The sequence below is a fragment of the Sarcophilus harrisii genome, chromosome 1 (genome assembly GCF_902635505.1).
Source record: "Sarcophilus harrisii chromosome 1, mSarHar1.11, whole genome shotgun sequence".
Lineage (NCBI taxonomy): Eukaryota > Metazoa > Chordata > Mammalia > Dasyuromorphia > Dasyuridae > Sarcophilus > Sarcophilus harrisii.
The window spans coordinates 192,127,958-192,410,438 of NC_045426.1; the positions used below are offsets into that span (position 1 = coordinate 192,127,958).

At 35.1% G+C, this 282,481-nt stretch overlaps 2 protein-coding genes across 18 annotated transcripts; one reads left to right on the plus strand and one right to left on the minus strand.

Annotated features, from left to right (window-relative positions):
- The first annotated feature begins 27,787 nt into the window (after positions 1-27,787).
- On the plus strand, positions 27,788-163,251 carry CAST (calpastatin). 17 transcript variants are annotated; one of them, XM_031967942.1, is made up of 30 exons: positions 27,790-28,149; positions 41,663-41,731; positions 66,194-66,262; positions 104,891-104,950; positions 110,371-110,433; positions 111,111-111,155; positions 113,560-113,616; positions 113,736-113,864; positions 118,806-118,874; positions 120,737-120,835; positions 122,745-122,825; positions 123,041-123,079; positions 123,820-123,909; positions 124,046-124,138; positions 126,964-127,062; positions 130,968-131,051; positions 132,045-132,092; positions 135,109-135,204; positions 135,621-135,719; positions 138,008-138,106; positions 140,447-140,494; positions 140,651-140,743; positions 149,942-150,046; positions 152,502-152,606; positions 156,494-156,586; positions 157,675-157,710; positions 157,993-158,106; positions 159,282-159,338; positions 159,918-159,994; positions 161,510-163,251. In XM_031967942.1, exons 1-29 carry the CDS (start codon positions 28,069-28,071, stop codon positions 159,966-159,968), a joined length of 2,271 nt encoding a protein of 756 aa, XP_031823802.1. In that variant the 5' UTR covers positions 27,790-28,068; the 3' UTR covers positions 159,969-159,994; positions 161,510-163,251. The 17 variants fall into 17 exon arrangements, with proteins under 17 accessions (XP_031823864.1, XP_031823857.1, XP_031823802.1 ...); XM_031967949.1 differs by having other exon boundaries at positions 111,114-111,155; XM_031967958.1 differs by having other exon boundaries at positions 27,791-28,149; positions 158,008-158,106.
- A 1,408-nt stretch (positions 163,252-164,659) lies between these two features.
- Positions 164,660-205,953, minus strand: ERAP1 (endoplasmic reticulum aminopeptidase 1). Its single transcript, XM_031967935.1, has 19 exons — positions 205,709-205,953; positions 191,275-191,829; positions 190,892-191,030; positions 188,396-188,530; positions 185,189-185,309; positions 183,507-183,661; positions 182,002-182,115; positions 179,358-179,489; positions 178,016-178,147; positions 177,784-177,855; positions 176,127-176,281; positions 175,147-175,226; positions 174,409-174,592; positions 170,214-170,370; positions 169,032-169,216; positions 167,771-167,932; positions 166,558-166,698; positions 166,041-166,122; positions 164,660-165,221 (listed from the first exon to the last, which is right to left on the minus strand). Exons 1-19 carry the CDS (start codon positions 205,936-205,938, stop codon positions 165,069-165,071), a joined length of 3,084 nt encoding a protein of 1,027 aa, XP_031823795.1. The 5' UTR covers positions 205,939-205,953; the 3' UTR covers positions 164,660-165,068.
- Positions 205,954-282,481: the final 76,528 nt, after the last annotated feature.

The window sequence follows — 282,481 nt, forward strand, 5'->3', positions numbered from 1 at the left end:
GAACAGAATCTTGAACCAAAGTCCTCTGATTACACTCTCATGTCTCTTCATCAATATTTGGATTAATGAATCAAGGAGTACAGTAGACAGAGCATGAGGATTGGGATCCGTAAGACCTGAGTTCAAATGTGACCTTAGACACTTACTAATTTTGGCAATGGGCAACCAGCTATCCTGTGACTGCCTCGGTTTCCCCAACTGTAAAATAGAATAATAATACAATCTATTTCCCAGAGTTATTATAACTATCAAACCAGATATTTGGAAAGAGCTTAGCATGGTGCCCGGCAAATAGTAGATACTTAATAAAGGCTTGTTTTTCTCCTTCCTTCAAGGAGAAGTATTGTATCTTGAAAATGTCCCAGAATGAATTCCCAGGGTCAGATGTATGTACAAGTAAATTCTACAGACATTTAAATTGATTCCAATACTACATAAACTATTTGGAAAAATAGGTGAAGAAGGGGTCCTGCCAAATTCCTTTTATGACATAAATGTGGTGCTGATACCTAAACCAGAAAGAACCAAAAAACGGAAAAAGAAAATTATAGGTCAATTTCCCTAATGGATATTGATGCAAAGATTTTTTTAAAGTATTAGCAAAGAGATTACAGCAATCTGTCATCAGGATGATACCTTATGAAAAATGGTATTTATACTAAAAATGCAGAGCTGGTTCAAAACCAGGAAAACTATCAGCATAATTGACCACATCTATAACAAAACTGAACAGAAATCATATGATTATGTCAAAAGCTTTTGACAAAATGCAGCACTCATTCCTATTAAAAACACTATAGAGAATAGGTATAAATAGAGTTTTCCTTAAAATGATAAGCACCATCTAAAATCATCAACAAGAATTATGTATATTGAGGATAGGCTAGAAGCATTCCCAGTAAAATCAGGGATGAAACAAGGATGCCTATTATCACCACTATTATTCAATATTGCATTAGAAATGTTAGCTTTAGCAATAAGAAAAGAAAAAGAAATTGAAGGAATTAGAATAGGTAATGAAGAAACAAAACTCTTTGCAGATGATATAATGATATACTTGGAAAATCCTAGGAAAATCCTAAAAACTACTTGAAACAATTAACAACTTTTGCAAAGTTGCAGAGTATAAAATAAACCCACATAAATCATCAGCATTTCTATATATTACCAATAAAATCCAGCAGCAAGTGATAAAAAGAGAAATTCCATTTAAAATAACTGTAGACAATATAAAATATTTGGGAGTCCATCTGTCAAGACAAATCCAGGAACTATATGAACACAATATTTTCACACAAATAAAATTAGATCAAAACAACTGGAAAAATATCAGTATCTCAGGGGTAGGCCCAAGTAATATAATAAAATTGACAATTCTACCTAAATTAGTCTACTTATTCAGTGTCATACCTATCAAACTGCCAAAAAATTGTTTTGTAGAGCTAGAAAAAAATAATAACAAAATTCATCTAGAAGAATAAAAGGTCAAGAACATCAAGGGGATAATGAAAAAAATGCAAAGGAAAGCAGCCTAACCATAACATACCTAAAATTGTGTGTGTGTGTGTGTGTGTGTGTGTGTATATATATATATATATATATATATATATATATATATATATATATATATATATTTTATTAAAGTGGCAGTTATCAAAACCACTGATGTTAGCTAAGAAATAAATATACTGGTGTATCAATGTAATGGATTAAATACACAAAATCCAATTATGTCAATGGCTATAATAGTTTACTGTTTGTTAAACCCAAAGACTACAGCTTCTGGGATAAAAGCTCAATATTTGACAAAATTTCCTCGAAAAACTAGAGAAGAGTCTGGCAAAAACTAGCCCATAGACCAACATCTCACACTCTTTTCCAAGATAAGGTCAAAATGGATTCATGATATTATGGAATATTATTGTTCAGTAAGAAATGACCAGCAGGATGATTTCAGAAAGGCCTGGGACAACTTAAATGAACTGATGCTGAGTGAAATGAACAGGACCAGGTGATCATTATATACTTCAACAACAATACTATATGATGATCAATTCTGATGGACATGATCATCTCTAGCAATGAGATGAACCAAATCAGTTCCAATAGAGCAGTAATGAATTGAACCAGCTATACCCAGTGAAAGAACTCTGGGTGATGACTATGAACCATTACATAGAATTCCCAATACCTATATTTTTGTCCAACTGCATTTTTGATTTCTTTCACAGGCTAATTGTACACTATTTCAAAGTCCAATTCTTTTTGTACAGCAAAATAACTGTTAGGACATGTATACTTAAATTGTATTTAATTTATACTGTGCTCATTTAACATGTATTGATCAACTTGCCATCGAGGGAGGGGATGGGGGAAGGAGAGGAAATTTGGAACAAAAGATTTGGCAATTGTCGATGCTGTAAAATTACCCATGATATAACTTGTAAATAAAAAGCTATAATAAAAAAATGGATTCATGATTTAGACATGAAAGGTTGATAATTAAGAGAGCAAGAGATAGTTTACCTGTCAGATATTTAGAAAAGGCAGGAATTTATGACTAAACGAGAAATAGAAAAATCGTGAAATGCAAAGTGATTAATTTTAATTACATTAAATTAAAAAGATTTTCCACAAAAAAACCCAATGTTTTCAAGATTAAAAAGGAAGCAGAAAGATGGGAAATGATTTTTTCAGTGTTTTTGATAAAGGCCTTATTTCTAAAATATAGAGACAACTGAATCAAATTTATAATAGAAATTCCCTAACTGATAATAGTCAAATAAAATGAACTATTTTCACATAAAGAAATTAAAGCCATCTATAGACATATGAAAAATGTTCTGAATAACTATTAAAGAAATATGAATTATAACAAATATGAGGTACAAACTTAGATCTATCCAAATGGCTAAGGTGACAAGAAAAAATAATGATAAATATTGGAGGGGATGTGGGAAAATTGGGACACTGATGCATTGTGTAAAGTTGTGAACTGATCAAACCATTCTGGAGAGCAATTTGGAACAATGCTCAAAGAGCTATAAAACTGTGCATACCCTTTGATACAGTAGTGCCACTACCAGGTCTATATCTCAAAGAGATCATAAAAAGGGGGGAAAGATCCACGTGTACAAAAATGTTTTGTAGTAGTCCTTTCTGGGGTAACAAGGAGTTGGAAATTAAGTGGATATCTCTCAATTGGGGAATAGCTTAATAAGTTATAGTATATGAATGTAATAGAATATTATTGTTCTGTAAGAAATGTATATACAATAGTCTTTTGTTATTCTAATTTCCTTTCCTTTATATTGAATATGTGTTATATATCCTGACTGCTTGAAGAATTTCTTGTTTATCTTTGAAATTTCTGTTTAACTGCTATGTGTCTTGGGGTTGGAAGTATGGGATTCTTTTCTTGAGGTGATATATATATTCTTTCAATTATTGCTTTGTTTTCTATATTAAGAAGTTTTGCATATTTTACTTCATTCTTTCCTGAATTCTAGTAGTTTAGGTTTTTAGATTTGTCATATTCATCTGGAATGATGAATCATCTTAATGAATCTTAAGTTGCCCTTGTGGTTCTGTCTTTGAGGTCAATAACTGCTATTTGTATAGGACAAAATGTTTTGTCATTGTTGCCTTTTGTTTCTCTACTTTATTTTGTACTGTTTCCTTTGATAAACTTGCCACATTGGATACTTTTTTTTTCCTACTATGTCAATTGAGTTAAAATTTCTACTTTGTTAGCTGTACATTCTGATACTTTCTCAATCCCAATGATTTTTCTTATGGATTTCATTTCTCTTTTGAACTATTCTGGAATATTTTTGTTGCTGTTTCATGCTCTGAAGATTCAATAGTATTTTGTTTTTTATCAGATCTTGACTCATTTTCCTTTGTCTTGTAATATTTGTCAAGAAAGTTATGTACTTTTTTTGATGATTTAACATTATTCCTCTCTTCTGGTTTTAGGATCTTCCTTGCTAAATTATCTGCTTATGCTCTAGGTTTTTCTTTTCCTCTTCAAATCTTTGATTTTTCAGCTTTTCATCCTTATACTCTTCTGTCACTCATCTTTTGATTTCTTCCCCTTCTTCACAGGTACAACCAATGAACCAATTGTAAAGTTCAGCTTTATCCCAGTGGGGAATTTCCATTTCACCAGACTTACTTTCTGCCCTAAATAGCCTGACAGTGGGGAGGAAGGTGTATAGGGAGGGAGAAATGATTACTGGCTCTATCTGGGTTTCAGTATATTCTTATCAGAAAAGGTGCAACCATTTATGTTGCTCTCTTGCCCGAGTATATCCCTTGGCTCTCTATCCTTTCCTGCTATACCTAAGCTGAATCAATACCTGCCATCTTTTGCAGAAGGACCGGAAGAGTGTTTCAGACCAGGTCTCTGAAGTTTTGCCTGCTCTCAACGTAGGTGCTAGGTAGAAGACCATATGCTTACTCAATGCCACATCATTGGATAGAATCAATTATTGTGTTGTGAGTTTGGAAACAAGAAGGGTCTGAGGTACACTGACAGCTTTTGCTTCAAGAATGAAATTCCAGTGAAGATCTCAAGCAAAAATCTGTGAATTTATTTGTATATTCTTGCCTACTTGGGAAGGGATACTTGTAATGGGCTGAGGCTTGAGTTGATGCACTGAGGTCCCAAGCACATGAGGCTAAATAGTAATTGGACTGTACTCTATTAATATACATGCTTGGATAAAGAATGGCCCCCACCCACTCTCTGTGCATCCTGATGTGTTGTATAGGAAATGACGATTCTGGTGGGTGGAGGCAGAGAGACAGGAAGAGAGGTTGGGAGAGATTGGGCCTGGGTTCTATGCTGGTAGCTGCTGGTCGTGTGGCTGCTAGTCTAGCTAGCTTCTTGACTCAGCTGCACACATTACTATCACCCATTCTCTTCCACCTCCGATCTTTCTTCATTGAGAATAAAGATTGACGATTTTCCCCTAACCTGAATTCCTGACTCCAGCTGATTTTAAAATATGCGGTCTTCACAGATACTGAGTGCATTTTAAGGATTAGTATTCTTCACTGTGACTTCACAATGCTTTTATTTTGTTGTAACTATATTTCTTGCCCTGTGAACTCAGCTACATATGTTCTATATCTGGCATATAATTCCTCTTTACTTTTTTTCTTTTTTTTTTTTTTCTTTTCTTTTGCTTTGTTTTGTTGAAGTTGGGGAAGGAATTAGTGAGGACTAAGGGAAATATCTATCATACTGTTAGTCATATGACTGAAATAAAACTAATAAAATTTTAAAGTTTTTTTTTCAACCTGTACAATCTCACTTAGTGATTCCCTCCTTTTTACATCCTGTTTTTTACCTTTTAACTGTTGCAATATTCGCTGTAAATTGTTTCTCTGTCCTAATCTCTCTTTACTCTTTCCAATCCATCTTTCATATAGCTTTCAAAATAACTTCCGATGTTACTCCTCTGATAAAAAGTCTTCTGTGTTTTCCTGTTACTTGACACATAAAACAGAAACTTTGTATTCAAGGCTGTTTGATATCAAGCTCCAAACTGTCTTACCATATTTTATCATATTCCTATCAAATTGAACTGCTAGCTATTCCCCAATTCAGTATAGTCTTTCTTGTTTTATGTATTAGCAATTGCTAATCTTTCTTTGAAATGGACTCTTTCCACATATCTCTCTGCAGGAGTCCTCTCCCTTCAAAAGCCCAGCTCAGGTGTCACTTCCTCTATGAATTCTTTCCAGAGGAGTTACCTCTCTCCTAATCTTTTAGTTCTCTATTTTTATCTCTCCTATATGTATTTCTGATTCTAACTTGCTTTGTATTTAGCTATAGATGTCTTGCCCTACCCTCCATCTGAATCCCTACATAAATTATAAGCTCTTTGTGAACAGGTTTTAAGTCATTTTTTATCTTTGTATCCCCTACATCTATCAAAGTATCCTGAACATGATATAAATTTATTGAATAGATAAGGCACTTTGGTTTAATAACAATAGCACCAGACTTGGAGTTATGAATTCTGTTTCTGACTCCAACATTTGCTAGTTATATGACATTGGGTTAGAATTTTTTTTAATGTTCTGTGATTCAATTTCCTCATCTGACTGAAAAATAGAAGTTAGAATAATTTAATTGACTGTTCTCATGATGCCTTCTCCTTTTTTTAACCTAGAGGATCTTTTCTATTGCTGGATCATCATTTGTTTCCTATCCAATGAACATGGATATCCCAAAGCTCCATTCAGAGCATCTTACTTTTTCTATAATCTCTCCCATGGTTTAAATTGATGCATGCCATAATCATTATGAAAGATATTTCATATATCCAGCCTAATTTCTCTTCTTAATTCCATATCACCAATTGCTTGCTGTACATCTTATTCTAAATAGTTAATCTGAATTTTAAATTCATTCTGTTCAAAAGAGAATTGGTTTTCATTCTTTTTATTCTGCCTTTTCCAAACTTTCCTAATTTTTGTTGGAGCCATCTTTGTTTCACACACACACACACACACACACACACACACAAATTATAGCTATAAAATTGTTAACACATGAAAGAATGATATACCAATATCATAATAAATAAAAGAAATTCAGATAGAAACAATTCTGAGGTTTCAGCTCTTACCCAGTAAATTATCAAAGATAACACAATTGTGATATATTAGTTGTAAGAAAAGATGTAGAGTAATGTAAATTGGTATGGCCATTCTGAAAAGCAATTTGGGATTACACAAAGAACATGATTGGAAAATCCATAAATTTTGGCCTGAGATTCTACTGTTATGCATAAACCCCTAAGAAATTAATGATAAAAAGAAAGGCCTTAACATACCAAAAATACATATGATCACTTTTGTGATAAGAAAGGTGTTATGGGCCAGAACTCTGAACTCGAAACAAAGAATGCTTACAAGGTACTAAGTGGAATTGATAGAGACAATGGTTAGTTAACTGGTTTAGCATGGTTCAGTATGATTGATTTAATCCTACAACAAATAATGGTTTCCTAGTGATAAAATGATTGGTGTATACTCAGTGTGGGGCATATAAGCAGGGACTGAGAACCAAAGAGGGGAGAGCTAGAGGCAGAAGCAGAGAAGACAAAGGACTGGTGGCAGGAGCTCAAGTTCTCAGAACCAAGGAGAGAGATAGGGCTCTAAGAAAGCTAACTGGGCCCCAGGAAAGGAGACAAGATTTTGAAAGAAATAATAAAAGATTTGGACTTTAACACCTGGCTACTCTTGTGGTGATTACTGAACTAAAACTAAGGCTGCTCCCAGAGACCCCCAGGAAACAGAAACAGAGAACATTACATTTTGGCATCTGAACGTGGGACCAAGAACCTACATCTATGAAATTAGGGTGAGTACAAGAAGGAAACTTTGTAAAGGGCTAAAGTAGAATTCCAGTTAAAATGTGACAAATATTTAGAAAGGAGATTTCTCCACCGCAAGGAAAATTTGTTGAAAGCTTGATTAAACTCATTAAAAGCCAAGGTTTGATTATAACTTGGGAACAGATCATTGAACTTTTAGAAACATTACAATACACATCTCCTTGGTTCTCTAAGGAAAAAGAATTAGATCTAGAGGAGTGGAAATTAGTAGAAGAATAACTATGTAAATACTACAATGATAATGGACCTGACTCAATTTCCAAGGAAACACTTTATACATATAACTTAATACAATTGGCTTTAGGAAATTATATAAGCACTAGAATAAGGAGAAAGAAGAAAGTGCAGAAGGGGGAGGAAATTGGTAAACTAGGTGAAAAGGATGAAGAATTAGACAAGAAAGGAGTTAAGTACAATTCTGAGTGTGGTGCTTCACAGCAGAAGCCATTAGGGCATTCCCCATCTCATGACCCTCCCCCCTCAATTAACCCTTCATGGAGGGAGGGAGAAGGAGGAGGGGGAGAGGCAGTGACACAATCAGCACCATCTATGAAGCAGCCTATGATAAGATTACAAAAGGCACTGGTTAAGGCTAAGAAAGAAGGACAGGATATATCTGATTTTAAAATAAATGCATACCCTGTGATTGAAGAGCTTGACTCTTCAGGTCAACAAAGGAGAAGATACACTCCATTTGATCTGGAAAAAATTAAGGATTTGAAAAAGGGTTGTACTCTTTACGGGGCTACATCATCTTATGTTAAGATGTTACTAGAGAATTTGGCTTATGAAATCCTAACCTCTAGTGACTGGAAATCCATAGCAAGGACATGTTTAGAACCTGGACAAAACTTGTTGTGGCTTTTGGAGTACAGTGAATTATGCAAGATACAAGCCCAATGCAATAAGCAAACTGGAGTTATTATACAAATCACCTTTGACCAACTAAAAGGTGAAAGTCAGCAGACAATTCAGCACAAATCAATTACCCCAGAGCAGCATATGAGCAAATTGCTACTGCTACAATAAAAACATGGGGTTCCCTCCTAGGAAAAGATTGAGGGGAAACCTTTGCAAAAATAGAGGAAGGTCCCAATGAACCTTTTGCTGATTTTGTGGGCCATCTCCAAACAGTTGTCATAAGAACCATTAGAGAAAACGCAGTTACAAGAATTATGAGCAGACAACTGGCTAAGAAAAATGTAATGAGGTCTGAAGAAAAATTATAGGAGGACTACACAAAGATATTCCTTTAGAGGAGATCCTAAGATGCTGTGCCACATTTGGGCACAAGTGCTTATTATATCCAGACTATGATGATGAACATGGGAAGACAGGGTGCCTCATGGCAAGGGTCTTCTAGAGAGACTCACCAATACTTTCAATGTGGAAAAATAGGACATCTCAGAGCTCAATGTAGGTACAGAGATAGAGTGAGAGTACAGGGCTAGAGAATAAGATCCAAAACCCTATGTCCAAAATGCAACCAAGGTTTCCACTGGACCTCAGAATATAGATTGATCCAAGGAAATGAGAGGCAGGGCCCAGCTTCTGGGCCCCAAGTGGGGCATGATGGCAGCTGAGGTTACACCCAGAGAGTCTTTAGAAATTCAATATTAAGACATGATCAATCAGCCAAAAAGCAATCAGATGGGAGAAAAGGATTACATGATCAATCAACAGAAAAGCAATCAGATAGCAGAAAGGGATTACAATTAGGAAGAATACGGGCTTTTTTAATCCATCAGAAGGGCAATGTCCAGTGAGAGCAGCTCCAATACAATGAGCAGCTCCAATGTAATTGCCAGGTTATAAGGAGATATTTAGAAAGTGGTAAATAGAAGGGATTAAATAGGTTAACTGCTTGGGGAAGAAGGTTTGCTTGTATTTCTACAGATGGAGAAGGAATCAGATGGGTGCCAACAAGCTGTATTCACCTTGTCCATCAGAGAGAGACAGAAAAAAGAGAAAAACCTTAAAACAAAGGAGAAGACCTAAGAAACATCTGACACTGAAAGAGCATGGCTGACAATGAGACCATTACAGAACTTCAAAACCCACAGGAATCATTGGATTCCATGAGATGAAAAAATTGTTGATGAGACTATTGCAGGACTTCAAAACTTGCAGCATTGGCTTCCTGGCACATGAAGTAATGGACAATAGATTCCTTTTGGACTATTTCTAGGACTTATGGACATGTATAATTCCTCATGTTGATTCATGTTATTTGTTACATCACTGCTAGTCTGTGTTACTATGTGCTTATGTAATTTATGTAATTATGTGTAATATGTCCCATGTTGACAATATGTATACCTGTTTCAAATGAGACCCTTCAGAAACCCACTAATCTGATTTGATTTCCCATTTCCCTTTGGTGTTTTCATCTCCCTTTCTGAGATGTCAGGGAGGGCATGATCACCTCCTTTTATAGTGTTTTCACCCTTTTTTGAGGCATCAGGGAAGGCGTGATCACCTCCTTTTTTGGGGTTCTCACCTCCTTGAGAAGTCAAGAAGCTGACCTCCTATGTTCTAAAAACAAAAGAAAGCAGGAGATGTTATGGGCCAGAACTCTGAACTTGAAACAAAGAATGCTTACAAGGTACTAAGTGGAATTGATAGAGACAATGGTTATTTTGGTTTAGCATGGTTCAGTATGATTGATTTAATCCTACAACAAATAATGGTTTTCTAGTGAGATAATGACTGGTGTATACTCAGTGTGGAGCATATAAGCTGGGACTGAGAGCCACAGAGGAGAGAGCCAGAGAAAGAAGCAGAGAAGACAAAGGACTGGCAGCAGGAGCTCATGGTCTCAGAACCAAGAAGAGAGATAGGCCTCCAAGAAAGCCAACTGGACCCCAGGAAAGGAGACAAGACTTAGAAAGAGATAGTACAGGATTTGGACTTTAACACCTAGCTATTCTTGGGGTGATTACTGAACTGAAACGAAGGCTGCTCCCAGAGACCTCCAGGAAACAGAAACAGAGAATATTACAGTAAGGTGACAGAGGACTAAAGAGCAGTACTGTGATTTCCTGTGGTTTCATTGGTACAGGCGGTTCATAGGTGAGAACACTCTACCAATTCAGATTTGCACCTTCTCGGTAATTAAAAGATAATGAAGAGAGGATATTGAGTTCAATTTTGTATATGATGAATTTGAGGTGAGTGGGAAATCCAAATAGACATGTCCAGAAAAAGTCAATTGGAAATTTGAAATCAGAATTCAAGGAAATAAGCAGGGATAGTGATTTTGATTTGGAAGTCAGAAAGATAAGTGACCTTAGGAAACAATTATATTTCAAAGATGAGAGTTTGTAGAGATAAGAGAATGGGAAAACAAAATCTTGGGATTCAGCCAGTCTTAAGGATTGTGAAGAAGAAAGAGAAACAACAAAGGAAGTTTAAAAGATTTTTCAAAGAGAGAGGAAGAGAATAAGAAAGAGCAATGGCATGGAAGCCAAGGAAGGAGAGTGTCCCACCTCTGTCCTTTATGAGTTGTGTGATATTGGATAAGTCATGAAAATGCTCAGGTTTGGGGGGGGGAGGAGGTTTCTATCTGCAAAATAAAGAAAATAACACTGTTAGCACTTATCCCACAAGATAATTTCAAAGGTCAAAAAATGCAATGTAAAATATCAAAAAGTTTTATATTATAACCCTGAAATCCCTCCTCTCTCCACCCCAGTCACTTTCCACTATTCACTACTTGTGAATCCTCATATCTGGATTGAGGATTTTCCACTATCTGAGTTCTCTAGTTCTATATCAGCATAGTAAATTACCACTGAAAAGATCACAAAAATTGAATTGATTTAACTTATTGAAAATTCATAGCATAAGAGTACTTCTCATACTTCTATATCATCTACTTCTTATACTTCTTCTCATACTTCTATATCATCTACTTCTTATACTTCTTCTCATACTTCTATATCATCTACTAGCTATCTCATTTTCTACAGTGATTGTTGCAAATATTTTCTTTTCTCCCTTGTTGCTTCTCTTCCTTTTTTAGTCGCAACTGTCCAAGTCTCCTATTTCAATGAAAAGACTGAGGTTACTCAATATGAACTGCCTCAGCTCTCTATCTCTAGGTATCAAAATTATATATCAATTCCTTTTTTTTAGTAGAAAAAATATTCCTAATCTTTATTAAGGATAATATCCCTACAAACCTTTGGGTTTACTGCTTCTAATATCTTCTAGGAACTTGCTCTAATAGTCAGCCTCTCTCCTTAAAGCATCCTCAATTTCTTTCTTTTCACTGGTCCCTTCCCACTTGTCTATCAAAATGCTCAGGTTTCTTATACACACACACACACTCTCTCTTTCTCTCTCTCTCTCTCTCTCTCTCTTTCTCTCTCTCTCTCTCTCTCTCTCTCTCCTTGACATTTTTACTTCATCCAATTTAGCTTCATCCAATCCATATTTCTCTCCTCCCTATCTCCTCCTCTTCTTTTTCCTCCTAGATAAAGCACTGTTGAGTTCTAGGACTAGAATAAGGTAGACAAGTTCAAATACAACCTTAAACACTATCTATGTGACTTTAAGCAAGTCGCCAAATCAGTCTGCTCCAGTTTTCTTATATTTAAAATGAGATCATAACAGTCATTCTTTCCAGAATGACTGTGAGCATCTAATGAGATATTTGTAAAGTGCTATATAAATGTTATCTGGCTACTCTGTGGTTATCTATACAAAATCTCCATTTTCTCACTATCTGCTCTCTCTTTAATCCCAAAGTCAGTGAAGAGAATGACACAGAAACAGATAGAGAAAAAAGATGAAATGGATATGGAAGAGGGGGAGATAAAGATCATGGAACACATTTTCAAGTACTTAAAGGGTTGACATTTAGAAATGAAATTTTATTCTTCTGCATGGACACAAACTTGGAGCAATGGGCAGAAATTGCAAAGAGACAGATTTATAAATTAAATCATTTATTCTTCATGCAAATTTAAATTCATTTTCCCCCAGTACCCCTTGTTAATTATAATTTTTGGATTATGGTCAGTTAAGAATATTTTCAATATTTCTGTCTTTCTGAGGTTTCTATGTCTTGGCAGAGGGTTAGTTTCTATAAAGGTTTCACAGACAACCAAGAAATGTATATAATCTTTTCTATTTCCATTCACTAATTACTAGATATTTATCATATATATCTTCTCTAAAAAAAATCAAAACAAACAAAATAAAAATCTATTCAGGATCAGACTTGGCGGATTTCTTTTTTGTGGGATTTAACTAGTTGCAAAAGGTAACACCTAGAAGGCTATTACTATTTTATCTTCTTTCAATTATTATAGTTGTCTCCCTAAAATGTGATTAATCTTCAATTGAAATATTTGGATTCTGTGTCATTCCATGAATATATGTTAAACAGTGCTATTTTTTCATGACATATAATACCTTTAAATACAATTTATCTCATTTTTATCTTTTTATCTCATTTAAATATATCTATTTTTACTGATGCCTTAAAGACCAACTCATCTCTGAAAAGATTCCCCTTCTGTTTCTAACAAAGGATTACCCAGTATGAAAATCTCTCAGGAAGGGTAGACTCCACCTCTCAAGGTGAAGCATTCCACTAAAGAACTGCTGTCACTTTTACATTTCACTATTAATTCCTTAGGTCTGGCTATGCAACCAGTTCTGTATTCACCTCATTGTATCATCATCTAATTCTCTCTATCTTTTGCATGAGAATGGCATGGGATATTGCATCAATAATTTTGTTAAAATTGAATCATCATTTCCCTTATCTACTAGGTTAATAAACTTGTCCAAAAAGGGAAATTATGTTAGTCTGGCAAGACTTATATCTGAAGAAACCACATTGACTCTTTGGATTAACCACTTCCCACTCTAGAGGTTCAAATAACCACATATTTAAGGACTTGTTCCAGAATTGTCCCAGGAATCTGAGTCGATATCTATCATTTGAAAACTTTCTTCCATTTTTTTTTATTTAATAGCCTTTTATTTACAGGATATATGCATGGGTAACTTTACAGCATTAACAATTGCCAAACCTCTTGTTCCAATTTTTCACCTCTTTAATACATTAAAATATAATTAAATACATTAAATATGTTAAATTTATTACATTTAATACATTATTATGTATTACATTACATTAAATGTTAAATACATTAAAATATAAATTAGATACACAATAAGTATACATGACCAAAACATTATTTTGCTGTACAAAAAGAATCAGACTCTGAAATATTGTACAATTAGCTTGTGAAGGAAATCAAAAATGCATGTGTGCATAAATATAGGGATTGGGAATTCAATGTAATGGTTTTTAGTCATCTCCCAGAGTTCTTTTTCTGGGCATAGCTGGTTCAGTTCATCACTGCTCCATTGGAAATGATTTGGTTGATCTCATTGCTGAGGATGGCCTGGTCCATCAGAACTGGTTATCATATAGTATTGTTGTTGAAGTATATAATGATCTCCTGGTCCTGCTCATTTCACTCAGCATCAGTTCGTGTAAGTCTCTCCAGGCCTTTCTGAAATCATCCTGTTGGTCATTTCTTACAGAACAGTAATATTCCATAATATTCATATACCACAATTTATTCAGCCATTCTCCAACTGATGGACATCCATTCAGTTTCCAGTTTTTAGCCACTACAAAAAGGGCTGCCACAAACATTTGTGCACATACAGGTCCCTTTCCCTTCTTTATAATCTCTTTGGGATATAATCCCAGTAGTAACACTGCTGGATCAAAGGGTATGCACAGTTTGATAACTTTTTTTTTTTCCAGTCTTTTTTTTTTATTTTTATTTTTTATTTTTTTTTATTTAATAGCCTTTTATTTACAGGATATATATATGGGTAACTTTACAGGATTAACAATTGCCAAACCTCTTGTTCCAATTTTTCACCTCTTACCCCCCCCCCCCTCCCCTAGATGGCAGGATGACCAGTAGATGTTAAATACATTAAAATATAAATTAGATACACAATAAGTATACATGACCAAAACATTATTTTGCTGTACAAAAAGAATCAGACTCTGAAATATTGTACAATTAGCTTGTGAAGGAAATCAAAAATGCATGTGTGCATAAATATAGGAATTGGGAATTCAATGTAATGGTTTTTAGTCATCTCCCAGAGTTCTTTTTCTGGGCATAGCTGGTTCAGTTCATCACTGCTCCACTGGAAATGATTTGGTTGATCTCGTTGCTGAGGATGGCCTGGTCCATCAGAACTGGTCATCATATAGTATTGTTGTTGAAGTATATAATGATCTCCTGGTCCTGCTCATTTCACTCAGCATCAGTTCGTGTAAGTCTCTCCAGGCCTTTCTGAAATCATCCTGTTGGTTTTCTTACAGAACAGTAATATTCCATAATATTCATATACCACAATTTATTCAGCCATTCTCCAACTGATGGACATCCATTCAGTTTCCAGTTTCTAGCCACTACAAAAAGGGCTGCCACAAACATTCGTGCACATACAGGTCCCTTTCCCTTCTTTATAATCTCTTTGGGATATAATCCCAGTAGTAACACTGCTGGATCAAAGGGTATGCACAGTTTGATAACTTTTTGAGCATAGTTCCAAACTACTCTCCAAAATGGTTGGATTCGTTCACAACTCCACCAACAATGAATCAATGTCCCAGTTTTCCCACATCCCCTCCAACAATCATCATTATTTTTTCCTGTCATCTTAGCCAATCTGACAGGTGTGTAGTGGTATCTTAGAGTTGTCTTAATTTGCATTTCTCTGATTAATAATGACTTGGAGCATCTTTTCATATGACTAGAAATAGTTTCAATTTCTTCATCTGAGAATTGTCTGTTCATATCCTTTGACCATTTTTCAATTGGAGAATGGCTTGATTTTTTATAAATTAGAGTTAATTCTCTATATATTTTGGAAATGAGGCCTTTATCAGAACCTTTGACTGTAAAAATATTTTCCCAGTTTATTGCTTCCCTTCTAATCTTGTCTGCATTAGTTTTGTTTGTACAAAAACTTTTCAGTTTGGTATAATCGAAATTTTCTATTTTGTGATCAGTAATGATCTCTAGTTCTGCTTTGGTCATAAAGACCCTCCCCTTCCACAGGTCTGAGAGGTAAACTATCCTATGTTCCTCTAATTTATTAATAATTTCATTCTTTATGCCTAGGTCATGAACCCATTTTGACCTTATCTTGGTGTACGGCGTTAAGTATGGATCAATGCCTAGTTTCTGCCATATTAGTTTCCAATTTTCCCAGCAATTTTTATCAAACAGTAAGTTCTTATCCCAAAAGCTGGGATCTTTGGGTTTGTCAAAGACTAGGTTGCTATATTTGTTGACTGTTTTATCCCTTGAACCTAATCTATTCCACTGATCAACTAATCTATTCCTTAGCCAATACCAAATAGTTTTGGTAACTGCTGCTCTATAATATAATTTTAGATCTGGTACAGCTAAGCCACCTTCATTTGATTTTTTTTTCATTAATTCCCTTGAAATTCTTGACCTTTTGTTTTTCCATATGAACTTTGTTGTTATTTTTTCTAGGTCATTAAAATAGTTTTTTGGGAGTCTGATTGGTATAGCGCTAAATAAATAGATTAGTTTAGGTAATCTTGTGATCTTTATTATATTTGTTCGCCCTATCCAAAAGTATTTAATATTTTTCCAATTGGTTAGATCAGACTTAATTTGTGTGAAAAGTGGTCTGTAATTTTGCTCATAAAGTTTCTGATTTTCCCTTGGCAGATAGATTCCTAAATATTTTATATTATCAGTAGTTACTTTAAATGGAATTTCTCTTTGTAACTCTGACTGTTGGATTTTGTTAGTGATATATAAGAATGCTGATGACTTATGTGGGTTTATTTTATAACCAGCAACTTTGCTAAAGTTGTGGATTATTTCTAATAACTTTTTAGCAGAATCTCTGGGGTTCTCTAAGTATACCATCATGTCATCGGCAAAGAGTGATAATTTGGCTTCCTCATTGCCTATTCTTATTCCTTTAATCTCTTTCTCAGCTCTTATTGCTATAGCTAGCGTTTCTAATACAATATTAAATAGTAACGGTGATAGTGGGCAACCTTGTTTCACTCCAGATCTTATTGGGAATGGTTGCAGTTTGTCTCCATTACATATGATGCTTACTGATGGTTTTAAATAGATGCTGCTGATTATTTTAAGGAAAAGTCCATTTATTCCTATACTCTCAAGTGTTTTTAATAGGAATGGATGTTGGATTTTATCAAATGCTTTTTCTGCATCTATTGAGATGATCATATGGTTTTTGTTAATTTGGTTATTAACATGGCCAATTATATTGATAGTTTTCCTAATATTGAACCAGCCCTGCATTCCTGGTATAAATCCTACTTGATCATAGTGTATTATCTTGGAGATGATTTTCTGTAGTCTTTTTGCTAATATCTTATTTAAGATTTTAGCATCAATATTCATTAGGGAGATTGGTCTATAATTTTCTTTCTCTGTTTTCAGCCTACCTGGTTTAGGTATCAGTACCATGTCTGTGTCATAGAAGGAATTTGGTAGGACTCCTTCATTCCCTATTTTATCAAATAATTTATATAGCATTGGGGCCAATTGTTCTTTAAATGTTTGGTAAAATTCACATGTAAATCCATCTGGTCCTGGGGATTTTTTCTTAGGGAGTTGTTTAATTGCCTGTTCTATTTCTTTTTCTGAAATGGGACTATTCAAGCAATTTACTTCCTCCTCTGTTAGTCTGGGAAGTCTATATTTTTGGAGGTAGTCATCCATTTCACTTAGGTTATCAAATTTATTGGCATAAAGTTGAGCAAAATAACTCCTTATTATTTCTCTAATTTCCTCTTCATTGGTGGAAAGTTCTCCCTTTTCATTTTTAAGACTACTAATTTCATTTTCCTCCCTCCTTTTTCTAATCAGATTTACCAAAGGCTTATCTATTTTATTGGCTTTTTCATAGAACCAACTCTTAGTTTTATTAATTAGTTCAATAGTTTTTTTACTTTCAATATTTTTAATTTCTCCTTTTAATTTTAGAATTTCCAATTTAGTATTTGATTGGGGGTTTTTAATTTGGTCTTTTTTTAGTTTTTTTAGTTGCAAGCCCAATTCATTAATCTTTTCTTTCTCTGTTTTATTCAAGTAAGCCTCTAAGGATATAAAATTCCCTCTTATTACCGCTTTGGCTGCATCCCACAAATTTTGGTATGATGTCTCATCATTGTCATTATCTTGAGTGAAATTATTAATTGTATCTATAATTTGCTGCTTCACCCAATCATTCTTTAAGATGAGATTGTTTAGTTTCCAATTACTTTTTGGTCTATTTCCCCCTAACTTTTTGTTGAATGTAGTTTTTATTGCATCATGATCTGAAAAGAAAGCATTTACTATTTCTGCTTTCTTGCATTTAATTTTGAGGTCTTTATGTCCTAATATATGGTCAATTTTTGAATAGGTTCCATGAACTGCTGAGAAGAAAGTATATTCCTTTCTATCTCCATTCAATTTTCTCCAAAGATCCAACATACCTAATTTTTCTAATATTCTATTTACTTCTTTAATTTCTTTCTTATTTGTTTTGTGGTTTGATTTGTCTAATTCTGAGAGTGCAAGGTTGAGATCTCCCACTATTACAGTTTTGTTGTCTATTTCTTCTTGCAACTCTCTTAACTTCTCCTTTAGGAAGTTGGATGCCATACCACTTGGTGCATATATGTTTAATATTGATATTACTTCGTTGTTTATGCTACCCTTTAGCAGGATGTAGTTTCCTTCCTTATCTCTTTTAATTAGATCAATTTTTGCTTTTGCTTGATCTGAGATAAGGATGGCTACCCCTACTTTTTTGACTTCACCTGAAGCATAATAGATTTTGCTCCAGCCTTTTACCTTTACTCTATATGTATCTCCCTGCTTTAAATGTGTTTCTTGTAAACAACATATTGTAGGGTTATGACTTTTGATCCAGTCTGCTATCTGCCTCCTCTTTCTTCCATTTTTAAAAAAATATTTGCAACAGTTCTCTCTAATAAAGATCTGATATGTCAGATATGTAGGGAATGGATTCAAATACATAAGAACAAGATTGATTCCCAAATTGATAAATAATCATAGAAAATAAATAAATAATACACAAAAGAAGAAAGTTATATGAAAGAAGAAAGAACTCCCATATATATAAAAAGAATGTTTCATGTCATTAATAATAATAGAAATGAAAATTAAAACAAACTTGAGATTTCACCTCACATCAATCAAATTAGCAAAAAAGAAAAAAAAGAATCCCAGTTGTTCAAGAAGGGATAGAGAAGGCTTATGTGTGTGTTTTTTGTTATGGCAAAAAAGGTACACAACTATTGGGGAAAAGTAGAACAAAATATAGTGTATGTATGTGTATAAAAGTTGTATATATATATATATGGGGGGATATTATTATGTTATAAAGAATAAAAAAGTTACAGAAATGTGGGAGAACTTTTGTGAACTGATACAGAATGAAGTGAGCAGAACCAAGAGAATATATTATATTTTGGCTGCAACATTGTAAAGAAAAGAATTATGAGTCATAACTCCAGGAGACTCATGTTGAATCATGCTTTCCACTTCTTGGCAGGAAGATAATAGCCTAAAGACACAGATTGAGGCCTGTATTTTAGAAAACAGCCAATGTTTAGATTTGTTTTGTTTGACTATTCTTATTTGTTATAAAGGAGAGCTTTTGGAGGGTGGCAAGTGTTATTGGAGAGAGTTGGGGAAGAGGGGTAGTGATGATGATACTCCCAAAAAGAAGACAAGAAAGAAAATAAGAACAATGTATCACTTTTAAAATATACTGAAGAAAGGAAAAGGAAATTCAGAAGGAACACAAACAGGGCAGTACAGCCGTATATATATATATACATATATATATTTAAAAAACAAAGCATAACATGAAAATCTGAAAATCAGTGTTTCACACTGTGAAAATGTCATAAATAATCCTCTTTATTCAGTCTTCTTATAAAGAAATTTTTGTGTCTGTTGATGTTTGCTAAATTCATAATAACAAAGTTTTTTAAAATAAAAAGTAGAGCTTTAAAAAAAATGTTACAGCAAAGTAAATGAGAATCCACAATTAAAACTTAATCCAATCTTGAAACAACTTTTGAAAATTCCTCCTGGTATTTTACATAAATTTCTCGTTACAGCCTAAACCCATTTGGTCTTGTTCTAACCTAAGTGGAAACTTAAGAGTAGATAGTTGCTCACTATCTCAAAGTACTATCCTTCATGTACTTAATTTTGATTGCAATTAAATACACACACACACACACACACACACACACATGAATATATGTATTTCCCTTATTACTACATTATTTGAATAATTGAAGCCCCTTAATCAAGTATCATTTTTAACATTTTTTGTTCTAATGTGTCAATTAGAAAATAATCTGCTTTTAAATCATCACTCCCCAAAAAGGTTTTTTTGACAGTAAATAAAGAAATTTATTTTCACTTATCCTATTCTTACCCCTATCTTTTAGAACCCTGATTAATCAATGTTATTGAAGTCACTAAAGTTTAATCTTAGAAATGGAAATGTATATTTGAACCATACTAAATGAGCAGCTAGGTGACTCAGTGGAGAGAGTACCAGAAAGTTAAGAAGATTATCTTTCTGAATTCAATTCTAACTTCAGCCACTTCCTAGCTGTATGAGCTTGGGCAAGTCATTAATTCTGTGTGCCTCAATTCCCTCATCTATAAAATGATCTGAAGAAGAAAAAGGCAAATCACTCTAGTATCTTTGCCAAGAAAAACACAAAATAGAAGAGTTGAAGATGACAGAACAATTTCCCCAACTCAATAGGCAGATCTCCACCTGTTCTTCACTTATTTTTCCAACTTGGTCTATTAGTTTAACCCAATATTAACTTAGTTGTTTTGTAGACTGCTCAAAAATATTTGTTTAGAATTCTGTACCATTTAACACTCTATTTAAGCATAACATATTTCTTAGTATAGAAAAATGTCATGATTGGTCATCAGTATGACTCATTTGGGGCTGTTACAACCACACCCAACCCACACTACACTGTATGTACTTTGTTCAGATTTAACCCCAGAAATATGGCCCTGAGAAGTTGATTTAACATCTTTGGGCCTCAAGCTTCTCATCTGTAAAATGTAGACAACAATAGTACCTCATAATATTTTTGTGCATTTCAAATGACATCATGACAAGTGCTTTGCAAACAATGCTAAATAAATGTGAATTATTTTCACATATGGCCAAATTGTCAGTTGCCTCCTTACATAAGGGAATTTTGAGGACCTGAAATCCTCTTTCAAGGGTTGCTGGGGTCTTTTCTTTATAAGAATATTTCTCTATGGTCCAACTTTATTTTCAACTACTTCTAGAAAGAGTAGAAATAAATAGCTTTAAGTAAGTAATATGAACTGGTGGAGGTAAAGACTTGATAACAAGATGCTGTAGCCATTGAAAGAAGATAGCTTCTACTTGGTATTCTTTCAATTTCAGATGGGACCACTTAACTCCAAGACTTCCAGTCCAGACAAGGTCGGACTTATGATCCCAGTTTCATTTATTTAATTATTTATTTTGTAATTGTTCTTTTTTTGATCTTTGGCAAAAATAAATAAATAAATAAATCCTGAAATGGACATGTCTAGGCTTGGGGGTAACTATGGGTTTGAGAGATCTAGAGTCCTTAAGCCCCAAATGATCAGACCTGAATATCAGTAAGGGGAGGAAACCCTGATGGCTACTCCTATGCTCTTGAAGAGAATATACATTAACAAAATGACTGGTTCAAAGCTGGCTGTTTTGACAATATATATGGGCCAATAGTTGTTTGGATAATGCGAAGCCATAGTAAAATGCAAAATGCCTAAAAACCAGTCTTTCCAAATTTTGTTTTCATGAGACTTAAATATTAGCATGAATAAGTATCAGTCTCCCAGTAAGAGTAGTTATGTTACCAAATCCTGTTTTTAGGTTATTCCGCAAATGCACCTTTCGTTTATCATTATTTTGTGTAGGAATAAGTTGTCCATTCCATACCTTTCATATTATACACTGAGTAACTTTTTACTTCCATTTTTGGTGGGATACATTAAATGAGCTTTAGTCTACATCAGAAATATCAAATACACATCCTGGAAGGCATATGCAGTCCACAACTCTCTCCCAAGTAACCTGAATCAGATTAAAATGTACTTCTTATCTTATTTGAACATTTCACTGTATTTTTTTTAAATGAACATATAAACATGTGTCATTTTCCAAGTTAATTAGCAACCTAAAGAGAGCCTTATGTATGTTTTAGAGGATCCTAATTCTATTTGAATATGACACCAGTGGTCTAAGTTATAAGCCAATTTGTTCCTTGGGCTCCAGGGTCCAGACAAATGAAGAATGATCTCTCTCTCTCTGTCTCTTTCTGTCTCTCTCTGTCTCTCTCTCTCTCTCTGTCTCTCACTCTGGCTCTCTGGCTCTGTCTGTCTCTCTCTCTGTCTCTGTCTCTCTGTCTCTGTCTCTCTATCTCTCTCTGCCTTTCTCTCTCTCTCTCTCTCTTTCTCTCTCTCTCTCTCTCTCTCTCTCTCTCTCTCTGTCTCTGTCTCTCCCTCTCTCTCTCTTTCTCTTTCTTTCTCTCCCTCCCTCCCTCCTTTTCTCTCTGTCTCTGTCTCTCTTTCTGTCTCTGTCTTTATCTTTATCTCTCTCTCCCTCTTGTCTTTGTCTTTATCTCTGTGTTTTTCTGTTTGTGTCTATCTCTCTCCTTTTTCCCTCCTCTTGTTTCAAAAGGTCTCCAAGGAGATTCCACTGCTGCCCTGTATGACACATTCCCGTGTCTAACAATTTCTGCTTTTTTTTAATATATGTATTTTCTAAATTTCTGCTGTCAGGGACTTCTTCCTCATTTCACCTCATGTTTCTATATAAAGATAGTGCACTTCATTTTTTTTCTAAGTGAAAAAAAAATAAAACAATCTAAAACTCTTTATCCTGGCTTTCAAAGTCTTTTGGAATTTAGTCTTATCTGACTTACTTGACATTATTCTTACAAATCACAATGCAAAATCACAGAAACTAGGTAGACAGTAGTAAATAAGAATCAAAAGCCCACAGAAATTTAGTCGGAAGGAGCCTCAGCACAGACATTCAGTCAAGTCCATACTTTAAAAAACAAACAAACAAAAACACTACAATGTATTTGATAAGTAGTCTCAAAGCCTTTGCCTACATAGTTCTGATGAAGGAAGGGGAATGCCTTATTTTTTTCCAAAAGTTCATTAATTCAAATTTATGAAGAACTTAAAGATTTACAAGTACTTTTTACATAACATCCCTGTGAAATGGATATTATTGCTACCATCTTCCACTAAGGAAACTGAGTGGTTTAGTTCAGTTCACAGAGCTATTAAGAATTGGACCTGGGATTTAGAAAGACAGGTTTAAATCCAAATGCCAAATCTTATATTCTTATATTATGCTAGTTATTATTACTCTTACAGTTATAAATCACTTAGCTGATAGTGTATCACCTATAATTGTTTTTAAATAAAGTATAAAATATTAGTGGTATGGAGAAATGGGGAGAGGAAGGAAAGGAGAAAAATTAGAATGAAATGAGAAAATGGTAAAGGAGGGGAAAAGAATAAGAATAGAGGGTGTCCCTCTATATAAAGTTGCTATCACTTCATACCCCCAATCTTGAATAGCCTTCTGGTTGGTCTGGGTGAGCTGCAAGTTTCAAATAAAATCCTACCTTCTGTGAGAAGCAAATTTTAATAGTAACACTTACATTTAATCTTGTACTCCCCTGGACTAGGTTTCTTATAAACTGCCAGGGCCAGAATATATTTTAGAAATCACTTAACCCCACTTTCTCCTTACATAAATAAGGAAATTGAGGCCTATATAGTAAAGTGATTTGTTCAAAGATAATATGTGGTAGATCTGAAACTTTGAACTAGGTTTCCTGAAATCCAATCCCACAAAATTTCAGAGATAGAAAGGACCTCAGGGTTCATCTAGTCCACCCCATACCAGGAAAAAATCCTTTCTACAACATATCTAACAAGTCCTCTTGTTTTCTTCAACACCTACAGTGGAAGAAAATGTCCTCTCTCAGGAAAACTTATTATTAAATTTGTGGACATCAAACCTAAATTCACTTCTTGGCAACTTCCCCCATTACTTTTGAAGCCAATGCCTCCCCCCAAATCTCCTCTTCTCAAGTCACAAGTCTCCTCTTCTCAAAACTTACAATACTGGCTGTCCCACTCTGAATTATTTCCAATCTAGAATTGAACTCAAAATTCTAGATGTTATCTGACATTGGCAGAGTACAGCAGGACCATGGCCTCCTTATTCCTGGAATGTCATTGTTTTCCTAGCTAGCATAGTTCATGATTGCATTAGCATTTGAGGCTCATATATGATTCATATTACTTTTTTAGATTCACTAAAACTTTCCAAATCTTTTTCAAACAAAACTGTATTTAAATATGTCCTTTATGGACACTGATGCATTGTTGGTGGAGTTGTGAACAGATCCAGTCATTCTGGAGAGCAATTTGGAAATATACTCAAAAAGTTATCAAACTGTGTGTATGCAGGGTATCCTTTGATCCAGCAGTGTTACTACTGGGCTTATATCCCAAAGAGATATTAAAGAAGGGAAAGGGACCTGTATGTGCAAGAATGTTTGTGGCAGCCCCTTTTCATAGTGGCTAGAAACTGGAAATTGAATGGATGGTCATCAATTGGAGAATGGATGAATAAATTGTGGTATATTAATATTATGGAATATTATTGTTCTATAAGAAATGACAGGCAGGATGATTTCAGAGAGACCTGGAGAGACTTATATGAACTGATGCTAAGTGAAATGAGCAGAACCAAGAAATCATTATACACTTCAACAACAATGCTACATGATGATCAGTTCTGATGGACGTGGCTCTCTTCAACAACGAGAGAATCCAAATCAGTTCCAATTGATCTGTAATGAACAGAACCAGCTATACCCAGAGAAAGAACACTGGAAAATGAGTATGGACCACAACATAACATTTCTATTCTTTCTGTTATTGTTTGCTTGCATTTTTGTTTTTTCTTCTCAGGTTATTTTTACCCTTTTTCTAAATCTGATCTTTTTTGTGCAACAAGATAACTGTATAAATATGTATATACATATTGTATTTAACATATACTTTGACATATTTAACATGTATGGGACTATCTGCCATCTAGGGGAGGAAGGGGAGGGAAGGAGGGGAAAAGCTGAAACAGAGATTTTTGCAAGGGTCAGTGTTGAAAAATTACCCATGCATATGTTTTTGTATATAAAAAGCTATAAAAAAAATATGTCCCTTGCCTTGAAATTTTGAAGCCAAATGTTAGCCCTCTGTCCCAATTGAATTTCATCTGCTTAGATTCAATCCAATGATTACCAAGATCTTTTAGGATACTGATCACCTAACGTGCTAATTCTCTTTTCCAAATTTTCATCCTCTAAAATCTGATAGTCCTCCACTCTACAAATTTCTACCTATCCACAACTTTGCATAATCAATAAAAAAATTAAAAATTATAAGGCCAGATTTCTGGGAAATTACACTGGAAACTCCCTGCCAATTAAGCATCGTCATTAATTTATACTATTTAGATCTAGTCATTCAACCAGCTCTGGATTAATCTAGTATATCTCAATCATTCACACAAGAATTTCATGAGACACTTTGTCAAATACTTGGCTATAATTTAAGTAAAACATATCTACCACATTCCCCTTTAACTACCAGGTGAGTAGGCCTGTCACTAAAGGAAATAATGTTAGTCTTACATAACTTGTTCTTAATAAAGACTTGTAAACTTTTTGTGATTATCAGTGGGAATAATCATAGCACCTATCCCAAAGTTGTGAAGATCAAATAAGATAATATTTATAAAAATAACTTAGCACAATGCCTGGCACATAATAGACTCTATATAATGCTTTTTCTCTTCTCTTGACTTCCTTTTCTAGATGTTCACTGAGAATATCTTTAATTATATGTTCTATAATTTCACCAGAAATTGAAATCAAGCTCACTGGATACACTTTGAAGACTTTTAGTCTTCAATTAAAAACTAAAATAAAATTGGGACATTTGCCCTTCTTTAATCCTATGGTACTTCTCCTGTGGTCCATGATGCTTTAAATATCCATGGCAGTGGCTCCACAGTCATATCCACCACTATTAGAAATACCTAACTATATATAGTAGGTTATCTTTTCCAAGTGACTTGAATACATCAAGAGAAGTCTTACCATTTGCTTATTTATCTCTCTATTATTATTAGATATTATTATTAGTATCTATTATTAGAGAATACTATCTATTACTCACTTATGTTCTACCCTTTACAATTCAAAAATGATTTCTCTTAAGCAGAAAAACAAAACAAAAATTGTAGAACTCTGCATGAAACTATGCTGACTGGGTCCATTATACATTTATATTACTTAGTCTCAACAGAGTCTATACTTCAGCAAGGAAAATATTTTATTCCCTCCTAATTGATTTGCTCTCTCATTTTCTACCACAACTCAAGTCTCTGAACATGACTCTTTCCATAATGTTTTCAGAGAAGGGTTTCATACCTCAAACTTTGAGATCCCCCAAGTTGGAATCATTTCGGGAAAGATGTTCCTTCTCCTATCTTTTTCATTCATTACTCAGATATCTCTTCCTGCTGTCTTTCTACTATCTACTATCCTTCACTCTGGTTTTACATCAAGAGATGATTACTTCAAATTACAGAGACAAATCCTTCTTTGAATATCCTTGATCTCCTTCCCTCCCAAGTTTTCCAACAAAGTGCCCCCACTATCATCCCCTTTCTCTCTAATCTTCAATCTCTCCCAATTTATTGACTCTTTCTCTGATAATTATTATATATAGCTATGTTTCTCTTATCCTTAAACCACCACACACATACCACACATACATACACACTTGATCTGACTAGTTCTTCTATTATCTATGTGTCTTCTCCACTTCATCTCTAAAATACCTGAAAGAACTGTCTATAACTGGCACCTCCACTTCCTCCTCTCTGTAATCTGGCTTCCAATCTCATTCAACAGAAACCATTTTTTCCAAAATTACCATTGATTTCTTAATTGCCAGATCTGATAATCTCATCTCAATCTCCATTCTCCTTAATCTCTCTGCACCATTTGATAAAACTCACTTCTCAAATATTATCTTTTTGGTCAGCTATTGATTTCCTAAATCAATTTTCACTCTTCAACATCTCCAGACTTTTCAACCCTCATCCCAGCAACTCTGTTCTTCCATTTCAAAGATGAGGTGCATACACTACTGCTGTAGCTTTTAGTAGCTTCTAGTGTCAAGAGTATTAAGTGAGATGCTTTAGGATGAAATATCCCGTTTTAATTTCTCACAGAGAATACTAATCCATATCTTCACAGTAGAATGAAAGACCTAAGGAGTTTTCATTATCACTAAAATAAAAGAAATCAGAACTTAGTTCGGTCCAATTTTACCATGAAAACAGCCTTCAATTTAATGCTGGGTGGGGACGGAGAGGGAAGGGGAGAAGTAAGAGGGGAACATAGAGACTTTTCTGTCCCACAAACTACAATGTTGAAGATGAAGGAGAGACCCTGATTCTGAAAATGAACATACCACAAAAATAATTAAGTAGTTTAGCAGGTCTGAACTTGAAACAGTGGCCACCTCAGGCTGATAATATCTCCAAGAGATTTTTCTTGCTGTTCCTGTTATTTTCACTTTCAACCCTCAAACCAGGAAGTAAGTGCTTTAAACCACCCAAATAAACCGAGGAATTATTTAAAACAAAAACCTCCGAAACAATAACAACAAAAAATCAAAACTAAGATTAGGTTTGAGGCTATGGTTTAATATACTTTCTTAAGTGACTGGAAGCAGCTCCCTTTCTCCCCAGCAAAAGTCAATACAATTTGGTTAGTTGTTGATCCATCAATTCGGTCAAACTCGAGGAAGGAAAGGAATTATCCACGCAGTCCAACTTTGCTTTTGTGATCCGTTTACTCTTCAATAAGAGTCCCAATCCATCATCAGTGGACAAATGACAACTCTTTCCCGAAAGCCAAGCTGAGGTGAAATTCTAGAAAAGGTGTTAATTCTAGGAATACCTAAAAAAGCCAGGAGAAAAAAAAGGGCAACGCCCGGGTCTCGCTCTCTCTGCACAATTACGAGATAGGTTTTGGCAAGCTAAAGAAGGAAGCTCTTAAGCGGCCTCCAGCCCTCCTGCCCCACCTCTCTAAAAGTACACAGAGCACTGGATAGAAGAGTTTGGGGGGAGGAAGATAGTTGGGTGCAGACTGAAGAAGGGAGAGGATCAGCAGCATCGGACCCCTAGGAAGGACATTGGCGGGGATAGCTGCAGAAACTAGCGGGTGCAGGAAGGGGAGGGACTTGTTGGGGGTGAGGCCCCAGCTTTGGCTCTGGGGCTTGATCGGAAAAGCTGTTTCACCGTTGCATGTACTGCCCCTTTCCTCCCTTCTCTCTCTCTCCCTTCCTCCCCTCCAGTCACTGCTGCACCCTCTCAGAGATCTGCAGCTGTCACCATGTCTCAACCCGGCAAAGGCAAGAAACCCGCAGCCTCCCCCCGGCCCAAGCGGGCTGCTGCTGCCAGGGCAGAGGAAGCGGTAAGTGGCTGCTTAGGCATCCCACCCAGGAGGGGTGGACAAGGTGGCAGAGAGCGGGGAGGGGGACAACCACAACTCTGGAACTGCCGAACCTCTCCCGTGGCCATGCCCCACCCGGCTGAGGCTAGCACACCCTCTTAGGCAAAGGGTCGGAGTGCAGGAGAATGGGGACCGGGCGTGGTTGGAGTTGGCAGGAGATTCCCGGGACCCGACGGGATTGAGGAATCCCTCTGGGGCGTGGCGCGATCCAGGCCGGGAAACTTAGGGGGAGGCTGGCAGAGGAAGCAGTGGGAGCCGCCGAAATAGGAACAGAGAAAAGGGCAGTGAAGATAATCGGGGTAAAGACGAAATCGGCTTCCCTCCACATGCCGAGAACACTGTAGACAAACAATTCCACACTGTTCTTTTTCTATCACCCCCTAAAAACTCCGCAGCTTCAGGGCGTGGCTGTCCCGGGAACAACACATACTCCACTCTCAAGTGCGGCCAAATCTGGCTGACGGGGCAGGGCTTGCTTGACCAAGGGGTGGGACCCATAATGGGCTCCGCCCAGTGCCTTGCCCTCCTACCGGGCATCTGCTGGATTAGACAGGAGTTTAGTGCCAGCTAAAGACTGGCACAGGTGGAGACTAATCCGGCGCACCTTCGCGCACACGCAGCTCCTCACTAGCCCGTCCTTTGCCTGGTTCAGGGAACTTACTAGGATTCGTTATGGCGTTTGCAAACTGGTGGTACAAGACGGTAAATATGACATGGGCTTTTGTCTTGGAGAGACTGGAAAGATGAGTGTGTTTACTTTGCTCTTCTAAACCTGTAGTGGGGACATTGTCCATTTGATGACCAGGAAGGGGTGGGGAGAGGGTGCGACTGCTTCTCAGGACTTAAGGTTAAGCTTCCCCAAAGACTCACCCACTTGTGGTATGCTTGTATTTGTGTCTGTATATGTACACTTATATGCTTGAGTGACTGCTGCCTGCTCTCCAGGCAGTATGAATGAATCAGGATGCAGATTTGGAAGAATTCTCCCGACAAGCCTGGGAATTCTGGGTTTGAGATGGAGGTGGAGATTCACCCGAAATTAGATACAGAACACTTAAAACAAAACAAAAAACTCTGGATACCTTTGATTCAATCGAAGGAAGGTATCCAGGAATCCAGGACCACCTCTTTTTATTTTATTTAGCTTATTTTAGCTAATCAGGTGGCTTCGAAGCAATTATACACAGGTAAAGTGGTTTGTGTGCAGAAAGTGAAGGTGCTCCATTTCTTTAATCCGTCGCGAATATCTTTCCTGCTAATGAGCAGAGTAATCAAGTTGATGCTTGCAAAGTTGTGGAACTTGGAACTGTGATTTAATACTATATTGTAGGGTTTTTTTTTTTTTAAGTGTTGGCACGAATGGGTTAGCTTGATTCAAGTTGTGTTGACAGCTCTAAAAGATCTGTATCACCTTGTTTCATGGTAAACTACAAGAAACTGGTTATGTGCATACCTTATTTTTCAAGGTAAATACTTCATATTCAATATTTGCCAAGATAATATCCTCTTAAATATACTTAGTAGGGATTTGCTTTGGGTAAAATTTATCAGTTCTTTTTCTAAGGCTCTGTTTAAAATATTGAATAAATGACCTATAGATAAATATACCATAGTTTAGCCTAGCAGAGCCAGAGTTAATATCAAACTTTGCTTTTTTCTGAGTTATGATTTCCCAGGTAAATTATATAGGCTTAAATTTCTCTCTAAAATTCTTGTTAATTTTAGGACTCCATCTAATGTCTTTGTAAAGCCTATTTTTTAAATTCAATTTGGGACTGTTCTGTATCCTTGTACTACTTGGAATCTCTCTGAATTAGCACTAGTAGAATATTCTTCTGAAAAGCTGAAAACTTTTATTTTTTCATCTTGACACTGATTAGAGATTATTTAAAACAAACCCTTTTAATTGAGTCCTTTTGCAAGAGAGAACATTGTTTAATAAAGTTATGGAAAAGAACTATGAGTAAGCCAATTTTATAAATCAGAATAAATAAGATAAAAATCATAAAAGATGTATACAAGGTATGTTTGCATATAGGGAGTGCTAGCTAGAAAAAAAATTAAGATAGCATTAGATCTCAAATTTCTACCACCTAAAATGGCAAATATCAACAAATTAGAATTTGTATCAACTTTGTATTTTGAAAAAACTCTCTAATTTGGAGGATGAGGGCTGTTGGAAATGTGAACATTAAATTACATTTGCTTTACAGTGATTAAGCTGAGAGTACTTTAAGTGTAGTTTATACCTATAATCATTTTCCAAAATCAAGAATTGCATTGATTATAGTAAGTTAATTAGATGTGTTTAATGGACCTAATTAGATACATGGGCTCCAGTGACAACATTATCAGCACACAGTCATTTGGGACTGGACAGCCAGGCTGGTAGAAGTGTTGCAAGCCCTCTGTGCCAGAAGTTTGACTTCACTAAACCTAGAAGATTAAGAAATTCAAAATTACAGGGTCTGCAGATATTTAGGATAAACAAATGGAGCATATGGGCTTTGGGGTGAATGCCAAAGAGAATGAAGTATCAGAACACAGGTTTCCTATTTTAGTTGCTAAGAAATAATATAGAGACAACCCTGCTCACAGATGAGGTTTTTTTTTTTTTTTTAAATTGACTAGAAGTTGCATCCTTATTATAGTATTAACCTAATTAGATTGCATATATCCTCAAACATCAATTATCATATTCAAATTCTTTTTAAAGAGACAATGTAGTTCTTCAAGGTAGAGGAAGTGAGTATCCATGAGCTGAGCATTGCATACATCTTTACTTTTGTCCAAAGACAAGTTGATTCTCAATAGAAATTGCTCAAAGGAAGACAACTCTTGTACCAAATATGACTAGAGATTTTATTTCTGTTCTACATTTTGTGTTGTTTTAAGGTATTCAAAGACTATGAAAATTCATACTTGATCTTATGGACTCCATAATGAAAACTTACTCTGAATGCTTTATATCTATTAAAATAAACAAAAAAGTGCCTTCTAGTTTAAAATCTGATCAACCTTGTTTAATGCTTCCTTGCTTCGTCAAGCATGTCTTAATCATTAACATTGAGGAAAAAGTGTGAAAAGTTTTCTGAAATTCTGTGGAAACTTTTTAACCATTAAAGCTTCATTTAATTAATTAGTAAATAAAAATAATTAAGAAAAATGAAACTTTCACCATCATTATTAAGAAACATTGGATATCTTTGTGCCTCATGCTATCTTAGATGTTAAAGACACAAAAAATTAAAAACTATAGCCCCAACTCCTTCATAAAACTAGCTGATAGATCCTTCTGCTATATCAATCTCCCTTTAAATGTTTTTGATTTGCGTTCTTATGAAATTCCACACAATTTAGAAATTTTAATCCAAGTCTGGGTGTGAGCATAGTCTCTATTCATGTGCTATTTAGTACTTTCTGAAGAAGGAGGAGAAGGAAGAAGAGGAAGAAGAGGAGGAGTAGGAGGAGGAGGAGTTGGTGGCAGAAAAGGCAGAGGAGAAAGGAAAATTGTGATACAGGTTTCATTCAGTATAACATTGAACTCAAAAACAGGACTTTTACTGATTTTAGCAAGAATTTCCCTTTAGGTTTAATGACCCTAAGTTCAGTAACTTCAAAACAAGGAATCACGTAATCAGAGAGTTTAAATGGCCTAGATCATTCAACTACCAGGGGCCAGATTTAGGTCTTAAATTCAGGTCCTTTTATCAAATCCAATATGCTTTCTTGTACTCTGTATCTTGACCAGTAAATAAGGATCATTATTATGGCTTATCTGAAAGATGGTCTTGCAAGTCCTTAAGAGGGATAGGGAAATAGACAGTTATCTTGTATTATATAATTTGAGGGTCATCAGGAAGTTTCTCTCCATCTAAAAATTGCTCCCTACTATATCACAATGTTATGCAACAAGTTAAAGAACAAGTTAGTGGCACCAAGAGAACTAAAAGCTACAAAAATCTATAATATTTCAAATAATTGTACAGATTAACATAGAGGTATTGATCCATAAATTAATTGATTAATATTTGCCTTATTTCATTTAAGTATTTCCAGAAAATCTTGTTATTCATGTTATTTGGTTCCTAAGTGTTTTATCCTACTTTATAAATGAAGAAGCCTAAATAGATTATATGTTTATTGTGATGATATAAAGTCTTCATTGTCATAAGACTCCTATTGTTGTTTTGATCATACTGGCTTGTGCTTTTAAGTTTCTCCATGGAGTTTCTCAACAATTTTCTGCACCAAAGTTTATTTGAATACCTAGAAACTTGAGCTTATGGAAAACATTGGGGCTCAGCTTAGAAATCTAGGTATTATGAATTCTAATATATTAATATTTTTCTCAAAGAAAAATTCTAATATATTCATACTTTTCTTTGGGAAATTGTCTTTCACATGATTCCTTTACCTGTAAAATGGAAGTAACCCTACGTGAAATGGACTAATAATTATAAAGTGCTAATTCATAATATACAACTTATCTGGCTTCTTGGAGTATGGGAGAGAGGGCAGAACTCATCATTAATTATGTTTCAACATGGAATTTTATTACCAGCAGGTTGGTCACTTTGATGAATTCTAACCATGGAAATCCATTAACTGTCTGTCTACTTACAAAATGAATTTCTTGGCTTTTGATGAATTGTCACAATTGCTCCAAGTCCTGAAATTATCAAACAGCTAAATGATCAGGGAATAAAGGATATTATTTCATGGTGAGAATCATAGATATCCCTTCAGCCCTTTCCACTAATTTGGGATTGTGTGAGCATCAGATTTCTATTTTAAGTAGAATACAGATGATAATAGATTTTCAAGGGAGTTGACGATGGGGCAATTCAGCAAAATTATACTCTAATTGAATTAGGTCTTTTTTTTTTTTTAGCTCATATTCGAAACTTTTACCCAAAACTCTTACTCAGTGTGTTGGCCTGAGAAAATAGTGCCAAGCACAACCTTCTTTACAAACCTCTTTAGTTTATGGAAACATTAATCATTCAGTGCACCAAGGTGTGGTTTTTTTGAGCTCCTGGTATTATTCTAGAGACTTTGGAGAACAATTGGTGCTTAAGGCATAGAAGAATTATAATTTTATGTCTAGTTGGGGAGCCAAGATATAAGTGAAACAATCAGTAGCAAGATAAGATAAGTGCTACTTTATAGTACAGACAAAAAGAAAAGATCAAGACAGACTAATAATAGCTTGCAAATATATTGTGATGTCACAAAGCACATTATACAAATGTAAGCTGGATCTGTGATGTCATCATGGGCAGAGCCCTTTGGTATTGACTAATTAGGAATGACACATTTGGTAAGTGGCAGGATTTGAACATGGGTCTTTCTGATCTGACTCAGAAATCTATTTGTTACTGCTCCTACAACAAAGATACTATCAACAACCTCATAAAAGTAGTTCAATTATTATCATTCCCATTTTATAAGAAAGAAATCTGATTTGTTGTTTTTTTTTTTAAAGGACCTGTGATTTAATTGGCATAGAACACTCCCTCTTCTGATGTACATGGCATTTATACTGAAACTTGTTATGTTAGAGACTTACTTGGGGCACCAGAAGGTTACATGGCAAAGTTTTCCTCACCAAGAATATAGAAAAATTGACTCACTCATGGAAGTTCATAAAGAGGCAAGACTCAAACTCATATCTTTGGGCTCTGAATCCACGGTGCTTTCCAAAATGTCAAAATGTTGATTAATACCAAGTTATATGGAATAGATTTGCAATTTCATGTGCTATCATTTGTTTTTCTATGTTACTATGTTGTAGAAGTTCTTGTTTTACTTAAATTCACAATAAAATAAATAAAACTGAAAAAATTCTAACAGGCAATTAACTAATCAAAGAAAAAATTATTAAGGGTCTACATATTTTAGACATTGTGATAGACCCTGAGAAGGAGGGGGGACAACTGCTCCTGTCTCTGAAGAGCTTCCATTCTATTAAAGGGATACAAGTTCACAGTAAAACAAAGAATATATACACAAGAAACCATGATCTGGAGGAGGTGGCTCTTAACAAGGGAGCAAGGTAGGAAATAGGAAGGACTTGTAAAATTTGGCATTTGAGCTGAGGTTTGATGATGGTAAAGAAACAGAAGTGAGAGGTAGAATATTGCATACAGGACCTCAAATGGGCCATCCTGTTAATAGGAACAACATACCTTAGAAAGATAGACTGTAACCAAATAGTAAAAGGTTTTAAAGGCCAAACAGAAAAGTTGATATTTTAACCTAAAGATGTGAGAAAGAATGCCATTGGGTTGTCTTGTGATGAGAAGTGAATCAGTTCTGTAGTTCTTTAGGAATGTCAAATGGAAACTGTATGAAGAGTTAATTAAAGACTGCAGAGACTCTTAACTATGGAGACCAATGAGGATGCTATTATAATAATCCAGATAATCGATGATAAAGACCTGAATCATTTGAATTGAGGGATTAACCCAACTGATGGCATATAGTAAGTATTTATAATAAATTCTTATTGACTATTGACTGACTGAATTATAGTGGTTGTGGTATAAGAAAGGAAAAAGATGGCTGTGAGAGATGTTGAGACAATGGCATCAAACTCGATAACTGGTTAGATGTAGGGTTGAATGAAAGTGAAGAGTTAAAAATGATACCTACTTTGTGAATTTGAGTGAACAGAAAAATAGTTGTATTCTTAACAGAATTAGGAAAATTACTTATATTTAGGAAAACTAGGGTATCTTCAGTGAGAAAGATATTGAGTTCTGTTTTAACAAATTGAGATTAAGATCATTGTAGAACATTCAGATGGAGATGTTCAATAAGCAAGGAACTATAGCTGAGAAAGAGATGAAGAATGGATATATCGATTTGAGAGTTGTCTACATTTAAATCCATATAAGGTGATAGGATTGCTAAAACAGATTATAAAGAGAGAAGAGGAAGGGGCCCAAGGATAGTAGGTACTATTCCTAAATAGTATGTAGCTGATGAACCTGTAAAAGAGACCATTTGATTTTGAGTCCAGGGAAACCTAGGTTTGTCTAGCCTCAGTTTCCTTAACAATAGAATGGGAAGAGCACTGATTTACACTGCCCATCCCATGGGGTATTTGTGCTTATGTTTTATGCTGTTATGTAGATGTTGTTGTGTATGAGCTATTTTCAAAAAAAGTGTTATCAGTAAGGTTGGTCTAACAAACAACTATAGCAGACAATTAATTATCTTTGTGGTGTGATTTGAGAGACACCCAAATCTCTCCCATATTAAATGTCAAGAGTATTAAAATGCTACCATGAGAAGCTAAACATTTCAGATTAAAAAAGTAATTTTGCTTAACCCTAACCTCTCATTTTGCCAATCAAAAAATTGAGACCCAATGAAAAGAGAAAAGACCAAGGCTTTCTCTGGAGCTTCATTCTTTTGGATCTTTAAAACCTTTTATTCTTCAGGAATCTCCCATTAAAATAAAATAATTGTGGAAATGGTAACATTTTAAACCTTGGAAGATTAGTTTTGATTCAGAGCTGAGATAGTATATGTGTGGGGGAAGGGAATAACATTGTTATTAATTATTTTTATTAATTTCTTATAATATGATTAAAGAGAAATATTCAAGACTAGGAATCTGTCTCTAGGGAAACTGAGGGTATTAAGTCAAAGGAGAGACGTTTCCATAAAAAGATGGAGTTTGATCTGTCATCAGGTTGTATAATAATACACACCAAACCTGAGACTAATGGATTAGGGAATTGTTTGGGGAAAAAGGAAAGGAATAAGTATTTATATACTAACTACTATATACCAGGCCCTGTGCTTAAGCATTTTACAAATATTAGGTTTTTTTTTTTCAAGTGCAGCTTTGTTACATTGGATTCCCTAGAACTAAAATAAAATTAGGCTAATTATATGATATTATTCTTGTGCTATTCTAGTGCAGCAGGTTTGGAGACAGTAATAACATGTATAGTTTCCATGGGGTTACCACACACTATGTACTAGTCAGTGATTGCACCAAACTCTATTCAGTCTACTACTAAATTCATTACCTTATTTATCTTCATCCTGGGCTCTCAGAAAATTGATGGATATGTTATGTCACTTTCTTATAAATTAATAGGAATATTCAATTTTTTTCACTAAACAATTAGTTCAAATCTCCCATTTCAATTGTAAAATAAAATAAGGACTTCTTTTTCCCTAAGCTTTTTTTTAAAATTCCTAATCCCACAGGCTTAAATAAACATCAGTATTTTTAAACAATCCACTGAATAATAATGTAGCAAACAATATAAAGACATATTTAAATATTTCAACAGTATGTCACAGTAAGAAAATCATAGGCAGAGTTCACTTTAATCATTAAATTGTGGCTTCTCAACCTTGAAAATACAGATCTACCATTCATCTTTCTCAGAATGACAGAGTTTCTGAAAAATTCTCCATAATGTAAGAGTTAATTCTCTCAGGAATGTCTTTTCAGTTTTTCTCAAAAAGAAGGGTTAAGTCAGGGGAAAAATATCCTCAAGATTCTCTTCTCTATGAAAGAAATGATGATGTTCCTAGTTTTTGTGCAAACAACTAGTGAAGCTGGGAGTTAGAGCAATTAGGACAATGTTCCTATGAATTCAGATAATGTTTATAGGGATCGTTTTTTAAAGACTCAATTAATTTTCATCATTAGCATTTTACACAAACATGTGTGTCTATTTAATTCAGAGTAGATATGAAGAAGGCAATTGGTGTCCTTACCATTTAAAAAGATGTCCTAGGAATATATATACATTTTTGGAATTCCCTCCATCTTTTGTACACATGAGGTATTTGTCTTACAAATTGTTCAGAAAATTTACAGACTTAGGCGCAACTAGGTGGCGAAGTGGTTAGAGTACCAGCCCTTTTTTAGATTTAAGAAAATATATGTGTTCTAGTGTGATTTTAATGATCATTTTGATTAACAAACCAGGCTATTGGGAATACTTCTAATAAAAAGAAAATTTTGGATAGTAGATGTGGTGCAAATTTACTCCCACTAAAGAACAAATTAATTTAATTTCTGTTTATCTAATTCTGCCCATTTCTCTCAAAAATTCTCTTCAGATGCTATATCAATCAACAGATATTTATTAAATGATTGGAATGTGCCAGGCACTGTGCTAGATTCTAGAGATAGGAATACAGAAGTGAGAGATTCCCTGCCCTCAAAGAATTTATTATTAGAATAGGAAACAAAAAAGTACAAAGATATGTAAATGTAAGATATGTACAAAATAAATGCCCAGTGATGGGAGCGGGGCAAAGGACAAACTAGAGAAATGAGAAAACACCTCTTGAAGGAGGTGACTACCTGAGCCAACCTTTGAAAGGAACAAGGGTTTCAAAAAAGGAAGACATTGCAAGTGTAGGGGACAGCGGGTGCAAAATCATGGAAGAAAATTGTAGAATGTTGTATATGGGAGAGAGCACGGAGGCTGGTTTCACGAGAACATAGAATGTATAAAAAGTAGTTAATATATAATCATTCTAGAAAGATAGGCTGAAACCAGCTTGTAAATGGATCTAAATGCCAAACAAAAGCTTATATTTTATCCTAGAGATAAAAGGAAACAAATGAAGCTTCTTGTGAAAGTAAATGACATAGTCAAATTTGTGTTTTAGGAATATCATTTTGACAGCTATGGAAACTTAGAGAAGGGGTATTGAATACAGGTAGATTAAATGGGGAACTATTGGTGGTCCAATATAGTGGTCCAGAGGAATGGTGCTGAGATTCTAGTCTAGGGAAGTTGTATGAGTTCTTGTTGTTTTGTCCTTTATTCTCAAAGAAGACCATGACATTGTTGAGGTGATGCTATGACATACAGTAAATTGGATTTAAATGAAGGAGAGCTGTGCAAGGTCACCTGGTTCACTCTCTCTTCTAGAGTCATCTGGGTCCAGTGAAAAGATACAGATCAGAAAGACTGGTGATACCTTGTGGGACACCTTGGTCTTTTTAAGCTAAGGTCTTTAACAGGTCCCAATTTGACTGAAGCAATGTTCAATCAGTAATTGAGGTTAGATAAGAAATGAGACCGAGAATGGCTTCTTTTACCTGGTCAATAAAAGCAAGAGTGATTTTGATTTAAGGAATGATCATAGATTATAAATCCAAAGATATTTTGGAATGAGTAATAATGAGTAGAGAGAAAGGGACATATAGGAGAGCTATTGAGGAGCTAGAATCAATAGAGGAAATGAATGAAGGTGAGGAGTAAAGAGTCAAGAGTCAAGGATGACTCCCAAGTTTGAAAACCTTGGTGGATTTAGTGGTACCTTCAATAGGAATAGGGGAGTTATGAGAAAGCTTGTGATTAATTGGAAAGATAAGTTCTGTTTTGAACATGTTAAATTTAAGCTGCCTATTAGACATTCAAGTAGAGTTGTAGAGCAAGCAGTTAAATATACAGGGCTGGATATGTAAATTTATCTGCCTAAAGATGATAGTTGAATCCATGGGAACTGATAATATCAACAAGAGAGAGGAGAGTTAAATGAGAACCCAGAAAAGAGCCATAGGGTACACCCTCAGATAGGGAGCGGGACATGATCCCTCAAAGGAGATAGAAAAGCATCAGTCAGACATGTAAGGTAAGAAACACTACAGAGAAGCTCAGGGAGGTGAAACAGTCCTGAAAGAGGAGGGTCTTAATAATACTAGATGCTTCAGAGGTTTCAAGAAGAATGAGAACTGAGTAAAGGCCATGAGATTTAGTAACAAAAAGATACTAGGTGGTCTTAATTTATTAAGTAATAGAGACATGAACCCTACTATAGGGGGATAAAGAAGTGAATGAGAAATAAGAAAGTGGAGGTAGCTAGATGGCAAAATGAATACAGCATGGGTTACCCTAAAGTCAGGAGGACCTGAAGCCAAACCTGACTTCAGATATCTAACACTTACTAGTTACCAATTGCTTCACAAGAGGCAGAGAGAGAAAGAAAGACACAGACAGAGTTAGAAAGAGGGAGAGAGAAAAGGAGAGGAAGAAGGAGAGGAAGAGTAAGAAGGAGATTGAGACGGAGAGGGAGATTGAAATGGAGGGGGAGAGGGAGAGAAAGAGAGGGAGAAGGAAGGGAAGCTGAAATAAGAAAAGGAAAACAATTTTTTGCTAGGAATTTGTAATGGAAATTTCATTACAAATGGAATTTGTAATGAAATGGAGGAGAGATGTAGGATAATATCTTGAGGGGATAGTAAGAGTTTTTTGTTTTTAAGAATGAAGAAATTTGGAACATGTTTGTGTGTAGTAAGGAAGGAGCCAGTGAGTAAGAAGATGAAAATTAGAGATTAAAGGGGCAAAGTACTAAGAAGATAGGAAGAGATGGGATCAGACACAAGTAAAAGGGTTGAAGGGCTATCTCATTTAGAGATAAAACAATTCCTTGGAGTCTAGTGAGCTATTTATAGCCATTTCTGCTTGTCAATTCTGAAAAATAATCTTTTTTGAAAAATTTTATAAATTATCCCATATTGGTTGCTCTGAAATATGAACCACATACACACTCATTTACATAAATAATTTTATAACACATTACAAAAACAACTCGAAAATAAACCCAGTAGTAGTTAGTTTGGTTCAGCAAGCCTTTGTTGCCTTTGCAACAAAGTCAAATTTCTATGGATTCTAGCCATTAATTCATGACTATCTTTGTGGGAAAATTTTCTTTTATGAAAGGAATTTCTTGATGACTTTTCTTGAGAGAGTAACTGAGGATGTGTACTGGGTCAGAATCTGGAATCTGCCATATTTTAAGTACTGGATCTCTTGATTTGATAGAGTATTCTCATGTCATATTTCCATCTGTTCATTCCAGTTCTTGAATAAAATTATCTTTAGAGAAAATCCTCCCCAAACTGTCACTGGGTAGTGCAGAGAAAGATATTTCAGTGCTCAGAGCTTGATGGTCTTATCAGTGCATATTCCCTTCACCAATACAGATTATAACCCCTCTGGTCTTCAAGAGTTCGTTTCTACAGCTGAACTTTTTCCCCACCCTAAAACTTACTTACACTCTCAGAATTTGGTGAGACCAATCCTCAGAAAACAGATATAGGCAGGGACACATTATTGGATCCAGATGGAAAGCTTTTCTGGATTCTTTAGATATTCCCAGAGTGTGTAATGTGTTGCCATGGTATATGCCATCTCCAAACCCTGACAAAGTATAAGAATTGAACTTAAGCAGAGGCTAAAGGACATATAATGATACTTCTATGTTTCTGTTTCAAATAGAAGGAAGAATTCAGTACCATGTTTAGTCTTAGGAAAATATAAGCTCTTTGAAGGAAATGACTAATTATTTCTTTGTTTTTATAGCATCAGTGCAGACATATAATAGATGCTTAACTTTGACACTTAATAAAAGTGTTTGTCATTGAATTGAGCTGAATTTTCTCAGACCCAGTATTCTTATTTCCAACCAGCATTGGAAGATTTTAAATATGAACATAAAGCAAGAAGTGATTTTTCTCTGTGGGAGCACTTTAAAATTTCTTTTTATTAAAATGTAATAAATTTTAAGAATGTGCCACTTATAGCTTGCTAATCAGCATATAAAAAGTAATATTTAGAGCTAGTAGTATCACATCAATGGCCAAATGCATTGAATAATTATTTCTTTGCCATGTAAAACTTTACATTTGTTCCCAGTATCCTGGTTCAGGCGAGCTATAGATTTGATTAATACAGTCTTTTAAAATAATGGAATTATCTTAATAGCATAACAAAACATGTACAGCCTCGCCACCTTAGGGTGTAGCCTTCACTCTGTGATCCAGCCCTGAGACAGAAGAGCTCCAGGGGTATTCGAGGTGCTACTGGAAGTGGGAACTATGAATCAGGTGGTAACAAATTCTACCCTCTGAGTCAGCACTGATTGTTGCCTCAGTGTAGCTGCAGGGCAAATTCAGCCCTTAGAGATTCCATCTCTTGAGTGCATCATATGTCTCAGGTAGTGGCAATTTGGGTTTTAAAATTCCATGACACACTTGGCTGGAGACAAAATACCTAAGTGGCCATCCAGTCAGATCTGTATTTAATTATAGCATGAGTCTTTAGATCTCAAATTTATGGCTGTAGCTCATCATCATCATCATCACCATTACTATTATTATTGTTATTATTATAAAGAATGACTACTATGTGGGGTCCATAAAACCTTCTTGGGATGAAAAAAAGACATTTTTGTTTGTCTCCATATCTCCATAGAATTTGGCACATAGTATCCATAAATGATTAATAAATGAATGAATGAACATGTATTATATTATTTTTTCTTAATATTTAATTACATAGTAAGTAAGGAAATTAATAAAATCATATTTTATTCTTATTTATTTAATATTATTAATATAATGAATAATAATAAATATTAATATATTATTTAAAATAATATTTTTATTGGAAATTAAATTGTGTTTTTCTCTTTACAGCATGTTTATGAAAAAAACAGTGGAACCCCTTCCAAAGCAGGGGAGAAGAAAAAATCTGAAACAACTGAGGTGAGTGCAAAGTACTGGAGACTGGTGTATTCTTTTTAGTCATATGAGAATGGTATATTGAGACATCAAAAAAAATGAGACAGCAAAGCAGTTATTCTCTGTTTAGGTAACTTAGCTTAATGTGAATATCTCCTGGGGATAAATGGTGTTCATTAAAAAAGAAATTGGAAGGAAAGATTCTTAGGAAAGACCCAAGAAGTATATCAAAAAGTCACTTCCCCACCTCCATTCCACATGGGAGTCAGTGAAAGAGAATTAGTAATACTTGTCAGTAAGGACGATAGACTTAAAGAAAAACTAAGTGCTTTAAGAGGGAGCAAAAACATGTTTGTTGGATTGTCTCCAAAGGAATTCATTCAGTCACAGAAGAGGATGCACAGAGGAGAATGAGGAATAAGATTAATAACAGAAAAGAGGCTATTCTTTCAGAGAAATATAATTTAAAGAAATGCTAGTTTAAAATTTTTTTGAACCCAAAAAGTCTTTATTTGGCTAAATGAACCAGGGGTTGTTAACCTTTTTTTTTAAATCATGGACTCCAGCAGCCTGGTATACCTATGGATCTTTTATTATAATAATGTTTTTAAATAATTGAAGTGAATCCTAAATTTTAGTTAGAGGCTAGTGAAATAAAGATTTAATTTTTTCCTTTCTAAGTTTCATAAACTCCCTGAAATCTATTCAAGCATGTCAGACTAAGAACTTCTGGTCTATAATGTTCTGTTCCCCTAACGGAATTAAATGAAAATGATATTTTTCACAAAGATGTTCAATTCACCTTCATTTCTACCTCAAATCTCAACTTATATATTTATTAAATGAATAAAAAATAAATGATTATCTTCCCATCTAAAAGATCAGAAAGCCTGGTCCTCAAGGGTATGTAAAAATTCGTCCTAAATAAAGTATAATCTAAGCATTTATTGGATTTGGATACCAAGAACATGGGGTGAATTCAAAATCCTGGTTTCAACTTTTCTCCAGGATAATAAATTTCTCTATCTAATTTTTTTAACATGGATGAAAATTAAAAGCTAGGTGAAAAAAAATATCCACAAAGAGAATTAATATGATCTATTGCAAAATCATGACCACTTGACTCAGATCTGACAAGACTGTCTAACATTTGATGATTCAGTAAACCTGGGCAGCTAAGTGGCTGGGCCTGGAATTAGGAATATTCATCTTCCTGAGTTCAAACTTAGCTTCAGACATCCTAGTTATGTGACCTTACATACATCATTTAATCTTGTTTGCCTCAATTCCTCATCTGTAAAATGAGCTAGAAAAGGATACAGCAAACCACTCCAGTATTTTGGTCAAGAAAATCCCCACTAGGATCATGAAGAAGCAGATACAACTAAACATCAAACTTGTAGCAAATTTAGTTTTGAGTATATTTGCATATGTTTTTGTTTTAACATGGTAGCATGATCCTTGATCTCCTTATGGTGTTTATTGATGTTAAATACCTAAATTGTATTTGTAAAAGGTTTGGCATCATTTAAAAAAAAAAAACTTTGATAAGAAGACTTTACTATAAACAGATTCAAGAGGAATTGAAGTTTGTTGTTTTTTTTGGGGGGGGGGGTTTCCTAAACATATTTCCACATTTGTTATTCTGCACAAGAAAAAAAAAAGATCAAAAGGGGAGAAAATGAGAAAGAAAAAAAAATAACAAGCAAACAAACAGCAACAAGAGAAGTAAAAATACCATGTTGTGGTCCACACCCAGTCCCCACAATCCTTTCTCTGGGTGTATGTGGCTCTCTCCATCACAAGTCTATTGAAATTGTCCTGAATCACCTCATTGTTGAATAGAGCCACACCCATCACAGTTGATCATCACATAATCTTATTGCTGTGTACAATGTTCTCAATTTCATGTAAGACTCTCCAGGTCTTTCTGAAATCAGCCTCCTGATCATTTCTTATAAAACAATAGTATTCAGTCACCTTCAAATACCATAACTCATTCAGCAATTTCCCAACTGATGGGCATGCACTCAATTTCCTGTTCATTGCCACTACAAAAAGGACAGCAATAAACATTTTTACATGTGTGTACTTTTCCTTTTTTATAATCTCTTTGACATACAGAAGACATACTGTTGTATCAAAGGGTATTCACAGTTTGTAGCCCTTTGGGCACAGTTCCAAATTTCTTTCTAGAAAGGCTGGATCCATTCACAATTCTACCAACAATATATTAGTGTCCCAGTTTTCCCACATCCCCTCCAACATTTATCCAACATTTATCGTTTCCTGTCATCTTAGTCAATCTGAGAGGTATGAAGAAGTATCTCAAAGTTGTCTTAATTTGCATTTCTCTAATCAATAGTGATCAAAAGATCATTGTATATGAGTAAAAATAAATTTAATTTCTTCATCTGAAAATTGTCTTTTCATATCCTTTAACTATTTATCAAGTGGGGAATGGTTTGTGTTCTTATAAATTTGAGTCATTTCTCTATATATTTTAAAATGAGGCATTTATCAGAAACTGATTATAAATTTTTTTCTCCTCTTCTGCTTCCCTTCTAATCTTGGCTGCATTGGTTTTGTTAGTACAAAAATCTTTTAAAGTTAATATAATCAAAAATATCCATCTTAAGATCCATAATGTTCTCTAGTTTTTCTTTGGTCATAACTTCCTTCCTTCTCCATACATCTGAGAGGTGAATTATCCCTTGTTCTCCTAATTTATTTATAGTATCACAATTTATGATACTTTATGTATCTAAATATGTCTTTATGTCTAAATAATGAACCCATTTTGACTTTATCTTACTATAAGCTGTTAGATGTTGACTAATGCCTAATTTCTGTCATAATATTTTCCAATATTCCTGGGAATTTTTGTCAAATAGTGAGTTATCTCAGAAACTGAGATCTTTGGGTTTATCAAGCACTAGATTATCACAGTCATTGACTATTGTGTCTTATGAATCTAACCTCTTCCACTAATCCATCACTCTTTTTCTTAATTAGTATCAAATGGTTTTAATCACTGCAGTTTTATAATGTAGTTTTAGGTCTGGTACAGCTAGGCTCCCTTCGTTTGCATTTTTTTCATTAATTCCCTTGAAATTCTTGACCTTTTGTTTTTCCAGATAAACTTTATTATTATTTTTTCTAGTTCTATGATTTCTTGGCAGTTTAATTGGTATGACACTGAATAAATAGATTAATGTAGGTAGGAATTGTCATTTTTATTATATCAGTTCGGCTTAGCCATGAACACTTGATATTCTTTCAGTTGTTTAGATATAACTTTATTCATGTAAAAAGTGTTTTTAATTGTGTTTATATAGTTCCTTGCTTTGTCTTGGCAAATAGACTCCAAAATATTTTGTATTACCTATAGTTATTTTAAATGAGATTTCTCTTTCTATCTGTTGTTGCTGAAACTTTGTTGGTAACATATAGAAATGCCGAGGATTTATGAGGTTTATTTTATATCCTGCAATTTTGCTAAAGTTGTTAATTGTTTCTAGTAGTTTTTTTAGTTGATTCTCTAGGACTCTCTAAGTGTACCATCATATCATCTGAAAAGAGTGATAATTTTATTTTCTCATTACTTAGTTTAATTCCTTCAATTTATTTTTCTTCTGTTATTGCTAAAACAGTAATTCTAAGAAAATATTGAATAGCAATGGTGATAGTGGGCAACTTTGTTTCACTCCTGATCTTACTGGAAATACTTCTAGTTTATCTCCAGTACACGCAATGCCTGCTAATTGTTTTAGATAGTGCTATTTATTATTTTAAGGAAAATTCCATATAGAGGAATTGAAATTTTATATGCAAATATTTATGACAGTTTGCTTCATTTTAGAAATTGAATGCTTGTATTTCTCTTTCTGTGATGGGAAGAAGCAATGCTTTACAACTCAAGACTCCAGTCCATAGCCCTATTTTATAATTTCTAGTGAAATGCAAATTAACAGATCTTGCCATCACCCTCTGATAACATTCAGATCTAAACACAGTGAGCTGTTATCCCAGGCTGACAGACTCTGAAAGAGGGCAAAACATCAAACAATAAACATTTATTAAGTGTCTTTTATGTACCAGGTATTGTGTAAAGCACTGGGGATCCAAAAGGAGGTAGAAGACAACCTGCTCACAAAGAGTTTATAATCTAATGGGAGAGATAGCATGCAACAAATATATACAAAGTAAACTCAATGAAGGATAAATAGAAAATAATTAAAAGAGGGAAATCATTGGAATAAAAGAGGGTTAGAGAAGGTTTCCTGTAGAAGTAATACTTAGATGTGCATTTTGGGTTTGAATCAGGGGATAAGCTTCATGTAGCCTTAGACTGAGGGATTTTTATTACTCTTGGCAATATTTTCATGTCTTCTTGCTGGAGGGACGATGAAAAGTGTTCACACTATATTTTCTGAAAGTTTTTTTTGCACAGAAAAAGTCTTAGAAACCCTCCTACTTCTTTTGGAATCTGACTGTATGTTGCATACTCTGAAAAACAATAGGAGGACACTGTCTTAAATTCAGTGTAAAATTCTAAAAAATCAAATATAATCTAGATTTACTCTTTGCCTTGTTACCGATTTTGGCTTGTAGAAAACTAGCTAGCAAAATATTGCTAGAAAGTAGACTTCTAAAACCAATTCTTTCTTACAGATGATAGATAGCATCTTATTTCAGATAGCTCTCAAGAGAGGCATGAGTTCTAAAAATTTAAGCTCAATTTTTGTAATTATAGGAACAAAGCAACATTTGCCTCCAAAAGTTATCTAATTTATCCTGAACACAACACACACACACACACACACACACACACACACACACACACACTTTTCCTATATAGTTTCCTGAATAGAAACAATTGCATCAATTAGAATTCTTCACTTACTAATGCTTCTCTAATCTGCCCTGTAGTGGTTGAAAAACAACTAAAAGGACAAAACTAGAAGGTTCGAATACCTCTCTATGCTCTTTCCTTCCTAAACAAACATGCTGTGAGGTTGTTACAGCCACAGAGCCAAGGACCTCTTTTCTCTCCCCTCCAGATCAGTACCAGGGAAATAACTATAATAAATAAGGATTGCCATTCGTCATAAATTGTAAGATCATGGATCTGGAGTTGGAAGGGACCTTAAAACCACCCCAGTCTGACCTCATTTTAAAGAGGCAGATGGTATATGGATGTAATATTATTGTTGTTGTATAAGAAATGATGAACACACTGATTTCAGAAAAGTCTGGAAAGACTTACATAAACTGATGCTGAATGAAGTGAGTAAAACCAAGAGAACATTATATACAAAGTAACAAGATTATATGATGATCTATTGTGATGGACTTGGCTCTTTTCAACAGTGGGGTGATTTAAGGCAATTTTAATAGACTTGTGATGGAGAAAGCCATCCATACCTAGAACTATGGACTCTGAATGTGGATTAAAGCATAGTATTTTACTTTGGTTGTTGTTGTTTATTTGCCTGTTTTTTTCTTTTGATTTGATTTTTCTTGTGCAACATGATAAATATGGAAATTTATTTAGAAGAATTTCATGTTTAACCTATATGAGATTTCTTGATGTCCTGGAGAGGGAAGAGGGGAAGAGAAAGGGAAAAAATGGTTTTGCAAAGGTGAATGTTGAAAACTATCTTTGCATTTATTTGAAAAAATAAAATACTTAAAAAAACAAAAATAAATTAAAAAATAAAGATGAGGCAGAGAGGAGAAGTTATTTTCCCAAAATCTCATATGCCATAGTATCATAGAGTAGTAAGTATCAGAGGCCTAACTTGAACTCAGATTCTCTGACTCAAAGGCTAGTTTTCTTCCCTTTATGCCCCACTGCCTTCCTAATAAAAGGATATGAAGAGTCCGGAATTCGAACTTGGGTCTTCTGTTTCATTATTAGACTGTTAATACAGATCAGTGCTGATAATCAGGACAGTGTAGATTTTATCTCTATGAGAACTTAAGTTTAGCAATCACCATTAAGTCCCTTTGAAGTATCCTAGAATTTTGGATTTGACAATCATTAGACAAATTAGTCTAGGAATTCTAAAATATAAAATACTGGAAATAGCAAAGATGAAAACATTCAACAGCATCATCAACATCTCTAAATATTTTTAGAGGAAGATTCCTTTTGAAACTATAAACAAATCTAATTAAAGAATTTGGCAGACACATCTGGCTACATAGGAAAATATACTTATTTTTAAAACACAACTCAATGAGTTCCTTGGGGGTGTAATTCATGACCATAAGGTGTGCATGACCTCACAGATACTCGATCTTAGTTTTTTTTAAATTTAATGATGGGCTATGGTTTTGCAGATAACTGTAAATAGAAGAGACTGGAAATTGTGCTTCAAAGGATGTTTGGTTTCTATCCCTTTCCTGTAAAAGCCCTGGAAGAATTTACACTCTCTAATTATTTGACACTTTTTTTTTTATTCCCAAAATGTGCAAAGTAAATTTTAAATTATTTAGTTGCTTCTTCTTGATGATAACTAGTTTGGCCTTAGTGATTTGTCTTGCCTTTTCTGATCTGTAGTAGAAGGGTCTATGTAATAATTTATCATTTTAGTATCTTTGAAGATTATTGGTAATCAATAAATTTCCCTTGGAGTTTAAAAATCACTTTTAATCAAGAGGCTTTATTTACCTAAATGGGCATGCATATCCATGTGGATGAAAATTAAGAAATACTCCACTTTCTACATTTTCTCATGCATGTAACTTTTTTTTACTCTATTCCCAACACAATTGTCTTCTCCTAATATGTCTTATTAAACATTTTATGGTCAATTGTAATTCTCTAAATAAGCCTAGTTTACACAGGTGTTTTGGAGTTTGTTATTTTATGTGATGCCTAAGGAAATATGCATTAACAATGTATAATAATGCATAAATATGCAATAACAATGCATTAATAATGCAAAATATGCATTAACAATAGATTTTGTGAAACTCAATTTAAAATCCTCAATTAAACAACTAAGTCACAGAGCTGCTCTAAAAACATTTTGGAGGTAGAATTCATTGTGAAATTCTATCAATAATGAAGGATTTTTGATTTACAAAATTCAAAGTAAATATTAGATCATTCCTATTTTTTCTCTTCCTGTTGTGAATTCTTCAAAATCAATTTTTGTCATATTTCATCCCAAACTTTCTTCCCGATCCTTGGTTTTTATTTTAAAGGAGGAATTGGCTTTTAATAATGGAATAAGACCAGCTTTAAACACTTTGGTGACTAACTCTGGATTAATAGAAGATTTGCCATAAAGGAAGAAATTGAGACTTTAAAAAAAAAGGCATCTACTAATTTGAAATGCTTTTTGGTTTTACAGCTAAATACTTCTAATTGAGGGAATTATATTCACTAAAAATAAATGTAGGAGGCAGCTAGATGGTGCTGTGGATAGAGCACCAGCCCTGAAGTCAGAAGGACCTGAGTTCAAATGTGGTTTCAGACACTTAACACTTCCTAGCTGTGTGATCCTGGGCAAGTCACTTAACCCCAAATGTCTCAGCAAAAATAAATTAAAATAAATATAGGTGTGCAGGGTAATATCTCTCAAATAAGTCCAGTTCTCTTCTCTGACACTTCCATCACTCTGATGCTAGCCTTCATCACCTGAAACAGGTAATCTTTGTCTCAAGTCTGTCTCCACTCAGTTCATCTTTCATATAACTATCAAAGTGATGTACTAAAAGCACAGATTTGACCATGTCACTCCCCTATTCAGGAAACTCTAATGGTTCCCTTTTGCCTCCAGAATCAAATAAAAATTCTCTGTTAGACTTTTGAACTATTTCACAACCCCTTCCCATCTTTCCAGTCTTCTTATACTTTATTCAACCTCACATTCTCTGCAATTCAGTGACACTGACCTTGTAGCTTTTGCACAATACACTCCATCTTCCAACTCTAGGTATTTTATTTTATTTTTTAAATAAGATTTTATTTTTCCCATAATAACATGTAAAAACAATTTTGTTTTTTTTTTCAAAGTTTTGAGTTCCAAATTCTATCCCTTCCACCATTCCTTCCCCCTGCAAAAAATAAGCAGGCTATACAGGTGTAGTCATTCACATAAAACATATTATCACAATCAATTGTAAATCATGACATCACCTTTGCAATGTTATGGTCCTCTTCGAGAATGAAGGACAAAAAACAATCAACAATCTGTGAGTATTAGTAGCTGCTCACTGAGGACCCAAGTGGCCAGTTGAAGTTGGGTAATATAACTCTCCTTCCTTTCCTCCCTCCTTCCTTCTTTCCTTTTTTCTTTCCCTTTCTCCCTCCCTCCCCCTTCCTTCCTTCCCTCCCTCCATTTTTCCTTTCTTCCTTTCTCTCTTCATTCCTTCTTTCTTTCCTTTCTCTCTTCTTTCCTTCCCTCCCTTTTTCCTTCCTTCCTTCCTTTCTCTCTTCTTTTCTTCCCTCCCTTTTTCATTCCTTCCTTCCTTAATCACTGAATAGGTATGGCCTCAGTCACATTGAGACTTGTTAAAGACCTTATCCAGGGCTATTTCTAGTCATCTTGATCTATATCTTGCCACTAGATCCAAATGGCTCTGGAGGAGAACGTGAGGCAGGTGACCTTGCACAGCACTGCCTCACTTAAATCCAATTCAATTGCAAGTCAGGACATCACCTCCCTGATGTCATGGTCCTCCTCAAGAATAAAGGACAACCAACAACAACAATCCTTTCCACTTTGCTTCTTTTCTTCCTTCCTTTCTTCTTCTCTTCCTTCCATTGTCCCTTCCTCTTTCTTTTTCTCCTTCCCTCCTTTCCTTCCTTCCTCCTCCTCTGTTCACATAGTGAATCATACCCTTACATACATTTTGATCATTGGAACCTCACAAAATAGCTTGAGGTTTATGACTAGACTACTTTTTTTAAGGACCATGTTTTAAACCCAAAGCATTCTGGCTCTCATGGATTGGCCAACAATAAGTCCTAGCCCAAGCCTCATTTGATCATTGTTTGGACTCTGGTGGTTTAGAGTGAGAGTAAATAGCAATCGCTTCTGTTTTGATCAGAAATCCTGAGGCTCTTCTCTTGACAGATTGAGATATGTGTGTGGGTATACATGTACATACACATATGTCTATTTATTATATAATTTTTGACTAGGTAAAAGAGGCCATTCTCTGCCTCATTTCTTATCTTCCATTAATCACTAAAGGGGCATTGCCTCAGACAAACTGAGCCCTGGGAAAGACCTTAGCTTAAAAAGTGGAACCAAAGGGTTCCACTGCATTAGGATCATTTCTAGTTGTCCTGATCTGTATCTTGCCACTAGACCCAAATGGCTGCAGAGGAGAGAGTGAGGTTGGTGACTTTTCACTGCTCTGTCTCATTTAAATCCACTTCACTTGAAAGTCATGGTATCCAGCTACGCCCAGAGAAAGAACTCTAGTAGATGACTAAAAACCATTACATTGAATTCCCAATCCCCATATTTATGCCCACCTGCATTTTTGATTTCCTTCACAAGCTAATTGTACAATATTTCAGAGTCTGATTCTTTTTGTACAGCAAAATAACGGTTTGGTCATGTATACTTATTGTATATCTAATTTATATTTTAATATATTTAATATCTACTGGTCATCCTGCCATCTGGGGGTGAGGGGGGGGGTAAGAGATGAAAAATTGAAACAAGAGGTTTGGCAATTGTTAATGCTGTAAAGTTACCATACATATAACCTGTAAATAAAAGGCTATTAAATAAAATAAAATTTAAAAAAAAAAAGAAAGTCATGGTATCACTTGCTTGGTGTCATGGTGCTCTTCAAAAACAAAGTACAAACAATAGATAATTTCCATATTAGTTGGAAATTATCCAAAAATTAGTCATTTTTGTGAGAAAAAAAACATGGTCCACAAAAAGAAAGAAAGTGAAAAATAGTATATTTCAATATGTATTCTTTCTCTAGAGGCAGATAGCATTTTTCATCACAAGTCCTTTGAAATTATCTGGGATCATTTAATGATTAGCTAAATCATTCATGTTAATCATCATACAATATTATTGTTACTTTGTACAATATTCTCCTGGTTCTTCTCATTTTACTGTGCATCAATCAGTTCATGTAAGTGTTTCCAGGATTTTATAAAATCATCCTGCTAGTCACTTTTTATAGCACACCAATATTTCATTACAATCATATACCACACCTTATTCAGCCATTCTATAATTTCCAATTCTTAGCCAACAAAAAAAGAACTAGTATAAATATTTTTGTGCACATAGGTTCTTTCCCCTGTTAAAAATTCTTCGATAAATAGATCTAGTAGTAATATTGTGGATCAAAAGTTATGCACAGGTTTTTTATTTGTTTTTTTGTGAATCACTTGGAGTTAAGTGACTTGCTCAGGGTCACACAGCTAGTAAGTGTAAAGTCTCTGAAGGCAGATTTGAACTCAGTTACTCTTGATTTTGTGTTCTGTCCACCACTTTGCCTAGCTGCTACAGATAGGCAGTTTTATAGCCCTTTGGGCATAGTTACAAATTGATATCCAGAATGATTGTATCCAAATCTAGGTATTTTCAATAGCTGTCCCTCATTCTTGAAATGCTCTCACTTCTCCTTTCCATCTTCTGGCTTCCCTGGCTTTGTTGGTCTCAGCTAAAACCTCATCTTCAAGAAACTTTAATTTTGGTCTTCTAATTCCAGTTTATCTTGTTTATATCTTGTAGTTGTTTGAAGACTCTCCCCTCCCCTGTAGGGTTTTTGAGAGCAGAGATTTTTTTTAATCATAGTACCTAGAATATAATTTTTTATCATAGTACCTACAGTATAATAAACCCAAATTAAATGTTTGCTGCTGCTGCTGCAATTTTCCATTTTTCCTTAAATCCAGTTATCCTTAAATGTTCTCTAGATGACTTTTTAAACCAGTTTTTTTAACATTGCCTCTCATTTTGTATAAGCTTTATAAACTCATAATCTTAAAGTGTTACAAACAAGTTTGCAAAGGGTTACTTTTGTCTGCTATATCTATTTCACAAATATTTTCCCCTTTTCTTTTTTTTCTTTTATCTAATCTGTTTTTTTAATCAGTATAAGAAGTTCTCTTTGAAGAACTTTCTCCTTTGATGCAGATCAGCTTTTTCTCTGCAATTTATAGGTTTTGAGATTTGTCTGAGACACTCAGATTAAGCAACTAACCAGGAGTGAAACATCCAGTTATGTCAGAAGCTGGATTTGAAACTTGTTGAGTTCAGGTCTAAGTTTCCATCCAATAATGCAATGCTGTCTCAACTTGGCAACTTGACTCTTTGCTGGATAAGACAATTTTTAGGTCATTTTTGATCATCTTCATGTGACAATTGATATACGTTGTTTAAATTTCTATATGAAACTTTTATAGAAAGTGTAGTTGTCTTTTCTTCAATCCATTTCCCATTTTTAGCATCAATAATTGGTTCAAATAAGCAAGATTAGAGTGTTTTAATCACGTAACATACCATATATTTTATTTATTTTTGGTTTTTTTCTAGCTTTCTGTTTCTATTATTGTTGACCTATGCTTCTTCTGATATGTGTATGAGAGAGATTGCTCTGAGGACACCTGTCATTTCACTCTCTTTTCAGGGTTCTTCCCATGTTTGTTTTATTAGTAATATTTCCACTTCTATAAGCACCCCCAGGATTAAGGTTACATTCCAAATAATCCAAATGTATCAGCTCTTACTGTATACAAATAATAATTCATTTATTAGTCAATATTTATTAAGGACCTACTGCTATGTACTAGACACTATACTAATGCACTAGGTAAAAAAAAAAAAAAAGGTTTTTCAGTGATGACTGACTCTTCATGACCCCATTTGGGGTTTCTCTGGTAAAGATACCAAAGTAGTTTGCCATATCCATGTCCAACTCTTTTTACAGATAAAGAAATTTAGTCAAATAGTATTAAGACTTGACCAGATCACAATAGTAGTGTCTAAGGCCAAATTTGAACTCAGGAAGATGTCTTCTCACATCCAAGCCCAGCTCTGTATCCCACTTTGACATTTATCTGCCTTTCCCTCTAAGAAAGTATTCAAGATTGTAAAAGTGTGAAAACTCTATGTACTTAAGTCTTCAGCCTCTCTTTTATTACTAACTCCAAAAGTATAATCAGCAATTTCATTTTTAGCTATCCTTTGCTTTACTCACCTTTTGTGTTGAAGTCACCAGGTATCAGTATATAACTTGATATAAATTGTAAGACCTGTCAAATCTTAACAGATGTTGGCTCATAAATTTCATATGTATGTTTCTTGTTTTTAGCTAGATTTCTTGTGAGAGAGATAGGCATCTCACTCTACAGAATAACTTATTATCCCTCCTTCAAAACATTTCTTTCACAAGTTTTCCAATTTCTGTCAGACACTACCATTCTAATAGTCTTGTAGGTTTATAACATCAGTGTTATTTACTCCTTATTTATATTCAACCCTGATATTCAGTTAGTCTACTATTCAATTATAGCATTTTGTTAGTATTTCCACATCTCTCACATCCATTTCTTTTTCTCTATTCACACAATCAGCACTGTAGTTCAGACTCATTTCCTCTCCTCTGGAATAACCTTCCAAGTGGTCTCTCTGCCTCAAGTCTTTGCCTGTTTATATCTATCCTCTATATTACTACTGAATAATTTCCCCAAAAACACAAATCTGACCATATCACTCCCCTATTTAAATTCTTTATAATCACTCTAACTTTTTTATATATTACATTCTGCCATACATGAAATGTTCCAGCCAGACTAGTCTACTGATTGTCCCTCACCCGATACTCCATCTCTATCTTTTTGCATAACCTCAAATACTTTATTGTACCTGAAATTTTTTCAGCAGCTTTTTTATCTGAATTTTAAGATAAGATAAAATCATATCCACCATTCCTTTAACTTTTCTGGAAAAATCTGTCCTAAATCTGTCCTGTTCACTGCAACTTTCTTTTATCTTCTGGTTTCATTTCAACCAAGAATGTCAAGATTGAGACAATTCAGTTTTACTAGTGGGTGTGTCCACTTATTGTAATTTAACAAATGACTCACATTGTAGTACCAACCATGAAGTTTTAATATTGTAGATAACCTGAAAACTGTGTAGTTCTCATACACTTCTGCCACCATCACTGTCAAACTAGAAGAGAGTACACAAGAATGAGGGCTATTTTGTGTTTCTTGCTTTTTTAAAATTCTTTTGTGAGGTTATATATATTCATTTATTTTTGTATATTTCCATATGAATAATTTTGAGAGAGAAAAATCACAACAAAAGGGAAAAACCATGAGAGAAAAAAAAAACACAGAAGAAAAAAGTAGAAAATAATATGTTTTGATTTCCATTTAGTCTCCATAGTTTTCTCTCTAAATGTGCAATGCATTTTGTATTCAAAGTTTATTGGTATTGCCTTCGAACACTGATCACGTTGGACCACTGAGTCATGCTGAGAAGATCTAAGGCTATGATAGTTGATAATCACACAGTCTTGCTGTTGCTATGTACAATATTTTCCTGGTTCTGCTTACTTCACTCAGCATCACTTCATGTAAATCTTTCCAGAATTTTCTAAAATCAGTCTGCTGATAATTTCAAATAGAATAATAATATTCCATTACTTTCATATACCATAACTTTTCCAGCCATTCCCCAATTTATGGGTATCTATTCATTTTCTAATTCTTTGCCACCACAAAAGGAGCTGCTACAAACATTTTTCCACATATGGGTCCTTTTACCATTTTTATGATCTCTTTGAGATACAGACCCAGTAAAGACATTGCTGGATCAAAGAACAGTTTTATAGATCTTTGAGCATAATTTCAAATTGCTCTCTAGAATGGTTGGATCAGTTCACAATTCCACCAACAATGCTTTAGTGTCCCAGTTTTCCCATATCCCCTCCAACATTTTATCTTTTTCTTTTCCTTTCACCTTAGCCAAACTGAGATGTGTAAATGGTACCTCAGAGTTGCATATCTTTAATCAATAGTGATTTAGAATTTTTTTATATGACTATAGATGGCTTTAATTTCTTCATTTGAGAATTGTCTATTCACATCCTTTAACCATTTATCAACTGAGGAATGCCTTCTATTCTTACAAATTTGACTCTGTTCTCTATATATTTTAAAAATTAGACCTTTATCAGAACATTTGCTGAAAAAATGTTTACCAGTTTTCTGTTTCTCTTCTAATCTTGGCTATATTGCTTTTATTCATGCAAAAACTTTTTAATTTAATGTAATCAAAATTACTCATTTTGCATTTCATAATGTTCTGTAATTTTTATTTGAACATAAATTCCTTCCTTCTCCAAATATCTGAGAGGTAAATTATCTCTCAAATCTGTTTATTGTATAATCTTTTATGTATAAATCATGTACCCATTTTGACCTTATCTTGATCTGGGATCTGAGATATTGTTCTCTATCTAGTTTCTGATATTCTGTTTTCCAGGGTTTATAGCTATTTTTGTCAAATAATGAGTTCTTATCCCAGAAGCTTCAGTCTTTGGATAGATTTGTAGAGGAGCAAACAATAAATTACTATAGTCATTGATTATTGTGCCTTGTGTGTCTAACCTATTGCACTGATCCACCACTTTCTTTCTTATCCAGGACCAGATGATTTTGAAGACTAGTGCTTTATAGTACAGTTTTAGGTCTGATACTGCTAGGCTATTTTCCTGTGCATTTTTTTTTTCATGAATTCCTTTGAAATTTTTGACTTTTTGTTCTTCCAGATGAATTTTAATATCATTTTTTTCTAATTCTAAAAAAATAATTTTTTGGCAGTTTGATTGGTATGTCACTAAATAAGTAGACTAATTTAGTTAGAATTGTCATTTTTATTGTGTCATATTTTATTTATTTATTATTGTCATGTTCCATTATTATTATTTATTATTGGTTATATTTTATTATTACCCCTGAGCAACTGATATTTTTCCAGTTGTTTAGATCTGACTTTATTTGTGTGAAAAATGTTTTATAATTGTGTTCATATAGAACTTGGGTTTCTCTTGACAAGTAGACTCCCAAATATTTTATTTTGTCTAGTTATTTTAAATGAAATTTCTCTTTCTAATTATGGCAATCATTTTCCTGATATTGAATCAGTCCTGCTCTCCTAGTATAAATTCCACTTGGTTATAGTGTATTATCCTGCTGATGTCTTTTTTAATGTTTTGTTTTAAAATTTTGCATCAATATTCATTGAGGAGATTGGTCTGTAATTTTCTTTCTCTGTTTTGGCTCTTACTGGTTTAGGTCATTCCACTAGTATTGGAATTAATTGTTCTTTAAATGTTTAGTAGAATTCACTTGTAAATCCATCTGGCCCTAGAGATTTTTTCTTTTTCTAAACTAACTAAATAATTTATTTCCTCCTTTGTTAATATGGGAAATCTATGTTTTTGTAAGTATTTATCCATTTCATTTAGATTATCAAATTTGCAGTTGGGCAAAATAGCTCCTAATAATTACATAAATTTCTTCTTCATTGGTGGTAAGTTCACCCTTTTCATTTTTGATGCTGATAGTTAATAGATAAATTAATCTGATTAGAAAAAGAAAAGAAAAAACAATCTATTTTGTTGATTTTTTTTCATAAATCCAATTCTTAGTTTTATTTATTAGTTCAATAGTTTTCTAACTTTCAATTATATTAATTTTTCCTCTAATTTTCAGAATTTCTAATTTGTCATTTAATCATTCTTTTTCTAGCTTTTTTAGTTGCATTCCCAATTCACTGACCTTCTCTTTCTCTATTTTATTTATGTAAGCATTTAGAGCTATAAAATTTTCCCTAAGATCAGCTTTGGCTACATCTCATAAGTTTTAATATGTTGTCTCATTATTGTCATTCTCTTGAATGCAGTTACTGATTCTTTTTCTATGATTTGTTGTTTGACCATTCATCCTTTAGGATTAGATTATTTAATTTCCAATTAGTTTGTAGTCTATATTTAATTTCCAATTAGTTTGTAGTCTATCTTTCTTTGGCCCTTTATTTAATGTACTTTTTATTGCATCATGATCTGAAAAGGATGCATTTATTATTTCTGCCTTTTTGCATTTGATTGTAAGATTTTTATGCTCTAATATTTGGTAAATTTCTGTGTAGGTGTCATGTACCACTGAGAAAAAGGTATATTCTTTTCTATCCCCATTCAATTTTCTCCAAAGGTCTATTTTATCTAAGTTTTCTAAGTTTCTACTAACCCTCTAATTTCTTTCTTGTTTATTCTGTGGTTAGATTTATCTAATTCTGAGAGGAGGAAGTTGAAGTAAGTCCCCAACTAATATAGTTTTGCTTTCATTTTCTTCCTGTAACTGACTTAATTTCTCTAAGTATTTGGATGCTATTCTACTTGATACATATGTGCTAAGTATTGATATTAATTCATTGTCTATAATATCTTTTAATAAGATGTCCCTTCCTTATCTCTTTTAATGAGATTTGTTTTTGCTTTTGCTTTGACTGAGATCATAATTACTCCTTTTTTTTTTTTTGATTCAGCTGAAACACAAACATTCTACTCCAACCTTTTATTCTTACTCTGTGTATATCTCTATGTTTCAGATGTGTTTCTTGTAAACAACATATTGTAGGATTATGGTTTTAAATCCACTCTGCTATATGCTTCTGTTTTATGGGAGAGTTCATCCCTTTCACAGTTATTATTACTAGCTGTTTATTTCCATCATCTTATTTTCTCCCCTTTATGTACTTTTGCACTTGTCCCTACTTACCATTGTTTTGTTTCTGACCCACCTCTCCCTAAATCTGACCTTTCTTTCCTTCTTCAATCCAGTCCCTTTTTTTCTTTTCCATTTCTTTTCTTACCTCCCTATAGGGTAAGATAAATTTCTATTTATCTTACTGAATGTGTAAATTATGCCCTCTTTGAGCCAAAACTAATGAGATTAAAGTTCAAACAATGTTCATACCTCTACTTTCTTTTCTTCTACTCTAATAGGGTCTTTTGTGATCTGATTTATCCCATTTTACCTCTCCTTTCCTCTTCTCTCAGTACAGTCCTTTTTTCATCCCGTAATATCGTTTTTTTTCAAAAATATCATCATATCAAAGTCAATTTATACCCACACCCTTTGTCTGTGTATACTCCTTCTAACGGCCCTAATAAAATATATAGTTCTCAAGAGTTACTAGTATCATCTCCCTATGTAAAAATATAAACAGTTTAACATTTAAGTAACATTTTTTTCTTTCACATTTACATTTTTATGCTTCTCTTGAGTATTATATTTGTACATCAAATTTTCTGTTTAGTTCTGGTCTTTTTAATAGAAATGGTTGAAACCCTCTACTTCATTGAAGGTCTCTCTCATCCCCTGAAATATAATGCTCATTCTCTCTGGGTAGTTAATTCTTGGTTGTAATATAAGGTCTTTTCCTCTCCAATATGGGATATGGTATTCCAAGCCTTCCTTTATTGTAGATTGTGACAAAATCCTGGTAACTCCTAATAGTGACTTCTCAATATTTGAATTTTTTCTGTTAGATTGTAATATTTTTTCCTTGACTTTATAGTTCTGGAGCTTTGCAACAATATTTTTTGGAGTTTTCCTGTGGGATCTCTTTTAAGAGGTGATCGGTGGATTCTTTCAGTGATTGTTTTGCTTTTGGGTTTTAGTATATCAGGACAGTTTGTTTTTGTTTTTGTTTTTTTTTTTTTTGATGATTTCTTGCAGAAGGCTATCCAGGCTCTTTTTTGGTTGTGACTTTTAAGTAATCCAGTAGTTCTTAAATTGTCTCTCCTGGATCTATCTTCCAGGTAAATTGTGTTTTTCCAGTGAGATAATTTACATTTTCTTCTATTTTTTCTTCTTTTTAATTTGTTTGAGTGATAATAATAATAATAATAATGTCACCCAAAATCATTAGCTTCCATTTGCCCAGTTCTCATTTTAATATATGATTTTCTTCAGTTAGCTTTTCTGTCTCCTTTTCCATTTGATTAATTCTAATTTTCAAAGTGTTGTTTTCTTTAGTAATTTTTTTACAGTACAATTGATCAAATGCAAAAAAAAAAATTCCACTGAAGAAAATACTTTTTTTTGTATTTGACCAATTGCAGTTTTTTTAAGGAACTAATTTCTTCAGTGATTTTTCTTTGCATTTGATCAAATGTATGTTTTAAGGAATTGTTTTCTTCAGTCAATTTTTTTGCCCTTCCTGCCCAAACTGTTGACTCTCTCTTGGGTACCTCTCATTTCTTTTTCCAATTTTTTCTAATTCTCTCTTTTGACTTTTAAAAACCTTTATGAGCTCTTCCAAGAAGGCTCTTTGTGCTTGAGACCAATTCATATCCCTCTTTGAGGTTTTACATGGTTTTTTTTGTCCTCTTTTCAGTCATTTCCTTGTCACCATAGTAGTTTTCTATGGTCAAGGTTCTTTTTTGTTTCTTGCTCATTTTTTTCTTTCTTTCTTTTTTTCTATTTCATGACTTTTAAGTTGAGCTCTGTGCCTGGAGTGCAGGGGACACTGTCTCAAACTTTCTGTGTAGCTTTGAGTAAAGCTTTGTCTTTGGTACCTTGCTCACAGCAGGGGATAGCCTGATCTAGTCCTGCCTATTGTTGCCTGGTTTCCCGGGCTGGCAATTTGCCTTCTGCACTGGTACTAGAGGCTAACCCACTGGTCTGCTCTGGTGCTGAGCTGGGATCGAGGGTCTCAATTGCTGATCTGCTATGATTAAGACCTTCTCCCTGGCTTTCCTCTGAGCTAAGCTGAACATCTCTTTCACCCCAGTGAGACTGACTTCTTACAGTCCTTCCAATCTATCTTATGCAAAAAAACTTCTCATTCTGTTTCTCCATAGGCTCTGCAGTTCCAGACTCTATTTAGAAGCTTAGTTTCATGTGAAACTCAAGGAGCTTCTTGGCTTCCCTCTGTCATCTTGGCTCCATGCCCCATGCTCCACCCCAAGTTTCTTGTATTTTCTTTATTTCATGGGGTATATGGTCAGAGAATTCTATCCCCAAGTGGCCAGCCTACTAACAATAAGCTTCTGTCTCCTTAAATTGGGCTAGTTGGCAGGTTTTGTTAGTAGGCTAATTGTTGAACCCTTTTCAAAATTGTCTGTCAAACTTTTCCTTATACTATTATAATCTACAATGGTACATCATCCACTTAAGTGCCTTCTTGAGGTGTCACAGAGTAAAAATTTCTGAAGAATTTTACATTTCTATCTATTAAATTTATCCTGAAACATGCTAGCTATATGACCCCCTCAATGAAGTAGTTGCTGATTTGCATTAGCAAAAGGAATTTTCTTACTGGAGTTTCCCTGTACAAACTTAGCTATTTCAAAAAGCCATTCTATTAGATTAGATCCTTTTATACTCTGTTCTTCAATATCTCTCCAATTATGTCATTTCCATCAGCCACTCATCACCAGCTATCTCAGTAATATGAGATCTAGGAGATATAATATACAAATGATGAAACTAGGTCTAAAACAATGGCTTTGTTGCCTCATTAAAGGGTAAGAGTTTAAATTTAAAATTTGCTATTTGGCATATGGCTTCCAGAAATGATAGTTTTCAGAGGGAAAAAGAGATTAAGTGATTTGTCTATAATCACATAGCTAATAAATAGCTAAAACAGAATTTGAATTTGAAGCAGTACTCTAACCACTATATCACATAGATTGTTAAGACAAAGACATTGTTAAGTACTAGCTATATAATGATGCACCAGCCAAATGATTAGACCAGGGAAAAAAGCAGGCAGAAGGTGTGTCAGCCTCTTTCTTCAAGATATAATTTTTACTTTTTTGCATCTTGGCCAGCTAGTTGATAATGGTTAGGTCCACAGACTTCCAGATGTAAAGCTTTTTGAAACACAATTAACCTAGAGCTAAGCTTGATGATTAGTATACATACTGTACAGACAAGAAAGGATGGAGTAGTCATGAAATTCAAGTAATCCACAGAATAGCAGGAATGGAGAGACAGTTAGGAAGTAGGAACATTACTAAGGAAGCGTCTCTTGAGACAAAAGGAAAAACTGAAGGAAAGGGGTGGGTAAGACTAAGTTCACAGATAGAGACAAGCAAGCCCATCTGACCTGAGTAAAAGAGTGAGAAGGGTCAGCCCATTCCCCACAGTTTTCTTGATTATTATAAATCAGGGTGATATTTAAAAATCTACTGAATAATTGCTTTCTATGGTAAGAATTATATATCAATGTGTCAAATACTATAATGTTTCTTAGAATTAATAGATCATAATTTCAAACATTTTAACTTGATATTTTTTTACTTGTAGTTGTCATAGGGTCATATTTCTCATATTTAAACTAAATTCAACCTGTGTACTAATTCAACAAATATTTATTAAATGCCTACAATGAGAATGCTGTATTAGGCATTAGGGAAGATAAAAAAAGTTAGATAAGACTTAGTCCCCATTCTCATGAAGCTTACAGTACAAGAAAGTAATATGACATAAACCCAGCTGATGTAATGTAAATGAAAAGTGAATGAAAAGTACAAAACAAAATCATTTCTGAGAAAGGAAAAGTTCATATCAACTTAGGAGACAAAGGAAAAAGATTTATGGAGGATGTGGCATGTGATTCAAATTTTAAAGGATGGGATAATGTTTCAGCTGGAAGTAGGTGTGAGAAAGGATATTTTAGGTGCAAGGAACAAGCATTGGGCAAAGGCATTGAAATGAGTATGTTCCAGAGACAGGAAGAACAATTTGATGGGAACATAGAATACATGGTACATATAAGATAAGGCTCGAAAGGAGGCTGGGGAAAGATTGTGAAATACCTTGCATGACAAAGTCAAGGGGTGTGAATTTTACTTGGTGGATAGTACCTACCAAGGAAGCAACTGAAGATTGTTGAATACAGGAATGACATGGCCTGATCTGCGCACAAGGAAGATTGATTAGCATCCATATGGAAGATATGGAGAAAGGAAACAGTGGAGATAAAGGGACTTGTTGGTCTCACTATAGCATTCTAGGAAAATAGTAATATGGGCCTATACACTATGATAATGACTGAAAAAATAAATAAGAAAACACAGATATAAGAGAGAGATTAGAATTGGAAGCATCAGGACTTAGCAAATTGTAGATATAAGAAATTAGAGGTAAGCAAGAGTTTAAGATATTCAAAAATGGGTGTCCTTATTTAAAGGGGCAAATTCCAAGGTTTAGAGAGACGATTAGGCATTTCTACCTTTTCCCCAATTTTTTGAAAACAGTTCACTAAATTGTTAGTGATGTAATACATCTTGGGCATGTACTGTCTAGCCAACTCACAAGCTCCAGATCTCCTAGCTTGTCCTTACTAGGTCTTCCTGGTTCAAGATGATGCTATCAGTGGTCTTCTCTTCTGAGAAGCTATTTCAGAAATCCACTGAAATGTTGATCTACTGGAATCCAACTTTGATTCTTACAATTTTTAAACTCATGAGATTAACATCATGGTTGGGAATGTCTAGTTATCAGGATTGCTGGTCGCTGACCTGACTCAGGGAGGAAAACAGAAAGCAAAATAAATATATGTTCTCAGTTCTATGCACTTTTTGCTGTTATGATGTAGGGAGGGGAAAGAAATTCTTCCCTTTCTCCTACTGGAAGTCCAAGACAGAGAAAGTATTCTATGTATCCCCAAAGAAATTCTTCTTATATTCCTAAATTCTCCTAAATTCCTCTTATAACCCACAGAGTCAGAAGCTCTTCCTGACTCAGTTACCTTTGCTGCAACCCGTCAGTCATAAGGAGCAATAAGAAGTTGCTGTGTCATTTTTCCAGGGCATGTGCCTTTTAGCAAAGATACATGCCCCAGAGGAAGGAAGCAGAATACATAGCCAGTTCCATAGGAAGTTTTTCAATACAGTAAATCAAAGAGTTAACCAATTTCCCCAAGGAAATGGATCCAGAATTGAACAATATGAGGAGGCTAACTAGATTGCCTTCAGGAAATAATGAAGTTACTTTAAAAGTCCAAGCTTATATCTGAACCAAAAGACCAGGGTTTTTTTCATAATTAATAAAGGATCATAGTTGAGAATAACTATCTACCTTTTCCCAACCTTCAAGGTTGTAGAGACCATCTAGGGTATAAGTAGATTGGGCAAAGTATGTCCTCATAAACTTATATGATCTAGAAAGAGAAAAAGATTAATATCTGGATATCATTTGTTTTCTTATGTCAAGATAATTAAGAGAAACTCTCAAGCCCTTGGAGTAGATTACCTGTGGCTAATTTATGGGAAAACATAGATAAGAACCAAACAGGATGCTGTCAATGATTTTCAATCTGCATCTTTGGAAAGAGTCCCATCTCTGAGATAATAGAGGCATCTGAGTATTGCAATAGTTTGTGTAGTTCCCCAAAACTTCCACAGTGACTTGCACAAAGTAGTCTTAACAATATTTGCTGATTACGTAGATAAATGAATGAATCATTCAGAGTTGCCTACCTAACATCAGCTGTTGTTGTCAAACTAGTGATTTTACTGATCTAAGGAACTTTCACTGAGAAAATTCCCTTTACCAATGTAAATCAGCAGTTGCTCTGTAACATATAGTTTTACAGTTATTTAGAGACCCTGAAAATTGATTTACCTCATATCACACAGCCAGTATTCATCAGAGATGGAATCTGAACAAAAAATTTTCCTGACTCCACTAAGCCAATGCTACTCTATTATCAGCTAGGTAAAGCATAGGACTTAGAATCAGGAAGATGTGTTCAAATCCTTCTTCAGACTTCCTACTAGCTAGATTCTGGACAAATCACTTAACCCTCTCTCACAATCAGTTTCCTTATTTATAAAATGGACATAATAATAGCATCTACCTCATAAGAGTGCTGTAACTCATCAAATGAATTACCATATGTGAAGTACTTTGCAAATCCACTGTATTTAAATACTAGATTGTAGTAGTAGGAGGAGGAGGAGTAATAGTAGTAGGAGTAGGAGTAGGTATAGGAGTAGGAGTAGTAGTAATAGGAGTAGGAGTAGGAGTAGGAGTAGTAGAATTTTATCACAATGTAAACTATTGGTCTGCCAGCATTCAAACTTACAACAAATGAAAATATCATAGTGTCAGAGATTTAGAGTTGGGAGAAAACTTAGAAATGTTGTAACTTATCAAATGAGTTGCCATATGTAAAATACTTTGCAAATCTTAAAGCATTATATAAGTGCTAGCTAATAGTAATAGTATTTTATCAGGATTTAAACTATTAGTCTGCCACATTCAAACTTATAACAAATGAACTGTATCATAGTATCAAATATTTAGAGTTGGGAGAGACTTTAGAATTAATTTTGCACACATACACATATGTACCTTCTTTTTACAGATGAGGAAACTAAAGCATACAGGGGAAAGTGATTTGCCCAGGATCCCACAATTGGTCTAAAACCAGCTTTGAACTCTAGAAGATGAATCTCCCTCATTCCAGGGCTGATACTTTATCCATTACCCCACCTACATGCTCTTATGTTTAGCTAGAGCTAAGTGACCAAGACTGCTTAAAAGAGGTATTGTAAAGAGAATTCCTGCATCATGTAGGAAGTTGGGCTAGATGACATCTATGAACCTTTATAATTTTATGATTCTTTGAAAAAAAGAAGACATCAGTTCAAATTGCTTTTCAGAGTATTCCTCTCTCAAAAAAAAAAAAAAAACTTCTAAATTCTGAGAAAACAGGCAAAATCAGTGTTAAATACTTAATGTTCATTATATCAACCACATTGGATTTCTATCATGTCTATGATACAAAAGAGCTATATTTTATGAGCCATGTGTACAATAACAAGCACATCTAGGCTCCTTTTATGGTGGTATATAGAGTACATTGATGATCATTTTATTGGTAGGTGTTAGAGCATGATTTGATTATTGGTTGTTATAGTGGTATCACTGTCACATCATTGCTTTTGTCTATTTTTGGTCATATTTGTTGTCTACTTGAAGACAAAGCACTTACTGAGGAACACAACCCCCAAACAGAGCATTTTTTCAAAGTGAAAATTCACGTCCTTTTAGGATATGAATTCCATTGAGGGGCCAAAAGTGGTGATGATGTTGAGGTACCTTTTCACACCTCTAAAAGATCACTAAAAAAAAGCAAGGGCAGAATTTGAATCCATTTTATGTTTTTATATTTACATTGAAAAAGATATGAAACATTTGATGTTTGCAAATATGTTAGGTCTTATTCCTATCCCTCTTTTAAAATTTGGATGATCTTCAGGCAAAGCATGAAAACTTTGATTTTCAAGCAAAGTATGATATTTGTCAGTCTGGTACGCTAGTTATAAAAAATATATATCTTTTTTTTCCCCTGGAGAATAAGTTTGCATTGAAATGAAAAATTTGGCTTGACTTCTTTGTTGTTATATTTCCACTCACTAATGTTGCAATTTTGTTTGTGTTTTAAGGGAAAAAGAGCAAGTCACAGTAGCAGTGACCCCTCCAGGAGAACAGCAAATAGAACAACATCTAGTACTGTAAGTACCATCTATTGTGTCATTGTGTGATGGAGAATTTTAAATATGAGATCATATATCCGTGACAGGGGTAGAGGTTAAAAAAAAAGTACAAAAATCATTCTTGATATTCATTTATCTACCTATTTATTATGCAATGATATGCTGATGTTAGTATGTGGAAGCAGAACAGAAATTGAATTAGCTTTCTTTTCATGAAGTGCTTATTATGACTTAAGATATGGCTAAATTATTAATTCTTTTCAGCTTTGAGATCAATAGGTGGTTTCAAATGGATAACCAGGTGGTGTGGATAGAGTACTGAGCATGGTGTAAATGGCAGTTTCTACTTCTCATATAGAATCAGATCTTGGGGTTAATCTTAGAGTGAAGAATCAATTAAAGTTAAGAGTCAGGAAGGCCTCAGTTCAAAGCTAGCCTCAGAGACTTACTAGTTCTGTGACCCTGAAAAAATCATATAAACGCTGTTTGCCTCAGTTTCCATCTCTGTAAAATAGGAATAAGAATGGTGATTAAAAAAAATACCCATCTCAGACATGGTTCTTTTCAACAATGAGGTTATTCAGTCCATTTCCAATAGATGTGATGGAGAGAGCCATCTGCATCCAGAAAAAGAATCGTAGGAACTGAATATGGATCACTGCATAGCATTTTCACTTTTGTTGCTGTTTCTTTGCATTTTGTTTTCTTTCTCATTTTTTTCCTTTTTGATTTGATTTTTCTTGTATAGCATGATAATCGTGGAAATATGTATAGAAGATTTGCAAATATTTAACTTATATTGGATTTTTTGCTGTCTAGGGAAGGGAGGAAGAGAGGGAGAAAAATTGGAACACAAGTTTTTACAAGAATGAATGTTGAAAACTATATGCATATATTTTCAAAATAAAGAACTATTATAAAAAAGCAACCATCTCCCAGGCTCTTTATAAGGATCAAACGAGATAATACTTGTAAAGGACTTGTTAGCACAATGACTGGCACATGGTAAACACTTAATAAACATTTCTTCCCTTCCCTTCCCCTCCCAACACCAATAAAATTTATGAGTTACTCTTTCTAGTAACTGGTATTGCCTTGCCCTTTTTCAATTGAACATAGGATTTCATTCCCATGTAATGGTTTGTGTTACCTTTTTTTCCCTCTGTTGGCATAAAATAAAAATGAATACTTCACCAAGAATTCTCTTCTAGTATGGGAAAACAGAAGATGCTTGCCTTTTGTTTTAAAACATTATGAAACAAAGTATAAGATTTTATTTAACCAAATATTATAGGAATGCTATAAAGACACAGTATCATTTGGAATTTAGAATATAAAAAATTACCCTATGAAGATCCTTAAAATAAGAAAACTTTTGAAACACAATTGGTTTTCATTGAAATATTAATTATGAAACCAAGAAATTAATTGTATAAACAAGATACAATAGATGATTAGTCCACAAAAAAAAATTTAAATACAAATTCTAAGTCAGTCACTGTGCCAGGTACTGGGGAGATAAGTAAAAAGAATGAAACAAACCATGCTTCTAAGAAACTTCTATGCTAATGGTATAGTTTGGGAGATAAAGCACTGACAGTTGGAGTATTTGGATAAACTTCAAGCAGAAGTTAGTGTCCAAGCTGTGAGTTAAAGGAAGAAATGGATTTTATGAGGCAGAAATAAAGAAGGGAACACATTCTAGGTGTGTGGGGAGAGTGTGCCATGCACAAGAAACCCACAGAAGGCTTTGGACATAAGCAGATCTAGATTCAAATTATGTCTCTGACATTTGCAGACTATGTGACCCTGGATAAGTCATGTAAACTTTCATTTTAGACAGTTGTCTAAGATGATACATTTCAGTACAGAGGCCCATCTGCATTGCTGGAAAGACATTATTTATTGGAACTTTCTCATATGAGTAAAACTTAAAAAAGAAAAAAAAATTAAGAAAGATAAATTAAATCACATTAAAGCATATCTCCCTTTTACCCTTAAGATTTCCCAGTGTATGTAAACCTATCTGAATGCCAAACCTATTTTGGGAAAGCTCTTATATAGTCTTTCAATAGAAAAAAATAATTTTAAAATGAATTTACTATGTTTTAATAATCTTTTCATGTTCATCAATTAAAAAAAATTTAATTAGTACAACAATTCTCAGTTGTTTTCTAACAGCCATCTAACAGGAAAGTATGATGGGGTCTAGAAGGTTAAATAGATTACTAAGGTCAAATTAGTAAGTGGAAGTTCCAGGATTTGAACCCAGAAATCTAAGAAATGACAGTTTTACTATAACCTGCCCTCATCATAATGATAATAATAATAATAGAATTTGTGAAGTACTTTAAGATTTGCATAATGTTTTACATATATTATCTCAATTGATCGTCACAAGAACCATATGAAAGTTAGGTGCTATTATTATTTCCATTTTACAGATGAGGAAATTGAGTCACAGGACCTGGATTCAAATTCCAGCTTTGCCCTTTCAGCTCTGCCTTTGAGATCTTAATTTCACTGACTCTCAGTTTCTTTCTCTGGGTTGGAATACAGGGTTGGAATAGACAGCCTGAAAGAGCCTTCCAGATCCTTAGTCCCTGCAATGCTACCATGTATGACTACAAATATTACTCTTCACTCTCCAGTCCCCTCCCTTTCTCTGCCTCCAGCGCAAGATTTGCTCGATATTGAATTAGAAAGTCAGACTACCTTTTGAAGAAAAAAAAATTCCCAGGTGACTAATTGTTCATCATGTTTGTTAATACCTATCCCCACCATAGGTATAAAATCATGGAGGAAGAGAATAGAGTGGGCGTGGGGTAAAGGCAGAGTAATCCTTAATGGGGCCTAGGGAAATTGGACTATATGGCTCTTTTCTGCCCACTGATCCCACCCCACCCCACTCCATCCCTCCAAAAAATGATGTAACAAAAGCACAAGCTGCAACCAGTGGGGTTTGTTTCCCCACTTTGGGAACCTTCTGGACTCACTTGTGGATTATTGTATATAATCTGAGCTGCTTGGGGTCCCTCTTTGCACAATCCCAAACCCCAGGGCATCTCTGAGTGTCCTAATTTTGATCTAAGCAATCACATTGGGTGAATTATGTGGTATGTTTCCACACTTTAAAATTCTGAATTGAGTGTATATATAGCAACTCTTCTGACAAATCAGTCACATCAGTCCAAGCACTGCTGTTCCCTGAAGGAAGCTGGTGAGTGAGACTCCGTGGTGAAAGGAGGTGGGGCCACTTAGGCAGGAGGGCGGAACCCACATACGTAGGTACCCTCGGGACCAGCTGTGTCCTATCCAAGCGAGAACTGCTGGGCAGTGATTTTGTCAAAAACGGAAACCACAACTAGGCTCCTCTTAAAGCAACAAAAATAACAAATGAAAACGTTTGGAAAATAAGGATCTCTGAAGTACAGGGAGCTGAAATTCAGAGTGGCTCAGGCTTCCTCCATCAAGTGAGTACTGCTTGGGGACTGCTCCTCTTCTCCAGTCTGGCTTCTCTGTATTACAGAGTCACTTCCTTGGCAGCCTTGCCCCTTCGCCTCTGCCTTTCCCCTTTGCCTCTGCCTTTCCCCTTCACCTGCTGCCTGAGTGTGACTTTTTATTGAGCGGAAGAAATGTTGCTCTATGGATGATTTTGAAGTTTAAATAGGGTCTCTTCCCTCCTCTCCCCTCCCCTCCCCTCCTCCCTCTAGCTAGTTTTTCAGTTGGGAATGCAGGTGGTGGTAGGGACACAATGGGTAGGATTACCCCCCGACCCAGGGCATCTGGATGACCTAAGCAGAATGCTGAAAGAAACCTAGAAAGTAGATGTTTTTTTTAAATATGAAGTCAAATTTGTCTTCACCACTTTAAAGACTATAATTTGGATAAATGAACATAAAAGTTTTATAAAGAGGAGGGAGGTGCTGAAAAGGTCACTGAATTTGTCCTCAGATGTAGAGAGTTAGTATTCTGCTTTTCTTGCTGATCATCTGGGTGACTTTGGCCATCATTTCACTTCTCTGCCTCAATTTCCTCATTTGTAAAGTGAGATGAGCTCCTAGGCCTATTTTTAGTTCTAACATTCTTTGGTCATGATGTATCTAGTATTGCATAGATAGGGTGTGGTATCCAAAGGAAATCTTTTGTTGTGACATTAGTACTCGGTTCCCACATACATCTCGATATTCTAATTATAAAGAGCACCACATTATGTTTTAATAAGTCCTGTTCTTCCAAATGCTCAGTGTTTCCACTCCCGTTAAATAATATTACCAAAATTATTGGAGGAAGCAACTACACTTATCCCCATTTTACAACTATAGGTACTAAGGCACAGAATATTTAAGTGACTTGTCTAGCATCATACAGGTTTTCAGGGAATAAAAATAGGACTACAAACCAAATCTCTGGCCAGCAAGTCATTCCTTTAGTCACCAAATTATGGGATCTAGGATTTAGCTCATTTTACAAATGAGGAAAATAAGAGCCATAGGGGTTCAAAGTTTTTATTTGTATGAGGTTTAGAATCTGGGTCCTTCGGCATTTTAATAGTCTGTGGACCAATCATTTGCTTAATCCAGAACTCTCTCTATTATATCATAATACCTCTTTATACTGATTTGCTATCAACACAGATCATAGAAATATATAACAAAGTATAGAAATATATGAATTTATTTGAATAATATTTTGAACTTGACTAAATGTTTATGCTGCTCAGTCAACCCTGCATTGCAGTGAGACTAGAGAACTATTTATTTTACAGCAAAAAAAAAAGGGGGGGATTCATTTTTCTTAGAGACCCAGCAATTGAATATGTGATAATGAATCTTCTCATTATAAGGCTAGGGGCATGAGGGATGGAGGGAGTGTTTTACTTGTCATATTGATATGGTAAAGAAACTATTTTCATTTTAGCAAAATCATGCTCCCTTAAAGATCTTCTATCTCCAAACTGATGGAATAAATGCTCTGACAAGATGGGAACAAGAATCAATGTGAATGTAGCAATGCTCTCCAAGTTTTTAGTAAACCCTCTATTGAGCAATGTAGATTGCAGCATTTTATAGGTATAAATATCTATTGTGAATAGGCTCATGTAATTGAACAGCGCATTTCCACTGAATAAATAGGTAATGATTTCTGAATATTTTTTTTGGTCTGGCCTTCTGGTTTTATATTGTAGGGAACTCCTTGTTAGAAACTGTTTTCACTGTTGAGGAATAACTTGTCATTTAGTCACGTCTGACTCTTCACAACTGGGATGAACTATGTTGTCCATGGGTTTTTCTTGGCGGAGATACTGGAACAGTTTGTCTTTTTCTTCTCCATTAAATTAAAGCAAATAGGGTTAAGTGACTTGCCCCCGATTTGAATTCAGTTAATTTCAACTGGGTCCTCACTGCAGCAAGATGGGGAAGGAAATAAACAGTGATATGCTATCTACTATGTGCCAGGGGATGTATAGAACCAGCATCTCTGTGTGAGGGCATGCTGAGCCCCCCAGGCTGCTCATCCATCTTTGTCCACTTTACTCCACTCTCCCCTGGAGTTCCAAGCAACTGTAGGGCAGCCACACCCTGGTGAAACTCTATCTCAGCAGACAGGTAGCCTCAAACCTGTTGGTGACTTAGGATGACATCTACCTCAAGCATGTGAAGACTTCTGGAGGAATGGTGATGAGAACAGTTTGTCCCAGTGACCATATAGGGGCTGAGGCAGGTACTTGGAGCACTTAGAGCTAAGTTACATATCCAGGTGGCCTGGGTCATCTACTGATTCCAGGCCATTATCAATCATCTTGATCTTAGTCCTGCCACTGGACTTCAGTGACTCTGAAAGATAGTCAGTCTGATGACTTTGTGCAGCTCTGCCTTATTTAAATCTAATTCACACGCGAGTCAAGACCTCAATTCCCTGATGTCACTGGTCCTCTTCAAAATCAAAGGATGAATCATAATTGAGGTCTTCCTGACTGCAGAGCCAGAGCTCTATCCACTGAGTCCTCTAGCTTCCTCTAGCTAGCAGAACAACTTTTATCTGCCATATATCGTTTTAAGGAGTTATCTGTAGCACTGGGAGATTAAATAACTTGCTCCTGACACCCAGGATTTCCTGAATTTGAGTTACTCACTCTGTTGTTCAGGCTTTGATGTGCCTGTCTTATAGAATATACTAACCATGTCATTTTCCATAGTAAAAAGTCATAATTAATAATATATTTATTAATAATAATAGTGAGAAGGCAAAAAAAAGACTTTAGAATAAAACAGCTTTTTCACTGATTCCATGTATCAACCATTTATAAAAATTTACCTTGTGATCTTTTCTTCAAAGTCATTTTCAGAATTGTATCTGAATAATCAATGACTAAGCATTTATTCGGTGCTAGGCACTGTGTTATAATACAGGTTTTTAAGAGTTTCAGTTTTCAGACACATTTCAGATTATCATTTGTTCACTTTTTTGTTCCAAATCTATAATAACTAAATAGTTACTGAATCAGAAAATGCAATATATTCTCTCCTGTGCACCTGGAATGTGACCCATGACTGACTTAACTTGATTAGGAAGCTCCCTTCACCAATGCAGATAAGCAGCCTCTGAACAGACACCTGGGGCACAAAAGGGTTTGGGGACTTGAATGTGTGACAGAAGTAGGTCTTCCTACCTCAGGTTTTGTACAGACTATTCCATGTTGCAGCTTGTGTGGCAGAGCATACCCATATATATATGTGGTTTTCCACAAGTTTATTTAGTTCCTTTCAACACAACCATCATGATCTGACCAAAACCCCATTAAGCCCCCTTGTAATTGGAATGAGATAACCTGGGGTTAAATTCTGATTCTGACACTGTTCCCTTTGTACTTTTGTGGTTGGTTTTGGTCAGTCATTTCAATTCCATCTGATTGTGACCCCATTGGGGATCTTCTTGGCAAAAATACTAAAATAGTTTGCCATTTTCTTTTTTAGCTCATTTTATAGATGAGGAAACAAAGGCAAATAGAGCTAAGTAACCTGCCTAGGATAATAATGTTAGTGTTTGAGGTCAGAATTGAACTCAGGAAAAGCTGTCCTCCTAACTCTAGGTCCTGCCTCTATCTATTGGGCCATCTAAATGTCATGTGTACTTTTAATCAAAATCTTTTAATTCTCTTGAGCCCCAATTTCCTCATCAGTAAAATAAATATTGCACTTGATATTCTTTATGTTCTTTATATTTTTTTTATATATAATCTGTTCTGTATGTCAGAGCTTCTTAAACTTTTTCCATTCAAGACCCTTTTCATCTGGGAAATTTTACATGACTTTGGGTATATAAATATATAAAATAGATATACAAGTCAAACATTTACTAATAATAAATTATAATTTTGCAACCCCAACATTCAAGTTACAAATAACAAGACTCCAGATAGGGTTGTGAGCCACAATCTAAGAAGCTGAGCTCTATATTAATCCTTTAGGAGTCTAATGAAATGTAGAGTATAAAAAGTCTGAGAATCATAGTGTCCTTATACCCAAGAACTCCTAAATAAAACTTTATTATGTGGTTCTTTTAATCCCCTGCTAAAGTCCTACTGATGATTCATTATGGCATGGAGGTGATCCTGAGTTTTCAACAGTTACATGAGCATAGCAAAAGCCCTGTTGGGTCCTCCCAAGCCAGAAAGATTCAGGTACTGCCCAGCAATGGACTCTGTGCTGTAGCCAAAGCCCAGCCTTGCTAAGTTTAGAGAGAGGCTCATAACCAGAAGGCTGGCATATCACTGACTACTCAATCTTATGAAGTCATCTAGCAAAACTCTTCAATAGTCAACTGACTGTTGGGAAGGGGAAGGTAAAAGCAACATGATTTCATAACTTCAAGCCTGGGCAATTGGAAGAATAGCGAGGCCTTTTACAGAAAGAGGACATTTAGACAATGCAAAGATAGGGTTGGAGAAATCGGAGAAAGTTGGGTTCATAATGAAATAATGGATTTTTAAAAAAGGAATAGAAGTCTATGTATCAGCAAATTGTGAGTACAACAGACCTATGAAAGCAACTCTGTACTGGTTTTTTTCCATTAAATAAGTCTTAACATTTGCTACACCCTATTTTTCAGAAAGTTTATCATGGCAAAGTGTATTATCTTTTAAATTAGTCTTTGGAATTTCTACCAGTTGTCTGTCTTATCCAGAGCAGAACATGTCATTTAATTGAACTTATCCTTATTCTGCCTAGCATAATCACTCTTACCCACCCCACACATTCATTCAATTGCTGAAATTGTCTGTTCTACATCCCTCCACATCTCTGGCATCTGTCCACTCCTCTTCATCCACATAGTCACCACTTCAGTTTAGGCCTTCATCACCTCTCCAAGGAGTATGATAAAAACTTCATTTTTGGTTTCCTCTGCTTTTAGGTCTCTTCCAAATACAACCCTTCCTCTACCCAGAGTGATGTCATGTCCCTATCTATAAACCCTAGTGGCTACAAATTACCTCTAGAATCAAATATAAAGTCCATTAATATTTGGAGCTATTTACCAGTGACCCAAAACTATTAGTCCAAGCTTATTACACATGAATCTCCTACATACTTTCTGTAGACTAGAGAGTCTACTGTTCCTTATACAAAGCATCCCCTTTCTTTTCTTCATGCCTTTCTTTGTACATGCTGTTCTGTATGTTTGGAATGCATTCTTGTTTAAGACTCAGATTAAACTCTACTGGATATACCAAGCCTTTCCTGATTCCTTCTCATCATAAATCATCTTATATTTATTGCGTATGTATTTTGAATATATTTATTTAAGGAATAGGGAAGTATCACATGACATCTGGCACATACACAAATGTCTCCTCCAATAGTATATAAATCTCTGGAGGTGTAAACTGTCTCACTTCTGTATCTGTATTCCCCAGTTCTTAGCCCAAGACTTGGTGCAGAGTAACAATTTAATAAATGCTTATTGAATGATTGAAGTATTTGAAATGTGAAAAAATGAATGTATTTTAGTAAACTATTTGTATTTGAGAAATTATAACATGCTTCCAATCTCATCCCAAGTAGTTAATTTTGAATTGCCTTTTTATTTAACAATATAAAACAAATAACCAAAAAAAATTCCAGTTAACAGAGTATAAATTCACAAGAGTAAATAAAGTCCTATTGCAAAGCATCTCACAGATTTACATACCTGGTCTTAGTGAGGGTCAAATGATACCATGTCCTTAGTGTAAACAGTGTAATTCATTGATTTAAAAAATTATTTGTCTTCGAGACATCAATAAAATTTAAAATACATTTGTTTTGAGTCAAGTCTGACTCAATATGGTCTGGTAGGTCAGTTTTAGAATTGAAGCAAAATGAAACATTCACAAATTTCCTTAATGTTTAAGAAAAGAAGATTTACGTAACAATATCACAGAAAGGTAATTCAGCAAGGATGCAGCACTGAATCACTCTCCCCAATCTGGGATGGGTTTTTAAGGTAACCAAGTTCAAGGTTTAGTTCTGTGGGTCAATTAAATCTCACTGATCTTCACCTTTTGAGGTGGAGGTGGAAATGACTTAGCCTTGTTCTTACTGTGAGGCATTTCTCACTTCCTTTTCCAGTAATTCTGTTCACCTGTTAAAGGTATTCACCTGTTAAAGTGTCCTCTCTGATGAGGACACTGAAATCAGAGGGATAAATGAAATTCCCAAGATCACATACAATATTATCAATAAAACCAGGACTGAAACCTAGATCTCCTGATTCCATCTAGTATTCTTTCTACTTCATCAAGAATACTGAGCTGAAATCCAGATGTCCTGGATCCACATTCTAGCATTGTTACTTGCTACTACCTATGTGATCTTGAACAAGTCACTTCCTTTTTAACATTGTTTTTGTCACTTCCTTTTTGTAGATCTCAGTTTTGTCATCTTTAAAGTGACTTATCACACTGGATGATTTTTGAAGTCACTTCCAGATCTATATTTGTGAACCTTTATATGAATTAATAAATGAATGAGTGAAGCATTTACTAAGTGCTGTGAAAAGTACTATGGATATAAGTAGAAATGCATGACAATAAATCCCTGCTTTCAAGAGCAACCTTTCCATCTGATATTCAGCTGAAATTTTCATGTTATGTTGTCTCCATCATTACAGTGGGAACTCCTTGAATTATGATTTCCCTATTTCATTCAAAAAAGTAAGTTTGAGGACTATCTAGTCCAAGCTCCTCACATTTCAGAAAGAGAGGTATAATGATTTGTCTAAGATCATAAAAGTAGGATTCAAACACAGGTCTTCTAAATTCAGACTCCATGCTTTTTTTCACTGTTACACTGCTTCTGTTCCATCTAATGGCATTTCCATGTGCTTATTTACCTAGTTTTTCAAGCCTTAAAATCATCTCTGATGTTCTCCAGAAGCACTAATGACTAAACAGTCCTGGCATCTGTAATGCTTCTTTCATTTGTTCCCACAGCTACTACTCCCGTTCAAGCTCTTTCATTATCTTTTTTCTTGGACTGTTTCAGTAGCTTCTGGACCTTCTTCCTTGTCTCCCCATCTAACCATCTTTTTCCTACACTCCCCTGATAGATTAATCTTCCGCATGCACAGCTCTTATCCCAGCTCAAAAGCTTTTTGTTGCTTATCGAAGGCTAAAGTCCTTAGCCTAACATAGAAGAGCCTGCATGGTATGAGCCCAACCTATTTCGTTAACTTTATTTCACACCACTCCTTGTATACACTCTGGAATACTTCCTATTTCCAGTCAAACTGAACTACTCTCTACCCCCTCCAAATGTTTCATGGTGCTTTGTTTCTGTGTTTTTGCACATGATATTCCTTCCATCTAGATTGGCAGTTCTTAAAAGGAGGTACATAGGTCTGGGACCTCCCACAAGGGGTCTACAGATAGATTTCATGGGGTCCATGCACCGAGATGAGGAGAAAATCACCTTTATTTTCATTAAACATTGATTTTTATTGTAGTCTTATGTATTTTATTTTAGGCATTTAAAAATATGATTTTCAGGAGATTTTACCAGACTAACAAAGGGATTCATGACCCAAAAAGATTAAAATAATGACAATAATAACTAACATTTACATAGCATAGTCTTACCCAGGATCACTCAGTAGCTAGTAAGTTTTTGAGGCTGGATTTGAAATTAGATTTTTTTGGAGGCATTTGGGCTTAACTTACTTGCTTAAGTCATACAGCTAGTAAGTGCCCAGTGTCAGTCCACCAGTGTTCTATGTACTGTGCCACCTAGCTGCTCCTTGAAATCAGGCCTGATATTCTATCCACTGAGCCATTTAGCTGCCCCTGTTCTAGAAAGTCTTTTAAGATAGTAAACTAGGCCATCTTTTGTCTCAGTTATCACTTAGCACTTAGTCACTGAATGAGCATTGTTTCAGGCAAACTGAGACCTGGGAAAATCTTGATTCAGAAAGGCCAAGGTCACCCACTGCATCCTCAGCTGACACCAGTCTGGACTTTGATAACTCTGGGAGGAGAGAAGTTCCTTGATGACTTTAAGCAGCTTTCTCCCATTCATATCTAGTTCATTTGCAAATCAAGACATCATCCTCATGATGTCATTGGTCCTCTGCAAGATGGACAAACAACAATAACATTAAAAAGTATTCCTCTAACTCTATGCTTGACTTTTGAAATTCTACCTTTTCTTAAAATCCCAGATCTGAAATTATTTCCCCATGAAGTCTTCCCTGAACACCTCTTTCTGTATACCCAAAGTAGATAGGCTTTTTCCTTTACCTGTACTCCTTTGATATGGCACATTTATCATGCTGTCTTGCATTATAATTATTTGGCTATCTACAATTATTTGAGTGTGTTATCTTTTTTTCTCTATAAGATTGTAGGCTCCCCCAGGTTTCAGGGATTATATGTCATTTTTTTTATCTTTGTGTTCTTAGCTGCACAAGGAACCCAAGGCCTTGTATAAATAATATGCTAATAATATGGTTGGATTGATTTCACCAATTTTATGTCATAAAAGCAAAAATATAACAATGAGAAACATTTATAATAATTGAAAAGAATAAAATTATATATTAAGTCTTCTCAAAGACAGTATCGTGCTCTATAGATTGGTTAACCTGAGGAACCCCCGTACAGAAAGAAAGAAAGGAAGTGTGCATTTATTAAATGCCTACTATGTGCCTGGCCTTGTGCCTTAAGCGCTTTAGAAATATCATTTAATTTGATGCTCCCATCAACCTTGGAAGGTTGTATTATTATTATCCCCATTTTACAGTGGAGGAAACTGAGGCAAAATGAAGTGATTTGCCCAGGATCACATAATTGATAAGACTGAGGCAAGATCTGAATCCAGCTCCTCCCAATTTTAAGCTCAGTGCTTTATCCATTGAATCACTGGACTATCTCATATAGTATAAAATATACATACAACATAAAAATACAGAATAACAGTGAAAATTTGATATGAAATTCATACACTAATTGTCTCATTTTCTCTACAATCAGGCTTCCAGCCTCATCATTCAACCAAAATTGTCAATGATCTTTTAACTGTCAAATTTATTCTTTTATTATTATAGCTTTTTATTTACTGGATATATGCATGGGTAATTTTTCAGCATTGACAATTGCAAAATCTCTTGTTCCAATTTTTCCCCTCCTTCCCCCCACCCCCTCCCCCAGATGGCAGGTAGAACAATACATGTTAAATATGTTAAAGTATATGTTAAATACAATATATGTATATATGTCCATACAGTTATTTTGCTGCACAGGAAGAATCAGACTTTGAAATAGTGTACAATTAACCTGTGAAGGAAATCAAAAAATGCAGGCAGACAAAAATAGAGGGATTGGGAATTCTATGTAGCGGTTCACACTCATTTCCCAGAGTTTGTTTGCTGGGTGTAGCTGGTTCTATTCATTACTGCTATATTGGAACTGATTTGTCAAATCTATTCTTGATACTCATCTTGAGTTCTCTGTAGTCTTCAACACTGACATTTACCTTCTCTTTGATACTTTCTCTCTCTGAGTTTATGGGCTGTCTCCTAGTTCTCTTCAGCCTCCTTTTCTGGATCTTCATGTATATCCCATAGAGCTAAGCCCTGGACCCTCCTTTGTTGTCTTTCTACTGTGTCACTTGGTGATCTCAGCTCCATGGATTCAAGTATCCTGTCTGTGTTGATGATTCTGAAATCTCCTTATCTAATCGTAACCTCTCTGCCTATCTCCAGTTTCACATCTCCAATTGTGCTACACATCCTTAAATGGATATGACATAAACTCAGTGTGTCCAAAAGAGAATTTGTCATCTTTTCCCCAACCCTCCTTTATTATAGTTTCCCAGGCTCATTATTTAGTTATCGTTCATACTGAGTAATTCCTTAATATCTCTTGCCCTCTATATCTAATAGTTACTAATAGCTATTAATTTTACTTTTGCACTCCCTCTCTCTCTCTGATACAATGCCTTGCCCCCTTCTCTCTTCTGATTCTGCAGCCTCCCTGGTGCAGACCCTCACCTCCACACACCTGGACCATTGCAATCGTCTGCTGGTTGATCTGCCTGCCACAAGTCTCTCCCTCACCTCAGATCACTCTCCATTCAGCTACTATGGTGATTTTCACTGGCTGTCGGCCATTCCTTCTTTCTGCTAACGTCTGACTACTGACTTTCCTAAGTCCCAGCTAAAATCCCACCTTTTTACAGAAAGCCTTTCCCAATTCTTTCTGTTTAATCTGTATGTAGCTTATTTGTCCACAGTTGTTTGTATCTAGTCTCTTCCTTTAGATTGTAAGCTCCTCGAGGACAAAGGCTATCTTTTGCCTTTCTCTTATTCCCTAGAGGGTTAGCACAGTGCTTGACAAAGAGAAGGCACTTGCTGCTTATCATTGCGTGTTTATTGCCTGACTGAATTAACTGTGTGTTGTCTTATAAGTCTTAGAAGAAGAATGTTGGGCTTGGAAGGGAGTCCTTCAGCCATCCAATCATTTTATGGATAAGGAAGCAGGCTTTCAAAGGGAAGGTGACTAATATAACCCAGCAGAGGTGGGGTTAGAACTCAGGTCTTTTGAGTTTCAATTCAATGTTCTTCCCACTATATCAAGTTGCTTTTGAGGAACACTTGAGATGATATTGGTCTCTTAAATGTGTTGAATTAAGTAGGAGCTGATATAAACTTTTTTCCTATTTGTACAATGTGTCATAATTAGCAGAAATACTCAAATTTGTTTATTTTACATTAGAGTTTTCTGGAAGTGGGTGCTTCAATTTAAATCAGTTCAACAAATAGCTATTAAATGTTTACTAGATGCACTATTCTAAGTCTTAGGGGTACAAGGATGAAAATTATAGTCCTGTTTTCAAGAAACTTGTAACTAAGAAAAGGAATACACTAATAATTATAACAATTTAGTTGATGAATAAATGTTTAGGAAGTAAATAAAAACAGAGATGGTAGAGAGTCCATTTTAGATAAGAGGAATGACACTTCTATTTTTCCTGAAGGCAAGAAGGATCAGGAAATAATGAAAAACTGGAAATATAGAATGTACAAATGGCTGTAATATTTCATAAAGATGAAAAAATAAGTTGGAGTTAAACTCTGGGAGGCCTTGAATGCAGCACTACGAAATTTTTTTTATTTTTTTTGGCAGAGAATGGGGAACCAGTGAAGGTCCTTGTGTGAAAGAATGGCATAATCAAACTTATGTGTTAGAAACTTTGCTTTGGCAACAACATTTGGAGAATTTGGAGAAGGCAGAATGGCTAATATGACAGGAAAAGATAATGATAAATATTGTAGGGGATGGGGGAAAACTGGGACACTAATACATTATTGGTGGAATTGTGAACTCTTCAAACCATTCTGGAGATTTGGAACTGTGCTTCAAAGGGCTATAAAACTGTGCATACCCTTTGTTCCATCAGTGTCTCTACTAGGTCTGTATCCCAAAAAGAGAAAAGGACCCACATATCTAAAAATGTTTGTAGCAGCCCTTTTTTGAAGTATCAAGGAACTGGAAACTGAATGGATGCCCATCAGTTGGGGAATGACTGAATAAATTATGGTCTGAATGTAATGTACTATTATTGTTCTCTAAGAAATGATAAGCAGACTGATTTCAGAAAAGCCTGGAAAGACATGAACTGATGCTAAGTGAATTGAGTAGAATCAAGAGAACATTGTACACAACAACAAGATTATGTGATGATCATTTGTGATGGCTGTGACTCTTTTCAACAATGACATGATTCAAGGCAATTTCAGTAGACTTGTAATAGAAAGAGCCATTTGCATCCTGAGAACGGACTATGGAAATTGAATGTGGATTACAGCATAAGATTTTCATTTTTTTGCTGGTGTTATTTGTTTGCTTGTTTTTTTTCTTGTTTTTTGCCTTTTGATCTGATTTTTCTTGTGCAGCATGATAAATATAGAAATATGTTTAGAAGAATAGCACATATTTAACTTATATTGGATTTCTTGCTGTCTATGGGATAGGGGAAGGAAGGGAAAAAATTAGGAACACAAGATTTTGCAAGGATGAATGCTTAAAACTACCTTTGCATGTATTTTGAAAAATAATAGGCTATCAGTGAGTTTTTAAGAGAAAAAAAGAAATTTAGAGAAGGAAAAGACTGAATGGAGACAATGGGGCCAGTTAGGAGACAATACTATTAGGAAGAGGCAGTCAGCAACAGAACTGATGATTAGAAAGGTGGATTTGACAGAAGTTGAACTTACTGGATGGGGAAGGAAAGGAGAAAAGAATACAAGATAATTCTGAAGCTTGGGGTCTGGGTGAGAAAGAAGATGGTGGTGACATCTACAAAGACAAGGCAAGGCAGTTAGGAAGGGCAGAGAGACAGCGATATAAGAAGGGGAAATATGCTTAATTGGTTTGTGAGACCATATTCCTTTGAAAGAAATTTTGTCTCATGGCTTCTTTAACTTCCTTTAAATTCCCCTATCTTCTATCTTCTACAGGAAGCATTTTCTATTCCATCCCCATTAATCCTACTGCCTTTCTTATTTTTTATTTTCCCTATATATAACTTATTTTTAGACATTAGTTTGCTTGTTGTCTTCCCCTTTAGAGTCTAAATTCCTGGAGAGCAGAAACTGTCTTTTTCTTCTTTTTTTTATCCCCAGAACTTAGCATAGGGCCTGGCACATAATAGATGCTTAATAAATGTATGTTGACTGAAAAAGGGAAGACTGACCTTACATTTCTCCTTCACTTCTTCCCTAAAAGAGGCCTTTAGGAATCAAGTACTTTGATTAATTTGCTGATTGTTCTTTAGTTTAAAACTGTCAGCATTTTGTTTCCTAACTTTGGGTTCTGAAATATCACTCTTCATCCATCAAATGAATTTTAAATCAGATTAAATCCAAATACTGTATCAAAATAACCATTAATCAACAATAGTTTTAAAAGAACTATATTTGGAATCAGACAACTTGGGTTTGAATCACTTACCTGGGTGACCTTGGATATTCTCTGGACCTTAATTTCCTTATCTGTAAGATAAGAAGGTTGGGTGACATAATTCCTAAGGACTTCAAATCTGTGGTCCTATGATTCAAATTCTAACATTCAAAATTGAGTATAATTGTATCAGCCAGTTACAGAAATGAAAAGTTTTCAGGCCGTAATCCACAGAAACTATATGTGGTACTTTAGTAGCTCATATTAACAGTATGTTAAAAGGAATGCTAACTCATTCCTTCATAGCATCAAATAAATCATTACCAGTGAATGATAAAGGAAATGAATGAGCCAAAACTTCATCCCTGAAATCTTCTATTTCTGTGCCATAATTCACAAACACTCTCGTAGACATTCTTTTTCAAGTAATTCAAAAATTACTTTAATTCATGACTTTGATCCATCTCCTTTTTCTTTTTTTTTAATTGAATCATTTTTTAGTCATATCCAATGCTTTGTGACCCCATTTGGAGTTTTTGTGGCAAATATCCTATAGCACTTTGCCATTTTCTTATCCAGTTCATTTTACAGATAAGGAAACTGGGACAAACAGGGTTAAATGATTTGTGCAGAATCACAAATTCTTATGTCTGAGTTCATATTTGAACTAAGTTCCTTCTAAGTCTAGGCCCAATGCTCTATTCACTGAAACACCTAGTTGCTATCCTTTTAACTTACTTTTATTTTAGTCTAGTCTCTATTTGTTTTATGCCTTCTATTATTAATCTTTCAATTTTGTCATCTGATAATCCCTTCTACTGGTGTGCCAGTAAATATTTAACAATTGGTTCTCTGCAAAAGTATAATCTGCTTTATTGATATTCTTTACATTACTTTCTTAAATCTAGAAATCAACAGAATGATAAATCAAGCCTTGATTTGCAGCCTTTGCTAATTTTTATGTTATAAATATTCACATAGAAAATTTAACAACCAGCTTTCTCTAGTCTTTTGAGATGGCTCTATTTTTGCCTTTATCTATCTTTCCAGGGGCATCAATCATAGATTTAGAGAAGAAAGAGTCTGTAGAGGTCACTGAATTAAATTTCCTCATTTTACAAATAAAGAAACTGAGACACAAAGAGAGAATAAATAAGGCTTATTAGTTACCTATATTTTCCCTTAGAAACAACATTTCTTCACTTAGCCTATCACTTTTTTTAATGGACTGTTTTAAGAAGTATTCCCATGGAACACATCTGACTTGCTTTCTAGGACTGGCTTGTCTCACTTTTGATTTTTTTATCCCTATTCCTAGCACAATGTCTGACACATAGTAGGTGTTTAACAAATGCTTATTGATTTATTGGCATCATCTTACAATCAGATCAAGTATTCAGATTTCAATAAGACCTGAAAATCCTGTTCTGACTAATAGCTCTGACAAGTTTGGTGTGTTAATCAGTCTGGGCAAAAGCTCCATTCTATCAGGCTGAGAGGCTGTTATTGTTGCTACTTCACTTTTTCCTCCTTCTTCTTTAAAATACAAAAGGAAAAAAAAAAACTAGGTTACCTCCCAGGTCTCTGAGCAAATACTGTTGGGATAGTTTGGTCATGAGGTCAACATTCCTTATCTTGAACAACATATTTCTCTCACTCTGGTTCCTTTTTTTCATATTTGGCAACTCCCACTAAGTAGATTACAGTCCCAAGTTAGTTATTTTACTCAGGACTTTGCCTCTATTTATACTAACCTTTCTTACTGTGATTATTCATGTATATCTAGGTTACAAGTTTATTGCCTCTATTTTTTTTTCTATTGAGTCTTTTTAAAAAATAATAATCTTTTGTTTTTCAAAATACATGCAAAGATAGTTTTCAACATTCATCCTTACAAAACCTTGTGTTCCAAATTTTTCTCCCTCTCCTTCCTCCCACCCCCCCCTTCCTCTAGAGAGCAAGTAATCTAGTATATGTTAAAAATGTGCAGCTCTTCTAAATATATTTCCACATTTATCATATTGCGCAAGAAAAATCAGATCAAAAAGAAAAAAATGAGAGAAAAAAGCAAGCAAACAACAACAACAAAAAGATGAAAATACTATGTTGTGATTCTATGGAGTTTTAAAGATTATTCAGTTTTTATTTTGGATTCTTTTGCTATATTATTCAGTAGATTTTTAAAAATTTGTTCCTTGTTTCAGCTATTTTCTTGGTAAATTTTTGCTGGTAGGTTATTTTTTGTGCCAACTTTCTATTGCCCAAAATGCTGATGCCTGAATTTTCCTTTTGAAAAAACCAGTGACTGTCATTTGCAAATAAAATAAGTATTTTAATATGTAATTAATTCGTATATATAGTCCTGTCACAGGAGCTAAGAACTCCAGAAATTAGGGAGTTCTTGGTGGTCTAGACTGAACAAGTATTTTTTTCCCAAGAATTTCATTCAATTTGTTAAGCAATTATATGGAATACACTTATATGGAGTACACTATGCTGGGCATTGGGGATCCAAGGAAAAAATCCAATTGGTCTCGGCTTCAAGGAACTCACATTCTGCTGGGAGAAAACAACTAATATAATAATCTTTTAGATACAAAATAAAGACAAATCTAATTGGGGCAGGGGAGAAAGAAAGAGCACTAGCAACCAAGAAGATCAGATCAGGGAAGGCTTCCTGTAAGAGGTGGCAACTGAACTATACTTTGAATAAAATCAGGTGAGGAGAGAAAGCATTCTGATCATTGGGAATATCTTGTGCAAAGGTTCAGGAGCAGGAGATAGAACATTATGTACAGGGAACAGTAAATATGGCATGTAGGATATGTGAGTCTGGTTTGATCTTACTGGCTCTTTTTATTGACAAAGATCCAGCAACAGAAGGTCTAGTATCTGATTCTGTGGTCCTGGGCTCAGAATTTGAGGAACCTATTATTAGAGGAGATGGGGTGCCTGGAGCTCCGATCCCAGAACTTGATATGGGGAGATGATTTCATGATATCTGAGGCTAGGTTCTGAACTTATCCCTGGAGGCAAAAGGTATGGCATGTAAGGCTCTGGCTTGGGCTGGGTCTGGTGAATATAAGCCTGATTGTCTCTGATAGCATGTAGGCCATGCTGTCTCTCATCCATATGTTCTTCTTCATACCTTGACTAAATGCTTCCTTTTCCATGAGGCTTCCCACATACCAGGCCAGTCAAAGAGAGATAGAAATCCTTTCTCATGTAGCCTGTTTTGCTTATACCTTTCATAAACGCTTAGCTCCCTCAACTTCATACTGTATTTATTTGAGTAAATTATCTTATCTCCCCTACTAAAACATAAATTCCTCAAGAGCATAAAACTCCTTGTATTTTATTCATCTCATCCTACCCAAGCCTTAACACAAATCTGGTAGATTATAGATGCTCATGATTTGGGATGAATATAGTTTGCCTTCAATTATATGGGCACATGTTGATTCATTGAAGAAACCAGTGATATCACTAATTATGAATAATGACTAACATCAGGGTGATTTGTATGTGCATTCTGTGATCTGTGGAAACTTAATTTGCTTTTATCTTTTTATGTTGTGACCTTAAACATACACTTTCATTCTGGCAGCAGAATGAGAGAGCTCCAAAGTTCACAGGTCAGTAGGGATTGAATTAGGATTTAAAACTTGACTGCTGTGCATGGGTGGATAATAGTTGACTACCTAAAATTGACTGTGAAATAAAAATGAAAAAAAAAACTTAATTAGGATTAAGTGAATGATAAAAACTAATATTACTCTTCAGATTATAATGATAGATTTATTTTGTTATTGGAATTATTTAATAAGAGTAAGAATTGTGTATATGTTTCATACACAAAGAAAGTTGTTTGACATTAACCGGAATCAACATATTTATTTTATAGAAATGACAACAACATTTATAAAATTAACTGTCTTTGAATATATTCAAGTGTTGGAATTTAATAGAATATATTTTAATATTGAAGTTTTTTATCTATCTACATTCATTTATATTGAAATATACTTTTAAAAGTAAGGAGAGTAGAGCTGGAAAAGACTTACAATCTAGTCCAGTCTCTACAATTTATAAAAGAGGGAATGGAAGTCTGTAGGCTAGGTGACTTGCTTAGCATTGTAGCTTTAGGATTTTTGACTCCTAAACCTGAAATCTTTTCATTCTCACCCCTCTTGTGTCTCTAACTCTGTGTTTTTGTCACATTTCTCAGAGAGAAAACAAAGTTCACAAAGTTCACAAGTCCTTATGCATATGTCTTCCTCAGACTTGAGTCAGAGCTAGTAAGGAATGTAATGTTTAGCAACTCATGCCTTAAGGCTCCAGATAGGTACCTCTCCTTTATGCTCATTTTAAAGAGAGAGAAACATAGAATAGAAAGGACAGTAGTTTGATAGTCACAAGATTTAGATGCTGTGCCATCTGTGACTTTGCATTCTTAATTCCCCTTAAGGCTCTCCATTTTTTTTGAACTGATCATCTTAGATAATAACTTCTAAAATTTCTAAAAGGTGTGTATTTTGCATTTCTCTTGGGGCTGTAATTACCTTCTTAATGGTTCTGTCATAACTAGGGTATATAGGGTGTTCATGGAAGACTAGCACCTTTGGTGTGGGGACTATTGAGCCCTTTTCAGGGCTGCTCATCCTCCTATGGTATGCTAACCAGCTCTCATCTGTAGCTTCAAGGAGCAGAAGCATGAACAACAGACACATTTCCTATAGAAGTCTCTCAGCATATGGACTAAACCTTGTTCAAGAGGGTAACTGTTTGACTTCAAGCCTATTGGTGAGTTAAGAGACGTCTATGAAAGAAAAGGAAAAGCAAAAGATCCTAAGGGAAAATGCCTAAATAATGTGAGATGAGGAAGAGGAGATAATTCTCCTCAAATGGTCCTAACTTTTCTGGTAAAATATGAGATAATGCCATTAGGTGAGGGAGTTGGGGACAAGGTATTATGAGAGGCTGGAGAAGGGATGTGAACGTCTGAAATAGGCATTGTGGTGAGCCAGATAGTGAGGTGATTAGAGAACTGAAAAGGATTGCCTTGCTGTCATGAGGGTCTGTGACCACCATGCTAGCACCCAGGATATCTCAGAATCAGCCAGAGTCAGGATAAGCAAAAGTCCTTAGTCTTTATTCTTGGTCTTTAGACGCAGGATTGAACAGGAGGGAAGCAGAATTTCCCCAACCACCTTCTCCCTAATCTACTGCCAAAGTGACTCTGGCTCATCTTACTCCACCCCCTAGTCCCTCTTACAGTCCTCTGTATACACCAATCATTGAGCCAACACAGGATAGTAGGAAGGACCATTCCCCATACACATGCCCATAGAGTATTGTCCAATCAATAATTAGCCCTAAGTTCTTGACCCGACCTCAGTGCAATGACTCAAGAGTTTCAGCCCTCTACAAGGGTCCAGTTGAGACTACTTTACTTCCATTTGTAGTAGGAGCTAATCGAACAGTTTTGTCATTTCCCCAGCTGTGTTCACACATGAATAAGTGTAAAGGAGGCAAATGCTGAAAATAATCCAAGGTTGGGGATTGGCAAAGCATAACTGGCAGTAGAACAAGGAGGCAAGGAATTCAAGAGTAGAAGACAGAATTGGGTTAAAGTGATTCAAATGAGATAGGAAGGAAAGAGTATAATGACTGGGAAATAACAGAGTAGAGGGATTAGAGATCATGATCAGGGACTGTAAAGTATAGGGCAAGATGGAATGAAAGATGGAGACCTGAGGGGAGGATTCTGGGAAGACAGAGGAGTAAGTTAAAAAAGTTCAAGCTCTCAGATTTCCCTCACAAATACAACAAATTTGCACCTTAGGATGAACATAGACTGGTGAAAAACAAACAAAAAAAAATTTAGGGCAGAACTAGAGTCCTCCTGGAGTAACCCAAAAAGACTGAAAAAAGCCCTCCAGGCCAGGGATTAATCAGTGTGAAGTACAAATACCTTCAGGCTAGCTCCCCAGAAACAGCCAGTGGGCCCCCTCTGGGTCTATTTGGGTTTAACTGGAGCCTCAGCAGAAACCATGGGAACATTCACACTGGGTGTGTGCCCAGTTGGGGGTCTGAGTCTCAAAAAAAGAAGAAATCATGGCTGATCAGGAACACTAGGCCCAGCTGTGCTGCAAAGCCATAATCCATCTCAGGAGGAAACCAGCTCACTCTGTGAGTGCAGAGGCAGTGGGCCGGGACTTTGTGGGCTATCAGCACATAAAGAGGGGTTTCAGATAAGAGGGAAGAACTGAAATGAAGTTAGAGGCATCATCCCCCTCACTCCCACTAATAGTGGGATAACCACTAATAGTTTTTATTTTTTAAATAAAAAAAATTAAATGAACCTATAAAGAAGAAAGAACCCAAACATAGAAATTTACTGTGGGAATAGGGAAGATCAGAGTTCATTTTTAGAGGAGAACACTGAAGTTTAAAAAAAAAAAAAACCTCTTCTACTCTAAAGAGTAGTGTTAAACATTATCTGCCCAGAAAGAATTTATAGACAAACACACAAAAAAATTTTAAAAATCAAGAGAGGTTGAAGAAAAACTTAAAAAATAAAAACCATCCAAGAGAAACAAGAAGATTATGAAAAAAAAGTTAACTAGAAAAGGAGATACAGAATCTTAAAGAACAAAATAATTCTTTGAAAATTAGATGTGGGCAAGGGGAAATCAGTGAAACTTTAAGAACGCAAGAAATAGCAAAACAAAATATAAAGAATGAACAAAATAGAACAGAATGTGAAACATCTTATAAGAAAAACAACAGATCTGGAAAGCAAATCAAGAAGAGAAAAATATAAGAATAATTGGGCTACCTGAAAACAGTGACCCCCCTCCCAAAAAAAGAAGAAGAACCTTGACACAACAATGCAAGAAGTAATTCACGAAAATTATCCTGAAAGATAATGATGAATGTTGGAGGGAATGTGGGAAAACTGGGACATTAATACATTGCTGGTGGAGTTGTGAGTTGATCCAACCATTCTGGAGAACAATATACCCAGAGGGCTGTCAAATTGTGCATACCCTTTATTTCAGCAGTGTCTCTGCTGGGCCTGTATCTCAAAAAGATCATAAAAAAGGGAAAAGGACCCACATGTGCAAAAATGTTTGTAACAGCCTTTTTTGTAGTGGCAAGGAACTGAAACTGAATGCTTATCAGTTGGAGAATGTCTGAATAAATTGTGGTATATGAATATTGTTCCATAAGAAACAGTCAGAAGGATGATTTTAGAAAGGCTTGTAGAGATTTACATGAACTGATGTTAAGTGAAGTGAGTAAAGCCAAGAGAATATTGTACACAGCAACAACAGGATTATGTGATGATCAACTCTGATAGACGTGGCTCTTTTCAAAAATGAAGTGATTCAAGTCAATTCCAATGGACTTGTGATGGAGAGAGCCATCTACACCCAGAGAGAGGTCTGTGGGTACTGAGTATGGATCACAACCTTTTATTTTCACTTTTTTATTGTTTGCTTGCATTTTGTTTTCTTTCTCATGTTTTTTTTTCTTTTTGATCTGATGTTTCCTGTGGAAATATGTATAAAAGAATCACACACGTTTAACATATTGGATTACTTGTTTCTAGGGGAAAAGGTATAGGGAAAGGAAGGGAGAAAAAATTTGGAACTCAAGGTTTTAGAAGGGTGAATGTGGAAAATTACCTATGCATGTGTTTATGAAAATAAAAAGCTTTATTAAAAGATTAAAAACTCCCAAATTCTGACTAAAAAAAGAAAAGAAAATTGTCCTGGAATGATAGAAGAAGAGGGGAAAGTAAAAATAAAAATTAAAAAAAAAAATCCTCCAATTGCCACCTTAAAGAAATCTTTTGTAGAAAACACATAGAAATTAATATTTCCAAATTAATATTGCCAAATTTCAAAACCTCCAGATCAAAGAGGAAATTTTGCAAGAAATAAAAAAAATTCACATGCTACAATTAGAATTGTACAGGATTTAGCAGCCACAATAAACCATCACAGGTCCTGGAAGCATCATATATATTGGCAATCAAAAGAACTAAACCTGCAGCCAAAACTACCCCATCCAGCAAAATTATCCATAATGTTGAGTGAAAAAAAAAAAGACATTTCACAAACTTGCAGATTTTCAAGACTTTTGTCTCAATCAAAACTGAACTTCGAAAATTTAACATGTAAGATGGAAGACCCGAGGGGAGGATTCTGGGAAGATGGTGGGGCAGGTTAGTAAATTTCAAGCTTTCTAGATTTTTCTCCACAAACGAACAAATGTGTGCCTCAGAGGCTGGTGAAAAATCAATTAGACTTAGGGCAGAACTACGGTCCTTCTAGAAGGACCCGAGATGTGATGATAGACTGGGGAGAGGATTAATCAGTGTGAGGTACAAACACCTCCAGGCTAGCTCCCGGAAACAGCCCTTAGCACCGGTTCCTGGGACCAGCCGAACCAGAGGAAGTTCCACCTCCGCTACAGCAGGGGGCGCTGGGGTCTGCGTCCCGGAAGTCGGAAGAGGCCCCGCGGATCAGGCACTCTGTCAGAGTTGTGGCCCTGGTCGAGAAGAAGCAAGCTCTGGGTGAGTGCGAGGGGCGCGGACGCCACTGGAGGCAGTGGGGCGCGGTCGCCACTGGAGGCAGTGGGGCGCGGTCGCCACTGGAGGCAGTGGGGCGCGGTCGCCACTGGAGGCAGTGGGGCGCGGTCGCCACTGGAGGCGGGCGCTTGTAAGCGCGCCCTATTTCCCCCACAAACAACAAATTTGCGCTGCGGGTGAATACAGATTAATGAAAAACAAAGAATTTTCCCCCCTAGATCAATATCAAAGATTAATTAATTAATCAATATCAAATAATTAATTCACCTCAAAGATTAATTACAAGAACTCAAAATGGGCAAATGCTTTGTTTTGTCCGTGGAAATATATATATTTTGTATTCAAGATTAATATCAGTCATTAGGTTTTAATTAATAATTAATCAAAAGAAAAATTGCCACAGAGTTGAGGATAATCTGATTCTAAAAAGCAAAAGTATCTAGGGAAAGACAAAAATCGTAATTAGGTTATACATTGCGGAGGCGTTAGAGGGGGGAGGGAGGACGGCTCCTAATTCTGAAAATCTACTCACTCCGGGAATGGTTTAATAGGCAACACCACCATATAATAGCATCCTCCAAAATCTGTAAAGAAATAGGAGCGGGCGAAGCAAAGAGCGGGAAGAAGACGCGGGAAGGGTCCGGGAAGTAAGAGCAAGGCCAATTGCGGAGCAGAATTAAAATAGGAGTGTTGTTTGATTGGTGGTTGTCGGATGTAGTTGAAGAGGACCAAAATGACATCACTGTTAAGTCAGTTACTGTGTATCTGACTGGGGCGGATCCGATGAATACGAGCTTGGAATACTCTGCCACAGGTCGGACACAGAGTCCGTGCGAATATTTGGCCGTAGCTTCTCTGACTTTATACATCTCACTTTTCTTTCAGGCTAATTCAATTCTACTTTGCTCATACAACACAGCATCTTATACACAAGAAGCAGAAGTAAAATCTATTAGAAAAAAAAAATTAACACTAGTAATTGATCTTGGACAAAATCAAACTTAAAGATTCAATCAAGATGACATATATTTATGTCAGTCATACTAATATTGTTTTAGATGCACGTTTACATATGGGTAAATACATAGATAGATAGATAGATATACCTACAAATAGACATTATGTATATGTGTATATACAAGTATATATATATATATTATATAATTTATACATATATATATACAAGTATATATATTATATAATTTATACATATATTAAATATATTTAATATATGTATAAATTATATAATATATATATACTTGTATATACACATATACATAATGTCTATTTGTAAGTATATAAGCATATAGCTCTGTGTGTGTGTATATATGTATGTATATATATATGTGTGTGTGTGTGTGTGTGTGTATGCTCAAGGACAAAATGAATGTGGTAGAGGATACAGAATTCTGGATTTGGAGCCAGGAAGACTCGGCTTGCTATTCTCTCTCTGATAAGCTAACTGTGTGACCACGGACAAGTCACTTGTCTTAAAAAAGGTACCTCTGGCTCCGAAATCAGTCAACACAATAAGCATTTATTAAGTGCTCACTATGGAGTAGGGCCCAGGGTCCTCAAACTACAGCCCGCGGGCCAGATGTGGCAGCTGAGGACGATTATCCCCCTCAACCCAGGGCTAGGAAGTTTCTTTATTTAAAGGCCCACAAAACAAAGTTTTTGTTTTTACTATAGTCCGGCCCTCCAACAGTCTGAGGGACAGTGAACTGGCCCCCTGTTTGAAAAGTTTGAGGACCCCCAGCTAGCCATTTTATTTTAAGCTGGGGATAGGCAATTAGGTAGAGCCATAGTGCACAGAGGAATGGTGGCGGCATCAAGAAGTTGTTTAGTCATAACCAACTCTTCATGACCCCATTTTGGTGAAGATACTGGAGTGGTTTGCCATTTCCTTCTCTAGTGTGTTCCAATTTTACCTATGAGGAATGAATGCAAATAGAGGTTAAGTGACTTGCCCATAGTCACACAATTAGTAAATATCTCAAATATTGAATTCAGAGAACAGGAAGTATTGGTGTTTCTTTTTCCAAAACACAGCCAGGTGATAAAAAGTTCAGATATTTTATTGTGTCCTTCAATATAGCCCGGTTAGCTCAGAGGCCTGTCTCTCTGCTTGGTTCCAAGAGATCTTGCAGCTTTGTCCTTTATTGCCTCCATCTCAACTCCGACTCGTGGCTTCTCAATCTCCAACTGAGGCCAATAGGCTTCTGTATCTCCCAGAGTGCTCTGTTTCCAACACCAGTCAATGTTCCCCAGAAAACTCTCTCAAGAAACTTTCTCAAGCAATTCTCCAAGCTCCAAGTGATCTCCCAAAAGTTAACTCCGCCTTCTGGAGGGAGAGGGATTCTGGGTTATCTCCCAGAGTGCTCTCTGGTCCTAAGGGAGGTGTGAATTCGGTGTTTAGAAAGAAATACAAACTCTCCCAAACGGGTGAAGCCATTGAGTACTTAGATACTTATGAGCTCTCTAAAGGTATGAACACAAGTATTGTTTCCATCAGTATTAGCAACTTATTACCTTGTAAGGATTTGCTCTAAGGTGTGAACCAATAAGCACTATATCAATTCTATTGAGTTAACACCAGGATTCTGACATCACCCTTGAGTTTTCACCTTGTTTCAAGTTGAGTTGACACTAGGATTCCAACGAGGAAGTCCCTATATCAATTGACTATAAATCATATACACAGTCTTATAGATAACAAATCATTGTATTGTTTCAATGCCCTTTTACCTCTAGTGTGACTTATAACTTTAAGTCTGTGGTTTGGCATCTATTTTCATGTGAGCTAAACAATAATAGTTTGAGCTATAGTGCAAATAATTTTTTTTTCCATTTTTAACAATCAGAAAGGTCATGGCTAACTGACATAATGCTTTTAAGATTTGCAAAGAGTTTTCCAAATTATTATCTCATTTTAACCTCAATATAACCCCTAAGAGGCTGAGGATATTATTATCCTCATTCTATAGAAGAAAAAACTGAGTCAGATAGGGAGATTATGTGACTTGTTCTTACATGGATATTATATATTATTATATATTACATATTAAATAGTTATATTCTGGCTATTACTATTAATAAGAATATTTACACACAGCTAATAAATATCTGAAGTCAGATTTGAACTCAATATGCCATCTAAGTTACCCAAGTTACTTACTCAAAATTATATAACTAGGAATTGAATCTGAATCACGAAGTTCTGCATTTTTTTTTCAATTAAATTTATTTCACTGAGCATTTCTCCTTTTAACCACCTGAAAACCAGATTGTGCCATTCACTTTTCATAAACTTATGAGACAGACCTCTTTTGAGTTCATATTTTATGACTGCCTTACAAGTCTGCTATTAGTTTATATAGTAATTCCCACTTCAGCAATCATCTGATTGACACCTTCTCAGATTCCATCATTTCAGCCTGTTCATTTCCTGTCCGGGGCATTTTGAGAATATCATCTCTGTAGAGTGGCACTTTTATTTTAGAATCAGAAAGAATGTCACACTTCTAATGTTCTAACCTCTTTAGACAAGCACTGAATGGGGGCTTCAGCCATAACCTCGTTGAAAGCCTAAGGGCAGGTCAGAATAAATAGGTTGTATCTTACAAAAGCACCTTATGCTATTTAATATATAATACAAAAATTAGGGCCAAAAAACCCTTTCTCAGAAAAGAAATTTCAACAAACAACTCTTTTCAAAGGTCAAGAAAATGCTATTTTCACAAAGAAATTTTACTTTATATTTGCTTTTCACAAGGTGTTGAACTTTGTTAACGGCAGAGAACATATTAAGAGTGATTTGAGTCTTTTGTTAGGATAATTGCTTTGGGTGGTGGTGATGTTCATTTATGAAGATGAAAATTTTCATTTCATTTCAATTATATTTATTTCTTTGTGACCCCATTTGGATACCAGAGCAGTTTGCCACTTTCTTCTCTAACTCATTTTAAAGATAAGGAAACTGAGACTAACAGGATTAAGTGACTTTTCCAAGGTCACACAGCTAGTAAGTGTCTGAGTCCAGATTTAACCTTAAGAAAATGAATTTTCCTGATTCATGTTTAGCACTGTGCCACCTGGCTGCCCTTGATATGGGAACACAGATACAATCTCTCAAAGTATAACCATTTTCAGATTGAGAAAAGTGAGGTCAGAGTGGGTAATTGTCCAGTTACACAAGTCTCCCAACTTGCATCCTTGTTCTATTTTACCCCATTTTCTCTATTCACTGGATTTGCTTTCTTTCAGTGCCTCAGGGTCTTAGGAAGATCTGATTCCTATTTCTCCTTTCTACCTCTCTTCCTCCTGACATATGTGACAGAAGGTGAAGCAGGAAGATATGCCCTTATTGTCACCTCGGCATTCTTTGCCTGCTAATTGCTTTGTCCTGGGAAACAGAGATCAGAGATGTGGAAGATTAGAGTTAATGAAGCAAGCAAAATCCTGGGAATATTTACACTCTCAAAAAGAGGCCCAAGTGAATGAGAGACCTCTGGACCCCAGTGTTGTTTCTCCTACTCTATAAAGCAGATATCTGAAAGAGAAAATGAAAAAGTTTTGTCAAGTAAGGAAATTTAAAAAAAACAAAAAACTGGCTGTAGAATTTAAATATTGGAAGCTCCGAAAATTAATCCTTTGACTGACTCTAAGCCCTACCCTGCTTTCCCTAGCACTTGGTATAATCCAGGGTCAGAGTTTATGAAGGTAACACATACAGGGTGTGTCAAAAACTTTAAACTCTCCCACTTAGATTTAGATCACGGATCGGCTGTGGTTGTATCAGTTACTAGGTGATATTTTAATATTTATTTCTGCGTCTGAGCACCCTGTAGAGGATATATGCTGCTCTGTATTGCCACCACAGACAGAAGAGAGTAATCACATGTTATTTTAGACAACTGAGCTTGCATGAAGTACCTGTCGTGTATTGTAAGCAGTGTTATAAATCTAAAATTTAGTTCTAATCAGCCAACAAATACTGATTAAGTGCTTATGTTCCAAGTCCTTATTAAGCATCTATACTCTGCATTGGATAAAGCAAAATAACGTGAGTATAACTCTCATAATACATTTGCAAGGAGAGGGGAACCTTTGAAAAAACCTTCACATAAGAAAAATAACCTTACAGTTTTGAGAAAAACTTAATTATGTAAAGAAATACAAACAACTGGACAAACTAATATCTTTTGAAATAGGACTTCTTTGTTATCAGAATTAATGTTTATGTAGCACATAAAATAAACCTGAGGAGGCCACAGAAAACAGTGTTCAGTTTCTTTGCTAAGAAAACCCCAAATGGGGCAGGAAGAGGCAAACGCGACTAAAGGTACCAAACACAAGGGCAGCAAAGTGGCATAGAGGATACAGTTCTAGGCCTAGAGTCGAGAAGACTTACTGAGTTCCAGTCTGGCCTCAGACACTTACTACCTGGGTGACCCTGAGTAGATCACTTCACTCTGTTTGCCTCAGTCACCTCATCTGTAAAATGAGCTGGAGAAGGAAATAGCAACTCCAGTATTTAAGAAAACCCCAAATGGGGTCACAGAGAAATAGAAAAGTGAAACCACTGAACCACAGCACCTTTTGCAAGGTGTAAGGTGGGTGCGTGTACAGTGAATGGGCCTGGGGCCAGGAAGACTGATCTTGCTGAGTACTAATCTGCCCTTACCCACTTACTAGCTCTGTCATTCTGGGCAAGTCATTGAATCTCTGTCTCAATTACCTCAACTGTAAAAATGAGCTGGTGAAGGAAATGGTAAATGACTCCAGTATCTTTGCCAAGAAAACCACAAATGGGGGCACAAAGAGTCTTATACACCTGAAAACAGATTAAAAAAAAAAAAAAGCATATTTTGTCTGAAAAGTTTAGCAAAGCATGCTCTTTGTGCATCTCATAGAAACTGTTTATAAATAATGAACATCATTTATTGTATTGCCATACTTATAAGGAACACAAAACTATCATTTTTAGCATTATTAAAAAATAGAACAACTTTTCTATAAATACTTGAATGTATCTTACACTGGGTATGCCATGTTTCTAGAAAATATAGTAACTCAAAAAGGAAACTTCAGGAGACTTCCTTAACATTCCTTAACAGGGATAATAATATGCCTCTCTTCGTGTAGCTCATGTAGGCAAATAATACATTTTAACATCATACCTTCATCCATTCGTTTTTGTTTACTTGAATAATTTAGGGAATCCCAATTTTTACCCATGTATATCAGACTGAATTTACCACATTTACCTCATTTCGGAATCAGGGCACAGTAGCTAGTAAATGAGTTAGATTAATGAAGACCAAGATCCCACTTCAGGTTTCCTTCAAGACTTTCCCAATCTGCCTTAATCTGAGTGCCTTCTGACTACCCACAATTTATCCCATGTATTTTTTTGTTTTTCTATAGTCGTTTTCCCTCATTACCCTGTGAACTCCTTGAGGTCAGGGATTTTGTTTTGCCTTTCTTTGTATCCCTGCCTAGCACAAAGTAGGGATTTATTAAATGCTAGCCGATTGTGTGTCCTGGGGCAAGTTTTGTAACCCAATATAATCTCCAACACTATCAACTACAACCTATCTATTGCTAGAAGTTTCCTCACCAGGAATTTCTTATATCCATGTAATCACTAATAGTCCTCCCTCACTCCTCATTATATGTGTGCGTGTGTATACACACGCACACATATATACATAGACATATATATATAAGGTGAGAGAAAGAAAGAAAGAAAGAGGAGAGAGGAGAGAGATATTTTTTGGCTGAGTTTTCTTAAAAAAAAAATCTTAGGATCACAAATTTAGAGTTGAAAAATATTCCACTCATCTCATTTTTACAGATGAGGGAACTCAGTATCAAAAAGGATAATATTAGATATGGGATCTAAATATGGATCTTTTTACTCCAAATTCTTTTTTTTTCACTTTACTACACATCTCTGTACCTATTATGTTTCATATTGGTTTTACATCAAATAAAATCTGTCAATAATACATTAATAAAGTAAATCTGAAACTAGACTCTACAGAAACTTTAACCAACCCAGCCCACAAAATGTCCATGGATTCTTTTTGCGTTTTTGCTTCTTTTCACAGTCAGAGTTTGAAAGAGGGAAGGTATCTGTGTGGTTTTACTAAATGAAATAACCTTTTCCATTTAAAAAACAACAACAACACTTTAAATATATCTGTGAAGCTGCTTCTTCTATCATGTCTGCTATTCTGTTTTTATTTCCACTAATATGATGCCATATGATTTTTGGTTCAAAGGGTCCATTTTCCTCTGTTTATGTTTGTCTAGAGATTAAACTTGAGCTATCATTTTAGACAGAAAATAGTTTTGCCCCAAAATTATTTCAGTGGCAGAATTTTTTTTAACATTCATCCAAATTATATCCCCTTGCCCTTTGTCTACAAAAGTTTATTACATGACTGTGTAAGAAATACCCATTATTCTTAAGAATTGGAAGTATTTCAGAAATGTCATTTACAGATGACAGACTGATTATACAAGCAGATGAATTAAATGTTTTCTTCTGTACAGTGACAAACAAGAAATTTTAAGTACATATGCAAGGAGTGCTGCTGCTGCTACTGAATAACTTTATTCATACCCTTAGAGATGCCTCTTTTACTTTAAGTTTTTAAATCTTTGAAGAAGTGGGGAACTAAGGGTGTGGAATATTGCAGATGTTGGTGAGTTGGTTAGTTTTACTTTTTTCTGGAATTACTTGAATCTTAAACAGAAGTTTGTTAGGTGATTGGTGAGATTACAATAAAAAAGATAAAAAGGTACAACAAAAGGAAAAATGCAGAAGGTGGAATAAATATGATTACATCCAGAAGACAGTGGGGAAATTCATCAGGATAGAGCAGAGGGTTTCCATGGGATAGGTGGAGGTGAGACTGAGTAGACATGTTATAAGAGCAGTGTTACATTGAAAGATTCTAGTGATAGTGTGCTGAAAGGATTCAAGAGGGAGTAGTTTGGGGGCAATTATAATTTAGATGATAAGAACTTGGATTAGATTTTTGACAGTAGAAGGGAAGAAATAAGAATCATTTTTTGATGGAAATAAATCAACCTGAGTGAGAAGTAAGGAATGGAGACAATAACTTAGGCCTTTTTTCCATGAAAAATGAACAGGTAAAGTCTTGGGCAGCTATATGTCAAAGTGGATAGATTGCCTAGCCTGGAGTCAGGAAAACTTTTTTATGAGTTCAAATTTGGCTTCAGATACTGTCTAGCTGTGTGATTGGGTGAATCAATTAACCCTGTTTACCTTAGTTTTCTCATCTATAAAATGACTTGGAAAAGGAAATGGCAAACTATTCCAATATCTTTGCCAAGAAAACCCTAAATGGGGTCACAGAGTCAAACACAACAACCACAAGAAGAGGTCATGTAATTTGGTTAGCTTTCTGAGGAAGAAAATTGTTTCTGTAGGGATGAATAGGAGATGTTTGAAGTTCAAACCTTGGAAAAGCAGAATGGAAGGAGAAAGAATGGTGGTCAAAGGTGGTTAATGAAGGAGTCTATATTGTGTGGTCGTAGATGTCAAGAGAAGAGAGCATTCCAAGGTGAATGTTTCAGATGCTGCAGAGAAGCCATTAAAAATAGGGAGATCGTGTGGCCCAGTGGGAACATCCTCTCTGTGGCATCAGAGGGCCCACGTTGAAATCTCTAGTCTGATGCTTGCCACCTTGGGCCTTCACTTAAAACTTTCTAGGCCTTCCATTTCCTCATCTATAGAATGAAGGAGCTGATTTGTGAAGTCCCTCCTGGCTCTAGATCTATAATCTTCTATGTGAAGGAGTCACATTAGGTTTAGAATTACATTCTTTTTGAAAATCTTTTGGGCTTATGAAATGGATAAATAAGGATATAGCTTCCTTTGGAATACTTTGGATTTCAATAATAATAGTGTTGGCCTATTGTTTTTTAAAATTCTTTTTAAGCTAAGTCCAGACATATAAATAGAAGATGGAAGTGGTGGGATGTTGGAAGACTTTCAAGAGAAGCCTGAGTTGTCCTGGAGAAAAGATGGGTGTGCAGGGGTGGAGCATGAATTTATCTCTGAGTCACTGGGCAAAGGAATTCTTAAGGAAATTGCAAGAGGGGAAATAAGGAAGCTAAGTAGTTCAGAGAATCAGAATGAATTTTCTTTTGGTGCCTGAATTGACTTTGGTCTAATGCAACTCCTGCTGGTCACCCAGGCCCTACTTCTTCCCATCTGTTTCTGCCCAAGCAACAATCCTTTGTCCAGGACCAACAACCACTTTGAAAAAGTCACTTCTATACAGAGGATTTAGGCCCTTGGAATAAGAAAGTATAGGATTCCTACAGTGAACATTCTCTACAGATAATCCTGCCTGAACCCTTAAACTTTAACCCAGATCCAGTAAGGTTACTCACATACCTCCATTGAATGGCATTGAGCCTTAATTCTACTTTTCCCATTCCTTCTATTTTTCCTTCCAGCAGGACCAATTTGGTTGGAAAGCAAAAGAATACACTTGAAAAAATAGAGTACAATTAATTATGAGGATGTGTGTTATTTCCTACATATGTGTATGGATTAAGAGAAAGAAGAGAACAGTATAAGTTAGAGTAATTATAGGAAGGTGCCATACACAGAGTAGGCACTTAATAAATGTTTGAACTGGGGGGAGATGAGATGAGTCAAAGTAAAGGTAAGTGGAAAGTATTTCAGGTGATGGTTGGGAAGAATATAAGAAAAGCCACCAAAGGGATTAGAATAATAATTTGTGTTGGAGAATAGTTGGTAGATAAGTCTGAGGCCAGATTATGGAAGCTTTAAAAGATAAAATGGAGAAATTTGATTCATAGAATTATAGATTTAGAGCTAGAGTCCAGCCTCCTCATTTTAGAGATGAAACTGACCACCTGAGACAGATTGAGTAATTTGCCCACAGTCACATGGCTAGGTAGTATCTGAGGTAGAATGTGAAAATAGGTCTTCCATCTACTACACCTCTATAAAATATGTAAAGATGGCAAGAGAAAAATGACAGAATTAAAGCTATGTATGATATAATGTGCTCTATGGAAGCTAGCTTAAAGTAAGCTTGGAGAGAATAGCTAAAAGGCTACTGGAGTAATGTAGGTGGGAGGTGATTCAGGACCCAGACCAAACTGGTGGCATTAGGAATAATTAAAAATCTGTATTGAATGTTAAGAAAAACAACCTTAAAAGGTTTTAAAGCATACATTTATATGTAGTTGTTTTGTTTTATTTTATTCTGATTCCTGTTAAATTATAAGAGGCTAAGGAATCTGCTCATTTGTTGAAGAGAGGAATAGGTAATATGAGAAATAGAAAAATGACTTGTATTTTCAAGTAGAGTATTGCTTGGGCTCCTACACACATATATCATAAGACTTTAACCATAAGAATCTATTTAAAATGTATTTTCAAACATATTTCAAAGACCTTTTCAAAGAAATCCTAGTTGAATAACATTCTATGTGCAAAGCACTGCAATGAATGCTAAGGGCAATACATATGATGTGATATGTGATATGATTGATCTCTGCCTAAGTGAACTTACATACTATAAGAGGGAAGATAGAATTTATTTAAAAAAATTTTTTTAAGAGTAACCATTTCAAGGCAAGAAATTCTGATCAATACCCCCAGTGAACATTCACTAATTAACATACTCTATACATTTAATATCAATAGGAAAAGTAAAATAGAACGTCCTTTTAATTTGACTTCTTTCAGACTGATAATACCACCATTGTTTGGGGGAAAAGTGAATAATGATTGTGGGGTTTCTCGAATGACCCAATTCCCACTTTTTCCCCAGAAATTAAAAACTATTTTCTTGTCCAAGAATTTTAAAAGATAAGCAGTATGGTATGATGGGAAGTGCACTGTGCAGAAAATAAGGAAAATGGGGTTGTGATTCTGGCTGTACCAGCTGATAGTTGGATGATCTTACCTTTGTACAAGTTAGCAAATATTTCAGAGCCACTCTTTTTTCATCTTTCAAAAATAAAAACCATGATCACACTGGTCTCATCCAGCTCCGACTTTCTGTCACTTTGATATGTCATGAAGAACATGTCAGTCCCTAAAGAATTTCAGTAAGAAGATATTGTGTCACAAGAATAAAATTGAACACTCACTGAAGATGCTTTGCTGAGGTATTGGAAAGGCTCTAAGGGTGGGGTGCTTAAACACCAATATAAATTTCCAGGCTCAGAATCATTTAAAACAGTTCCAATAAAGTGCTGCGAGAATTTGGGAATTAACTAAGATGTTCTGCTTGAGAAGAGTATTTTAGGGAGGGAAATTGGAGTAGAGAGAAGATGAAAAGGAGAGAGAGCTGCTTTTTATAGAAAAGCTGTGCTTTCTGTAGTTGCATAAAAATACAGTCTAATTTAGAGGATAGAGCATTAGTCTTGCAATTAGGCAATTGGGCCTTGGAACAGAGACCTACATTTACTAGCTTTATAACCATAAGCAAATCTCTTCTTAGAGATACAATTTTATGATTAGTAAAATGGGGGGTTAGTAATACATTACATTCCACAGAGGTTTGTAAGGAAAGATAATTTTTATTCTTTAATGCTTATACAAATGTGAATTGTTAGTGTTATTTTCAATTTGTGGAAAAATAAAAATATACTATTTTCGTTCATTTTAAGCCTGTAGAATTAAATCATGAAAATGTCAAACATGAAGAATGACCAATTACACATTCTTTATTTTAAGTATATATTTTAACATGGTAGGGTAAGGCTTTCTGATATTTTCTGTAAGTTTTTTCTTCGAATTATAGGGTGAGAATTGTATAGTTAGGAGGAGAAATGATTTGATGGGGTGTAGCTGTGAATGCTTATACATATTTATTGTAGGAAGTGGGGATCCCAAACTTAGGGCTGGAATGTTCATTAAAAATCGTTTAGTCCAATGCTTTCATCTCGCAGATAAGGAAACTGAGGTCTAGAATGATTAAATTGATGTGTGAACTCCGGCAAGGCAATTAAACTTCATGAGCCACAGTTTCCTCATTTGTTAAATATGGGGATTGAACTAGATGGTCTCTGAGGATCTCCCTAGCTCCCTAAACTTGTGATCCCGTGATTCTATTCAGGCATTTGAGAATGTGGACTCAGAAATGCCCCTGCAAGGCACGCCCTGTTTTTGTAAGTTAATGAGGTTAATCTACATTCATTTAATAATCATTTATCAAGCATTTACAGAGTACAAATCATTGGGCTGGATGCTGGGAGAGAAATATGACCTAGTCCCTGCCTGCTTGGCACTTTGCAATCTAATAAGGTGAAATGTGACGCATAAATCAGCAATTCTAGGCAGAAAATATAAAATCACTTTACGGTAATGAATCCAAAATCTAATAAAAGCATATGACAAGTTTAAAGAGTTAGGTGAGGTATGAGGATGGAAACACCATTTATAACTTATGGGAGGGATGCTTCCTGAAGGAGATAGCCATGTTTAAGTTTGAAGGATGACTGGAATTTCAAAGCATTCCAGGTAGATGAGGCAGCATTAAGCAAAGCCTTGGAGGTGAGAGAATGAGCTGGACATATTGAAGTGACCTCTAAATATAAGTGACCTTTGATATCTATTGATTCAGCTCTTTTCTCTTCTTCCTTTCCTCTTATGTTATTGTGGTTCCTATTTTATATCATGAGAGTCAGTGTATAATTAATTAGTGGATAGTGACCTATCTGGAGCTAAGAAAATCTTTGTTCAAATCCTGCCTTGGATATACATTTGTTGTACCACCATGGACAGTAGATAGAGGTCAAGTTTCTTCAACATAAAATGGGATTAATAATAGTACCTATCTCAAAAGGTTGTGAGGATTAAATGTTTATAAAAATATTTAGCACAGTGCTTTGTATGTAATAGATGCTATATAAATGCATATTCCCTTACCTTTCCCAACCTTCCTCTTCCTATTTAACTTCTTAGTGTATCAGGTATCTCTATAAAATATAAATTACAAGCAAATATAATCTATATCAGTTGGAGGCAGCTTCAGTTTATGGAGTTCATCATACTAAATAAATCACAAATTCAGGCTTCCTTCCCTCCCCTCCAACAAAATAAAATAAAATCCTTTGTGGAGAACTAACCCAAAATTTTCCCTTAATTTAAAAAAAAATACCTATGTATTACTTTGGCTGATGAAGTCTGAATGCAGATTAAAGTATACTTTTTTTAAACTTCCTTTTTCTTGGTTTTTCTTTTTCTTTTTGTTTGTTTGGATTGCTTTTTCTTTTATAGCTTTTATTCAGCAGAAATATGTATAACATATCAAATTGCTTGCCTTATCAATGAGATGGGAAGATAAGAGAGAAGAAAAGAATTAATAATTCAGAATTTTAAAAAATGTTAAAAATTGTTATGTGTAATTGGAAAAAAACATTTTATTTGTTTTGAAGTTGCTTACCTACTGTGGGCACTGGTGTTCTAAACCTATGAAGCAAATTAGAAACAAAATAATATGATTATGCAAGAAATGAGGGAAAATGTGAGTTTTGAGTAAAAAGTGTCAGTTACATTATTTCCTTTTCCCTCCAGGCACCTACTTCCTTTCCTGATTCAACAAGTACTCTCAGTATGAATCCCATGGTAACCAAGGTATGTGACCACATTTGGAAATTAATCTATTTAACCTTGGCTTAAATTTTTGTGCATGTATTTGGAAAAATATGGAATAATAATTGCTAATTGTTGGTTTTATATCCTTCTGTGTAATTAGCCTAAGTTATAGAAATGACTTCCTGATTCATGGAAATCTAGCTTAGCTTTTCCTAATATCAGAACAAATAGTCAACCATCAGTTATCTACTCTAGAGTTGTCAAACACTCCATGACTGACCCCTTCACAATACTCCTGAGAGGAGGTCAAACTAGATTAAAAAAAGTAATTGGGAAATATTTAACAAAATAAATGGAAATACATTCAAATATATATAATATGTCATTTGAAAACTAAGTCAATGGGATGCTCATATGGATCTTTATATTTGGGTAAGTGGCTGTTTTCTTTCACCAATGATGAAACAGGCAAACAAATTAAGTGACTTGCACAAGGTCCCACAGCTAGGAAGTGTCTGAGATCACATTTGAATTCAAGAACATGAGACTTCCTGAATCCAGTCCTGACACTCTATCCCCTGTGCCAACAAACTGCCCTTTCTTGGGCTTAGTGATACCATGAGATTGTACCTTAACAAAAAGATAGATTCTGGCATAATCTGTCCTCACAAAGGGGAGCTTTTCTGGAAGAAAAAAATATATAGAATGGGGGCCATATGCTTATTAATGCTCATGAAACTGTTCTGAGAAAGCTGAGAGGAGCCCAGTGCATATGAAAAAGAGAATTAGTAATAAGGTTTATATAATTTGAACTCTCTAGTAATGGTGGGAAACCAGTGGCCTAAGTGCCAATGATAGGAATGAGTCAGCTGTGATGGCTGTTGATTCTGCCATATACACCTATTTTTATCCCTCTTTCTCCTCACTCTTGCTTTACTTTTTCTGATCCTCTCTTTTTCATCCAAGGTCTATATTTTAGACTTGCCAATAAGTGCCCATGGTCTTTGCTTGGCCTATTTGATGGCTAAAGTTACTGCTGACACTGGCTCTGGAAGCACATGAATACTTAGGAAACAAGGGAGGAGAAGATAGTTTAAGTCATATGTCCAGGGTTTGAAAGACTGTATATAACTAAAAACAAAACAAACAAACAAACAAAAAAAAAAAAACAGGCAACCAGCTCAAAGACAATCAGTATATAGCAAAACAGGTCAGTTCTTAGTTCATTATACTTTTTACTTACCATATGCTTTGATTTTATTTATCTATGTACATCACTGTGTGGCATTCCTTCAGTAAAATAAAAGCTGTATTTTAAGTCCCCATTTAGCATAGCTGCTTTCATATATAAGCACTTTAGGCTTCCTAAATTGAACTCTGGCCTCTAGAGCGAGGGAAAATGCACTATATAAAAGTGTAATCCATAGCACTTTTTGATAACTTTAATTTGGGGGGAAGCACTTCCTACTTCAAGATCACATTTTTCTCTTTGCAAGTGCCACTAATTATTCTTAGTTCCACCCTGTGAAACAATTTTGAATCCTAATGATAGCTTTTGGAGGAAGTATTATGTCCTGTCTAAGTATTTTTTTCTCCAGACAAAATAACTCAAGTTTCTTCCACCTTCAACCAGTCTTTATATGGTCCTGCAGCCTAAGAAATCCTAACCTTTGATTCTTAGAATAAAACAGAATATATGTGTTTGTGTGTGTAATGCATATAACATGTATTTATATATCTATGTGTATGCATCTACATATAAACATATACATATCATATTTATACCTATATGTGTTTCTGTATATATATATATATATATATATATATATATATATATCTCCATACATATACATATAGTCATGTATATAGGTATACTGTGTGTGTGTGTGTGTGTGTGTGTGTATCATCCATGTATATGAAGAGAAGAGATAGAGGATAAGACTGAGAGGGAGAAGGGAAAAAGGCTCCAGAGCAAACTTCAGAAAGTAAAGCTAAGCAGTTATCTGCTTGAATTCATTCTGTGGGCATGAGATGTCTATTTCATCATATACATGGTAAATGTGAATGGACAGAAATCTTTTAAGAAGTGCTGTATTCATGTCCCAACCTCCGATATACTAGCATCTGAAAAGGCTGTTGGAGAAACCACAAAATAAGATTTATTTGTCTATCTGCAATCCTCAAACTACTTTTAGGAATAAGATAAGAAATTTAAAATATAATCATGACTCAAAAAACTCCTGTTTAGTAGAAATTTATAGAGGAGTTAGGAGACATCTAGATGTCAGGGTTCAGGAAGACTGAATTCAAATGTAGTCTCAGACATTTACTATCTGTGTGACAGATCCTAGGCAAAGTCCTCTTTTTTTTTTTTTTTTTAACCTTTGTTTGCTTTAATCCACTGGAGAAGGAAATGGCAGACTCTGGTATCTTTGCCAAGAAAACCCCAAACAAAGTCACAATGAGTCAGACCCAACTGAAATAATTTTACAACAACAATAAAAAGCCCAATCTAAGATTATGGCTACAAATCATTACTTTTATTATTATTACTTTATGCATATCATGCTTATCTAAGTCTTATATTAAAGAGTGATCATAGGATTGTAGATTAAAAGCTAGAAGCAGAGATGCTGGAACTAACACATACATACTAGTTCAGGAGAACCAATTATTAAATTTTTAGTGTGAGCCTATACATTTTGGCAATCAGCAAGCTACAAATCAAGACCTAACTTACTGTTTTGATGATTGTCTAGACTTAAGAAAGTGATGGAGAAAATGCTAACTATTGAAATTAAACTTAAAAGTGTTTTTTTTTTTTTTCCTGAAGAACCAGTTTTTGAACCCTTACTAGCACCCTACTGACTGGAAGAAACTGTTATTTAATTATTTATTCATATCAAAATCTCTGTGACCTTGTAGATAGATTAATATGTTCATTTCACAAATATAAGGCTGTGTTTGTGGGCACTCATATTTGTTGGCAAAATTTGTTACATGTAAATAAATTTCATTGGCTCTTAATTAGGCGCCTATTTATAGTATTTTGCCAACATTTAATTCATTTCAACAAGCATCTTTTAAATGCATATAAGGCATATTGTGGGTATTCAATAAATGTGGATTGAATTGAAATGTACACTGTCAAAAAATTAAAATGTTGATTTTATTTCTAAAACAACAAACCAATAAATTATACTTGCAGAAACAAAAATAAAGGCAGAAGCATGAACAAGAAATGTGCTATTTGAGTAAAGACAAAGTGCAGACCTTTTTTTCCTGTTTTCTTTAAAATGTGCCTTTGCACATGCAATGTTTTTTTGTTGCCTCCCTTGGAGAAACAGTCTCTCTATACAAATGCTTTGGTATGCTGAATGAGTCATCATCACGCAAGTGATTGGGCCTCTCAGTATTATGGTGTCACACAAAATGTTCTTTTGTTCTGTGTTCTAGGTAGAAGATAAACTGTAAAAAATTTTTTAAAAATGAAAATGAAATGGTAGTGCTTTTATGTAGGGCATTTTGACATCTGGCTTTTCAAAACAATAAAAATATAATCTGCAAAGGAGACTGATAGAAAGGACAGTTACAAACTCCAGAATATTTGATCTTTTTAAAATGTAAATTTCATGAAGGTAGAGAAGTCTTCTTGACTAAACTTTCTTTTGTTGTTGTTGTTTTTAAAGGCAATTGAGGTTAAATGACTTGTCCAGGGTCACATAGCTAATAACTGAAGCTGGACTTGAACTCAGGTCCTCCTAACGTTAAGGCCAGTACTCTATCTGCTGCACCATTTGGCTGCCCCTTGACTAAACTTTCAGTCTCTTGTAGTGCCTATTCAAAAGACAAATATTTTGTTGTTTAGTCATTTCAGTCATATCTGACTCTTTTTGAGTCCATTTGGGGTTTTTTTTTGGCAAATATACTGGAATGGTACTTCTTTCTCCAGCTTATTATACAAATGAGGAAACTAAGGCAAACAGGATTGAGTGGCTTGTCCAAGGTCACACTGCTAGGAAGTGTCTGAGGCCAGATTTGAGCTCAGATCTCCTGCTTCCAGGTCCTGCCCTCTATCTACTGCATCACCTGCATTTATTAAGCACCTACTATGTTCTAGGCATTATATACACAAATGCAAAAGAAAGACAGATAGTCCCTGCTCTCAAGAAGAGGAAGCCAAGAAGAGTGGAGGCAGGAAAGTGTCCTGCAGCGAGGTACAATAGAGAAACTGAAGCATTCTCTCCAAGTGGGAAGTGATGTACTGGCTGCCCTCCATCCAGAGGAGCAAAGGGTGGGGATGTGGCTGATGGCACCTTGCAGTGTCGTGAGGTTTCCCAACAAGAAGGTTCCTTGGGCCATGATGGAAGTCACAGGAGGGCAGCCAGATGGAACGTGGAATGGTGCACTCCAGTGTGTTTTGTAAGCATTGAGAAATATTACTGAATTGGGTGAGGTCTGGTTTTTAATTTAGAAGCAGCATAGCACAGCAGAGAGAATGCTGGACTGGAGGTAAGAAAACTTGCAGATAATGACCTCAGATATCAGCTGGTGATCAGAGAAGCTAGAAGGTGTGGTGGATAGAGTGCCAGGCCAAGACTCGGGAAAACCTGCACTCAATTCTGGCCTTGGACACTGACTAGCTGTGGGACTCTGGGCAAGTCACTAAACCCTGTGTGCCTCAGTTTCCTCATCTGTAAAATGAGCTGAACAAGGGAATAGCAACACTCTGGTATCTCTGCCAAGAAACCCCCATTTGGGGACATGAAGAGTCAAACAGGACTAAAACGATTACACAAAAAGATGGGCAAATAACTAAGCCTTTCTGAGCCTTTAACAGTTTTTTTAAAACTTAGCTGTCAGCGCATCACAATATGCTTTAGCAAAGAGAACTTACAAAACTTTAAAAATAAAATACATTAAGATTGTGATGATAGAAACTTGGAACACCATTGAATTTTGCCCTTATAGATTTGTTGATAACCACATAATTAATTTTTTGGAATCATAGATTTAAACAGTATCCAAGAAGCAGCTACACAAAAGTAGAGATTGTTTTTGTAGTTGGCAAAGAGAAAAGGGGTCTTCTGCAAATTTTGGTAGAGTTATTTGATTTTAAATTAAGTTCTTCTTTTAGAATACACACACATATACACACATACATACACACATGCGTATATATCTATAAACATATTTCGATGTATATATATAGACAAATATATGTACTTGTGTGTGTGTGTGTGTGTATATGTATATGTGTATATATATATATATATATATATATATATATATATATATGAGAGAGAGAGAGAGAGAGAGATACAGAAAGAGAGCAAGAACCATGAAAGTTAGTAAAATAATTACTTTGTTGCCCTTTTCTCTACTTAAAGCATTTGACTATTTTATTAGACTTAACCTTTTTGTTTTGAAGCCTTGATAAATATGTATTGTAATATCAGGCTACTCCAATCAAACAGACCAAAGGACTGCATTATCATGACAAGAAAAGGAAAAATCCTCAGGTGACATGCAACTCATCTTATTTTTCTTTGTGTAGTCTTTGTGAGTCTGTGACACCATTGGCACAATTTACTAATGATCACTTTACCTGCTCAGCACATGCTAATATTTTTAGATCACCATTTTTAATAAAGAACTATGCACCAGATTGCAATTTCCCTCATAGATTCACTTTTGGCATCAGCATTTTGCTACTAAAGTTAACTTCTCTATTTTCTCTGTTCTATTGCACATTTCATAATTTTAAGCCATCAGCTAAAATTCAAGATGAATACATTAATTATGGTCAAGAAACTAGTTTCAGTAGCAGCAGAAGTTCCCTTGGTCTTGAAGATTAGGAGCTGTGATTGATTATTTACTAATTATCCTCCAGTGATATTTGATAATAATGAGATCATTGATAATGTGACATAAGACATTTGAAGGGACTCTTACGAAAAATCCTTGAAATGTATGGAAAAGAAAAAAGCAGATTGTAAAGTTTAACCTAGAAAAGTGAATTTTAATATTTTTGGATTTTAGATCACAATTTTTACAATTTCAGTCAATGTTATTTTTAGAAGTTCGAGAACTATCAGCATTTCTATATTCTTGCTCTTTTGAGTATTATACCAGGAAAAATATGGTGATCTTTATAAACTTTTAAAATTACTTGTGGATTTGTTTGTTTTTTTTTAAGCAGGCTGAACAGATACAAACCGAAGAAAAATCACAGTCAACTAAGGTATGATGTTTATTTGTTTTTATATTGGCCCATGGTTCTCATTATTACAAAGAGTCTTAGATGGAAGAATAATCAGTAGTGAAAAGAATATGAAAACAGAGATCAGAATATAAGAGTTTTCAGTTCATCTCTGCTACTTGCTGATTATGTATTCTTGGGCAATTAAGTTGACCTCTTTACACTTGGATTTCACATGAGAAGAATGAACTAGTTGCACTGGATGATTTCTAAGATTCGTTGAAGCTCTAATATTCCGAAAGAATTGTCACTTAGTGTGAAGACCGCACCGCGTATTTTAAAATCAGCCAGAGTCAGGAATTCAGGTTAGGGGAAAATCGTCAGTCTTTATTCTCGGTGAAGAAAGATCGGAGGTGGAAGAGAATCGGCAATAGCAATGTGTGCAGCTGAGTCAAGAAGCTAGCTAGATCAGCAGCCACACAACTAGCATTAGGAGTATAGAACCCAGGCCAATCTCTCCCAGCTTCTCTTCCTGTCTCTCTGCCTCCATCCATCAAAATCGTCATTTCCTATACAACACATCAGGACTTGCACAGAGAGTGGGCGGGGGCCATTCTTTATCCAAGCATGTATATTAATAGAGTGTAGTCCAATTACTATTTAGCCTCACGTGCTTGGGACTTCAGTGCATCAACTCAAGCCTCAGCCCATTACAACTTATGTTTTGTATGTATTTATTGTGAAGAACTTGAATCCTTGGGCATTGAAACTGGTTGAGTAACTTTGGGTCATTCATTTAACTGCTCAGGGGTCTGGCTACCTTCTCTGGTGGTAAGTTGCAAAAAGGTTATCAGTTTCAGAAATGTGTCAACCTGATATAGTATAGATTGCCTTTTCTGCTTATAATTTCCTACATCAGTGAATCACACATCCAGTTTCTGTACGTTAATGTGTAATGAAGATGTGATGTTTCATAGAGGAAATTTAAACATAGAGAACAGCAGTTTATTTTATTCTAATCCAAATTTTAGGTTTTTGGTGTGTAGTTTGAGAAGAACAAGGGAAGAGGGGATAAAAACTATGGTAAGGGAGTAATAACAAACGTTAGGGAATATAAGTGAAGAGTGAATTTGCTCTTTGGGTAAAGCACCTGTATTATGTTAATCAGGAAAAAATGTTCCAGCATAGCAATCTGATTGATTGGATTGATAGTGGAAGGGAGTCCTTAGGGATAAGACTTTCTTGCATCACCAATTACCAATCAGGTTATTGAATCAGATGTATCAAAATGCATTATGAGATCTAGGAAAGAGAGAAGAAATTTTTATCTTCATTCCCTGAAATTTTAGAAACTTTCTCTTATGTATTTGCAAGTGGAGGTCACCACCTCCCTTCCACTCCTAGATGTATCCACAGTACCAGAACATCCCAATGAAAAGTGAAAAATAAACTATCACTGAGATGGTTACAAACTACCACTACAATATGCTGACTAGTGTAAAGATTTAGAAATGGATTTCCTTTTTACTTTTCATCTGGATTCTTGGCCAGTCTGCTAACTGGCCTCATTGTAGGCATATTGTTTAAAATTAAGTATTGACCCAAGAACATGCAACATTTTTAAAGCCACATAGTAGAACAAGAAAACATTTTTTTCCACCAATAACTAATATGTTAGTAAGCACCTTCATTGTACCAAGCACTATACAAAGCACTTTTCAGTTATTTTCTTATTTTTAATATCTTAATAACTTTTTATTTTATCAAATACATGTAAAGATAGTTTCCAACATTCACCTTTATAAAACTTTGTCTTTCAACTTTTTCTCCCTCTCTACCCTCCATCCCTTCCCATAGACAGCAAGCAATCCAATATAGGTTAAACCTGTGCAATTTTTCCAAACATATTTCCATATTCATCATGCTGTGCAAGAAAAATCAGATCAAAAGGTTAAAGGGAGAAAAAGCAAACAAACAACAATAATAGATAAGATAAAAATACTGTGCTTTCATCCACATTCTTTCTCTCTCTCTCTCTCTCTCTCTCTCTCTCTCTCTCTCTCTCTCTCTCTCTCTTTGCTGAAGCAATTGGGGTTAAGTGACTTGCCCAGGGTCACACAGCTGGAAAGTGTTAAGTATCTTGAGGTTGGATTTTAACTCAGGTCTTCCTGACTTCAAGGCTGGTGCTCTATCTACTGTGCCACCTAGCTGCCCCCACATTCATTCTCTATAATTCTCTCTCTGGAGGGGATGGCTCTTTCCATCACAAGTCTATTGGAGTTACCTTGAATCACCTCATTGTGGAAAAGAGCCAAAGGACAGGAAAACTGTAATGATGTTTTTCCCCAGGAAGAACTAAGTGCTTAGATCTAATCTTGTGTTCTCTTGCTGCCTCAATATCCTGAAACCATTGTTAAATATTTTTTGTATCTCTTGAAATTGGCAGGCTACTGAACCTCATATGAAAGATGCTCATAAAGAAAAAACAAAGGACGATAAAATGGTAGGTACTTACAATTGGATTTTGCTTTGTATGTCTTTCTTGCTTCACTTGGAAGAATCTGTCAATCTTGTAATTTAAAATATATTATCTTACTGAAATTTTTGTGTCTTTGCTTGTAGCAAAAAATCCCCGATGAGCAGTTGGCTGCAGAAACTAAGGATTCTTTATTTGGAAAAGACACCCTCAACCCCTCTGACCAACCAACACAAGACAAACCAAAACAAGACAAACCAACAGAAGGCCCCCAGGTAAAACCAATTGGATAGAATATTCCAAGTGTGTCTGAGAAAAATCCACATTTTTTACATCCACATACATCCACACTGAGGGGCAGAACTTTCCAGTCAGTCTGTCCACTGCACTGATTGTGTTGATGTCTGCAGTGCTTTGCCCTCTTGTGAAGTGACATAGTTGGGGAAAGTTATGCCCAGGATTACAGAGGTAACAAAGCAGGTACTTCCTCCAAAACATTCCTAATCCTGAGGAATGGCCAACATGACTTTAGAAGCAGATGGCAGGGAACACATCTTGTAGAAGCAGATGTAGATGTGAGAGAACAAATATACAAAGCAAAGACCCAGACAGGTTCCTAGTAGCCATGAGTCAGCTGGATGACTCATTAGAGAGAGCCCTGGGCCAGATGCAGCTTCAGGTACTCGCTAGCTGTGTGGCTGGCCAAGTCACTTAACTTTGTTTGCCTTAATCCAGTGGAAAAGGAAATGACAAGCTGCTCTGGCATCTTTGCCAAGAAAGCCCCATACAGGGTCGTGAAGGCTCAGACGTGACTGAACAATAGCAAGCACATACTTTTCCTCCTTCACTTCTTCCTTCAACCCTGAGGGCCAGACCTATTTTAAAATCAAAGACATTGAAAATTCTCATAAGATCCTTAATTTAGAGATCAAAGGAGCCTCCGAATCTGTAGGGGGCCTGAACTCTGAAGAAGTATATTTGAAACAAGGTGTTAACTCTGTGAAATTGATGAGATGATGATTCTCTAGTATACATATACTTAGTACTTAGCATAGGGATGTAATGGTTCTCTAGTTCACACATTTAGTATGCGCAATGATGTAATTGTACTAAGGTATTTAAGGGCTGAGAGGACTTGAAATAAACGGACTCCATCTTTGACCATTCTGGTGAGTCTCCTGCCTCCTTCACTCCTCCACTGACTAAAGACTCGGACTGATTCCGAGGTCTTCTGGAGAACTAGTCTGAACATTACAGGACCACCTATTTAACAATGAGGAAACTGAGGCAGAGAGCAATTAAATAACTTGTCATACTCACACAGATTTGAACTCAGATGTTCCTGACTCCAAATCTGTGTCCTATTCTAACATGCTGAGTTTTAAATTTTGTTTTTTTTGTCTTGTTGCAAAAAAAAAAAAAAAGAAAGAAAAGAAAGAAAAGGCACTGAGAAGTTATACAAGCACATAAATAAATGCCCTTTGGCAAATATTGCAACTATAGAACTCTCTACAGTAGCCCATCACATCACTAGCCAGAGACTTGGTGCATGACTTAGTCTGAATGTTGAGATAAAATTTTTAAAAGATTACACATCTGCAAATGATGTATTCTAAGACCAGCAGTCCTTTCAACCCAGGAGGGTTTCAAAGTACACAGGAGGGTTTCTAAGTCCTCCTTGATTCACAAATCTCTTAGATCATTTACTTCCTCATCACTGGCATTGTCACCACCAGAAGAAACAAAAGCAGGAGAAGCAAACAAAAATTATACATGTGTGTGTGTGTATTGCTTATCCTATATTATACTATATTTTAGGAGCTTGTTTTTGCTTTTGTTAGGGTCTTTTCTTATTCATCAGCTTGGTTCAGGTACCCCCAACTTTGAGTTCCTTTTCAGACTTTAATAGCTTACAGCTAAACTAAAACTTAGGATCCAAGGTATTAAAGCTTAAAATTGAACTAAGAATCTGAAGACAACAAGTATAGTGCCTGACACCATATGCACATATAAGTTTTAAATATTATTTGACAATATCATTAACAGTGGGCTAGGGCTTATTGGTAGTGTTTGATTCAACATACATGTATGAGGCATCTATTATTTATTGGCTTCTGCAGCAAGTGAAATCAGACAATATTCCTGTCCTACAAGAAGCATACAATTAAGTAAAGAAGTTAAGATTTATATAAATGTCCTTGGGTGAAAAGGTTGTCAAAAAGTATTTTGTAAACATTAAAGCATGATGTAGATTGGAAGTGTGTTATTGTTGCTCAGTCGTTTTTTTCAATCATGTCCAACTCTTCATAACCCTTTTTGGAGTTTTCTTGGCAAAGATACTAAAATGGTTTGACATTACTCTATCAGATCATTTTACAGATGAGGAAACTGAGGCAAACAGGGATAAGTGGCTTGTCTGGAATCACATAGATAGTGAGTGTTTCAGGTCAAATTTGAACTCAGAATACAATTCTTCCCAATTCCAGACCCAGTACTCTATCCACTGCACCATCTAGTTTTCCCTAAAAGGGCTGTTAATTGTTGCCCTTAGATATATTTCAAAATAAGTGCCATTAAAAAATTTGAGAAGAGCTCCCTTTTTACTGGGCATTTGTAAAATGGGTCTTGAAGAAGACAAAACTCAGTAGGCAAAAGTATTGGTGGGTTTAAAAGGAAGAAAAATTAATTCCAGGCCCAGAGAGAACAATATGTTTAAAACTATGGAAATGGAAGAAATCAGGAAAAAACAAACCAACAGAGAGTATCCAGTTGGGTTGAAATGTAGTTTCTGAAGAGCAATACCAAGATAAGACTAGAAAGATAAATTAAAGGCAGATTAAAAAGAACCTTGAGTTCAAGATCTCAAGAGTTTCATCATTTCTGTTTGGTATCAGTGGAAGCTCCCTAACTAAAGGCTTTTGAGCTTGTAAGGGTCATGATAATATTGGTGCTTTAGGAAGATGACACTGGTAATTATAAGAAGTATTTAAAGAAGAGAGAAGCTCGAGGAAGCAAGATCACTTAGAACTATTATAATAGTCCAGTCATGAGGTGGTCAGGTCATAAATTGAAGTGGTAACAATGCCAGTGAAGAGGAAGTGTATGATCTAAGAGATTCGTGGATCAAGGAGGACTTAGAAGTTGAAACCCTCCTGGGTTGAAACAACTGCTGGTCTCAGAATATATCATTCACAAATGTGTAATCTTTTAAAAAATTTATCTCAACCTTCAGATTAAGTTGCCTAGCAAGTCTCTGGCTAGCAATGGGACAGGTTACTGTAGACAGTTCTATAGTTGCTACATCTGGCAAATTATATTATGAAGTAAATAACCGCATATTAACACAAGTCATTGTGAACCTGTATGTCTTACATCTATTTTTCAGATAGGGACATTCAGTAGAGATTCTTCCCTCTATCACCCACTTTTGTACTTTATGCTTAACTATTTCTTAAAGTAACTTTAGAGGGACTTATCAAATGTTGTTATCCAATTAAAATAACTGAAGGTCAAAATTAAAATTTCATTCCATAAAGCGAAATGAATTTTTCTTTATAGAACTTTCATAGCACCTAAACACAATGTACCTAAATTTGGCTTTTTATTGAAAAGAAAAGCTGAGAAATATATGGAAGCCATTGAACTTTCCAAAAAAAAATTCAGGATCTAGAAAGATCCAAAGACTTTAGAAGAATGCATTAAATTAAATAAGATGAAATTTAGTAGGGATAAATGTGAAATCATATACTTGAGTTTAAAAATCTACTTTATCAATACAGAATGGGCAATGAGTAGCTTTTCACAATTTCTCTGGGGAAAAAAAACAGGTTTATTAACAGACTGACTAAAATATGAATATGAATCAACAATATGACATGGCAGCCAAAAAGGCAGTGTGTTCTAGGCTACCTTGAGGGACAAAATATCCTAGATGAAGGAGGAAAAAACCTTTGCCATATTCCCCCATCAGGATATATCTACAGTCTTATGCTCAGTTCTAGGCATCACGTGTTCAGAAAGACATAAATGAAAGATCATGTCCAGAAAAGTATGAGCAGAATTTTAAGAAGACTGGAAAAAATGCTGTTTAATAATAAGTTGAAGAAACTTGAGGAAGTTTAGTATGAATTATAAAATTCTAAAGAGAGGAGGATATCACAGCTGTCTTTATGGGACCCATACTTAGAAAAGAGAAAACTTATTCTGCTTAAAGGGAAGAATTAAGAGCTATCAGTGGAAGCTGCCAAGAATTATAGGGATTTGAAGGTTTGGTTTAGTTGTGGATTTTTTGTTTTGGTTTTGATTTGGTTTGGTTTGGTTGGGTAAGGAAAGATTTCCTTACGATTACAGCCATCCAGAAGTTAAATGGCTTCCTCTTCACTAGACATTTTTAAGTAGGTACTTGAATCCTTTGTTGGGACTCTTATAGAGGGGACTCTCAGGCAAGTACAAAATGCCTAGAACTGAATTACAGTATCCAACGGAGTCTACATAGAATGTTCTAAAAGAAAATGCCAGAACCCTGATCTTGGTTTAACTCTAATGTTTTTAGCAATGACTTGGCAACTTCTTTGAAGAATTACATGCAAGTTAAGCCTTTAATATAATAAAAGGTCAAAATATGTATTTTTCCTTTTGAGAAATAATACAAAGCAGTTGTAAAGTTTGCACATTATTGACATATCTTCAAAATTCTGAGAAATGACTTGAATATCTTAGCTCTAAGTAGTCAACTAATATACAAATTTGTGGTAGGGAAATTTGGGGAGGGAGGACAGGAAGAGGAATGCCCCAGGAGGATTGTCTACTTTAAATTTTGGCCCCAGATGAAAATGAAGAAAATACCATATGCATGTTCATAATAGATGGGCCATTTATTTAGGATTGATTGTAAAATTTAAATAGATTAGATTATAAATCTAAAGAAAGCCAGAGTTGTTCACTGAAAATTAAACCTTAATTAATGTAAGGAAAGACCATGAATTTTTACCTGCCTTTGTTTATGCCAGAATTTAAGGGCAAGTCAATTTCTGTGTGCCTCAATTTCTTTTCTTGTTTAAAAGAAAAAAAAAACTAGATTAATAATACATACTTAGGTGATGTGAAGAATTGTGAACTACTTTATCCTATGTAAGGTTTCTGCATTTTAACACTTAAAACAGAAAGAGACATTCATTATTTTAGCATGCTTTCATGGTTTTTCTTAATTTTTTTAGAACAAAGAAAATGAATCCGTGTCTCTACCAGAACTAGTAAAAGTTGAATCCAGTAAATCTTCTGAAAAGGTAGGAAGACAATAGTAGTTTCTTATATAAAGCATTTATTCATATTTGTTGTGTCATTTTCCCCATTCTGATGTGATTACCTAGTTTTAGAAGTAAAGATATTCTTTGGGGAGTAATTAAAAATCATGCAAGGATTTAACTAAAGGAAAGACCTTGTAATAAATTACTGTTTTAGGCCAACATATTAATAAACTGAAGAAAGTGCTTGTGTTTTTTCATAAATATTAAACATGTATGAAAGTCACTTTTTCAATTTTTTTACTTGGTCTAATTTCATTGATACAGAGAATTGTTAAATTATTAAGTGTAGGTATAGCTCCAATATACTATGTATGCATTTATATATACTTTAAAGTGGTTAAATTATTATAGTATATACATATATTTACTGCATATGTATTTATTATATGTATTTTATATGTGTATATACAAAGTATATTTACCATATGTAAAGTGACCATAGTAAATTGGAGCTATACATGCATTTATATATGTATAGATATACCTACATATGTATATATAGTAAATATTATTATACCATTTGAATAGCTTAAGGTTGAATTTAAATTTCATTTCATAAAGCTAAAAAAGCTTAACATGTTGTCTTTCCTCCCCCAACTCCCTTCTGCTTGCCATCAGACTTTTAAGTTCCTTGAAAGCAGGTTCTGATTTTTGTATTCAGCGCCTACATATAGTAGGTGCTTAATAAATGTTTTCTGACTTGATTAAGGACTATTACTGTGGAAATCCCTTCTACCAATACAGATTAACACCGGTTTCAAAATATATAGTTTTCAAAATTTACTTCCTACTTCTGAAACACACAATCTATAGCTCTGGGCAAATCACTTAACCCCTTTGTGGCCCAGACTGCTCCCATATATTTTTCTTGAGTCAAATTTGATTGTTTTTTTCATATTCAGAATCAAGCTATCTGAAATCATGAGATGAATAGGACATGGAGTCCTAAGTATTTGTACCCACCCCTTAATACTTACTGGCTGAGTGACCAGGGGCAAGTCACACTTAACTTATTTGAGTCCTAGTTTTCTTGTCTATAAAACTGAAATGATGATAGCTATAATACCCACTTCACAGGGATGTTGTTAGGATCAGATGGAGGTAATGCATGTAAAAAATTTTGAAACATAAGGTGCTCTCTAAGCATCAGTTAGTAGCAGTCATTACTGCAGAAGTGATAACAGTATGACAGGATCACCAAATTTAAAAGTTACTTGGGACCTTCAGAGATATGAAAATCTATTACATACCCAGCAGTAGTTAGTTGTCTAGCCTCTGCTGAATCCCATAAGGAGGAGGAACTCATCCCTCTCTTAAAGTGGCTTATTCCACTTTTGGATGAATCTCACTGTTAGGAATTTTTTCCTGATGTCAAACCTAAATTAACCTCTGTATTATACTTTGTTATGGAAATGCTTATTTCACTCTATTCTCTCTTCTATGACAGCCCTTGAGATACTTGAAAACCAGTCTCCATTCAGTCTTCTTTGGCTAAATAAGCCTAATTCTCTCAATCAGTCCTCATGTGTCATGGACTTAAGGTCATTCACCACCATTCTGTGTACCCTTTCTGGGTTTTCTCCTCATGTGGAGATCTTGGGCTGCATGAAGAAGAATATAGCTTCTGAGAAGAGGGAAGTGATAATCCCCTGTGCTCTGGCCTCCTTAGACCTAATACAGGGTACTGTGTGCAGTAGTGAGACTTAAGTAAATTATTCTCTTGTGAAATGTTTCCTTACTAAGGTTTACTCAGTGCTCAGTTATTCTCTATGATGGGGATCAAAATTCAAACACCTATCTATTTGCTTTCAAGTGATATTTATTATTTTCTTCTTTTTCAGCGTTCCTTGGATGATGCTTTAGATGACTTAGTAGACACATTAGGAGGATTTGAAGAAAATAAACCTGAAAGTCCAAAATATACAGGACCTCCTGTTTCGGTACAATATCTGTTATTTACTAAAGGTAGCATTGTACATTGGTCCTCATCTGGTGGCCCACCAGATAAGAACATATTTATTGTAACGATATATTAAAGCAATCAAGGGTCAGCCTGATATAGTGAATAGTAGGCTGACCAAGGAGTTAGGAAGACTTGAACTCAAATCCTACTCCTGACAGACTTGCTCTTTGACCATGGACAGTGCATTAGCTTCCAAGGCAACTCTCTAAAAATCTAAACTACAAACAAGTTGCTAGTCTGCATAAGCAAATGAAGATGTCACATCAGGCATGCTCTGTGCTGATGAAATTACAGAAGTGATCCATATAATATTATGATAAAGCATTACATAAATCTAAGCTGAGGCATATGAGGCATTTTCCTCAAAACAGCTTATGAGGTGAGTGGAGAAATAGTATCATCAGAAGAAACCAAGGTTTAGAAATAAAGTGACATAATGAAGGTCAAAGCTATTAAGTGAGATAAATAAAGTATTTAGATGCTGTAAATGGTGTGGGAATAAAAGACTAGAATTGGAATCCGTAAGGTTTGCTTTTGAATCCTACCTCAGTTATTAAAGTGCGCTCTCTGCCTCAGTTTCCTCGTCTGTAATATGGAGAGAGTAAGGACTCTTATGTCCTAGGATTGTTGTAGGTTCAAATCAGATACAATACACAAAGGGCTTTGTAAACTTCAAAGTGTTGTATAACTGCAAAGTGGTGCAGTCAGTAGAGTGCTGGGCCTGGAGACTGACTTGGGCACATCACTTAAACACAGTCTGCCTCAGTTGGGAATGATAACAGCACCCATTCTGCATAATTGCTGTGAGGATCAAATGAGATAATATTTTTAAAAGTTCTTAGCACAATGTCTGGTACATAGTAGATATAATATTTATATAGCATTTGCTTATTCCCTTCCCCTTTCCTTCCCTTATGTAAATGTTAGCTATTACTACTTGGAGTCCTAAGTCAGATTTTTCTGACTCCAAATCTAGAATGTTTTCTACTGTGCCACAGATAAGAACATAGGTATTGGTAATCTGATTTTATGCAAAATGATGTTAACAAGTATGACAACTTAGAATCATGAAGAGAATGGAAAATACTCTTACCATTAAATCACTCAAGTCCCTGTCAATTCCCCTAAACTATGCCAGTTGCTGCCCTATGGGAAAGGAAAGGGAATAAACATTTATATTGTACCTACTGTGGACCAGGCACTTTGCTAAGTACTTTAAAATATCATTTTATTTGATTCTGATGGTTTTTGGTCCTCTTTTTAGAGTTGAGGAAACAGGTGAATAGAGATGAAGTGACTTGCTCAGGCTAAACTCAGGCCTTCCTGACTCTAGCCTCAGTGCTCTATCTGCTGTCCCATCTGGCTTCTAAGATTAGTTGGTGTTCACAAATAAGCACTGTTCAATTGGAGAAGCACTTGCTATACTCCTTTTATATGGAATAAATTGCATAAAGTTTTAGATATTTAAAGGTAAAAAAATTGTTGCATGTATTTTCAGTGTATACAGAGGCAATGTTTGGAATAATCCTTTACTAGAACAGGATGAACTGTGATACTTTTCCTAACATCACAGCAGCTCAAAGACCCTATCCTTGTGGCTTAGGGTCTTCTGAAAACTCATGCCATTGTGAGTTTTATATGCTTGTCACTATAGTAAGTGTTTTACTAATATCTCATTTGATCCTCATAATTTTTAGTTAGTTATGTATGTATCATGATTTGTCCAAGTTTAATGTAATTATTATTTAAAGTCTCAGTTTTTTATCTAGATTATAGATACTCTGACAATAATGTCATTCTTAGGAATATATAGAACTTCAATTTCAGTAGGTTCCTTTGGTGTTTTCAAATAATTAATTATATATGTATTTTTGTAAATTTTTCAGGATTCATTTTCTTCCACTTACGTAGAGGAACTGGGCAAAAGGGAAGGCTCAATTCCCCCAGAATACAGAAAACTATTGGAAGTAAGTAGGATGAAAATAGAATTGTATTTTATATTTCCCAGAATTAAAAGACTTTAATATGTGCATCACTATTAAATTATTATTTTTTTTAATTTAGAAAACATGGGTAAAAAAATGTAAAACTTGTTAGGTGCTTTATTTTGTAAAGCATTAACAATCCTGTTTTGACATGGAATAGCCTTTTCATCACCACCAAATTAATGTGGTTTTTTTAGAGTCATGAAGGAGCATCCAGAGATCCACCAAACTCTGAGGTAAGTTTTGATTATATTATATTATATTATTATTATTTGATAATAAAATAATAGGAAGGAAGGAAGGAGAGAGGGAGGGAGGGAAGAAGAAAGGAGGGACGAAAGGAGGAAAGAAGGAAAAAGAAAATCTCAAGCTCCTGAGAAACCTAACTCCTCCTCACTGAGAAGGTGGTTCAATAATTTTCTATATATTTCCCATGAGAAGAAAAACAGTATAAAAACGTATCAAGATGATTATGATTCAGATGTCTGGAAGGAAAAGTTTATTTAGAAAGATGAGAAATATGAAGGAAAAATTCAGTGCTGTATTAGTATAGGTTGTAATTATTGTCCACTTACTTTTTAGACCAGCCTTTGCTCATCATAGGTTTTCTTGATACCACCTTTATTTTTTGAAGGCAGGTTATCATTGGTGACTTGTGGTTGCCTGCTTACCACTTCTCATTGCAGATACTGGTGTTGAAAAGATGAACTTTTTTGACAGCAGGCAGCTTAGGCTCATTGAGAACACAATGTAATTTTCTAGGGGAATGCTCTAGCACTTGAAGGAGGGAGCATCCATATGGAGGATGCATGGAAGGACTTGGGCATGAGGGGTTAGATATATTTTGCACCAGTAGATCAAATTGATTGCATCATGAATTCATTGTAGTGCCATCCCCTGCAGTGTATGAAATAACCTGTTATTGAATTTGAACTTCATCCATTATGCATGCCAGTCATAGTACCTTTTCATCTAGAAATCAATGGGAGAGGATGAAGCCATTGATAGCCTGTCATCAGACTTCACTTGTAGTTCTGCAGCTCCAGGAAAGGCAGAAGATAAAGAGGTATTGTTCTCCATGGTGTTTGCCTAGAAATATTTTTTATGATTTTTTAAAAAAATGTTTGGTAGTTCTGATCAACAGTGTTAATGCTCAAAGTGTTCCTCATGTAGAAGTTTGGATTTTGGTCTTTATTTTTCAGAAAGCTTCAGGAGAAGAAGTTTTAGAAGCCCAATCAGTAAACCTAATCAAAAGTGCTGTTCCTCCAGATGAGAAGAAACGAAGGATTGAAGAGGTAACGATATTTCTTCCTTAGGAAACTACCCGGTTCTAATGAGATTAATTATTAGCCTTCCTATATTCTCCCTTGATTAGGCTGATATGAACAATGTTCTATAAAAGTAGGATGTGTCTTTCCCCACTTGTGTGTTTGAGTAATTAAAACTGATTGGAGCCATGCCTGTCTGTATCCAGCAAGAAACAGTATAGTGAAATGGGAAGAACCCAAAGTCTGGAGTTGTAGGATGTAGGTTCAAATCCAGACTTTCCTGGATAAAATAGCAAAGTAATTCTCTGTCTTTGGGAATATTATTTATTACAAAATTAGTAAACCTTTAGCTAATTTGATTTAAAAATAATAGAGAAGAAAAATCAAATTGCTAGAATAAAAAAAAAACAGGTATACAAATTGTAATAGAGAAAAATGAAGAGAACTATCAGAAATGAGAATTGAAAAAAGATGAAGGATTTTTTGCAAAACCACAGATTGTCCAAATGAGCAGAATATGAAATAAAAATCTTTAATAATCTAATTTCAAACAATAAAAATTAACCTAGACAGGATGGATCCATAATTACATCAAACATTTAAATAATAATTAATATCCATATTATACAAATTATTCTCAACAATTGAGAGAGAAAAGTCACTTTGCTACTCTGTATCTCAGTTTCCCTGCATATAAATTGACATTGGATTTAGATGATCTTTAAAATTTCTTCCAGATCTAAATCCTATATACAAAGTTAGGCTTTGCATATTCATAAGAAGACTTTTGTTAACTTGAATCTTTTTGGTCACCTTTCAGGTGAAAATAAGAACACTAAACTTATTTCTTTTTTTGTATTATAGTATGATATAAAATTGCCTTCCCCCAAATTATTTGTACCTATTTGTATATATTTTGGATATCCTTATTTATTCCTGTTTTGTGTGTGTAGACACATACATTTATATGTACACACACATATATATATGTGTGTATGAACACACACACACCTGTTATTTTCCTCCAATAAGCTCATTTACGGAAGAAGCTATTTTAAGATTTTTGCCTTTTTATCCCCAGTATCTACCAGAGATCTTGGCACATAGTGGACATTTAGTACATGACTGTTTGTTGAGTCACATTTATGGTGTTCTGAGAGAAAGTTTGCATGTTCTCCTGTGAACCTCTCACTGTTGAGAAATAAGAGATAAGAAAATCCTACCATGCTAAGTAAGAGCTGGGAAGAGCCTTAGAGATCAATAGTCAATCAAGTAGCAAACCATCTCTCTTCATAATCCCAAATCAGCATGACTCAAGTGGACATTGAAGCCGCATTTATCCCTTCTTTCCCCATTAAAAACCACAAGAATATTAATTTCCTTTTCTCTCAGCCTGCTCCATGCCTGGAGAACACGCCATGTGTGTCACGTGTGGCAGCAGACAGCATGATGTCTTGGAGTCATTTGTCAATGTTCTTGTCTAACCTCCCAAAATTTCTCCTGTAAAGGAAAATTTGGTTGTTGTTTTTTTTTTTTTTTTATCTGAATGGCTAGTGATGGACACCACACCCATTTTTGGCAGTGTTCCAGAGCAGCTAGGATGAGGCTGCCAAAAGAAAATGAGTTTGCTTTTTTAAATCACTCTGTGCAGCTTGGGAAGCTATTTGGCAGGTGAGGGGATTTTTCAGAAGATTTTAAAACTGTGGCCAGAGAAATGATACTTAGGAATGTAGAAGGATATCTAGTAAGCCGTGATGCTTGAAATTTGTAGACTGAAAAACAATTTAATTTGTAGTAAATAATAATGAAAAATGTTTCAAACTTCCTAAGGGGAAAAGGAAATATTATTATTAGGTCAATTATAGGTCAATTATAATCATCATCTTGAAAGTCTTGTTTGTGTTTTTTCACATGTTACAAAATCACAGAAATTGAGATTTAAAAGGGAGAGATCTCACTAGCCTTTTAGTTCAACTCAAAATCAGAATGGAATCTTTTCACTAAAATAGTCTAGAAATAGTCATCCTGCCTCTGCTTGGAGGTCTCCATGGAGAAGTAACCCATTTCCTCCTAAGTCACCCCATTCTGCTTTGAGATGGATAGTTTTTCTTGACATCCAGCCTCAAGTTATATTTTTGTAATTTCTCTCCAGAATTTCTTGTTCTGTCAGGGGCAATGACAGCCCTTCAGATAGTTGAAAACCTCGAAGTCCCCTCTTTTCCAGGTCCTATTTCCTCTACCCATTCCCATGTGGCACATACTCCAGGCCCTTCACCATCTTAGCTGCATTCCTCTCAATATTCTCTGGTTTATTAATGTCCAGGTTCTTAAGCTGTGGCTCCCAGAAATGAACCCAGTACCCCACATGTGGTCTGACCAAGATAGATTATGAGATGATCATCATCTTATTCCTAGGAACTATGTCCTTCTTAATACAGCCCAGTATTGAATTATTTTTTCCCTGTCAAACTGCACTGCCAACTCACATTTAGCAATTAGATCTCTAAGCTTTTTTCCCATCCATCTGTTTGGTTTAATGTCCATTGAAGTATCCTTCTGGATGCTCCTTAACTCTCAGGAGTACTTGAAGGTGTATTTCATGCAAAGTGGGATTTAGAATGGAAAGCTCTTCAGAGATCATCTTTCTATAACCTCCTCATTTTACATACAGATGAAGAGAAACTGGGGCTCCAGCAAGCCAGACTGACTCAAAGGTCCCAGATGGAGTATATGGCAGAGTGTGCAGCCATTTCTTGGCTCTCTAGACCAGTGTTTTTTTTCTGTTATGCTACAGTGCTTTGTAAACATTTGCTTATAAATTAAAGACTTTTTTTCCTTTATTCTCAAAACAGACAGCCTCTGACAAAGCTGTAGATGATCTTTGTGAAACACTTAGCTATGCAGAAGCTGAACCTGAGATAGATACAAGCTCCTTCAAAGAAGTCGATGAGGTATTGTGCATGTTGTTATTTAAAAATCTTGTATTCTTTCCCTTCTCTGAAGTCTTCTTTTAGCTGTTCTTTTGGCTGAGATTAAAAGTAAGCTTAATTTCCTAATTGGGAGAGCTCAATTAAAAAGAAAATTAGAAATTGTTGCCATATAGTCAGTGACTAAAAAGAATATTTATAAATCTAGCCCTTAAATTTGAAAACAAGCATGAATTTGTTTCAGAGAAATTTCAAGTGGATCCCAAGTAAATATCCCAAAAGGGACTTTTAATGTATCTTGCCTTTTTTGCTATTCCACATTTCATTATGTTCATGAAATTTATATTTGCAGCGGACTCTAAATACTTATCATTTTTTAACCTATTGATATGATGAGCAATAAAAATGCTGGACCACGAGTCAGGAAGACTTGTCTTCATGAGTTCAAATCCAGCCTCAGACACTTATTAGCCGTGTGACCTAGAATAAGCCATTTAACCCTATTTGGTTCAATTCTTCATCTACAAAATGAGCTGGAAAAGGAAATGGCAAACCATTCCAGGATCTTTGCCAAGAAAACCCCAAATGGGGTCACTAAGAGTTGGACAGAACTGAAATGATGAAAACATAAAAGGCAGGGAGCAATTGAAGGAGTCCAGCATTTTAACTGTGGAGAAAGATGTAGATGATTGTATAGCCTTAGGAAGAGTGTTATTCAGGTGTTGGGGACCATAACTGCAAAGCATTTTCAATGTAGGTTCTTTCATGTTTCATGCTTATAACCTTAAAATTAAGCAGTATAAATAACGACAACACCAATAGTGAACATCTATGTAGTACTTACCATGATAAGCGTCTTATAAACATTATCTCATTTGATTCTTACAATGTCCTGGGAGAAATGCATTATTATCTCCATTTACAGCTGAGGAAATGTAGTCAAATAGCAGTTAAATGACTTATCCAAGGTCATACTAGTATATAACAAGTAGTGCATAACTTAAGACCCTATTCTAACTTCAGTTTTCCTGATCCTAGGCCCGCCTCTTTACCCACTGCACTGCCATATTTAAAAGGAACAGTCATTCTCTTTTTATAGCTAAGGAAGTTCAAGCTTAGAGAAGGGGATTTCAGTGCCTAAGTGTTGGCACTGCACAAGCCAAGACTCATAGTCAAGTCTTCTAACCCCAGGCCCAGTCTCTTTTCCACTTACCATGTTGCATCTTGTGGCTATTTGGCATAGTATTGACTGGGACTTAGACATATCTACAACACAATAATAATGTTCACAACAGTGACCTTCAACACCCTAGTAGGGGCTGAGGTTCAGAAAAACAGAAGTGATTTGCCGAAGGTCACACAACTAGGAAGTGCACAGAAGAAGGATTCTGAGGCAGCTCTTTCTGCCTCAGAGTCCAGAGCTCCTTCCAAAGCAGTAATCTGTGATGGTGGGTGGGGGTGTCTGTGTACTCCTTTGTGTGTGTAAGCCTGCTGTAACCCCTTGTTTAGAGGATTTAATTAACCAAAATGTTCACAAAGTATGTGAGAGTTGGAACAGATAATAGAGAAGCAGCATTACATAGTAACCATGGCAGTTAGTGAACATAGTTAGCAGTTAGGAGATTGGAGTTCTAGTCCCTGCTTTGTCTGCGAGACCTCCACTAAGTTAGTTGGTCCTTCTGGGCCTCTGTTTCCTCCTCTGTCAAATGAGGGCGTTGAACTCGTTAATCTTGAAAGTCCTACCAATTCTAACATTTACAATTCTATTTATTTCCATATTTGACAGATAAGGAAAACACAACCCATGTTGGAAATCAATTTATCCCCAAGTCACTAGCCACATAGCTAGTTACAGGCAAAGCCTGCATTTGAAGCTGGATCTGATTACCAGTCCAGTGTTCTGTCCACTACCCTGTGTTTCTTTGTCACCATGATGGATAACGGGAATGTTTTCTGTAGAGTATATTCAATTCAGTTAACAGGGAATGCATTCTGGAATACGGTAGTTGTCTTGGATGCCATATTGGAAAGTAGTGAAAGGGGTGGTATAGGGCCCATCACCAGGAATCTAATTGTCTTTCCAGAGGGGCAGAGGACCCTATTCCCAAGATTTCTATGCTCTCACTATCATCCTATCTAAACCAGGAAATAGGGAGAGGGAAATATTATATCCAGATTGGGAAACTCCTCTCCTTCAGTCTAATCTTCAACCAATCTTTAGATGTCCTAAGCACCAAGAGTCATGTCAGTCAACAAACCTAGTGTTCCCTATTTTAAAGGACATCATTTTGGGAAAGGACTTTTTGGGAAATGATGAGAAATAGTAGTATATGAACTCACTGGTGCATCTTAATCAAGAATAGCCAAGTGAATAATAGTAGTGTGGCAGAAGGAATTATAATGGAAATAAGTCAAACTAGTAGAGTAGAGAAAACCTGAAATAGCATCTCACCATTAACCAATTTTTTTATTTATTATTTTATTATCAGTTTCACAAGTGATTCACAGTCTGGATTAAATGAGATAATAGGGAAGGGAAAAGTTTGAAAAGATTAACATGAGGTGTAAGTATTCTTTTAATATAAGTGCTAAGGGAGACCTCATAATGGATTAGGGTCAGGAGGTTACACCAGAGAACTTTTAATGACTCTAATGTCTTTTCCTAGAACTTCATGAATCCCTGAAAAGAAATTGAAAGCTTCTCCATTTGCTCTATGGAGCTGTTACAACTGATCCTCATGAAGAGAAAGCGTATAATCTATATGACAAACAAATGTCCCCCCAAAATCCCATGGGATTTAGAGTTGGAAGAGATGTTAGCGATCATCAGGTCATCTTTGAAAATGAGGAAAATGAGATCCAGAGAAAGTAGTAAATAACTCAAATTTTTGTAGCTCTTGAAGGTTTTCACAGTTCTTTTCTTGCAAAAGCCCTGTGGTTGTATTGATATATTCATTTTTCAGAAGAGGGAAGTGAAGATTCAATAAGAGGTATGTTACTTGCCCAGGGCAATAGGCATTAAGTGTCTGATTCAGCTTTCAAGACCAGGTCCCTTATACCTCATCAATAACCCCTGACCTGGGTTGGGGGTAAAGATCTTCCATTTAAGGAAGATACAGGTTAGCTATTTCTTCATTTCCTACCCAGGCTTACTCCTTTGGTCTTCATTAAGCCTAAATGCTAGGTAACCTCTGCCCTCCCCTTTTCAGTTTCTTTTTATGTAGTATTTCCATATGAAAAATGGCATGAACAGATTGTAGAATATCAAAAAACAGGAATTTCTATTATTATTAATATTAAAGCGGGGAATGTAAATTGGAGTCAGATTGTAAAAGATTTTTAATGGAAAGTGGTGTTGGCAGTAATTGAAAACCATTGGAGTTTATTGAGCAGGGGAGAGTGACATGTTCAGCCATAGGCTTTAGAGAAATTACTTTGGCAACTGTGTGGAGTATATACCAGCAGGAATCTGCCTGGGGCAAGGAGATCAGTTAGGAGGCTGTTGAGTTTAAATAAAATGGGTTAAAGACATGATCGAGGGTGATGGCCATGTTAGTGAAAAGAAGATAGATGCAAGAGATGTTAAAATCCTCTGAAAATATATTTTCCTTAAATGCAAATTTGTTTTTAAGACCAAACAATAGAAATTCTCTGAAAAATCCAGTGCTTCTTTGTATAATTAGTTACATCTCAACTGCTCACCTCATCTAGGTTCTGGATATTCTGAACTAGAGGCTAGTTTTACAAAAGCTGCTACCACTTTGAAGGAATTTTCTTTCTCTTTTTATGTATTATTTCAGAAATAGTTATGGAGTATATGTGATTTCATTCAATTTATGTATGTTGTTTGTTTAGGATTTTGTTTTACTGAATAGGTTAAATAAGTATATTAAAATAGTCATAACACTTCTTTTCTACTCTTTCATCAGGTAAAATCCAAAGAAGAAAGACTAAAGAAATGTGGTGAACGTGAAGATACCCTCCCAGCTGACTACCACTTAAAACCAGCAATGGTAATGTCATAGGGTACCAAAAAACTTTCCCCATATGTATGTGCTACTGAACACCTTCAAGTCATGATGATTCCTTAAAATTAACTTTCAGGGAATATTAACAACTGCTCTTCAAGGTAATCTGTCACCAGCCTTGCCAGTTTGATGGTATTCTGGCCATTAAGTACTATGCTAAATTTGTGAATTACTTCTTTCTATTCCTGGGAAGGTTAGGTTCATTGGGTATACAGCCTTATGGTAGAAGGTAGAATCTCTATGCTTGGCCATGGGGAAAAGTCAGATTTCTGTAATTGATTTAAAAAATTTCCCTTTGAAGTAATACAAATAGACATTGTGTGGAAAATAAACACTTATGCTTATTAAAGAATTTGCTTATGTTTTGTTGGCTCATTTTATGGTAGCGTAATTATAAAACCAATATTGATATAAAGACTAGTAAAACTAAACAGCCTGAGTTCTTTCCCCTCATACCTGAAGTTTCGCATCTCACATCTTTTGCAAATGTTTGTGTGGTTTGCCAAATACCAGACAACCACTATCATGCCTTCCCATTCTTCTCAAGTCTTCTCCCCATTTCCTTCAACCAATCTACATAAGATGTGAATTCAAGGCCCTTCTCTAATGTATTTGTTTTCTTTTTCACTTGAATGCTGCTAGAGGTAAACATCCTTATTGGCTTTATTTTAAATAAAGCCACTTCTTAATTTTTTTAAAAAAAGAATGGAAATTCTCTACATATAGCTTTACTGTTGGTATCTTGTAGCTACTACCAGCTTATACACAAACTTTATTTTGTTGCAACCTGTTATAAACCTCTTTTTTATAGCTTCCCTCATATACTGATTGAGTTGAAATACAAATTAGATATGGAACAATAAAATCTGCTCTCACTATGTCTATAATCTTGCTTCTGGCCATGAGCTGTCTAAAGAAGATAAAATTGTCAGTATGATAATATAACAAAACAAAAACCATTTTCCATTTTATTTGCAGGATAAAGATGGGAAACCTCTATTACCAAAGCCTGAAGAAAAACCCAAGGTTAGGAAATGAATACTCTCAAACTGATACTTTTTCTCCCTTGCAAAGGAAATGTTGAGTATAAGTTGAGAATTTATGGCACACCTGGTATTGTCTGTATGGTTTGACATCTACATACCACATGAATGTGTTATGAACACTGCACTGAACCAGGTATCCACAGTTAGTCTTCTTTAATGTGGAGATCTATAAGAGAGATCTTGGTTATATCATTATCCCCAGAACTTTGTAACATTTGATTATCTTTTGTTTATCTAAATATAGGCAGTATAGTCAGAGTAGGTTAATCCCATCACTTTCATAGTTCTGCTCATATTACTTTGTATTCAGATGTGTAATTTTGTGGAAATAGTAGTCAGTGCCCAAATGATTAAGCCGTAACCATGTGTCTGTGATGCAAGGTGTTAGGGAATGCAAAAGCAACAGTCTCTACTTTTAAAGATCTTATACTATGTCATGTTTTGTTTTGTTTTTTTGAAAAAAAAGTACACATATAAATAAGTACAAAGTATATTTCAGGCAAATATTGAGTAAAGTGGAGAGTAGTGGATTAGCATCAGGAAAGGCCTCATGTAAGAAATGACTTATGATCTGAGTTTTGAAGGGAACTGGGAACCCTAACAGATGCAGGTAAGACAAGGAGTACATGGAAGTGGAATATGGAATATTGTCCATGAGTAATAGCAATTAGGCTAATTGTATTTGTTTCTGGGAGGCAGCTAGGTGATGCAGTAGATAGAGTGCCAGGCCTAAAGTCAAGAAGACTTATCCTCCTGAGTTCAAGTCTGGCCTCAGATACTTACTAATTATATGATCCTGGGCAAGTCATTAACCTTGTTTGCCTCAGTTACCTCATCTGACAAATGAACTGAAAGAGCAAGCCATTCCAGTATCTTTGCCAAGAAAATACCAGAAGGGATTATGAAGGGTCAAACACAACTGAACAACACATTTGTTTTTAGATGAAACTGGAAGTCCCTATAGAATTTCTTGGGTGAGGGGGGAAGTGACATAATCAAACTGTGTTAACAGATTAGCATATCAAAATTTGTGCAGACATTCCACACTCATTAGACGTGGAAATTATTTGTATTTTTTTTAAGTATTCAAAATTTAACTATATTTTTGCTCAGATAAATTTTTTCTTTTAACAAAAACAACAGAATCACTAGATCAATTTTCTTTGAACTTATGCTGGACTACCAGATTGAATCATAGATTCTTAGAGCTGAATGAGATGTTATCAGTCAACTAATCCAATCTCTATTTTATAAATAAGGAATATGAGATTCAGAGAAATTAAGATACCTTCTTTAACATCACAAAGCTAGTCAGTAGTCTGACACTAATAGTTTTTCTAAGGGAAAAAAAAAAAACAGAAAGAAGGCACTAGCAGCGATAGCTGAGTGCTGTGAACCTTAAACTTGAGTTTTTGGGTCACTCTCTGAAAGACCAACAATACAGATCTTTCTATAAGGGCTTCTTCTCTTTTGTTGCCACTGACCTTGAGGGGAATTGATATCCCCTATACGTATTTTCATTTGGATTAAGTAGGCACAAAACTCATTTTCCCTTAAATTATCCAAAGAATTGAGTTAAAAAAAAAAAAAAGCATAGATTTTTTTAAAAAAAAGTTTAAATGAATCAGTCTCTGCTCATGGAACCTACAGGCATAGTATGAAGAAATGATATAAAAGACAAAATTTATAAATGTGTAAGCCCCCATCCAAAGCCCCCATGAATTGTGAGGAGTCCTAATAGGAAGAAGAAGCCTTCTTTAAAATTAGAACTATATTAGAGTAAGTGAAAGGAGAGATATCTCCGCATTATTCTAGATATAATTGACATGAGACTTAGACTAAGAATATATGCTCCTGGGGGGGGGGTGTTAACCAGTTGTTATTATTAAATTTAGAATATAATTCTGGGCTCCACAAAATTCTTATTTAAAAATTTTGTTTTATTTTTCTCAAAGAGAGTTTTTGGGAAAGATTGACACAATAAAAAAAAAAAAAACAAAACTTCAATATACCCAGGGAAAGAACTCTGGGGGATGACTATGAACCACTACATAGAATTCCCAATCCTTCTATTTATGTCCTACTTTTGATTTCCTTCACGGGCTAATTGTATACTATTTCAAAGTCTGACTCTTTTTATACAGCAAAATAACTATTTGGACATGTATACATATATTATATTTAACTTATATTTTAACATATTTAACATGTATTGGCCAACCTGCCATCTGAGGGAAGGGGTAGGGGAAGGAGGGAAAAAGTTGGAACAAAAGGATTTGCAGTCATCAATGCTGAAAAATTACCTATGTATATATCTTGTAAATAAAAAGCTATAATAAAAAAAAGCTTCAAGCTTTCAATAAGACCAAGTTTATTATTTGGTAAAAATTCTTTAGTAACATGTGTCTAGGAAATGTTTGACTAAATGACAAAATCAATTACTGAATTTTCTATAATAATGTATTAACATTAGAGCTATTCTTTAATGTCTTTATCTTATATCAATAAAATAGTAAAGTTCCCATTTTAAGAACTTCAATAAAATTTAGTGGCTATGACAGGAGGACATCTAGGTGGGATGGTGGACCTGATGTTAAGAAAAGCTGAGTTCAAATATGGTATCTGAGGCTATCTTAACTGTGTGACCCTGGGCAAGTCAGTTTATCCTGTTTGCCTCAGTTTCCTCACCTGTAAAATGAACTGGAAAAGGAAATAGCAGACCACTCCAGTATCTTTGCCAAGAAAACCCCAATTGGTCACAAAGAATCAGACACGACTGAGCAACTGAATAATAAAAATAAGAGATATTGATAAGACATATTTCCTGAGGGAATCAGATTATAGATTTAGTATTTGATTTGGGCAAATTGGTTTCATAGATTACAAATGGATTTCAGTGAATTTCCAGAAAGAAAACTAATTCTACCAAAATGATTTCTATTCACTCAGCTAACCCAAGTAATTTTATATTATATAATTTTCTTTTTGCATTGCAGCCTATGAGTGAATCCAAACTTGTGGATGAATTATCCAAAGATTTTGAAAGCCCTAAACCTCAAGGAAAACAACCTAAACCAAGTGATAAAGCAAAAGTAAGTTGAAAATGTTTTAAATCTCTTGTTTTAAGTGCTAATGTATTCCTTTCTATAGTAATAAGGCATAGGCTATTTAAGCTTGAAATGATTGACAAAAATCCCATTTATGCCATCATTTCCCTCACTTTTTTCAGTCTTAGCTTTTTCTGAATGTTTCTTCTTTTCCTTTATCTACCAGTGACATTCCTGCAACTAAAATAATTCATTCAAAATTATGTTCCATAGATAAATAAGATGTGCTATGAATGGTAGCTGGAAGAAGTTTAGAATACACCCAATTCAGTTTTGGGCAATTAAAGGCATTTAATTTTCTTCCTGTATAATGCTTGTGGTAGGTATTTTTGATACACACATATCTGTCTTGCTAACCATATCTTTTCACTTTAGTTTATTATATCTGTTTCTTCCTTTAGAAATCTGAGACTCCAGTCCATGCTCCTGTGAAAGAAGTTGTTTCCAAAACTCGCATGTGCGTTGTTCAGGAAGTCCCTCAAAAGCCTGCACCAAAGCCCGTGAGTAACCCTTAAAGCACTGCCTGCTTTCCTGAGAGGCCCTCTGAACATGTGATCACTTATTCATAACAGCAGTGCTCCCAGATATTCACAGCTGTATTGTTCTATTCTGATGCTCTCTGACCCTCAGGGTCACACACACGCACACACGCACATATACCACACACAGCATGCACACACACATGCACATATGCACACACACATACCACACACACTTGCATGCAACACACATCACATACACATGCACACACACCTTTCCTCTAGTGGCCTTTTTGCCTCCAGCATCTAATATAAAATCCTCTGTTTGGCTTTTAAAGCCCTATATAACTTTATAAAAAGTCCTTTTTCTACCTTTACAACTATTTTCCACCTTACTCCTTGCCATGCACTCTGAGATCCAGAGGTACTGTCCTCCTTCCTCTTCCTCTCAAAAGATGTTTCATCTCCCTAGTCCAGGTATTTCCCTTGGATATTCCCCATACCTGAAACTCTTCTTCCTCAACTCTGCTTCTCATCCTTCTTCAAGTCTCAGTTAAAATTCTGCAAGAAGTCTTTCATGATTGTCTTATTCTTAATGCCTTCTTCTATAAAATATCTCCAATTTATCCTGTACATATCTTGTCTTTGAGATTCGGGCTACTTTTATCTAATTATCATTTTGGACACCTTTGAAAACTTTTGTTTCTTTAGCTCCTTGGGGATGAATGGCCCTCAGCCTGGCCCTATTCCCTTCCTCTATCACTATTTGTTGTTCTCCAAACAGTTCAATGTTCTCATTTTTTCTATGTCAAAAAAATGGCTCTGTAAATGCACTGGCAGTCAAATCATAGGAATAATTTTTCACAAAGGGGGAGTAACCTGAAACAATTTAAAACAACTACTTTTCTACTTTTTTCCCCAATTGCTGCATACAGTCTAGTCTTTAGTTATTGATCCATGACAAAAGTATTCAGTTTGTTTCAGTCCTGTCCAAATCTTTGTGACCCCAAGATAACTGGAGTTGTTTGTGCCATTTCCTTCTCCAGCTCATTTTACAGAGGAGGAAACTGAGGCAGAGTAAAGTGACTTGTCCAGGGTCATACAGCTAGTCTATGTCTGAGGTCAAATTTGAACTCATGAAGATGAATCTTCCCAGTTCCAAGCCCTATGCACCTTTATAGTTTGTAGTTCTAGTGCATGTTTATAATGTTTATAATATAATACAGTAAAAAGGGTGTTGGGCTTTTTTGTCAGAAAATAGGGTCAAATCGTATCCCTGCTACTAGCTACCACCATATGACCTTGATCAAGTCATTTAAATACCTTGAGCTTCAGATTAATCATCTGCCAAGTTAAGGGATTGTATTAGAAGATCTCTAAGGTTTCAGTCCCAAATCTGTATTCCTATGATCCTGAGAGTTATCAAAACTGTTTAATAGGGGTAGCAATTTGGTCAACCATTTAGTGTCCCTTGCAGTGTCAGGTCACCAAATAACAACAAAGTTTGCACCATTTCTTTTGTATCTAAGATCATTAAAAATTAATGTTTTCACATATAATGTATCATTTTTGTGTGGTATCTCATTGGTTGGGGGAACCAGAGCATAAGGAGGCGGGTTAAGTGAAGATAAGTCTTGGGATAATAGCGATAGATCTGGAATGGGCCCTATGGGTCAAGTCCAGATCTTTCATTTTACAGATAAGGAAACTGAGGCCCAGAAAAACCTTGCCTGGTCTCTCACAGCTAGTAGAGTCAGTCTTTCTAGTTTAGATAGTTTAGAAAGATAGCCTGTTGCATTCTAGTTGGTTTTTAGAATTCATCCTTGTCGGGGCAGGCTTAGGAGTTACATAAGTCCCAAGCTTTCCTGTTCCCTTTTTTTTCTTCCATATATTCCTATGCCTGGACCATTGGAAGTATTTCAAGGAACTTTCCTTCTGGGGTTTCTGCGGGAGGAAGATAGGTCTCCCTGCCTTTTACGAATGGTTTGAATTTTTTTCTGTACAAGCAAAAGATAAACTTAAGAAAAATAGTTTCTGCTCCTGTCTTCTCATTTTTCTGCGTTGTACTTTATGACAGTGGCCAAACACCTTTTAACACATGCCACCAGTTGCCCAACTATTAATGTGAATGCAGTGTCATATACAGAGCCTCTGATGATTTCAATGTCTACTTCTGAAACATGGATTTTTTTTCATCCCAGGCTTTTAGATTACTTGATGAATTGTGCCCAAGATGAATATTTATTTTCATGAATGTTTTTTTTTGAAACAGTGATAAACTAGTGTTCTTTCTTATGTGTCTTTAAAAGGAACAAGTATCAGATGATGATTTGGAAGCTTTAGCTGGCAATCTACCAAAGAACGAAATAGATCCAGAGGAAAAGAAACCTTCAGTGGATAAAGGAAAGGTAATGAGGATCCAAGTCCATCTTCTTCTTCCCTTTTCCCTCCAAAAAATATGCTTTTGTATCACCCATAAAGCATGCCTAAGAATGTTTCTGTTTAAAATACTTACCTATACTATTGATGCTTACTCGATTTGGGTAAATTCATGTAAATACATGAATGGATTATCCAACAGTACAGATAATGTACCCATCACTCTGTACCATTTTTGTCCACTTTATATACCCTATTTAAAAGTGGCCTTTAAAAGTCTCATCATTTTGATTTTTGCAGAAAGTCTACATTTTAAATGGGTGGCACTCACTATTTGCACTTTTACACTGGGTTAAAAAAAAAAAAAGAAGTAGTTGGTACCTACCTTGGGGCACATCTAGTGGCCACTTAGTGGCAATGATCTGACCTTGGTGCTTATTCAGGACATATCTCCAAAAAATATAAATGTTGACTGTGAAAGAGAAGTATATAGTATATTGGATTGAGTGCTGGGCTTGGAGTCAGGAAGACTTGGAGTCCAAATTCCATCTCAGACACTTAAGAATTTTATCACCCTGGGCTGGATCAATAATTGACCTCTGTAATCTTTAGCTTCTTCATCTTTTAACTGAGTGGGTTGGAGTCTGTTCTCTTCTAAGGTGTCTTCTAGTACTAAATCTATTATTCATAATCCTGATCATATATAGGTGATAACCTAAAGGAATTTTCATCAAGTCAAATTTCATCTACTTGGTTCAGTGAATACACATACATAGATACAAACCAATAAACAAACAAATCCACACATATGAAATGCACAATGAAAATGATAGAGGACTTTCCTTCAGGAGATATTCAAAGAAGAAAAGAGGAAAAAAATTGGTGAAGAAGAGGAAACAATCCCTCCTGAATACAGATTAAAAGCAGCAAAGATAATAGTTTTTAGGTCTATAGTATATCATCTATAGTAATAGCAATAAAGCTATATAATAACATATATAGTAATAGCAGTAAAGTAAGCGCTGACTTGTAGCCTATCGTAATGGATTTCTGAGGTATAAATTTACATGCTGAAAATTTACAATCAGCTCCAGTTAGAGTTGGCTCTAATCTTGAATATAATTTATCATTTTGTTTCACTGAAATATTTAGAAATCTTTTTCAAAAGAGCCCAAAATGCTATGCCTATTTTGCCCTTTTACCTACTGGGTGACATGTGCTAAAATAATTGTGTGGTTTGCCTATAGTCTGATTTTTAAGCCTCAAATTGCTTTTCAAAATTGATTTTAACATTTGAGGAGATGTTATGATTATCATATATTGTAGCGTGGCTCAAGCCTCCAAGATTGAAATGAAATTGAATACTCACAAGTCATTTAACAGTTAACAAAAGGAGATTTGCTTGTTAAGGGACAAGGAAATAGATAAATATGATGAGAGAGATATAGACATATATATGTATGTATAAATGTGTATGTCTTTATATATATATATGTATATATAGTATGTGTATACATACATACACACACATATATATGCATGTGTGTGTGCATGTATGAATATATGTGTATTTGCACACACACATTGAGGACACTGAGATAATTGAATTGAGCCAACTCTCATGCCTCTGAGATGCCCACTATAGGTCTTCAATTAAGCACCAAAGAATTGAACCATCTTCTGCCTTTTTATATACTCAGGAAGTCAGGATATGATGTCAGCAATTGTGCCTTTCTTCCTCTAAGCTGATCAAACCCCAAAGATAGTTCTGTTGCTCTGAAGCCAACTTAACTTGTTTTCTTGAGTTGTCGTCCTAGGCCTGGCACATGCAGGAGGCCCAGAACAAGTTTCTAATACCTATTAAGCAAAAATTAAAGTGAAACTAAGAATTGAGGACACTAAAGAAGAGAGAATTTTTGTAAACTGACTCCTTCCCACTGTACTATTCTTTAACTATCTCCCTGTCCTTGAAATTCTCTTCCTTCTCATCTCTTCCTGCTGACTTTTCTGGCTTCTTTTAAGTCCCAACTAAAATCCCATCTTCCCATCTTCTATGGGAAACTTTTCCCAACTCTTCTTAATCCTACTGCCTTCTTCATTATTTCCTTTTTATTCTATATATATTGGAGTGTTGTTTTCCCATTGTCTCTTCTGTTAGATTGTAAAGTTCCTTGAGGGTAGGGACTACCTTTTTGCCTCTTTTTGTATTCCAATTCTTAGCTCGATTCTTGCCACCTAGTGATACCTAATAAATGTTTATTGATTAAATGACTTTCTAATGAGCACTTATGAATTATTGGAATGCTTAGGAAATTTTATGCTAATGACAAAATGCAAAAATGACTTTCTTCATTGTTTTTTTACTACAGTGTGAAGAAAAAAAACTGCTTGAGAAAAAACAAAGAGAAAAAGTTTTGGTAAGTAAACTACTTTGTTTGGGTCAGAATAGGATAAGCCTGGAGTTGGCACAGTTTTTCGCTTGTACTTTGAATGACATCTAAATGATTAGAGTAGCATGGAAGTTCATCACAATGAGCTATGAACTTTGTGGATTCTTTTCCTGATTTCTGCAGCCTATGAGTGAAGGTGATATCCTAGATGCTTTGTCAGAGAGCTTTTCATCTTCCAAAGCACCTGTAACCCAAGCTGCAGTATCTGCAGCACATGTAAGTTTTTCAATTTCTTTTTTACTTCTTTACTTTTAATGGAGATGTTTCAGACCTTGACCATGACTTTTAAACTATTCTTCTTGAAACTTTGGGTTGGGGGAATAATCCTGGGCTTTGCAAAGAAAAGAGGAAAAGAATAAAATCTTCCATTTAAAAAAATTATGCATTGTAAAATATTGCTCACTCTTATTGATCATCTTATTCTAAATCAGGTGTATGTAACTTGGTTTTTTAAAATATTTTGATAACTATATTTCAACATAATTGGTTTCCTTAGATATTCTGTGCATTTATAATATACTTTTTTTTCTGAGACAATTGGGGTTAAGTGACTTGCCCAGGGTCACACAACTAGGAAGTGTTAAGTGTCTGAGGTCAAATTTGAACTCAAGTCCTCCTGACTTCAGGGCTGGTGCTCTATCCACTATGCCACTTAGCTGCTCCTGCATTTATAATATTCTGAGAGAGGTTCAAAGATTTCACCAGATCAACTAGTTGGCAGAAGGGTCCACAGCACACATAAAATTAAGAAACTGTGCTCTAAATTTTTGAGATAAATATAAATACTTTGGTCTTGGAAGATGTTGAGACTACTGGGAGAAGTTTACATTTGCATTTTACTGAAGATCATCCCCAAAGAATTTATTTACCAGCGAATATTCCTGTGATTGTGTTTGACTGAGTAGTTTGAGGGCACTGCACCATCAGCCAGCCCTTGGTAATGTGGCATATGAACAGAGAGAACAGAGAAACCTGACTAATAAGACAGAATAAGGTGAAAAAGGTTTATCAGCTGAGGAATTATTCCAAATGTGCATGGTCTTCATTAAAACTTGTCTTAACAAGTATGAATATTATATGGTATGGTGACATAACTTCTGTCATCATTGTCAGGCATCTTTCTGACTCTCGGGAATTACTAACCAGGGAGAATTCTCACTACTTCCTAAAGTGAACTTAGTAAATATTAGTATGGCTATCTTGTTTTAATAGGCCTAATCAAATTTTTTTTTTTTTTGGCTGAGAGAATTGGGGTTAAGTGATTTGCTCAGGGTCACACAGCTAGAAGTGTTAAGTGTCTGAGATCAAATTTGAACTCCGGTCCTCTTGACTTCAGGGCTCTATCCACTGCACCACCTAGCTGCCCCCAGCCTAATCATTTTTTAAAAAATAGGACCATGTCATAGAGATATATAGTCTATAGTTCAAATTTAGAAACTACAGAATAGAGGATGAATTTTATGTGTGGCAAGGTCTGTATATTGTTGGAATTATCCATTATCCTGTCCACTAACCAACAAGCAGTTAATAAGTTCCACTATCTGCTAAAACTATGCTAAGTAGCAGGCATACAAAAATGAAAATCGGATAACCCAATATAAAAGAGTATGTGTACTGTCAGAGAAGGCAATACATACACATAAGAGAGAATTCAGAAGACAAGGTTGGTGGGAATAGGGAAAGGATCATCACTACCTAGGGTGTTCAAGGAAGGCCTCTTGTGGAGGTCTCAGATTCAGGTGTGGAAAGGGAGAGCATTTCAGGTACGGGATGGAGTGAAGGCCGCTTTAGTGGCATGTGAGGGAAAGCCACAAGATCAGTTTGTCTAGGCTAAGGAGGCTGTGAGCCTGGTAGATTGGAGGTGGCTTGTAAAGGGTTGTAAATGCCCAACCGAGAAGCTTGTGGCCACAAAAGTTTATTTAGGTGGAGATGATCTAGTTAGGCTGGTACTTATCTTGGTGGCCTTTTGGAGAGTGGACTGAAGAAGGAAGAGACCTGACATGGAGCCCAGTCAGGAAGCTATTTCAGTGACTCAGATGAGAAGTGGTGAGGACTGGGAGAGAAAGCAATACATATGGGAAGTGTTATGGAGTCTGTAGAAATATCAGAACTTGTTAACTTATTGAATGTGTTCTGGTGCCAAGATTGAGAAGGGTATGCCCTGGAGCCTCCCAAATTCCCCTTCAAACTACATGAAAACCCCCTCCAAACTAAGCTAGGAGCAGGCAGACAAGCTTGCCAGCTTAGCTCTGTGTTACTGGGTAAGAGGGAAGGAAGTTAGAGCAGCCTCACAGTGGGGGACTTGCCAAGGAGTGAGGTCAGTCCTCCCGCAAGCTAGCAGTGTGGGCAGCCTAGCAGCTCCCCCCCAACACAAGCCACAGAGAGGCCTCACCCCCGCTGCTAACCAGGAGTGAGGCCCCACCCATAAGCTCCTTGGGCCAAGCACATAGCAAGGTCCTTACCCCAGGGACAACCAACCGAGAAGCCCTGTCTCCATACCCAGGAGTGAGGCCCTACCACTGAGGCAGCCCAGGGGAGGCCAACAAGGAGGCCTAGTTCCAGTACAAGGCAGCTGCTAGGCCCTGGTGCCCAGAGAAAGCTGGCAGCAAGATACTGGGTCCCAGCATAGGAAGCCTGGGACAAGGCCACAACAGAACCCAACTCGCACATAAAAAATGCCAAGTCAGAAAATAGGCAGGAAAATGAACCAAAAAAATTGACTACAGAAGATTACTCTGGTGACAAAGAAGATCAAAACATGAACTTAGGAAAGCACAAGTGTCAAAATGACTACATGTAAAAAATGTAATTTGGTCTCAGGCCCAAAAAGAGCTCCTGCAAGAGCTTAAAATGGATTTTAATAAAACAATTAGAGAAGTAAAAGAATTGGGAAAAGACATGAAAGTAATGAGAGAGAAATATGGAAAAAAAGTCAGTATCATGAAAAAAGATAGGCAAAAATTCACCAAAGAAAATAACTCCTTAAAAAATAGAATTGGCTAAATGGAAAAGGAGGCACAAAAGCTAACCAAAGCAAATAACTCCTCAAAAAATTAGAATTGGACAAATGGAAGCTGACTTTATGGGACATCAAGATATGATGAAAAGAAAAAGAAAAAGGTGAAAAAAAAGTGTGAAATTTCTCATTGAAAAAACAAAAAACAAACAAACAGAAAAAACAAATAAATGATCTGGAAAATAGTTCCAGAGAGATCATTTAAGATTTATTGGACTACCTGAAAGGCACAATTTCAACAACAACAACAGCTGGGCAACATTTTTCAAGAAAGTTTCTAGCAAAACTGTTCTATTAGCTTACAACCAGAAGACAAACTAAAACAATGAAACAATTAAGCAATCATCACTTGAAAGGCATCCTAAAATGAAAACTCCCAGAATGTCCTAACTAAATTTGAGAGCTTCTAGGAGAAAGAGAAAGTACTGCAAGCAGCCAAAGAGAAACAGTTCAAATATTGCAGAACCACAATCATGATTACATAGAATTTGGCACCTTCCACATTGAAGAACTATAGGGCTTAAAAGATGATAGTCCAGAAGACAAAGGCATTAAGATTATTACCAATAATCACTTACCCAGTAAAACTGAGTATAATCCTTTAGGAGGAAAAATAGATATTTTCCAAAATAGAGGACTTTCAAACATTCCTAATTAAAAAAGCAAAGCTAAAATTTTAAAAATTGATCTCCAAATACAAGCCACAAGAAAAAAAACATAAAAAGGTAAAAAGAAACAAGAAAGATAACATAAAAGATTCAATAAGGTTAAAAGGTACATATTCCTATATGGTAAGATAATATTTATAGCTCTTAAAAAATGTATTACTATAAGGGCAATTTGAGGAAGATTTGTGGACATATTATTTGGATGTAAAGTATTTTTTATGGAATAATATCCCAAATATAAAATAAAGTAGTGAGAAAGAAGATTGCAGTGGGAGAAAAAGGAAAGGGGGAGAGAGAATGGGGTAAATTTTCTTACATAAAACAAGAAAGAGGTATCATAATGGAAGAGAAGATAGGTGTTAGGATGGACAAATCTTGACCCTTACTGTCATCAGAATTGGCTCAAAGAGGGAATAACATACACACTCGGTTGCATAGAGAAATCAGCTTATCAATAAGGAAATAGAGATAGGGATAAGAGAAGATGTGTGAGAGTGGAGGACTGATAGAAGGGGTGGCAGATTAGGGGAGGCAATGATCAGATATATAACACAAGGTGAAGGTGAGAGAGAGAAGGATAAACAAGGGAAAATAGCATATGCTATTTATGTAGTGTATTCTAGTTATAGCCATAAATGTGAATGGGATGAATCTATCCCTAAAATGAAGGCAGATAGCAGAATGGATTAAAATCCAGAATTCCACAGTATATTGTTTATATGAAACACATCTGAAGTAGAGGCACATACACACATACACATACAGCTTAAGGGATTAGAGAATCTATTATGCTTCAGCTAATGCAAAGAAAGTAGGGCTAAGTAATTATGATCTCAGACAAAGCAAAAATAAAGAAATCTAGTTTTAAAATATAAGGAAGGATACAGTTTCTTACTGAAAGGTATCATAGACAGTGAATAAATACTAAACATTTATGTACCAAATGTTATACATCTAAATTTTTTGAATAAATTAAATGTTACAGGAGAAAAAAATATATATATATATATAATTTTTAAGGCTTTTTATTTTCAAAGCATAGGCTTAATTTTCAACATTCATCTTTGCAAAACTTTGTGTTCCAATTTTTTTCTCCCTCTCTTCCCCCTATTCCCAGCCCTTAATACAAAGTTATCCAATTTACTTAATGCAAGTAATTCAATATATGTTAAACAAGTTGCAGTTCTTCTATACATATTAACACAATTACCATGCTGCACAAGAAAAATCAGATCAAAAAGAAAAAAGTGGGAAAGAAAATAAAATGCAAACAAACAACAAAAAAGAGCAAAAATACTATGTTGTGATCCACATTCAGTCCCCACAGTCTTCTCTCTGGGTACAGGTGATTCTCTCTGTCAGGTCATTGGAACTGGACTGAATCACCTTGCTGTTCAAAAGAGCCACATCCATCAGAATTGATCATCATATAATCTTGCTATTGCGATGTACAATGATCTCTTGGTTCTTCTCACTTCACTTAGCATTAGTTCATGTAAGTCTCCCTAGGCTTCTCTGAAATCATCCTGCTGTTCATTTCATACAGAACATTCATATACCATAACTATTCAGCTATTCTCCAACTGAACAGCTACTTGATTTCCAGTTCCTTACTACTACAAAAAGGGCTGCTATAAACATTTTTGCCCACATGCGTTCTCTTTCCTTTTTTTTTTTTTTTTGTGACTTCTTTGGAATAGACCTAATAGAAACACTGCTGGATCAAAGGGTATTGACAGTCTGATAGCCCTTTGGGCATAATTCCATATTGCTTTCCATAATGGTTGAATCAGTTTACAACTTCACCAACAAAACATTAGTGTCCCAGTTTTCCTACTCTCCCTCCAACATAACATTATTTTCTTTTGTCCTCTTAACCAATCAGAGTTGTGTAATGATTAGATGACATTTATAAGAGAAATGAAGGACTAGTTCAATATTCAGAAAACTGTCAACATAATTGACTATATCAATAAGAAAACTAATAGAAATCATAAGATTATCTCAATAGAAGCAGAAAAAGCCTTTAATAAAATGCAATACCCATTCCTATTAAAAGCAATAGAGAGACAACAATACTAGATGATGACTAGTCCTGATGGATCAGGCCATCCTCAGCAACAAGATCAACCAAATCATTTCTAATGGAGCAGTAATGAACTGAACTAACTATACCCAGAAAAAGAACTCTGGGAGATGACTAAAAACCATTACATTGAATTCCCAGTCCCTATATTTATGCACACCTGCATCTTTGATTTCCTTCACAAGCTAATTGTACAATAATTCAGAGTCTGATTCTTTTTGTACAGCAAAATAATGTTTTGGTCATGTATACTTATTGTGTATCTAAGTTATATTTTAATATATTTAACATCTACTGGTCATCCTGCCATCTAGGGGAGGGGGTGGGGGGGGGTAAGAGGTGAAAAATTGGAACAAGAGGTTTGGCAATTGTTAATGCTGTAAAGTTACCCATGTATATATCCTGTAAATTAAAGGCTATTAAATAAATAAATAAAAAAAATTAAAAAAAAAAAAATTCCAAATTAAAAAAAAAAAAAAAAAAAAAAGCAATAGAGAGCATAGGAATAAATGAAGCTTACCTTAAAATGATAAGTAATATTTATCTAAAACCATTAGCAATCATTATCTGTGAAGCCTTCTCAAATATAATCAGTGGTGAAGCAAGGATACCCATTATCACCTCTTCAATATTGTACTGGAAATACTGCCTATAGTAGTAAGAAAAGAAAAAGAAATTGAATTGGAATAGACAATAAAGAAACAAAACTGTCACTGTGCAGATGATATGTTATTATATTTTGAGAATATTAGAGAATCACCTAAAAAACTAGTTTAAATAATTAACAATTTTAGCATGTAAACACCACATAAATCATCAGCATTTCTAAATATTACCAACAAAGTCCAGCAACAAGAGATAAAAAGAAATATTTCATTTAAAATAATTGTAGACAATATAAAATACTTGGGAATCTCCCTCATAAGACAAACCCAGAAACTATATGAACACAATTAAAATATACTTTTCACACAAGGTCAGATATAAACAATTAGAAAAACATTAATTGCTTATGGGTAGGCTGAGCTAATGTAATTCAGTGATAATTCTACCTAAATTAATCTATTTATTCCATGTCATACCAATCAAGCTACCAAAAAATTATTTTGTAGAGCTAGGAAAAAAACGACAAAATTCATCTGGAAGAACAGAAAGTCAAGGATATCAAGGAAGCTGATTTAAAAAATGTGAAGGAAGGTAGTCTATCCATACCAGATCTCAACTCTTTTATAAAGTAATAATCATTGAAACACTCTGATACTGACTAAGAAATAGAATGGTAGGTAAATGCAATACATTAAGTACACAATCCATTATAATAAATTATCATAGTCGTCTAGGATATGATAAACCAGAGATCCAAGCCTTTGATATAAAACTCATTATCTGGCAAAAACTGCTAGGAAAAATTGAAAACAGTATGTGAGAAACTAGGTTAAAATGAATATGTGATTTAGACATAAAGGAAAATAGAACATAGAATAGTTTACCCATCAGAGCTATAGATAAGGTAAAAATTTTTGACCAAACAAGATATAGAGAACATTTCAAAATGTAAGATAGATAAATTTTGATTATAAAAAATGTAAAAGTTTTTGCACAAACAAAACCAATGCAATCAAAACAGGAAAGGGGAAAGGGGGAATTATATCAAGTATCTCTGATAAAGAACTCATTTTTCAAATATATATAAGAACTAAGTCAAATTTATCAGAATATAAATCATTAATAAATAGTCATAGGATGTAACAGGAAGCTTGAAGACAAATCTACACTCATATGAAAAAATGCTTAAAATCACTATTAGAGAAATGCAAATTAAAACAACTCTTGAGATACCGCCTCACCCCTATCAGATTGATTAATATAACAAAAAAGGAAAATTGTAGATGTTGAATGTTGGGAGGATGTGAAAAAACTGGGATGCTAATTCACTGTTGATGAAGTTGTGAATTGATCCAGTGATTCTGGAGAGCAATTTGGAACTATGCCCAAAGGACTATGAAACTGTGCTTTGATCCAGCCAATATCATTACTAGGTCTGCATTCCAAAAAGCTCAAAAAGAAAAGGTGGAGGGAGGATCTATTTGTACAAAGATATAGCAGCTGTTTTGGGGATGACTAAGAATTGGACATCAAGGGGATATTTATCATTTGGGGAATGGCTAAACAAGCTGTGGTATCTAATTGTGATGGAATATTATTGTGCTATAAGAAATGATGAGCAGGATTTTAAAAAAACTTATATAAACTGATGCAAAGTGAAGTGAAACACGATCAGGACAACATTACACATTGTAACAGCAATTATTGTATGATAAAGAACTGTAAATGACTTAGCTATTCTCAGCATTGCAGTAATCCAAGACAGTCCTAAAGGAATCATGATGAAACATGCAATTCACTTTCAGAAAGTGAATTGATGTTATGTACACGCGGATTGAAAGATATTTTTCACTTTCTTTTTGTTGTTCAAATCTTTTTATACAAAATGAATGATACTGTACTGTTTTATATAATTGCACATGTATAACCTATGTTGCATTTCTCACTATCTCAGAGAAGGAGACAAGAAAGAGGGAGAGAGAGTTAGATAGAATTAGGAACTAAAACTTTTAGTTAAAAATTGTTTTAATATGTACTTGAGGAAAACATAAAATTAAAAAAAAACAATCTGATGGGGAAAAAAAGAAAGAAAAACTTTCACCATCATTTTTTAAATTTCCTGTAACTGAGGTCCTTTGGTAGTAAACCTTTTGATTATGTTTGTTCCCTTTAGAAATAATAAAAAAAAAAAAAAGAAATGTTTTACTGAGGTTGGTGTGATGACTGATCCCATACCACCTCCTACAAAGTGCTCTACAAGTCCACCTGATACCTCAGTAAGTTTTCTCATCAAAAATCTTTCCAAAAGTCTATCAGTTAATATGTTAAAAAAAGATCAATTATCTACCAATTCTGAATTGCTAGGGCTAGTTATTTAGTAAGATACTAGAGAGCACTTATTGTGATAAAGTCCTATAAGTAATGTCCTATATATCCACAATCCCATAATTCATGTAGGGTTATATATGTATAATTTTGGATTTCTATTTGCTTTCATTTCTGCATTTTACCCATTTGTTCCAGTGGTTAGTGGTGGTTTTTCTTGGAATGGTGAAAAAGTGATTGTACCTATATTTCTTTTCTTTTTTGATGTTAGCTCTAAAATCAGAGGATCATAGTTCAGAGCTGCAAAGGCAACTCTCAGAACTCAAAAGGGCAGTCCAGAGACCATTGATTCTAACCCTCTCATTTTAAATGTTTTGCTACAAAGAATTGTATTCAGGAAAATGCATTTTCAGCAATCTCTGACAAAAGATTACCATTTGAGGGGGTAATGGGAACCTAATCCTGTGTTTTCCATGGGTTCAATGTAACAACTTTTGCATTTCTTACTTTCACAGCGTTTTCTAGGAATATTAGTTTCACAAAAGAAAAGAGGCAGAAGAGTTCAGCACTCTGTCCAATGAACCTCCTTATTGTTGATTCTGAAGATTTGCTTATGGGAAACAAAAAGTCCAGCACTTCTGTGTTGGGCTGCCCATCTATGATATAGCTATAGTTAATGTGTTTTTGTTTTTATTTTTGTGTTTACTTTTTAGCAAAAAGATGAAGGGCCTGATGATGCATACGATGAACTTTCTCAATCCCCTGAACCAAGAAAACCAGATCCTGATGAGAAGAAGCCAATGGAGGATAAAGTAAAGGTAAAAGAATAAAATTTTAAAAGACACTTATAATTTGATATAACAGCTACCTCCTCAACAGAAAAGGACAAGAGATTTTTGAAATATATGATGTGCAAAGAGTCTAGAGATTCTTTTCCATTTAAGAAATAAAATAGTATAATTCTATCTTCTAACCCATAAGCATGGATAAATTCCCAAATGTTGTCAGATTCTAATCACTTAAAAATATACTCTACTTATAGAGAGACAAATTAACATGTCCCCCTAACTAATTAACCCGCCAATGGTGCTTGTCATATTACACTGTAGATTTTTTTAGAAAAAATAAAGTCCAATGATCTTGTTGGAAAATTCTAAAACATGTTATTATTAAGAAGACAAATGATCAATGAGCATCTACCAAAACAAGCCGTGATCATTACAATGAGTTGGCATGACTTTATCAAGAACAGGTCATTTCCTTTCTGACAGGATTATCATACCTATCAGGGGAGTGTTGGGGATCTAGATTACTTAGATTTTTGCAAGGGTTTTGATAAAAGATCCCCTACTCTTCTTGTGAAGGAGATGGAGAGACATGGATTAGACAAAAATACAATCATGGATTCAGAACTGGTTGATGACCAAACTCAAAGAGGCATTGTTTAACGTCAGTGCAGCGGGGAATCTCCAGGGGAGTGGCCCCATTCTTTGAATTTGATTGGCCCTGTGCTGTTTAATATATTTATCATTGATGGTAGGCTCATCAGATTTTCAGACCACCCAAAGCTAGGAAAAATAGCTAATGTTAAATTAGATAATATTTGTAAGAGTCTTTTGCACAAAAATCCCTGTTCTCAGGGATATCGTTATCTAATGCAGGAGGCAACATGCATATTACACAGATTAAACTGTTCCCTTTAAAATCAGACCTTGGGGTGTACTCAGAAATTGCAAATGCAATACCAATATCAACTCCACTTATGTTTCTCTCATGAATATTATTCCCAAATCTACATATCCAGGCTTTATTTCCCTTCTGAGTTCCAATCTTGTATCAACCTCTTCCTTAGATACCCCACAGACATCTCAGATTCAACAAGTCAGAGGGGTATGCACAGATTTATAGTCTTTGGATATGACTCCAAGTTGATTTCCAGAATAGTTACTTCAGTTTACAAGTCTACCAATAGTGCCTCACCTACCTTTTTAACTTTATTTTATATTACCATTTATGTACTCCATATTCAGTCAAATTATAGCTAAATTTGGCCAAATTCTCCAAATTGGCATTCCATCTTCAGTCTTAATGTCATTGCATAGGTAGTCTCTCCATGTCTACAGTGCTCTTACTCTTAACCTGTGACTCTTAGAAGGCAAGTTAATGGGTAGAAGTAAACTAGAAGAGTTAGCAGGAAGAGAAAATAAAAAATATACACAAGTACAATAATGACGATTGGGAGTAGAATTTATTTTTTAAAAAAAAGTAGGGGTGGTAACCATTGGCTCAAACAAAATCAAAGATAAAAAAAGATTTGAGTGAAATCTAAATGTCAGTCATATTGATATTGTTTTAGATTTATATGTATGTATGCATATGTATATGTGTGTATGTATGTAGGTAGGTGTATATATACATATATATGTGACTCTGTGTGTGTGTGTGTGTGTGTGTGTGTGTGTGTGTATAAACTGCTTAACTGTAGACTGCTTGGGGAAGGTAGAAAAAGGAAAGGAAACCCTACAAGGAAGCAAATATGACTAGTTCTGAATACAGTGTCTTCTTATTTTATGTATGCCTTCTTGAAATGAAAATTTATTGTAAGATATTCTGTATCCTCCATGATGTTCTGATATAGATATATGTATGCATATATATATAAAACAGTGCTTTTTTTCTTTTTCTATTTTATTCTTTTGTATTTTGTTTTAAATAAATACATTTTTGAAAAAAGTTAGAATTGAGCAAGTGGATGCTAATGACTCTATGAGACATCAAGAATCCATCAAATTCAAAAGAATGAAAAAATAGAAGAAAATGTAAAGGACTTCATTGGAAAAACAAGTGACCACTATGGCAAAGTGTCTGCCAAGGGTAGGGGAAGGGGAAGGAGGAGGTGAAGAAGCATTTATAAAATGTCTATTCTGTACCAAGCACTAAGCACTTTACAAATTATATCTCATTTGATCCTCACCACAACTGGGGGAAGTAGATGCTGTTACTATGCCCTTGTTACAGGACAGGAAAATGAGGTAGATGGAGATCAAGTTGACTTGCTCAAGCACACACAGCTAGTAAGTGTGTGAGAATGGACTTGAATTCAGGTCTTCCCGATTCCAGGTTCAGCACTCTGTCCAATGAACCTCCTTATTGTTGATTCTGAAGATTTGCTTATGGGAAACAAAAAGTCCAGCACTTCTGTGTTGGGCTGCCCATCTATGATATAGCTATAGTTAATGTGTTTTTGTTTTTATTTTTGTATTTATTCTTTAGCAAAAAGATGAAGGGCCTGATGATGCATACGATGAACTTTCTCAATCCCTTGAACCAAGAAAACCAGACCCTGATGAGAAGAAGCCAATGGAGGATAAAGTAAAGGTAAAAGAATAAAATTTTAAAAGACATTATAATTTGATATAACAGCTACCTCCTCAACAGAAAAGGACAAGAGATTTTTGAAATATATGGTGTGCAAAGAGTCTAGAGATTCTTTTCCATTTAAGAAATAAAGTAGTATAATTCTATCTTCTAACCCATAAGCATGGATAAATTCCCAAATGTTGTCAGATTCTAATCACTTAAAAATATACTCTACTTATAGAGAGACAAATTAACATGTCCCCTAACATGTCCCCCTAACTAATTAACCTGCCAATGGTGCTTGTCATATTATACTGTAGATTTTTTTTAAAAAAATTAAGTCCAATGATCTTGTTGGAAAATTCTAAAATATGTTATTATTAAGAAGACAAATAATCAGTGAGCATCTTCCAAAACAAGCCGTGATCATTACAATGAGTTGGCATGACTTTATCAAGAACAGGTCATTTCCTTTCTGACAGGATTATCATACCTATCAGGGGAATGTTGGGGATCTAGATTACTTAGATTTTTGCAAGGGTTTTGATAAAAGATCCCCTACTCTTCTTGTGAAGGAGATGGAGAGACATGGATTAGACAAAAATACAATCATGGATTCAGAACTGGTTGATGACCAAACTCAAAGAGGCATTGTTTAACATCAGTGTAGCGGGGAATCTCCAGTAGAGTGGCCCCATTCTTTGAATTTGATTGGCCCTGTGCTGTTTAATATATTTATCATTGATGGTAGGCTCATCAGATTTTCAGACCACCCAAAGCTAGGAAAAATAGCTAATATTGAATTAGATAATATTTGTAAGAGTCTTTAGCACAGTATGTGACACTTTATATATTCCCTTATCTTCTAACAGATTAGATGATGGATTGAGGATTAAAAAATATATATGTGTGTTGATAAGTTAGAACATTGAGCTGAATCTTATCAGATGAAATTCAGTAGGGATAAAAATAAAGACTTGCAGTTGGATACAAAAATCAACTACACAGATATAAGATGGAGGACATCTGCATAGACTGCAGTTGTTTAGAAAAGAATCTGAGTGTTTCAGTGGACTGGAAACTCGATCTAAGTGTGCTACCTTAGGAGGCCCTTAGCTTCCAGAAGTAGGGAGGTGATAGCCTTGCTAGAATCTATCTTTGTCAGATCTCATCTGGAGGTTCAGCTCTGGACACCAGGGTCTAAAACAATCTATTGTTAAGTTGGAAGTTGTCTAGAAAGGAGCAGTTAAGATAGTGAAGGGCCTTGAGTTCATGACATATGGTTAAAGGAACTAGACACGTTTAGCCTGGAGAAAAACCTATCCCAATAGGGATACCTACATACTAGTATTTAAAGGGCTCTTATTGTAGTGAAGGATTTGGATATGTTCCACTTTGGCCCCAGAGTACAGAACCAGAAGCAAAGGTTGGGAGTAAATTAAGACTCAATGTTAGAAAAAGCTGTCTGGCTTTCCTCAAAAAATGAAGGTTCCGTCTTTTTGGAAATCTTCAAACAGAGGTTGAATTACCACAGTATGAATATGTTATAAAGGGGATTGCTTTATTGTGAGTTAGACTAAATGACTGCCAAAGTCCTTTGCGGCTCTCATACACTTTAATTCTATCATGCTAAATGAAGGAGAGGAAATGTAGCCCATGGGCATAGATGGCTTTTTCTAGGAGTTTGACTGGGACATGAAGAGATATTGGACAGTTGTATAGAATAAAGCTTTGTTTTAAGAACAAGGCAGACCTGAACCTTGTTAAAGGCAACTATTAAGGGGCCAGGAGACAGAGAGATTGAAGAAGAAAGATGAAAGGGAGAGTACAAGCATGAGAACAAAAATGAGCACACATACTCTAGGATGAAATTAGAGTACAGATAACAGGCTGTCTGTAACAAGGAGAAGACCCACCTTATTTTCTGAGACTGGAGCAAAGAAATCTTTTGCTGAGGACAGGAGAAGGATGTAAGAAGTTAAAGGAACAAAAGAGGTTTGGAATAGCCATAGTGGGAAGTACAGTAGAGAGACAAGAAAAATCAGTCAGTAAACAGTTAAGGGCCAACTCTCACTAGGCACTGTGCTAAGAACTGAGAATACAAAGAAAGGCAAAAAATCCCTGCTTTCAATGAGCTCACAAATTTAAATGAGAAAACAAGTGCAAACAATTATGAATAAACAAGCTAGATACAGGATAAGATGGAAATGACCAATAGAGAGAAGGCACTAAAATTAAGGGAAATCTGGAAAGGCTTCCTCTGGAAAGGGGGGCTGGGATTTAAAGGAAGCCACAGAAGTCACAAGGTAGAAATGAGGAGAAAGAGCATGGGGGACAGCCAGAGAAAGTGCCCAGAATTGGGACATGGAGTATCTTTTCAAAGAACAGCACCAACGAGGTTAGTGCCACTGGATTTCAGAGCACATGGGAGATGTAAGGTGTAAGAAGATTGGAAAGGTGGGAAGGTGGCAGGTTATAAAAAATTTTGAACACCAAAAAGAAGGTTTTATCTTTGATCCCAGAAGTGGTAGGGAACACCTGGAGTTTACTAGGTAGGGAGCGCCACAGTGAGACCTGCCTCTTAGGAATATCACTTGGAGAGCTGAGGGTCGTGCAACAGGGAGAGCCCAGTCAAGATCAGACAATATCAGCTGTGATGCAGCCCCAGTCAGCACTGCTCAGTAGCATGTGAGAAAAGCTCTGGTGGGAGGCAGCCTAGGTCGGGCCTAGCAAGGACACGAGTAGCCCTAGTCAGAGAAGAGAGATTCAAGGTTTGGATACTGGTGTATTTGGGCTTCCTTGTTACTATATTAAGACTGGGAAGGGGAGAAAACCAGGGCAAAGCAAGACTTGGGAGAATGAGGAAGGGTAAAGTAAGCAGAGGCATTCTGAGGGTAAGGAAGGGATGTGGGAGGGAGGGAGAAAGCAGGGCGTGACCAGAGAAAGGAATCTGACTTCTGTCATTCCTTCTGTGGGTGACCAGGAGTGGAGGTCTAAGTCATTGGAGCTGTGTGGGGAACCAGCGGTTAGAAGTTCCCCATGTAGAAGATCTAAGGTTCGGGCAAAGAGCAAGATTATGAGACTCCTTGAGGGACGGAAAATGGCCTGAGTGCCAGGAGGGAACCACCCACCTAAACTAGTTGGGGCAAATCCAGAACCAAGACATCACATCATTCTTTTGTGAACTATTAAGAATGTTTGCTCTTGGGCCTTAATGAAAGTGACAGATATCAGAATTATTCAAATACTCAAATTTTGGTTTGAGAAGTGAGGTTTTTATAACCCTAGGTTTCCTTTCCAATCATAATTGCAAAAGGTCATATTTCATCATTTGTCTCTCTTGAAATTCATTTGTGCCCATTTCTTGTCTCCCTTATGAAATTATAAATGAGTTGAGTGTACAGAATACCCTTGGCTGAAGCTCAGTGTCATACATGTAGTAGATGTATAATAAATATTTTCAAATGCAGGAAATCCATGCATAATGTTTTACATTTTTATCTATAGTAGATTAAAGATATCTTCATTTTTGTTGTTTGCTTTTTCTTGTGGTTTTTTCCCATTGGCCTGATTTTTCTTGCACATGAATATGGAAATATTTTTAAAAGAATTGTGCATGAAAATCTATATCAGATTGCTTGATATTTTGGGGAGAGAAGTAAGAAAAAGGGGAAGATAAAATTTGTAACACAAAATCTTACAAAAATGTTGAAATTTCTGTATATTTGGGAAAATAAAATACTATTGAGAAAAAAAGATATTGTCTTTAGTTGCTTAAATCATGAAAAACGAGCCATTTTTCCTCATCTTACCGAAATATGATAAATGCTAGGAAACTCAGGATGCCTTCCATGAAAAGAAAAGAAATAAATATTATGATTTTCCTTTTTGTCCAATGTTTCAAGGAAAAAGCTAAAGCTGAACATAGAGATAAGCTGGGAGAAAGAGATGACACCATACCCCCTGAATACAGGCATCTTCTTGATAAGAATAATCAGGTAAATGGTTCCTGTAGGTCCACATAATATAAAATAATACATTTAGTATATGATTTTCATATTTTTATCCAAACTTCAAGTATAAGAGAGGTGCTTTTAAAATACCTATATGCAGATTTAAGGTAAGCCACTTCTCTGTGGCTATTCTCTAAAAGCCTGATACACTAGTCAGCCTTAGTCAAGCTGTAATGTGACGGACAGTGAAATACATTCAAAGACTGGCTCTCTTTCCCTCCCTCTTGCCCCAACTTCTAAATGCCCTGTACTTCTGACTTTAATTTTACAAAAACATTCTGTCCTCTTCCAGGCAGAATACTGACATGGCTAAATATAAAAAATACTACCATCTGCTATGCATTTGAAGCCCAATGAGACAAACAGAATCGGGTGGCAGAACCAAAGTATTCTATTAGGCTTTGGCATACTCAAGCACAGGTTCAGTGTTTCTTAAGGCACTGATGGAAAAACCTATTCTTTGATGCCCCTGTGTGGTTGTTGCTGGTATTCTTGGCAAATATGATTTAATACACTTAACAAGCAAACCCTGACCTTGTTCATACAATTTTTAAAATATCTCTTACTGATCACAGTAATTTAGTCTGTGTGAATATGTGATTTTAAATTTTCTGATTTTATCTTTTGTGGCTTTTAATCTCTTTTTATTGTTGTTATTTAATTGTCTAATGGAATATTTCATGCAGAATTGCAAAACCACATTCATTTGCCAAAGAAAGCCAAAATAAGAAAAAATATTTCATTTTATAGTCCTAGAAACATTTTCCACAAAATTTCATTTTATAGTCCTAGAAACATTTTTCACATCTTCTCTAGGCATATCAAGGTGATAATTACTTTACTATTTCCATATTTTAATCAGGGATGGCAAAGAGAGTAGCAGATAAAAGAATGAGTCGTTTTTAATCTGGATTCCGTGTTTTGGGAGTAATATTTTTGGGATTGTTGGCTCAAGATTTTTTAACATTCTTCAATTGTTGCTGTTTGCTAATTTTGTTTTTTACGTTTTTCAATTGTTGAGTATTTTCTAATTTGACCATGTGTGAGAATGTGTGTGATGTCTTGTTTTTAAGGGTAACCCAGAAAAGTCATCACCCAAGGAGTCCGAGGTAAAAACTATAATATTTTATTTCTCTATTAAATTTAAATCTAATTGGAATTGGGGGATTAATGTGCTTTATCTTATGTCTAGATATGATGGTTAAAACCAAATAAATGAAATGTAGAAAAAAAGAAGCTGGCAGGGACAATCATGTGTTAACATCTAGTTCAGCATTCTCATTGAGAAAAACTTTAAAAACATGTTCAACAACAGCAGATTAGCTTTAAGGATTTCATTATTTCTTGTGATTAGAAAGTGATCTTTACACTTTATATTTCTTTACTGATAGAAGTTTCCATTTCAGAATTCAGCAGATGATAATGACCCCATTGATACACTTTCAGAAGGATTTGACAAATATTCCCAAAAGCCATCTTCAGAAGGTCCACAGAAATTGGCAAAGGTGAGTAATTTTTTTCCTCCCAATTTTCAAATCATCTGTATCATGGAGTCATGTGGTGAGAGTGAGGAATAAAAGAAAGCACAAGAGTTTCATTAGTATCCATAACATTTTAAAGTGACTCATCTAAGGTCATAGAGCTTGTCAATGGAAGTTTTTGTTTTATTTAGTTATTTTAGTCACATTCAACTCTTTGTGACCCCAAAGAGACTTGAGTGGTTTTCCATTTCCTTCTCCAGGTCATTTTACAGATAAGGAAACTGAGGCAAGGTCATACAGCTGGTTAAGTGTCTGAGACTAGAATTGAATTCAGGAAAAAGAGTCCACCTCACTCTAGATCCAGTACTCGATCCTTTGCACCATGTTCCCTGCCATTTTAATTATTAGTCAGTAAACATTTATTAAGCACCTTCTTCATTCCAGATGCTGCATTAAGTGTTGGGATCAAACAAAAGTCAGTAGCAGAACTCCATCTAAAACACAACTCTTTACCAGTCCTGAATTTTCTCTATTCCACTACATTGCTACCTGGCATTTCATGTAGAAAGGGAAGTTTGAAAATGTGCCCTTTTTTTTTTTTTCAGAATGATCACTAAATTTCAATTTCCTGCCTTCCCCACTCCCCACCTAGCTGTTACTAAACTTAACTGTCAATCTAGAACTTCTAATTCTTCCTAAATAAGGTAGATTTAATTGCTCAACTGCTGTGCATTCTGTTTATTATCCTAGGAAATTCCTCATAATATTATTTTCTCCTTTTGAATGTTCTACATTTCTCTCTTTTGAAGCTACCGTACTTCTTTGATTATTTTATTGTTATAACTTTTTTTCTTAATACCATAGTCTCCGTACATTTTTTCATATTAACACCTAAAAAGCAATCCAAATAGAAGCCCTGCTTTGACAAGCATTAGTTCTAACTGAATCATGATTTCGTGATTCATCTCACAACATTTACCAAAACTTTCTGCCTAAATTGAGCCTTCTTTATAAAGAAACCTCCTTATAAGGTTTAAAAGAATGATATCCATAGATACTGAATTATTCCCTTATTTATAATTAAAATGGGATTTGTAATATTGCAGAATAGAATAATTTGAATTAATTTGAGGACAGCAGTTATTTCTTAAAGACTGTTAATAATAATGACTAAATAATATTTACTTTTTTTCCTCTAGAAAAAGGATGAAAAGGATGTTTCCAACAAATCTGCTAAGAATGGTGGAAAAAGCAAGGTAATAAATAAGCACAAAGACTGGCCTAACAATTAAGATGCTTTTTGCCACTTAAAAAATTAATGCTATGTGTCTTAATGTTAGATAAAGTTCCTTCTTGTCAAGAAATTTATTTTTGAAGTTAATTTCTAAAGAAAACTGACTCAGTGCTTTAGCACTATAATGGATCCCCTCTTTAACTTCTTAAATAGTTGCCTTTTGAAATTCTTTTTTACTGAAGTCTTTCTTTCAGCATTTTGCTTCATGGTGGACTTGGGTCAAAGGCAATAAATATATAATAACTGAAATGTGTCCTAGATCCTATCTATGTTGGAATCTCATGCAAATAACTTTTTGGAACCTTGTTTTTGATAGGGGTCATAGAATGAAAGATAGGAGAATACTACAAAATATGTTTATTTCATGAGACCTGTGACAAGGCAGGTCATAACCTAATATTTTTTGTGGCGATGTCTTCAAATAAGCTGAAAGGCTTTTTTATGGGAGAAGGAAGACTTCATTTCTGTTGTTTCATGGGACAGAATGACTATTGGATAGAAAATGGAGAATTCTTATTAATAATTTTGCTTTTCCATTTAGACAAAAGAGAAATCTTCCAGGTCAAAAGCTGATGGAGAAAAAACAAGTTAAAAGTTCAGACTACTGAACCTACTTGGGTAAGATTTGGAAGTATGCCTTTTAAATTAACACAACTGTAACCAAGTACAAGCCACATTTTCTAACTCTCTGAAAATCACATCTGATATACTTACTACATCTTTGTATACTTCTTGCATGAAATACATAGTCATTTTCCAAAAAGCACCTCAACATTGGAGAATTCTGTTACAAGAATATTAAATATATTAATAAATATAAATATATTAATCTTATACATGGGATATATTAAAATCTCATGCCAGGCTATTAAAGAAAACTTAAATCTGCAGGTAGAAACATGATGTGCTTAAATGCTAGTGAATAAGTGAAGGAATTACTATTCCAACCAACAGCAGTAGGGAAGTGAACAGCATGTGATGGATATTAGTTCAATCTCAGGATTAAAAAGACCTGAGTTCAAGCCTAGAGCTTTATAAATACTTAGAGGGTTACTCTCAACAAGTTTTTTAACCACTCATACAATGTTCCAGTGGACAAAGTAAACTGATGAAATCATAGGTCTACACAACAACAACAAAAAAAATCAAAATACAAGAGAGTAGGAAAAGCAGCACTTGAGAAGCAGGAAGATTTTGACTACTTTTTTTATGTGCAGTTAGAATGTTGAGCCTAGAATCAAAAAGACTCATCTTCCTGAGTTCAAATATGGCCTCAGACATTTAGTAGCCATATGGCCTTGAGCAAGTCATTTAACCCAGGTTTGACTCATTTTCCTCACCTGTAAAGGTGAGAAGGAAATAGTAAACCACTCCAATATCTTTGCCAAAAAAAACATAAAAAATCAGACACAGATGAAACAATTGAGTAAAATACTTTAAGACTTGAGAAATAAAGTAGTGGGTTCTCAGAGTAATTATATCTTCAGTCACCTTAAAATTAGAATCAGAAAACATGAAGGAATCTTGAAAGTCTTTGCCTTAGGATAGCTAACCTATCCCAGAAGGCCAAATCTATATTCTATTCCTTAAAATGTATATACAGTTTCTGTCAAGGTGACTGATCTTGAAAGAAATCATAATGAATCTAATGAAAATTAGTCAACAGACAAGTTATCGGATTCCCTGTATACCATTTTTATTTATTTTTATTTTTTTCAGAGATTGGAGGGGAATGAGGTGGCAAGATGGGAGAGGAGATTGTATGCAAAGAGAATGTTATTTACTCTTAATTTATTGATGCTTACAAAGAGCAATTGAAGGAAATGATAGTTGGAGGATAGTAGTATGTGTTCAGAACTATTAAAAAATCTTGCAAACCATAAAAATTTTATGGGTCAAATACTTTTGGCAAACTACTTAATTTCTTGATGACTTTTTGAGATGTGGCCTGCTTTTTGATTGTTTACCTTTGATTGTCCATCTCAATACATGACTATCCAGATTAGATAAGTTTTTTCTTACTCTGTGTCATGTATTCCTCTTGAAAAATAGTACATTTATGATACCTTTTGGGGCAAGAAAGATTTATATATCAAATGTTTCAATGATTTTCTTTTCTTTGACCTTTTTTAGGCTATCCGCACATGCTAGAAAAATCTTAATTCAAATGGTGGATGGTGACTTCAAGCAAACCAAAGACTCTTGCAGCAGAAAGCAATTATTCAGGGTGGCTTTTGTATAGTGGTATCTGTGGAGTCTTTTGACATTCTGAAAATTTTAGTTTCATGTTCTTTTCCAGAAAATGACTGGGATATGGCTTGGTTGCCTGTATTATTGTATTGATAAACTTTTTTTTTAATTTTCTTCACTTGGGATGGAAAGGATCCTTTATATTTTTAAGAAATATATTTCATAAAGTTACTTATGGCAACCAAAACAAAGTCTGCAAACTTTTGCACATATTCTACACACAGTGCCTCTCAATTTTAGCAGGTTTCTTCTGGTTTCCAATATTTTTTTTAAAACACATGAGAAATGCTTTCAGAGTTCTAGAATGTTCTGATTGCACCCCTTTGCCCCTTACCCCTTGACTCATAGGTGGTACTAGACATTTCCTTGGGTGACTGACAAATAAGAACTTTTAGGTCAAATATGGAATATTTTGTGTAAGGTTCAGATGTCAGCAACCACCATAGTTGCGGATAATAAAAGGGCAATAAAAATCCTGAATAGTGCTTTTTCTACAAAGCAGGAAGCAGAGTACATCAGGTGACTTTTTTTCCCTCAGCTCTTCTCCCTTTTCCCCATAAAGGTCTTCCTGGGCTTGCATGTGAACATGAAGCATATACTTCATGAGGCTCAGGTAGGAAGATTATAACAGAACAGAATGTGGCCTGGTCCTGAGACCCTGAACAGGAAAAGACTTGATGCCAAGGATGGACAAAAATAAGTTTTTGGAATGCATCTGTGCCTTCAGTAATTCATTTTTGGTTTTGTATTCAGTTCTGCATGTCATTAAAGATGAGTGCAGGTGTCTGATATATAAGACTTGAATATAAATTTTAAAGCAATATTAAAATGTTAGTCTCTGCACTATACCAACTTTATGAAAATTAAGTTTACCAAGTAAGGACAAAAGTAATTTTGCTGCTTACACACACACACACACACACACACACACACACACGTGATGTTTTATCTCCTTACAATTTGAGTCAAGCTCTGATGCTTTAGAACAATTTTTTCATTCCAAGGAACCATGGAGTACCCTGAGGTGGAGGGTTGGGTTGGATTGAGTTTGAGTTTGATGAACAATATTGAGCATTAAAAATAATTTTAGAAGGCTTGACTGCATTGGGCTATTCCAAAGTTTTGATTAGGATTGTACCATTGCAAAAAGTCTGAGAACCACTGTTCTGGAGATGTAAATGGCTAATAAAATATTTTGAAGGTAAAAAAGTATATGAACATGGCACTGAACATATAGCTGAATATTAACAGTTGCTTCATCTGATCTATAAAATTTTTGAATTCCTGATACTGAATGAGGAGAAGAAATGCTAGGTTCATATCACATAGACCAAACTTTAAAAATTATGTTTTTTATAGAATGTAATATCCCCAAACACCACACTTAGAAATTTTATGTATAAAGACAAACCTCTGAGACACTGACTTCCTTGAAGAAATCAAAGATGTTTTAAAAACGAAAGATGACAACTACCAACGCTTCTGATGGCTTCTGATGGCAGATAAGCCCCATGGAATGAGTACTATTTGTATACTTGTATACATCCTGGTAGCAAAGTTTTTAATAGGTTCTAGGTTCTGAACACATCCCATGATTGAGAGAGAAAGTTGTTGTCAGGTACACTGGGGCAAAAAAACAAAAAACAGATGACATTCATTTATGGAAAAAATAAAAAGGTAACCACCACTTTGATTTGGTAATGTTATGTCAGTTTAAAAATAAGACTTTTCCACCAGGACATAAAAGCTAATGCCAACATTTAAAAATCACCATGTTTCATTAAAATAAAAAAAAAATTGGGGGACAGCTAGATGGCACAGAGGATAGATCAGCAGCCCTGGAGTCAGAAGGACCTGCATTCAAATGCACCTTCAGACACTTAACTACTCACTAACTGTGTGATTTGGGACAAGTTACAACCTTAACTGATGGGCCAAAAAGAAATAAAAACTGAAAAAATATAGCTGATGTTACATTTCTCAAATAACAGAAAATGTGATTTTATAAACTATTATCTAGAAAAGTATTACTGATACTCTTTAAGTTAGCATATCTCAAGTACATTCTCTTTTGGAAATATCGTTATTCCAATATATTAAGCAGCCTAATATGTTTTAACACAAAATCCTAGGCATTTTTTTTAATTCATAAACTACAAAGATTCTCATTTAGACTCATATGTTTATGTGGTTTGTTTCAGTCATCTTGCAGTATTTTAACATTTGTTAAATGTTTAATGATAGTCGTGAAATTAGTAGGGACTAGAACAAGTATGTTCCAAGATTAAAATATGAAGTTTTTTTATTTAAAAAAAAAATAGAGTTTCTATTGAAGTTCAGCACAGGGGTTCTTCCCTGAAGTCTATGGACTCCCAGGGTAAAGTGCAATGATAGTACATTAATATCCTTTTTTTTTTTTGCTGAGGCAATTGGGATTAAGTGACTTGCCCAGGGTCACACAGCTAGGAAGTATTAAGTGTCTGAGGCCAGATTTGAATTCAGGTCCTCCTGACTTCAGGGCTGGTACTCTATCCACTGCACCACCTAGCTGCCCCAATTAATATCCTATTACTTAATTGTTGTTCATTGGAATTTTTAAAAAATTTCATTATTATTTCAGCTCTTATGGTCAAGCTAAAGTAATTAATTTATGCTTCTTCCTTCCTTATCACCAAGCTATATCTCTTCAGCTCAATCTCAGCTAAACATTTTGCTTCTTAAGCCCTTTAGTGCCATGGACCTCTTCTTAGAATGATGTTTTTAAATCCATAAATAGTATGTGTATGCTTATGTACATTGTGTGTGTGTGTGTGTGTGTGTGTGTGTGTGTGTGTGTGTGTATTCCTATCTAAATTCAAGAACTTTACCCCTGGGAGTCCATAGACCTCAGGCAGGGAAGAACCCCTGTACTAAACTTCAATAGAAATCTATTTTTTTTTATAAAAAACTTCATATTTTAATCTTGGAGCATACTTGTTCTAGTCCCTACTAATATTACAACAATCATTAGAATATTCCTTTTTCTTTCTAAAGGAGAAAACAACTATAAAAGACATGCTTCATACACTTAATGCAGATTTATGTAGGGACATAAAATTTAATCTTTCTTAAAACCCTGTGAGGTAGGTAGATGTTAAATAAACCAGTCTTAATACACAGTAGGCAGCATTAGGTCTTGGATTCAGATGAGAAACACCCAAGCATCATGTATATTCTGGTATGTGGCTGATACTGAATTGGCATCTATAAAAATATCTGTCAAAAAGCCTACTGAGAGAAAAGAATTAGCTGGTCATGGGGATAGAAAAATGAGAGCAGTTGAGCTAGAAACCATATTTTTTTAGATTCTAGAACTGCAGCAAAGAAGCTTTTTTCCCCTTATTAAGTTTACCTTTATCACAAATTCTCATAATTAGACAATAACATGAAAAAACATGAAAAGTTAAAATAAGGTGACACTTTTTTGTAACCACACTCTGATTTTCTCAAAATTCTGATTCATCCAGCGTATGTTTTCTTTAATTGTTTCAAGTGCTTGCTGGACACAACGAAGCTGGGAACCTTTTTCCTTCAGGGAGCTGAAAAATTCTTGCACCTTTTGAGGAAAAATAAAAAAGTAACTTTTTCAATTCTTTTATATTCATTTTAACATTACACTTACATAATTAAAAATTTACATTTTTTAGAGCTGGAAAAGACCTAAAAGGATTGCTAGAGAAAAACGTATCTAAGCTAAAATCCAGCATTGGCCAAAGTTTCACATGAGAGCCATGCCTGTAGTCTATACATTTGAACTTTAACTTGGGTTACTCAAAATAGGGAAGGTTTCTTGAGATCATTTTTTTTCTTATGCAGTTGCTCATCCAGACAAAAAAAATCACTATTTACCAGATTTTAATTCGGTTTAGCCAAGAGTATGTTTATTTGATATATGGCACTTGCTTTCTCTGTCTCTCTCTCTTTCTCTCTCTCCCCTCCTCCCTCATCTTAAGTTTCATTCATACAAATTCAAGTCTTTTATGTTGGCATAGAAATGCATATTATATAAATACTCTGTGGAATAGGGTATATAACAAGATTCAGTGAGAAAAGCATTATCCTGAAAGTCAAGAGACATAGATCCTGACCTAACTATTGTCTAGTTCTATAACTAAGTCACAACCTCTCTAAGCTTCCATTTCCTGATCATAAAATGAAAGGATTGACAAGGAGTTTCTTGCAAGCTGAAAGCTTCCAATTCCTGAATATACATCCATAGTCATGGGTATAGGTCTAAATTCACTTTGGTATGACAATGTTAAAAGGACTGTAATATCTATAAATCTCACCTATGTCCAATTCCTTAGGTGTTTTAATCTACCTTGTTTTGGGTAGATAATTTATGACACTGGAAGTTTAATTAGGAAAACATTACCTCTTCAAATTGCTCTCTTGTAGAGTATTGATTTGTGGTTCCCATCACCATGTGGCTTACAGTAGTTGAGCCAAGTTCAAACCTAGAAACATTAATTAACAAGATATACTTTGAAACTTTCATTTAACCAATACTTATTGAGTTGCTAGCCCAGAGTGCAACCTAGAAAAAATAAAAAACAGAAATATAAAATATGATTCCTGCCTTCAGGAGCTTAAAATCCATTTGAAGCTCAAGACACGTATATGAAGTGGCTAAGTGACAAAACTAGGCAGTCTATGATTAAGTATAAAAGGAAGTGGGATGCACAATGTGTGCTAGAAAAGTTCAGAAAAAGGAGATTCAGCATGATTCAGTGGAGGCCTTGTGACATTAGGATTTCATATTTTCAAGAGATTTTAGTTCCCTCCTTTTCTCTAACCCAGACTTCCCTAAGAATGATGTCATTTTGAAATTAAGAAACTTAAATAGAGTAAAGTTTTTTTAAAAAATTACAAATTATGACAGAGCTACTTACTTCTCTATGATTTTATTCCAATTTTCTTTCAAAAATTTCCAAGCCAAGAGATAACCCTTTGGATTTCTGGCAACATAATGAAGAATAGTTGGAAACTCCTGAGTTTTTATTATATTCCCTTCAAAACTCTGCTCCAGTAACCTAAAAAAGAATAAGAATAAATGCGATTGGTGCTTTTGTTATAAAAACAGCTATGGCTGATATCCATGAAACAGTCTGAAGAATAAATCTAGTTTTATTGAGTCATAAAGAATACATAGATTGGTATTAATTTATGTGGCTGATGCCCAATCTCCACAAATGGATTGTCAATGATCACAAATACAAGGAAGAGGGAGAGAGATATATCTGGTTACTAATTAGTCAACTAGCATCATTTAAGCATCTATATTCCTAATAGTACTAAAGATAGAAAGGTGAAATACAGTCTTTGCACTCACAAAGCTTACAGTTTAATAAGGGAGACAATATACAATCAATCTTGTGCAAACAAGACACATAAAAAAATTAAACCTGTAATAATAATAAGAGGAGAGAGATGCTAGCTTTGAGGTGGATTGGCAAAGACCTATTATAGAAGGTAGGACTTTGGCTGAGACTTCAAGGAAGCCAGTAGATGGAAACGAGAAAGAAGGGAGTTTGAGGCAAGGGAAACAGCCAGTGAAAATGATTAGATTTGAGAAATGAAGAGTCATGTTTAACAAAAAAATAAAGACGTCCATGTCCCAAGATTAGTGAGTATGTGGGGGAATGGGAGGTGGAGAAGAGATATAAGATTTAAAAGACTGGAAAGGAAGTTATATAGACAACTTTGTAAGTCAAAGAGGTTTTCTCTTTGATCCTGGAGGTAATAGGGAGCCACGAAAGTTGACATAGTCATAGGGGAGGTGACACAGACACATGCTTTAGGAAGTTCAATTTAATGACTGAGTGTAAAATGAACTAGAATGGGAAAACCTTTGAAACTGGGAGATCAGAATGTTTTATTATTGATAGGGCGCTGTCTAGTGTCTCTGAATTTTATATTAGTCATTATATTTTCCATTTCACTTTGGATTCGATACTATAAAGGATTTGTCAAAAATAGTGCAATGTGGTACATGGTTGTCCACTACTAAATAAGCAAGCAGTAGCCAAAGAATCAAAGCTAAGACAGCATTACCTTATCTAATTTAATTTCCTTTATCATCCCCCAAATGGGCAAATTGCTCACCATTGAAGTTTTTCTTTATCATGGCTAAAAGAGAGGGCCAGTTCAATTTTGTTTTTCTCAGTACTGGACAAAGAGAACTGATACTTCCTATAGAGAAAATCCCAGCCTTCTGTGGTCTGTGCCCCAACAGCAAACACTGCGGAGGTCACGTCATTTGGTAAACTGCAAAAAAAGAAGACCGCATGTAAGAGTTTATAAGAGATTTAGTTACATAATAAATATATAATAATGACAAATTAAATGATGATGAAATTTTCCCATTCTCCTATTTGGTTGCTTTTTTGTTTTGTTTTTTTTCTGATGTGTGTTGCAAAAAGGCAAGCCCAAACATAATAACTTGCAGATTAGGTGACCAGTAAGTATTTAATGAATGAATACAATGAATTTTTGTCTTTTGCCAATTCATGGTTTGTACAAGATGCCAAAGAATTTTAAATGATTTAAATTATCTCTTCTCAGACTCTTCTTAATACTATAATCCTATGACCAAAAAGTTATATGGAAACAGTATGTCTCCCAAATTTTTCAGAGTAAACAAGATATTAAAGAAAAATATGATTCTATAAGTTATATTGTTTCAAGCAGAAGTAAGGATGTAGGTTAAGACCTCAATATATCACTTTGTGCAGATAAAATATAACAATACCTTAGAACTGTGATCTCCAGAGTGAGAGTCATGGTCTTACCCATGAGTAGGGCATTGGACTGACTCCTAGAAGTGTGTTGTCAACCAACTGGAGGATGGGAAGATGGTTCATATGTTTGCAATAGTTTTGTCCCCCAAACCCTTGGTTTCCCAACACTGCCCCAACACTGCTCACTACCCATGATCAGCCAACTCCCTTCCCCATATCAATGAAATCATGCACCCCAAAATAAACCCAAGATAAGAGATTAGGCTATAATCTTGGCTGAGATGACCAAAATATCCAACACAAATTTCTTTGCCTCTCAGGATTCCTAAGAGTCTTCATGAAGAAAAACAATCTGTCAAAAACTACAAGTGACAAAGAACGAGATATTTAACTAATATGAGAAGATACTCCCATTTACTATATTTGGATGATTCAAGAAGTATAATATAGCTAAGCAAAACCTTCCATCTGAAGAAAAAGGGAAAGCTTAGCTAGGTTTGGGGTGCAAAGTATGTGTGTGAATATATGTGTATATGTACATGTGTGTGTATGTATGTTTAAAATTTTGCCCAGCAAAATGGCAAGGGAAGGAGGGATAAATCAATAGATTACTTATGACAAGAGACCTAAAATTTCCATTGGATTCTTTCCATTTCTTGAAATAGTCTTCTGCCTTCTGAACACAAGGTTGATACTCTCTCATACAAGCAAACAAAAGGAGTTGGCTGCGCAGCATCCTCTGTGAGACTGAGCCATCATCTGTCCATGTTTGCTTGTCAATGAGGTTCTTAAGCAACCTGATGAGGAAAGCCTAGGGAGATCACAAAGAGGAAAAGCTTCAGTGTTTTATGTTATCAAGAATGAACATTATTGTCTCTTAAGAATCTTACTTTTTCTTATTACCAAATGAACCACTTTAGTGTCAAGAACCCCTTCTCATAAAAATATTTTAAAATACATAAAATATGTAGGAATACAAGAGACATCAAATATACTGAAATAGTTATCAAAAATTTTTGGAAACATGTTCAGAAATGCCAATTTGATGACCCTTGCTATAGATTTTATGTTGTTTCATTCATGCCTAATTTTCAATGTCTCATACTACTTTTGTTGATACACTAACTACTAAAGCAGTAGAAAGAAATATTTCAAATTCATCTTCTCAAAAGATGACTAAAATCATGATGATATTGCCATCTTAATAGAATAACTGATAAAATTATTAAAATGGTAGCTTATATTTTAATAAGCTTTTAGAAAAAAGTCATAAAATATTTGATGAGAAAAATTTGCTTCATTTCCTTTAGTTCCAGAGCAACTAGAAAATTAATGCTGATCAAAATAAATGTAATAAAATAAAGGTATTGGAAAAAATGTTAAATTAAGCTATGAGAATCAGTTTTAAAGGCTAGCAGGATCATATTTACCATTTAATATAAATATACCATAAATGTTCCTAAAGATTAAATCAATAATTGTATCAATCAGTGAATAAATTCTCAAATTCTTTATTAAGTATGTACTATGTGCAGAGGACTATATGCAAAATGCTGAGGATATCAATATAAAAATATGAGAGCCATTATCTTTCTTGTGGAGCTTATATTACAATAGAAGCAGATAAGACATTTGAATTAATTTTGACTTAGAAGTCTTTGTTACTGGCTTATGACAGGAGCTCACATTTATAGAATGCCTTCTAGTTGACAAAACACTTCCCAAACTTTGTAAGAATGAACATTTTTGTGTAACTTTAAAAAAATACTCCACAACTATGTAGCTGTAAGTACATCTCAGGTTATTACCTTAAATTGAGTTTCTACATCAACCATATCTCTTTTCTCCATTAACTTATACAAAGGAATCAGCTCATTCAAACCTTGGAACACAGGCATAATTTCAGTCTCATGTTTCAGGTACAGGGATAAGTCCAAAGCTTTTTCAATGGATAATTTTCCAATGCTGAACAAAAGACAAGTTGATTGTCAATAAAAATTCTAGGAACTGTTTGCTGCTTCAAAAGACAACTTTATCACCATCTGATCAAATAGTCCACCACTTTCATTTTTTAAATTAGTTTTCTTTAATGTGAAGATAAAAAAAAGTAAACATGACCATTTCAATATATAAAAAACCAAAAAACATATGAAGTTATAATCTTAGATACATATTAAATTTAATCCAATACACTCTGCTGCTTATCTGTGGCCCCATTCTTCTATGTAACTTTCCCCTAATCTTTTTCTTCTCTGGCACATCTATACTCTGAAGAAAATTTCTAAAGGTGTGTAGACACAAATTTAGTTTATGGGTAAGACAAAATAGGCACATGTCAGTTCCTATCAGTCTATTAAATTTAGGTTAGAAATTAAAAACTCAAGAATTCCAACAAATTCCATAGGAAGACTAATCAAGAAAACCATCATTCTGACCCAGAGACAAGAAACAGGTAAGTGTATGTATAAATCATGATGTAAACATGATTCTCCCCAAAGCTAAAACTGGTTTCAAAAGCAAATATCCTTGAAGTAAGTGGATTCTCTTCTTCCTTCTAAAGAGATTGGATCAGCTTACAAAATTCCCATTTTTGGATACTGACAGTGAGACAATGCCACAAGGCAAATAATTTGATCAATAGACTCCACTTTGTCCCTCACTTCCAGAGGATCTGTTCTGGCCTATTTCTAGTTATTGTAATTCAGATTGTAGGCTTCCAAGACCACAAAAGGAAACCAAACTCTTAGGTTCTATAAGTAACCTGATCTACTAAGACTGGGAATGTACCTAATCTGAAAAACTGGGGGCCAAAAGAACAAAACTGAGAATCAGACTATGGGATTGTGAAGTGCTCATCAGCAGGGTATCCTATCATAGATTTAGAGTTAGAAAAGATGTTACAATTCAAAAAATCCAAACCCTTCATTTTAAAGATGAGAAAACTGACACCATGGTTAAGTAAGTTTTCCAGGGTCAAACATCTAGTAAGTGTCTGAGGCAACATGTGAACCCAGGTTTTTCTGCCTCCCAAGTTCATCACTCTGTGTATTTAACTTACGGCATTTGCTTTGGTGAAATATGGCAATATTTCAATTTCACCTGTGGGTGCAAATGACAAAGATTAAAATGCCTATTTTTTCCTTTGAACTACTTTGTATTCATAAGCATCAAGTTAAGCACAAATAACCTTAGTTTGTTATAAGAACTAGGAAAAGAAAAACACTTCAAGTTATTAGCAACCTAGCTGCCTCTTTTCATCATGAGGCATTTGAATTATATTCATGGAGCCCCTTCACCTAAGAAAGGAGAGATATAGAGACAAAAAACTGCTAGAATATTCAGCCAGTAACTCCAAAAGAGTTCTAAGCCATGTGTTTAGACTTCTCTATTCATAAGTGGAGTTTTCAAAGGTACCTGGGATTCACTCAACCTAAACTGAAACATCCAACTCCTTTCACCTACTTCCATTAAAAAACAACTATATTAACATCTGTAGACCACCAGAAATACTAAAGTTGATTTCCTCCCCATTTGGGCTAAGATCTAATTGGAATGGCATTTGTCTAGTGGAGGTAGTTAGGGAGCACAATGGCTACAGAACTGTATCTGGAGTCAGGAAGAATTCAGTACAAATATGACACTTTCTAGCTGTGTGACACTGGGCAACTTACTATGTTTCTACCTCAATTTTCTCAAGTTTGATAATAATAGCATCAACTTCCCAGGGTTGTGAGAATAAAAAAGAAAGATATTTATAAAGCACTTAGCACAATGCCTGACATAGAATAAATGCTATATAAATGCTTATTCCTTCCCCTTTCCCTTTTCCCTACTCTCCTTTGATAAGTATGTAGAGTTGGTTTGCATATTTGTTAAATAAGCCCTATATTTACCTTAAACTGCTTTTCTATTCCTTAAAATCTCACCTAATAGAGACAGTGCTAGGGAGACAATTAAGTGTGTCACACACACACACATACACTCCAAAACCCTCTTTACTCTTCCATATGGATGATGGGAGAGATACAAAGACAAAGTCAATCCCAGAAGGACAGGTTAAAATCTATATAAGATCTATATAATTAAAATATATATTTATAATATTTATATTGACATATTTTATTTATAAATAGATTTAATATATTATATAATGTTTTAATATGTTTTATATGATATACGTTTAAAATTTTAAGCAGGAATATGGCTAAACTGAGAAAGATAATCTCTTAATGAGGGAGAAAGAAGAAAGTGTAAAAAGCTTGCTTGAAGCTTAACATTAAAAATCAAAAACAAAGCAAAACAAAACAAAACAAAAAAAACAAAACAAAAAACCCTCAGACAATAGTAATTGGTCCCATTACGTCTTGGCAAATAGAGGGAGAAGAAATGGAAATAGTCTCATATTTGATATTCTTGTGTTCAAAGATCACTATAGAGTGTGACTGCTACCATGAAATTAAAAGATATTTGCTCCTTGGAAAGAAAGCTATGGCAAATCTTGACAGAATATGAAAAAGCAAAGATATCACCTTTTTGACAAAAGTTCATATAGTCAGAGCTATAGTTTTTACAGTAGTTCTGTATGTCTTTGAGAATTGTACTATAAGGAAAGTTGAGATTGCAGAATTGACTTTTTCAAACTGATAATAGAGAAGATTTTTGAAAATCCCTTGGACAGCAAGAAGGTCAAATCAGTCAAGGCTTAAAGAAATTAATTCAGACCATTCACTTGAAGGACAAATACTTAAAGCTAAATACTTCTAATTTAGGGAATTATATTCACTAAGAATAAATGTAGGGAGCAGCTAGATGGTGCTGTGCCAGCCCTAAAGTCAGGAAGACCTGAGTTCAAATATGATCTCAGACACTTAACACTTCCTAGCTGTGTGAGCCTGGGCAAGTCACTGAATCTCAATTGCCTCAGGGGGAAAAAAAACAATAGAGAATAGAAGGGATTGTCTATTTCTCTCTAGTAGAGAATAGAAGGGTTTGTCATACTATGGTCCATGAAGTCACAAAGAGCCAGATATGACTGAACAGCAACTAAGCAATCACAAAGGTCCTCAAAGACAGACAAAGGGAGGAGAGGGCCATAAAAGTTAAAGTGTTCAAAGGACAGACTCAGTGACCAAAAAATGGTATTCCAAAGACTTGAGTCCAGAGGCACCAGCCTGTCCTATAAAACTTGGTACATGGATGGGGGGGGGGGGGAGAAAGTATCATTTTGTGGAAATAAGAAACCCCTTCTAGTCAAAATTGAAAATTTAACAGACCAATTTTTGAATAAAAAAGGCTTTGTTCTACCTCCTAGACTAATGGGCAGGTGTTAAAGGCTGCTGCTTTGAAAGCCTTAAGACTTTAAAAAGAGCATAGCAAATTTTACTCTTCTCCTAAGAAAGACAAAGTCCTTTGGCTAAGGATTGCAGCTAAAGTCAAAAGCTAGAAATGGAAAGGAGCTCTACCAGCACCATATACATAGTGGAACTGAGCCTGACAGCAGAGACAATTCATCCTTTGCAGAAGTATTTGGCAGAGACTATACTTGATAGATGCCAGAAGGATTTAGACCAAGCAGGAACAAAATGATGAACACCAGAAGGTATTGATGACCCTGCAATATTGAAGGCATGAGCTGAAGCTGACCTTCCACTTCTGTGCTCTGGACACATGAATTCCCTACATATGGGTCTCTCTGGATGTGTTTCTGCCCCATCTCTCCACCAAAAAATATATTCATTTGTGCTCCAGGTTAATGAGAAAAATATTTTACAGTTACTTTTCTTTAGCATGGTAGGTCATTAAACAATTTTTACTTGAACAAACTATTCCCTTTACGTCACTAATAATGATAAATATATTGATAGGAAATATAAACCATAGTTTTGAGCAGATTTGTTACTTCCAAAGTACCTTGTGCCTGGAGGAGCCATTCTCCAAGCACATTAGGTATTATAACAGCATTTGATTTTGGAAGGAGAGACTTTTAATGCATGCATTATTTACCTGACAAGCTGAAATGCATTGTTAATAAGACTCGCTCGATCATTGCTGCTGAACATCATGTGCTTTTCTTTTAAAAGGCCAGTCAAAGATTGCCATCCATCATTCTCATAATGTACAATATAATAGCCAGACATTCCCATGTTGAATTTGATCCATTCCACCTCTTCTGGGAGGATGATAACATCTACAACAAGCAAAAATAAATTATGGATCCATTTTCTTTCACAATTGAACCGGTCTTAATTGATGCAAGAAAATATATAAGGCATCTAGAATGGGTCTGACAACACATTGCAACAGATAATTATTTTTGAAACCAGGAAAAAACTACTCAATGGAAAATATCTAGTACTGGTTCTAATCAACTACGTTTCAAGACTTAAGAAATCTGTGAAGAAAATGCAACCTGTTCTCAGCATACAAATAAAAAGATATAACAGCAATGCAATCAAAGATTTCAGACATTTCCACGAGAAAACTTGCCGCTAAAATCAATATATCATGCAGTGCTTTTAAGATTTGACTGACAGGAATTTAGCTTTTTTTTTCAGCCACATGCTTTTTAACCTCAGATTCCTCATTTTAAATGAAAGACCAGAGACCTGATTAAAATGGATTTTTAAAAGAAAAAAAAACATTAAAATAAGACCAATTTGTTAAAAAGAAAAATTAACTCCTCAGAACATTTTATAAAGGACTTCTCATTAAATTAGATTGGTCACTTCAACAACAAATTACCTGTTTTTGTTCTCAGCAAAACTTTTTCAACTTTGTCTGATTTGCTGGTAATGTATGACAATGGAATATGCCACAAGTACCTAGAAGAAAAAGGAGATTATTGGTTATTTTAGTAGGGATCAATATAGTTAACAGCTATAGGCAAAAACATAAAATGCCATTGATATAGTCGAGCATATAGCAGAGTTCCTCAGAGCTTAGCAAAGTGTCTGCTACATTGTAAACAATAATTGACTAATATTTATGTTGGAAGTATCAGAAAACCCCATCCATTAATGATGAACAATTCCAGCAAAGAAAAAAACTGATCTAAAGTGAATATTCAAAGCTAGTAAGCCATTCATTTGCTATCATGCTAAGAGACAGACACACAGAGAGAAAAAGAAAGACACAAAGAAAAAGAGAAGGAGGAGTTCGAGAAGAAGGCTCAATGTAATGTCAACCAAAATGTATTATCTTTTTTTATAATAAAATCCCAGGAAGAATTAGTTTGGTAAAAAGAGTACTATAAACTTGACCACCTTTTCACAGAGTATCAGAAATTAAGCTAAATCAATGCTCAAAAGTGAATTTCCCTTTCTTGAGCTCTCATATCTTCAAAATGGACCGTTATAATTTAATGGCAATTGCCTGGATCCAAACTAAATTCATACAAATGACTTCAAGTTATCCTCAATCCAATTCAATTAATAAGCATTCATTAAGCTTATTTACTAGGTCACAGACTCTGTGCTAGGCTCTGAGGCATATAAAAATGAAATAAAATAGTCTTTTCCTCCATCTTATCAAACATCAATGTCAATATGAACCATTTTAGCTGAGGCTACTGAAGTTCAAAGAATATGTAGAATGTAATGAAAATAATTAATTATACTTTAAAAAATTGCCAGAGGGAGAGAAATTTCATTTTCAAGTCAAAGATTGTGTGTTTGACTTGGATATTACGCCAACAATGAAATGTTACATTTAACAAACATTACCCAGTTTCCACAGAGTGATTGACTCCCTTCCTATAGAGTTCTTGCTTTATATGAACATTCTTTCCTTTCATGGTGACAGTGACCAGTGGAAACCCTTTCTGTAGCGTCCATGTGTTCATCATGGCTTTCACATCGACAACTTCTTGGCTCCAGTGCTATTCAATTATAAACAGACAAATCATTCTCTTGAATTCAACTCTAAAGAAAGATTAGTGAAGATTAAATGATATTCAAAGGGAATGACTATTGGTTGATGACCATGGTCAATAAGAAAAAGAAACCAGTTTGGTCTGCAAAACTTCCATAATAGTGTTAAAATCAATACATGGAAGGTAGAAGGAAATCTGGAATTTGTAGTCTCTCTTAGAGCAATAGTAATATATAGATAGATAGATAGATAGATATAGATATATGTATATAATATATATATATATATATTTAATGAGCTGGGACTATATACTTCCAAACTATAACAAACTCACAAGAACTTATGTTGTTAATGCTGAAGAAGCTTTCAAAGAACATTTATCCAGTAGAAAGCATACAACTGGAAACAGGTTCCTGCAAACCAGAAAAATCTGGTAAAGACTAGTGAGAAGGGTCCTAAGTTCAATCCTTCTCTGAAACTTACTCTGATATTTTTGTGTGACTTTGAACAAGTTATTTTTTGAGCCTTGATTGCCTCATATACAATAATGGAATTAATAATTCTTTTATATTACCTTTATGAGGGCTGGTATAGGGATCAAAAGAAAAAATGAAGGGTCCCTTCAACTGCTTATATATGAGCTATTAATAATAATAATATGATCATTACAGGAATATACTAAAAAATATGGAGGGGAGAAAAATACAATGGAAGAAAGAAAAAAAAATCAAGAATCTCTAATAGTGAATCTTTTGGCAATACCTAATCTGGACTTACAAGTTTTCAGATAATCAGAAACTACCATGTGAGCAGTTCTTAAAAGTTTGTGATTTCTGTATATTTTAATAGCCAAATAAATTACATTTATACATGTAGTTGTTATTCAAGATTTTACACTTACACTTTCACTGCTCTATCTTACCTAAATTCAATCATGAGCAAGTTAAGATATAACTTTCATGATATCATTGTCCTTTTTAAGTACAAAGATGAATAACACAACATAGTCAGCCATGAACAACTCTTCATGATCTCACATGGGGTTTTCTTGGCAAAGATAGTAAAGTGGTTTACCACTTCCTTCTCCAGCTCATTCTACAGATTAGGAAACTGAGGTAAACAGGGTTAAGTGACTTGTCCAGGTCACACAACTAGTAAATGTGTGAGGCTAGATTTGAACTCAGGAAGATGCATTTTTCTGGTTCCAAGCTCAATGCTCCATCCACTGAACCACCTTTTTTTCCCTAAGACAATCATACTGACTCACCAAAGACTGACACTATTAGACAGTTATTCCTTTCCAAAGAATGAAGTTAAAATAAATCCTATGAATGAAATATATTTCCAAGGACAATTGCGGAATCTACTTTAACTTTTCAGAAAAAAAGATTAAAAAATTATCTTTCAGTTCTGATTTACATTCATTCTTGCCTAGAGTCAGAGTAGTAGGTAAAATTAGCTCAGGAAATCTAACAGAGACGTATTCTTCTGAAAGTTTTAAGTGCTTACCAAGGTTGAGGATGTGGGTTGGTTTCTTGGGCAAAATTCACCTGTCTTTTGTATGTCACCTGTGGGACAAATCTGATAAAAAAAAAAAAAAAAAAAAAAAAAACTTTTAAAACACAAATTCACTCTTCTTTCTGTAGAACATATGGTTCTTTTTATAATGGTTAACATAATGGGGTGCTTGTGGTAACAGGTCCTTCAATTCTCAGCCTTACTTCTAGACAAGGATACTTACATTTGTCATAGTGTTCCACAGATCTTCATTTTTGGTGTTCTTATAACTGTATTTCCGGAGATACTGCACAATGCCAGTTCTGAATACATCTGCATTAAGATAGTCCTTTAGCATATTCAATATACAAGCTCCCTGTCAAGAAAATAAAAAAAATCTCATCTCAGTTTGCTCTTATTGTTCATGCCACAGATATTTTTTAAGTATTTAAAATCACTACTGTAAATATTAATGCTAAGTAATCTAAAATGGTTAAATTCAATAAGTTAAACACATTTTCCAGGAAAAGTATTTATCTGTGGCACCTTCAGTAATATATTATTCATTCCAACTGCCCTTGGTGGGACAAAGGAGAGAAATTTCATAAATTCTGATTTCTGATATGGGTGAATGGATTATAGGCCATTCCCTACTAGCCCTGGGATACTGCACCTTCCCCATTCTCTCCCCCCAAAGCTTCAATTCATTTAATATCAACATATTTAGGTATCTACTACATGAAAGACATTATGCTCTATTCTAGGTGTGCAAAGATAAAAATATTATAGTTACTGCTCTCAAGAAACTTACATTCTGCTGGCAGAGAAGGGGATAGGTATGGGATATGAACATTACAATGGCAACAAGGCAAAAAAATTAGTCATTATATTAATATGAAATGTGGAGTTTCTATGTATTTTATATATTACAATTCTGTGAAGACCACGTATTTTAAAATCAGCTGGAGTCAGGAATTCAGGTTAGGGGAAAATCATCAATCTTTATTCTCAGTGAAGAAGGATCGGAGGTGGAAGAGAATGGGCGATAGTAATGTGTGCAGGAGAGTCAAGAAGCTAGCTAGACCAGCAGCCACATGACCAGCAGCTACCAGAATAGAACCCAGGCCCAATCTTTCCCAGCCTCTCTTCCTGTCTCTCTGCCTCCACCCACCAAAATCGTCATTTCCTATACAACACATCAGGACTTGCACAGAGAGTGGGCGGGGGCCATTCTTTATCTAAGCATGTATATTAATAGAGTATAGTCCAATTACTATTTAGCCTCAAGTGCTTGGGACCTCAGTGCATCAACTCAAGCCTCAGCCCATTACACAATTCAATCCTGGAAAACTTATATACAAAATACAAAACTTATATACAAAAACTGAAAATGCTGTCTAATTCGATTATGAAATAATCTCCCTCCTATCCCTTATGAACAGAACTAGCTTTATGCTGCTGATTAGATATTCATGAGATAAAGTTAACAATTTATTTTTTGCTGTCATCTTTTGCACATACTTTCATAACAGACATCTCATACAAACCCATACAATCAAAACCATAAGGCAAGAATGATTTTGTACCTTTTCATAAGAAACATCATCAAACATTTCGCGAATCTCAGCAGGATTCTCCACTGGTGTGGAGACAGGATGAGAAGAATTTAATGCATCTACTTCCATGGCCTGAAAACATTTTCCAAAGAAATATTCTTCCTAATGAGAGAGGAGGGAAAATATCAGTGGAACATGTAATTTTTTTTGTTTTTGTTTTTTGAGGCAGAGTTAAGTGACTTACGCGAGGGTCACACAGCTAATAAGTACCAAGTGTTAGAGTCTATATTTGAGCTCAGATCTATTTTTTAAAATATCATCTTCATTAGTGATTTGTTTTTGTATCAACTTTTTTCCCATATATAACCCTACTCAGAGAGCCATCCCTTATATAACATTTATAAAGAAAGATGGAGAAAAGTAGCTCTTCAAAATCAACCAACATATCAACCATATCTAATAATATATGTAATATTCTACTTCCATACTCCCCCACCTATACTAAAAGAGGAGTGTGGTATGAGCATTATTTACTAGACTTCCTGACATACAGACTGGATAAACTTCTTCTTAGATCCTATCCCCCACAGACTAGGCTAATTTGTCCTTAAAAAGTATTAAAACTAGCCTTGAGACTTAACTGGCCAGGAAACTAGAATTCTAGCAATTGACTTAGCTTATTGGAGACCCAGGAACTAGTGCAATAGGAATCAAGAGCTTTTCCCTCAGGTTTGGTACCAGTAAGTTGCTTCAGAAAATGCAGAAGCAAAGAGGTTGCATCCAATTGGATTAATGCTGTGTACCTGCTGAGTATCCTTTCCATCCTATTCTAAGGAAATTGCTATTCTTTTTGTTAACTGCTAGCATATTTCATTCCAATTCCAAACTGAAACCACTAAACTGAATTGTGGCTGGTCTACAACAGGGAGAAAGGTATATTTTCTCAATTCTTCTCTAGGATCAGGTTTAGTTATGGCACATACCTAAATAAAAACTTAATAAGATAGAAAGTAAGATTTAGGATGTGGGTACAAACAATGGATTATAATTTTTCTAAAAACAAAGGGAAAATTGACAGTAGGAAAAGCATTTGGATTTTGTGTACAGAACTTAATGAGTAATAGAAAGCAGAAAAGCTCTTAACTTAAAATAAACTTATCACTACTGCAATATATTTCTTTTTTTTGAAGTTGCATTGTTGATTTTTCTTCAATAGTATTTTATTTTTCCAAATATATGTAGACAGTTTTCAACATTCATTTTTGTAAGACTTTGTGTGTCAAATTTTTCTCCCTCCCTTGCCTCCCTCCTCTCCAAGATAGTAAGCAATTTGATATAGATTAAATGTGCGATTCTTTTAAACATTTGTCATGTTGTACAACAAAAATCATCCCAAAGGGCAAAAAACCATGAGAAACAAAGAGTAAAAAAAAAGGTGAAAATATTATGCTTTGTTTCATATTCAGTCTCCATAATTCTCTCTCTGGATGCAGATGATATTTTCCATCCCAAGTCTATTGGAATTTTCTTGGATCATTGTATTACTGAAAAAAAATAAGTCTATCATAGCTGATCATCACATAATCTTGCTGATATTGTGTGTGTATAGAGTTCTGGTTCTGCCCACCTCATTCAACAACAGTTCATATAAGTCTTTCTAGGCTTTTTTGAAATCAGCTTGCTCATCATTTCTTATAAGACAATAATATTCCAAAACATTCAAATATCATAACTTATTCAGCCATTCTCCAACTGATGGACATCCTCCCCATTTCCAATTCTTTGCCAATACAAAAAGGGTTGCCACAAACATTTTTGCACACATAGGTCCTTTTCCCTCTTTTGTGATCTCTTTGGGATATAGTCCCAGTGACACAGCTATGCTATGCTGGATCAAAGAGTATGAAGTTTTATATGTAGTCTATTTCTTTCTTTCTTTGCTGAGGCAATTGGAGTTAAGTGACTTGCCCAGGGTCACTTAGCCAGGAAGCATTAAGTGTCTGAGGCCAGATTTGATCACAGGTCCTCCTGACTTCAGGGCTGGTGCTCTAATTTCTTAATACAAATAGCACATCCACCCCCTTTAGAGACCATATTCCAATTTTAAAATTCACAGGACTTAGTAATAGTTTTAGTATTTTAGTTAATATTATTTCAAAACAAATAATACTCTGATTGTATGCAGTAATTTCAAGGAATCTCATTTGCCTGAAGAGACATAAAGATGAAATTTGTACTTAACAACAACAACACAAAAAAAGGACATGATTTAAAATGTGGTTCCTACTAGTAAAATGATAGTATACAAATAAAGCTTCTGTGATGGTCAAACAACATGACATGTGAAGAAAATATGTGATAGATTGATTGTCATTCATTATCTTTATTATTACACATTCTAAAAAATAAAAGAATCTTAAATAAAAAGACACTCTCATGACAATGATAAATTCATATCCTTTCTGTAAATAAATATTTAGATGGAGTCACTCTTTTTGGGGGGTATATTTTAAAGGTACTTATAAAGCTAAATCCACATAATGGATTCACCAGAAGAAAAATATACTCTCTCTTTAAGATTTCTTAGAGAAGATGATCATTAAAACATCTATAAGAATCTTTCAAAAATGCAATTTAAAGTGGAAAAAGAAAATTTAAAAATAATGCTACTTACAACTTTCAAATCTGGATGGGTCACATTGACAGACACGAACTCCATAAACTTTGCAAATCCTTCATTTAGCCAAAGATCATTCCACCATTCCATGGTGACAAGATTCCCAAACCACTGAAAAACAATATACATTTCTCATGTTACAAGGAAGAGGCCAGGTAGATATACATATACACACACATGTATAATAATCAAGAAACTTTGTAGCAAGAAGTAGATTTTAGAGTTCTTTATATTTCTATATTAATTCAAACATATGTATCTAGCTTAATGGGCAGGTAAGTGCCATAATGAATAGAGTGTTGAACCTAGAGTCAAGACAATTCATCTTCATAAGTTTAAATCTGGCCTCAAGAAAATTATTAGCTGTGTGACCCTGGGCAACTCATTTAACCTATTTATCTCAATTTTTATAAGATGGAGAAGGAAACATTAGAGTAGTCCAGTATCTTTACCAAGAAAAGCTCAAAATGGGGTCACAAAGAATCATACACAGCTGAAACAACTGAATAGCAACAAAAAATTAGCTTAATAGTCATTTTTTAATAAATTACTTATCAGAAACAAAAGAAGTACCCTTTAAAAGTACATGAAGAAGAAAAAAATTGTTCTTTGGGTCATCAGATCATAGACCAACAGCTAGAAGGGACTCAAAGATTATCTGATCTATGTCCTCATTTTATAGATTAGCAAACTGAGATTAAATGATTTATACAATATAGTAAATGACAAGGCTGTGGAGATTTAAACTCAGATATGGTGTCTCCGAGTTCAATACTCTTTCCGCTGTACATGCTATCTGCAAAAATGATCATTTTGATGTAATAGAAATCCCAATACTTTTTCAACAAATCCCAAGCTACCTGGCCTTGGGAATGATGTAGTCCCCTTAGGAATCCAGCTATTGAGAATGATGTAGCACAACTTTGGAGAATATGTGTGAAAGAGAGTTGGGTCTGATATTTTTATTCAACCAAGCTATCCTTTGAGGATGGCTAATTTGTCATACAAAAGTCTGAGTTGTTCTCTCTCACCTAGACTCAAGAAATTAGCACTTCTTAATTTCATGAAAGAAAGGGGATCATTGTTAGCTCCCATTACCAAACTTCTCACCAATCACATGAACCCCAATCTCATAATGTCATTTACCCCGCTCTGTTCTTTTTTCTGTATTCCCCACATCCTTATAAATTTACCTGCTTGCTCCTACTTTTTGCTATCATCCTCTTTCGGAATTCAACCCACTTTAATTAATATCACAATTATAATAAAATTCTTGAATTGAAGATGGACTAAGCTTTCAAATTCTCTTGAGACAGAATTTCTCAAGAGAGAGACCTCAATATGGAATCACAATATTTTAAGATTCCCCTGAACCCCAACAATTTTACTTTCAAGGAAGGAATTTTTAGAAAGGTCTAAATTAAAATGTTACAAAAATGCCGCCAAATCTACCAATTATTTCAAACACCTTTTGCATTTTTGCAGCTGGAAGACACAATTACCTGGTGGGCCAGTTCATGAGCTATTACCATGGTGATCCCAAGTCTACTGGAAGCAGAGGATTTTTCTGTGTCATACAACAGTCCAGATTCTCTGTATGTTGTCAATCCCCAGTTTTCCATGGCACCAGACTGAAAGTCAGGGATGGCAACAAGATCTAAAAATAATAGTTTAACATACAACTCTATTATAAGCTCAGGATACACTAACCTTCAAAAGTTTTGATGCATAGTGCTAAAGGAAAATAAAACAGACAAAGGGGAGTTAGGAGGTTCTTAACATTGGCTCTGTGAACTTGTTTTTAAAAGAAATTGAAAACTTTATTTCAATACAATGGGCTCTCTGTGTCATCCCTTGTAAATTATATTTTACTTTATGCACTTAAAAACAATATTCTAAGAAGGGATTCAGCCTGATATGGAAATATGTTTTGCATGACTGCACATGTATAACCTATTGCACATGTATAACAAATTGCTTACCATGGGAGGAGAGGAAGAAGGGAGAAAATTTGGAACTCAAAAAAAATTTAAAATATTAAAAATTATTTTTACATTTAATTGGAGAAATATTAAAAATATTATTAAAGTTGGAAAAAAAGAAGAGATTCATAGACCACCAGATTGCCAAAGTGTCCTGTCCTTGGAGTCTAGTATTCTGCATAATCATGTAGGAAAGAAAATACATATTATTCAATATTATTGAAATAGACTTTCACAAACTTCCTTGGGGAGAAAAAACTAGTAAAAATCTAATAGTTTGATTCATCTTTAAGAATGCCTCCTTAATGGACAGAAGCAGCTACACCCAAAGAAAGAACACTGGGAAATGAATGTAAACTGCTTGCATTTTTGTCTTCCTGTGCAACAAGAGAACTCTTCGGTTCTGCACACATATATTGTATCTAGGATACATTGTGACATATTTAACTTGTATAGGACTGCTCGCCATCTGGGGGAGGGGGTGAAGGGAGAGAGGGGGTGAAGAGAGGGAGGGGGTGAAGGGAAGGAGGGGAAAAGTCAGAACAGAAGTGAGTGCAAGGGATAATGTTGTAAAAAAAATTACCCAGGCATGGGCTCTGGCAATAAGTTATAATTTAAAAAAAAAAGAATGCCTCCTTATTGATTCAAGTCAATTCCAATAGATTTGGGATGAAAAGTCCCATCCCCATACAAAGAGAGAACTGTGGAGACTGAATGTGGATCAAAGCATGGTATTTTCGCCTTTTGCTGTTGTGATTGTTTGTTTGCTTGTTTTTTCCCTTTCTCATGTTTTCTTTTCCCTTTTGATGTGATGGAAATATGTTTAGAAGAATTGCTCATATTTATCCTGTATCGAATTGCTTGCTGTCTTGGTTGAGGCAAAGAGGGAGAAAAATTTGGAACACAAGGTTTTGCAGAAGTAAATATTAAAAATTATCTTTGCATGTATTTGAAAAAATAAAATACTCTTTAAACAAAGAATGCCTCCTTATGCTGTCCTCAAGGATTGCATATAGAGGTATCTGCATTTCATGAATTTTATTATAGAACAAGAGTGTGGAAATGTATAGAATGTTGTACACATACCAGATTTGTTCTTTGGGATAGTGATGAGCAAACAATTATGTTGTTCGGTCTACCTCTGGGACTTTGAGATGTATTCCTATGCTGTGTTTTATAAACCTTCTAATTAAAAACTTTACCTTGTTTGGGTAAAGGATATGGAATATTGAAATAATCCTCATAAAAGTCCAGAAGAGTCACTGCAGTATCCAGAGCATAACCTGACTGGTTTATCTTCTCTGGTATAGTATACACAGAAACCTGGGGAAAGAGGCAAATGAGTTCATATGAAATAATTTAACTACTTCCAGTTACAATCAGGAAGAGGAGCAGAACCTCTATTCAAAGATATCAGTGCTCATACAATATTCAAAAGGACAATGAGTAAGTGACTCACAGCAACAGTAATTAAGAAAAAAAATCTTTATTGTAATTTTCTTGTATATGTGCACATCTTCTGAATAACAGACCCCCAAATCACTTCCAAAGTATTTTATGATAGAATGATATGACTATCAGTTGTTTTGTATATATTTGTTTGTGTATTGTCTCTCCCATTCTATTATAAGTTCCTTGAAGGCAGAGTCTATTTTTTACCCCCTTTTTTGTATTCTTATCATTTAGCACAGTGCCTGACACATATAAATGCTTAATAAGTGTTAATTGATTGAATAATATATAATAACTGCTCCACTTTTTAAAATATGCTGAGGAAACCATTCAGACCTTATGCATACCCTAATTATTGTCTACTTCTTTTTCCTCCAACTAAACAGCCAGAAAAATGTAGTGCTACTTTTGTTCTTCCTATTGATTTGGGGTTGTTTTTCAAACAAAGGAAGAGAAATTCAAACCAATGATGTGAGAGTGATTTTACTGCATGTGGTTTGAGTCAGAGCTTTATCACTTCTCTGTTTTGTTTTAATACCCTCTTAAAGCATGTCATTCCTTGCGCAAGAAGCTTTCATAGCTCCTTATCACCTGTGAGATAAAAAATATAAACTCCTTATTTTGGCACTTAAAGCCAGTCACAATTTGGTCTATTTTGACAGACATTTCACATTACTCTGAGTACTCCCTGAATGAAGCATTCTCTTGCTCCTCCATTCCTTTGCCTGGGCTGGCTCCCATGCTTGGATGCATTCCCAATCTCTATCTCTTAGAGTGTTTAGTTTCCTTCAAAGCATATTTCAAGTGCTTCCTACCAAAAGGTTTTTCTCAACCCCCTAATGGTTAGAGTCTATTCTGTCCTCAAAGAATAGTATAGTCACTTATTTATGTAAATACTGCTTTTCCCCCATCCCCCAAATAGAATGTAAGCTCCTTGAAGGTTCATTTCTCTTTCTGTCAGCATTCCTAGTACGTAGAACAGTCTTGTCAGCATAGTCAAAGTTCAATAAATGCTTGTGGAATTAAAATTAATTTCAAAACATAATGTTTAAATGACAAATATGATAAGAATAGTAAGCAATGGATTACAGGTAAATGATTTATAGACAGAAAGGCAAAGTTGGGGCCAAAGCAAACTATATGATCTAAAGTTCAGCTCCTTGAGAGCAGAGCTTGTTTCATTCTTTGTTTTATCCTCAGAACCTAACACAATACAGTGCTAACACAAAGAAGGCACTTTATAAATGCTTATTGGTTAATGGATGGAAGAGCCTTACAAGATGGAAAACTGGGGATTCTTGGTAAGCTGGCAATAATATCAAGTTATGAGAGGGGCAAGTTAGAGAGGGAATTTTGCCAGTGAAATGAGGTTCTAAACCCCAAATCTTAATTGAACTACATTAAGATCAAAAATGAAAAATAGTGACATATAAATTTTAAATTAAAAAAATTATCAAGAAGACCACAGCAACATACTACAAAAATTATGCAGTATGACCAGTTTGTCATACTAGGAATAGAGTCCTGATATAATATTACATAGCTATAGATATAATTAACTATATTAATAATAGGAACAACAAAAGATTATAAAATAAACCCAACTAAATCACCAGCATTTCTTCCTATTAACCAACAAAATCCAATGGGATTAGAATATAAGCTCTTTGAGAACAAGATCTATTTTAGCTGACTTTATTATTAATTTATTATTTATTATAAATTATTCCTGGTGTTTAGCACAGTTCTTGGAACATAATAAGAACTTAATAAATATTTTACTTATCTATTATGAAAGAGACAGATTAGGGTAATTATAGTCTGGAGGCAAAAAGGAAAAATTAGAACTAAAGAAAAGATTATATAAAGTAAGAAAATAAGAATTCTAGAGGAATTTGAGGAAATCAAAGCTTTGCGGAGATAGCAACCAGTTGAAATCGGACATACTGCCAAAAAATTCTATTTTAAGGATGGAAATCTAGAGACAAAAAGCAGGAATTGAGGGAAGAAATCAAAATAATGTGTTAAACTGACAAATCTATGTAATCAATACCCACAATTTGTTTAATCTATACATAGTCCATGATTATTCACACTGAAACAAATAATTAATAGTAATTCATTTAAAATAACTTGTATAACAGAAGGATATTGAATAAGAACAAAGAAAAAAATAAACTTGTGGTTCCAAGGCTGCAGAAGAAAAAAAAAAGAAAATTCCTTTTAATTAATTGAATAAGGAAAAAAGAGAAGCATCAGTAGACTTCTGCTGAAGGTGCTTCTAGAATTTTTTCATCATGGCAGCAATAATAAGCACAGGCAAAGAGCAATTAAATGAAGAATTAACTCTAAGTCTGGGTTGTTTTAGGTGCCTAGTCTTCAGTAATGTACTTGGAAAGAACTCTGAAACCTGTAGTAAAGACTCACTTCTAGGTCAGCCTTTGCAATTACCAATTAGACTTATTAATTAACAGCATTTCCTGAGTACATAGTATAGCAGACTCAAAGCACTATGTAAAAAATAGAGATTTTTAGTTCCTCTTGTACAGTGATGAAGAGAGCCATCTACACCCAGAGAAAGAACCATGGGAATAGAGTATGGAATACAACATAGCATTCTCACTCTGTTGTTATTTGCTTGCATTTTGTTTTCTTTCTCGGTTTTTCTTTTTTTTTCCTTCTTGATCTGATTTTTCTTGTGCAACAATTATATAAATATGTATACATATATTGGATCTAACATGTATTTCGACATATTTAACATATATTGGACTACCTGCTAGATAGGAGAGGGGGTGGGGGAAGGAGGGGAAAAATTGGAACAAAAGGTTATGCAAGGGTCAATATTGGAAAAATTACCCCTGCATATGCTTTGTAACTAAAAAGCTTTTATAATAATAAAAAAATAAAAATTAAATTAAATTAAAAATAGAGACTTTTGACACCCATAGATTTACCTTGATTCCACTTTTAGTCATTTTGCTGACAGATTCAAAGTCGGAAATAATAAAAGCAACAAGGTAAGTGCTCATCTTCACAGTGACATCAAAGTAGTCTTCTATTAGTCCTTCATCAATATTCATGGATTTCATCTAGATTCAAGACACCTTCAATCATTAAACATTTCAAAGATTCACAATAAAATTTAAAGAACAATTTTAAAAGGTATGTCAAAAATGTGACAGAATATAAGCCCTTGATAGTAGGAACTGATTTTGCTTTTGTCTCTGTACATACTACACCTAGCTGAGGGTCTGGCATATAGAAGATATTTAATAAACACTTCTTGATTGATTAATCAATATTATGTGGCACTTAGATTTCCTATAGTCCTATTTCTTTCATTTTCTTTTATTCCCTTAACTTAAATATAAATAAATAAATAACTTAAAATTAAGGGTGGGACACACATACACAAACAAATAGCAGCATAGAAGAACCATTCATTTCTAAGTAGTAATCCATATGATCATACAACTGATTCAAATATGAAAAATCTAAGGGAAACAAGAAGAAGGAACAATGCAAAGAGAGTTCCCGATTTTACTTAAAATATGGTTTACTTTTCATAGAAATAGCTTGTAAGAAAGCTCAGAAATATTGCATCCTATTTTCCCTAATTCTACATAGAAAGCTAAATTAATCTCTCCCTAATCCTTTCCTTTCCAGTCTTTTGCAAATTTTTATCCTTTTCACCAAGAAATTAGTTCACTGAGAAAGGTGATGGAGATGAAGAACTGAGAAGTGTTTCTTAAGCAGAGTAGTCAAGAAATATGGCTATTCTTCCTGTTAATAGTCAACCCTCCTAAATCTAAATAGATAGAAGATTTAGCCAATTCAACTCCCTTTTCTTGCCCCAGCCACTGAGGTGAGACCCCTCTGAAGAGGTCTTGGAAAAAAAGGTAAATACATGAGTTTGGTCCTTGGCAAAAACATTTGTAATGAGTAGTTTGTGTTTAGTACCTTTTAATTGTCTCACTGTGTCATTCTATTGCATATTGGTAACCCCCTTTTCCCTCCTCTCACCCTGAGGTGCCCTCATGATCCTCACCATTGTGGTAAACCCAAAGCAGCCTCTGAAAACTCCTAAACTATCTTTCCTTCCTCTCCTCATCAAGAATCTCATTTCCTTGCTCTACTCAATTCAGCATTAAGCACATGTAAGATCAGGATCTAGGCATCTGGGGAAATAGAGATGAAAAAGAGATAATCCCTGCTTTCATAAAACAGATAATGTCCTAGAATGAAGTCAAAGGAGATCAGCTAGTGTCAACACTAGACGATAGAAAAATACTTTGATTAAATAATTTCCACTGATCATCATATTCTCATTAGGGTGACTCCCACATTCTTTTATCAGTCCACCATTATATGCATTTTAGAATTTTTAATGAAAATTCTAATTAAGTTACATGTGGATTTGTATGCATTGTCCAAGGAATTAGGATTAATGGGAAAATGATGACTGGATCAGAATTCCCTTGCATCTTGTAGAGTTTTGAATTTGGTCCTGTCCTTTTTTTAAAATTTTATCAATACTTGGATTAAGACAACTTTAGGCAAGTCACTTGAATTCTTCTGAAACTCAATTTATTTATCTGTCAAAAGAAGGGATTGGATTAATCAAGAGTTATTAACATAGTGTATATGAACTTTTAAAATTATCTTTATGGCTACATTTCAATATTCTTGGCTTCCTCTGGAACTCTTTGCATTTTATTTTATGCAATTAAGAATATTATTTTGAGAAGGGGCTCATTAGTTTCATTAGACTTCCAAAGGATCCATGACACAAAGATATGAACTGAAGGAATTCCTAAGATCCCTTAAATTGGTTGTCTAATGTCACTACCACAAAATGAGAAGAAACACTGGTCATATCTATTTTGATTTTTGATTAAACATACTTAAATATTCCTTTTATTTAGGAAAAACTATGTTATCCATTTTCATATTACATCAACATCATATAGAGCTAAAATATTATTTTCACTCATATATTTGTTTCTCCAATATTCAAATTATTTCAAAATATATCTGTAGAAAATATATAAACTAGCACCTAGAAAAATAGCTCCATTTTTGGAAAACTTAATCTTTTTAAAATTATATTGATTTAAACAAAGATTTTAGGAAATAATCTTTTAAAATTACATAAAATTTTCTAAAGCATTTTCTTCTTCCCTCTAATTTTGTATCAATCCTTAATCCTTGTTATCCCCTTAAGTAGCAAAACAATTTTCAGGAGAAAACTAAAATAGTTTTAATATCAAGAGAGTTTCTAAAATGCAGAGATTAATTTGATATAGATTTAAAAAAGAACTTGGTGAGTTTTTTTTAAAAATAGGCAAGAATAAAAACATAGATTGAATGTATGCTCTAAAGGACCACAAGGCTATATCTATTTCTCACTTTTATTCTTAGAGTTAAAAAATAAAGGAATACAAACTTACTAATGGCATGTTAGAGAGCGCAAGGTGCTTTGGATCTCTTCTAATCCTGACTGAAAATTTTGCTTTAAAGGCTGGCTCATCAAAGCAGGGAAAGGCCATCCGAGCTGATGTTGGTTCAAACTGTGTAGACGCTAATATTCTGTAATTAAAGCAATAAAATGAAAAGGTAAGAGATGGAATTTACCATTATAAGTCAAAACAATATATGCCTCCATCCGTTCTTCTCCACTATTATTCCCCTTCAGCAATAAAGTCAACTCCATGAGTAAAGAATAACAGTGGAGATAAAGAGAAGGAAACGTAAAGGAAAATCTTAATGAATTTTTAAAAAATTGTTGGAGCCAATAAGCCTTTATATTTGTTTATTTTAGAAAAAAAATTACCTCACTTCTCCCTTCTGAGTTCTATAGGAACTTTTATAAAATCCATGGAAAGTTTCAGAAAGAAAGGCAGAATATTCAATTTTAACGATGTACTGATGTCCCATCAGAAGAGGTTTATTGGCTAGAATTGCAATTTGCTCATTGGGTGGATACTCTAGAACAGTCACTGGTTGTTCTACTGTACTATCTTGGCTTTTTTCTCGGAGGGTGGCCCTGGTGATCTGCAGGTTTTGACTATGTAGAATAATGAAACTGGTGGGCTGATTGACGGTGATTTCTATTTCAGTGGTTCCCAAGAATGTCAAAGTGGTGAGATTAGCATGGATCATCAGATCATAATGAACTGGAAAGATGTAATCAGGAAGCCGCATCTTATTCCAAGGAAATGGAGCTCCATTAGTAGCTTTTGGAGAGTTTATGTCCATGCCGTGGCAATTCATAGAAGCCATCATAATCCAAATAGTCAACAGTGAAGGAAAAAAAGATGATGCAGTCTTAAGTGGCAATTTAAGTGGGAAAAAAGCCATCTTGTTCTTGCTCCTAAAATCACAGACCCTAGAAAGCAAAAGAAATAATGTAAATAAAGGAAGAAACATAAGTAAAGATAGCTTTCCCATTCCTTTGCTCCTTCTAAGTCATTAGGTAATTCTCATTTGCTTCCACAAGTTATTCCTCAGAAAAGTCAAAATGTCTTCATTATCTTTTATTTTATCCAAGAATAAATGTTTTCTATTAGTAATAATCACTCTAACACCTATTAAAAGTAATCATTTGACTTTAATGATTAAAATAAGCAATCTCTATATCACACATCACAATAAACTCTAAGTGAACATAAATATAAAAAGCCCAACCAAAAAATTAGATTAAAATGATATCAGTAAGAAAGTTTGTATATCTGTAGTTAGAAAGAAGATTCATAACAAAGCAACAAGCATTTACTAAACAGTTACTATATGGTTGAGTGATGTATACGTGCAGGGATGTGTTAGAGTCAGCTCAAATAGGTCAGGAGAACTAATTGTTAAAATTTTAGTGAGAACATTTAACACCATGGAAATCTATAAACACTGCAAATCAAAACTTGATTTTTAGTGATCATGCTGGAGAAAATGTTAATAACACAAATTAAACTTGAAAGCAAGACTTATATACATTCTCCTGCACTACACTCCCTCCTTTATATGAGCCATTAGAGTTAGGAAAACAAAAATGAAAGCATGGGAAAATTGATATGAACTGATGTGAAGTAAGCAGAACCAGGAAAATAGAATATACAATGAGGAAAATAACATAATCAAAATCACTTTTAAAGTACCATTGAGTGCTATGTAATTATGACTAAATTTGGCTCTGGAAAGGAGTTAAATAAAAGTACCTCTCTCCTTTCTTTGAGGAGATGAGGAATTATGGCTATGGGATATTACATATAATAATATTGTCAGACATGGATAGTTAAAATGATAACAGCAAGCATTTATATTTTTACAAAGCACTTTACAAACATCTCATTTTAATCTCACGACAATTCTGTGAGGTAGTGCTATTATCATCATTTTACTGATGAGGAAAATGAGCAAGACAGGTTAAATGATTTTTGGGGGTCATGCCATTAGCAAAGTATTTTAGGGCAATTTTGAATTCAGGACTTTTTAACATGATTTGCCAAGAATTGCTTTTTTCCTCTTTATTTTTAAAATCTCTATTGCAAGGGTTAGCTCTTTAGGTACAGGAGCACTTAGTATATATTGCTAAATGACATAAAAACAAAAATCAATGCCAGTCATTAATGATAAATGGTAAGGTATGATTTCTCTGATGATCATTAATAAGATATTTATTAATAACAAGATGATCTGTCAAGATAGGAAGTCACAACTTCACATTATCATTTAGGTTAAGCATAATTTTAACTGTTTATAAGGATTCTTACATAAACTGTCATCTGTTGTCAAAAATGTTACTAAGCTGCTTTTTCTTGGATTAGGGTGAGGAATAGGGAAATCCTTTCCTCCCAGATTTTCTCCTCCTTTTCATAAGCTCAAATAAAGGAGAGAATAAGTAGTTCACAGTATACACCATCTCTGTTTTTAAAGAGCAACAGCGATGGCAGTATGGGGAATCTGGTCATTATCATGGAACTCAGGACATCCTTGTGAGGTAAACTGGCATTATAGAATCTTGAAGTTGGATTGCCAAAAACCTAGGTTTGAATCCCACCCCCAGTATTTACTGGCTGTTTGACCACAGTTAAATTACTGAACCTATCTGAGTCTGTTTCCTCATCTACTTAAAAACATAAACAAATCTTACTAATATCATGATTTGTTTATGTTTTATGTCTGAGTCTGGATTACAGCCCTTGTTCAATTACAGAAAAGGTACCCCTCTTTAAACCTTAGAAAAATGTGAAATGGGAAGTAGACTAATTACAAAAGAAAAAAATGCATTCTATTCCTTCAATCATCCATCGGAAGATTGTTAGTAAGAGTTAAATGAGTTAACATATGTAAAATACTTTGTTAACATTAAAACACTATATAAATGCTTTTTTTGTATTATTATTATCCATCCCTAGTTATGTGGCTAATTTCTCCATATTGTCAAAGCAGGATATTAGAGTAACTGTTGTTGCCTTTAAGGAACTTTCCCAACCTCTCTTAATTCTAGTGCCTTCCTTCTGTTTTAATTATTTCCTATTTATCCTGTATATAGCTTGCTTTGTATACATTTGTTTTCATCTTGTCTCATCCATTTCACTGTAAGCTCCTTATGGACAGGGACTATCTTTTGCCTGTTTTGGTAGCCTCAGTGCTTAGCATTGTGTCTGACACATATATAGTAGGTACTTAATAAATGTTTATATTATCCCCAGTGCTCCCACATATATAGTAGATACTGTGCCTGACACATATATAGTAGGTACTTAATAAATGTTTATATTATCCCCAGTGCTTACACATATATAGTAAGTTCTGTGCCTGACACATATATAGTAGGTACTTAATAAATGTTTATATTATCCCCAATGCTTACACATATATAGTAGGTACTGTGCCTGACACATATATAGTAGAAGTAGATATTTAATAAATGTTTATTGATTGAATGATATTGATTACGGAGAAATAGCATACCAACATATAAGTAGGCATAAAATGTATTCCATGTAAATATAAGATAATTTCAGAAGGGGAGGTATTAGCAACCGAGAGATATCAGAAAAGATCTCACTTGCAGTTCTGCCCCTTGAGGAATCTTGCTTTGAAGGAAGCTAGAGAACTAATAGCAAAGTAGGGAGCTACAAGTATAAAGCAGTGAAGAACCCCATCTTCCGTCTCTAATCTCAACTCATTCTGATTTTTTGGACCACAATGATTTCTTGACATCTTTTTTTTTTTTATAGAATTGGGTCATGTCCTTATTTTCATCCTGTTACCTGACCTTGTATCCATCTTTTGTACATTTCTTTTTAAAAAGTGAATTGGTTGATGAGCTTCCTGCACATCCACATAGGATCTTTCCAGACAAGCTCCATTTTTCCTTTTCATTGGAATTGTTCCCTTTCTTGTCATTTGAATTGTTCTAGCTAAGTGATACAGTAGATGATATATTATTCAATTTTGAGTCAAGAAGACCTGAGTTTTAATCCTGCCCCAGATATTACTAGCCTTGTGACTTTGGCCAAGTCATTTCTCTTAGCCTCAGTTTTCTTGTTGGTAAAATGGGGATCGCATGGAAAAAGATATCCTCATCCAGAGAGAGAGAACAATGGAGACTGAATTTGGATCAAAGCATAGTATTTTCACCTTTTTGTTGTTGTTATTTTTTTTCCTCAATTTTTCCCCTTTTGATTTGATTTTTCTTTCACAGCATAACAAATGTGGAAAATGTTTAAAAGAATTGCACATGTTTAACCTATATTAGATAGCTTGCTGTCGTGAGGAAAGTGGGGGAGAGGGAGAAAAATTGGAACACAAAGTTTTGCAAAGGTGAATGATGAAAACTATCTTTGCATGTATTTGGAAAAAATAAAATGCTATTTTTTATAAAACAGGGATCACCAACCATTCTGGAGAACAGTTTGGAACTATGTCCAAAGGGCTATAAAACTGTGCATATCCTTTGAGCTAGCAATGCCATTACTGGGTCTATATCCCAAGGAAATCATTAAGGAGGGAAAAGGATCCACATATGCAGAAATGTTTGTAGCAGCTCTTTTTATGGTAGCAAAGAATTGGACAATTCTCCATCAATTGGAGAATTGCTGAACAAGTTGTGGTATATGAAAATAATGGAATAACTAACAAATAAATAAATAATGCCCATAAATAAATGACAAATGTTTTGATAATAAATATAATAATAATAATGTATCATAATATAATAAATAAAAATGAAATTTAAAACAAATAAATGAGAGTTTTAGGATAAAAATAAATAAACAAAAATTTTAAAAAGCAAAAAAAAATCATAAATAAATAAATAAGTTTGAGGAAATATATAAATAAATAGAAATAAAATAATCATAAAAAATGATGAACAACCTGATTTTAGAAAGGCCTGGAAAGATTTACATGAACTGATGTTGAAAAAAAAAACTGATGTTGAGTGAAGCAAGCAGAACCAGGAATACATTGTATATAGAAACAACAAGAATGTGCAATGATCAATTATGAAAGGCTTGTTTCTTCTCAGTGGTTGAGTGATCCAAAACAATCCCAATAGATTTTTGACAGAAAATGTTATCTGCATTCAGAAAAAGAATTATGGAGACTGAATGTAAATCAACACATGTTTTGTTCACTTCTTTTTTCTGTTTTTTAATCTCTCCCATGGTTTTCCCCTTTTGCTCTGATTTTTCTCTCCCAACATGATTCATAAAGCAATGTGTATTAATTTTTTTTTAAATGGAGATCAAAATAGCATCAATCTCGCAGGGCTATTGTTAGGATCAAATAAGACACAAATGTAAAGTGCTTTGCAAACTTTAAGATAGTATCATTATATCTTCATATTCACTTATTGCACATCTCCCATCCCTCTTGGACTGACTTTCCCTATAGCATTTAAGTTCTGCAACTCCAACTTGGTTTTTCTCTGAATCCCTTAACAACTCCTTCCCCAGAAGCTAGGATTTTCTCAGATTTCCTCTCTGTATCACCAGCTAGGAATAAGTGGTCACTTAACCTCAGAGGTCCTATCATTTCTGCCCCTTCTCCAATCTATCCTTTACACAGTTGCCAAAATAACCTTAATAACCAGAAGGACTCAAGCCTGGTTGACAGATTGGGCTAACAAATCTAACTAGCTAACAAATGGGTAACGTATCTTCACTTAGAAGGAAGTCTCATGTGAAATGGCATATGGCTCTGCTCTTATGCCTGTTCCGTTGAATTCTGACTTGAACAAAGGCATGAATGTGTGGAAGTGCCCCTGAGATTAATATGTCTGTTTTATATAAGTTACAAGAAGACGCATCGGACATGGAGTAAGTGAGCCAAAGTGTTGCTCATTCCCAGACACCTTTGCTGGTGTTCACTGCCGGAACTTGTTGAGCTGTGCAGGCTTTTCTCTCCACTCCCCCCCCAGCTGGACCAAACCAGCCTTGTGGTCAACTATTTTTGCAAAACCTCCTGTTTCTACGTTCACCTGTTCCTGGAAAAGATTGTCCATCCTTTTTCCCAACCTCTCCCTGCACTTCCCCTTTTTGGTTTTCAAGTATAAATCTCCCCTGCCTCTCCTGGGTATGGGTTCCTTTTTACCTTACATGGGAGGTGGGCAAGAGCTCGGCATTAGTGTCTGATTTTCCTCCTAATAAAACTTGTCTGTTTTCAACCTATCCTGGACTCCTCTGCAAGTTGAGAGGTGGGTTTTATTGGGTAGAATACTGATCAGATTTTCAGATGACCAAAAGGCATGAAAGACAATTCTCAGAAGACCACATTTAACAAGATAAAATTTAGACACAAATGTAAAAATCTTGAATTTTGAGGGGCAGCTAGTTGGTGCAGTAGATAGAGCAGCAGCCCTGAAGTCAGGAGGACCTGAGTTCAAATGTGACCTCAAAAAAAAAAAACAAAAACAAAAAAACTTGAACTTTGGTTTAAAAAAAATCAATTGAATAAATATAGGAAAGGAGAAATTTAGTTATAAAAAACAATTCACATGCTTAAGACCTGGGAGTTGTAGAACTAGTCAATAATATTCAGTGACAACCAAAAATGCTAATGAGATTTTATTTATTTATTTTTTGGCTGAAGCAATTGGGGTTAAGTGACTTGCCCAGGGTCACACAGCTAGGAAGTGTTAAGTGTCTGAGACCAGATTTGAACTCAGGTCCTCCTGACTTTAGGAGTGGTGCTCTGTGCACTGAATCACCTAGTTGCACAGTTAGAGATATTTTTAAAATAGAGATTAAAAAATTAAAAAAATATATTTTTAAGCTACATTAATAGAAACAAAATAGTTTCCAGAATAATTCAATTCAACTAAACTCAGTGGACAGTTATTAAGCACCTCCTGCGCCTAATGTACTAAACTAGACTGTAAGAATAAAAAACATAAAAATAAGTTTTCCAGAGATGTGATTATTGCCTCTAAGATCAAATATAAATTCCTGTTAACCATTTTTTAAATCTTTCACAATCTAGTCCCAATCTATCTTTCCAATCTTATGATATAATATTACTCCTTTTTACCCTATAGTCCATCAGCTGTTGCTTACATACTTCTATGTCATCCTTCTCTTAAAATCTCTTGAAATTCCTTCAAAACGTTGCCCAAGTGACAGGTCTTTCCCGATCCCCTTTCACAATTGTTAGTGCCCTCGCCCCAAAAAATGCATCTTATATTTATTTTGCAAATATTTTTATATATTGATTTTTATACAAATCATCTCTCCCAATAGAACATAAGCTCTTTGAGGACAAGGACTGCTTTATTTTGTCTTTGCGAATTCCCTAAAACTAGTATAGTGTTCAACAAGTAATAAGCATATGATTAAGCGTTGCTGATTGATAGCTCCTTTGTACTAAGATTGCATCTGGAAAATTGTGTATAAGTTCTAAGTGCCAGATATTAAATCAGACTGGGAAGGATCCAGAAGATGGAGATCAAGAAAGTGAAAGGGCATGAAACCATGCTAAACAAGAGTCAGATGACAGAATTGAGTGTGTTTAACCTGATAAAGACAAGACTTAGAATGGACATGAACACTGCCTTTCAATATGGAGATGAGTAATTTGACTTTTTCTTATTGGTCATAGGGATAAGAACAAGGGTCAGTAGTGCAAAAGAAGAGAGAGGAAGATCTTGATTCAATTAAAAAAACATTTTCTAACCATTAAAATTATTCACTAAACTTCTCTTTAGTGTCTCATTATGGGCCAGATATGGATGCCAAATTATGGAAGATTAGGCTGTTGAGTACTCACCTGGGAATAGAATGTATATTTTTCATTCAGGAATAGTTCAGCTGAGTGGAAAGAGACTGATAACCAGAGAACAGATCATGATTTAATTTATTATTATTCTCCCATGGCAACCCAAAAAAATCTTTTAAAACATATAAAGGTTGTAATCTGCCTCAAACACCTACAAAGTTTGGGATTCCTTGAAATATTTAAAATTTGTAAGTAGGTAGTAATATCTGGCATTTTAATATCACTATAAGTTTTGCAAAACTGAGGCAGACCCATGGTTAAATGACTATCCCAGAGTCATATAGATAGTAAGTCTATATGTCAATTCTTTACCTACTCTTCCTGCCTCAAGATCCATCTCTCTGTATACTTCTCTGTTTCATTTAGACAGCTAAGTAGTACAGTGGATGAAGGTCTAGGCCTGGATTCAGAAATATTCCTTTTCATGCATTCAAATCTGACCTCAAATGTGGTTCTGGACAAGTCATTTCACCCTGTTTGCCTCAGTTTCCTCATCTGTTCCTTGTACAGGAAAAGGAAATGCCAAACTATTCCTGTGTCTTTGAGAAGAAAATTCCAAATGGGATCATGAAGAATCAAACACAATTTTTAAAAATTACAGAACAAGAACAAATTTGCTATACTTGGGACAGGCTGTAATTTTTTTTGTAATTTTTATGCACCTCACAGATGCACCTCAACATCCTAGCAGTCCTTTCTGATATCATGGTCATCTAGGAAGATAACTGAGTCCCTTTGACATTGAGAAACAAGCACTTATTTCCTTGAGGACATATTATAAAATTAGTAAGACTCTCTTTCATTTTCCTCCTTCTTCATACTTTCAAGAAATTACAATGCTCATATATTCAAAGTGTAAATATGGTATCAGAGGCAAGGATATGCTAATAAATGTTTAACAGCCAGCACTGAAAAGAAAAAAAGAATGCACCATTTAAAAGTTTATTCTATATTATTATTAATATTTTTCTATCACTTTCTTAAATTTATAATATCAACATAATACATCAAACCCAGATAAATAGCATTTGTCAATTTCCAAAGCATAAATGCTCACATTGAAAATTTAATAGATACCCAGAAAACAAATACACTTTGTTTTAATACCCATCAGTGCCCTAGAACCCCTGGAAATTTTAAGGAAAATCAAGAAAAAAATTCATTATAACACATTAGAGATAAAAGTATTCCTATATAATGAGGGATGGCTAAGATCTTAACTTTGGAACTGCCATCCCAACTGAAGACAAGGCTCATTCATAAAGATTTTCAGCATCTCTTATTTCCAGCCTTACTGGGGCTTCAGATAGTATAAAGAATTTCTTTCGATAAATTTCATTTGGTTACGTGTATGGACTCTCTATTCCCCTATTCTGTTATGAGTTTATAAACCAATTTACCACAAAAATCATCCATCTTCAGGGGCCTATGATTTGCAAAATGAAAGAATTTAAATGGATAATACTTCATCAATCTGTCTTTTAATTCCAGGGAAAAAAATCTTATGAATTCAAAAATAGCATTAATTCAGTGATCTTGGACAACTTATTTTAGCTTTATAGGTTTCAGTTTTGTCATCTGTAAAATAGAGGGTTTGTATCAGATGATTTCTAAGATTTCTTTCATCTATAAATATCTGAGTTTCTGCTCAATTTTCCAAAAATGAAAGAAGAGGTCTAATGAAGTAGTTAATTCAGTTAATTCCTAGTCCCTTGAAGTATTCAAATGGCCAAATGATTACTTATTGGGTATCTTCCTACTTTAACATTCATTGATTCTGTAGAGATTAAATAAATATTTATTAAATGAATGAATTTAGTACTTCAAAAATTATCATTCTCTTCAAAATGTTCAAGTACTCAGGCATTAATAATAGGATAGACCCAGCATTATTACTTGACATCTTGTTCAAGCTTTTCCCCAATCTTCCCAGAGTAAACAGGAAGACTTTGCCTTTCTTGGATTGGCTCATTTCTAAGAATGAACATTTCATTTAACATAAAGTATTTCATAATTCTTGTCATCATACTTCCTAATGGAGCATAATTGTGCTGCTAATAATTTTCTCACCAAGTGCTGCAGACTCTAGTGAAATATCTCAAAGGACCATCTCATCTTATTCACACTGCCACTGCAATTCCTTTTAGAACAAGAGGCCTTAATTCAACTTAATTCAAACACAGAAAATTTGGGGTTTTTTTCTCTTTTTTTACATTTCCTCACATCCAGTATTCCCTCATTTCTCCTTTGCATAGCAAAAAGTATATACCATGCTCAGTTTTATTTAGCCTTCCTTTTCTATAAATATTGTTTCTTTGTTTTAAAATGAAAGAAACAAGCATGAGTCTATAATACAAAATGAAGGAATAAGGAATTTGGGTTTTATTGTTTTGTTTTGTTTTTGATAACTGACCCTAAGAATATCAAGAAAGAATTTCAATTATATTTCTCTGGTTAAAAACTACTTAAACATCTAGGAATTCTTCAATGAGGTTTTTGTTTGTTCAGTCATTCAGGTATGTCTAACTCTTTGATGCTCAATTTGGGGTTTTTCTTGCCAATTAGAGTGGTCTTTCATTTCCTTCTCCAGCTCATTTTTACAGATAAGAAAACAGAGGCAAACAGGATGAAATGACTTGTCCAAGACCACACAACTAGTAGGTATCTGAGGTTGGATTTGAACTTGGATAAATGAGTCTTCCTGATTTCAAGCTGAGAACTCTATCCACTATATCACCTAGCTGCCCCCTCAAGAAAAGTCCATTATGGAAGTCATTTATTTTTGTAGTATAATATTTTAAATACAAAAAGATTCAACAAGAATCTATCTAATACAATCTCTTTATTTTATAGATTGAGGCAAAGAAAAGTGAAGTGTTACAGTCTATCAGTAGTAGAGGCAATATTCGAACTCATGTCTTCTACCTTAAACTCTAGGTGCCGGCTGTCACTGAATGGGCAGTTGTCTCAGTCAAACTGAGACTTGAACTATATCTTGCCACTGGACCCTCTAGGAGAGTAAATGAAGCTGGAGACTTTGCATAACCCTCTGTCCCTCAAATCCAATTCCCTTGCATGTCATGGCACATTTCCCTGATGTCATGGTTCTCTTGGAGGAAGAAGCTCAAACAACAACAGTTACCTAAAACCTCAATTTCAACAGCATCTAAACTACCAAAAATGTGTCCGGTTGCAACATGGGCCACACTGATTTTTGAACTAAACATTTCAACTCCCATTGCTGTGAATTCATTCAAGTTCACCTGTACCTGAAATATCTACTTATTTATTTCCTGCAGGTTTCAGCCCGGCTGCCGCTTCTGCTATGAAACCTTCCATAGTCCCTCATTGTTAATGTTCTTTCAGTAGTTATATTATCTCTAATTTATCTATATCTTTATACATACATACATATACATATATGTATATATTAGTGTGTATATAAATACATAGACAAACATAGATAAATATGTGTGTATTATTTTCCCTAGTAAAACATAAGCTATTATAGAGTATAAGATACTTGCTCTTTATCTTTATACTCCCAGTACATTATATGTAGTTAGCACTTAAAAATGTTTTTTTTATTTAGTTGAATCATGATGATTGAATTCTATTTGATGATATTTTATTTTTAGAAAAAGTCTCTAATGTATTTGGTATTGACATGCTACCATCTAACACATCTTTCTCAGTCAGCTTTGTCAATGCTAATAATAGTTGGCTATCTATCTGATACCTGCTTACACAAACCGGAAAAATTCTAAATACCTCTGAAATCTCAGAAGAGAAGAAGAGGCTTTTTAAAAGAAGTCAGAAGTTTCTTCCTCCCTGCTCTGGAGCCCCATGGCTGGGAGGTAAAGCAAAAAGGAACCAGATAGTGTCCCCTTTTTAGTGAGAGCTTTACAATAACTGTGTTCATTTTTTTTTTTTAACTTTTGAGTTGTTTATTTAAACAGTTATTTTCAAACATTTTGGTCTCAAGATCCCTTTACAAGCTTAAAAATTACTGAGTACTCTCCATAGATAGAGCTTTTGCAAATGAATTATATTTAACAATATTTACTATGTGAGAAATTAAAACATCTTAGTATTATTAAAATAATTTTGACCTCATGATTCCCCTGCAGTGGTCTCAGGGACCTTGGGTTTCCAAACCACAGTCTGAAAACCATTGGTTTAAAACAATGATAAATACTTTCATTAAAGACAATTATGATTCCAGAGGACCCATGATGGAGCATGCTACTCACTTCTTGACATAAAAATTATGGACTCAAATTGCAGAATAAGATATAAATTTTCATATGTGATAAATGTAGGGATTTGTTTTGCTTGACTATATAATAAAGATTAATAATTTATGTACAATTCCCTCTGGTTATACTAAATACATTTTACTTGGCATTTATTAAAGTTAAAGTTTTAAAAAGAGAAAATATATACAAAAGAAAACAGAAGGAAAGAGAAACAAAAAATCAGGGAATCTGTGTTATGGATTTTTGAGGTTCAAAAGGAACCCCCAAAGGTTGGGGGGTTGCAGACCAATGTAGCAAGGTGTCTCAAAAGAATTTGCAGGCTTGAACCCATCTCCAAGTCAAGGGGCAAAGTTTATTGTAATTGTAATGCCAATTGAAGCGGGCTAAGTTCCAATAGGATTTGGCAAAGAATGAGGAGAAGATAAATTTATAGGACAAAGTTAGATAGACCAGAGCTTCATGTTACTTATTTGCTAATTTTATGGTTTACAGGTAGGTATTACAGGTCTATTCATCATTGTCTCAGGAACTTGGTTATCACTGACCAGCAGATTACCTATCTGACAGTCAGCAATATCTGTAGAACTATTCTAAGGTCAGAAAATGTTTAGAATCATCGACAGATAGATTGTTAGAACAATACCGCTCTAAGGATAGGCAACCTCAAGATTACTGCTAGAAACTGTACTGTATCATTATCATATAAAATTTAATATCTATTTTTAAAACAACATACAGAAGTTTATTTTTCACTTACAATCCTTTTTTTCTTCTATTCTCCATGGGCATACTTATCCGGTTCATTATAAAAATAAAAATTTGTAAAGAAATTTTTCAAAATCTTTCATTGAGTTACAAAAAAAAAAAAAAAAAAAAAAAAAAAAAAAACTTTTCCCCACCTATTATGTGTTTAACTGTAATTATCTGTTTAATCCCTAATCAAGCATTTCTAGAAACATAAGCAAAGCTCTGATTATCTTAGCACAAAACTGAGTCAGAACTAGACCGCTTGAATGAAGGAACATTTAATAAATGCAAATTTTAAAAAATGTTCATCTCCATATCCTAAATAATTGTGTGATGTGAAGGAACATATTTAATGATTCAAAATTTCTTGTACCACAGTCAAATCATTTTTCTTCCATACTTTTCTCCTCTATAAATGAAAGTGTTGGACAGTCCAGCATCTAAAGGTTCTATTCGGCTCTCGATCCTTGTTTAAAACTTCATAAAGGTTTCCAACAGCCCTTATTTACAAACCTCTCTATTCCCCCAAGCCTTCAGAAAGAAAACCATCACAAGATTATTTTGGAGGGGATAGATTGCTTTGTTTTGGCCTGAAAATCCAGGATGTGCTAGAGCTACTTCGAATTCTCTTCCAATATAAGTTATTCATTTTTCAGTGAGTAAATTTCCACCTTGGAAATCTACAAATGCTAAAAACCATGTCTGATGTACTATTTTGTGGATTGCCTAGCCAAGAGGTGTAGAAAATTATAATAACAAAGATGAAGTTTAGAAATGTGAGCTGATTGTTAAACATGCACCAGTATACATCCCCCTCCCAGAAATTCATTTTTATTTTCTCTGGTTGAATAAATTTTGTTTAATTTTGAGCAAATCTAGTTACTTATTGTAGCTTTTCTCTGAATTCAACATCTAAGAATTTCGAAATTCGAAATACAGAAGAAAAAAAAAAACAAGAAAAAGTTGAGTCCTTTCTGCTTTGTACTGAATTAATTATAAAACAGAAACGCGGGCTGCTAGGGCAGAGGAGCATGCTGGGACCAGGGGAGCGATGTTCAAAGGCAAATCTTTAATTTATTCTTGGTGGGAATAGAAAGTGACCTCTGGGTAGAGTTATAAAGACTCCTGCCTGATTCCACACATAATTAAACTGGAAAACAATTACAAAGCACTTAAATCTGGACAAAATCAAGGTAAGTTGTACTGAAGGGAACAGGAAAATCGAATTCACATGTCTCTAGAAGTCATGGAGGAAAGGAAGAAGTCCTCATCTAACAATGAGCCCTCCTTAACGGTCAGTTTCACTAAAGACCGGAAGACTACAATTCCCAGCAGGCCCCGCGGCTGCAACAACCCCCTAGCCGCAAACAGAAACCAGTCCCACTCCCCGGGCCAGACATTAGATAATGAAGCAGCATTTTAGGAGATGCAATTGATCAGAGAGAAGGCTGCACGTAGGTCTGGCCGGGGGTTGTGCCGGGACGGAACAAGGAGGAGGCCGGCTCCGTCGGGACAGCCGGGGACTTCCCAAGCGCGCGCTTTCGGAGGCGCCGAGGCTGGGGGGAGGAGGAGGAGGATCGGGCTAGTCTGGCGGGACGCGCTCGCCATGCTCAGGGCCGAGCCCAAGCTCCCGCTCGGACCCCAGCGTGGCTGCCCACGTGATTCCTCCTCTCCTTCCCTCCCCCCACCTAGAACCATCAGCGCGGCCCTTGCACACACACTAGAGTTGCACCGGCTGACTCGCAGAGCGCCCGCACGCTGGCCACTGCGGGAGGCGCCCGCCCAGCTGCCCTTCCCCCCCTCCTCCTGACCGGCTCGGCCCCTCACGCTGCAGGCTCGTGCAGACGGCGCAGCCAGACCCTGGCACCGGCGCTTCCGCCCCGCTCCTACCCAGGTGGGAGAGGAGGAGGCGCGGGGCAGGTGGGACCAGTATGCGCCCCCCCCTCCCCCTCCTCAATCCCCCTGGCCGCCCCCAAACTTCACCTCGATGCAGACCCGGCGGGCTTGTGCCTGAGTTTCTGGGGCCGGAGCCCGCGGTCCCACGCGCGTCCTTCGCAGCCCAGGCCTCTAAACGTGGGACTGAAAGTGAAAGTAGCAACTAGAGAGAAGAGGGAAGGCCCAGGAGGGCTGCGGCTGCCTACGCTCTTTCCTGGAGCATCAGTGGCCTCTGAGATGGGCGCCCTTGAGAGGTTGCAAGGGATATGTTCAGACATCTGCAGTAAAGCAGACTTTCGAGTTCCGAGAATTAGCAAAGTTCTGGCAAGCTAACCTGGCCGTAAACTGTTTAAGGGAGTGATGTAGGGGAGGGGATGCAAAGCAATAATCGTTATCCCTTTTATATCATATAGCACGTGTGCATACATTTTCTTACGACTCGATGAACTGTCCGATGTAATCTTCAAGTATCAGTCCATAAGTATTTCGTTTATCAGTCTGCAAGTATTGATCAGAATCCCCGAAATTAGAAAAATGCCCAGAAATCAAGAATAAGCAGAAATGCAATTTGAGAGAGATGTATTAGGCATGATGATATATATCCCTTTTTTTGCTGGAAGAGATGCAAATATAAATAAGATTGAGTGCCTGTCCCAGTCTAACTGGGAGGACGAGATGGTGTCACATTTAAATTTAATTCAAATTTTAAAATGACAAAGCATATGAGGACAGACGAGGATAGACTGAGACAGAGAAATGGAGGTGGTGACCTTGCAGTAGGCCTTGAATAATGTCTAATAATTAATAATAATAAATAAATAATAATGTCTGTGGTAGGCAGGAAGAGGTAGAGGATATTCTAGGTACCTAGGAAAGTCAAAAGGGAACAAAAGGGGAGGGATACGAGAAGGTGTGTGTGGTGGTGGGGACAATCAACAAACAAATAACACCACCATCAAAAAAAAAAAAGTGAAAAAAAAACATGCTTTGATCCATATTCAGTCTCCACAATTCCTTTCTCTGGATGCAGGTGTCTCTTTCCATTACAAGTCTATTGTCGGGAAGTTATCAATATATTGAGGAAAGAAGAGTAATAAGTAGACTGGCATGGGAAGCCACTTTATAATTATACTAGAAAAGCTGCTTAAGTCAGACCCTAGGAAGTTACTTCCATTCTTTGGATAAATTTCCTAATCTTTTTTTTTTTTTTTTTTTAAGTTGGGGAGTAGAATAAATCTGAAGTTTTTAATCCTTTTTATATCACAAACTCCCTTTATGTATCTGATGAAACTTGTAGATCTTTTCTTAGAATTATTTTTTAAAAGAACTAAATAAAATACATAAAATAAAGGAAATCAATAATATAAAAATATAGTTATGCTGATGGAAAGCAAAGTAGGTAAAACCAAGAGAATATTGTACACAGCAACAAGAAGATTATGTGGTCAACTTTGATGGACTTGGCTCTTTTCAACAATGAGGTGATTCAAGGTAATTCTACTTTTTTTTTTTTTTTTTAATTCATGCTGTCTAGGTAGCATCTAGGTAGCATGTTTATTTTATTTATTTATTTATTTTTTATTTAATAGCCTTTTATTTACAGGTTATATGCATGGGTAACTTTACAGCATTAACAATTGCCAAATCTCTTGTTCCAATTTTTCACCTCTTACCCCCCACCCCCTCCCCCAGATGGCAGGATGACCAGTAGATGTTAAATGCATTAAAATATAAATTAGATACACAATAAGTATACATGACCAAACCGTTATTTTGCTGTACAAAAAGAATCAGACTCTGAAATATTGTACAATTAGCTTGTGAAGGAAATCAAAAATGCAGGTGGGCATAAATATAGGGATTGGGAATTCAATGTAATGGTTTTTAGTCATCTCCCAGAGTTCTTTCTCTGGGCGTAGCTGGTTCAGTTCATTACTGCTCCATTGGGAATGATTTGGTTGATCTCGTTGCTGAAGATGGCCAGGTCCATCAGAACTGGTCATCATCTAGTATTGTTGTTGAAGTATATAATGATCTCCTGGTCCTGCTCATTTCACTCAGCATCAGTTCGTGTAAGTCTCTCCAGGCCTTTCTGAAATCGTCCTGTTGGTCATTTCTTACAGAACAGTAATATTCCATAATATTCATATACCACAATTTATTCAGCCATTCTCCAACTGATGAACATCCATTCAGTTTCCAGTTTCTAGCCACTACAAAAAGGGCTGCCACAAACATTCGTGCACATACAGGTCCCTTTCCCTTCTTTATAATTCAAGGTAATTGTAATAGGCATGTGATGGAAAGAGCCATCTGCCTCCAGAGAAAGAACTATGGAGTCTGAATGTGGATCAAAGCACAATATTTTCACCTTTTATTGGTGATGGTATTGTTGCTTGGGGTTTTTCCCCCTCTTGGGTTTTTCCCTCTTTTGATCTGACTTTTCTTGTGCAACATGATGCATATGGAAATATGTTTAAAAATTACACGTTTAACTTTTAGTAGATTGCTTGCTGGCTGAGGAGAGTAGGCAAGAGGGAGAAAAAAAATTTGGAACACAAGAGTTTGCAAAGGTGAATGTTGAAAATTATCTTTATATGCATTTAGAAAAATAAAAAAGCTATTATAAAAAAGGAAAGATATTTTTAAAACAAGTTAAACTCTAAAAAGGTTTTGAACAGTAAAGTTACTGATCATACCTCTGAACTATAAGGATGAAGCTGGCAATATGAGAATAGCTTGGAAGTATAAGAGACAGTGCTTTGAGAGTATCTAAAACTGTATCAAAGGATGAAATAGTATAGAAGAAAAAGAATGGCCTGTAGTCAGAGGACCGGAGTTTAATTCTGACCTTAGACATTTGCTAGCTGTGATCCTGGCCAAGTCACTTTGCCCTAATTGCCTCTCAAAAAAAAAAAATTGGTTAGGCATTTTATCAATTTTATGTATGACATATCTCGCTCGTTCAAATTCCAACTCACCAAAATTCTCTCTCACCCATTTCCAAGTGGTTTATATGCCAATCTTTCCATATTAAAGACACTGTTTCTTTTGGATATGAGCATTTAAGTTGCTAGAAGAGGTAGAAAAAGAACACTTGTGTAAGAAAATTTTTAAAAATCATGTTGACAAGAAACACAGTCTCTAAGATAGAAAATGACTGTGCTGGGGCCAGATTGAAAACTGCCCCTGAGGTGAATGTATGTAGAGGATCTGTTTAAAGGCAAAGCAAGGAGTGAGGTAATAACGGCCACAGGGTGTTGCCATCTGTCAGCTCTTGTGCCTGTGACTGTTTTCAGAGTTTAAAGTTTCTAAGTGGAGATAATGAGAATACATAAGAATTGTAGAGATTCATGGTTAACAAAAAAAGATGAATTGTTGAGATCCAGATCATAAATTGGAGATGGGGTACTTCTCATAAGAAGGCATTGATTTGAGATATTAGTATTCAGAGAAGGCAACATAAGAAAATTGGGAATGGTGAAAAAGAAGAAAAAATTAACTATAGAAGGCAAGGATAGAAGGTACAAGAGGTGATAGAAAAAGCTGCTTATAGAAAGGAAGGCTTTGCAGTTATTTTACTGGGAGCCCTGCTTATCAAAGAGATGAAATTGTTTTTGCTGAGTTTTGTTTGGCTTGTTGCAGAAGAGCTAGCTGAGATTATTGCTCTTTCTATAGTCTGACACAGGGAAAAACCTATCAGTGGGGTATTTATTGCCCTCTACTGACCTATTTGGTTGGAAGAGACAAATAGGGAGAGAAATATAGACTTTGCATTTGCTTTGTTGTGAGAAGATGCTTAAATTTTCTGAGAAATGATTGGATAAAGCAGAATCCCTTGCTGCTTGAAGAAGGGGGAAAAAGCTGCTCCACTTTATCATGGACTTAGGAGGAAAAATGTCTTTGGAGCCCCAAAACATTATCTTATCTGAGGAGTTTGCAATTTTCTGGCTTAGACATACTGATTGTCAAAGGAAGAGAGAAACACTTGCTCAGTAACCTTCTAAGAGTAACTCTATGCTGAAAGATTTTTATCACTATTTCAGCAGACCAAGAGTAATCAAGAAGTAGCTTTGAATAAGAGAAAGCTATGAGGACCAGATTTGAATCAGATAACAGAAAAATGGTTTTCCCCAGTAGGTAATCCATGTTCCAGACTGTTCTATAGGAACAATGATATCAAGGGATGCTTTCCAGTGTCTCAAGTTGCCACAAACACATGAGTCTCCATACTCATATATCTCTGTTTCTGTAAATATATGACTAACTTCCCTCATGCATATTGTATACATTGGTTAGAAAATATGATCCAAGTCATATGGATGGACTCTTAATTTTTTGATTATTCCTGCTCTTTCTAATGAGTCAGTATTTGTTTTTGTTTTCTAGAGTGTTATGAATATTCTTCATTTTGCCTTATAATTAAATGTTTCATGTTTAATTTAATGATGTTGTGATAATTGTATTTCCATATAATTGGTTTCCTTTATGTTGTTTTATGCATTTAAAACTTTATTCTGAGAAAGAGGCCATGGACTGCCAAAGGAGCACCTGGCAAAGTTAAGAATCCCTGCTCTAAATGATTCAATACATTCATCAATCTCTCCCTATCTTCCAGCATATTTCCCAGGACAATGAAAAAAATCCAGGTACATCCAAAAGTTGAAACTCATTGTATCAGACCTAGAGATGACAAGAAATTAAGAGGCTATCTAGTCTAATTGTCTCATTTTATGGATGAAGAAACCGAGATTAGATAATTAAATCTCTGACTACTTCTCTGCCAGTCATTGAGTGTTGGGTGCTTCTGAGATATCTTGGAACAAATGATCAAACTTATAAAAAACTTAATTGTATTGCACAAGACAGTGTTCTTTTTGTCTTCTGCTATATGTATCTGGTTATATCTACTTTGTAAATTCAATACTGAGAACCACTGACTGCCTACCAGACAGTGCAAAGCAATGGTCCTCAAACTTTTGTTTTCAATATCTTTATCCTATTAAAAATGATTGAGGATCTGTCCAAAGAGTTTTTGTTTATGTGGGTTATAGTTATAGATATTGATCACATTAAAAATAAAAACCAGTTATGTATTTGTAGACTCTTTGAAAGGATTTCAAAGATTCCAAGGATGCTCTAGACCAGACTTTGAGAACCACTGATGCAAAGTATTTAGAACCATTGGCATAGAGTATTGCTTTATTTTAGTTCTTTCTTTCAAAGTCCAGTAGTCCACACACACTTTATCTTTCATTCTTCTTTTGGAACACAACTATAGGTGACACATAAGGATTATTTAACCTCTGTGAAGACAAAATTGACCAGGTAGATTTCTGAGTTCTTCCATCCCTTAAAAAGGAATTTTTGCTAGGTCATTCCTGGAACAGTCAGGAGGTGTTGACATGAATTCTATGAGTTGCTCTTGGATACATCTCAGACATGCCTTTAGAACATTTTTGTCTTCTTGCTGAGTTTCTGCTATTACTAGCTCTTCCATTCTTCTAGTACTGAAAAAGTACAAAAGCCAAATTTCCTGTAATTCATTACTGAATTTAAAAAGCCTTTATGCTCTTTATTATCAAAACTTGCTCTATCTCCTTTAGGTCTTTGCTCAAGCTGCACCGAAAGTCCAAGTGAGCACATATTGGATCCTGAATTGTATACAGTATCCTGCTAACATATTGAACAGGCTGGAATTGATTCTAATCAAACTCATTCACACATTAGGGATGGTAGGTGGATTTAGATATAGTAAAGTCATGATATTGTCTTTCTTCCCACTGACACCATCAATCTTCAGAAATTAAACTTCAAAACTATCTCTGAGCCTGGATGGAGTCTATATTGTCTTTCCACACTCTACCCTTCACTCCATTCTCCTATATCCCTGCATCCCCTTCCCTGCTAGCCACATGCCTCCAGGCTTCTGTCTTGAAGAAGAACCTAACCTCTGTCCTTATTTCCTATAATACCTACATTCTACAAGAGGAAAAAAAACAGGTGGCCACATATAAAATGGGCTTCAAATGCTGGTGGCAGTTTATGTGGGGTTCTGATAACTCTGTCTATCTCAAATGGTATTGTATCACTTGGCCACTCTGAACACTGGTTCTGCTCAGAATTTATATAGCTTAACCATACAGAAATGAAATTGTATCTGCATGTTCTAGTAATTCACAGGTAGGGGAGAAGGTGCTTTTTACCCATTTTGACTCCAAGAAAGGGACTGAGGACTGGACAAACATGATCACAGCTATATTAGTCTCTGCTTCTTTCTTCGTGTATATATAATCCTTTCACATTTCCTTTCTGGTATTTTTTTCCCTTATACTATAGATATATTCATTTAGAGTCCATATCCCTCAAGCCCAGAGCATCCTGGGAAAATGGACAATTTATATCAGAAGTATCCCAATAATGGTATTTGCTAGGAAAATCCACTCAGATAAACCCAGGGCTACATTCATTCAGATGCCTCTTATAATCTTATATCTCTAAGACAGACATGACAGATAAATGATGAGCTATGCCCAGAATCTACAAAAAAGGAGGAAATCAAGCTGTAATACATTCGGGGAAAGGAATAACATTTTTAGTGGTCTTAGAGGCAGCTAGGTAGCACAGTGGATAGAGTACTAAGCCTCAAGTCAAGAAGATCTGACTCTCTTTACTCCTCATTTTGGTTTAGTGACTGTCCCATGATTGACAAGTTCAGGTCTGGAATAAGAGAGATATGCTTTTACAATTTATGGCTCTATAGAATGCTAATGATTAGAGCTCCCAGCCCTAACTGATATCAGTTCTAATGATCAGGAAGTGGGGTTGAAATCAGGGGGACTTTGGCAGAACAATTCAAGGAACTGAGGCAGAACAATTTTGGGAAACTGTGGCATAACAGTAGGTGCTTAATAAATGCATGTTTGACTTTTCTGGAGCAACAAGGTAAAAGGAGAGAGAGAATAAATGCAGAGTAATACAATTAGCAATAGTAATTATAAAAAAATTTTGAAGTAAATTTATTTGATATAATATTATTATTCTCTAGAAAATGATGAGCAGGATACTCTCATGAAAAAAAAACCTAGAAAATTCTCCATGAAGAAAGCAAAATATACTGTATACAAAGTAATGGCGATGTTCTGAGATGACTAGCAGTAAATGACTTTGTTATTCTCAGGAGGATAATCATCCATACCTACTCTGAAGGACTTATGATGAAAAATACCATCCATACCCAGAGAAGGAATTGATCAAATCTGAATATAGATCAAAGCATTCTCTATTACTGTATCTCTATTTTTAACTCAATTTTTCTTGAGGGTTTTTATTTTCATTAGGGTGGGAGATCTATGTTTTCTTTCACAAATTGACTATATGAAAATGGTTTGTATAATTTCACAAGAGATTTCTTCATTGTGGATAGAGATAAAGAAAAGAACACAGAATTATCTTAAAAAACAAATGTAAAAAAGATTTTAAATGTTAACTGGTGAAAAATATTAAATAAATAAATTTCTTAAAAATAAATAAATAAATGCATTTTGTTTCCTTTCCCACACTACCATCCTTCTAACTACCAAAATTTACAATTCTAGAGTTATGCTTAACCCTCAATACTGAGAATTTTCCTTAATAGTTTAATTGCCAGATAATTGAAAGCTCCAGATTCCATTAGGAAAATCAAGACTAGAAATTTCACTGGCTTTCTTGATGCCTGCAGCAGTGGGGCAGCACAGACTTAAGAATATCAGGTGTAGTTTGTTCCAGTACAGACTGTAATCCTACACAAACCCTTGACAGAGTTGGCTCCCTTCACTCCTCATTTTGGTTTAGTGACTGCCAGATGATTGGCAGGTTCTCTGCTGGTTGCTTCTGTGCTGCTTTTCCAAGAACTTCTCCAGGGTTTCCTGGAATAGGGCTTAAGTTCCACTGGGTCACTATGATCTCCATTCCTTTCTGCCAGACTCACACCATATTGCTCAATGATGCAGTAAGAGCACATTCCTGAATGTGGCAAGAATCCAACTGTGAGTACTTGGCTACAAGAGAAACACTAGAAAATGTATTCCAAGTTTGGGAACTTTGTATCACAGAGCCGAAGACAGACTAAAATAGATTGAAAGTAACTGACAGCCCTCATATCCATCAGTGAATTGGGGAGTGTCTACCCCAAATATGGGAAGCCTTTATGGAGTAGAAGTAATGGATAAAAACAATTTGTTCCATTGGCCAAGAAGGCAGCTGAAGCAGTGCTATAAAGTACCTAGAATTGGGTCAAATATCAGCAATGCTAAGGTAGATTGCATTCCATGCTATTGCCACTCATCTAGACTTTTGTCTTGCCTCTGGAATTCAATGACTCAGAGAGAAGGTGAAGCTGACAATTTTGTTCAACTCTCCATTTAAACCCTATCATACATTTATGTGAATCACTCATGAGTCAAGACTCATTGGTGATATCACTGGTCCTCTTAGAAAATAGACTCAAGTCAGAAAAATGAAAGGATCTCCTACATTAGATACTTAATAAATGTTGAGTGCTTAAAGAGTGAAGGTTAGAGACAACAGATGGATTACTGGAGTCTGTGAAGTCATGCATTTAAGAAAAACTGTTCTGTTTATTAGCATTTAAAAAGTTTAGAGAAAACAAAATACCATGACCCGTTTTGATATAGGAACTGTTTCGGTTATCTTGTTAAAAAGTTGAAAGAAAGGAGATTAAATGCTCCAAATCACATTTGATGAAAGAAATGCAAATTAAAACAATTCTTTGATACTAATACCTCATTTCTTTCATATTGGCTAATATGACAGAAAAGGAAAATGACAAATGTTAAAGGGGATGTGGAAAAATTGGGAGATTAATGCATTGTTGATAAAGTTGTGAACTGGTTCCACTGTTCTGGAGAGAAATTTGAAATTATAACCAAAAGGCTATAAAACTCTGCATATGCTTTGGTCTAGCAATATCATTACTGAGTCTGTATCCCAAAGAGATCAAAAGATAAAGGAAAAGAATATAAGTGCAAAAATATTTAAAGTATTTTATTTGATGACAAAGAATTGGAAATTGAGGGGATGCCCATCAACTGGGCAATGGCTGAACAAGTTGTGGTAAAATAATTGTGATGGAATAGTGTGCTATAAAAAATGTTAAGCAGAGTGGTTTCAGAAAAAACTGAGAAAATCTGTATGAACTTATTAGCAATACACTCTTGACATAGTTAGAAATACACTCTTGACACTGAAAACCAGATATTGAGGAAAAAAATTAAAGAAGAATCTTAAGGATCATCTTAACATTTCTGGCCAGAAGCGGGCCCCATTCCACTTCAGGAAGAGGGAGTACGAAGCACAGAAATGGGAGAACATTTATATTTGCTAGTATGGCACAGCCCTTCCCTTAAGAGAAAGAATTGGTCTGTTTCTTCCAGGTTAGTCTTTCTGATATGCCCCCTCCCTCGTCATACATCCCATGTTCAAAAAATGGTGAAAATTTTCTCAATTCCTTGTTTGTTCAAGGTTTCTATTGGTCACTTAATTGTTTTCAGAACATGAGAGATTAACGAAGGTTAAGATTCCATGGAACAATTAATTGGGAAACTAGGAAGGCACAGGTAAATTTAGCCAATCAAAGTCTTGTGGGTTTGAGAAAACCACAAATTTAAGATAATAGCCCATCCAGCCCAAACAATGGTTCCAAAACATTGGAACCAGTTTCCAACTTTATCAACAATGCATTAATCTCCCAATTTTTCCACATTCCCTTTAACATTTGTCATTTTCCTCTTCTGTCATATTAGCCAATATGAAAGATATGAGGTAGTAGTATCTCAGAATTGTTTTAATTTGCATTTCTTTCATCAAATGTGATTTGGAGCATTTAATCTTTTTTTTTCAACTTTTTAACAAGATAACCGAAACAGTTCCTATATCAAAGAGTCATGGTATTTTGTTTTCTCTAAACTTTTTAAATGCTATTAAATAAACAGTTTTTCTTAAATGCGTAATGACTTCACAGACTCAAGTGATCCATCTGTTGTCTCTAATCTTCATCCTTTAAGCACTTAACATTTATTAAGTATCTAATGTAGGAGATCCTTTCATTTTTCTGGGTCAGTGGTATCCTATTCGACATTACCTCAAAGCCTGTAACACCGTGGAAACCCAGTTTTTCAGTATTTCCTACAAATTAACACAAGATGAATAGAACCAGGAAAACATACCTAGTAACAACAATATTACATGATGACCAACTGTGAATAACTTAGCTGTTCTCAGCATACAATGATCCAAGACAATTCTGAAGGATTAATGGTGAAAAATGCTATCCACCTCCAGAGAAATAAGTGATAGAGTCTGAATGCAGATTGAAGTATTCTTCCTTAACTTTATTTTTCTTTGGCTTTTTTGGAGAGGGGCGAGGACTGCATTTTTTTTTTTTTTTTTTTTTGCAGCATGACTAATATGGAAATGTATTTTTCATGGTTGCACATCTATATATATGTATAATCTATATCAAATTGCTTGCCTTCTCAAAAAGAGGAGAGAGGAGGAAGGGAATTTGGAACTCAATTAAAAAAATGTTAAAATTGGTTTTACACCTAATTGAAAAAAATAAATTTTTTTCATACTTTCATGTTTAATATGTATTGTAAACATTTTCTTCATCACTTAAGAACTGACAATCACAATAATAATAAACCAAGCCCTGATTTTGTAGCATTGGCCAATTTTGAGGTATAAATGCTCACACTGAAAATTTAACAATTAGCTCTTAGAACCCCATACTCTTTTTGGAAAACTTTCTACTACATCATGCTAAAAATGTGTTTCTTTTCAACTATTTTTTTTAATCACTATTTTCTGTTTTATTTATTTATTTATTTTGAAAAATAAAATAATGTTTTAAAAATGTAGATGAACCACAAATCAAATTGGCATTTGGGCTGAGAGAAGGATCAGGTTACATATAAAAGGACATTTTCCTTTAGATACAATTTCTTTTAGCCATGAGGCAAAGAAATGTCATGTGGGACAGAACAGAACTCAGACAAACAGACCAGCTACAATCTTTCCTGAAAGAAGTTTCCTTGACAATTTAAAAATAAGAACAACAGAAATAAATGAGTATTAAGGAGACCCTGAATACTTCCTAAATAAAGAAAAATCTGAAACAAGTAGATATAGAAAGTAATCCAAGGACCAAGCAAAAAAAATTATCTGAGACATCAGTATAGGTGAAAGTTTAGATAAATAGATCATAATTATTGAGTTCAATGACATGAGTATTTGTTTTATTTAGGTATTTGTAGTATTTTTCAATTCAGTAAATATTTATTTAGCACTTCTACTGTGCCAGCTAGAATGGTAGATTAGATCAAGTATTGAAATTGGAGATTGAGTATCGTTTCAAATCCTGCCTAAAATGCTTCTTAAGTGTATGACTGGGCAAAGCATTATCTAGTTTTGTTTTCCTCAACTGTAAAGTAGATGCTAATAATCACGGTTCTCTTGGATAGGTATGTGAGGATCAAATTAAATAATGTATGCAAAGCATTGACAAATCTTAAAGTTATATAACTTTTAAAAATTTTAATTTATTAATTTTTTTCTTGATTATCTTTTTTTGTTAGATTTGCCTAGAACTGAAAATTTAACATTAAGATCTCCAACTATTGTAATTTTACTATCTGTTTCTTCCTGTAATTCAATTAACTTTACTTAGATACTATTAGATACTAGATACTAGAAATAAATACTATTCTACTTGGTATATATATGTTTTAAGTATTGATATATTTCACAATTTGAAAGGTCTTTAAGGATAATGTAATTTTTCTGCTTATCTCTTTTTAACCGTACATATTTTTACTGTTGCTTTCTGAGAGCTCATGATTACTATCTTTTTTTTTAATTTGCCTGAAGTATAATAAAAATTTCCCCAGTTCCTCATTTTAACTTTGTGTGAATCATTTTATTCCAGATGTAAGCAACATATTGGATTCTGCTTCCATAATTTATTCTTCTCTTTTATGGATGAATCTATCCTGTTCACATTCATTCTTATGATTGGCAGTTGTATGTTGCTTTCCATCACAACTTTTTTGTGCTTTTCCCTCTGCCTCCTCCCTCTTTACAAAGTGAGAGGTAAGAGGAAGAATTAAATAAACAAATTAATTAATTAATTACACAAATAAAAATCGAAGTATTCTGTTTCTCTTTCTCCTTCCCCCTCCAATTTCATTATGACCAGATCCTGATTTCTGATTTTTAATACTCTTTTTCAAATATCCTCCTATTTATGATACACACTCCAAAGTTGATGTTTTTTTTCCTTTCTTTTGACTTTTCTATCTCTTCTCTCCCTTATATCCTAACCCCTTTATCCTGTCTCTTTCTGTGTCTCTATTGGAGTTCAATATACTTCTAAACTAAACTCTCTGTATGTTTTTAGCCATCTTTTTTTAAATCCCATTTATTCAAAGTAAATTCTTCTCTCTTCTGTTTTATTTCCTCCCTAGTCCTTTCATTTTTTCCTTTCTTTTCTCTTCCTAGTAGAAGAAAAGTATACCTAGACCCTATTTTTTCTCATTTAATGCCCCACCTTGAAGATTGAAAGATTTGGAAGGAAATTTGTCTCTTTGCCTATTTTCAAATAGGTACATCAACATCATGATCATCATCTTCTTCTTCATCATAATTTGGCCTCTTCCAAATAATCAAATGTATTTGCCTTTCTATCTTTCTTGACTCATATTACATTTCAAACTTTCTGCTCTGCTCTAGTCTTTTCATCAAGAATGCTTAAAAGTCTTACTTCCTTTTTTTTTTTTTTTTTTTACACTATAAGGGTATTCTCAGGTTTTTGCAGTAAATTTTTCTTTGCTATAAACCTTGCCTTTTCAAACATCATATTCCAAGATATCCTCTTCTTTATATTAGCTGCTGACAAGGCTTATGTGATTCCGACAGTGGTCCTTTAGTACTTGAACTCAGTTCCAACTTGAATTCTTTTAGAATTTCATTGACTTATTTCTGTGTATGTATTCAAATAACTATTTCTATAAATCCAGTTTTTTAAAAAGTTTACAGAATTGCATTCCTCAGTGCATATTGATATTACTGTACTCTTTGAATTTTGTCAAAACCAAGAATGCCCTTAATATGGAAAAAAACAAACAAACAAACAAAAATTTTCCCTGTAGCAACAACTGGCCAGCCATATCCCTGATATAAATTAAAACTTCTGGATTAGATTCTTCCCATTCACTATTATTTTTGATCTATTCTAATCTAATTACATTAAATGTGCAATCCTTGCTCTGAACATTAATCTTAGTACTATAGAGAAAGCATATGGAAAGCTTCAGGATATCAAGTAAGGAAGGTGCTACAAAACATTAATCACATTTAAAATAACTGCAGATTTTGCAATGAGTATTGCAAAATTTACACTATTGACAGCCTTTGGACTATTGATTTATCTATCTTTCCATTGCAAAAAGTTTCTTTTCTCTATTGGCTACAAATGCAATTGGATTTCAAAAATTTTATTATAATTTTAAATTTTTAAATTTAATTAAAAATAGCACTTATAGAATTATAAAAAAGGGAGAAAAATGAAGATGACTTGGAGGGGTAAAGATAGTTCACAGGAGAAAACTTCAAACTTAGAAAGAAGCAATAAGTGTTCCTGGAGAAGTGAATTGGCATCATACTCATAGCTCTGCCTCTCACTCAATCTGTGTATTTAGAATCACTATTGGAAAAGTCAACTTGCTATGAGGATAATAATGATAAAGGATTACCCAAAGGATACTGCACATTTCATAAGACCTTTGAAAATTTTCCCTCTTCTGGTATCACCTTCCAGAATTTAAAAAAAGCTAACAGAAGTGCTAGAGGAAAGTCTGACTTCAGGCAAAATGGCAAGATAGGTACCTCTAATATTTTTCTCTAAAATATAATATTCTCTTGTTGGGGTTTCCTTAGGGTCTCTGGAGCAGCCTTCGTTTCAGTTCAGTAATCACCCCAAATGTAGCCAGGGGTTAAAGTCCAAATCTTTTATTGTCTACTTCAAAGTCTTGTCTCCTTCCCTTGGGGCTCGGCTAGAGGCTTAGAGGCCTTCCAGATCTTGGTTTCAGTGTTCTCCACAGGACAGTCTGCCACCACTTCTCTGGTCTTCCCTCGTTCTCCTTCTGGCTGAATCCTGGCTGAGGCTCTGAGAGCTTCTAGTGTGCTTGTCCTCTGGCCCTGAGAGCTTCTTGCTTGTATGCCCTAAACTGAGTACACACCAATCACTAGGAAACCGTTATTTGTTGTAGGATTAAATCAATGCTAAACTAGATTTAACCATTGTCTCCTCAATTCCACTTACTACCTTGTTTCAAGTTCTGGTCCATAACATCTCCTTGTAGGGTAAATCAAGTATACTGAACCATGCTAAATTAGATAACTATTGTCTCTATCAATTCCATTGACTTAGCACCTTGTTTCAAGTTCTGGCCCATAACAGGTACCTTATTTTGAATGCTCACTATTCTCTTGTTGGGTCCCTAATGATTATACTACTCAACTATTCATGTCTCTAGGGAATAGCATTTTCATCTTCATCAAAGTATATCCACCCTTAGTTCTATCTTCTGAGAGTTCTTATAGTTTGCTTTCCCAGGTCAAATCTGCATCAAAGCAGAGTAGTGTCCCTTCCCTTATATATCTATCATTTGCATATTGTCAGTGACCAGATGGAGACAATGCCTCTTTCACTGTTATTTAAACCAAAGAAGCTCCTAAACTGGTGGTAATTTCATTGCTGACAACATGGCAGGGTAGTCTATTTGGCTGTATAGCCTATACAAGATACCCAAATTATATCAGTTATGGTTCATAGTGATTCCTCCCAGCCCATCAGCTCTTGAATAGAGAGTCCCAAGTGGTTAATTATCTGCTCCCATTTGTTTGCTCAGCAGTAAGTGCCAATAACTTTATGCCTTAGACAGATGGAAACACATCCCTTTAAGAGTACTTAGTGCTTTTTATTTCAGGAAAGTCACTCCATCTAGTCTATTCAATTCCACAAACATTAATACAACACCTAGGATGAGAAGCATATATTATTGTTCATGCCCTGAAGTGAGACTCAAAATTGAATACAGGATTATAAATGTGGACTGGCCCAACCAAAGTTTATTAATCTGAAACATTCAATCCTTGAACAACAAAGAATATTACATACAGCATATCACTTCCCTTCCTTGGACTTCAGTTCCCTTATGTATCAAATGAGATAATCATAGGATTGTAGATTTAAAGATGGAAGGGCCCCAAGATTGGGAGGGGATGGAGGTTGGAGAAGAGAAAGGAAGAGAACTGAGGACAGGAGAGGAAGTCACTTGCACAGGTGCCAAGAAGCTTTTGAATCTAAATTCAAAACTCCTCACTAGCTAGAAGTAGATACTCCCAAGTACTATACAATTCTAAATCCTATAATTCTAGGGTCCTGTAACTTTAAAATGTGAAATTTTGACATTTCAGGGCACTGACAAAAAGCACTGTGACCTTTTTTGTAGAACATTTGGTTTCATCTAACTCAGGCTCCTTGCTTTGATAGACTTAGCCTATTTCTCAGAATATTTAGAGTATTAAATTAAGTCAGTTTTCTGAATATTTTATAGCCTTGCCAGGGTCAACTTAAGACAGCTGTATTAGGATCCATAGTACTGATCTGGGGATTCCAATCCAGCCATTTACTTTTTCTGCAATATTGAGTAAGTCATTCCCCTACCTGGTCCTCATTTCGATTAGTATAAAGTAAAAGAATTGCGTTCTTCCCCTCTGACACAGAGCTGTGGTTTATGAGTTGTATTTTCGATGCAAATTCAGCAAGTATTTGTTAAACCTCTGCTATGGGACAGCATCTAGATTAGATGTTGAGGAAACTACAAACAAAAATGAAAACAGAACATCCTAGAAGAATACATTCTACTGGGGAGATAGAAAATGTACACAGATAAAGAGATACAAAGTAAATACTTTTGTCATTTGGGAACTACTGACATATTGGGGAAGATCAACAAAGGTGTCTTGTAGGAAGTACACTTGAGCTAAGATTTTTATTTAACTTCTTGCAAGAGTGGGTGTCCAACAAATAGTCACACCCTTGAAGCACAAAAGCCTAGTCTTTTATTCTCTCATTTTCTTTCACTCTCTGTCTCTGTCTCTGTCTCTGACTCTGTTTCTCTGCTTCCCTCCTTCCCCCCACCCCCACATTCCTGCTTTTCCATTAGCTAAGTATTACAAAGGTTACATCCTATCTGAAGTACCTATCCTCCCCATGAGTCTATGTCCTTAATCACATCTTTTATTCCCCACATTTTTAAGCAACGCTGGCCCTTATTTTCTTTTACCCTTATTTGGGTGAGTATACAACTCTTCTATTTGATATGTGAACATACTAATTTTATGCCTAACTTCAGAACAAGGTTTAGTTTGGTTTTTTTTTTTTTTACTAGTTCATCTAATCATCTATCGTGTTTCTTATTTTTTTTAATAATTATAACTTTTTATTAATAGAATCCATGCCTGGGTAATTTTTTCAACATTATCCCTTGCACTCACTTCTGTTCTGACTTTTCCCCTCCCTCCTTCACCCCCTCACCTAGATGGCAAGCAGTCCTATACATATTAAATATATCACAGTATATCCTAGATACAATATACGTGGGCAGAACCGAACAGTTCTCTTGTTTCACAGGAAAAATTGGATTCAGAAGGTAAAAACAACCTGGGAAGAAAAACAAAATGTAAACAGTTTACATTCATTTCCCAGTGTTCTTTCTTTGGGTGTAGCTGCTTCTGTCCATCACTGATCAATTGAAACTGTATGCTGTATAAAAAGAGTTGGACTTTGAAAGAGTGTACAATTGGCCTGTGAAGGAAATCAAAAATACAGGTGGACAAAAATAGAGAGATTGGGAATTCTATGTAGTGGTTCATAGTCATCTCCCAGAGTTCTTTCCCTGAGTGTAGCTGGTTCAGTTCATTACTGCTCTATTGGAACTGAGTTGGTTCATCTCATTGTTGAAGAGAGCTACGTCCATCAGAATTGATCATCATATAGTATTGTTGTTGATGTAAATAATGATCTTCTGGTCCTGCTCATTTCACTCAGCATCAGTTCATGTAACTCTCTCCAGGCCTTTCTGAAATCATCCTGTTGGTCATTTCTTACAGAACAAAAATATTCCATAACATTCACATATCATAACATTCATTATTCACCCATTCTCCAATTGATGGGCATCCACTCAGTTTCCAGTTTCTGGCCACTACAAAGAGGACTGCCATGAACATTCTTGCAAATACAGATCCTTTTCCCTTTTTAAAAATCTCTTTGGGATATAAACCCAGTAGCAACACTGCTGAATCAAAGGATTAAATATTATTATTAACATTTTACATATGAGATTGAGGCTCAGAGAAGTTATGTAACTTTTTTACGAGCCATATATAAAGTAGAACAGAAACTTAAGTTCATATTATCCATAGGCAGACACTGAATAATTCTTGAGAAGAAACATGATCAGTCATAAGCCTTACCAATATTAGTTTCTCAGGTACATGCAGCATGGATTAAAAAGAGAGAAGAGGGAATTTGAAGCAGGGAGAACTGGTGAACAATATACTAGGATGCTTGCACTAGGGTCATTCTCATCATTCTCCTCTTATAAGATCCTTGAACTTAACTCCCTTGGACTCTGGAATCTGGTAAGTAAACTTTTACTTTGTATTTTCTGGAGATTTCTATATCATTTCCCAAACATTTTGATACCATGTGGCAAGGTCTATGTGGTTTGTGTCTATATGTATCTCCTGCAATTAGAATAATATCTGGAAAAGGTATTTACTAAACACTCACTGTGTTCCAGATGCTATGGTAAACACCAGGGATATAAAGACAAACACTAAAGCTAGTCCCTGCCCGATGGAGCTCACTTTCTACAATGGAAGACAATTCAAAGGGGAGTAGTAGCCAAGTAGCCAAGTCATTTAGTTAAGAAAATGGTGGGTGGGGATGGTGAATTATGGCATAGGGAACTAGACTGGCACGTTCTATAAGATTGGGGGGTGGGGATGATTAAAACTTACACAGTAATGATTTTCCTGAAATAGTAGGATCTGAGAGAGGTAGTGACCAGTCAGGACAACATGTCTCCAGAGAAATTTCTCTAGGACAGTAAGATTACTAATAAGAAGATCCTTGCTTTCTACCATTTATGGGAAAAACAACTAACTGATTAAATGACTAGGCAGTATAGTATATTTTAAATTTTTTATTTTGTTTTTAATTTATAGAATAAAAGAAGGGTTTCCATAACATAGTTTAATAAAAAAAAGATCATTGCACATGAAACTGCAAAGCTATCTTGTACAACTTGCTATTCCCTTTAAATATACAACAAAATTATTGTATACATTTCTTCCTTTACCCCCTCCCCCTTTGTTTTTGTCCATAAGGGAATGAAACCCTTGGGACATTATTGTGGTATCAACTATAGAGCATATTGAACCTAAATGTATAGGCTTTCCTAATGAGTACAGTAGCTTCACTGCTTACTAAAGGTCATTTGCCTAGAAGCTCTCAGGCTTTTCTCCTTGGCTTAAAGGGCACTATAGCTGGGTCCATGCTCCATATAAATGTGGAGTATATGTTTAAAAATTACTAAAAGTAGGAAAATCTTCCACGTTAGGGAAACTTTAGGCTTTTAACAACCAATCTCACTCATAAGACTTAGACAATTTATTTTTTGTTGTTGTTGTTCAGTCATTTTCAATCATGTTTGACTCTCTGTGAGTCCCCCTTTTACCTCCCTTTCCTCTACTCCCCCCTCCCATGCAGTGTTCTTGACAAAGTTATTGGAATGGCTTGCTATTTCCTTCTCCAGCTCATTATGCAGATGAAGAAACTTGCTGAGGACCACACAGCTACTAAGTGTCTGAGGCTAGATTTTAACTCAAATCTTTCTGATTCCAGACTGGAAACCCTACTCGCTGTACCAATTTACTTTTTTTCTGGTTGCATAATTTATTAAATTTATTTTATTAATATTAATATTATAATTAATGATGATAATATTAAATTTATTTTTTTAAACCTAGTAAGGCAGTTCTTATAGATAATTCTGAACAGCTCCATTAAAAAGAAACTGCTTTGTCCAATTGACTCCCATACTTCTTGAAACACAGGGAGAAAGTGCTGGTGAAGAAATTGCAGGTGTAGAATTCACTGAGCTCAGCTGAGCTAGCAGTCAGAAAAAATGTGGGGTCCAGCAAGAAACAATACGGTTTGAAGTTACTTCAGACTGATCTCACCAAGATTGGGGACGGTGTTTCACAGGAGCAACCAGTCTCATCCTATATCACTTTTGTCTACTGTCTGCCATAACACATAGCTTTGGTCGACTGGTGTTCCAGGTCCCAACTATTTTCTGGGATTTATTATAACTTTTCTTTTGGTGTACAAATCCAAAGGTTTGTCCTTCTGACTCCAGCCAGCACCAAGGTAGAAGATATGATGAATCTCTCTTGTCTTGAAGATAGGGCTTGTAGGCTTTCTTGCAGAGTGCTCCTCTCTGACTCCTGGGAATGCTCCCAAGTAACTCCTTTGATGGCTTACTGGAGCTGTATTTATGCTACTTCTCAGAGAGTGGGATTGTGGGATATCTCCCAGCATGCTCTCTGGCCCTAAGGGAGGTGTGAATTCAGATATCTCTTTCTAAACCCTGAATTCTCCCAAACGTGTGAACTCCATTGAGTACTTAGATACTTATGAGCTCTCTAAAGGTGTGAACACAAGCATTGTTTCCATCAGTTGTACTTAGTACCTTGTTTCAAGTTCTGGCCCAAAATATCTCCTTCTAAGATCAAATCAATCATATTGAACCATGCTAAATTAGATAATTATTGTCTCTATCAACTCTAATGGCTTAACACTTTGTAAAGATTCCAAACACCTAGTTCAGGCTATTATAGCAACATCAATGAGGTGATGGTGGAAGGGGTGATAGGATTGATTGTTAACAGAATTTTATTGTATGCATTTAGAAACCAAGTAGCAGTTTAATTATTCCATTTCAGAGTGAGGAATGAGGTTTGCAAACCAGAAGTTCTCCTGGGAAGGAAGCCTTACCTGTTGCGGTAAAGGTAGAGATTTTATATATAAATCATAAGTGGGAAGGGAAGGGGAGGGTGAATTACAATACAATCATTTTTCAGGCCTGAATAGTTTCCCATGACAAGCCCACGAGTACAGAACAATATGGGCATTCTCCATTCCTCTGGGAATAGTTCTTAAATGATTGTTTTAAATACTGAGATTTGTTACTTGATGGGAAATAGGATCAAAGTTCTCTGACAGAAACAGGTTCTGCAATCTTTGATTCATTTCACTTCACATACACAGGAAGAGCATTATCAACCTGTATTGTAAGACCTTGACTCTCAAGTCAGAATCTTCTGGGAAAATGGTGGCTTTGAAAAAATCTAAATTATTATTCTCTTCACAAGATGGAGAAGGGGCTGCTTGTTGGCTTCCTTGATCTCCTGAGAACGTCTAATCTCTCTTTAAAAAGCCTCTTCCCTAACCACTTGGAGAGCATCTAACCTCTCTATCCCTAGACTATCTGGAAGTAATTTGTGGTCTTTCTTTCCATAAAGCACACACACACACGCACACACACACACACACACACACACACACACACACACAAAACCCTGGAGATAAGGCCAAGTTGTGAATCTAAATGTGAATTTTCTCCTTACTTCCTAGCCTTTAATGAAGCTAGTCCAAGCTTAAATTTATGCCCAGGTGATCCTTACAAAAAAACCCATTACCCAGGTGCCCTTGCTCTTGTATGTAGCTTTTGACTTTGCTAACACAACTTTTACCATAAGTGTAGCAGTGATTAATGAGGTAAGGTGGTAAGCAGGTTTGTACAGTGTCTTCTATTTGCCTTATCTCCTCTCCCTCCCCCCAAATACTTATTTATTGAATAAATGGTTTCTCCATTATAAGCATGTCCTCTCTGTTCTAGACTGTAGTGACAAAATCTATAATTCTTTTATTTTGCTTTCAAGACCACAAAGCCAGAGATGATGATCTGGTTTTAAAAAACAAAAACAAATCCTTCATGATAAAAATTTTCTTCTCTGGGGTGGATCCTCCTCAATTGCCTCCTCCCAACTATACTTCCTTTTATGGGCCAGAACTCTGAACCCGAAACAAAGGATGTTTACCAGGTACTAAGTGGAACTGAGGAAACAATGGTTAAATCTAGTTTAGCATTGATTTAATCCTACAACAAATAATGGTTTCCTGGTGATACAATGATTGGTTTGTACTCAGTGTGGAGCATATAAGCTAGAAGCTCTCAGGGCCAGAAAAGACAAGCACACTAGGAGGCTGAGACAGATTCATTCCATCGTCCATTTTCGTGATGGCTGGAGGCTGAAGCACAAACCTTTGGATTCGGAGAGATTCAAAGGGCAGTAAAGGAGGCAGGAGCTCAAGTTCTCAGAACCAAGGAGAGAGATAGGCCTCTAAAAAAGCTAACCGGACCCCAGGAAAGGAAACAAGACTTTTGAAGGAGATAATAAAGGATTTGGATTTTGACACCTGGCTGCACTTGTGGTGATTATGGAACACGGAAACAGAAAACATTACATTTTGGCAAGAACATTTACAACTCCCAATAAATCTCCTCATCCATATAAGCAAATGCTTATGGTTAAAGTGTTCATAAATACCAAATAAATGTTTAAAACAAAGCTAAACATGGTTTCCCTGTGTCTTGAGGAAAAGGCTTGGGAGCCTGAGGAGAGAAGAGAGGGACTGAATTATTATGAGGAAAGAAGGGATAGTTTTCAGAAGCATCTGACACTCCTTGTGCCAGATGGAGCATAATAAGCTTATGTCTGCTCATTATTTCTTATAGTATTTTTTCTATTCTTATAGGAATATATAAGAAATATATAGTATTTCATTACAATCACATATGACAACTTGCTCAAACTATTGCCCAGTTGATTAACATCCCCTCAGTTTCCAATTCTTTGTTACACAAAAACAGCTGCTATAAGTATTTCTTACAAATAGTTTCTTTTCCCTTTTCTTTTAACTCTTTAGGATAGGAACTAGTAGTGTTATTGCTGGGGCAAAGGTTATGCACAGTTTTATAGCCCTTTGGGCATATTTCCAAAATTGTCCTCTAGAATGGTTAGGCCAGTTCACACCTCCACCAACAGTAAATTAATTTCCTTATTTTCCATATCCCTCCAGCATTTATTATTTTCCTTTTCTGTCATGTTAGCAAATCTAATAGGTGTGAGAGAGTGGTCTGTAAAAAAGCTTAGTTCTCTTCCCATGCAATTTCAGTCAAATTAGCACTAACCTCTGTGGGAAAGATAAAATGTCCCAGAATTTTCCTGATATTTTTTGTTTTCTGATTTGGAAATGTATTTTGCATTGATGACTAAAAGTCTCTAGCAGCCCTACATTGAAAATGGAAAAGTGCTTTTCTCAGGAAAGGGAAAATGCAGCTCTTAAGTTAAATAGGCACCCCTTGGATGGAATTACTTGAATACAATTTTTAGGAAATATGCCATAGGGGATACTAGTTTTGGCTTTCTTTATTTAACTATCTTCTTTTTGGGGGATCATTTAAGTTTTCTAATTTTAAAAAAATATGATGTTATTTTCAATTCCAAGATGCTTTGTTAATTTAAATGCTAATTTAACAATTAATAGAAGAAGCCTTGAACAGACAAACCACACAGACCAAATAAGCTGGCTTCTGATAATTACTTACAAGCTATGTGATCTTGGGCAAATCACTTCATCTCTGACTCACTTCCACCTCTGCAAGATGAGGAGGTTGAATTAGACTATCTCTAAGGTCTCTTCCTGCTCCAATGAGCCAGGATTTCAATTGAACACAAAGAAATGTCTATCCAGTACTAAAAGACAACCTTGTCCAGGAATGAATAAGGTTCTTTTTTTCACAAAAAGAGCAAAAATGCTCTATAATTTAGAGAAAGAAATGCAGGAAGGTAAATACAATACAATCCACTGGGAAATTCAGGCCAATAGGAAGTAAACTAAATATACTTTTCACTATAACCAAGGCACTTACTTAGAATCACCATATTTAGTTGTCATAGTTCATCAATTGTCTATAGGTACAAAACTTTTGAGTCATTATTTTTCTTTGTATTATAGCGTTATAGCTGTCAGCCCTCCCACAATGAATTGAAGAATGGGGGTAATTAGCTGGATAGTTCATTCTGAATAATCTACTAATAAGAAAAAATCAGAACTAATTATTATTATTATTCAATGGGAATAAATTTGAATTAAAAAAAAATCATTATTCCACAATGTCTAAGTTTGGTGTATATTTGCTTTAGTGCCAATGTTATTGGTTAGGAGTCAGCCTTCCCACAAATTTTAGGGAGACAAAACAATTAAGTTTGATTTTTAATTGTGTCCCCCAAAAGAACATAGTACAGGAAACTTGGTGTTGTGAATAGAATCCTGGCCTTGAAGTCAAGATAACTTGAGTTCAGGTTCCAGTTTTGATCCTATGCAATTTACCTACCTTCTCAATATCAATGGTTTCTCTGTAAGATTAAATAAGGTACAGAATTAGAGATTTATGTTGGTAGAGAGAATTTCTTCATACAAATGAAATTACATGGTCAAGGCCACACACAAAAAAATACAAAACAGAAATGACTTCCTTCTCCATTTTAAAAGATTTTCCCAATAAAGAAATAAAAAAATGTAAGAAATAAAAAATGTAAACATGGATTCTGAGATAGTCATGTAGTCAACAGATGTCACTGTGGAGCAAAGTTTCCTTGAGTTTTCCTAAAATAAAACAAAACAAAAACCTTCTTTCTTCTCAAAGGAAAAGGGAAGAACTGATTTTTTTTTTCCCAGACCTCACCTATTTCCTACCACTAGGTGATCACAGACATGAACTTTCCTTTGTTTTGCACTCTTACCTTGTTCCTCTCTTGAAAATCAAAGGTTTAAGTGAAGCTCTAAGGCCTAAGACACTTTGCTCTAGTTACAGCAATAGTCTTTCTTTAACTATGGGGAGAGTGAGTCCAAATAACCAAAAACTTAAATCTAGGTTCTTTGTTCCTAGTAGATCACATCTAAAATAGAAAATCATCCACTTAGAATTCTCTCTGCTATTAACTTGTGTGGCCAATCCTGGGCAAATCACTTATAACTTTCATGCTTCATGTTTCTCAAATTAAAAATAATTAGTATCAGCCTAGATAAAGATTAAATAGAGCAAGTCTTAAACCTTATGTGCCCTTAGGGCTCTCTTCCCTGTTCCTTTTCATTTGCTTTATATTCTTCTGCCTATCAAAACATAGCTTGGGAAAGGACCTGATGTTAGCCCTTATATTATCCTGTAGCTTCTATTTTTTTTAACAGAATATAAAAACTTAGACCAAATAAAGGACTATCTAATTATGGAATGCCAGTATTGGGGAGATAATGAGTATATAATTCATAGACACTGGATAGGCAAGTATTATGTCTAGCTCTACATTAAATTAAATCGGGCAGTCAGTTCCTCTCATCTTCAAGATATTCTCAGTCTTTGTTTAAAAGGATTGCATATATTTAATCTATGTCAGATTGATTGCTATTTTGGGGAAGGGAAAAGGAAGGGAGAGAAAGAGAAAAATTTGAAATACAAAGCCTTACAAAAATGAATATTGAAAGTTATCTTTACTTATATTTGGAAAAATAAATTACTATTGAGGGGGGGAAAATGTCCTCTGTTGCAAAACACTGTACTCTCCTTGAAATGGAAATAATTCTGTATAGGTATTCCCATGTCTTTGGTTCCACTTTTATTTACTGAGAGCCACAAGGATACACATTCCACAGAAGTTCAGATCTAATCAAGACAAAACATTTCTAGCATTTGCCCTCAGTATATCATATGCCAGTTCATTTTCTTAGGTATCATATTCTAGAACCAGTGTAGATACATTCCACCATGTAACAATTATATCCATTAAAAGAATCAGCACAATTGTAATTGTCCACCTCTATTATTTTATAATCTTTTTGTGGAAAGTCTTTCTCAGTTGAGGGGGGGGGGTAGCTAGATGGCAAAGTAGATAGAGTTCTAAGTCTGGAGTCGGGAAGACTCATCTTCATAAGTTCAAAGAAATCTCAGACACTAGTGGCTGTGTGACTCTGAGCAAGTCACTTAACCCTTTTTGCGTAGATTAATTCATCTGTTAAAAAATAAGCTGGAGAAGGAAATGATAAACCATTCCAGGATCTTTGCCAAGAAATCTCCAAATGGGATCACACTCAACTGACAACTGAAGAACTTTCAATTTCACTTCTCTCTCTGTTTTAGACTTTGTTATGCTTTCATTCATGAGTAGAAAAGGATCGATCTCCATTTTCCACTTATAAAATTTCACTTTGGAAATGACCAGAACAAGAAGAATGTTGTATATACTAATAACAATATTGTATAATGATCAATTATGAATGAAATCATTCTAGAAACATAATAATCCAAGACAATTATAAAGAATGAAAAATGCTATCCATCTCTAGAGAAAGAAATGATGGAGTCTGAATGAAGATCGAAGTATACTCGATCAAAGTATATTTTGGGGTGCTTTTTTGTCTGTTTTCTTTTACAACATGACTGACATGGAAATACATCTTGTATGTCTGTGCACACATAACCTATATTAAATTGCTTGCCTTCTCAATATACAAGGCAGGGAGGGGAGGAAGAAAGAGAATTTGGAAATCAAAAGTTAAAAAAGAAAAAAATGAATGTTAAAAATTATTTGTACTTAAATCAGAATGAACTAGATTTAGAACCATTACAGACATTTATTATCTGTATTATCCTAACCAAGTCACTAAAGCTCTAAATAAATAACGATTTCACTTTGGTGTTTTTTCACCTTTGGACTAGTTACATCCCTGTTTTGGATAGTCCCTTGGAAAACAGCATAGGCCTATCCAGCCTTGAAAAACTTCAAAGCTTCTATGTAAGATAGGTATTTTTAAGAAACATATGAGGGAGCAAAGATTTTGCAAAAGTGTTTTTCCTATATGACAATATCTTACTGGGTAGATTAGTATCCAAAATGGGAATTTTATCTTTGTGGTTGCATCAGAAACAAAAAACTTTCTTAAACTGCAGAGTGATTATAACTTTTATACAAGTATTTATAAGAATCCTAAAAGTAAACTTCTTGAATAGAGTATCCAATTCCAGTTATGGATGAGCTGTTGAAATCTTTCATGATGGAAGACCAACCTAAAAATTGGCCCCTAGGCTTTATTCTGGCATCTCAGTAAAGCCAGGCAGCAGGAAATCAGCAGGAGAGTTATTTAAGAGAAGCAGGTAGCCTTTCTGTCATCACTGCAATTATATATTGAGCAAATCACTGAATTTGCTAACATAAATCCAGCCTTAGAGAAATACCGTTAATCTTTTTTACAAATAAAATCTTGATTCAATGATATTATTGGGCTAATTATATTAGCATTGCTCAAAAATATTGCCTCAAGGTCCAAAAAACTTCATATTAAAGTTGCAAAAACATTTCTCTTCCAAATTCATTTTTAGATAATAAAGATCTTCAGTGAGAAAACAAAAAAAATTCATTGGACAAAATATAGCACCTAAGTTAAGGTAACTGAAATATATAACAAAATATGGAAGTCATAAGGTTGGGAAAAATGATTTTGCTCTTTTAGTACATCATATTTATTAATTTGTATGTTAAACCAGAAAACGATTTTGGAAATTACAATTCCCTAAGTCAGATAATTATCAGTCAAAACAAGCATTTGGCAGCAAGGTAGCAGTGGACAGAGCTCAGGATCTAGAGTCAAGAAGACTCATCTTAAGACATTTAGTGGCTTTGTGACTGTGGACAAGTCACTAAGCCCTATTTGCCTCAGTTTCCTCATCTATAAAATAGCAAAGGAAAAGGAAATGGCAAACTACTTTAGTATTTTTGCCAAGAAAAAACTAAATGGGCTCACAAATATTGTAACAACAATTGTAAATATTGTAAATAGTAAATATTTTTAAGGCACCTACTATGTTTTAGTTATTGTGTTAAGCACTGATAATCTAAAGGCAAAACTGAAGCAATTCCTTCCTTCAAAGAGCTTACGTTCTAATGGGAAAGACTATATATACATATATAGAAACACACATACATATTCATGTGACATGCAAATCAATTAAAAATTAGCAGCTGGCTGCTTCTAGTTAGCTGTTAGAATCCAGGAAAAGCTTCTAGCAATAGGAAGAGCTTTAGCTAAGTTTTGAAGGTTATCAAAATCATACTAAGGTGACAAGAAAGAGCATACTGGACATGAGGAACAGCCACTGCAAAGGGGTACAGATAGAAGATGGAGGAAGCTTCATATATGAGGAATAAGCAGACCAGCTTATTCTCTATGCTAGAGTTTGAAAGGAATTCATGTTCAAATAGACCATAAAGGTAGGGAAAGGCCAGGTTGTGAAAAGCTTTAAATGCCTAACAGCAGAATTATATTTGATTCTAGTGGTAATAAGGAGCCACTGGAGTTCTGAACGGTGGATGACATGGTCAGATTTGTACTTTATGGGAAATAATGGTGGCAGCATGAAGAATGGATTGGATTGGAGAAATACTTGATGTAGGGAGATTAGACTAATGGAGTAATCTAGATCCCAGCTTTGAAAACTGTTGTTTGTGACCCCATATGAGGTTTCATAACTGAATATGGGCATTGTGAAATTATCATTTACGATTGGTAAATATTTGATTTGTATACCTATTTTACATAACTTTATACCCAGAGTCCCATAAAAATTTCTTGAGCAAAAAGGAATCATGAGTGAAAAAAGTTTGAGATGCTCAAGTCTAGATAAGCGGTGCCATTCTCATAACAATTTGGATATGGGGAAAGAGATTCATAAGAGTAAGATTGTAAACCTGAGTAACTGAAAATATGCTGGTACCCTCAATAATAATAGAGAAGTTTGGAAGAGCATAGGTTTGAAGGATGGGAAAGAGGATGAGTTCCATTCTGGATGTGTTGAGCTTGATATGAAAGTGGAATATTAAGATCAAAATGTCTATTAAGTATTGTATAATGCAAAGCTGGAGCTTATGAGAAATACAAGGAATGAATATATAACTCTGAGAATCACTTAGGTAGAAATGATGATTGAGCACATGAAAGTTGATGAGGTCACTAAATGAGAAAATGTAGAGAGAAAAGAAAAGAGGACAGAACTTCAGGGGATAAGCACAATTAATAGAAGTGATATGGATAACGAAATAGTAAAACAGAAAGTTGCAAAGACAACTGAGACCCATGTTACAAAAATATGACAAAAAGAGAATATACAGGAGAGAGTGGTCAACAATGTCAGTATCAGATGTAAATAAGAATGGAGGATTGAGAAAAAGCCATTAGGTTTGACAATTAAGATTAGTTAGTGATTTTGAAAGAATAGTTTCAGGGCAGCTAGGTGGTGCAGTGGATAGAGCACTGACCCTGAAGTCAGGAGGACCTGAGTTCAAATATGAGCTCAGACACTTAATACTTCCTAGTTGTGTGACAAGTCAGTTGACCCCAATTGCCTCAGGGGGAAAAAATAATAGTTTCATTGGAGTGATAAGGTCTTAAACCAGATTGCAAAGGACTAAGAATATGAAAAGAATTGATCCTACCAAGTGTAGTTAGCTTTCTCAAGGAAATGGGTAGAGAAAGAGAAGAGAAATTTTGAATGATATTTTAATTAGGGGGGATTACGTGCTAAGGTTTCTTGAGGATGAGGAAAATTTGCACCGATTTATAGTCATCATGGAAGTAACTAGTAGATAGGGAGAGATTGAAAATTAGCAAAAAAAAAAAAAAAAAAAGTGAGGTGATGGTTCAATCTTCTAGAGAAAATAGGAGGAAATGAGATCAAGGAAAGAACTTTTTCATCCACATTTTGGAGTGAGAAAGAAGTAGTGAAAGAGTTGATAGATGAGGAGGTAAGAAGGTCACAGAAAAAACTTTGGTCTTCTCTGAAAAATATGAGGCAAGTTACTCTATTGAGAAGGTAGAGGTGTGGAAGAAAGGAGGTGTGTGGAAGGCATTTAACAGCAAATGTGATGAGTGAAGTAGAGTATCAAATAGGGAAGAATAAAAAGGTTGTAGTAAGACTGGAAATTTATAGCAGACCCAGTTAATTATCATTGTGTGACATCCTTCACCTCTGTTTATTAGTAGATGAGTAAATTATAGAAAAAAAATGGTGGCTTCTTTAAGTATGAACAGAGGTAGAACAAGGAAGCAAATAATTTGAGCTCAAGAATAGAAAATAGTGTAGACAAACTGATTTACTAAGGTGTCAAACCTGGGAAAGAAGAAAAGTATATATATTTAGATTAAGGGAAAGAGCTTGGGGAAATACTGAAGAGACAGATTGGAGATCATGGTGGGGACAAAGAATATATTTAGGGCTAACAGGACATGGGGAATATGAAATGACAGGAAATTATGAGTAGAATATCTCTACTCATGGGAACATCAGTCCTATAGATACCTCAAAGGCACAATAAGGCCAAAGCAGAATCCATTATCTTTCCTCTCCGAGCCCTCTCCTCCTCCCAATTTTATTATTACTGAGAAAGGCTTCAATGCTCTCCCATTTCTGTCAAATAAGGCAATCTCTATCTAAACACCCAAGGTCATGATGTAGGTGTCATCCTCTATTCCTCTTTTTTTCTCACCTCCTGTATTCAATCAAATGTCAAGTCTATGTTCAAATCTACTATTTCACTTTTCTTCTAAAATCTTCCCCTAAAATGTCTCTCATATATGCCTCTTCTTCCCTGACACTGTAAACACACTGATGCAGACCCTTATCACCTCTGTGTTCTCAACACCTAGATTAGTGCCAGGCACCTCGGCATTTATTTATTAAATGCATTTAATAGGCATTTAATAAATACTTGTTCACTGATTATACAGATTTAGACAGCACTTTGAACCTAAAGAGTTTGTCAAGAGCTAAAGGAAAAAAAAACAGAGTTTGAACCAACATATTCCCAAATAGCTTTTAATTACTTTAATGAACCATTCTTTAAAACTATTTTTTCAATCAAGATTAAGTAGTGAGAACAAATACATCACACTATCCAGTGAGCCAATGGTAAGATGTCATTAAGGACTTCCAGCATCTATTCTTTTCAAGCTGAGGATTTAATTTATTTTTATTTTCCTTTCTGATTATAGAAATTATTTTTATCATCTCTTTTATTCTAATTAATATCAAAAGACAGGACCAAGCCTCCTAAATACCATTTTCTTTGAGTCGTTATTTCCCAAAAGAGTTTAAAACTTTTCTGTTTTTCAATCTACTTGTATTTATGTTGAAAAGACATACCTTTAAATTCACAGGAAATATGAAATGCCTTTTCCTAGACTCACTTTGTTATAATGTGGTGACAGGACTGATATTCTGCCAGAAAACATAGAGAGGTCTTGAAAGCTAGACTAGCATCTGCTAGCTGAACTTGACATTTTTTCTCCCTACTAGTGATGTACCTCTCATGTGTGATGCAGAAATATAAAAAGATTTTTCTCCACATGAAAATCAGAAGGAAATGAACCATATAAAGAGAATATTCTAGAAAAATAAACAGAACGGGAAACAACTAGGTAAACACAAAGTAGCCAATGCCAGTACTCTCCCCACCCCTCCACCAAAGAGTAAAGGAAGTAAAGAAATGAGCTGATTACTTAGATAAATCAGGTCCCTGAATTCCCTGTTATTGAAGAGGGAAAAGGTGACTTTGTCATGAATCATTCAGCTTGGCAATATATGGCACTCAGAATCACTAGATAATTGCTCAATACTTCACTTGATATTATTTATGTACAGCCTAAGTACATAAATCTTTCATAGCTCTATTAGATGACAATTTTATAATCCTTTCCTTTCCACATAGAAATAACTGCTACCATGTGATTTCTTTCCAACAGGATGCTGACTTGAGGACAGTTTGTCACTCCTAGCTATTTTCTGACCATTTCATATTACATTTACATACTTTTGATATAAATGGAATAAAATGCAAAACAAATCAGTAAAACACAAAGCAAATCAGTAAAACATGTTAAAATGATAACAACATAGAATACCATTATCATAGACATATCATTATCATATCTAGATCTCCATTACTTGAAGAAAATGGAGAGTTGATCTAATTATATAGATGACATAAGTGGCCCAAAATAACCTGGATACAAGCCATTCTTTGGCTTGTTATGTGCATAGTAATTCTGTTTAAATCATATCTCAGGAGGAAAACTTATCAATGAAAGGCAATGAGCAAAGTTGTTGGCTATTAGCTAATTATAGCTAATTACATTTGCCCCATTGAGCTTACTCTTCTTAGAATGTAATAGTTTTTATTTAGTGTCAACTAATTTTCTTGAACTTAGAAATGAATATTATTGTTAGATCTTATAGAATACCCTCAGAATTTAATAGTGTGTGTGTGTGTGTGTGTGTGTGTGTGTGTGTATGTGTGTGTATGGTATAGTCTACTCAATTGAAAAGAAGAATTGAGAAATTATGTAGATACCTATATATGTAAAGGCATATCCAATAATATAGACACATATACATGCAGCATATACATATGTGTATATACATATACATTATACACATTTCTCAATTTTCCTCTTCAGTTGATAAATGTAAATGATGTTGACTAATCATGCAAAAGTTCATATACATATACACATATGTATATACATACATATATGAATTACAAACACACTATATAAAATTTGTTTCCTGAATAAGCAATTAACATTTACTCTTCAGTTCATTTTCTGTTGTACAAATAAAATTCAGTCTTTTCCATATATAAAAGTAATTCTGATAATTATTTATACATGTTAGTTAGTATTTATATATGCCTACCTTTTTATAATAACCCTTGGAGACTAGAGACACTAAAAGAACATTTTTATTTCAGGAGAGAACAGTGGTTTTTCACCCCCTAGATAAGTATCCATCACCACTTGAGGGCCTTATACTACTATAAGAACTAATTTTCAAATAATCTGTGAGCATAATAAAACTATATTGATAACTGAGGAAGAGAATTGAGTAATTATCAAGAACATTTCAGAGCTGATGATTCTGGATAATTAAGGCTTAAAAGGTTTGTTTTCACCCATAAGCATCTTTTTGCAGACTGAATTATATGACCAATGGTCTGAATATAGTCATTGCTGAAACTAAGAGTACATACAGATCTTCAGTCTCTATGACATGCAAATATTTCTGACTATTCGAGGTAACCTCAGAAAAGAAAAACCCTTCTTCTATGATTAATCTGCATATTGTTCAGTTAAAATAAGGGGATCTTTTCTGATATTTCTATTTGTGGGCCTAAAAATGAACATTTAACTTATTGATGGAGACGTTTGGTTCCACATATGGATGGTGAATGGGATTATGTGGTGCTGGCTGATGGAGGACCTTTGTTTTCTTGGTGTTGTTATATCAAAATTACCTCAAGCAGTAGATCCATACTTTGTTGCATCTCAGCTTCAGAGGCTATATTGAGTGCATAATCATCTACATAAAAAAATCATGCACCAACAATCCCACTTTAGTTTTGGCTTATAGCCTTTTTAAGTTGAAGAATTAACCATCAATGCAGTAGCTGACTTTTATTCCATGTTTTTTCTCACTAAAGTGTTTGATACAATGGCTGAAAACATCATGCTAAAAAACATGGGAGCAAGCATACAACCCTGTTTCATTCCATTGGTAATCGGGAAAGTTTGAGAGCATTGTCCATTGTCCAGAAGCTCAGCGAGCATGCCATCATGAAATGATAGAGACTATAATAATTTGTTTGTTTACTCTATTAAGTTTTTCCTACACTATCAACCATAGAATAGAGGTTTTCTTTATGTGTGTTGAAGAACTGCCATGAGATGACTTGTGATCTTAATCAGTAAATGGCACAATCTCTTCTATGATCAGTACATTTCAGTAACAAAATGCCAACTTCCTTTACTTATTTTATATTATGACACTTTCTTTAAAGTGATAATTAGTCTGTCAAGTATTGAGCACTTATGTGCAGATACTGGATGCTATCAAAAATGAAAAAGAAAAAAGAATATGCCTTATAACCAAGTAACTAACCCTGTAATGAAGGAGATACAATGTACCTACAAAAAGCTCAATTTGGATTCATGGGACATGTATCTCAGTCTTAACTCTACTACTTACTGTCTGGCTTTGGACAAGCCACTTAAATGTCTTCATTTGTAAACTGAGGAGGCTAGAACTATTGATATCTAAGGTTAGCCTTAAATTTGTGATCCTATAAAATGCACAAGAGCACATACAAAGAAGCACAAGTGCAAATCTAACTCTGGAAAACTAAAAGCATTTCTCTATGTATACATTTCTTTACCTATTATAACATCTTTAATAGGACAGTATTGAAAAGAGTCAGATCACTCAGAAGCACAAAAGACAATGTTCTGTCATAAGAACATTAATTTTTATTTCATAGAATTATGGGATCATAGATTTACAACTAACCTTCATAGACCATTTAACCCAGCTGCCTCATTTTTGCAGATGAGAAAATCAAGTTCCATAGCTATGGCAGAATTTGACCCTAGATATTGACTGCAAACCTAGCACTTTGTCCACTATACCATGCAGGAATGCTGAATTCTAAGCTTGTGTGTGCCACTAATTATTCAGCCTCCCCAACTCTGGCTTAATCTATCTTCTGGCTTAATCTATCTAATCTATCCTCTGGCAATCTATCTTCTCTTGCTGAAGCCAGAACTTGAATTTCTTCAGCTCCTTCCAGCACTAAGCTTTCTGTGTAAAAAAAAGATATTCTTAGCGATCACATAGGTAGCTTTATTGTTAAAGGATGAAGCAAGCATAGCTGATACTTCATCATACTTCCCATGTGCTGACCTCAAGGGAGCTCTCCAGATTTGATGAGTTAGTTGTGATGTGGAATCATTGCAAAATAATGCGATGAGAAAATGTGTAGACTTAAAGAATGGCTTTTTGAGCAGAATGTGCACAGCTGTTTATAATTTTCAAGATTAAGTTGCACTTAGTTGATTGACAGAACCAGTTTTCCACTACTGACAGGGTGATTAGGTATCTGAATATCTCTTTTGAAAAAGCACAGTCTGTTAGCCTTTGGTGTGAAGTCACTATGAAGGAAAATGTGCTGATGATTTGTCAATGAAAACCAGTTCCTGTAATCAACATTTCCCAGGTGTCCATCTTGGCATCTCCAGACAAATGAAATCAAACTCATTATATCTTCAAAGCCTTACTGAAACTACTTGATTCTTATGGGTCTGTGGATGTCAGCTACCCCCTACCAAAACAGGGTAGATCCAAAGGCAACATTACTAACTTCACTCTTATTTTGTCACAGGACTTATTTCTACATCTTTCTTCTTTATATATGAAATTAAAGAAATGATGCAGAAGTTATAACATGAAAATGTATTATGTTAAGCAAAAGACTATATCTGTAGAAGTATAGTATTTATAAGGAATTGTGGTGGTGATAGTAAAAGCTAGTATGAATATAGAGCTTTAAAGTTTGTAAAACATTTCATAATTATTAGCACATTCATAAACATTATCTTATTCACTATAAGTCTAGGAAGAAAGTGCTATTGTTATCATCTTAATTTTATAGATGGGGAAACTGAGGCAGACAGCGGCCAAGTGGCTTGCCTAGGGTCACACAGCTAGGAATTAGGGTTCTGAGGCTGCATTTGACATTGTCTTCTTGTTTCAGGGCCACCATGCTCTTTTCACCATATCACCTAGCTGCCCAATAAGAGTTATTTATCTTTTGTACTAGACCAGTGTCTATCTTGTATTATAGATTTTTTTTCTTTTTTCATAGTCTTTCATGACATATAATGCAGAGTTGAGCTGGAGGCAGCTATAAACAGCTTGCTGGAGTTAATTGATAGTTAAAGTTCCTATGAGATCATTTACACCTCAGAAATCGGCAAATTCTGTAACCAGGGTTTGAGTCATTGCTTAATTGGCTGTTAAGACTGATGAAGAAAATGTAGGAATATAGATTCAATTTTAAAATGTGTCATCTGTATTTTTTTCAGAGAATCATTTGTTAAACATATATCAGCATATATGTAGCTTAACATTTGGGATTCTACTAGCTGGCTTTTATGCAATATCCATAAATTAATTAATATAGTAGTTTAAATGTCATATTGACAAAGAAACTAGACATTTTTATTATGTTAGATGTCCAAGCTTTGAGTGAAAAAAAAGACGAATTCTGCCCCTTTGAAAAGATTCATGTGAATCATATTTTAAGACATGTTTTGTGTTTTTTAATGAAGTAAGACTATATTAAAACAATTATGTAACCCATCTACTAATGCATGTCTAGCATACTGTGGTGATTAATAAATGTTTATTGACTTTAATTGAATTGATAGATAAGTCTGATTGATAGGATATAGTGTCATTAACTGAACTTAGGGATCATCCTAGATTTTGTCTCTGACACATTAATTAGTGGCATCAGCAAGTCATATTACCTCTCAGTGATCCCGTGCAATTCTCTAAGATTAGTTAAAAAGAAATGACCCATTGGTGGAAGTGTTTCCATACCTCAGGATCCCCATACCACTAAAATCACAGGTTTCATCACCAACCCCAGCAATCCCTACCCCAGTATACTATAAATATTAGATTCTTTTAACATTTAACCTATGTTAAACCTAATTAACATAATTGCAACTAAATCATTTAAAAGTTTTAAGAAAATATATGTTCTTTAGCTAAGCAGATGCTTTTTCCATCAAATTATATACATTACAGATTAGAAAGAGGTTATTCAAAAATTTAACAGTCATGAAACCTTTTTGACCAATTTAAGATTATCTGGCTAATACTGACATTAGCAGGATTGATTTTAACTATAACAAAAACATTGGAACTTTTTTTGGTATGTGATGGACTCCACCAAGGAGATTTGACTTCCAGAAGACTCTCATTATAGCACAATTTTTACAATAATTTGGAACCACAGTGGTTTTTCCATACATATTTAATATACCTCTATGGGTAAAATAATTATCTATATTTGAAAGATAGGGGAAAATGTTCCTGAATGAGATCAGTGTTTCCACTCTATTTTGATTGAATTATAGAGATATGTTCTTATGATCTATTGTATTAAAAACAAATAACACAAAACCTACACACTTTATTCATTGTTGTGATTAATTTTTCATAACATGCAAATGCCTTCCTTCACTGAGGCATCCTGCCCCCATGCTTCATCTAGGTCAGGTTGCCCTAAGGTTATGTCAACTCTGTTGAGTTCTACCAATCTGAATTGACTTCAAGTATGAGTCTGGCCACAACATGTTTAGGTGTCTGAGGACTAGCATAGCTACATGTGGAGAGATTTATAAGAGGCCTGGCCACCAGGTGAGGGTTTTTAGCTAGTGACTCATGAAGCAACTATATGAAGAGGTTGCTTTTTACATCCTTGAAATATTAAAGTATAAATATGTACAACCTGGCTTTGGTGCATGCCCAGATCACCTAAAATGAAGGCACATATAAGAGATTCCAGAGACCTGCCTCTGGAAGGGACATTCTGTGTTCCCCCACCAAACTGGGTACAAGCTCTGTCTCTGTCTCTCTGTATCTCTGTCTTTGTCTATCTGTGTGTGTGTCTCCTCCACCCACCTGGAGTGAAAGTTTATTTCACCCACAGCATGGGCATCATGCACTAAGTTGAATGTGGGGAGAAAACTGTCCCTCTTTTGGTCTCTGTGGTCCCAAGAAATAGACTTTAGGTTTGGATCCGTTTCACTTATCCTTTTCAATTTGACATGCAAGTGGTACCCCTGAACCTGGGAGTTGGAGCCATGGCAACCTTCTAACCAAAATTCTGAATTGGATGTTGCTGCCACCTTAATATAATAACTGTGAGAAACCGGGTTGTAGGACCTGAGTCCAAGGGAAACTTTGGACTTGGAACTTGGTGACACCATGCTTTATCTGAACTGAATTTAAAAATGAACTTAATATCTATTCCCTCTCAAGAGACTGGGGAGAGAAAAGGGGAGGATTATGCCCTCAGATGTGGGGAAGGTTGAAATTTATGTTTGTTCTTGCTATACCTTTGAAGTAAATATTTCTTGTAAAAGCTTATCTATTAGGTGGTTAAATGGATCTGGATTACTAATGACCCCCAAAAACTGAGGAACACAATCAATGGGAGCTTGAGCCAAGGCAGAGAGTAGACAGGCCCTTCTTCATCACCCCTTTTGCCCCTTCAGAGTACTTCTCTTAGGAGGGAGAGGTAAAATGTAGCACACCTAGCTTTCCAACAGTATTGGGGTGGGGGAGTAATCACTATCCTCAATCTTATCTACCAAATGACTTTTAAAAGAATGGATGGTTGCCTTTCCCTTCCAAAGCTGTTTCTGAAAAAGAAAAAAGAAAAAAGAAAAAAAAATGCTTGATTCAACACAGCCTCAACGAAAGCATCTGCTATGGCCCTCCACCAAAACAAAAGATTAAAATTACAGTTGCTATATTACTCAGCTTCTCAACTGTGGTTTGTGTCCTATATAGGGTCCTGTAACTGAATGTAGGAGGTTGCAGAATGATGATTTATTATCAGTAGATGTTTGATTTATATACCTGCTTCATATACCTACATATCCAGGGTCACATAAAAATTTCTCAGGGGAAATGTAGCCCTGCTACATTGTAGCTACTTTTCCCATGGGAAAAAAAAAATCAGAATTCTACTTCCATAACCTCTCTTACATCTGCCCGGATCTTTCTGTTCACATGACCACCATCCTTGTTCAGTTCCTCATCAAATCTTCTCTAGACTATTGCAACAGCTTTCTAATAAGTCTCTTTGCTTCTTGCCTTTCCTCAGTCTATACTCAACTTAAGCTGTCAGATTGATGTCCCTAAAACATGACTATGTCTTTCATCAACTCAAAAACTCTTAGCAGCTCACTATTGCCTGGAAGATAAATGGCAAACACCTCATCCTGTCATTTAAAGTCTTCCACCATTTAACTCTCTCCTACCTTTTCTTACTAAGTTGCTATTACACCTCTTCACACATTCTCCATTCCTTCCAACTAACCCAGCATTCAATTTCTCATCTCTATTTCTTTGCCCATGTGAATATTGTGTTTCCTGCTCAGTCTTGCTTTTTCCAATTCTTAGTTTCCTTCATGGCTCAGCTTGTGTGTTTGTTTGATTTGAATTGAAGTGAACCAGCCAGTAACCTTTCTGTGAGAAAGTCAGAGAACAAAGGCAGTCCTTTCTTATCTGTCTTTTTGTAGTTATGTCAAATATTCTTTTCATACTGAAACCAAACGTTCAGTTGAATCACAAATAAGATATTAAGAAACTGACAGCAGTGTGAGTGCTTGGTTAAAAAAAAAAAAAAAAAGACCATTCATCTGTGACAGATAATCTTATTTTGGCAGTAGATACTCTCGTTCCCATTAATATTGGGTTTTCCATTTCCTGCATCTTAAATCTCATGACACTAGAGGTTTCTCTCTCTTTTTTAATGTAGCAAGTCACACCAAGCACAGCCAGGAAGCATCACCTTTAATTTTAAGAGCAAAAAACTGAAATTTAAAAAAAGACAATGTTGTGAAAACACTTTTATTCCACAGTTTTCAATTGGTAAGACTTTAAACAGGTGTATTATTCTTCAGAAAACACATTTAGAAGTAAAAGTATGGCCTAGAAAATGCCTTCATGACATAGCTAGGGAAGCCTCAGGAACTTATAGTTGCCACTATATTGATCTGACTAATGATTATCTCTGTATAAAATTACAGTATTTCAGAGTTATAAGGAACCTCTGAAACCATCTTGTCTAACTCATACTCAGGATAAGAATCACCATTACAGACCCCAGTAAAAGTGATCATCCATTCTCTGCTTGAAAACTATCAATAAGAGGAAAACCCATTACTTCTTAAGGCAGCCAATTCTACTTTGGGGCAGCTCTGGAATTGTGCTTGCAATAACCTTCCAAAACTGCATCTTCCAGAACTGAATATAACAGTCCAGTTGTGATCTAATGTAGGTAGAATCCAATGAAATTATCACTTCCTTATTCTTGATAGCTATTAATTAGTCTCTTATTACAGTCTAAGATTATATTAGCATTTTTTGTTGTCATATTATACTAGTGATACTAAGACTGCAGGCCACTAAAACCCCTAGATTTTTTTTAAACAAACTTCACTAAATCATGACTAACCCTATCTTATACTTGTGAAACTGATTTTTTAAAAATTTGAGTTAGATTTCATTTTGAAAATCCATTTTATTTAGCCCAATGTTTTAAGATATCCAGATGTTTTTGGTTTCTGTTTCTATCATTCAGACTGTTAGTTAACCCTCATTGCTTTGTGTAACCTGCAAATCTGATAAATGATCCATCAATATCTTCATCTAACTAGCTGATTTTTAAAAAGATCAATTTTATCTCCACATATCTCTAAGGCATTCCACTGGAGATTTTCCTTTAATTAGTTAATTTGATTCTTTTAATTTGGCATTCATAATTTAATGACTACTCTTTGAATTGGGCCAGTTAACCAATTTAATCAATCCATCTTTTAGTTCACATATTTCCATTTTTTTTTCACAAGAAAAAGAAGAAAGGAAAGAAGGAAGGAAAAAAGAAGAAAGAAAGGATGAAAGGGAGGGAGAAAGAGAGGAAGGAAAAGAGGAGGGAAGAAGGGAAGGAGAGAGGGAGGGAGGAAGAGTAGTTATTAAACACCTACTAAATGTTGGATACTATGCTAGGTTCTGTGGATGCACTACAAAAGTGAGAAGGCCCCTGCTTTAAAGGAATATATACCACATATGAGGGAATGAAGTTCAGTAATGGATGAATTTGACAATTCAACAGGAATTGTGAATGTAGTCATAGAACCAACAATTTTCACAACTTTTCCAATAGCAATGATTTTTTAATTGTTTCTAGAGCAAGAGATAGAAGGGAATAGAAGTGGGACAAATAGCGAAATTCATGTCCTAGTTTTCTGATGGGTGCCTGGATTGGATGTTAAGTATTGTCTAGGGCCAGCTAGAAATAATGGGTTAAATGAGTCTGCATTCACTCCCCATTCAATAAAGACTAGTCAACCTCAGGGAAAAATTCCAAAATGAATAGTTTTATTAAACATGCTACTAAAATATAGGTATACTATATATACAACATTACATCTGTCAAGAATAGAAATGAAACTAGTCTAGAATTAACTATTCTTAATGAAGCCAAGTTGATTCTTTGTTATCACTAATTTTTAAGATGTTCACTAATTGTGTCTTTAGTACTATAGAATAGAACTGCACCACATGCATTACAGTCCTCAGTACTACCAAGTGTAGTTAAGAAGCAGATTAAAATGTAATTTGGAAATATTTGACAAAAGAAATAAAAATACAATAGAACATAAATAAGTAAATAAGTCAGTATGTAGTCTGCAAGGATCCTCATATATAGTTTACTGTCCTATTTCTTTTGGGATTTGACTCCACTTATCTACAGGAATGTAAAATTTAGCTTACTGGCCTCCAGTTTGCAGGTTCCATATATGGTATGAATAAGTAGCATAGAAGATAGTGTGCCACTGGTTTGGAGTCAGGAAGACTTGGAATTCAAATCTAGCTGCTGACACTTATTACTTATATGGCCCTGGGCAGACCACTTAGCCCTATTTGCCTCAGTTTCCTTATCTGTAAAATGGTAATAATGATAGCACCTACCTTAACAAAGTTGTTATGAGATCATATGGGATTATATTTGTAAAGTGCTTGACATATAGTAGATGTTATGTAATATCAGCTATTTTTATTATGTTTAATGTGAATTATTAATATTTTCTCCATCACTTTCTTAAACCTGAGCAAACAACAAAACAATAAGTCAAGCCCTGATCTGTATTTGCTGATTTCTGAGGAGTAAATGCTTATATCAAAAACATTCATGAGGATAGTATACTTCCTAGTACCTCATGGTGTGAGCAGCACCAAATGTGCATCATATGTGGAGAACCATTTGTTTAAAAAAGAGAGTATCTCTAAAGGAAGAGAAGAAAATTGGGGTGGGGGGGGAAGAGAGTGATTCTTGTTTATTGCCTCATTTTGCTGTTCTACTCAAATAACAATAATGACATTACTTTGTCCATGCCTTTCATTCCAGCTTCAGAAAGCTAATAAAAGTGATGATAATATCATCAAAAGAGGATCAGGCAACCCATGAGAACTGTTAAAATACAAGATCTTTTTTTTTTCTCATTTCTAAAAAATTAAATGTACCTATCAGTACTGACAAACAGATTCTTTGAGTAAGGGAAAGAAAGATGTCCATTATTTTGCCATTATTTTATTGGAAAAACACCCAAATTCAGACTGGCAATGTATGTTTGAAGAAGCAGTTGATATAGCATAATAAAATAGCTTTAAAAAAAAAGAAGCACCCTACAAATTAAAATCTATTTCCTCACTTTTTCTCCTTTTTTTTAGGTTATAGTTTTAAGGGTAGTATACCTCCCAGTAGACTGAGATCAACTAGAATCAAAAGTCTGAGAGATAAGAAGAGAAGAAAAGCAAGGGTCCTTAACTTTTTTTGTGTGTCATAGACTTCTTTGACAAACCAGTGGAGATTCCTTTGACAATCTCTTCTAAGAATAATCCTTGCAAATGCATAAAATAAAATACAAAGGAATACAAAAGAAAGCAACTGAATTAATATATAGCTATCAAAATTTTTTCCATAAAGTATAGATTCCACTGGGCTTATATCCCAAAAAGATCATAAAGAAGGGAAAGGGACCTGTATGTGCACGAATGTTTGTGGCAGCCCTCTTTGTAGTGGCTAGAAACTGGAAACTGAGTGGATGCCCATCAGTTGAAGAATGGCTGAATAAATTGTGGTATATGAAAATTATGGAATATTACTGTTCTGTAAGAAATGACCAACAGGATGATTTCAGAAAGGCCTGGAGAGACTTACACGAACTGATGCTGAGTGAAATGAGCAGGACCAGGAGATCAATATATACTTCAACAACAATACTATATGATGACCAGTTCTGATGGACCTGGCCATCCTCAGCAAGGAGATCAACCAAATCATTTCCAATGGAGCAGTAATGAACTGAACCAGCTACGCCCAGAGAAAGAACTCTGGGTGATGACTAAAAAACCATTACATTGAATTCCCAATCCCTATATTTATGCCCACCTGCATTTTGGATTTCCTTCACAAGCTAATTGTACAATATTTCAGAGTCTGATTCCTTTTGTACAGCAAAATAACGTTTTGGTCATGTATACTTATTGTGTATCTAATTTATATTTTAATATATTTAACATCTACTGGTCATCCTGCCATCTGGGGGAGAGGGTGGGGGGTAAGAGGTGAAAAATTGGAACAAGAGGTTTGGCAGTTGTTAATGCTGTAAAGTTACCCATACATATAACTTGTAAATAAAAGGATATTAAATAAAAAAAAATTAAAAAATAAAGTATAGATTCCAGGTTAAGAACCACTGGTAAAGTATCTTCCAATTATTTTTGTTTTTCAGAATGATTGGGTCCCTTCTTTCTGCCCTTTGACCAGTCTTGACTGTGAAGGCAGCAGAGAAAGGCAATGTGAAAGAAGCTGTTCTCTTAGACAAATATGCAGGTCAGGTTCTTGTTTTGAACTTTTCAGTTGCTCCTGCAGTAACAATGAAAAGGGCCCTATGTGTTGAGATTGCAGAGACATGCCAACAGGGTATAAAACAACCTATCTCTCTTAGTATTAAAAGCCAGCCTAACAATCCTATTAGTTGATATTCAATGTTGGAATGAAATGAGGAATGCATAGGTTATTTAAGTTAAGAAAAGGAGGTTTATTTAGCATAACATGGAAAGCCTGGCCAACAAAAATACTCACACACTTAGCTTGTTTATTGCAGACCCCAAAATTCTCTTTAAAAATATGTCTAGTTGGTGGGTCAGAATGTAGGAATTCAGAAGTCTTGGGACACTTGACATTTCTGAAGGACCGAACCCCAAGTAGGTGGTGAAAGACTAAACTACCAAACCAATGTTTCATGGAGAAAGGGGAACCTGGGTAGATCATGGTCCTATTATAGTTGGTGGGTCTAGCTTGAATCCCTCTACTTTTCTGGGAGTAGAAAGTCAATCAACTTTCTAATTTTTTAAATCTATTTAATCTGTTTCTGCTTTTATCATTAAAGGATGGGGCTTTTAAGAAGTACATCAAGCAGTTGAGATTTGGAAATGCCTAAGTGGTATTTTGGGTTTTTTGTTACCCTTTTGAAACTATTATAAACAGATCTATGAAATCAGTGATAGTTCTAAAATACTTGCATGTGTGTCATTATAGAACTGCAAATCATTAACCCAAATCTCATTCTCACTGATGAATTGAGTCCCTAGAAGGCTACAAGCTTCAATGTTTTAGGGATGACCATGATGATTTGGGGCTACTTTTCTAATTGGCTCAAGCTCCCTTTCTAGTATGTTCAACCCAATGAAATAATCAGTTATAGGTGATATTTCTTTATATTATTAATAGCCCCCTACCAGTAATTAGCAACCTTACTCCCATTTAGATAATATCAATTAGTTTTTATAAAAAACCATTTCCCAAGAAAATATAGCAAGAATAGAAAGATATCTCTGTGTGAAGTTGTGACCCACAGTTTAAGAAGCTTTTCATTATTTTACCATTCAGGCCATAACTAGGTGACTGCATTGGTCTTCTACTGCTCTAATCCATCTAGCATCTGCATTTATCTTCCTAAAAACCACTTACTTCATGTAACATACGTCAAAATCTAAATTTATCTGTTTGATGTATTTGATCTTGCCTTATCTATCTAATCTTATTCAATACAACAAGTTTGGTTTTTTTTTTTTTTTTAAGTACCTACTATGTGCTGAGCCTGGCCAGATATTGGCTAGGCTCTAGGAATACAGAGAAAAAAGGGAACAATGTGGTGGTCTTTTGAGATCTTGACATCATATTGAAGCGAGAGTTAGTGTGGACACTTGGGACTTTTTTTCTACACCAGCTGAAAACACCTTAATATAAGTGATCTTCCTCCTCCTCAGCAGAAAAATCTGCCTTCACTTCTTAATAAATAGAAAACAAGGAATCTTCTAGAATTGTAGGGCTTAGAGAGTTCAAAGTGTAGTTCAACCCTTTGGCACCCAAACCAAGACTTTTTTAGAGGATTAAAATTATACTTTATAACTTAACATTTTCTAGGTATCAAAGAAAACCCAAGTATTTTAAAAGAAATTTTTTTGGTATGTGAAAAATTCACATTTTAAAAATACCTTGTTCAACAAGTCCCAGAAAATGTCAATAGCATCTTTGGGATAAAAAAAAATTTACTTGAGACTTCATATGAATTTTTTCACATGCTAATTATATTATTTTATTTTAGGAAATATATCTTATTTTTCTTGATAGCCATCATTCTACCTTAACACAGTGAATTCTTGATTATTTAATAAATTGTGAATTTGTGATTACCTAGTCCCAGAGTTTTTAAAGCTTGATTGAACCTTCATACTATAGAACATGAAAAAGATAAAACTTTAAAGTAAAATTGTCTCTAAGAATATTCTTCCAAATATCACAGCTATTTTATCATACTAGGTCATAGCACATTTTGAACTGTAAATCATAATAATAGCTTCTTTATGCTTGTAAGTTACAGTTCCATAATTTTGTCACTGAGAAAAATTTTATATATGTATGTGTATATTTATGCACACACACATATATTTATAAACACCCATATATGGACGCATGCACATATATGTATCATGTGTGTATGTATGTATGTGCATATATGCATTTCTAATATAGCCTGATATATTTAACCAATGTGACTAGATGCAATAAAATATATTTGTATTTATATGTACTTTATACATGTACACAACATACTACTACTGAATAAATAAGTGTTTTCTAATATTGTCAGCTATTAGTAAAATTAATTTTTCCTTCCACATAATCTGAACATTAATTACTCCCACACTAGAATGACTTTCAATTGTGACTGCATCGTATTACAATGAAAAGAGCTAGTCTTGCTTCTGAGGTTTCCTACCTGTAAGACATTCTACTAATCACTAAATCTCTCTGAGCATGATTTTTTTCATCTTTCTGTAACTAAATGGCTTCTGAGGTCTGTCCAGCTATTAGTGATTCTAAGTTAATTGATTAATAATTCTAAATTAAACTAATGATATAATATAATTTATGAAAATGAATATTTATTAAATGGATATATAGCATTCCTCTGGATGCACCCATACCAAGCTCAATGGTTACAGATTGGGTCCCCAGAAATGTTACTACCTTAAATTTTAAATATTTTATGGGTTTGTACTTCTAAAACTATAGCTTAAGAGCTAACCCCTTCCAAAAGTTATGTTTAATAGCCAACAGATATAATTAGGTCAAAGGCATTACTAATGGCAAATAGTAAATATAATAATAAATGGCAGGATATTGGCGTAGTAAGAATAGGAGTTGCAAAACATTCTCTATCCTATTTCCCCACCTATAAACCTAGACCACACTCTCTCATAAATTTACTAGGGTACACTGGTAGTGAGACACACATGAAAGAGACACAAGTAGCTGAAGCAATTTATTCATTAGGTAGTACAGGACTTCAAAGTTCTTTCTCTTTCTATAGTGTCCTTACATTGCTCTTCCCTGGGTACGGAACATTGGGGGAGCTTGTGCTCCTATAGTGTTAGGAGTGGGTACCCACAGAGTATCCTATCACCTGTGAGTAGCAAGGAACCTTCTTCTGGGAATTTCTGGGAACCCAAATAGTGAGGGTGAATACAAATTGAAATGTAGCCTAGAATGGCTATTAAACTAGAAATTCATTCTCAAAATCTATCTGCACTTTATTTTATTAATTTGAGCTTATTTTTCTAGCCTTTCAAAATAGTTTTGTACTTTAATTTTGTTATCTAATAAATTAGTTAATTCTCCCAATGGTGTGCCAGTTGAAATTTTAATAATGTCTCTCTTCTCTGTCTCTAAAGAGGGGGTAACTAAATGGACAACTATCCATACCTCAAAACACTTTAGGTCAAAAGATCTTCATTTAGTGAAGGAAATGTTTAAGACTTCTTTCCAGAAGGCTATTTAAGAATGACAACAGGATCAGTTCCAATAGAGCAGTAATGAACTGAACCAGCTACACCCAGGGAAAGAACTCTGAGAGAAAGACTATGAACCACTACATTGAATTCCCAATCCCTTTAATTTTGTCCACTTGCATTTTTTATTTCCTTCACAGGCTAATTGTACACTATTTCAAAGTTTGACACTTTTTACACAGCAAAATAATTGTTTGGACATGTATACATATATTGTATTGAACTTATACTTTAACATATTTAATATGTATTGGTCAACCTGGTATCTGGGGGAAGGGGTGGAGGAAAGGAGGGAAAAAGTTGGAACAAAAGGATTTGCAACTGTCAATGCTGAAAAATTACCTATGCATATATCTTGTAAATAAAAAGCTATAAAAAAAAAAAGAATGACAACAGGAGCACTAATACAGCAAGTTGAAAGTCTGGTGATATGAGTGATCTGAATGTGTCCCTTCATTACTTTCCTGAGAAGACAAAAAGATTAGCTGAATAGTAACTAGTGCTTTTCTGGAAGTGTCGGGTACAACAATTATTATTAATTTCTTGATATTTGCCTTTCAATTTTGCTTTCTTAAATACCTTTGCTCTGAATTCATGTCATTGATCATGAGATGATAAAAGAATGGATTAATGGAAGTTGTGGGTTTGAATAGATAAAGAACCAAAAATGTACCATGAACCTGAGTCTAGTTAAAAAGAATACTATATCCAAGAGGCCCAAGCGTTTGATTGATGGATTAAGTAAAGGTCTGGATTATTAGGTCAATCTAAGACCAAGTGCTTTAGCATGACAGGTTTCTATTGAAGTCTTTCTTTCCTTCCCTTTTTTTCTTTCTAGGTGGTAATCTGACAGCAAAATTTTCCAATACATCTTTTACAGCTTAGTGAAACAACATTGTTGAAGTGACATTCTGTATTATGTATTTGAGAACTGTGCCAAATAGTCACTATGGCTATTCAGGTATTAGAAAATCAGTGCACAGAACTTTTTATTATAGCTAAGACTATAACAAAACTAAGGCAGTATCCAACAACTGAGGAATGGATGTACCAATTATGGCATATGAATGTTATACTATTGCATCATTTTAAAAAATGATGCAAGGGATAGTTTCAGAGAAATCTAGGAAGACTTCTGTGAATCAATTAAGAATGAACAGAACCAGGAGGAAAAAATTATATATTAACAACAATACTTTTAAGCCCTTTCATTTAGAGCTCCTCTTCTCCCCACCCTCCCCAATTCTCTTTTCACATCACTCAGACATCTTCTCCTAAGATATCACCCTTCTTACTAAGGAACTTCTCTACATACTCCCTGATTCCATCCTTTTATCTTCCTTAGAAGACTGATCCTTTTGTTAGCGTCACTCTCTAAACTTTAATATCTTACTATGTATCATCTCTTCCCCTGCTTCCTATAGTATTAAAGTCTCCTCTATCCTAAAAACAACAATAACATCCTCATTCATCAATGAAATCCTACTATTGTGTGATATCTCTTAACTTCTTATCAGCTAATCTCTGAAAAATCCATCAATGCTAGTTTTTTTCACTTCAATTTTTCTATTCTAAACTCTCTTAGGCTGTATTCTGACATCATCTTTGATTTGCATTTGAGCATTTGAAACTGCTCTCTCCAAACTTGCCAATAATTTCTTTACATAATATTTAATTTTTTACCCAATTATATGTTTAAACAATTATTTTAGCATTAAAAAAAGAACTCTAAATTTTCTTTTTCCCCTCAGATAGTAAGTAAACTGATAGTTTATACATGTTCCATCATGTAAAATATGTCCATATTAGTTATTTTGTATAAGAAGATGATAATTTTAAAAAGAATGAAAGAAAAAAGTGAAAATATCATGCTTTTATCTGCATTCAGACAGTATAGATTCTTTCTGTGGAAGTTGAATATGCTTATCCTTAGTCCTTTGGAATTGTCTTGGATAGCCGTAACCAATAATTTCTTAATTGACACATGTAATGGCCTTTTCTAGATCATGTCTTCTAGAACTCTGTAAAATTTGACACTGTCAGTTGTCCTGGACAGTCAATCCCCTAAAATTCTCTGCAAACGTTACTTTCTCCTTTCTAGGTTTTCCTAATACTGCTCTCTTCTAGTGCTCCTCCAATAAATAACAACTACTAATATGTATATAGAACATACTATGTGCCAGAGACTATGCTAAGTACTTTACAATTATTATTTCATTTGATCCTCACATCAATCCTGAGTAATAGATACTATTATTCCCATTTTACAGATGAGGAAACGGAGGAAAATAGAGATTAAATAACTTTCCCAGGATTAGACAACTAATGTCTGAGACCATATTTGAACTTGGGTTTTCCCATCTCCAGGCTATGCATTACATTCACAGCACCATCCATCTTCCATGTCCTACCTCCCTGCCTATTCCTCAGACTACTATGATGGATTTTTATCTAGTTGATGCTCACTAACCGTGGGTATCCCCCAAAGCTCTGGTTTTGCCTGCCTTCTCTTTCCCACCATACTATTTCACTTGGTAAACTCATGGACTCTCATAGATTAAATTATAATCTCTACACAGATGACTTCCAAATCCATATTTCCAACTTTCCTCTTTTTTTTTTTTTATTATAGTAACTTTTTATTGACAGAATTCATGCCAGGGTAATTTTTTTTTTACAACATTATCCCTTGCACTCACTTCTGTTCCGATTTTTCCCTCCCACCCTCCACCCTCTCCCCTCCAACTTTCCTCTTCCCTTGAGCTCTAGTCACACATCATTAACTGCCTCTTGGATGCCTTGGAAATGCTTTCCCCCATGCCTGGAATGCTTTCCTTCCTTTTCTCCAAATCCTAGCTCCTCTAACTTCCTTTAAATCTCAACTCAAATCCTATGTTTTAAAAGGATGTCTCCCTGCTGACAGTCCCATCTTTCTAAGTATATTTTTCACTGACATTGTATTAATTTTGTATTGTCCCTCAATAAATATTTATTAAGCACTTTATATGTGTCAGAGACTGAAGCCAGTGAAAATGCCCAGTTGTGGGAACTCTGCATATACTGTTTTCCCACCTTCATCCTTATAGAATATTATCTCCTTTGAAAACAGGGACTGTTTTTATCATTCTTTATCCCCCACATTTAGTATAGTACCTAGCACATAAAAAGCACTTAAAACATTCTCTTTGAATGACTTAGTACTGTATTAGGAGAAACTTCAGTACTTTGATGGGTCTCTGGTTTCTTTGATATGGTTAGTCCCCTCAACAAAATCAAGCAGATTGAAAACTTTTTTAATTTCTTATCCTTTGATTCTTATCCTTACCTTACTATAAATTCTCCACCAAATATATGGCATTCTTCATCTAGATTTCTTAACAATAGTTGGATATCATGGGAGCATGTGGGCATTTGTGAGATATACTAAAGGTGTACCGTCTTCATAGACTTTGCAATCTCAATAAAGAAATAAGAATAGTAGAGTTAAAATACATAACAATAAAAAATACATATATAATCAGAGAACTAAGTGGAACAAGGGATAGAACACTAGCCCTATAGTTAGGAAAATCTGAATTCAAATGTGGTCTCAGCACTTACTAGCTGCTGTGTGATTCTGGGCATATCAACTAACCTCTGCTTACCTCAGTTTCCTCAACTATAAAATGAAGATAATAATAGCATATATCTCCTAGAGTTTTTGTAAAGATCAGATAATATAAAATTAGCATAGTGCCTGACTCACAACAAAAACTATATACATGCTAACTATTATATGATCTTTTAATAGTATTTTGGTGCTATTAAAACTATTAGTGTTATCAGGATAACTCTGCTATATTTATTTTAATCTAAGAATGGTGAAGTTTTATTTTCTTTAGGCTTCAATGCATCAAAATCAACCTTCAACAAAATCTATAATCTGACTTGCTAATTCTAGCATGAAATAAATTACATATCAATCCCCTAAAACCTATGCTATTTCAAGGTTTGTTTTCCTGAATAGATTGGCTAAGCTCAATCAATAATATAGTATCTAAAAATTCTAGAGTAATAGTCTCTTATCATATATGTGTCCTTCTAAGATATGTACATTGTTTAATAAGTATTTAGTAAATAACTACTGTACTTTGTCTGGGTCTAAGCATGCAAATAATAAAAGAAGGCATTCTTTGCCCTCAAAGAACTTACATTCTCCTGATTAGATACAAAGCTTATCCAAGGAATGATGCCTGGGGAATGAATGAGTGAATGAATGATAAAACATTTAAGTCCTTACTAGCCAAGACATTGGGAATACAAATAGCATAGTAAGAGATAATATATTTAAGACCTGGAATACTATAGTCCATAGGGTCATAAAGAGTTGGACATGACACAGGAATATCAATATTATAGGATGATCAATTCTGATGGACGTGACTCTTTCCAACAATGAGATGATTGATGCCAGTTCCAATGATCTTGTGATGAACAGAGCCATATACACTCAGAAAGAGGACTGTGGGAACTGAATGTAGATCATTACATAACATTCTCACTCTTTTTGTTGTTGTTTGCTTGCATTTTGTTTTCTTACTCATTTTCTTTCCTGTTTGATCTGATTTGCAGCAAGAGAATTGTATAAATATGTTTACACATATTAGATTTAACATATATTTTAACATGTATACCATAGATTGCTTGCTATCTAGGGGAGGGGGTAGAGGGAAGGAAGGGAAAATCTGAAACACAAAGCTATGCAAGGGTCGATGTTGAAAAATTATCTGTGCATATGTTTTAAAAATAAAAAGCTTTAAAAAAATTTTTTTATAAAGAGTTGGACATGACTGAATGACTGAACAAAAATAAAAACAGCATAGAAAGTTTTAGCTGCAAGTCAAAGGGAAAGGCCAGTGGAGTTCAGGGTGCAGCAGCAAAATAGGTGGTAATACATCTTCTTTACTGTCTCTTCCACTGACAAACTCATTCTGTTTCTGATATTGAAACTTTTATCAATGCTGAGAATTTCTGTGATGAGACCCTTCTTATTTTAGCTCTTCAGGGAAAGAGAGAGGACAATTTTCATGAGAACTAAGCTTTTCTGAAATTAATTATAAAATATAGAGAGAGAGAGCTAGAAGGACCTAAAGTTATTTTGTTCAACCTTTTGAAGATGAAGAAAGCAGGACCGACCCACATAACAGCAGTGACTTGCCCAGAGTCACACAACCATTAAACCTTAGAGACAAGATTTATACCAAGGTCTTCTAACTCCAGAATTAGAACTTCCACCTTTCAGGGTTGTTGTGAGGGTCAGAATTGTAAAGTCCTGAGTAGTACCTGGCACATAGTAGGCTTTTAATAAAGGCTTCTTTTCTTCCCCTCTTCACAAAGCCAGAACTCCTTTTACTATTATAACAGTCTCATTACATGCTGATTAAAATTCCTCAGCATATAGCAAACTCTCACAGTAATCACAGTTTCTTTGTGGAAGTTATATTTCTTAAATGAATAGGAATGAATGGACAAAAAGGATTAGAAAGGTCTTGAGATTAGTAAAGAGTCATAAAGACATTTTAGATTTAGATTTAGGTTTAAGTCCATTAGCCCATTGAATGAGAAATGTCTCATCTCCTAAATTTAGCCTCTCACTTAACTGCCTTGTGAGATCTGCAGTGGTATGTATTGCAGTATTTTAAGTCAGTGATTGACAACCAGGGCTGAAGTCATAAGGACTCAGTCTCAGAAAGAAATGCTCCATTCACATCTCTTGAAGCTTATATGTGACATTCCCCATCCCTAACTCCTTCTGTCCAAAAGGCAAATGAATCAGTAGTTGTAATTCAGTTAAAAAATAATATAAATGGAATTTTACCCTTTTATCACTTTAATATTAAGAAGTCCTTAATCAAAAAAGATATGAAATCTAACGCCATATGAATTAAAAGAGAGAAAGCCTTGAGAAATGCATACAGGAATACTTTTTATGATATTGTCCCAACCAACATAATTTCACAATAACTTCCCCAGACTATCCAAACCCATAAAGTCCAGAATCTCACAATGATGCTATTGGGATGTAGTTCCTGTTCCTGGATATCCCCCAGAGTGGCTCTCAATCTGGTCTGTTCAACTCTGCTTATAAAACTATTTTCCCTAAATTGTCAACTGTAGTTGATGCTTTCATAGAAATAAAGATATTAAGCAGGCTGTGCCTATATTCCCATTTAATTCTGCCTCTAAGGAGGGAATAAATTAAAGGGAATTAACCCTCTGTTCATTTTGACCATTTTCCATCTTAGCAATGGGTATCTCCATGTTTGATTAGAGAGGTAATTATAATTGATAAGGAAGATGATCAATGTCATCAAATAAATCATGCTGGAGTCCATCCATATATCACTTTCCTTTGCTCACAACCTGTAGATCTTTCCTTCAGGTTTGTGCCCTATCATGTCATAAAAATGAAAAGTTTTATTTTTAAAATTCTGAATCTATAGCATAATGTCTTAATAATGAATTTTGCATGTGAATCTAATAAAAGATTCAAAATCAGGAAAAACTACATTGATCTTCTGGTATTCTTGCACATAAGGATATCACAAATACCAAATGACTACATAAAATGGAAATATTCTAACTTTTTATCATCTAAATGAGTTTTGGAAGAATTTTCTTTTTTTTTTTTTCTTTTTAAAATCCTGCCCTGGGATTTCTTATTTTCTTAAAGTAATTCCAAACCTTCCTCCTTTTTGCAGTCTTTGAACATGAAATATAAAAACCAGTGAACCACTGTCTTCTAACTTTATTACTCTTTATACTAGGAATTTTTTAAAAATATTATTTGCTTAATTTTCACTGACTACAAATTTGTATAATTTCAACAATATCCTCATTATAGCAAGACAATCCTTTTACTCTTCCTACTGATTTGTGGACTGATTTGTCCACAAAGACAAACTCAAACCTTTTTGTTCCTCAAGCTACCATACTTTCCCCTCTTTTCCTTGTTTTATACTTTAGCAACAAAAATGAAGTAATTTGCCCTTTGTTGTCTCTTCTCTGTGTCTCAAAATACTTTATGACATTGGTTTTTTCCTCCTTTATTCCAGTCATTAATGAAGAAGTTGCCTTTTTTCTTACCAAGGCCAAACTGTATATGTGCTCTTGTTTACATCACTTCCCACAGTCTATAGATTGCATTCACAATCATTCCCTCTACCAATCTTCAATTTTCTTCCTAACTACTGATTGCTTCCCTACTTCTTACAAATAGATACAAGTATAGATACTTTCCATAAAGCTAACTATCCCCTCTGTTTCAGTTCACCACTGAATTAAAAAAAGAAAAAGCTTTCTATCATCAAGCTCATTATTTCTTATAGCACATAGTAGTTCATCTTGATCACATACCACATCTTATTTAGCCATTCACTAACTGTTGGTCATCCCTTTAATTTCTTTTTCTTTGCCCCACAAGAAGAATTCCAATAAATATTTCTGTAAATATAAATCTTTCTCCTTTTTCTTTGATCTCTTTGGAATTCAGATGTAGTAGTAGTATTACCATAGTAGTATTACTGGGTCCAAAGGTAAGTACAATATTATAGCCCTGTGGTACAATTTCAAATTGTATTCCAGAATGGTTGGCTCAGTTCACCACTCTACCAACAATGTATTAGTGCCTCATTTTTTTTCAGATCCTTGAAATGTGATAGACCTTTCCTGCCAACTCCCTAAGTTATCTTGAGTTGGAAAATTATTTCACATCAACTTTTTGTTGAAGCTGCCACTCCAGAATTTTATTTGAAGTGTTATTTTAAAATTGTTTAGAGAGGAATATTAGGAAAGTTTAGGTGAATTTCTGCTTCTACTCCACCATCTTGGATCCTGATCATGATAGTATCTCACAAATCTCATTCCTTTTAACTTTTTTGTAGCATCTGAGATGCTTAACCACACTCTCATTCATTCTCCATAGGTCCAGGCTCATTCATCATCCATTTCATGACTGTGCTTTAGGCTCTGTCCTGAGCCTTTTCTTTCTTTGCCTCCTTTTTTCCTTGTTCTCTCATTTGGTGATCTCATTGATTCTGATGGGGTTAATTGGCATCTCTATACAGATGACTTCCAAATCTGTACACATATCTTCAATCTCTTTCTTGCTCAGGTCCTATATTGCCAGTTGCCAGTTGAATATTATAAACTAGATATTTCAAATCAAAGGGGTAGGTTGGTCAGAACACCACTGATTAATAGATTCTCACCCCAGCACCAACTGAACTAATCACATCACAAAAGGGACAGGTGATAAAACAAGATATGAGGTACCAGGAAAACAAGTGCCCTGAGAAGCAGTGCAATCCCAAGAGACTAACACCTCTACCTAGGCAAGGATCAGAGCACAGATCTCTTAAGAAGCAACTCACTTTGGAAGCACTGGAACTTTGGAAGTGTAAGAGGTTACACTATCAGAACTAATTCTGAAAATGGCAATGAAATTTTAGGAAAGTGTTCCTCATCTAACTCCATGCTAGAAAAAGAGTTCAACTTTAACATAAATTCAAAATCAAGAAATAAGTTGCAAAAATCAGTAAACAAACAAACAAAGAAGGGCTTGTCTACTATAGAAATAGAGAACATCAAGACACAAATGCATAAGAAGATAATATTTATCTTCTTAGCAACAAGCAAGATCTCAAAACAAAAAAAAAGTGAATCGCACCCAAGACCAACAAGAATTCCTGGAAAAGTTTTGCCCCTCCCCCAAAAGAAAAATCAGAGCAATAGAAGAAAAATTAGGTAAAAAAATTAGAACAAGGGAAGAAAATTGTGAAAAGACAAATAAGCGTTTGATAAAAGAGAAACAAAAAAAACTGAAGAAAAAACACCTTAAAAACAGAAAATATAAAATATCTTATCAGAAAATAGATCAAAGAGAGAAAAAGCTTAAGAATTTTTGGAAGATGGCAGGGTAAAGTCAGGAAGCTGCTCTAATTTTCCTAGTTTCCCTCAAAAACCATATGAAAACAAGCCTCTGAACAGAGTCTGATGGAATGAAACCACTCTTGAGTTCAAATCTGATCTCAGACACTTAACACTTCTTAGCTGTGTAACTCTGGGCAAATCACTTAACCGCAATTGCCACAGCAAAAAAAAAAAAAAAATGAGTTCCAAAATTTTCTCCCTTCTCACCGTGAGAAGGCAAGCAATATGATACTGATTATATTTGTGAAGTCATGGAAATTTTCATATTGATAATGTTTCAAAAGAAAACCTACACATATACACAAGCAAGAAAAATCAAGAAAAGTTTAAAAAGTATGTTTTAATTTGTATTCAAAATTTATCAGTTCTCTCTCTGGAGATGGATAGCATTTTTTCATCATGGGTTCTTTGGAATTGTCTTAGATCATTGTCTTTATCAGAGTAGCTTAGCTTTTCACTGAAGTCCTCCTGACTTCAGGACTGGTGCTCTATCCACTGTCCCACCTATCTGCTGCAGAACTCAAGTTTTTAAAAATAAATATTAAAATTATTTACTTGTAATTGAAAAATGTTTAATGAAAAAACTTTTTAATTGTAAAACAAGGTGTTAATGGCTCCAATGTACAGTATTCTGTACATATTTCTTTCATTTTCTTACCCCTTTGGAGATGTGATGAAGTTCTTCCTTGATGGAACTATAAGGGCAATTTGCCATTGGATGACTAAAGATCAGCTTGGGTGAACTTTTAAGAAATTAAACTTGCCAGTCCTAGTTGAAGAAAGCTTGGAAATCTAGGAACAGTCACTTACATATGGAAAATCCATCATGTAAAAGGGGATAACACTTTGTTTTTACTTTGGGTTCTGTGAGAAAGCAGTAGGTAAGAAGAATATTTCCTTCTCCTTCTTTGCTTATTGATCATGGTGTCCTGTAATTATACTTGCTCAATAGGAGAAACATATCCATTAAGTCAGAAAAAAAGAGATGATCACAGTAGAGACAGCTTTATGGAATATATCCCTTGGAAATAAAGAAGAGGTTCTAAGTATAGAATTAAAAGAAACTTAACCTTGCAAAAACAGAAGATGAGCTTTGTAGAGGAATTGGAACAAGGAACCTAGCTGAAAAAATTGCTCAGGAGACACTACACCTGGGGCCAGGGGAAAGAGAAGCATGAAGATCCTACAATGAGAAAAAGGACATCAGCATCCTGCAGTCCTTGGACATGGGTTATTTTGGCCACCTCTGCAGCCTATGTGTGTACCATACTGTTTTTATATACTAAATATGTGAACAGTCTTCCTAATGATAACAATAGTTATTATTGTTGTTGTTATTGTTCAGTAATTCACTCCCTTATCATTGTTTTGCCATTATGATAGCTTCCAAATTGGTCTTTTTGTCTTAAGTCTCTTTTCTTTAATCCATCTACTTTATTTCTGCAATTACCAGAGTGATTTTCTTAAAACCGGTCAGAACAGGGAGTTTCTCTATTCAGGGAACTTTAATGGATTCCTATTACATTAAGGATAAAATGCAAATTCCTCTTTTTGGGATTTAAAATCTTTTACAACCAGGTAACCAGCCTTATTATATAGCATTTCCTCCTTCCTGCATCTAACAGCCTGGTCAAACTCATTATCTTACTGTTCCTCACATAACAGACTCTCTCTTCCTTCTGCCTTTGTCTGTCCCCCATGCTTAAAAAGCACTTCTTGACTTTAATTCTTATCACCTTCTACTTGGATTTTTTCCTGATCCCCTCAGATCCAAATGCCCTTTCTCTCAAAATTATCTTAGTTTTTGATTAGTATTCTATACATATTAATGTGCATGTTTTTTTTTTTCCCCTTGGGAAAAAATAAGCTCCCTAAAAGTAGGGACAGTTTCTTTTTTTTCTTTGTATCCTCAACGCCTAGAATAGTGTTCCACACACAGTAAGAACTTTATAAATGTGTGTTGATGGTTGTTTGACTAAAGAAACTAGCCTACTGGTTTCCCCATGAATTAGAATCATGCTTTAATTTAGTCATTTAACAATAGTGACTTCTTAACTTCCACTATTTCATGTACTGCAAATTCCATTTTCCAGTACAGATCATCTTGTTTTATTGCATCTCACTTTATTGTGCTTCACAAATACTTTGGTTTGTTTTTTGATTGTTCTTTTTGCTTTTTCAAACTGAAGTTTTGTAACAACTCTACATCGAGTAAATCTAGCAGAGCCATTTTGAGCCACATCATATTTTTGTGTCACATGTTAGTAATTCTTGCAATATTTCAAACATTTTTATTATTATTTTATCTGTTATGGTGATCTTTGAGCTGTGATTTTTGATATTATTATTATAATTATTTGGAGGTACCACAAACCACACTTAGATGAGCTGTGACTTAATCAACAAATGATCTGTATATGCTAAATTGCTCCACTGACTAGGCTGTCTCTTTGGCCCTTCCTATTCCCTGAGACACAAGAATTTTGAAGATTACTATATAAACTTATTTGGTAAAGCAACAGCAGAATTTGAGAGGATTGACTCCAGTTTTGAAAGAGGTTCTACTATAGATAAAATGCTATCAAATATAATCACATGCTATAGAGAAATCTTATGTGAAATGAAGAATTAATAAGTATGGCAGACTTCATTGTTTTTGCTTTTCAGCAACCATCATTTTGATCAATCAGCAGCCATCAATATCAAGGCAAAGATCTTTCCGTATCAAAAAGATTAAACTCACTGAAAGTTCAGATGATAGTTAACCATTTTTTTAAACAATAAAGTTTTTTAAATTAAAGGATATAAATATTTTAGATATAATGCTATTGCACACTTGCTAGATAACAGTATAGTATAAACATACCTTGCATATGCAATAGGAAATCAAAAAATTCATTTGAGTTACTTTAGCACAATTTTCACTTTCTTATAAAGATCTGGAGCCAAACTCACAATATCTTCAAGGTGTGCCTATATAGATCAAGAAAAATCTTATTTACTTAATCAGATGTTCTGCTTAAAACTAACTTATGCCATTACTTCTTAAAATCCAATAGCTTTATAATAATCTATGGAATTATTAACATAAATGTCTAAAAGTTTATGATAAATGAAATTGCATGTTCCAAAAATATAGAAAACAGCTAAATATATTTAAATTGTGTTTCATATAGTTTTAGCTTTAATAACAATCTGTAGTTGATGACAAAAAAAGGTCTTTGGGGATATTGAAATAACTCAGAGTCAATTATTATGAATACCAAATACTTTAATAGATCCTGCAAAATTCAAGTAAGTAGAGACTAATAGGGGTTTTCTAATAATAGAATCCTGTGTTACCAGTTCCTCTATATTTCCAAAAACCATCTGTTTGTCTTTATATGATTCTAACAGCTTTCTACTTTTATATTCAAAGAAATACAAGTGATCATTGTTTTCATTATTTGCATTTCAACACTAGCTAATGATAAAAACAAACACAATCTGAAATCTAAAATGATCTAAAATGCTACTGCTTTAGATTGCCAGGAAGAAGACAACTCTCAGCATATAGAATGCTAAAAATGAAAAAGACATAGAAGTGATTCTGTGTAAAAACTTGTTTTCATTAAATGAAAAGTTTTTTAAGTCACAGATCATCTAAAATGAAAAATATTTTCATCACATTCCATTTATTTTCTAGCTCTTTGACAGATGTTTTGGAGACTATGTTTATTGCTTGTGTTCTGAGAACCGCAAGTTGGCATTAATGCTTAAAGCAATATACTCTATTGATGTCAGCTACTGAAAAAAAATTAGAATTTTGATATTTTGACTACTAGCAGACACTGGGGAAACTAATTTACTACGTATTTTTTACATTATTAAGTGCAGAAAATCAAAAATAGAGATACTAAAGTGTTGCCATCTTTAAAAGGTTCTGAATTTGCATTTGTTATAACACAATTCCCAAGAAATTAATGCATTGAACAAATAATACTAAGAGAAAAGGAATGATAATTTTGCAAATAAAATATTTTAATTTTTATATTTATGTAGAAAATGTTTTAAATGTAAATACATTAAAATTAACATGAAAATATTTACTAAGTACTTATTCTAAAATAGAACTACATTAATTCAAACCAATACATGGTTCTATTGTGTTCTTGAGACAAAACAATACAATAAAGTAAAATGATTAAAAAATTAAGGGCAATAGATAATTTTCTATTTTGTCTTTTACCTATGCTAACTTCTTACCTTTCTTACTGTAACCATTCACCTTACTGTAATCATTTACTGCCTATTCTAGGGTTCTCTAGTATCTTTAAAAGAATTTAGGTATGTCTAGGCTTTCTGCCATTGGTTCTATCACACACACACACACACACACACACACACACACACACTTCACCCTGCTTCAAAACAGTTGGATTGGTTTTCATAATATTCACTTCAAAGATGTAGCAAAAATAAACCCACAAACATCCTCGCAATATAGGGATAAAATTCCCTTCTGCAACAAGTATGTCGTGTATAGGAGGGAAGGCTAAAAAAATGGGAGTTATTTAAGGCTGAGACTTGGCTGGGTGAAATCTGAAATATGATAAGTAGCCAAGTAATGAGGAGAAGGGGACAGAAAAGGGTTGAACTGGGCCTAAAAGATAAGATAAGAATCTATAAGAGATAAGATAAAAAAATCTGGAAGAGTATAGCTAATATAGGAGTAATGGCCAGAGAAAAAGAGAGTAGGGAGGTCATTGCCTTGGCCATAAACACAACAGTGTTTAGTATGGAAAAGCTGAGGGAGAAGTGGAATGCCAATATATTGTGATCAATGTGACAAAAATCATCCCAGGATCCATTGATAAGTACTGTTTCCAATTATACAATCAATGGTACAGAAATATGATCTCTTAAAAAGAAACAATTTATTAAGATCAGAGCATAGACTCACCATTTGCAAAAATCAGTGAGCCCTGAACAGCAGTTTGAGCAATCTTATAAATGTTTTGGTTACATAAACAGGATCAATATGATGGAATTTTAAAGAGTAAATTAGGGAAGATGATGATTTACAAATCTAAAAACAATCAGCAGAAGGGAGAGTGCTATGCCAAGTAAAAATAAGAAACTAACTGGTAAATGCCAGAGCTATAGATGATATCCCAAACTATAAATTTACAGACAGAAAATAGGAGGAACCAATCAGTTAACACTAAAGCCATATTTAACGTTTCAACTTAATTTTGCAAACTCTACCTAGTTATAAGATCTGATCATCTTAAGTAAATAGCAACAATAAAACTGAGCTAGAAATTATCTTATCACATAAGGGAATTTCAGGAAGTGGTATATTTGTGGGTGATAGCAAAATCATAGCTATATACTAAAGTGGAGTGAAATTAACTTCAAATGAAATTAATAAGTTGAAGAATTGTGACATTGGGGTATTTGAAGGAATATCAATATGTATGTTGAAATTCTCTAATATGGAAGGCAGAAATCAAGGAGAAGAGAAAGACCATCAGCTAGATATTAAACAAATTGAAAAAGGAAAGAGAGTCCTGGAGTTCTACAGAAAATAATTAATCAGAATTTTGGTTGGGGTTACTGAATGATAGTGGTAAAGGGAGAACTTGAAAGTGACAACAAGAAGCATCTTGACCTGTGAGTTGGGAAAGCCAGATCTCAGTGAAGGCAAGTTGCTGGAAAAAATGGGAAAGCAAAAGTTATATGATGAAAATAGTGGGGACTAAAAAGAAAGAGTGAACAATAAGTGTGGCAGGCACTGTCCTCCAAACCAAGTATCAGCTTTATGGAGAACTACTTTGCTCCACTGTCATGACTTTACTATCCTCAAGGGGATCCACTGTGATGAATATATTAGGAACACTGAGACAGAAATAAAAATATCAATAGAGATAACATGTTCTTTTGCTGGTAAACTTGCACAATTCAGAATAAACTTGCCCCCCCAAAAATTGTCATGTTTAAGAAATAAGGAAACTGTTAAAAGTTTTTGCCTTTCTTCTTTTCCATCCCAAAGGACTTTCCATCCTTTGGTTAAATTCAAGAGCTCGCTGTTTGCTACAACTAGTTTCCCTTAAAATGTGGGAGTCTCACAAAAATACTATAAGTTCTGACCAGGAGAAGAGTAGAATAGAGAGGATAATAATGTTACTCCTTAAGTCAGTAGATATGGGAGGAGAGAGGTATGATCAGGGGAAGATTCTAACAGTTTAAAAGGGAGAGGGATGGTGGAAAGAGGGCCTGTTCAGTCAACTTTGCTCCACAATGACACCTGTTGGTTACACTATTTGGGGGTCATCAGCAACTTGTCTAAATTATGTTGTTTTGGAAATAAAGTTACTAAAAATATCCATGCTCTTTTTTTTCCCCCTGAGTCAACTAGGGTTAAGTGACTTGCCCCAGGTCACACAGCTAGGAATTGTTAAGTGTGTGAGGTCAGATTTAACCCTAACCCTAAATCAGGTCTTTCTGATTTCAGGGCTGGTGCTCTATCCACTGCACCACCTAGCTGCTCCCAATATCCATGCACTTTAACCAAGAGATTCCATTGGTAGACACATGCCCCAAAGAGTTAATTGATTAAAAAAAAAAAAGGCCCTACATACACCAAAATATTTATAGCAAAATTTTTGTAGTAGCAGAAAATGGGAAATAAAGTAGATATCTATCTATTAAATTATGGTTAAACAAATTATGGCGTATGAATGTAGTGAACTATTACTACATTGTAACAAATAATGGTTATGAACACAGAGAAGTATGGAGTTACATGAACTGACCCAAAATGAAGTAAGCAGAAGCAAGAAAATTATACCCAATGACAACAATGTAAAAGGAAAGGATAACCACCACAAAACAATTGAAAATAAGTGTTGCAAAATTTAAAAGAAAAAATTTGGCCCCAAGCAAGAAATATGAGAAGGCAAAATCTAACTCACAATCCCTTACAGCTCTTTTGCAAAGATGGAAGATCTACAGTTGTTCATTCATTGTTTTAAAGAGGACCTATCACTGGCGATGTCTTGACTTGTGCATGAATTGGATTTAAGTGAGATAGAGTTGCACAAATTCGGAATAGTGGGTTCATTGTTATATATTTTTTTCAACATGTTGATCAGGTTTGCAGATTTTTTCTCTTTTTTATTTTTCTCTTTTAAAAAATCTTTATTATATGAATAGTTCTGGGGGAAGAAAGGATATAAGTGAAATGTGTACAATATAAAAACAAAAAAGTATCAATAAACATTTATTTTTAAATTCTTAATGGCATTCCCTTTCTATTTATGCTTTATTCTGAATGTTGATTTTAATCTTTGCTTTAACAACTTGATGGCCTTTCTATAAAGATATAGCTGATTTCAAAATGCATTTCATATCAGTAATGAGTTGTTCCAGTCAACTGACTGGAGATAATCAACTGAATTTTTTCATGATGATATTTGATGCTTGTCATTATCATGAATACATTTCATGGTACATGTAGGATGTGTGTGAGGCATCTTTATAATCTATAAGCTTCTGACCTCTCGTTTTTTATTTTCTAAATTATGATTTGTTTCGTGTCCTGCTGGTTTTTCATGTCCAAAACTCTTGTATAACTATGTGAATGAGTGGGAAAATGCATAGTCCCAAGGGCAAAGTATTCATTGCTGCCTAACTGTTTTATTAGACTTTCTTATGTGGCATTTATTTTTTTGCTTTTCTTGGTTATGAGTTAAAACTCAGAGTTAAGATAACTCAGAGTGCATTATTTGAGGGAGCCAAGAGGCTGAGTTATTTCTTGCAATGGAAGCCAGTCACTTTTGATATTCACAAAGTGATATTTATGCTTAGTATATCTTACTAAGCTAATAGTTCAGGGTTAATGAAATGCTAAATTTAGAAATCACTACAATTATCTTGGCTTTATCTCCCACCCTTTAAAATAGATTCTTTTTTCAATTTCTCCTCTGTACTTAATACATTCAGAGATGTAACTTAAATATCACTACTATGCTAATACAAATAAAGTTAAAGTATCAATACATTGAAAGAATTGTAGATTTAGAGCTAGAAGAGACCTCAGAAACCATCTATTAGATATAAAACTATTATTAAAAAACTATTTATTAATTTAATATTAAACTAATTATTATTATTAAATATTAAACTAATTATTATTTAAAAACTATTATTTAAAAAATGAATACCAAAAATTGTCTTGGTAATAGGAGAGGAATAAAATATCATTTAAAAAATCATTGTAGTAGAATGCTTAGCTGAACAAGTCATAAATATGAGTCAGGACATTAATAGTTATGTTTTTAAGTGTGTCTTTACAATATTTCTTGAAGTCTTAATTTATGATTTAATATTTTATTAGTATCATTCATAGTTAATTTTTACAAATCCCTAATTGAATCACTCTCTGCAATCATATTATTTTATTAAAATTGCATTTTCTCCATAGATAGATTATTTTAATGTATAAATCAAGCAAGAAAGTTTATTGTGGTTTCCATGGAACTAGGCTGTTAGTTGTGCTTTTATTAATGTATTTCTTTAAATATAGTTTTATCTATAGTTTCAACTTTTTTTAAACTTTCAGTTCTTTACCTTTCAATTCATCACTTAAGTACCAAGTACAGAATATACTGAGCTCTTTTCAGAATTAACAACCTGAAAAGGGTTCAGCAAGCCCTCACACCAAACATGTTAATAATGCTCTATGAACAACCCACTCACCTCATTTGAAAAATATTTGTCTATCTATCCCATCAGGTGGCACTAGTGAGCAAGGCAGGCTAAACTATCAATCTCCCCTGAGCTGTTCCAAGGCTGTACCTATCAAAGGATCCCCTCCCTTCATGTAAGGAGGGATTTCTTCTTTGTGGTGTGGATTCCTTCCCTGCACACACACACACACCCCTTTCTAAAGGAAAGAAAATGTCCACTTCCTCAGCTTACTTCACCTTGTGAACCAGGTGTTATATATAGCTTGTTTCAGTTTGTATTGATAAAGGGAATAAATCTAGTGTATATTTGATCTATATTTCTGTTGCAATCTTGTAAGAGTCTACAAGTCTCCAACTTTACTCTTTTTTATAATTACTCCAAGACATCAGCCTACTTCAGCTAGGTAAGATGTCTCTTTTTAAAAAGGATCTCTACCATGACACATTATCTTCTCATATGTTAGCATTAATATATGCTAAATATGTTAGCATTAAGATACACCACACCACACCAATTAAGATTCTGTTCGATTCTTCCCCTTGAGAAAGGAAGGGAGAAAATGTGTCACTTTTTCTTCCTGGGAAAAATGCACTTTCTTGATCAGGAGTGCAGGTTTTGTCCCATTTATAATTTTTGCTCACATTGTCCTATTGCTCTTGACTCAGGAGTTAGTGATCTGCTCTTGCTATTGTGACACCCAACTACTCTCTCATGGCTTTTTCCTCCTCTACTTGCTCATTTTGGCTCCCTGTTTCTCTTTCTCACAATCCCCTTTCCAAACTCAAGTTCAGAAATAGGACTTCTAAAGCTTGGAAAACTACAGATATTTGAATCTTAAGTCACTAGAGCTTCTCTGTGAGTTGGGGCCAAAGATTGGCTACTTATAGATAGCTATTTCCTTTTTTTATTATTTTTAATTTTACAAAGTTACAATGGTTACAAAAATGGTGTTTTAATACATATGCTTTTCTTTGTGTAAGGGGATAGACATCCAGAGAAACGGTGATCAATTTGAGGCGTTCAAGCCTTTTTTTTTTTTTTTTTTTTTTCTTGTCACCAAGGAAGAATGTTAACCCTCATGTGACTCTTATCAACAAGGAGGTGATTCAGGGCATTTCCAATAGATTTGTGATGGAGAGAGCTATCTGCATCCAGAGATAGGATTTTGGGGACTGCATGTGGATCACAACATAGTATTTTCACCTTTTTGTTGCTGTTTGCTTGCTTTTTTTTTCCTTTCTCATTTTTTCCTCTTTTTGATCTGATTTTCTTGTGCAGCACGATAAATGTAGAAATATGAATAGAAGAATTGGACATGTTTAACATGTATAGTGTTATTTGCTGTCTAGGAGAAGGGGAGGGAGATTTTTCGAGGGTGAGTGTTGGAAACTATCTTTGCATATATTTTGAAAATAAAAAGCTATTTTTTTAAAAAAAGAATATTAACCCATCCCCTGTACGTTACAATCCTGGGAGTTGGAATTCTCCCTCTCCCCATAGAAGAGTAGATGGGAGGGGAAAAATATATATAAAAAGAGATAGTATCTCTTCAAGAGTAGCAGAGCTGTCTGTTTACCTCCACACTGGAAAGCACATTGCCTTCAGTATCAGAAGACATGAGTCAAATCTTGCTTTTGATGCTTATTGTCTGTGTGACCTTTGGAAAATCATTTAACTTCCCCAGGTCTCATTTTTCTTACTATAAAAATAGGAGGGTGGACTAGATGGCTTCCAGCTCTAGTTCCATGGTATTCTGATGAATGAAATTGGTATTGATAGAGTCTATAATGGTTAAATGTCTACTTATTTCCCCAGCAATCATACATATGTTGTAAATTGGAATTTTTATCAATTTGATGAGATTATGGATCTGGGTTCTCAGGTTCTGTGGAGCTCCTTTTCTTTGTCTCTTCTTCTGAAAGGCTCTGGGAAGGTATAAAGGTATAAAGCAAAGAAGAGGCCTAAAATGGTTAAAGAGTAGGATCAGTTTGCTTTTATAGATACTGAAGTCAGAAGAAGCTGCTTCTCAGTTGCCTAGTTATTAGTAGTTTTCTGTATCTTATTTAAGCCTCCAAAGAAGAGACCTCGAATTAATTTCATCAGATTTATTGTCATGAACATTGAACTTCTCAAGTTGATCAAGGATTCTCTTAATGATTCCAAACCTCTTCTCCCCTCCATTCTCTGCCCCCATAAACAAAAATTTTTATTAAGAAGGCAACGTCATTTAGATGACAGAGAGCAAGCTGTCTAAATTTAGATCTTGAAGACTTTGTTCAAGTCCTGGCTCTGACTCAAATTAGCTCTTGACTGAGGACAGATCACTTAACCCCTCAGTGTCTGCCAGCTCTCCAAGCCTGTCATTTGCAGAGAAGGTGCCAATTTGAGAGGAGTAGTGGATAGGACATTGGACTTGGATTTGGTAAGATCTACTCTTGCTTCAAATAAGTCAACTGTGTGACCCTGGGCACAGGGTTATGTATTTCTCTAAAATAAAGGCACACAATAGGAAAATAAAGATAAATTTCCCTCACACTAAAATTATGCCAAGGATTTATCATAAACCAGTGAATTTATTTCACATTCATAATTATTAAAAAATAAAATTGCTATGTGAATAATATTGCAAGTCCAGACAAAACAGTATTGTCTCAAGAATGTAAGAATCATCAGAGACACCATCTGAATCTTACCAAAACATGAATCATGATGGCTTTCAAACATGTTTTCTTCCAGTTAAGTTTTATTCCTGTCTAAAATTTCTATTAATTTTAAAATCTTAATTTTATTATGTTAGTTTTATTTATTCCCCAAACAACATAGGAATCATCACTCCAATCTTCTGTTAGACTATTAAATGTTCTTTATTTATGGGTTAATTTCTGAACCTCAGAAAAAGATTATGAGAGCTCAAATGTTTTAGGACTATGATAATATTATCTTATAAATCAGATGTTGAAATCACCATGAGTTTATTCAAAAAGCAGTAGAGTTATAGTAGAGTTATACTTTCCAGCCTTGTACAAGGTACTCACAAAGTAAAAAATTTGTTTTTAAGCCAGATAAAAAATCAAATTACTAAAGGTCTATGACAGCAGCTTCATATGAATTTAGTAATCATTGTTTTACTCATTGTGGATTTGATATTTTCAATGACTTCAGTTTTTATAAAAATATTTTTAAAACAATACCAAATTTTCTCTAGGAAAATTTACTGTGTGTAAGCCATTGATTGAGTATAGTAAAGTTTGATTTCTCAAGATCTCCACAGGAGTGGGACTGTAAGGTTAAGCTGATCCCCATCAGTGCCCTTCCCTGCTTGCCTCAAAAAGTATTATAATCTTATCAATTCTCCAGGTTTTCTCTGTCAACCCACTTAGTTATCCAGATCCTCATCAACATGGTTAGATTTAGACTTCAGGAAAAACATTTTGGCATTTGTGGGGAGAGACTTGAAGAGAAGGACTGCCTAGTCAGTCATTAAGCATTTATTAAACTAATAATGTGTCAGGCACTATGCTATGTTCTGAGGATAAGAAAAAGAGCAAAATACAGTCCCTGCCCTATAGAAACACAATATCTTGAGGGGAGGGAATGGGAAAGACAACAAACAACTTTGTATAAACAAGGTATGTACAGGACAAATAGGACATAATCAATAGAAATAAGGCACTAGAATTAAAAATGACTAGGAAAAGCTTCTTGTAAAAGGTGGAATTTTATTTTGGAATTAGGAAATCTTCAATAAGTCAGATGAGAAGTGATGAAACTGTACTTGGGCAGAGGCTGTGTAAGATGCCGTAGAAGTAGAAATGAGATGTGTTCACTAATGGATATGTTGGGGTGAGAGAGAGTAAAAATGAGAAGTTCAAGATAACATTGAGGTTTAGAATTTCCGATGGTGCCCTTGACAGACAAAGGGGGGGTGGTGGTGGAGTTTAAAAGGAAAGAGTATAATAAATAAGAGTTGACACTTAGATTATTACCCATCCTTGACTGATCATCTTATGAAACTCACTCTGATTTTTACACAACAAACAAAAAGGAGTAGGGGATAGGCAGGGAAGGAGGATCTTACTACATGCTGGCACTGAGTGCTGAATCTTCAGGTTCTATGAAGGGGATGCCCAGAGGGTGGACAAGGGAATGGCATCTGTGTAGCTGCTGTCATGGGGCCCTGTCTCAGTGGGTTAGGGTATAATTGCCCTAAAAGTCCAGTGAAGACCTTACATTGGATGAGGCTTGGGGGATTTAGTGTTTGAAAAGTTTACTTGTTCTGGGAGGGGAAGGGAAGCACCAGGCTGATCTCTAAATTCATTTCTAGATTTCTGAAAGATTGCCTTCTTCCACTGTCAGGACATCATGTGATAAACTAGGCAGGGAAGAGCCATTTTCTCTCTCTCCCTTAGGTTCTGGGACCTCGAGGAAAAGGTTTAGGATTTTGGCCTTGTTTTAGTTGTCTTTTTTAATTCTAAATAATGAGAATAGAGACCCTAATCTAGGAAATGAGCTCTGTGGACCACAGAGCCTAAGATGTGAACTCTAATGGAGTTCATTCATATCCTTTATCAGGAATAATGAAATAGGCAGTCCAGTCTTGTTAGCATAGAATGATATGAAGCTGGAATTTTTAAAGGGCTCATCCAGCCTCTATATTCTCAATTGTTTGAAATTCTAATCCATCCATTCTCCAGCCTCTGAGATTTGTCTTGATTAGATCTTTAGATAAACTCCTTCCTAATTCCTTCCCTTAATCTTTAGATTCTGTGCTGGAAATCCTCCTGCTGCTCTGAGTTTTAAAAGTCATATTGAAGCGGGATTGTGGTCCCTTTAAGAAACTGTATTTCCTATTGATCTGTGATTCCTTTCGGATTCCCAGCCCCTCCTGGCTGAGGCATATCCTCCCTAGACAACTTGTCTTTGCAGGATGTAGAGGCCTGGAACTATGAACTGAGATCAGGACTGCCCAGCTCTTGAGGATAACTACTAATTGGACAATACTCTGTGGGCATGTGCTTGGAAAATGGTCCTTTCTACTATCCATACTGGCTCAATGATTGGTGTATAGAAAATTGTAGAAGGGACTACGGGGTGGAGTAAAGCTAGCCAGAGACACACTCTCAGCGGTAGATGAGGGAAGGTCGTTGCAGAGATTCTGCTTCCATCCTGTTCAATCCTGCATCTAGGGACTGAGAATAAAGATGAAGGACTTTTGCTTATCCTGACTATGACTGATTCTGGGGTGTCCTGGGTGCTAGCGTGGTCGTCACATTTGGTGCCCAAGTGTAGGAACCAAGGACCCTAACTTCACTGAAGAAGTCTCTGGTGACCAGGAGATAGGGTGAGTATTTAAATAGACAAACAGGTAACTTAACTTTGTTAAGGGCTAAACTAGTATCCTTTTCTAACTACAATGGGACAGATATTGGGAAAAGATCCAGCCCCAGCCCCAGCCCCACACCCACCCCCGACCCAAGCAGGTGCTATAGAAAGCATGCTTAAGTTGATCAAGGGACAAGGATTAATTGTTTCTTGATTGCAGATCTCTAGACTGTTAGGTACATTAAAACCCAAGTCCCCTTGGTTCTTAAAGGAAGAAGAGCTAGGGCTAGATAATTGGAAGCTGGTAGGAGAGCAATTATGTAAAGACTAAGATGATCATGGTCCTCATTCAATTTCCAAAGAGACATTCTATACATACAACATAATACAATTGGCCTTAAAAAATCCTGCTAGTTATAGAAAAAAGGAAAATTCTAAAAATGGCCAAATGAGTAAGTGTGAGGAAAATGAGGACAAAGGAGGGATTAACAGCATTATCAGCAGAGGGCCTGGGGAGTTAAGTGAGGATGAAGGGCATGGTGAAGGGTGGGGTGAAGGGCATGATGAAGGGAGTGGTGATTCTCACTCTCACAGAGCAGCTTCAACCCCACCTACACTGGAACTGGTTCTTGACACGCCTCCATCAACTTCACCTTCCTGGGTGGAGGCTGGAGGAGGAGTGTGAGGGGCTGTGATACCACCAGCACCTCCCCCAAAAAAAATCACCCCCTCCTATGACTAGATTGCAAAAGGCAGTACTTAAAGCCAGGGAAGAAGGCCAGAATTTAAGTGATTTGCACCTGGAAATGTACCCAGTGATCAAGAGTTTGTCTCTTCAGGTCAAGAAAGTACAAGATATGCTCCTTTTTTATATAGAGATCCTCAAAGACATGAAAAAGGCTGGCACTCTTTATGGGGCTACATCAGCTTATGTTAAAATGTTATTACAGAATTTGGCTTATGAAGTCTTAACCCCTAGGGACTAGAAATCTATAGCAAGGACATGCTTAGAACCAGGACAAAACTTGTGGCTTTCTGAATATAGTGAGCTCTGTAGGATACAAGCCCAACAAAATAGTCAAAGTGGACTTAATCCTCCAATCACCTGTGACCAACTAACAGGTGTAGGTTCTTATGCAGAAATTTCAGTACAGATTAATTACCCCTTAGCAGTTTATGGGCAAATTGCTGCTGCTGCTCTCAAAGCATGGACTTTGCTTCCCAATAAGAACAACAAGGGTGAAGCCTTCACAAAAATAACACAAGGGCCAAATGAACACTTTGCTGACTTTGTGGGACATTTGCAGACAGCTGTCATAAGAACTAATGGCAAAAATGCAGTAACAGATATTTTGATAAGGCAACTTGCTAAGGAAAATGCTAATGAGGTTTGTAGAAGAATTATACTAGGACTGCACAAGGATGCTCCTTTAGAGAAGCCCATAAGACGCTGTGCCACAGTGGGCACAAATGCCTTTTATAGCCAGGCTATGATGCAGACTTCCCAAAATCCAAACATGGGAAGACAGGGGCCCTTTTGGCAAGGGACTTCCAGAGAGACTTGTCAATGCTTTCAATGTGGTAAAGTAGAGCATCTGAAAGCTCAATGTTGGTATAGAGACAGAATGAGAAAACAGAGTAGGAGAACAAGATGCAATATCCCATGTCCAAAATGCAACAGAGGCATCCATTGGGCATCATAATATACTCTCATTCAGGGAAACGGGATGAGGGGCCCAGCCTCAGGGCCCAAGACAAAAAACACTTGGGGCATGGTGGCAGCCGATTCTATACCCAGAGAGTGCCTAGAAGTCCAGTACCCAGACATGACCAATCAGCCAGAAAGCAATCTGATGGGAGAAAGGGATTACAATTGGGGAGAATAGAGTTGTATGCTGCTGAGACAATTGAGATACCCCCTGGAGAGGTGAAATCTGTTCCTCTCCAGCCTATGGATCCCTTGCCTCCAGGCACAGTAGGCTTGACCATTTCACCTCCTGAGAGCACTTACAAAACAGTGTCCCTCCATACACTGATGTGGGAAACTGGGGAATGTGCAGATAATATCCTAGTCACTAATACAAGTAGACAATGTGTGACTTATCAACCAGGAAAAGTAATAGCATCAGGTTTACTAATACAGACTCTTAATAAGAAATCTGGTGATAGTCACCCAGATTCTGACTCTAAGCAAAAAAATACAGGAATATACTGGACAGCAGCTGTGACAGCTGACTGACCTATGCTCACTATCTATATAAATGGCATATAATTAGAAGGATTAGTAGACACAGGTGCAGATTGTACAGTCATTAAAGGTGCCAACTGGCCCAGTCACCGGCCAAAGATTAAGGCAGACACCTATATATCTGGCGTAGGAGGATCAATAGCAGCTGAAGATAGTGCTACCCTTTTGAGATGGATATTTGAAGGTGAAACAGGAGTTTTTATTCCCTTTATAGTTGAAAAAATCCCCATCAATCTGTGGGGAAGAGACATTTTACAACAATTAGGATTAAAAATGAGTACCTCGGTTTTTTAGGCAGGGCTGCTGTTGAAGGCCTGCCAACACTTTCACCTGTTCCTATCCAATGGAAAACTGATACACCAGTGTGGATAGAACAGTGGCCCTTAGGTAGCAATAAAATTCGGGCCTTATTAGATATAGTACAGGAGCAACTTGACCAAGGACACTTACAACCTTCTCTAAGTCCTTGGAATTCCCCAGTATTTGTTGTAAAAAAGAAATCTGGAAAATGGAGGATGTTGACTATTTAAGAAAGGTGGAAATTATGGGAACTCTTCAGCCTGGGCTTCCATCTCCTACTCAATTGCCTAGAGAATGGCTCTTTGGGTTATAGACATTAAGGATTGTTTCTCTTCTATCCCTCTGGATAAGGAGGATATGAAAAGATTTGCCTTTTCAGTGCCCAGTGTTAACTTAGCTGAGATTTATGAAAGATATGAATGGACAGTTTTGCCATAGGGAATGAATGGACTACTATGTGTCAAATGTATGTTGCTGCTGCTCTTACTGCAGTAAGAAAAGCATTTCCAAAAGTTATGTTACTACATTAGATGGATGATATATTGGGATGTGCACCTGAGGAACAAATGTTAGAAGCATATCTACAAAAGACCACCGAAACAATAAGATACTACAAATTGCACATAGCTCCAGAAAAAATTCAAAGACATGCTCCTTTTCAATATTTAGGATATGAAGTATATCCTAAGGTGCTCACAGTACAAAAACTTTCCTTAAGAACAGAGAAGCTAAACACCTTAAATGACTTTCAGAAATTGATAGGAGATATCCAATGGATGCATCCAGTGTTAGGCTTGACTACCTATCAATTACAACCATTATATGACATTTTAAGGGGAGACAGTGCTTTAAACTCACCACCCCAGCTTACAAAAGAAGCTCAAGAGGCTTTGAGAGAAGTTGAACTGGCTTTATCCAATTTGGTTGAAAGGGTCACTCAAAAACCCTTGGAAATATCAGGTTTTGCTACACAAGAGACACCCACAGCAGTCCTTCCTCAAGGAGACAGTGTGATAGAGTGAGTGAACCTCCCAGCACAACCAGAACAAAGCCTTACTCCTTACCCAGTGCTTGTGGCTAGAATTTTATTAAAGGCCATTAGGTGAGCAGTACAATTATCTGGGATAAGACCTGACAAGATATACATCTTTTATATTAATGCACAAATTAATGTATGCTGTGAAACCATCCCAGAGTGGCAAAATTTATTGGCCATGGCTCCAAATTTTGCACACGGGTCTCCATTAAAGATAACCAGACTATTACATAATTGGCGATGGATTCTTGAAGAGAAGGTTTCTAAAGTTCCTCTTAAAGGACCAAGTATCTTTACAGATGCATCCAAACATAATATCTCTTGGCTGTCTACTCTCTTGGCTGACTATCTCTTGGCTGTATACTCTCGTGACATAACTATAAAGAGAGTAGTCAAAGGTCCTTTTCAGTCCACTCAGCAGGAATTGTATATAATCATTCTATTGTATATAATCATTCTAGCTCTTACTTATTATCCAGGAGATGTAAATATAATATGTGATTTGGCCTATTCAGTAGGTGTGGTACAAAGAATTGCCACAGTCCAATTAAAATTGTAGCCTCTAATATATATCAGCTCTTCAAGGAACTTTAAGAGCAAGTGAGAAAGCATCCAGGTAAGATTTATATCTTGCATGTCCACTCTCATGGTGGACTTCCAGGTCCAATTTTTGATGGTAATTCAAAGGCAGATAGCTTTCTAACTATGCTGACCAATATTCCTTTATTTCAAGAAGTCCAAGAATCTCATTTTAAATATCATCAGGCTGCTTGAGCTTTACGTTTGCAATCTGGAATAACAAGAGGAAGCAAGGAGCATAGTAAAGACCTGTACAGCTTGCCTTCCTTTCCACGCTCCTACATTGCCTCCAGGGAAGAACCCTCGTGGTTTGAGACCCAATGAAATTTGGCAAATGGAGGTGACCCTTTATAAATCTTTTGGTCATCTGTCTTTTTATCCATGTTGTAGTAGATACTTTTTCAGGATTCACTTTTGCAATACCAGCAGCAAAAGAGACAGCCCAAGTGGTCACTGAATTCCTTATACAAGCATTTGCTATTATGGGTGTGCCATAAGCCATAAAAACAGATAATGGACCTGCATATACTTCTAAACATTTTGCATACTTTTGTGCACAGTATAAGATTTTACATACCACTGGTATACCCTTTAATCCTCAAGGACAGCCAATAGTAGAGAGGAGAAACAGAGACATTAAGACGCTCCTCCAAAAACAAAAGAAAGGGGGAGCCACAGGTAACCCCTAGAGAACTTCTAAATCTAGCTCTTTATCCTATTAATTTCTTGATTTTTTGACAAAGATGCACTGGCTCCAGCAGACAGGACTTATAACCCACCAGAAGGGAAGTGTCCAGTGTGAGCAGCTCCACTATCTTTAGATAATCGCCAGGTGATGTGGACAGATCCAGAAAGTGGTGAATGGAAGGGACCAGATAGGTTAACTGCTTGGGGGAAAGGGTTTGCTTGTATCTCCACAGGTGGAGAAGGAATCAGGTGGGTGCTAACGAGCCGTATTTGCATTGTCCATCGGAGGGAGACGGAACAGACCCTTGAAACAAAGGAGAAGAGCCAAGAAACATTAGATGGTTCCATTGCTGACTGTACCCACCCCTGAAAGAGCATGGTAGTTATGGTGTTTGACTCATGGACATCAAAAATTGTTGGACTTCAAAACCCTTAGGAATCATTGGATTCTCTGAGACATAATAAGATTGTTATAGGACTTCAAAACCCTCAGGAATCATTGAATTCTCTGAAACATTTTGATAAGATTATTGTAGGACTTCAAAACCCTCAGGAATCATTGGATTCTCTGAGACATGATAATATTGTTATAGGACTTCAAAACCCTCAGGAATCATTGGATTCTCTGAGACATGATAAGATTGTTGTAGGACTTCAAAACCCTCAGGAATCATTGGATTCTCTGAGACATGATAAGATTGTTGTAGGACTTCAAAACCCTCAGGAATCATTGGATTCTCTGAGACATGATAAGATTGTTGTAGGACTTCAAAACCCTCAGGAATCATTGGATTCTCTGAGACATGATAAGACTGTTGTAGGACTTCAAAACCCTCAGGAATCATTGGATTCTCTGAGACATGATAAGATTGTTGTAGGACTTCAAAACCCTCAGGAATCATTGGATTCTCTTGAGATATGATAAGACTGTTGTAGGACTTGAAAACTCTCAGGAATCATTGGATTTTCTGAGAAATGATAAGACTGTTGCAGGACTTCAAAAACTTGCAGGAATCATTGGATTCCCTAACACATAAAAAGACTGTTGCAGGACTTCAAAAACTTGAGGGGATCATTGGATTCCCTGACAGGTCAAGCAATGGACAATAGATTGGTTTTGGACTATCTCTTGGCTGCTGAAGAAGGTGTGTGTGTGACTGTTGTTTACATACCCTCCTTCTAGGACTTCTGGAAATCTCTTATGATACCATATTGATTTATATTGTTTGTTATATCACTACTTGCATGTATAATTCATGTGTGCTGCACCACATTGAGCCTGTACTGACTGTGGGGAGAGTCATCACTAATAGCCTGTGCATTATTGCTATGTGCTTGTATAATACCTCTCATGCTGATGGGTTTGTGCATATCTGTTTTTAATAAGAGCCTTCAGCCCAGAAACCCGCTAGCAATCCTCACTTCCCTTTGGTGCTTTTCATCTCCCTTCCTGAGACGTCGGGGAGGGCATGATCATCTCCTTTTTAGTGCTTTTCCCCTCCCTTCCTGAGAAGTCAGGGAGGGCGTAATCACCTCCTTTTGGGGGCTCTCACCATTCTGAGAAGTCAGGGATGGGGTGACTGCCTGTGTTTTAAAACAAAAGGAAGAGGGAGATGTACAGGGCTCGAACTATGCACTGAGATCGGGACTGCCAAGCGCTTGAGGCTAACTTCTGATTGGATGATACTCTATAGATATATGCTTGGAAAATGGTCCTTTTCACTATCTGTACTGGAGCAATAATTGGTGTATAGAGGAATATAGGAGGTACTAGGGCGTGGAATAAAGCTAGTCTGAGACACACTCTCGGAGATAGACGAGGGAAGATGGTTGCAGAGATTCTGCTTCCATCCTGTTCAATCCAGCATCTGCAGACCAAGAATAAAGACTAAGGACTTTTGCTTATCCTGACTACGCTGATTCTGGGGTGCCCTGGGTGCTAGCATGATTGTCACACAGGATGCCAGAGCCTTTGATTTACAAATCCTAGTCAAAAAGCATCCCTTTGAATTCTAATAAGAGATCTGGGCTTGTCTTAGCCCCCATTGGATCTGAGCCAACTTAGGCTCTACCAGTCCCCACTGGTTCTGATCTGCAGAGGCTTCCCAACCCCTACCAAGACACTCAATAAAATAGCTTCTATCAACTAAGGTCTTTTGCAGATGGACCTCAGTAGCTTACTCAGCTGCCAGGACTTTCTGTCCACTTGGAACTGCATTCTCAGTGCAAAAATCCATTTTCCATAGATCTGCCACTATAGAAGTCAGTCTGGTTAAACTAGTTTCTATCTAACAATAAACTTTCATTTTGCAACTAATATTTGGGAATGAGTGAATTCTTTCACTCCTAGAACCTGCAGCCGATTTAAAGGGGGTTCTTAATAACTCTCTTATAGCCACTAATTTCTAGATCACCAGGAATCTAGACTACCCTACACCTCATCAATATATCTCCAAAAGGAAGTTGCTCACTCTATATGAATTTACCTTGTCTAGTCATATTTGTTTGCGCCCATGAGC

Bases quoted from the DNA above. Each gene is read 5' to 3' on its own strand.
- CAST (XM_031967942.1), top strand. From the start codon at position 28,069: ATGTCTCAACCCGGCAAAGGCAAGAAACCCGCAGCCTCCCCCCGGCCC. The intron at 131,052-132,044 runs GTAATGTCATAG...TTTTATTTGCAG, and splicing joins ACCACTTAAAACCAGCAATG to GATAAAGATGGGAAACCTCT. The intron at 157,711-157,992 runs GTAAAAACTATA...CTTTACTGATAG, and splicing joins CATCACCCAAGGAGTCCGAG to AAGTTTCCATTTCAGAATTC.
- ERAP1 (XM_031967935.1), bottom strand. From the start codon at position 205,938: ATGTCTGAACATATCCCTTGCAACCTCTCAAGGGCGCCCATCTCAGAG. The intron at 178,148-179,357 runs GTACAAAATCAT...TTTTCTTGACAG, and splicing joins ATGATGTTTCTTATGAAAAG to GGAGCTTGTATATTGAATAT. The intron at 166,699-167,770 runs GTGAGCAATTTG...ATTCTTTTTTAG, and splicing joins GATAAAGAAAAACTTCAATG to GTTACTGGAGCAGAGTTTTG.